The sequence below is a fragment of the Hypanus sabinus genome, chromosome X1 (assembly GCF_030144855.1).
Source record: "Hypanus sabinus isolate sHypSab1 chromosome X1, sHypSab1.hap1, whole genome shotgun sequence".
NCBI lineage: Eukaryota > Metazoa > Chordata > Chondrichthyes > Myliobatiformes > Dasyatidae > Hypanus > Hypanus sabinus.
Window position 1 is genome coordinate 51,394,050 of NC_082738.1, and position 249,154 is coordinate 51,643,203.

The window sequence follows — 249,154 nt, forward strand, 5'->3', positions numbered from 1 at the left end:
TCCATACACCTCTCATCCATGTACCTGTTCAAGCTTTTCTTAAATGTTAAAAGTGAGAGCGCATTTACCACTTCATCTGGCAGCTCATCCACACTCCCACCACTCTGCGTGAAGAAGCCCCCCCCAATGTTCCCTTTAAACTTTTCCCCCTTCACCCATGTCCTCTGGTTTTTTTCTCCCCTAGCCTCAGTGGAAAAAGCCTACTTGCATTCACTCTATCTAAACCCATTATAATTTTATATACCTCTATCAAATCTCCCCTCATTCTTCTACGCTCCAGGGAATAAAGTCCTAACCTAGTCAACCTTTTTCTGTAACTCAATTTCTCAAGTCCTGGCAACATCCTTGTAAACCTTCTCTGCATTCTTTCAACCTTATTAATATCTTTCCTGTAATTCAGTGACCAAAACTGCACACGATACTCCAAATTCGACCTCACCAATGCCTTATACAACCTCACCATAACATTCCAACTCTTATACTCAATACTTTGATTTATAAAGGCCAATGTACCAAAAGCTCTCTTTGCTACCCTATCTACTTGTGACGCTACTTTTAGGGAATTTTGTATCTGTGTTCCCAGATCTCTCTGTTCTACTGTACTCATCAGTGCCCTACCATTTACCTTTTATGTTCTACCTTGGTTTTTCCTTCCAAACTGCAACACCTCACACTTGTCTGTATTGAACTCCATCTGAATATTCAACATCCGTCCCATTCAGATGGTACGTGAAAATCCAATTTGAGTTATTTGACATTTGAATTATTTCCATCATAATCATTCTAAGGCATATACAAACTAAATTCAAACTTCACAAACAATTTTGCTGCATGCAACCTAGAGTGAATGAAAGGGTAAATGCAAAATGAAATACAATTAAAATTATCCATTTTATTTAAAAATGATTTTAATAGTGCATTTTGAACCACATTTCAACAACTTTTAAGATTTAACAGAAATTAAAACAATGCTCTTTTCACTTTTTTTGTCAAGTTGAACATGTTTCTACTTTCAAGTCTATATGCAATGGTCGATGTACACAGATATACAAAAGTACTATGAATACAGAACCAAAACTAATCACACATTAGTGTTCATGTATTACAAAATTGAAGAAAGAAACAAGCAAACCAAATTAACAGATAGATTAACAAAACCCTATTAGTAAATGCCTCAGAATTTGAAAAACCAATTTTACTTTTCACACCAATGCAATCTTTGGCACATTCTATATAAAGCACATGCACAGTTGCATTCAGAATTAATATACAAATAAAAATAAACATGGAACATTTTACTAATATATTAAAATAAATCTGAATATTGAATAGGGAAGTTTGGAACATATACCATGTTGAGAAAGAGAGCAATTTCCAGGCAGCAGGTAATAGACAAATATAACATTGCCATGTTTAATGCAGTTGTGTTAAGTGATCTTTCTAGCAGATGAATAACCCTAATCATAAATCCCTGCCCAGCAGGTGGAAATAGGGAGTGATTGGAGCAGTGAGGTAGGGAAGAGGAAGCTTCTTCATAAAAAGACTGAGAATATAAAAGCAGACAGTCACTAATTATATAGTATTGCTCTGAATGTTCTTTTTGGCCTTCCCATGTTAAGGTTAACAGATATTGAGAAAAACCATTATATTTAGCATATTGATGGGGAGAAGTGGGAGCAGAATTTAAGCAGAATAAATATGGGTAGTACTTCCAGAAAAGGCAGCTGAGACCATTCAGCTGCTGTCACTATAAATTACAAAGGAAATTGACAAGGAAGATGGTTCTTTCTTGCTAGAGAATGCACAGCATGGAAATACAATATTGTAAATGTAATAATATAATGTAAAGCAAAGTTGATCCAGTCCCCCCCCCCCCACAAATGAAATTGGAAGTCAGGAAATAATGTGCCAAAGTGCCATTGCTTCATAATGAGTATATGCAGAGTAAAAAAACATGAAATAAAGAAATTAGAATGAATATATTAGTATGGTTAACAGAAACAATAGTGTGATGGTCTGAATGTTATATACATGTTCCTATACTTCAAAATATATTTCTAACTCATCCCAATGTCAACCAAGAGCCTTTGAAGATCATATGACTTCAGACTCAACAAACTCTACAACACAAAACATCTAACAAAAATGTTGACTTTAATAATACAATCATACATACCTCAATATTTTAATGTATCTTTACTGGATTGTGAAATGTCATTTAGACTAATAGCACACAGAAAATTTGTAACATAAAACATGACAAGTGAAATACGATCTTTCTTCATAGGAAAACAATCTGAAGTTCATCTGTGGTGTTTATAGGTAGGAAAAAAGTCTAGTCTCCTGTAATCTGGCTAACCTGGCCACATTCCTTATTTACCAATCTACTTTTAGTGACACCCGAAGTGCTTGCAATTGGGCTTGATAATCTTGGAATGCATTCATATTTATAATGCCATCTTTTTCCCTTCTTCTTACATATGTGATGTGTCTCAACACTGGATAGTGATATTCTATCAAAAAAGGTACAGGATCAACTCAAGGTTGATCACTTAGGAGACAGCATACTTCTATAATCCCCTCTATTCTACTAAAAGAACCATGCTGCATCTAAGAATCATATTCTGCGGCTGCCTGTTATTTCAAATGGTCATAGAGCTACATTTATTATTTTCCCTATAACTGAAGTGGCGGCTTTGTGCATCAGTGGTGGATCTTGTGTACAGCCAAGTTCTTTGGATCACTACTAGGTATGCACCAATCGTCAGCCTCATGATTATGTTGATAATGACGCCAGGCAGACTTGTTATAAACTGGTAGCCTTTCTACAGAATCTTTTGTTAGAGCCTGAAAAACAAATACTGAGAGTGAGCATGCAAATAAACATTTTAATAACAAGTCTGAAATGAAAAAAGAAATTAAGCATTTTCCTGGTTAACAAATGTCCAATAACCCCTATTTTGATAACAAAACAGAAATCATAATGTCTTACCTTGGTGATTTCCTTTTGGTTAGAATCATGATTTTAATAAGCATTGTCTATTTTTCTTGAGCTTTAAAGTAGTAAATGCTGGATGATACCGACGAGTTAAGTCTCTTCCTCATCAGTATCAGGAATGGAATGCATTCATTCCATTCCAGGAATGGAAGGCACAAATGGACATTGTGGAGCGATTAATCATAAACACAAGAAATTCTGCAGATGCTGGAAATCCAAAGCAGGTCAGGCAGCATCCATGGAAATGAACAAACAGTCAAACGCTTTGGGCGAAGAACCCTTCTTCAAGACTACAAAGGAAAGGGAAGATGCCAGAACAAAAAGGTGGGGAAGGAGGCTAGCAAGGTGATAGGTGAAGTCAGTCTGGTGGGAAAGGTAAAGTGCTGAAGGGGAAAGAATACGATAAGCAAGGAGAGTTGACCATAGGAGAAAGGGGGAGGAGACAGGCAGCTGAGAAGAAGCAAGAAGCTAGTGTGGGGAATACAAGAAGGGGAGAGGGAGGAATTTTTTTTTAAACTGTAAAGGGAAATCTATATTTATGCCATCAGGTTGGAGGTTACCCAGACAGAATACAAAATGTTTCTCCTCCACCCTGGTGGTGGCCTTATTGTGGCCATGATCCGCAATTTTGGAATGGGAGTGAGAATTGGAATTACAGGCAGTCCCCCAGTTATGAACGTCCGACTTACGGACAACTCGTACTTATGCACGGAGGGAGGAGAACGCTGTCCACCATTTAAAGTTGGATCACAACGCCATCCGCCATTTTAAGTCGTTGCTGTTAACTGTGTTGAGTATGTAACTTTGTATTTGGCTTAAATATTTCTTAGCAAGATTCACCCTGATTCCCCCTTTTCCAGTCAGCACCACCCCCACTTGTCTCATTTAACCTGTCTCAGTGCAGGTGGACTTTAGCACCAGGAGCGACCCACCGCCCACGGCTGCTGCTGTATTTTTTTTTAAGTGCAATCGTGAACAACAGCCAGATCAGAAATGCTGATCAACTAGTTCCTGAAGAGAACTCTGATAAGCCAGTCAGACGGTTCACTGCTGCTCAGTGATAGAAGATAAAATCTGCAGTTTTATGTTCCATTGCCAGAAAGCGATCACAATTGAAAATTAAATGGAAATAATAAAGCGATTGGAAAGAGGTGAAACGCCATCGGTCATTGGAAATGCTTTAGGCTACAGTCGGTCAACGATCAGAACAACTTTAAAGGATACAGGTAAAGGATAAAGATAAAGATAATGGAGCATGTGAAAGGCCTTGCCCCGATGAAAGCTACAATTATTACATTTTTTAAGTGTTTTATATGCATAGAAAGGTAAAATATATACTATATACTAAGATGTTTAACTAACTGACGCTAAATAATACCAGATGTACCTGTTCCAACTTACGTACAAATCCGACTTAAAGACGGACTCAGGAACGGAACTTGTTCGTAACCCAGGGACTGCCTGTAAATTATTCGGCCTCCAGGAAGTTCCATTTTTGGCAGGTGGAGTGGAGGTGCTTGACAAGTGGTCCCTCAATTTACAATGGGTCTCACCAATGTAGGAGGCCACATCGGGAGCACCAGATACAATAGATAACCCAACAGGTTTGCAGGTGAAATGTTGCCTCACCTGGAAGGACTGTTTAGGGTCCTGAACGGAGGTGAGAGAAGTTGCAAAATCTACTCCACGCGAGGGACTATAATCCCCATGGGAACCGGCACAAAAAAGGGCATGACACAAGGCCAAGAATGAACAAAAGGAGGTTTCCATGAAAATGAATCTTAAGATTGAAGCCCTAAGGACCTAAATTTGGTGCAGAAGTTTAAAGTCTATAAGGTGTGTGAAGGATCTTCATTCCTCTTCTCTGCAAATAATTACCGACCTTAAATGTGCCAATGCAAAACTATCACAAAATTACTAACAATCTTTATCTAACAGAATGCGACCTTAACTTTCATCTTTCCTCTATCAATCCCTTCTGCCACTCCAAACAAGCTTCCACTAACAACCTCTTTTAACATAGCAGGAACATCAGCCTAACATGGCCTGAGACCATCAATCTGCCACAGAGCCTATTACAGTAACCTCCTGCTGGGATCGAAATTGCCATGAATAAATTTAACTGACGATTAATTGAAATAACAAGCCACTCAGTTCAAAGGCAATTTAATGAAGGCAATAAAAACTGACCTTACTGACTCTGCAGAACCAGTAAAGGAAAACAAAAACATAAGGACACAATAGCCACAAATAAGTCTGGCCATGACCCAAAATACCTATTGTTCATCTGGCACAACCAACTGCTTCAAGATGCAAAGTCATGACTGACACACAAATAAATTTATCAACAAAATATTAATTTATCATTGCAGAGGAGTTGAATGTCTGATGCAACTTCAGGTTAATGCAGATTGTGCTGCACCAAATGGAAGTCTACAATTCTTCCAAGTTTCCTTGATACTCTGACTTGAGAAAAACTCAAATATACTGTAACTTATGGAGTGGAGTAAAGAGGTCACTGACCTCTCGTACAACAGCATGAACAGATGCTGTTTAAATTTCACCTCCAAAGGGCAAGACAAAGAAATTAATGATAGACAATAACTCAATTTCTACCTGTAAAGTGGTTCTAGTTTCAAGTCTGTGTCAGCAACATACAGACGATCTGTCACCAACTCATAGGCAAATCAATTTTTATTTAAAAAAGACTTTGCTCCTCCTTTTACTAGAGATAGAACTCCTCTCTAAACCTAGGCCTCCTGTCAACAGCCAACCTTTCTGCAAATCAGCAGACTGTGCAGGGCTCTTCTCATTTTCTTATACTTATTTCCAGTTAGTTTAAACAAATCATCTTTATTGCCCACAGAATCTCATGTTAAACTTTGGTCAATTCTATCAAATACTGACCAGCTACAACATATCCAAGCTAAATATCACTCTAATTAATAATCTAAAGGAATGATACTCAGAAGTAGGAGGTCTGAACTGAAGAGCAGAAAATGCTAAAAACAATCAGGTTAGGCAGCATCGATAGAGAGAAATGAGAATTAACAGTTCAGGTCAATTACCTTTGAACAAAATATCTTATTTCAATGGCCATGAAACCCATACAGAAAATCTGTTTTCTCCAAGGATGCACCCAGTCTGCTGTTTTAAAATGAAACTAGTCTTTTAATTTATTGCTCAAAGATCAGTGTGCAGATGTTGGCCACCTATTAATCTGAAAATTATATGCCCCCCCGTTATGTCATTAATGAGACTAACTGGAATGACAATTACTTCCCTTCAATATATAGTACGAGTAGAATTAACAGAAATAATACAGTTTTAATCAGAAAGGTTTAAATTTTCAATATTCTTCTGAAATGGGTTCTCAATGTATAACAAACAATTTCCTCCATAGAATACATACAGTATCTTAACTACACTAGATTGCTAGAGTTTTTGTAAAGAGTATTAGTTCTCTATTATGGTTGAATATGATCCAACCAAAAACATATTATTGGAAAAGAAACATTTTTTAGTCTGCTTGGGGAATGAGTTGGAATCATCTGACCTGGCAAGATTAGCTCCTTATAGAGAACATACCAGAGTAAAAAACATTACAAAAGCAAATCCCCATAACATTTGGGATCTTGTTTATTGGACTGCAAGGAGACAATGCTAATCATTTCAAACAGAAGACCCAGCAAGCAACAAGAATGTACTACAGATTAGTCAAAATGCTTCAAACAATACCATGCCAATTCAGTACTCAGCCTAACTGCCACAGATATACAGTAATCAGTGCAGACTTTTCATAGTTTGGTGACCATACTTTTGTTATAAGTATAACAAATGGACCACAAGGAATTCAATACAATTCCCTTGGTCTGTAGAAAGGATGCAGAGGAGCTTTGAAGAATACTGACAATTAAGTAAATGGGTAAGGGCACACAAATGAATAAAATGTGAAGAGATACGTCATCCACTTTGCTGGGAAAATGGAAAAGCAGAGCATTATTAAATGGTGATGGGAATGAAAGGCATTGCTGTGCAGAGGGACATGGACGTCCTTGGACAAGAATAATTAAATATACAGGTTCGACAAAAATTGGACTTTATTACACATAAATTTTATAATAATTAAAACATTTTTCACCATACCCTGTTAAGACAACATATACAGCATTATTCCCTTATGGAGCCCATCTACCAAAGAGTTTTCCTGAAAGTGTGCAGGTAGTGTTCACCTAATTGATTCATGGGATGTAGGTCTTTTGAATGGAGAGAGACTGACCAAGTAGGGCTCATATTCTGAGTTTAAAAGAATGAGAGATTATCTCATTAAAAAGTACAAATTCTTACAGGGCATTTCTGATCCACAGTTCATGCTTTTCTTAACTGTGATCTATACTATCAAGGATCATTGTCTTTAGTTAATTGGTCAAACATTCAAGACATTGAAATTTCTTCACCCAGAGGATTATAAATCTTTGGAATTCACAATCAAAGAGGTCCATGGAAGCTCAGTTGCTGAGCATATTCAAGACAGAGAGGGACAGATTTTTAGATATTCACAATATTTAGATTTAGTGTAGACGGTGCTGCTGAGGAAAAGGTGAGCCCTGATCCTATTGAATAGTAGAGCAGACCAAAGGGGCCAAATGATCTATTTCTGCTGTGTGTTATGTTCTTTCTGTTAGCAAGTTCTGTTTGTTCAATGTCTTGTATAAAGATTGTTAATGTAGTTCAAAATGAACAGCACAGAACCCAAAATCAGTTTTTCATCCCCAAAATTCTAAAATGTTAACAGGTAACTCCAGGCACATCATCAACGTCATTTTTTAAATTTTCAAACTAACGTCTTATGGGATGTCACAAATGCTACTGAAGTACCTAGGAGAAATGTTTCCCACACCTTAACTGCTGGAAGATCTGTTCATGTCCATCACAGGGAAATTCCCAAGCAGAAGCAGTGGCATATCCTCACTGCCACGGGATGGATCATGAAGTCCAACAGGACAGCATGAACCTTCATTGATAAAAGTCAGGTAAGGAAATGCAGGCATTATCAAGTGACTTCACTGTGAGGAGGAAAATACATTAAAAAAAAACTATCTGATTTTAATTATATTTTAAGTGTACCTGTTTCTATTAACTTTTAAATGTTAATATTGTCGTGTCACACGTTTATCAGATATATTCATAAACATTCACTTTCAATGCAAAGGTTCACAGCTATTACACAGGGGCCTCACTCCTGCTCTTCATTTTGAGCCAGCCACTGTGACGGAAGGAATCTTATACTTGCCAGTATCATGAGAGCTCTCCTTCTTGAAGGCCCTACAACAATGGAAGAAAATCGGGGCCCAGGGCATACACAACAGAATGAGATCTGCCCCAAGAAATACTCTCATACAAACTTCTAATTAAATTAAGAAAGTGCACAAATTACTTTCTAGGCAATAATTGCATAGAATTATAAATATATAATCATTAATTAATGAAAACCAAACTGGGTAACTCTCTGTTGAGATCTAGACAATGAGTTTAGTAATGAAAACTAATTAAGTAAACTTTTTCTTGATGGGCACCCTCAAGAATGCTACATAGGGTAAAAGACAGAAGCAAGATTCATGGGTGTTCAAGTTACTTTAGTAAAATTAAACTCTGTACAGAAAGTTGTCAATTACAAATGAAACATATCCCATAGAACTGCTCAGACTAAGGGCATATTAACATTTCCATGGACTCCAGTAGTCCATATCTAAATCATATTAACTTGCAGAGAGCAACACCATCTCCGCTTGGTCAATATCCAGACAGCAACAAATGGGAAAGACTCATTTACAAACATCATGTCTGTTAAGAGACATTTTCATTTTCCAGAGAACTATAGGATAGCCTGCATGTTGAACACAAAAGCATTATGAAGAGTCACAAACACAGCACATTCTTAAATTGAATACCATCCTTAACTACTGCACAAAGATTTCTCAATTTCTGTAATTAACTTGACTATCTTTGCATACTATTTTCCTGTTCAGCTCTCTAGGTGATGCTCATTTGATCTCTGACTTGAATCAGTATTACGTCCCAGTTTGCATGTGACCACCCCCCCCCCCCACTCTTGATTTGATGATTGCTTCTTCCTTTCACCTTCTTAACCTTCTTTAAATGCATGGCAACTGTTGTCTATCATCTGAAATTTCTTGTTTGGCTTGCTCTTCTCTCCAACACTTTAAAATAGTTGCTCTCCATTTTTCTGATTTTATATTTCTGCCATCCTTTTTAGTTTCAAAAAGCTGGTTTTGCTCCCCCCCCAAAAAAAAACGTTTGTTCTTTCATCACTACAGAAGGTGTTACTACAGTTCTGGAAGTGACCCATGTCCCCTGAAAATACTTCTCATTTTTCCTCTTGTCAAAAATATGCAATTAACAAATTAGCATTTTGCAGGTTTATCATCATGATCACAGCCCTATTGATAAAAAATTTAGTTTTACGTATTTAAGATATAATTATATGGTATTTCTATGAAGTATTTGAATGCTTAATACATTGCGGTTTATTATACATCTTTCAAGTCAGTCCCATTTTAATTTAGATATAGCACTTGCATCAAAAGCCAGAGGCTGCAGTTTGAAACCCCACTCTAGAGGGGCAAAAAACATAACCCAGCCTAACAGCTCAGTATAATATTTATGAACTACTGGACTCTCTTACCTAGATGCAAAACATCCCAGAGAACGACATGTAAAGGAAAAAAAGATAGCTGCTAGACAGTAATCAATGGTAGTAATTACCAGCATTATGAAAATAGATAATAGATAATTTGAGCATTCTATTACTTTTTGTGGAATAATGTGATCTACATCTAATAAATTACTTTGGAGAACCCAGAGCCTTACAAATATGTTATATTAATCAAAGTCTTTTCTGACCCTATCTGGTTTTAACCATAATAATTGACTGTCAACCCCAATTTTACAATGTCTTGCTCTGCTTCATTCAGGAGTAGTGGATGAAATGCTAACATGTTATTCAATTACTCAGTGAAAAGCAGAAGCTTACCTTTAGGTAAATGACCGCATCTGTCCCAAAACCCTCCATTGAACAGAGCTGAAGGTCCCCTTGAAAGTACTTGGCATAAAGTCTTGAAATAGGCAGCCCATACCCAAAACCAGCCTAAATACATTAAAAAAAAAATTGCTTAAGGAGACCATACTTCTAAGTGAGAGGATTCAGTCAGTGGTGAAATAATTCTGTATGTACAGTAGTTTACCTCCTTATCTAAGTAAGGCAATGTATAAATAGATGCATACCAGTGGTGCACCTCCAGAACTTCCCAAGTGTGGTTTTGGAGCTGTGCTATACATGTAACTGAACAACCGGTCTATCTTGCTTAAGGGGACGCCTCCACCTTTATCACTCATCTATGTACAAAAAGAATGATTAAAAGAACATTAATTATTCTGTTTAATACTGCAGAACCCTAATATATGATCAAAATTCCTTAACCATGAAAACAATAAAGTTTCAGAAGTGGAAGAGTGCAGCTTTGATTTTTTTTAAAGAAACATGTACCATGTGGTTTAGAAGTAGAAGGTTAAATAACAAATTTGAATACTTTGTCTCATAAAACAAATCAAGTTTAAAAAAAACACTAAATACTTTCACCTTAATTGTAACATCTTCTCCACCCAATGCAATTCTTACGTTAATGGGTGGAAGATGAGGACTGGATTCATGATTTTCCACAGTAGCTCTCATGGCGTTCTTGAATAGAAACAAAAACATTATTGAATTTATTTGCTAAATAGGTGTAGCAGTCACCAAGGCAATGCCAATCAATTAATATTAAAAACCTATTGACCAATACAAGATGAACCATAGGTGAACTAAGAATAACTTTTAAAATCCATTTCATAAATTTACTAACTGTAAAATACAATTTATATTAACAATATTGCACAGGTAGAAAATTGTTTCTTAAGAGAACTAATGGATTATTTACTATTGTACATGAAGGATTAATATTAGCATAAAATATTTGATGAGCAATTCAACTCCACTGCAGTAATAACGATGTAATTGTAACTCAAATCCAGTTATGTTGACTTGCAAGTGAAAGTTGCATCATAATACAGTGCAGTATTTAATTGTCACTTATTAATCATTTGATTCAAAATCAATGAAAGTTTGTTAGCAATCTAGTACTTGGCTTCTGCTGCTGCTTAGTCAGTTTCACATTACTGAGCTGTTGCTTACCTACTGCTGTTCAAATTTCACTGAAGGACTTAATTAAGTTTCTAAGCTTCCAAGCTGTTAAACCACAAACTGCTTTGCATACTCTAGAATGGAGTATTTTGCAATAGGAATGAAGACTAGGGAGAGCAAACCACTTTGCGAGGTGCCATGTGTTATCACAGAGTTTCAGCAATGAAAGTTACAGTTATTTAATGTCAAATTATCATTGTTCCTTATGAGTGAACCAGAGTGGATGAGACAAGTTGGATGAAATTGGCAACAAAGTTGCAATCTTAAGATACCTGATAAAGAAAACAAATATATTTTGCACTCAGTGAATAATGTTCACTATCTGAGGCCTCCGAAATTCAGAATTGACCATGGATATTGCATCCTAGCTGTCTAGATACACAAGCCTGGGCAGTATGATATGGAGAGCAAGCTCCCCCTCCACACACAGCTGATGAACCCAAAGGAATGGCAGAAACCAAATAGTTTGGTACCAGCAGCATTGCAGGAGTTGCCAGTCAGCATTGAACTCATTGTAGGACTACCTTACTGACTCCGGATTTCCCCTCGGGGTTTACTCCCAAAGCCTTCCCCATGAGTAGGTTTGGAGGGAGGCAAGGCAGCGGAGGTTTGAGGTGAAAGTTTTCCTTTTCCTAGATGAGCTGCCAACCACGGCTGACGAGTTCCACTGGCCCAAAGCGACTGGTTAAGTCACCCGCCTTTGCCCCTTCTCCTGTCAGTAGAAACTGTTCCGCCAGGCTTAGAAGCTAAGCCACAAGTGAAGGCCTGGAGTTGGACTTCTGAGGTGCACCCCATCTGTTCACTACTTCCACTGAAATTTAGAGCTCAGCTTTTTTCCCCTACAAAAAAACTAAAACTACACAGAGATGATCAGACATAAAACCTTGGTAATAATAACAACAACTGCAATTATTCATGCAATAGCTTGTTTCTTACCTTGAAAAGTTCAAACAGCATGTGGTAGAGATGTGATGGCACATAAACAATGTGGACTGGTCCTGAACTACTCACAGCTGGAATAATACATACCATTTATAAATTTTCTTTCTAAGAAAGTTAATCATGCATCACAAACATAAACAATTGCTTTGCATCAACTAGACAGGGATGACAAAAAATGGTTAAGTATAAATTGGATAACTCTGTATCTATACAAAGTTGAGATATGGCATCAGATTTCAAAGTTTTAAGCAAATATTTTCTTTTAAACAGCTATGTTAAAAAAAAATGCCACAACATCAATAAATGGTGTCAAATAACTCAAGGTGCCTTACCATTGTATTGGTCCACTTCCAGGGTTGGGGAGTCCATATAATATTGGTCACAAAGCAGTTTGGCAGTTTCATAGGCATCTATGAATAGACAAGCCAACATGAACCAGCTTCAATGTCATGACAATTATTTTACACAAACATTCACTGGATGCAGAGTTTCTACAGTTCAGTTATATGGACATGGATTATATTTGGTGGCAAATCACAAAATGGAACTTCATCACAGATTAATAAGATTAGAATGCTCTTTTGACTCCATGCCTAGAGACAAGAGAACAAGCAGCATCAAGAAAAAATGCATACTAGCTGAAAGCACGCCGATTGAATCAACAAAATCCATATCTATGTGGCTTTTACTGACTGATAATATTAGCACAGGTGAAGGATCAGATATTAATAAATGTACAATGGAACAGAAAGAAAATAATTTTTAAATATTTAAATCATTGCTGTGATCACTTTTGTTATACTAAATGAAGAATTTGTTTTAGAAAGACTTGGTACTAACTGCAATACAAATTTCTGAAAAATATTAATTACACTAGCCTGGATTTTGCATGGTAACTGTAAAATTATTTTTGCCCAAATCTGGATGTTGCTATTATATACCTAATTTATTTGATAACAACATCCACACAGTGTTTAAACACAAATCTGAAAGCTGTTGTTAGTGATTTGCTGCTAGGCTGTGTGCAATGAAAGTCTCTTGCCATTGTTTAGCTTAAATTTAGAAACTTGTGGTAATTACTAGGATGTAAAAAACACCATGACAGATTTGAAATACAAAGGATATTCTCCTTTAGATTTAAATATAAAGGAACATCTACAAAAGCTTCACGGGAAAAAATAAGGAAAAGCCTAAAATGTCATTAAAGTTTATTAAATCATTTTGAATTTTTAAGAAGCCACACCTCAGAAACATCCAAAAGGCTTCATACTATGAAACACTTCCACCACCAAGTCCAGAAGCATAACCTAGCTGATTGGCAACCATGAGGAAATCTGCAGATGCTGGAAATTCAAGCAACACACACAAAATGCTGGTGGAACACAGCAGGCCAGGCAGCATCTATAGGGAGAAGTGCTATTGACGTTTCGGGCCGAGATCCTTCGTCAGGACTAACTGAAAGATAGTAAGATATTTGAGAGTAGGAAGGGGAAGGGAAAATGCAAAATGATAGAAGACCGGAGGGGGTGGGGTAAAGCTGAAAGCCAAACAAGTGATTGGCAAAAGGGATACAAAGCTAGAGAAGGGAAAGGATCATGGGACAGGAGTGCTAGGCAGAAAGAAAGGGGGAAGGGAGCATCAGAGGGAGAAGGAGAACAGGCAGAGTGATGGGCAGAGAGAGAGAAAAAGAACTAAATATATCAGGGATGGGGTAAGAAGGGGAGGGCATTAACTGAAGTTAGAGAAGTCAATGTTCATGCCATCAGGTTGGAGGCTACCCAGCCAGTATATAAGGTGTTGTTCCTCCAACCAGAGTGTGGCTTCATCTTGACAGTAGAGGAGGCCATGGATAGATGTATCAGAATGGGAAGGGAATGTGGAATTAAAATGTGTGGCCACTGGGAGATACTGCTTTCTCTAGCGGACAGAGCATAAGTGTTCAGCGAAACGGTCTCCCAGTCTGCGTTGGGTCTCGCCAATATATAAAAGGCCACACCGGGAGCACCGGAAGCAGTATACCACACCAGCCGACTCACAGGTGAAGTGTTGCCTCACCTGGAAGGACTGTCTGGGGCCCTGAATGGTGGTGAGGGAGGAAGGGCAGGTGTAGCACTTGTTCCGCTTACAAGGATAAGTGCCAGGAGGAAGATTGGTGGGAAGGGATTGGGGGGGGGGGGGGGGGGTGACTGGACAAGGGAGTCGCGTAGGGAGCGATCCCTGTGAAAAGCAGAACGCGGGGGGGGGGGGGGGGAAGGAAAGATGTGCTTGGTAGTCGGATCCCGTTGGAGGTGGCGGAAGTTACGGAGAATTATACGTTGTATCCGGAGGCTGGTGGGGTGGTAGGTGAGGACAAGGGGAACCCTATCCCGAGTGGGGTGGTGGGCAGATGTGCGGGAAATGGGAGAGATGCGTTTGAGAGCAGAGTTGATGGTGGAAGAAGGGAAGCCCCTTTGTTTAAAAAAGGAAGACATCTCCTTCGTCCTGGAATGAAAAGCCTCATCATGAGAACAGATTTGGCGGAGACGGAGGAATTGTGAGAAGGGGATAGCATTTTTGCAAGAGACAGGGTGGGAAGAGGAATAGTCCAGGTAGCTGTGAGAGTCTGTAGGCTTATAGTAGATATCAGTAGATAGGCCGTCTCCAGAGATGGAGACAGAAAGATTAAGAAAGGGGAGGGAGGTGTCAGAAATAGACCAGATAAATTTGAGGGCAGGGTGAAAGTTGGAGGCAAAGTTAATGAAGTCAACAAGCTCAGCATGCGTGCAGGAGGCAGCGCCAATGCAGGCGTCGACGTAGTGAAGGAAAAGAGGGGGACGGATACCCGTGTAGGCTTGGAACATGGACTGTTCCAAGCATGAAAGCTTCACGGGAAAAAATAAACAAAAAGGCAGGCATAACTGAGACCCATGCGGGTGCCCATGGCTACACCTTTGGTTTCGAGGAAGTGGGAGGAGCCAAAGGAGAAATTATTGAGAGTAAGAACTAATTCGGCTAGACGGAGGAGAGTGGTGGTAGAGGGGAATTGGTTAGGTCTGGAATCCAAAAAGAAGCGGAGAGCTTTGAGATCCATTACTATCTTTCCTTTCAGTTAGTCCTGACGAAGGGTCTAGGCCCGAAACGTTGACAGCATTTTTCCCTGCAGATGCTGCCTGGCCTGCTGCGTTCCACCAGCATTTGTGCGTGTTGCATAGCTGATTGCCAAAGTTTCTTCACAGTTTATGAGAAGGGTTGCCGATGGCCAAAATGATGAAGAATCCTTTGACATTGTCCAGAGAATCAGCTCAAAGAAACCCTCCAGTTGTTTTTAAAAAGTTTCCACTGGAAGGATTGCCATTTTAGGTACTGACCAATTTAGTGCACAATAAAAAAAGACACTTCTGATTAATTAAATCATATCTGTTAGTCAAGTTGGGGAAAATTGGAGATTTAACTCAATGTTAACCAAGTTATTATTATTACTAAGTTATTATTTGACAGTAACAATTATTTACAAATTATATGTTTTGTACTCTAAACACATAACATGGTGATGTATCTATCATAAAAAACATGTTTATACACCAAATACAGTATGACTGTATTTTGAATGTTGGCACATTTACAAACATACTTTGTTTATTTTAAAGGATAGTTTAGTATGGACAGCCAAATTTATGCTAAGAACATAAAAATTGTAAGAGCAAGTTCTGTGGCTTAACAAGTCACAGAATCATGGCAGATCTGATCTTCGCCTCAGGTCCACTTTCCTACTTGTTTCTCATAATTCCTAACTTACCCACAGACTCAAAGTTGATCTATTCTCAATGAGCTAGCCCTTCATGGACTCTAGGAATTCAAGGATTTGTAACAGATGGAGAGAAGTTCCTCCTTAACTTAAATAAACAACCTCTTACTCTGAAGCTATGCCTACAAGATCAAGCTTCTGCATGATTACAAACATCCCCTTCACACTTAGTCTGTCAAGGTCCCTCAGAATTGTTTCAATTAGATCATCTTTCATTTTTCTGAATTATAATGCCTACAGATTTAGCTTGCTGAAGGACAAATATTAACAGAAGTACTATTATCTAAAATTCTAATGCTGAGTTGCAGATTCTAAAATAATGAATTTAGTTACATGTCATTGTAAGAGAAGGCTTCATTGACCACATTACTAATCACTATCATAACTGATCCACCGCAACTGGAAAGGAAGAAAATTACCAAGGGTGGGATTCCAACAAAAATATTCTTTAAAAGTGAGGTGCAATGAAAGTTGCACCACAGCAACAATCTTATCACCAATACTACAGAATCTGTATCTGGGCTAGATAGACCTTCTGTATAATACTGTCAGCCTTGAAGTAGATACAAACCAGATAGTAAATGCGTTAGCACCTTTAACCAATGGAAGCCCAAGTCAAACTCTAGTATGCAAACACAGCCACAAATATCAATAACTAGGATACATAATCAAGGATTGCAACCACTGACCTACTGAAAGGTACATGGCCTACATTTACTTTTTCTTATCAGCTGCCATAACCTGACACCAAAGTCTGGTCATCAAGATACTAGTTGATATCATCAAAACATATAATATGAAACCATTTTGATGTTGACTAGGAAAATAATCACTGATGTTTTTTTCATGTTTCTCTTCATTGGCCATTTTGAAGAGAGATAATCCCTAAGTTAATGTCACTGTCTGTCCATGGAAGCTTACGTGAGCAAGTTACCACATTTCCGATATTACACTCTAAAAAAGATTTCATTACCTGCAAAGAGCTTAGTAATATTATGAAAGGGACATAAAAGAATCCATTGAAATCTACAGAAATTTAAATATACAGAAAAATAGGAATTCCTTCTGTGGACTTTCATTCAACATGGACCCCCATAACTCTTTAAAAAAAGTTAAAGGAAATTCCCTAATTAAGGAAAAACAAAATCACTTACCTCTAACAACAGCAACAACTTCACAGTCAGGATCAATACTGCCTATATGCTTTGGGTGTGCTGGATTTGTTGTGCCACCAAAAATTAATGCTGAAGGAAAGGAAGTACATATTTATCTGACACAAATAGGTTCAGTTAAAACACATGAATATGTCAAAACAAGATAAATTTACATGTCCAACACAGTTCACTGTTCAGTACTACTACAAATCAATGTTCTATGAAGTAGCTCTATAAAGCATGGGCCTCTTGAAATTGATAACACTTACTATGTTGATTGATGAGCATTCGAATAGAAATCCGGCTCATGTAAAATCGATCTAGAAAGTACTGTATATTCTGACTGGTGACACTGTCTTCATAAAATGATTCTTTGTATTCAATCACACCTTGGGCCATAGTTGGAACAACTTCATTGTGCCTATTCCTGATTGTAATTAGTGTATCTGTGAAACTAAGAATACACATATAATGTAAAAACCACACCCTCAAACACTGTTCTTTTACATCAAATCAGACGTTATTACAGTATATGCAGGAATTCTTTGGAAGCCACCTTAGTTACTATAATGTACCTAGATACTTGCCCAAAATTTTGGCAGTATTTTATTTCCGAATCACATTTGCAGTAACTTGATGCTGAAATTCAGAAAGAATGAATAGGTGGCAATATACTGCAGTAAATTATCCTAGTAATGAAGATGGTCAAAATTGGATTCCTACAATTAACAACTCACATCCATGTTGGGGAATTTTGAATTTTGATACATTATGTTTCAATACGATTCAATAAAATTAGTACAAACTTAACCTGTTATTCACATTTTTTTTTTACATACAATATTTAAGAATGTTATCTCCAGCCAAAGAGCAAAATTAAAAATTACAGCTTTTAATTTCACAATCCAAGTCCACACATATCCAAAAGCTTTTAAAAAAAAAAGCCCCAATAAACCTCATACCTAGTAAAGGGTGAATAGCTGAATATTTTGATGAAAAACAATAAGCAACGACTATAAACACAACTTAAAGTATTATTTAAATAAAAACCCACCTTGATAAAACACTGTGATCATCAGGGTTCCGATTATAAAACTCAAGAATATCCGAGAGACTTTGAACATACCTATATGAAAAAAAGGCATGATTAGAATAATTTGCAACATAAAATAGACTTTTCTATTGGATTCCAACACAAGACATATTGACCAGGTGAATATACATACACAAAAGTTCAAATTGATATGTGATCTTCTGGTTGTTAAATTCTGGGGAGATGGTGTAAGGGAGAAATTACACATGACTGGAGGTTGACTTTTAATGGAGTAGCAAAATTAAATCTATCCATACTATTTCTGTAGCACAAATACAGAGTTGATGTTTAAAATTAAACAGCTCCAAATTACTGGAGGTTGGCCAAGCATCGACAACAGTGAGTTTTTACTTCAAACATTCACAGGTAATTTTTGAAAATATTACAAACGCTTTAAATGTCAATGGAAGCAACTTCAGCAATAATGCTAGATTGTAATTGAATGATGGGTTAAATCCAGTCTTTTTCCAAATTTGACAATTGCTTCATAAACTCTCATCATATATGCTTTGATAGAAAAAGACAAAGGTCTTCTAAATTCTAAAGTTTATAATCACATTTTTAAAAAAAAATAGGACAGCATGCCAGCCATACTTAAATAAATGTTTTTAAGGTGCCTGGCAATAAATCACCAATTTTCTCCAATACAAACAAATCAGTGCTGAAAAATTCAGGTGGAGTAACTGCAAGAGCACAAGAATAGGATAGACTGTACTGATAGGCGAGGTACTACTTTTCTTTTTATCTTTACCTCAGTGAATAAAATCCCCATTTAATCACTTCTGCAGTAACTATAATGATCTCTAATTCCAACATTTGACTATTGAATGGTTAAAATCACCCATAACAAATATGCACCAGTTACTTCCCATAAATAATAATCCTCAGTGTTTTCTGAAGGTGTATAGAAACTGACTGGCTTTGGAAACTAAGACTAATTGCTCGACTATAAAGGGAGTAGAGTGTTATTACTTGATTGCCTGGACACTAACCCCAAACAGGATCAATACCTACAACAAGTGTACAATGCACAGTACAAACAGCATGCACTTTTGGTTCACCTAATTAAGACAACTTTTCAGCAAATAATCTGCCAGGTCAGCATGCATGAGACACTGAAACTGGAAACAATTGCATAGCAAAAGGACATGCTAATCAATGCCTTTGCAAGTACCATGTACCACATTTCCTAAGTGGCAAAATGTCAAATTTAATGGAGAACATTTTTGAGATTATATTTCCATGCAAGGACTGAGATCTTCTGGTCTTTAGTAAAAAGTGCCTTTTTTGCGCAAGCAATTCTGTAACACAGTGGCTGCAAACAATCCAAAAGAAATCCTTATCAATAATTTTAAAGATCACAAATGATAGTTTTAGGTACCCTTAACACTGCAAATGAGTAAATTTTTATATTATGTTTGACAAGATCTAGAATGACTCAACATCCCACCCAAGATATGGAAATAATATACACATGCAGATATAACAAAGACAGATATAATAATGGATGCTCAAAGATACACATCTCATTAAAAAGACAGGTAGGTGAACAGAGTGTTAGGTGGTAAATAATCAAATTAAACCCCTAGCAAGAAGAGATGTAAGATCAGCAGACTACAAGGGTAAAAAGTCTCTGGTGGGAGCTATACAGTGGGGTACAAATCACACCAGAAGACAGAAAAAGCATGCAAGAAAGGCAATCCAATGGAAATCATTGGGAACTTCATTATGCAGGTAGACTGGGAAAAAATCAGGTTCGCATTTGATGCCGAAAGAATTTGTAGAAGGCTTTTCAGAGGAGCTTGTGGAACAAGGGAAAAGGGATTTTGGATTTGGTGTTGCACAATGAACTGGATTTGATTAGGGAGCTTAAGGATAAGGAATCCTTAAGAGGTAGTGAATATAACTTGATAGAATTCACCTTGCAGTTTGCGAGGAAGAGGCTGAAATTACAAGGATCGATCTTACAGTTGAGTAACGGTAACAATAGAGGCTTGAGAGAAGAGCTGGCCAAGCAGGGAGCAGCAAAGGCAGGTGTGTCTGGGAATAATTTAAAAGATGCATGATAATTTGTAAAGGGGGTTCTTCTTTTTCTTTGTTACTGCGTATGTTAATCAAAATGGCTTCTTCGTTTTGTTAAAAGTAGGACTGCTTCTTCGTTGCAAGAGAGTGCTGGAAGCTTGTTTGGGTTAAAATTTACTGATAACGAGAATTGTATTCCTTTGTTAACCAATTGGGATTAATGTTGTTCTTTCTTCTGAGTCTGTAAGCTATTCTTGGCGGGCTTTTGGGGAGATCAGCACGCGGGGGTGAGAGAGAGAGGAAGCAATGCTGTAAACTGGGCGAGGAACGGACCCCAAGCGGGGGTCTGAGGCCAGGAAGTATCCCGAGGAGAGGAGATGAAGATAGATGTGCTTGGTTGACCACTTTGGGTGGTCCTGAGCTGCGAGTCAAGGAGTTCAGAGGGGATTGACTTGAGCCAGAAGACTTCAGTAATTGAGCTCCAACGGTTGTGCACAAAGTGGTTTGGACTTCGATAAGTTTGGGACCTTTTCTTTATTTTCTTTTCCTTCATATATACTGTAAGGTTATTAATCACTTAGTTATAGTAATCTTTATAAATTGTAATCATTTAATCGCATATGTTGTACCGTCTCTCTCCCCTACCAAATAAAAGTCACGTCCTCATGACTATTAAATAACTCGCCACCCTTTCTGCCAACACACCCTAACCCAAGCACAAACAGTGACATTTGCTCCCCACACAGTAAACCTCACAACCTGTTCCTCAGGCGCTACATAGGCCGATTTATCTGGGAGTTCCCTAACCCTCTGAGACCTCCGTACCCCCTCACCTAACCCCTTCAGGCTCGGACACAACTGGGGATACCTCGGGCCCGCTACCAACTCCTCTCTCAACCTCTCACTCATGCCCCCCACTGCACACAGCTAACTCTCCCCACTATACCTGACTCAGTGGGAGTAGGGCCAAAGGTCTCTTCCTCAATCGAGGGAAAGTCAGCAAAAGGCAGCATGTACCACACATCCAGCACATCATCCTTCGAATCCGTATTCTTCTTCATTTCTGCGATCGGTAGCTGCTGTTTGATCTTCTCCAAACGGAAACACGTGGCTTGCACTGCTCCTGCAGTCTCTTCAGCCTCCTGCAATTGAGATATCAGCTTCTTCTCTGGCCCCTGCAACTCTCGCCACAGGCTCAGCAGTTCTGACTCACGCATCCCGGCCATCTCAATCTGGGACGCAGTTACTCCAACAGCTTCTTCCACCCCGACCTGAAAAGCAGCAGTTAAAGATTGGTCAGCCTCCAGTTCAGTATTCACTGCACTTATCCCCAGCTTTTTCTTCCTCATGACTTCTTCCAGATCAACTTTCAGGCTTTGCACTTCATTTGAACTGTCGATGGTCATCTTCAGGTTCCCTTCAAGCTTCTGCTTCCCTCTTCCGAGATTTGTCCGCAGTTTCTTCACCTCCGCAAACTCCCCTCTCTAGGCTCTCAGTTTGCTGTTGCCCTCAGTCAGACAACTTTCTTCGTTTTCTCCAACTTGTAAGTTTTCCCACTGGATCCAGATCACTCTCTCCAGTCTCTCCATCTTCATGTCAAACTTGATTCCGTAGAGACAGTCACTCACCAGCTGCGACCTTCGCCAGCCCTGGCACGTGTCCAGAAAACATTTTAACCCTGTAGTTCTCAGCCGCTCCTGCAACAACCTCACTTCATATTCTCCCGAGGCAAAGCCAAATACCAGGAGGTCATCCACATACACCAAAACTCCAAACACCTCCACATCCCCCATGGTCTTCCACATGCCCCACGGGAAGGTTGCAAGGGCTCCGGATATGCCCTGTGGCATCTTTTCGGACCAGAAGAATCCTAGGGAACTTATAACGGCTGTCTTCTTCTTGTCAGGCCCACTCATTGGGATCTGGCAATATCCACTCCACAGATCCAGCACCTTAAACCACTTCACACCACTCAGACAGGCCATTGCCTCTTCGGCCTTCAGGGCCATATTCTGGTCACTGACGGTGCGCCTCTTCAGCGCAATATAATCTACACACACGCTGCCTACGTCTCCCACGGCTGTAGGGGCCAGTCGACGCAATCTCTCTCTCACCGAGATGTCTTTATCATAAAGGATGAGGTAACAGTGGCTGATAAGGGAAGCCAAAAACAGCATAGAAGCAAAAAGAAAGGCATACAATATTGTAAAAATTAGCATGAAGCTAGAGGATTGGGAAGCTTTTATAAAGCAAGAGAATGCAACTAAAAATGCAATTGGGGAAAAAAGATAAAATATGGAGGTAAGCTAACTAATAATGTAAAAGAGGATACCATTTTTTCCCAAAATATATTGTAAATGAGAGGCAAGGGCTGACATTAAACCACTGGAAAAGAACACGAGAGAAGTAGTGATAGGAAACAAAGAAACAGCAGATAAACTGAATTAAGTATTTTGCATCAGTCTTCACTGTGGAAAACACCATCAACATGCCAGAAATTGAGGGTAGGGGGCAAAGATGAGTGTAGTCTTTATTAATGAGGTGGTGGTGCTTGAGAAGCTGAAAGGTCTGAAGTCACCTGACCAGATGGACTATAACCTCGGGTATTGGAAGAAGTAGCTGAAGAGATTATCAAGACGTTTGTAGTGATCGCCCAAGAATCACTAGAGTCAGGAATGTTTCCAGAGGACTGGAAAAACTGCAAAATGTCACTCTTTTATTTAGATAAAAGAGTGAAGCAAAAGTTAGAAAATTATAGACTGGTTAGCTTGACTTCAATGGCTGGTAAGATTTTAAGAGTTCATTATTAAGGATGAGGTCTTAAGTACTTGGAAACACATGGTAAAATAGTCCAAAGTCACCATGATTTCCTAAAGGAAATCTTTTGGAATTATCTGGAAGAAGGCAGATGGAATATAGTGTAAGGAAGTGTATGGCCATGCACTTTGGTAGAAGGAATAAAGGTGTAGACTATTTTCTAAATGGGGAGCTAAATCAGAAACTAGAAGTGCAAAATGACTAAGAAGTCCTGGTGCAGGGTTCCCTGAAGGTCAACTTGCAGGTGTCAGTAGTAAAGACGGTAAATGCAATGTTAGCATTCATTTTGAGGACTAGAATATAAAAGCAAGGATGTAATGTGAGGTTTTATAAGGCATTAGTGAGACTACGTTTGGGGTATTGTGAGCAGTTTTTGAAGGCAGGAGAATGGAGTTGAGCAGGATAATAAATCAGCCATGACAGAATAGTGAAACAGACTCAATAGGCTAAATGGCCAAATTCCATTCCTATGGCTTATGGTTTTCTGGAAAAGAAAGGACAAAAGGGCGCTTTTTCTGGTTGGCTGCTGGTGCTCAGGGGTTCAGTGTTAAATCTGCTACTTTTCACATTATATATTAATGATCTGGAGAATAGAACTGATAGCACTGTGGCCAAACTTGCTGATAATACAAATGAGTAGATGGGCAGGTCGTGCTGAGGAAGTAGGGAGTCTGCATAAAGACTTGGATAGAATGGAAGAATGGACAAAGAAACAGCAGATGCGAGTACAGCATAGGGAAGTGTACAGTCATGCACTTTGGTAAACAAAATAAAGGCATAGACTGTTTTGTAAATAGGGAGATAATTCAGAAATTGGAGGTGCACAGGAACTTGGAAGTCCTATTACAGGACTTCTAAAGGTTAACTTACAGGTCGAGTCAGTAGTAAGGAAGGCAATGTTGGCATTCATTTCAAGACTAGATTATAATGGTGAGGCTTTTTAAAGCATTGGTCAGACCATATTTTCAGTATTATGAGTGGTTTTGAGCTCATCTACAAAAGGATGTGCTGATATTGGACTGTATCTAGAGATATTTTATGAGAATGATCCCAGAGATAATGGAGTTAATGTATGAACAGAATTTGATGGCTCTGAGCAATACTCATTGGAGTTTCAAAAGACTGGGGGGGGGGGGGGCAGGTGGGGAGATCTCATCGAAACCTACAAAATATTGAAAGGCCTGGATAGAGAGGAAGTGGAGAGGATATTTCCAGTAGCGGGAGTGTCCAGGACCAGAGAGCGCAACCTTAGAATAAAAAGATGCTCCTTCACAACAGAGATGAAGAAGAATTTCTTTAGCCGCATAGTGGTGAATCTGTAGAATTCATTGCAATAGACAGCTGTGGAGAACAAACCATCGAACATACTTCAAGTGAAGGGTGATAGGTTCTTGATTAGCAAGGGCATCAAAAGTAATGGGGAGGAGACAGGAGAATGGTGTTGAGAAGGAAAATAAGTCAACCATGATTGAATGACCTAGTTCTGCTCCTATGCTTTATTGTGTTATGATCCAAGTAGAATTTAAAATTCTTCCTTGTGCAGTGCATGCCATAAGAATACTTGATGCAAATATTGAACATCCAAGAGAAAAAAAAGCACAAAAAGAGAAATATATAGGTGTTCAGACAGAACAGCTCCATTTATTCAAAGCACTTTAATGTAGCTTCAAGCTACATATCCTAGCCTCCTATAAAGAACAAATGCCAAAAACGTGCTAAAGATTCTCATGGTTCTACACAAGTATTTTCAAACTACCACCACAAGGTAATTTCAGAAAATAAAGATCAGAGACGAGAAATAACTTTCACTGCTGTAGTGAGTTCCCTATGAACACATTTCTTGCTTTATTTAAAATGGAAGTAGCACTTCCTAGTGCTACTTCGATACTAAAACAAAATTTTATCATTCACAATGGGTGCCACGGTAGCGTAGTGGTTAGTGTGACGCTATTACAGCTCAAGGTATTGGAATTCAATCCTGGTGCTGTTCCATAAGAAGTCTGTACGTCCTCCCGGTGGAATGCATGGGTTTTCCCCGGGTGCACGACTTTCCTCCCACAGTCCAAAGACGTACCGATTGGTAGGTTAATTACCCATTGCAAAATTGTCCCATGATTAGGTCAGGGTTAAACCAGGGGATGCTGAGCAGCACGGCTTGAAGGGCCAGAAGGGCCTACTCCGTGCTGTATCACTAAATAAATAAATCAACTAAGATATATACTGGTGGGAAGATGTTAAACATAATTTATTGAAATTTGGTAATAAAAGATGTTTGTTTTATGCACTGTATTATATATAAAAGTTGTTTTAAACTGGATTTTACAATCAAAGGAATACGCTATATGCAAAAAAGATGTGCACACTGACTTGTGGGGGGGGGGGGGAGCACCAAAGTAGGATAAAGTTCACGAAAGAGATTACACAACTCCAGCTGTGTAATTTAAGCATTAGCAACAAATAACCAGATGGCTAGTATAACCAGTCATATTCTCATGCACAGAAAGTAAGCATTTTTTAAAAATTTGGATAGAAAACACCCGTAACATACAGTAATTTTATCATACCCCATTCAAATTGTGCTACTTTTAAGAAGCCACACATGAGACGCATTCTTGTTCAGAAGTGGGCCATTCCTTGTTGTGCATGAACTCCTGTGTGGCTACTCACCAGCTTTGAACTAACTGAACGGAAGGTGTGCCAAGTAGCCGATCTGGGAGAAGGTTGATTTCCTTCATAATATTAGACAGTCTCACAGGCAGCTCTTGCCTCAGAAACATAAAGGATGTCTTCTCACAGGCATTTGTTGAGCCTAAGTAAATAAGAATGCAACACTGAACTTAAATGCTAGGTATCAATATCTTCTACTCAATTGCCTCTCCTTAAAGTATGAAAATTAAACTGCATAATTCCATGTTGCTGGAAGACTTTGTGACATTTTAGGCATGTGAATCTAAGCAGGACAAAAAAATTACCACTATCCTCAAAGTATGTTCAATCACAGACTTGAGACAGTGTTATATAATAACATGGAAGTGCATAGCATTTGCTGCTTTTACTTCATGAAGATAATTTTGATTCCAGCATTAGTTCTTTAATAGAACCCATTTTGTGTCATCACATGCAGAAATACCAGTAAGTGGTTTGAATTTTGTAATTATGCACATTAAATTCTAGCCATGAGTTCTAAAAGTAAGGCCCCATATGGGTATTTCTTTATCTTTATTCAGTCTGTTCTGAGTTTACCTTGTTGAAAACTATCAACATAGAGTATTGGAAATCAGAACTACACGGGATCTTGCCAAGATGTTCTCAATTCCCAGGATGGAATCTGAAAAGGTCACTGGTGGATAGAACTGAAAAAGACTTCAAGTAATGCATAAACATGCATACTTCATTTTATATACAATCATATTTTGCTTCCTGGCAAAAGATATACAACGAGATAAAATTAGAAACATTCACAAGATCATATGTCTTTAGTGACTGTGGCTACTGTAACAACATGAAAAGTTACATTGATTCTTGGCTAATCTGATAAACTAAGGGTCACTTAACTTGACAACTGAACTTTCAATCTGAACAAATACGATCACATGGAATAGTTTCTGCAGGCGAGTGACAAATACTGTGAACCGATAACACTGGGTTTAATTCCAGACATTTTGCATAGACAGATAAATCAAGTATAGCTTGAGCAATTCAACTAGAGGTCCAGAAGCTCCAAACCACAAGGGTGAATTGATTAATATTAAAAGGCCCACCTAATGCTGCTAGTTTTCATGACAATCAATGGCATGGGTTCACATATATTTTATACACAAAAAAAAAGTAAATATTTTGTAGTGTCCTAGAGAAAAAGATAATGTCCACTCGAGCAAAAGGAAAGTAAATTGAGGCAAATAATTCCAATTAAACTTAGATCTAATTTGGTGATAAAATAGGCTCCTGTTTCATGCATTGTATTATATACATTATATACAAAGTGTTTGAACAGGATTTTACAGGCAAGTCAAGATTTAGTAACTTATTATTACTGATTAAGTCATATTCTGAGAAAATAACAATCTTTTCATCACTAGAGAGAGAATTACCCATACTAAGTGATGTATATTCATATCATAATTTATTATGAAAATTTTGTCTACTAAACTATTTCTGTTTACATCTTAATCCCCTTTCTATCAGCCACATTTTCAAGCTATATATAGAGTGCACCCTATCATTTGGAAAACACTGATTTTAAAAGGTGATTTATTTGCAGCTCCATGGCTAGAACATATATTGTCCATCTTAAAATGTCTTCAAATGCAATTTGGTGACCCACAATGATGGCCTGGAGTCACATACAAGTCAAAACAGGTAAAGGTAAGCAGATTTTCTTCCCTAAAGGCCATAATTGAATTAGATGTATGTTTATAACAATCCAATGGTTTATTAAATATCATACTAATACTGGCCTTTCACTTCTATATTTATTTAGCAACCAAATTTAAACTCCTCAATTACTATAGTGTGATTCAAATTTGTATCAAAAGGCAAATCTCCAGATACAACTCCAGTGATTTGCTAGCTAGACCAGAATTACACCAATGTCACAGCTGCAGTTTCTACTTTGCCTAACAAGAGGGTCCATATATTTATTTTTTTTACCTTTGAGTCAAATTAACTACTCCCATCACTATAAGCAATACTATAGGATGAAGACAGTGTCAATGCACAGAAAATCAAGAACACCTCATGTAACATGACAATCTACACAATCAGATCTTTTCATCATATAAATGAAGCCTAACTGAATGTTTAAATTGCAAACTAGAGAAATAACCATTTAACATTTCAAAAGGAAAATGGATAAATGATCAAAGAGGAAAAACATTATGTAGAAATAAGGGCAGGGTGAATTGGATAGCCTCTTCAAGGAGCCAACAGAGGCACGATAGGCTGAATAGACCCCTTTCCCAACTGAATCATTCATTGTAAGCTTACCACACCAATTCAAAAATGTGATCAAATTTCTCCAGTTTTGCATCAAATGGTTTCCTCTCATTACTATTTGCCTTGTTCATGTTAAATGTGATTGTTGTCCCAACAAGAATACATAGCGCCTTGAAAGTAGTAAAACCTCTTCAAGCATTTGAGAGGTGTGGACAAACAAAAATTAAAGCTGAACCACAAAGGAAAGAGATTCTTAAGAAAGGCAAAAGAAGGGCAGCAGCAGAGAGATGAATAGACAGATGGGACAACCCAAGGCCCCGGAAGCTGGAAGTAACACTGACAATGCTGAGATAATCACATTTGAAGATCCTCATATAGCTGGAGAAACTCAATTTCAAAAGGAAATTACAAAATTGGAGCCACAGAGGATTTAGAAAAGTTGGTGAACATTAAAACTGAACTGTGGCTTTACCAGGTGACAATGAGCCCAAGTATGATTGCAGAATAAGATTTGTTGCAAGTTAGGGCAGGAGACAGAGTTTTGGACACCCAAGTTTATATAGAAAAGGAATTCAACCAATACTGTGTTGCAGTGATCAAGAGTAAAGATAACAAAGACATGGTTGAAGACTTTAATAGATCCAAACTGATTATTCCTAGAAGGCGTGAGCAGGCAAAATGATTAATGGTGAAGGGGAAATGAGTTCTATAAGTATTGCAATGAAAGATCTGGTAGATTTTATGCAGACAAGTCTGAAGTGTTGCGTTATAGGAGGACAAACCAGGGTAAGACTTACATAGTGAATGTTAGGGCACAAGGGAGTGTGGTAGAAGAAAGGGATCTTGGAATACAGATCCAAAATTCCCTGAAAGTGAGATCACAGGTAGATAGGGTCATAAAGAAACCTTTTAGCACGTTAGCCTTCATAAATCAGGGCATTGAGTACAAGAGTTGGAATGTTATATTGGTACAACACATTGATGGCGAGAAATCTGGAGGATAGCGTGTAGTTCTGGTCACCTACCTATAGGAAAGATGTCAATAAGCTTGAAAGAGTACAGACAAAATTTACAAGGATATTGCTGGGACTTTAGGACCTGAGTTTATAGGGAAAGGTTTAATAGACTTGATTCCCTACAATGCAGGAGAATGAGGGGAGATCTTGTCAAAGTATACAAAATTATGAGGGGGTATAGAGATGGTAAATACAAACAGGCTTTTTCCACTAAGGTTGGTGAGACTAGATCTAGAGCTCATCAGCTTAGGATGAAAGGTGAAGATCTAATAACTGAGGGGAAACTTTGTCACTCATATGGTGGTGCGAGTCTGGATTGAGCTGCCAGCAGAGGTAGTAGATGCAGGTTCAATTATATTGGTTAAGTTTGGATAAGTACGTGGGTTTGGAGGTATGTGGTCTAGGTGCAGGTTGATGGGACTAGGCAGAAGATCAGGTCAGCATGGACTAGATGGGCTAAAGGGTCTGTTTCTATGGTGTAGTACTCCATATAGGTTAGTGTATTGTCTCTTAGTTCCAGAGAATCAGATTTGATAGTAATCTTTGATACTATTGTGTGAAGTTTGCATGCTCTCCCTGTGACAGTGCAAGATTTCTCCAGAGTACTCTGGAGAAATTCCTCCCACACCTCAAACATCAATAGGTCACTGTAAACTGCCCTCAGTATAAATGAGCAATAGGCGAATCCTCGATTGTATGAAAGAATAGGTTATAGAAAGTGAGGGGTTGATATATGCTCCAACAGCAAGCCTGGACTCAATGGAATAAATGCTCTCCATGTATGCAATAAGAAAATGTAGAAATATTCTGAAAATGCTACTTACATACATTGCCTATTGACAAACACTAGCATAAAATAAGCAAAATTCGTGAGCTTTTTGCGCCAAAGTGTGCTACTTTTCAGCAAATTCCAGGCTAAGCGAGACTGTAAGGAACTCTTACTGTAGCTCAATTCCTACAGTCTAATGTAGTGACTGCATTTCTTACAAGATACCTGTCGTTAAAAAACTGGCAGCTGTGCATTGCTAGCACACAACCGATACAAAACGAATCGAATGTTGTTTCACTGGCACCCAAGTGTCTTAGTTTGCAAGGCCTCAGATCATGAATATCACTGTTTCAGTAGGCACGGTGCGAAGAGCATTTCTTGAGGGCAAGTGACTAAGGTTCTAAAATTCTACAAAAATCATTCGAAATAAAGACCATTCTTACACGTCAGGCTATCAACCGACGAGTTAATAAAGACACGGTCCGAAGTGAAGAACAGTAAATGAATATACCAAAACTTACAGATTTTGGAAATATGAAATAAAAATAAAATGCTCGAAATATTCAACAGATTTGGCAGCAGGTGTGTAAGAGAGAAACTAAGCTAACGTCGAAATGCCATCGGCATTTTGAACTACTGAGCGTTTCTAGCATTTTCTGTTTCTATCATTGGGATCAAATTTGGAAAGAAACGCAAAAACAAACTCGACAAGAAACGGGGGGGGGAGAGGGAGAGGGAGAACACTTCCTTAAATATGCACTGTCTACCACGATCAAATAAATAAGTTAATAACAATAACACAGGATGTGGTTATAATAAAGGGACAAGGACATCGCTTCACTGTGGCCCTGACAAAGGTCACATTGCCTGCAAACTTCCCACTCCTCTCTACAGGACGAGTTGATTTTACCTGCACTTCAATGCGACGGTGCAAACCGTGGTGCATGGACATAATTCCCCTTACCCTCACCACAGTAGGGCCTCCCCTGCAGCGCCTAAAGAACGCAAGGGGTGCTGTCACCCCACCCCGCCCCCCGAGCCGCCTGGGGGCCCCGACTGCAAGCTCACTCACTCACTCGCTCACTCACCGAAATCCAAGAACTGTTTAATGGACAGCGGTGAGGGAGAAAACTTAGAGAAATGGTCGATCTGCTTAGGCACATTTGACAAGGCCGCGTTCTTCATGAGGAACCGAACGAACTTCATCCCGCTACCAACTGCACCGAACGCCGCCTATTTGAAATGAAAACACTACAACCGCTGCCGCCCGAACCCGCAGTCTGCACAGCAACCTGGCCGCATGTCAGCCAATCGCCAATCTCCCTGCACCGCGAGCCTGCAGCGTCACGGCGCCGAGCCGTCAGTCTCACGGATTGTTCTGGTGCTGTTGTTGACATTGTCGGCCGTTGAAAAATACCCACCAGCTGAACTCTGAGAACTTGGCAGCAAAGGCTGTTTGTGCACACGGAACATAAGCTAATTATTTAAGGAGTCCTTGTAAAATAGGAGTTTGCATTAATGGAATGTGGAAATCGGAAACAGAGGTGCAGCAAATTTAACCGACGTCTTAAGTAATATAATTATTCCCATGTGTAAATACTAGAACAAAGCTGAGCTGAAATGATTGAAGTGAATTGTCTATTGGCAACATATTATCAGCAGAGCCCTCCATGGTTATTGACAACTGAGCCTTCCCTGTTTATGCCATGTAGTTTGGGGCTACTGGTTAAATTTTGACTATTTTTAGCATGATATGGGTCCTCATGGTTGGATGTTAGGGCAACCATTGGAGGCATCATTGGTGAGGGTGATCTGAGGGCACACAAAATGTAAATTGATGTCTGCCATCTTGGCCATTCCTTTTTCTCTGTTTTACCTTATGGGAGAAGATGCAGGAACTTGAAATCCCAGACCTCCAGACTAGAACAACAAATTTCACAACATATGTCAATGAGATTAAACCTGATTCTGATTCTGTTTCTAACGAGGAGCTTCTTTCATGTCCTACCATACTACCTTGTTTTTGTACACTTCCAGTTGTCTCAATGATTCTGCTACTTCACTTTAGCATTTCAGATTATACTGCAATCTTTGCATCATTCTGCTGTGCGGTGCTTGTTGCTAGACTTATATTTATATTTATTATTACTCTGTATAGTGTTAACTCTGTGAGCTTCGTGTACAAGATGGCACCGCGCTAGTGGCAGCTTGTTGCAGTAGTTTCTGTGTTTATACCATTTTCATATTATTTTATGCTATTTTTATGTTTTCTTGTGTGCCATTCTGGATTATTGTGTGCCTGGACTGTTAGTGTTGGCGACCTTGCATTTGGAGCAAGGGTTGTGTTTGTTCCAGAGACCAATTCATTGAGCTATGCAAACGAACACTACCGCCCGGAGTGTGGGCCAAGATCCCGCAGGAGGCGATGCCGAGGCTGCGGGGCGGGAGCAAAGGAAAGGTTAAGAGGAAAAACTATAAACGTTATATCCCCGCAATCATCATGGGAGATCTGAGGTCCTTGGGAATTAAGATGGATGAGCCTGGTGCTCTCATTAAGGCTGAGAGGGAATACCAGGAGTGCAGTGTTTCGTGCTTAACTGGCTACACGGGCATTTTCTGGACCATTATGCTTCCATATCTGGCTTCAAGACTTCCTGAGCGGAAAGGGAGGAGGGATTGCAGTGTTTGTGAATGAAAGGTGGTGTAATCACAGCCATGTCACTGTAAAGGAATGTTTATGTAGCCTGGACATCGAGCTCTTAGCCATTGGGACACAACCATATTATTTGGCTTGGAAATTCTCAACTGCCGTTTTAATTGTTGCGTACATTCAACCATCGGCTGATGTGAATGTAGTGCGTGATGCTATTCATTCGACCATCACTAGAATACAAACTCAATATCCCGATGCTTTTGTGGCTATTACTGGGGATTTTAAACATGTTTCTCTCGAGGTAACAATACCAACTTTTTATCAATATGTCAGCTGCCCTATGATAGAACACTGGGCCTTCTGTATGCAAATATAAAGGAAGCAAACTGTGTCACTGCTCTTCCCCACTTGGCAGGATCTGATCACACCCCGTCCTGCTAACACCCAGGTACAGTACGTGCCTCTTGTCCAGCAGCAGCCTGTGTTAACATGGACTGTGAGGAGGTGGACTCAGAGATTAATGAGGCACTGGCAGGATCTGATCACACCCCGTCCTGCTAACACCCAGGTACAGTACGTGCCTCTTGTCCAGTGGCAGCCTGTGTTAACATGGACTGTGAGGAGGTGGACTCAGAGATTAATGAGGCACTGGCAGGATCTGATCACACCCCGTCCTGCTAACACCCAGGTACAGTACGTACCTCTTGTCCAGCAGCAGCCTGTGTTAACATGGACTGTGAGGAGGTGGACTCAGAGATTAATGAGGCACTGGCAGGATCTGATCACACCCCGTCCTGCTAACACCCAGGTACAGTACGTGCCTCTTGTCCAGTGGCAGCCTGTGTTAACATGGACTGTGAGGAGGTGGACTCAGAGATTAATGAGGCACTGGCAGGATCTGATCACACCCCGTCCTGCTAACACCCAGGTACAGTACGTACCTCTTGTCCAATGGCAGCCTGTGTTAACATGGACTGTGAGGAGGTGGACTCAGAGATTAATGAGGCTCTGCAGGATCTGATCACACCCCGTCCTGCTAACACCCAGGTACAGTACGTGCCTCTTGTCCAGTGGCAGCCTGTGTTAACATGGACTGTGAGGAGGTGGACTCAGAGATTAATGAGGCACTGGCAGGATCTGATCACACCCCGTCCTGCTAACACCCAGGTACAGTACGTACCTCTTGTCCAATGGCAGCCTGTGTTAACATGGACTGTGAGGAGGTGGACTCAGAGATTAATGAGGCTCTGCAGGAATGCTTTGAGAGGTTGGACTGGGATGTGTTAGGTGAACCACACAGGGAGGAGATTAACAAACTGACTGATTGTATCACCAACTTTATCAAATTCTGTGAGAAGATCATCATACCAGCCAGGATTGTATGCTGTTTCCCCAACAAGCCCTGGATCACCAGTGACATGGAAGAACTTCTGAATATGGAGAAGAAAGCCTTCAGGTCTGGAGTAAGGAAAGTACTGAGGTGAGTACAGAGTGAACTGAGGGTAAGGCTGAGGGAGTGCAAAGAACCCTACAAGACGAAACTCCAGCAGACTATCATAAGGGACGTGTGGTTGGGCATGAAGCAGATCACTGGCTTCAAGGTTAAGGAAGAAGATCGAGGGCTGCCTGGATAGGGCCAATGAATTGAATTTGTTTTAAACAAGCAACACAAACAAAATGCTGGTGGAACGCAGCAGGCCAGGCAGCATCTATAGGAAAAAGTACAGTTGACGTTTCAGGTCGAGACCCTTTGTCAGGATAGATGCTGCCTGGCCTCCTGCGTTCCACCAGCATTTTGTGTGTGTTGTTTGAATTTCCGGCATCTGCAGATTTCCTCTTGTTGTTTTTGTTTTTAGCAAGTCTTGCTGAAGGGTCTCGGCCCAAAACGTTGACTGTACTTTTTCCCCCCATAGATGCTGCCTGGCCTGCTGAGTACCTCCAGCATTTTGTGTGTGTTGTTTGGATTTCCAGTGTCTTGAGATTTTCTGTTGTTTGTTTTTCAACAAGTTCAGCACTAGACCTCCTGCTGTTCCCTCCCCCTCTTGCCAAAACCACACACCCTCCTTGCCCTGAAGCCCTCTCCCTCCACCCCTCCCTCCTCCCTCCCCTCTGGTTAGTGTTTGCATTCCAACCCCCCCCCCCCCCCGACTTTATAGTATCCGGCCTCGATGGGGATGACCACCCTCCCCCACCTGACTGTGACTGAAGATCAGGTTGGAGACAGCTGGAGAGACTACATCAAGGCAAGGCTGCTGGACCGGGTGGTATCAGCCCCAGGGTACTGAAGGCCTGTGTGAGCCAGCTGTCTGGTATTTTGCAGCACCTTTACAACCTGAGTCTGAGTCAGGAAAAGATTCCGGTGCTGGGGAAGACTTCCTGCTTGGTTCCTGTACCCAGGAAGGCGACTCCATCTGAACTTAATGACTGCAGACCAATTGCCCTCACATCTCATGTGATGGGAGAGGCTGGTCCTGACCACAGGCGAGACCTTCATTGGACCCTCTACAGTTTGCTACTGACCTCATGCAGGAGTGGATGATGCCATCGTCTACCCGTTGCAGAGAGCTCTCTCCCACCGGGATGATGCTGGTGGCATTGTGAGAATCACATTTTTTGATGTCTACAGTGTCTTCAATACAATCCAGCCACTTCTGAGTGAGAAGCTGCAAAAGATGGATGTAGACAAATCCACTATCTCCTGGATCACTGACTACCTGACAGATAGACCACAGTTTGTACAGCTGGGTAGTACACTGTCTGAGATGGTGGAGAGTGGCACTGGAGTGCCATGAGGGACTGTCCTGTCTCCGTTTCTGTTCACACTGTACACCTCAGCCTTTCAGTACAAATCTGAGACTGGTGGACAAGTTTGTGAAGTGGTGCAGGAGGCATCACCTGCTCCTGAGTGTGGCCAAAGCCAGGGAGATGGTGATTGATTTTAGGAGGAAGAGGACTGTGACGAGTCCCGTATACATTCCCGGAGAAGAAGTTGTGGCGGTGGAGGAGTACAAATACTTGGGTGTTCACCTCGACAATAGACTTGACTGGAAAACCCACACCAAGGCTGTTTACAAGAAGGGGATGAGCAGACTCTGTTTTCCAAAGAAGCTGAGTGTGTTGCCTTTATGGCAGTTATTTAGTTTATAATATTTTCACTTAGTAATTCTTTTGTTAGTATTTTCTAGTTAGAATTAGAATTGTTTAAAGTATATTCATTGCCTGTAAAATATATTGGCATGCGATGACGTCACATCCGGTTTTGGCGCGTCTTGTGGGAAAATACCGGTTTGGGATCGACGCAAGGGCGGGGGCTCGCACGAGGCAGACCCGAGCAAGAATTTGTTTGCAAGCATTAGAAATCACAGTGAGAGCAACGCTGTAAGTTAATAGATAATCGATATGTTGAATTAAAATGTTAACGCCGATCCTGTTAAAAGTAACGACGGTCAATAATGTTTATGTTTTCATTAGTTAAAGAGTTGCGGATAGTTTGCATTGAAGTGTATTTAGAGCGGTCCAAAGCGCTGGCTGTATGCTGCATTTTAATGTAATGTAGTTATAGTTTACTTTTACAAGTATTTACAATGTAAATGTGATATCAAGAAGGGAACAAATACTGTATCAATCTTGTATTGTTTTATCAACAGTTTTCACCATATGTTAATGTGAAGAGTGAACAGTAAATGGTTAATCTTACTGCGATCTTGTTCTCATTGACTACGGTTTATCTCGGCGTTTAATTCGGCGTTTCCATTACACCCGAGCGAGAATGCTACACTGAGATCCTTCAATGTGTGCAACAGGATGTTGGAGATCTTTTACCAGTCTGTCGTAGCGAGTGCAGTCTTCTTTGTTGCTCTATGTTGGGGGAGCAGCACCGGTGCTGGTGATGCAAAAAGTCTAAATAAACTCATCAAAAAGGCTGGGCCTGTCCTGGGCTACAACCCGGACTCTTTTGAGTTAGTGGTGGAGAGGAGGTCAATAAATAAATTTTTATCCATTATGGACAATCTGGCATATCCTCTCCATGTCCGACTGAATAAGCAGCAGAGTCCCCCCCCCCCCCCATCCCTTTCAAACAGACTCATTCAGCTCCACTGTCACAAGGATTGTTACAAGAAATCCTTCCTACCAAATGCAATAAGCATATACAACAATTCATCTCTGTGAGACACCTTGTCGTAAATGGGAGCCAATCTTTAGTTCTTAATGTAAAAGACAGGCAATTTCATCTGAAGTTAAAAGGATAGCTTTGCAAACAAACAGCACTGTCTATAAGCAAGAGGTTAAAGATTTTGGTGAACACATCAGGCAGTTGATCAGCACAGGTGCACGCCAAGGCTGTGTGCTTGCCCCTTGCTTTACTCGCTTTATACTTATGACTGTGTGGCTGATAGTGGCTGATGACACCACTGTCATAAGTCAAATCAGTGATGAACCAGCATATTGGAGGGAGATTGGAAATTTGACTGAGTGATGTCATAACAACAATGTCTGCAAGACCAAGGAGATGATTATTCACTTAAGGAGAAGGAAACTAGAGGTCCATGAGCCAGTTCTCATCGGAAGATTGGAGTTGGACAAGGCTAGCAACTTTAAATTTCTATGTGTTATTATTTCAGAGGATCTGTTGTGAACACAGCGTGTAAGTGCAATTACGATAAAAACACAACAGTACTTCTACGTCCTTAGGAGTTTGCAGAGATTCGTCATGACATCTAAAACGTTGACAAACTTCTATAGAGAGTATATTGATTGGCTGCTCATGGTCCAGTCCATCACAGGTAAATCCCTCCCCACCATTGAGCACATCTACATGGAGAACTGTCACAGGAAAGCACCATCCATCATCAGGGACCCCCACCACCCAGGACATGCTCTCTTCTGACTGCTGCCATCAGGAAGAAGGGAAAGGAGCCTCAGGATTTGCACCACTCAGTTCAGGAACAGTTCCTACCCTTCAGTCATCAGGCTCTTGGACCAAATGGGTTAACTTCACTCGCCCCATCACTAAAATGTTCCCACAACAAATGGACTCACTATCAAGGACTCTTCATCTCATGTTCTTGATATTTATTGCTTAGATTTTTTTATTATAGTTCTTTTGTCTTTTGGCATTTGCACAGTTTGTTGTCTTCTGTACTTTGGTTTAACTCCCTAGATGGGTGGTCTTTCATTTATTCTGTTATATTTATTATTCTATAGATTTGTTTAGTATGCCCACAAGAAAATGAATCGCAGGGTCTCAGGGTAGTATATGATGTCATATACATATATACTTGGATCTTTGAACTTCTGAACTTGTTAGGAATGGTCAAGCTACATCAAGAAGAATGACAGAGTGAATTAGAATCCATTCCCATGCCTTCAATTTCTGTGGCGGATGATTTGTTCATCTGCAACTTGTTGATATGTCTTTTTAGCTTATAGGAATGTTGCACGGAGCGACTGAGGAGAACCCAAGTGCAGGACAAAGGCACAGAGGTAGAGTTGGGGATGCTTGCGCAGACGTGAACGTTGAACAGCAAACAGGAGGAATCTTGACACGGAGCTCTGATATGGAGTCTTGACATGGAGACGGGGTTTTCATGGAATATCTTGAAAGTGGAGCTGAACTTAGAACCAACGGTTCTAAGCTGTTGGGAAATGAAGTTATCACACGGGAATAGACCAACAAACTGATGACCAGTGGTTGTGATGTAGGGGTTCTTATACAGAGTCTCTGATGGAAGCCAGGTGTGTCATCATCAAAGAGAATTAGAAGCAATTTGAGAAATTAAACATTGGGACCATTGCAAAATCAAAGAAAATTAGGAATTAATGATTGGGACCATGACAATACTCCAGGCAATCCACCAGTCTTGCCTGGATGGTCCCGATGGAAATCACAGATGAGGGAAGGGTCCAAGATGAAGGAGCAGGGAATCCAGGAACGTTCCTCTGGGCCATATCCCTCCAAATCAACCAGGTATTGGAGACCCCTGCCTCGGCGCCGCACATCTAGTAATCGCTGGACGGCATTTGCTGGGTGGTCGTCAATGATCTGGGCTGGTGGAGGGGGTTTCGGCAGGAGGGCACAAAGGGCTGGTCCCAGGAAGCGAGGGGCAAGTTTCTTGGGTTCATTCTTGAGGGGGATGTCTTTAGCAGAGAACCAAACCTTCTGCCCAGGCCGATAATCAGGTGTAGGAATCCGATGGCGATCGGCAATCCTCCGGTTGTGTTCAGCTGAACGGAGCAGGGCCGTGCGGGTCTTTCCAGATCTTGTGGCATTGGTGGAGATGGGCCTGAACAGAAGGCACAGCAATATAATCTTCTAGAGCAGATAACGGGGTCGGGGGTTGGGAAGGGCTATGAAGTGCACAGCTTTGGAGAAGCGGTCTGCCACGGTGAGTACGGCCGTGTTTCCATGTGAAAGGGGGTAGTCTCATAACAAAATCCAGTGCAATGTGAAACCAAGGGCAGCTAGGAACAGGTAGGGGATGAAACAATCCAGCAGGTGGTCAGTGGGAGGCTTTTCCACGGGCACAAACAGAACAGGCAGAGACAAAGGAACAGATGTCAGCATCCATGAAGGGCCACCAGAAACGTCTCTTCAGGAGGGACAGAGTTTGATCGATTCTGGGATGGCAGGCAAAACGAGACATGTGCCCCCACTGAAGAACCTGAGATCGAACGAAATTGGGCACAAAGAGGCGATTGGAGGGTCCGCTGCCTGGGTCAGGTTGAGTCCGTTGGGCCTCTTTGACTATGACCTCGATCTCTCAGGTGAGAGCAACTGTGACAAGTTAAAGGATAAGACACTAAAGATCTGTTAAGTTCAAAAATTGGTTAAAAACAGTGAAAACACATGTTAAAAAGGCTAAAATACTAACAGGTATTTAATTCATTTCATTGTTTCTTTCATTCTTTATTGTGTAAAGTTAAGCTCTGATAGTATTATCAGTGATTTGCAGAGTAGCCTTGATCTGCTAGCCAGAGGTCAATTGCTTCTGTCTCCACCCACATACCCAGGGGTCGTCGCGGTACTTTCTTCACTTGAGTAAATTCTCAATGAGGAAACCACATCACGTCTTTGCCATGATTATTTCTCCCCTTTTTTCAGGTATGTTGTCGGTAATTTACGCTGTTAAAGGAGTCATGATAACTTCTTAATATGTGTAAAGTGCCAAAAGAGTGTTTATGTAACGTTTGACTAAGAGTAATGTTTGCCGAGTATATTAACGCATGTGTGTGAGCGGAGCCGCCGCCATTCTATGTACCGATACCGCGTGTTTTGCTGCTTTGTGAATTTACATGTGCACCTATGTAAATACATTTTGCACAGTTGTTTGTGTATTATTTATTTAGTAACTTTAAGTTGTGAGAGTTTACTGAGCTAATGCTACATATAACCTGTAACCTGTAGCAGTAGAGAAAATGTGAATGATGTCTCAGGGAAATACTATGTATTGCTGTAATTTACAGAGGGTATGTATTCTGTTGTGACCAATTTGTTGAAAAGATAAGTTTTTTTGTAATTTGTGTATATTTTGTTGACTTGAGTAAATTCTCAATGAGGAAACCACATCACGTCTTTGTCGTGATTATTCCTCCCCGTTTTTCAGGGGCGTAACACAACCACGACACAGGATGATGGAAGGATGGTCTCGGGGTTAGGAAGCCCCTCCTCGGAAATGTATTGACAGGAGAGAGCATCGGGCTTCCTGTTCTTGGACCCCGGACGATAGGTGAGTGTAAATCTGAACTAGCCAAAAAATAATGCCCAACGGGCTTGGCGGGAATTCAGGTGTTTAGCGGTTTGGATGTATGTGAGGTTCTTCTGATCGGTCCAGACGATAAACTGATGTTCTGCTCCCTCCAACCAGTGCCTCCACTCCTCCAAACCAAGCTTGACCACCAATAGCTCCCAGTTCCCTACGTTGTAATTTCATTCAGCGGGGGACAGCCGGCGAGAAAAGAAGGCACAAGGATGAAGTTTTTGGTCAGGGCCTGAATGTTGGGAGAGGACCACTCCCACCCCAGAGTCGGAGGCGTTGACCTCCACAATGAATTGACAAGAGGGGTCTGGTTGGACCAGGATCGGAGTGAAGGTGAAACGCCTTTTCAGCTCTGAGAAGGCAGCATCTGCTTCCAGCGTCCCAGTGAAAAGGGGTCTTAGGAGAGGTGAGATGAGTGAGGGATGCTGCCACCCAGCTGTAATCCTTGATGAAATGGTGATAAAAGTTTGCGAACCCCAGAAACCGTTGGAGTTGCTTGAGTGTTATGGGTGTTGGCCATAATAGAGACAAATATCACAGATTGGGGTCCTTAAACACCAAATATTTAAAAAACTCATTTAATCTAGTTTTTCTTTTTACAATATTTTTATTCAGAAGAAAAAAACAAGATTTACAGAGTGCAACACATAGATGCATCTCAACATAACGTGTATATTCATATATTGTAATAAAATTGATCAAAATGATATAGCATAATACATAAAGGTATACCACTCTGTAATCAAAAATTTAAAGATAAGTCATACATCATAAAATATTTTTTTATATAAAAAATAGTCAACCCCCTACCAACTACCAAAGAAAAAAGCTGATGGATGACAATGGATAACTAGGGGGGGAAAAAAGACATATTCACTTAAGAAGAGAAGATAAAAATATACATAAAAGTCTGTGCACTGTTAAACTTTGTAAATTGGAAAAGTAATTTAGGAAAGGTCCCCAAATATCATAAAAAGATTGTTTCGAATTTAAGACTGAGCAGCGGATCTTTTCTAAATTTAATTAAGACATAATATCACGTAGCCATTGAAGATGTGTAGGAGGAGTAGACTCTTTCCATTTAAGCAAGATTGCTCTTCTTGCTAAAAGAGAGGTAAAAACTAAAACCTGTAGGTTAGGAGTATTTAAAGTTATATCTTCATTTGCAATAATACCAAACAAGGCAGTAAAGGGATTTGGGTCAAATTGAACCCTAAAAAGTTGTGAGAAGGTATGAAATACTTCCTGCCAAAACTTTTCAATTGTAGGGCAAAACCAAAACATATGAATTAAAGAGGCATCAGCAGAGCTGCATTTATTACAAAGTGGAGAAACATTTGGGTAAAAACTGAACAGCTTCTGTTTAGAAATGTAAGCTCTATGAACCACTTTAAATTGTAGAAGAGAATGACGAGCACAGAAAGATGATTTATTAACCCATTTAACAATTTTATTCCGTCTTTCATCAGAAATCTGACAATTTAGGTCATCCTCCCAAGCTTTTTTTATTTTATCTAAAAAGTCTTGTCCAGAATCAATCAACAAGTTACAAGTAATAGAACCATTAACAAAAGGTTTTAAATTTAAAAGATCATCCAGTAAATTTTTATCAGGACCTATAGGAAAAGTAGCTAATTGGAAACGTAGAAAATCACTAATTTGAAGGTATCTGGAAAAATGTGTTTTTGGGAGTGCAAATTTATTTGACAATTGGTCAAAATGAAGCAAGAGATCCTGAGATAAACAGGTCCCAAAAACACTTAATACCTAGTTTATCCCAATCTTTAAAGACTTTATTAGTCATGGAAGGGATAAAAAAAATAATTAAGGAGAATGGGAGATGATAATGAAAAATTCGCTAAACCAAAAAATGATCTAAATTGAGACCAGATCCTTAAAGTTTGCTTAACAATTATGTTATCTGTTGTTTTATTTGCTGAAAAAGAAGAGTATGATCCAAGAAGAGAGACAATAGAGGAATTTTTTACAGAATTAACTTCTAAGGAGACCCATGATGGGCAATCTTTATGATAAATATAATAGGACCAGAAAGTAATATTCCTTATATTGGCAACCCAATAGTAAAACCTAAAATTGAGTAGGGCTAGTCCACCCATCTCTTTATTTCTTTGTAAGTAAACTTTACTTAAACAAGCTTGTTTATTATTCCAAATATAAGAGGTTAAAATTGAATCTAAAGAATCAAAGTAGGTTTTAGGAATAAAAATAGGTAAGGCCTGAAAAAGATATAAAAATTTAGGAAGAATCTTCATTTTAATTGAATTAATTCGGCCAATTAGGGATAAAGAAAGAGGGGACCATTTAGAAAGCATCTTTTTCACATAATTCAATAAGGGGTTTAAGTTTTCTTTAGATAAATTCTTGAAATTTTTAGTAATTGTTACACCTAGATATGTAAATTGACTTGTCACAACCTTGAACGGAAATTTGGCATTTGATGACATTAGGTCATTTAAAGGAAATAGCTCACTTTTATGTAGGTTCAGCTTATATCCTGAAAAAGAACGAAACTGGGAAATTAAAGAAAGAACCAAAGGTAAAGAAGTTTCAGTGTTAGAGATAAAAAGTAAAATATCATCAACGTATAATGAAATTTTATGAGACATACCTTCCCTTAGTATACCAGAAATGTCCTTAGATTCTTGAAGTGCTATTGCTAAGGGTTCTATAGCTAAAGCAAAAAGTAAAGGACTAAGAGGACAACCTTGTCTAGTTCCCCGCTGTAATTTAAAGGGCTTAGAAATTTGGGAGTTAGTAATAACCTGAACAGTAGGAGACAAGTAGATTAATTTAACCCAACTAATAAAATTAGGCCCAAAATTAAACTTTTCTAAGGTCTTAAAAAGATAATTCCACTCAATCCTATCAAAGGCTTTTTCTGCATCTAAGGATAATATACACTCTGATTTTTTTTGGATGGTGAATATATCACATTCAATAACCAATGTATATTAAAATGTGAGTAACGATTTTTAATAAATCCTGTCTGGTCATATGATATAATAGATGGTAGAATATTTTCAAGTCTTCGAGCTAAGATTTTGGATAAAATTTTTGCATCAACATTTAATAAAGAAATCGGTCTGTATGAAGAACATTCAGCTGGATTTTTATTTTTTTTAAGGATAAGAGAAATAAAAGCTTCATAAAAAGATTGAGGGAATTTACCTGATTTAAAGGACTCTGATAAAACAGAGGATAAATAAGGTGTAAGTAACATATTGAAAGTTTTATAAAACTCCCCAGGAAAGCCATCAGGTCCTGGGGTCTTACCAGAATGTAAAGCATGTATAGCCTCAGCCACTTCTTCATTGGAAATGGGCTGATCTAACTGTGTTAGACTATCAGCAGACAATGTAGGAATGTTGATATTACTGAAAAAAGCATTCATATAGGTATCATCTGAAGAAGAGTCAGACTGATACAACTTAAGGTAAAAGTCTTTAAATACGCTGTTAATTTCAGAATGGTCAGATGTCTTAGTTCCATTATCTTTAAAAATTTCTGTGATTTGATGATTAACCATAAAAGATTTTAAGCGATTGGCTAATAAACTACCAGTTCTATCCCCGTGAATGTAAAATTGAGTTTTATCTCTCCACAGCTGTCGTTCAATTGGGTAAGTCAGCAGAAGATTATACTTGGATTGGATTTCAATACGCTTATTATATGTACTTGGATCTGGAGATAGGGCATACTTTCGATCAAGATCTTTTAATATCGCAGCTAGGTCAGACCTTTCTTTGTCAGCTTTTTTCTTTATATAGGTAGAATAAGAGATCATTTCTCCACGAATATATGCTTTAAAAGTATCCCAGACTATATTACCAGCAGTATCTCCTTTAAAATTTTCTTTAAAGAAAAAAGTAATATGGTTTTCCAAAAACTTTAGAAAATTTTTATCAGATAACAATGATAAGTTAAAACGCCAATTTCTATTTGGTACAGAGTAAACAGGTAGTCTTAAAGCCAGAAGCACAGGTGCATGATCACATAAAGCAATCTCCTTATAATCACAGGATCGTACCAGTGGAAGCAAGTTTCTATCTATAAAAAAAAATCAATCCGAGAGTACATAGGATGAACCTGAGAGAAATATGAATATTCCTTTTCTTGGGGGTGTAAAAAACGCCAAACGTCAAGGATACCACATAGAGATAAAAAAGATTTAAAAAGTAAAAGTGATTTATTAGTGACAGGGGTTTTACTTGAAGAGCAGTCTAATATAGGGTCAAGCCAAAAATTAAAATCTCCACCCATCACTAAGGAATACCGATTCAAATCAGGCTGAAAAGGGAAAAGATGTTTAAAGAACAAGGAGTCATCTGTATATGGAGCATATACATTCGCAAGTACAATTAGTTTATTCTCAAGACTACCCGAAACAATAACAAAGCGCCCATTTGTATCAGAAATTACATTATGTTGAATAAAGGATACATTCTGATCAAATACGATAGAGACGCCTCTCGATCTAGATTGAGAGGGTGAATGAAAATGTATATCCTTCCATCCTTTGTGTTATGATCCCAGCCCCCTCCTTTGTGAGAATCGCAAGAGCACCCGTCGAGGGGGGGGGGTCAGTAGACCCAGTAGGAGAGAGAGAGAGAGAAATGTGCCAAATTGCACGTCCCACCCAGGATGCAGAATAAGACGACAGCGACTATTGTCTCATGGAGACCACGTGAAAAGCCCTTGGGCAAGGTGGGCTGGTTGAGAGAGAGATTGCATCATCCCAACCTGATTGACACCTGCGACCCCGTGAGGAAGTATAAAGAAGAGTCTCAGGGGGACCAGCCCCCTCAGATGCACCAAGAAGACACGAGAGAGTGTTCCCGCAGCAGCGGGAAGCCATTCTGAAGGAAGCCACGTGCGTTAGATTCCGGGATTGGAATTTGTGGCTGGAATCACAGAAAACCGCTTTTAACTAACATCGGGGAGAGGAAACCAACGCTCCCCCCACCCCCCCGATTTCACGGAAGCCTCATCAAGACTCGGCAAGTTCTTTCTCTTCTCCCCAATCTCTCTCTCTCGGTCCCCCAATGTTAAACCCAGCGATTTCCAAAGGGCTGAGGCCTGCAGCCTTCTGAGTGACTTTTATATTTCCAACGGACAATCTATTAACCCCTAGACAACCGTAGAGCTCACATCTTAATGATGATTATTACTATACCCAGGCTTTAGATTGAGTGTTGACGATGTGCACTATCTGAATGTATGTATTAACCTTACTTTTGTGTCCCTTTATAAATAAAAACGTTTGAAAATAGTGACATCAGACTTCAACGGACCTCTCTGTCTTTGCTGGTAAGTTATCCAGTTACAGGATACATAACATTTGAAAGAACGTGAAATATCTTCTTTACGAATATAGCTTTCTTGGAGAAAGATTATATGAGTTTTAAGTTTCCAGATATAAGAGAAAATCTTATTTCGTTTAACAGGGTTATTTAGACCTTTCATATTAAAACTGAGTATATTAATAAAAGAATCCATCAAGTATCCTTTAGTAATGTATAAAAGGTAATCACAGACATGTAGATTGTGAATAAATAAAACAGTAAAAACATCCAATCAGCTTTATGGAAGAACCCATTTCCCCCCTCCTTCCCCCCAAAGAGAGAAATCAGCCAAGGGAGGCTGAAGACTAATTCTAACGTTCCCAACCCAAAACTTCGGTGGCTCCAGAAAATATATATGTATATATATGTATAGCTGTGCTGAATAAATGATTGTAAATATATATATATATATATATATACATATATACACACAAAAACAAAATATCAAAGTAAATAAGTTTGCTAATTACGAAAAAAAACATGGGAAAATATAAGTATTAGTCTCGGTAAAAAAGGAAAGACAGATAAGGAAAATCAAATAAGGAAAATCAATAAGTAAAACAACATATACTCGCGGGTGCAAAAAAAAAGGAGTAAAGAAACAAATAGAAGATAATTAAAAAGGGAAGCGGTTTAGATAGCTTCCTACATGACTAATTTCAGGCATTCAAGGGAGAGAAAAAAAAGGATAAAATGGCAAAATAATGAAAAAACCAAAAAACCAGCAATAAGAAATATAGAATATTGTATACTATTGAAAAACAGTAAAAGACCGAAAGGTACATAAATAATCAAAAGATAGGAAAAATCTGAGTGAATTTAAGGTAAAGCAAAACACCCTATAGTTTCATTCCTCAGTAATTACTACATGTACACCCTGCATAATTACTTTAAGTCAAATTACTAAAAAGAAGGTAAAAATCAACATAACACTGAGAGAATATAACATATTGTTTAAAAAGAGCTTCGAGAAAGTAACATTAGAGGACCCATATAAAGGCAAAAAACAGCAAAAGAGAAAATGGATGCAGTCTGCCTGCATGTTTTGCATAGTTTGAAAGATAACAAGGCGCCAGTTACTTAAACAAATGACTAAGACTTCATATAACCAAGAAACCTCGTTATCAACAAAGCGCCAATTACTTGATTGTCCCTCCCTTATCCTGACCAGATGACAGGCACTTAGTAGGTCCAAATTGGAGAAGGTGGTGGCTCCGTGAAGTGGTTCGAAAGCAGAGTTGAGAAGGGTCAGTGGATATTTGTTCTTTATGGTTATGCTATTTAGGCCTCGGTAGTCATTGCAGGGGCGCAGTGAGCCGTCCTTCTTCCCCACAAAGATGAACCCTGCACCAACAGGGGAGGATGAGGATCGGATAATGCCTGCTGCGAGAGATTCATTTAAGTACATCTCCATTTCTGGCCGGGACAAGTTATCAGCTGACTGGTGGGTAGAGGAGCCCCGGTGAGAAGGTTGATTGCACAATCATAAGGGCAGTGTGGAGGCATGAAAAGGACCCGTTGTTCGCTGAACACCTCCCCCAGATCGTGGAACTCTGCTGGAACGTTGGATAGGTTGGGGTCCCAGAAGCAGACGAGGTCATGGTGAATTTCACAGGGGAAAGGGCCGATTGAAGACAAGTGGAGTGATAGAGCGGGCTCCAGCTGGCTATCTTCTCAGTGGAAAAGTCGATGTGAGGGATACCCAAGAACTATAGTAGCTTGAGGGGAGGAAATTGAGTTAAATTGTACCTGCTCCTGATGGTTCCCAGAGCGAATTAGAGACAGGAGTGGTGTGCAGTATGTGAACTGGGCCAGAAGTATGCTGGCTAGTGCCTGGGCTTCCAGAGGGGTACTCAATGGCTCCTGAGGAATTCTGGCCCGGGAGGCTATGTCATCATCCAGAAGATTGCCCTCGGCACTGGAGTCCACTAGAGCTGTATGAGGCGGGGATCATTTGCTGTAACATAAGGTTGCTGGGATCTGCATTCGGGTCCTGGGAATGGAAGGAAATGTTGTCGGGCTCACCAGGGTCCCCCTTTCTACTGTTGAGCCTTCCTTCTTTGGCCGAAGGGGACAGGTAGCTCAGAAGTAGGCAGACGGGCTGCAATATAGACATTCACCCTCTCTCAATCTCCAGAGTCGCTCAGTGGGAGAGAGGCGGTTCCATCCCAGCTGCATAAGTTCCTCTCCCGGGTGGTGGAAATGGCCAGGCCGGGAGCTACTCTAGGAGGGTGAGGAGGAGAGAGGCTAGGGCTGGGAGAAGATGGTAAAGCATGCCATGGGGTGATCAAAGGTGTAGGACGACCGGTCCTCTCTCTCTGACGTTCTTGGAATTGGTTGTCCAGCCTGCTGGCTAGGGATATCAATGAATCCAGGCCATTACTGTCATCCCTTGCCATCATGTCACAGAGGCCTTGCCGAAACAACTCCTCATCATTCCAGCCCGAGTCGGCCGCACGGAGTATTCAGCAACACTGTGTGAGCCCTGATGGAGGGTGAGTAGATGCTTAGCGGCATCTGTACCGGGGAGGAGATGGTCAAAAACCTTCCTCATTTCTGAGATGGGGAATGAAGAGGTCGTCTCTGGCTGATTATCCCAAATTGCAGTGGCCTATGCTGAGGCATTTCCTCGCTACAACCCCATAATGTAAGCTATCTTTGACCTGTCCATGGTGTACGTGGATGTCTGGTGCTTGAACACCAAGGAGCATTGCAGCAGAAAGGCCCAGCACTTCCCCAGATCCCCAGCATAGGGTTCTGATTCAAGTACACGCGGCTCTCTTAGCAGTCATGTTGTCGACACATAGTGTGTTGCCACTGCAGGCCGTCCGGGCTGGTCAGACAGAGTTCCCAGAGTGGATGGGGTAAGATGAGAGGATACTCGGTCAACCTGTTCACTGACCTTTCTTACGTTCACTGACAGGGAACAGAGGTTCTCCATGACATCCTGGAGCAGCTGATCGTGCAGGCCCAGTAGGGAGCCCTGGCGGGCAAGGGCTTGTTGCAGGGGCTCATGTTCACTGGGTTCATTATGGCCAGTTTGTTCTGTTGCACGGAGCGACTGAGGAGAACCCAAGTGCAGGACATAGGCAAGAAGATTGAGTTGGGGATACTGGCGCAGATGTGAACATTGAACAGAAAACAGGAGGAATCTTGACACAGAGCTCTGATATGGAGTCTTGACACAGAGATGGGGCTTTCATGGAATGTCTTGAAACTGGAGCTGAACTTAGAACTAACAGTTCTTTTTTTAAATTAGTTTTTTTTATACATTTTCTACATCGCTACAGATTAAAAAAACCCAGATCGAAATGAAGAGCATTAATACAGTGCAAAAATAAACATACAATAATAATATAATACAAAAGAAGATAATTGAGAAAGCACCCAAATTGAAGATATGTAAAATTAGTATCCTCCCCAAGCCCCGCAACAAAAAAAAAACTCCAGACCAACCACAACACAATATAGAGAATATAAATCAGGACATTCAAACCCCCAAAACTGTAAATACACTTAGCAACAGAAGATATTGATGCCTACTACCAAAAAAAAAAGGAGCTGAAAGCAAGGGACTGAAAAAAACACATTAGTTAAGAGGAAGGTTATGAAAATGCTCAATAAAAGGTCCCCAGACCTTATTTAATTTTGTATCCAAATTAAGAACTGAATAATGAATTTTTTCAAGGTCTAAGCAGGACATAATATCATTAAGCCATTGAGCATGTGTGGGCGGGGCAACATCTCTCCATCTAAGGAGGATTAAACATCTAGCCAGGAGAGAAACAAAAGATAATATTCGACACTTGGTCGAACTCAGACGTAAATCTGTCTCACCCAAAAAACCAAACAAAGCAATTAAAGGGTTAGGTTCTAGGTGGTGATTCAGAATATAAGATAACGTTGTGAAACTAACAGTTCTAAGTGGTCAGGAAACAAAGTTATCACACAGGAATAAACCAACGAGCTGGCAACTAGTGCTTGTGATGTAGGGGTTCTTATGCAGAGTCTTTGGTGGAAACCAGGTGTGACATCATCAAAGGGAATTGGAAGCAATTTGGGAAATTAACAATCGGGACCATTGCAAAATCAAAGAAAATTAGGAGCAAGATAGAGAATTAATGATCAGGACCATGACAAGGTACCTGTGTTTTGGAAATCCTTTGTGTTTTAGAATCATTTGTAATTTGGAAATCTTTTATAAGATAGAAATCCTCTGTTTGTTTTAAAGATATTATCTAAATTTAAATGTATATCACTAAAATTAACTGAACTATGTTTAAACTACTGCATTAGCTGGAAGTATCTCCTCCTTGGTAGGGAGGGGGGAACCCACTGCTCAAATTGTGGGTATTGGCAGCTAAACTCTCTGTGGAAGGTAAACAGACAAGTGAACTCACCTTTGAAGAGTAGGTAGCTACAATATAGCCTCCCTTGTAGTGAGGGTACCTGTCGCTATCTAGGTCGGATAGCTATATATATCTTCATTTGAGTTTAGAACTTTGCTATCCACAAGCCCAATATCACCGCAAGAGATGATGATGTATCATGTCCCTTTGAACAAACATCATTTCCCAGCCATTCAATTTTTAAAAACTCTTCTGTTTTATACACTTTAAAAATTTCCACATTAATTCTATCTGCCATGTTTCCTTCACTTACTCATTTAAGTCATCTGTCTCTCCTCAAAGACTATATCTACCTTTCCATTCAATTCAAATACTTTTTGTAATCTTCACCCAAGAGATTTGAGCGACTGGAGATTAAGTACCAATCCCTTGTATACTCTGAAGAACCACAGTCTGTCAGCCTGAGAAAGATCCAACTCCATGCTTTCTATCTGTCAACCAATTCTTAATTCATGTATTAAGTTGTTCACAATTCTATGTTATCTAATCTTTTGTTGGATCATATTAAAAGACTCTAGTATGTAGATACACTGCACTGGCCTTCTCCTTTCCATTCTACTAATCACAATTTGTTGGCAATGGCACTGTTGTTTACTGAATCAAATGTGGTGATAGTTTGGCATATAGGAAGGAGATTGAAAATCTGGTTGAGTCATGCCATGATAACAACCTCTCACTCAATGTCAGCAAAACTAAAGAGCTAATTATCGACTACAGGAGGAAGAAGCCAGAGGTCCATGAGCTGGTCCTCATTAGGTGGATGTGGAGAGGGTCAGTAAGTTTAAATTCTTTGGTGTCAACATATAAGAGGATCTCTCCTGGACCCAGTAAGCAAGTGTCATCACAATGAAGGCATGATAGCGCCTCCCCTTTTTTAGTTTGTGTAGATTCTGCATGTCACCAAAATCTTTGACAAACTCCAATAGATGCACAGTGGAGAGTATCCTAACTGGTTGCATCACAGCCTGATATGCTCACACTAATGCCCAGGAACAGAAAAGGTTGTAGAAAATGGTGAATACAGACTAGTCCATCATAGGCAAAGGCCTCGCCACTATTGAGTAAATTTACATGGTGCACTGCCATAAGAAAGCAGCGTCCATCTTGAAAGACCCCCACCATGGGCCATATGCTCTTCTCATCACTACCATCGGGCAGGAGAAACAGAAGCCTTAATTCCCACACCAGGTTCAGGACGAGCCAATCCCAACCATCAGGCTCATGAACCAGCATTGAAAACTTCAATCTCCACTACTCTGAACTGATTCTATGACCTACAGACTCATTTTAAAGGACTCTTTACAACTCATGTTCTTAGTATTATTTTTATTTGCACAGTTTGTCTTCTTTTGCACGTTGGTCATTTGTCAGTCTTTGTTTACCCCTGAGTAATCACATTCTCAAGTTCACCACAACAGTTGTGCGACTCATCACCAACAATGATGAGATCTACAGAGAGGAGGTGGAAGAGCTCAAGGCTTGGTGCCAGGAAAAAAACCTCTTCCTCAATGTCAACAAGACAAAAGAGATGGCTATCAACTTCAGGAGAACTCATACCACTCACTCCACCCTTTACAATTACATCGACAGCACAACAGTGTAAACTATGAACAGCTTCACACTCCTGGGAGAGCACATCTCACACAACCTCTCACATCCTACACCAGGGGTCGGCAACGTTTACCACTAAAAGAGCCAATATGGACCCATTTCCCAAAGAAAAGAAAACACTGGGAGCCACAAAATGAAATAACACTGCATACAACGGGTTTTTTTTGCCTTTATGCTATGTATAAACAAACTATAATGTGTTGCATTTTTGAAATTGATGAACTCCTGCAGAGAAAACGAAATTACATTTCTGCATGCAACAAAAACATTTTGAACTCCGAAAAAAAGACCAACGTTGAAGGTTACTACATAGGTAGCCTACCTTGGATCGAAGAATTAAAAGAAAGCGCGCACTGGCGGGTGTCAGGCATTGGCTGTGGTGATGTATATTAATAGCGATAAAAAACACGTTGCAGCGGTGTAGCGCTACACGCAGCGCTAAAATAAAGACTGCAGTCAAAGGTAACTTTATTCGAACTAAACAGCCTTGCTTTTAAGCCTCCCTCAACCCATCCCCGTGGGCGCGGATGCTGCAAAAGACGCGTACTCACAAACCCCCATAGGCTATCTCCCTTAGCCGGAATGCTGGCTAATTGTGAGGAAATGTGTCGCCACACTTAGATTGTACAAGATCACCATAATCTTCAAATTTAGAATTACATTTCAAAAGCTAACAAACTAACATAAAATACATTTTAATTAAATACTGACCAATTATTTCCCAAAGCCACAGGGAGCCGCAGCACAGAGGTGAAAGAGCCACAAATGGCTCGGGAGCCGCAGGTTGCCGACCCCCGTCCTACACAATCAGAAAAACTCAGCAACACTTCTTGATGCACCATCAATAACTCTCTGAGACGTGAGGCGAGATATCGGCTTTTATGGACTGGAAGAAAGAACAAGCAGTAGTTGACCACCATACTACGTCCTGGAGACTGAGGGCTGGGTCAGGCCTCAATCGCCTTTATACCGGGGTCTGTGGGAGGAGCCATGGTCAGTGGGAGGGGTCACAGGAACAGTCAGCAGGGGGGGCGTGTCCAGACAGGTATATGTAGTTCACCACACTTCTACTTTCTGAGGAAGCTGAGGAGAGCTATGTATATCCATACTCACATCTTTCTACAGATGCCCAGTAGAGAGCATCCTAACAAGCTGTATCACTGCATGGCAAAGAAGCTACACTGCAGCAGACAAGATAACTCCTTGAAGGGTAGTCAAAACTGCCCAACGCATCACTGGAAACAGCTTACCTGCTATCGAGGACATATATACAGAAAGGTCCCAGAAAAGGGTCAGTAACCCATCCATCCTGCTCATGTACTGTTTGCCCATTCCCATCAGGGAGGAAGCTACATAGCATCCATACTTATTAGAGTGATTTTTGGGTTTAGCACATGTAGCAATTAACTGACTTTGGTCACTAGATTTCAAATTCAAATATGCATTGAAGATTACATTTAAAATGTAGACCAGACAGACCATGAAAAAGACACATAAGTGACTGTCTACAAATGCATGAATCAAATCAACACCTCACTGCATGGATACAACAGAAATTAACACTTAATTTGGGAGTGACGGTCGAGACATTTAAACTGTTACATGTGTAGTTCAAGAGGGCAATATAAATATGGATTTGTTTGAATTATTCTGAATTTTCTTTAATCTTTAGCACATAAAATGTTGGTTAGCATTGTGCCAGGCAGACCTCCCCCCTCCCCCCACCGAAAGGGTCTCCATATGATGCCTGCTATATCTTATTTTGTCGATTAAAGAGGCTGCTTCATAAAAAGGCTTCTACCAATACTTCACGCAACAATATTTGGTGTCAGGAGTGGGATGCCTTCTTGTGACCCATGGTGTGGCCAGTGATCTTAGCAGTCTAAGTGGGAGAGTATGTGTATGTAGTATATGAGTATTTGTATAAGTAGTGTATGTAAAAGTAGTGTATGTGTGTGTATATGTGTACGAGATGAAATTTTGTGTGTTAGTTTGGTGAGGTGGAGTCACCAGTTGTGAAGGAAGAGGAGGGGAGGGGAGGGGAGGGGAGGGGAGAGGAGAGGAGAGGAGGACGCAGACTGCAACAACTGTGATCGGTGCACTTGGTAGCATTGCATTTCCTCTTATCCATTTCCGGTTGCTCCTTCTCCGCGATGACTGTACACCAATGCAAAACAGATGAACCAAATCTTCAAATCTACCTGCCGACATGTGAAAATCTTTGAAATGCATTTCCTTGTCCATGTCTCTCATGAAGAAACTCAACACAGTGGCATAGAAACCCCACCACCAACTAGCGTTTTAGCATGCTTGCTACAGCGTAGAGCCTACGCATAATTAAAAATCAGCCTTAACAGTTAGATGCAAGGGAATATCATTAGTTTAGACTCGCCTAAGTGGCAGATGCTGAGTACATACTCTGTGGTTTTAGGTGTGTACTGTTTAACTGGTACCCATCATTTATATTTTGCGTAGTGTGGGAATTGGCGTGGAGATATTTCAGGGGAAGGTTTTACTCAGATGTGTCTATCAGGCTGGCACCTATTGTGGTCAGGCAAGGTCAGGTTAAGAACTCTGATGTCAGAGTCAGCCCTTGAGCCTAATTACTACCATTCATAAGCCCTTCACCTACAGGGAGAAACAGAGCATTTTGTCAGAGTTCCCCTCACTTAATGTCGCGTGTGGGAATTTGGAATTTTGGCGCAAGCTTGAGGAAATGTTTGAAATTCACCAGATGCACCCTAAAGATATACATGTGTTGGTAAAAGTGAAGTGCCTGAGGAAAATATGGGACAGTATGGCCCAGGGGGTGTGGGATGGTACCTGGGCAACTATCGGGAATGCCAGCAATGAAGAAAGATATCGCACTTTTAAAGGGGAAGTGAGGCAGCGACAGGAGGTGGGGTGGTGGGGGGGAGTCGAGAGTAATTGGAACAATAATGTCAGTGGTTCAGAGAACTGATGAGCCAGCCATGGGTTATGCTGAACATAAATATCGAGTGTATGAGGAGTATTCCAGGTTGGATAATCTGGAGTCTTCCTGAAAATGATGAAGGAAAGCCTGAGTTCAGTCCACCAGGAAGTTTTAGATTTAGGAATGGTAGTGGGGTCAACCTACTTTGCGATGGTTTCCTGGGCCAGTGAGATAGACTAAAGAAAGTGCAAGAGAAATCGTGAAGTGGCTGTAGCATATGCAGCTGCGTGCTTTGTGTGCCGGCAATCAGGGTACCGAGCAAAGGACAGCTGGACCCGGCATAAAACAGTGAAGGAGTTAATACGCTACAACTGTGGCCTATTGAGACATGGTTGGAGGCAGTGTCCAAAAAAGAGGAAAGAAAAATAGGTAAAAGTCACGGCAGACACACAATCTCTTACACCATCAGCACCCTTGTCTGAACACACTGACTGCCAATCAGATCATAGAGATGGTGAAGACGGCTTCTAGGTCAGAAAAAGATGTGGCCACCCCCATCCACTGCCAGCGCCTGTGACCTGCAGATGTACACAACAGCATTGTCGGGGGGCTGGCAATGCAACGGACACAGGGGTATCGGTATCGGTATCGGTAACTGACCTCCCCTTGCCAGCAACCGGATAGGCTCTTTATATTACAGGTAGGTGTAGGAGGAAAAACAGTGAAATCAGAAAGAAGCGAGCCACAAATATTCGAAATCGGCAGGGTATAGCTTCCAGTGTATTTCTGGGTCTGTCTAAGTAGTGAGGGTACTATCCTTGGACTAGACATCCTAAGGAAAGTAGGGGCCATTATAGGTTCAGGTAAGGGAGAAATAACATGAGCAACCCAGAGGCAGCGAACACATACAACAAACGGCTACGCAATGTAGCTGCAGCTGCTCCAATAATCAGAGACTGGAGTCCATGGGTCACTTCGTCAGTAGTTCCCAAGCAGTGTGGGCTAGACACAAGCAAGATTATGGTCAAGGAAAGATAAACCCAGTTACAATAGAGGGAGGCCTGCATAAACCCCCAAAAGCATTATCCTAGAAAAACTGATGCACTGACAACTGTTCACAAGACAGTCTACAAATGCAGGAATCAAATCAACAGCCCATTGAATGGACACAACAGTAATTGACACTTATGTTGGGTGTGAGGTGGGAAGATCCAGACATTTTAAATTGTTACATGTGTAGTTCAAGAAGGTCTTGTAAATATGGATTTGCTTGAATTGTTCTGAATTTTATTTCATCGTTAGCACATAAAATGTTGGGTAGCATTGGGACAGGCAGACCTTTCCCCACACCCCAAAAATGTCTCCGCATGAGGCCTGCAGCATCTTGTTTTGAATAAAGAGGCTGCTTCGTGACTACCAGTACTCTTTTCCAGTGTCAATCATAATTTTCCTTTCATGATAGCAATTGGAACTAATTCCAAGGAGTAACTATCCGGAATTTACAATGCAATACCATGCTTGTATTTCGGAGGACATTGATCAAATCTTTCTATCTGCAACAACATGCCACATCCAAGATCTAAATTGGAATCGATGATGTTGCCAGAAATTGATTGATTGTTCAGCACCAATTTTTCAGAATTTAAGTAGCTTCCTCACTCACCATGTAATGTGGCTATAAGAAAGTTCATGCTGATTGTAAGTGTGTGACCTAACAAGAAAAATTAGCATACAGTGCTAAAGTCTTAAATTTTTGCATGTGTAAGCATGTCTTCCTGCAGTTGGCAGCTGTCTGATGCTCTGTCAGCGGCTTTGATTGTCCCAATGAAATTATGTGCAATAAACCAGTCAACAAGATAAATTTAAAGAATAAACATAACTGAAGTGGAACTAGGGGATGCAGTGATATGGTTATCATTATCTTTAGATTAAATATTGCACAAATGGTAAATTAAGTCTGGAAAACTTTGTATAAAATCTAAAGTACAAATTCAACAATAACTGAACTGAAACATCACAATTCAAAGTTCAAGATTGTAATATGGTGAGTTTAAGAGCAAAGTCTGTATTTAATATCTTGCTGGATTCAGAATATTTTTTGCTGATGCAAAAGTCAAAGTTAAGTTTATTGTCATTTGCACAAGTGTATGTATGCACAGGTGCAATTAAAAACTTACTTCCAGCAGCGTCACAGGCATATAGTATCCCTAAGTAGTATTCACAAAAAAAAACAAAATAGGTGATCAAGCAGGAGGCAAAAGGGCGCATCTGTTAGCGAGCCTGGAGTCTGGGATTCCATCATCAGCATGTTCGGGGCTTGAGACTGCCATATCCTTGGTTGTTAACACAAATGATACATTTCACTGTATGTCTTCAATGTACATGTGATAAACATCTGAATCTGAAGAATTATGGAATTGTGTAAATATAGCAGACATTAATTCACTCAAGAACTAAATAGAGCCATAGAACATTACAGCACAGAAACAGGCCTTTTGGCCCTTCTTGGCCGCACCAAACCATTTTTCTGCCTAGTTCCACTGACCTGCACCTGGACCATATCCCTCCATACAGCTTTCATCCATGTACCTGTCCATGTTTTTCTTAAATGTTAAAAGTGAGCCCGTATTTACCACTTCAACTGGCAGCTCATTCCACACTCCCACCACTCTCTGTGTGAAGAAGCCCCCCACCACCAATGTTCCCTTTAAACTTTTCCCCCTTCACCCTTAACCCATGTCCTCTGTTTTTTTTCTCCCCTAGCCTCAGTGGAAAAAGCCTGCTTGCATTCACTCTATCTATACCCATCATAATTTTATATACCTCTATCAAATCTCCCCTCATTCTCCTACGCTCCAGGGAATAAAGTCCTATCCTATTCAACTTTTCTCTGTAACTCAGTTACTCAAGTCCCGGCAACATCCTTGTAAACCTTCTCTGCACTCTTTCAACCTTATTAATATCCTTCCTGTAATTTGGTGACCAAAACTGCACACAATACCCTTAATGATTTTGTGTGTTGCTGCGTGGCCAAGTGATTAAGGCGTTGGTCTAGTGATCTGAAGGTCGCTAGTTCACACCTCAGCTAAGACAGCTAACCTAGCCTAAGCTAAACCTATCTGTTTGACATAAGCATTTCAGACTGTCATAATGATTTCAAAAGTTGTTATTGTTAGCTCGTAAAATCACACCAAATTAATAGTCACAGTAAAATAATTACTTTTTGTACATTATCTTTAATGTTTTGGGGATGTTCCAAAATCAACTTTTAATGAACTTCAGAATTTTTGATTATTTGGTAAATACAAGTGTTGTGCACAGGTTCAGTTGAGTCAATTTTACCATTACAAAGTCAGCGGCTTTATCAGTGACGATTTTATTTATGACTAAAGGTCATTTCTAAAGGTCTAACTTGAAGAAAAATGACAAAATGGACTTTTGCATGTATTATTAGTCCTGTTTCTTTTTCCATAAATGCTGCCTGACCTGAGTATTTTTGGCATTTTCTGTTTTTGTTTCCAGTTTCCATTATCTGCATTTTTTTAAAATCATCCTTCTTTGTTTTGTTGATCTCACTTGTAATGAACAAGTGATGAATTCCCATTTTTGACTCCTTGACAAAATAGTTATATAGTTCAATCTTTTGTCAGTATAAGATGAAACTCATTGGAATTCAGGAGAATGGGAGGTTGCCTTCCTTTCCTTGCAAGGAGAATCTAAAACTGGGAGCATAGTTACAGAATAAGGAATGGAGTGAGAAGGGATTCCTTCTCAGTGAGGACTGAATCTTTGAAATACTATATTCTTGAAAGCTAGATAATTGAATAGATATATTTTTGAACTATTGAGGAGTCACAGATTGTGGTAATTGACCTTTCAGGTTGTTTCAAAATCAATTTCTCATCCTGTATGCATCAATTCTAATGACCACAATCTGCAACTCTCAATTCTTTGAGTCAAATTCCAATTACTCCTTAACAGTAGAAACCTGATCTGTGAGAAAGGGGGCTCCTTTCCACACTAGTGCATCTCTCTTTCCAATGCTTCAAGATGTTTTACCTACTGTTACTCTGATTCCTTAAGGCTGTTACAGCCAGGGGTGGTAATGGGGACAAGTTCCCACTACCTATTAGATGCTCCCAATGGTGTGCACCTCAAATAGCCTCTGACAACCACCTCCAGCTCCTGGCCCTCACATGTGGGTTAGTTACTAAGCCCAACGGAACCACTTCCATTGACAGGAGAAGAGGCAAAGGCAGGTTACTGGTGCCTTAAAACCAGTCGCTTTGGGCAGATGGGGCTCATCAGCCGTGGTTGGCAGCTCAATAAGGAGAAGGAAAACTCTGATCTCAAACCTCCACTGCCTTGCGACTATACCCACTCATGGGGAAGGCTTCAGGAGTAAACCCTGAGGGAAAAATCCAGAGCTGGAGTCCCTAGGGCAGTCCTACATTGAGTTTAATGCTGACTGGCAACTCCTGCAACGCTGCTGGTACTGATCTGTATTGGTCTCTGCTGTTTCTTTGGATTCAGCAGAGGTGTGGAGAAGGGAAGCTTGCTACATGGGCAAAAGCTTGCACTCCATATCATACTGCCCAGTCTTGGGAATCTAGACAACTAGGACACAATATCCATGGTCATCTCCGACTGACAGAGGCCTCAGACTCTGTTACTGATCCTCACAAATATGAAGACCCAAGGCTCAGTTGGTTTCTGACATAACAACAACAAAAAGCTACTTGAGTCTTGATAACTGGATCAAATCCATGTTGAGAAACTATATTGTTAAAGTCTTTCACTATGTCAGTTTACCGAATGCAGAAGCTTGAGTTATTTATGAGTAAGTTTCATAGTTTCAAAAAAAAAGCATCAGTTTCATGCTTCAAGTATTCAGTAATGGCCATCTGCACTTCATTGCTTAATGTTAAAGGTATCTCATAGACTAATTTTATTCAATTGATGACTTTAGTAGACAACCTATTTTTAAGATTACTAATTGTCTTAGTATTATTTTCATTCAAACTGAAAATTGATAGGGTGAAGCTAATTAGAGCAAAGTATAAATTGATTGTTTTAATATTTTATCTGCTTTGTTTGGTATTTATTAAATTAATTACCACATTGTATCAATAATTCATGCTAGGCTGCTGATATATGATCAAAGGTTATTATCAAATTTTACAACAGTCCCATAGAGCACATTAGATAATATAAAGCTTAGGGTTGCAACCATATTTCTGCAACTGATTAATGAATTAATGATCATCCCATCAACAAGAGTGCTGAGTAGATGCATTTTCCTATAAAGTGGGATAGTTTAATGTGTTCTATCAAATTGGATTATATTTGCTCTAACCTGTGAGATCACTGGAATAATTCCACCAACGGATGGAGTCAAACAGACAATAAAATCCTTTCATTTTCACTGTCAGAAACACTCAAAATTACATGTCCTATAAGATGAATTGGCAAATTGGCAAAGTATCCTGCAATGTGTGATCACATACATGAGGGTAAATATTAATTTTGTTCCAGGATCAGAAGCAGTTACTAACAACATTTTTCAGTAAAGAAAACCTGGCAGATGCTTTAAATACAAAATATATTCACAAATCACTTTGTGGACTTGTTACATTTGCCGTATTGTTAATTCATCCTGATAGTTCATCCATTGAATGCGGTAGCCTTTCATAAGTTTTTTATCAAAACTTTTATTCAGATATTCCAGTAGCACAAACTATTAAAAAGACATTACCCAGTTCAGTAACTTCAGAAACAGTAATTACTATTTTATACAGTATTAATACAATTGATACAACAAAGACTACAGTAGCAAAACAGAATCCCTACATCCATTTAATAGAATGCCATATATTTACAAATCTTAGTAAAAGAATTTCTTAGTTCTGTGACATATTTATATATTTGTTAAATGTTCAGCAGTTAAGAATATAAAACACAGCAGTAACCAACCAAATCTGCTTCCACCACCCAATAGAATTCAGAGTATGCATTCTTGATCACACCAACTTGCTGCATAAACTTGTTCTCACCACTACTTCTTTCACTAATTACCTTAAACCTGTGTTTCCTGATTTTGCCTGCCAATGGAAGTATTTTTTCTCATTAGTCTATAATCTTCCTCCTTGGTGTTGAACACCTCTATTAAATCCCTTTAACCTTCTCTGGTTAGTGGAGAATAACACCATTTCCCTCACTTTCTCCGCTAAGCTGACATTTTTTTTTCAGACTTGGTACCACTCTGGTAAAACTTTATTTTACATCCCTGTCAAAGTTTTGGCATTCTTTTTTAAGTATGCTGTCAAGAATTGAACACAGTAGTAAGCAGTAATTTATATTTTAATCTTAAATAACTTTTATTCTGATTGAACCAAGCTGCAGCTATTAACCAAGCCAGATCTTAGAATGGTTGCAAGTTGTCCAATAATTTAAATGGATAAACTAAGATAAAGAAAAAAAACAATCTTTGTCTTAGAGTCAATTTATTTGCATTTACTGGAGATTTTAGCTACTCCAGGAACCAAATCACGAACTATCTTCTATACACAGACATACGCATAATTACTATAATAGTAGCTATATGTCCTGTATTTTAAAAGAGATGCTATCCTCTATTTATATTTTAAAATATAATATGGAGGACTTACATTAACAGCTAAATGATTAACATAAATGTCAGGAACAGGGCATATCAACTCAAATTTAAATTTAAATCTAAAGTTCTCAAGGTATATATTATTTAAAAAAAATAATGGTATCACTGTTTACTTTCTTACAAATTTTTGCAATGTTCTATGGATGTGTAAATACAAATACACATTCTGATTGTTTAAGTAAGCAGGTAAAGAAAGGTTTCAGTTTGATGTCTGTGCATCAACTTCCATTTTGTCTGAATAGCTTTTCCATTAAAACTAAAGACCTTCAATAAGCAATAATATGTAAATTTATATGGTAAGCTGCAGAGAGTGAATACCTGGCTGAAATTTCTTTTCTCACATTAAATCTCATTTCAAAGCAGCAAACTGATTGGCAAATAATGGATCCACAGTTCCAATTAATACCCCAATCTGAAGTGATAAAAGAATATCACGTTTCCCACCAATGCCCTGTCGACATGAAAACACATTGGTGTAGGTACTCTTAATACTACTGTATGGATTAGAACTTTTAAAAAAGTACCATATTTCAAAGATAATAGAGAAATCAAAAGATTAACATTGCAAGTACAGAAAAATATTAGTTAACAATCTTTACCTTTCACTTTTTCTAATAGCTGTGTATCAATGTCATAGAATGATACACTTTCTGTAATTGTTATTCAGTAGACACTGCACAAATGGAAAGGTCACATCAACTCTGAACATCTATAACATTAGCTTGGAAGTAGTTCTAAAATAGGGTTCAGCGTAGGACAAAGGAAATAATATGCAACACCAATAGTACATGCATAGGCTGACCAGAATGCAATTTGTGTTGCTCCTCTAAACTGAATTCATGCTCTTGGGGATTGGGGTGAGGAATGTCTGACCGTTCCAAGAATTCTTCAGCTGGTTTTCAAACAAAATACCCTTACTAAAAACTAGATTTTAAGTGGATCTATTTTCCCTCTTAACCTTAAAAATTGAACATTAACCCAATTTGTTCTAGAGTTGATATTATCAAAGAACAATATATTCAGCAAAATGAAATTTTCTCATAAAATGGAAGCAACTGTCCTCTTCCTTGTGTAAATTAATACATTTACTCCAACCCACCTCCCTCCCATCAGCTCCTTCCCTGTCTATTTCAGTGCATTGAAGTCTTAATCTAATCTACTAGGGAAACCATGCTCCTGCATCGTTCAGTAGCTTATGAGCTACGAAAAGCATTGAGGATTCCAACTTGTTCCCACTGTGCTTTACAAACTTTATCCCATTTTTTCTTGAATTTGGCTGAAACATAAGTTATCATAAATAGAACTAAAATGTTTGTACACAGGTTGAGTTTCCTGTAATATTTGCTAAAAAAGTATTTGGACACAGCATGGTGGCCTTTTATAAACTCAGAAAGAAGCAATCATTAGTGCTTGTCCTTTTCTTTCCAGTTTGTTACCCATTGCTTCTTCTGGGTCTTCCTTGTAAAGCCTTCTGTGATAAAGTAACGTTCTTCTTTGCGGATCTTCACAGCATGATACTTAGGCATACTCCTGTAGTATCTTGTTCTCTTGAAGAAGCCACACTGCTCAAGAAAGAAAGGTTACAAAAGAAAGTTATTATGTACATCTTAAGAGTAATTTTTTCTTTTGATGAAATACTGACTAATACTCCTATCATTTTTGGTTATGTATAGCCCACATCATTTTTAGATTAAAAAGTAATGAACCCAGGCTCCTTGACCTTCATTCAGTAGAAATAGTGTAACAGAAATATCTAGTCCAGATTTGATTCTCAGACTTTATGTGGCGACTTAGCTGATCTCAACTGGGGCACATCAGGAATAATTTATCTTTTATTTTCAGTGTTGATTTGGTAGGAGGTGCCAACCTGTCACTGGATGAGAGTGGGTGGGGCACGAAGGAGGGTAGATGAAATGGATATGAAATAAGGTTTTGAGGAGGGATGGCTGCAGAGGGAGATTTATGGGAGGGTTTTAGAGATGGAAATAGTTATAGTTGGTTTGAAGGTATTAGAAAGGGAATTCCACTGTGAAAAGACCTAATCATTGAAGATTTAGCTAGGAGCATTGACTGAAAGTTGAATATTGATTCAGAGAAAAATAGGGCAGTGAGCTGCGACATAAGGATAGGGAAGATTCCAGAGAAATAATGGAAAAAATTACACATACAATAAAGAAGATAATTTTAAAACCATTGCGGTGAAAAACAGAGATGCAAAGAAGCATTTGTGAATCCTGGTTTAATTGGTAACCAGGCTTAATAATATAGAACAGAACTGTTGATTCCTGGTTGTTCTTTCATCCAGCAACATTTGTGGGAAAGTATAAAAGAAAGTGTGAGATTAGTAAACTAACATACAGTACAATGATTAAAAAAAAAGTCTTTCCAAGGAAGGTCACTGTAATCAAAACAGGAAATTAAGCAATATGTAGACAACGAAGAGATTATCTGTCAGCAAGAGTAAAAAATGCAATTAGTAAAATAGGGAGGAAAATCAGAAAAACCAGGCATCTGTTAAAGAAAGGAACTTAGAGAATTAGTCTGTTCCAGGTGGAGGAAATGGCAAGAAGAACAAGAGTTGGACATGAAACAGGATAAAGTAGTCCTTTTTCCTGCGGTTTCTTTGGGCATAGGAAAAATTCAGTACATAGAATTGGTTAGAATTTTAATACCTATCAAAACATAATGCAAATATAGCTGAGAAAGGAAATAATCTGAGCAATTCCAGTTTTAAAAGTGAGCATCAACATTACAATTTATTTTTTCTAAGACAATTTTATGGAATTCCCAAGACCAATAATGACATTTTCTTCATTAAACTGTCTAAGCATTAAAAGGTTTTAAAAAAACCACCTTAATCATTTCTGAAACTGAAAATTTCAAACTCAGCAACATTGACAGAACATTAACCAGAAGACTCTCCCTCAGCTACTAATGACCATATTATAAATAAGGAAATGTATAGATAATGGCAAGGTCAAGATTGGGCACAATGAATCCCTTCACTGTCAAAACCGACACGATATTTAGCATTGAATTTTTTCCAAACTCATCTCTAAACTTTGAAGGAAAACAACAGGAAAAGTGATAAAATTTGATGGCATTGTCTTCTGTGATGTGTTTGGTTCTGGTGACATAGCTGTTTGTAGGGCAGGGCTGAATGACTAGCTGTTGTCCTCCCCACCAAAGTCATATGTTTTGACTCAGCCAGACATCATAATATATAAAGCACATTTAATTTGGCAACATGTTTGATTATCTGTAAAGAATCCTCACAGATAAACAAAATTTGACAGTGACCCCCGTAAAGTTGCGAAATGGGATGAACGTCAAATGCTTCTTTAGCCAGTTTGGACATGCTGGGTGAATGTACCATAGGTCTTTATGTTCCCAAGGAATTATAAGAGCAGATGACCAAATACATGGCCAGTAAGGTAGGTTTTAAGGTTACTTCAACAGAATGAGGCACAGAGGCTTAGGAAGGAAACTCCAGAATGTGGGTCTTGGCAGCTGAAAAAGTGGCAATTAAACTCTGAAATGAACTTTGGGGAATTATGCAAGGATGGTTCATTCCTCAAAATCACTTTATTTTCAGAGTGTGAAGATGAGGAATATATATAGGAAAAGTTGTACTGTGATTTGATTTGCAAAATAAAAGGAGATGTGAAGAAATATAGAAAGTAAAAATTACCTTATTTTTGCAACAACTTGAGATTTAGAAAGAAAACATAGCAACATTCATTCCTGGAGTAAATGAAATTGTTATAAAGAATAACAGGCAGCTACACAATAGTGGATTACAATATAATAGATCCCAAGCACTTCCCTACCCAACCTTATTCTGCCACTGCATGCTCTATTACCAAAAACAGCAGGAGGTGAGGTTGACCAGCACTAGTCATTATCAGTAAGACGCTTAGTTTCTGAGGGCTGCGTCTTGATTTCAGCCTTTTGCTCTTTGGCTTCATACATAGCTCGTGTGTTCGCTCTCTTGAAGAAACCACACTATAAAGAAGGAAGTTATTCAATTAAAATTATCAACAAAACATGTATTTTACAAAAACACACATACTCAGTACTTTCTGTTCTCAAACTAATTATGGATGAGGATATCCTGCAAATTTATCATGAAGCAAGCTCCATAAGCTGGTTACTGCATGTGACATCAGCTGTCAAATTAGATTCTACTTTTTATAATGTGATGAGGCTTTCTGCCTCCAACATCAAATCACCAGGAAGTTCCAAATCTTCCAGGTGAAAATATTTTTCCTTTTCACCCTTTTAATCCTTCTTGCAATGATTTTAAATGTATGCCTTTTGGATTTTGACATCCTGCTAAAGGAAATACAGTACACTGTTTACTCTATTTTTATACACCTCACCTCCCCTCACTTTCCTCCTTTCCAATCGAAACAATAGACAATAGGTGCAGAAGTAGACCATTCGGCCCTTCAAGCCTGCACCGTCATTTTGAGATCATGGCTGATCAACTACTATCAATACCTGGTTCCTGCCTTGTCCCCATATCCCTTGATTCCCCTATCCATAAGATTCCTATCTAGCTCCTTCTTGAAAGCATCCAGAGAATTGGCCTCCACTACCTTCCGAGGCAATGCATTCCACACCTCCACAACTCTCTGGGAGAAGAAGCTCTTCCTCAACTCTGTCCTAAATGACCTACCCCTTATTCTCAAACCATGCCCTCTGGTACTGGACTCTCCCAGCATCTGGAACATATTTCCTGCATCTATCTTGTCCAATCCCTTAATAATTTTATATGTTTCAATCAGATCCCCTCTCAATCTCCTTAATTCCAGTGTATATAAGCCCAGTCTCTCTAATCTCTCTGCATAAGACAGTCCAGACATCCCAGGAATTAACCTCGTGAATCTACACTGCACTTCCTCTATAGCCAGGATGTCCTTCCTTAACCCTGGAGACCAAAACTGTACACAATACTCCAGGTGTGGTCTCACCAGGGCTCTGTACAAATGCAAGAGGATTTCCTTGCTCTTGTACTCAATTCCCTTTGTAATAAAGGCCAACATTCCATTAGCTTTCTTCACTGCCTGCTGCACTTGCTCATTCACCTTCAGTGACTGATGAACAAGGACTCCTAGATCTCTTTGTATTTCTCCCTTACCTAACTCTACACTGTTCAGATAATAATCTGCCTTCCTGTTCTTACTCCCAAAGTGGATAACCTCACACTTATTCACATTAAGCGTCATCTGCCAAGTATCTGCCCACTCACCCAGCCTATCCGTCACCCTGAATTCTCCTAACATCCTCATTGCATGTCACACTGCCACCCAGCTTAGTATCATCAGCAAATTTGCTGATGTTATTTTCAATGCCTTCATCCAAATTGTTGACGTAAATTGTAAACAGCTGTGGTCCCAATAACAAGCCCTGTGGCACCCCACTAGTCACCACCTGCTATTCCGAGAAACACCCATTCACCGCTACCCTTTGCTTTCTATCTGCCAACCAGTTTTCTATCCATGTCAATGTCTTCCCCCCGATGCCCTGAGCTTTGATTTTACCCACCAATCTCCTATGTGGGACCTTATCAAATGCTTTCTGAAAATCAAGGTACACTACATCCACTGGATCTCCCCCGTCTAACTTCCTGGTTACAACCCCAGCCTATCCAGAATTTATTAATATCTAAAAGTTTCCATTCCTTTGTAGCATCCTTGTAAACCTTCTCTGCACCCTTTCACATTTATCATGTCATTTGGTGACCAGAACAGAAATTATGAAAAACTGTGGTCTTCTAGCAAAACAATCTTAAGTTTTATGCCTTGGCAAAATAGAGCATCCCATATGCCTTTTTGACCATCTTTTTGACTTGTCGATTCCTTTTAAGGATATATGAACTTACAGTCCAAGGATATTCTGCTCCTCCAAAGCCTTCTATCCTTCTATTTATTGTGTATTGTTGGTCTTGTTACAAATGCATTGTGTCATATTTCACAAGATTAAGTCCCTTTACCACTCAACTGACCAGACCAACTTTATCTTCTTGCAGCTGAACATTTCTCCCTTGCTGTCAACCACACAATCAAATTTTAAAAAATAAATATTTGGTCATTGTATGCAGAACAATAATGCCATATTAATTATGGATTGGAAAATCCAGAAACCTAGTGTTCAAAACTCATTTTACTCTTTGTTACATGAATGTAAACTGTAGCTTTAGTAATTCCTTTAATTGCAAAGTTGACCACTAAATCCAAATCACTCCTTCTTTATCAAAATGAAACTAATGAAACAGTTTTAACTATCAAATAGAAACATAGGCAATGTTAAGCAATGGGTTTTCAGTTCTTTACATTCTAATGTAAAATGAATCAAACATCACTCTGCATTTTCACTGTATGGGTTGAAACTAACACAAGGTAAAGCAGAAGCTACATTAGACTCTTCATCCAGAAATGTTAGAACATATAAACAAGTATTGGTCACCATGTTACCTTAGGCAATATAGCAACACTTCAAGTAAACCAGCTGAAATAAATGGGGGACTATATATAGTACATATTTGTGCTTGTTCATACTATTATTCAATTATGTCAATAAAATCCCTCTTGCATTTATGAGTTACCACACAAGTTTGTGCAATACTTTGCTCTCCTTTCTATATTATAAACTTTATACGGAATTCAGCTCATAGCAATCACAACAAACATGTAACATTCAAATTCCATCAGTAATTAGTTATAAATAATTTCATTAAACTAAATAATACAGTCACACAGTGATTTGCATTTATGTTTCACTGTACACATCTCGCTTGAGCAGAAAGTCCAGTCTTTCTGAGTAACAGAAAGCACAAATGCACTGTGGTTAGCATGGAGCAGGTGAGCATTGCATTTGAATGATAAAATTCTATAGTTAATTGATAAATAATCAAGTGCTGTGAGGTTTGTAAAGCAATGGTATGATCACTTTTTCAAACAATATATCTGTTTGTCTGATATGGGACCATGGTCTAAATACCTAATTCTTTCTCACCCTCCAGATTTTTTCTAAATATTACCCTTGAGGGAACATTCCGCAAATAGACCAAACATCATTATACTGTATACAGTACATTATCAATACCATCAATTCTTGTGCTTGTAGATTAAGTTGATTAATTTGATTGTTTATGTAGCACAGTTATCACAAAGTTAGGATAATAAATGATTCATCAATCAGATATTCTATGTAATTTTCTATGCACAAAGGTAATATGAACAAAATATTTTTCTTGCTCTTTGCCTGCAAGACACCCATAATGATATTGTCACTTATTTCCTCCAGTCTAGTGCTGAAGAGATTGGAAATAATTACCAGAGCTCAATCCTAAAAATGACCACATCTTCAAGAGGATGATTAATAAGGCAAAAATAACCTTTCTTTCTTTTTAAATTTTGGCAATAGTAGAAACAAGGGAGAATTTCACAGCCATTTTTTCTTATAGGTTTGCCTTGATATAGCTTCCATCAATTTGCTTATATTACATCATGAAGATGATCAATATTTTACAGTGTTTAAAGAAGCAATGCAGATCTGTAGTAACGGGGGAGTGTTCATTAATATAGGGTAACTACAGAAATTGTTTACCAGATTAATATTGTGTACATATTTCTTTCCAAGAATCATCTATTTGTAAAAAGAAGCTGATAAATATCTAGATTGTATCAATGTCAAGTTATCTTTCCTTTATTTGGTAAGTTTTTTTTCAGCTCCAGATACTCATGGCTTTTCAAGCTAATTTAAACTCCATATTTACAGGCTCAAGGAAATAAAGTATGAATACCTTCCATAGTAAGAGTATTATAATACTCAGCAGTACAATTCCTGCCAGCACAGCCACTACAATGACCCATTCAGAGATCACGTAAGGTGGTTCTTCATCAACTTGGGATTCAATATTGATAATCACCTGCATTAAAGAAAGCAGCAGACAAAATTGATTCATGAGAACTTTTAAATAGAGAGGTGACAGCCATCCTTCCAGTTTTGTACTGTGAAATTTTCTGTCTTCTCTTTTGTGATGCAGCAAATCACATTTTAACAACATTTATAAGAAGTCATATTATGAAACTCAAGTTCTGCTTCATTCATCAGAAATGGGCAGTAGATCTGCTGATTTATTTCTTCATGATTGTGCATAGCTGCCATTGATTTGTTTTGCAGGCTTCTTTTTTTGCAAATGGATGTATTGGTTCAGAGTTAAACATACCGTATTTTAATAACTAAACTTGGGTACTAATTACTCTGCATCCACTTTGATATGCTTCTGGATATTCATCCTGTCAATCCAATGTGAGAATGGACTTACTTTGGAACTAGCTTAAAATATAGACAGTGCATACAATCATAGATTATGGTACAAACATGAAAAAAGGCTCTAAAAGTAATCCAGGAAATTATAGGCCGGTAAATTTGATGTCAGTAGTAGGTAAATTATTGGAAGAAGTACTAAGAGGTAGGATCTACAAGTATTTGGATAGACAGGGACTTATTAGGGAGAGTCAACATGACTTTGTGCGTGGTAGGTCATGTTTAACAAATCTATTGGAGTTTTTCGAGGCGGTTACCAGGAAAGTGGATGAAGGGAAGGCAGTGGATGTTGTCTACATGGACTTCAGTAAGGCCTTTGACAAGGTCCCGCATGGGAGGTTAGTTAGGAAGATTCAGTCGCTAGGTATACATGGAAAGGTAGTAAACTGGATTAGACATTGGCTCAATGGGAGAAGTCAGGGAGTGGTAGTGGAGGATTGCTTCTCTGAGTGGAGGCCTGTGACTAGTGGTGTGCCACAGGGATCAGTGCTGGGTCCATCGTTATTTGTCATCTATATCAATGATCTGGATGATAATGTGGTAAATTGGATCAGCAAATTTGCTGATGATACAAAGATTGGAGGTGTAGTGGACAGTGAGGAAGGTTTTCAAAGCTTGCAGAGGGATCTGGGCCAGCTGGAAAAATGGGCTGAAAAATGGCAGATGGAGTTTAATACAGACATGTACAAGGTATTGCATTTTGGAAGGAAAACTGAAGGTAAAACATACAGGGTAAATGGTAGGGCATTGGGCAGTGTAGTAGAACCGAGGGATCCAGGAATACAGATACAAAATTCCCTAAAAGTGGCATCACAGGTAGGTAGGGTAGCAACATTGGTACATTGACCTTTATAAATCAAAGTATTGAGTATAAGAGTTGGAATGTAATGGTGAAGTTTTATAAGACACTGGTGAGGCCAAATTTGGAGTATTGTGTGCAGTTTTGGTCACCGAATTACAAGAAGGATATATATCGGTAGGGGGGGGGGGTGCTGGGTGTTGATATAGGAAGGAAGAGTTAGATTGATCTTTAAGTAGATTAAAAGATCAGCATAATATGAGCCAAAGGGCTTGTAATGTCCTGTGACATGTTCTATGTTCTTGTTAATACATTTGGGGCATTGAATTTTCACCTTTATTTTCCCGGATTCGCCACTAAAGCTTTGGAGCAATTAGTGGAAACTCTAAACAAGCAGTATAAATGTTGCTTTCTGTATCTCTTTTGATTTCAATGAAGTTGCAATCACCTGTCAAAGCCCTGTCTGACCTTTCTCTACTGGTTGCTTGGTTCCAGCAGACATTTTTTTAGTTCATTTAAACCCATTGTTTATTATCGGATAACTGTGATTCTGTCACAGTTTTACCAACTATCATAAAGGTGGCCCCCATGTTACGGCCATTCAAGTAACAGAAATTGGCCCTTAGGGTATTTACAAATCACAACTTAAAAATTTGAGATATGGAATATGATTCAGTCTGAGTTTTTTCAGTTTGTGCTTCATGACACATGCAGAAGGCACAGCTTTGTGTCATAAAAAAATCACAATGCAAACAGTTTTCTTGGAACATAATGCTTCTGTAATACAGAGGTTACTTGCCTGTACTTATTTCTTTCAGGACAAGCACACAAATTAAAGAAAGCGTTAAAGAAGAAATTTTGGAATGTATGGTGACACCCATTACAAATCTCATGTTCGTGCTGCAGTCACTTAAAAGAAAAAAAAGTGATTAAGAATTAATTGTATGAATGTTCAAGAATATAAGATGCAATTAGAATTTAATACTTTTATACTTCAGCCTTGCTGTAGTCATGTGGTGTGCAGACAGGACTGACTGTTTCTTAGATAGGATCTACAAGTATTTGGATAGACAGGGACTTATTAGGGAGAGTCAACACGGCTTTGTGCGTGGAAGGTCATGTTTAACAAATCTATTGGAGTTTTTCGAGGAGGTTACAAGGAAAGTGGATGAAGGGAACGCAGTGGATGTTGTCTATGTGGACTTCAGTAAGGCCTTTGACAAGGTCCTGCATGGGAGGTTAGTTAGGAAGATTCAGTCGCTAGGTGTACATGGTGAGGTAGTAAATTGGATTAGACATTGGCTCAATGGGAGGTCAGAGAGTGGTAGTGGAGGATTGCTACTCTGAGTAGAGGCCTGTGACTAGTGGTGTGACACAGGGATCAGTGCTGGGTCCATTGTTATTTGTCATCTGTATCAATGAGCTGGATAATAATGTGGCAAATTGGGTCAGCAAATTTGCTGATGATACACAGATTGGAGGTGTAGTGTTTTCAAAGCTTGCAGAGGGATTTGGACAAGCTGGAAAAATGGGCTGAAAAATGTCAGATGGAGTTTAATACAGACAAGTGTGAGGTATTGCACTTTGGAAGGAAAAAACAAGGTAGAACATACAAGGTAAATGGTAGAGCACTGAGGAGTGCAGTAGAACAGAGGGATCTGGGATTACAGATACAATATTCCCTAAAGGTGGCATCACAGGTAGATAGGGTAGTAAAGAGAGCTTTTGGTACATTGGCCTTTATCAAAGTATTGTGTATGAGATGGTGAGGTTATTGGTGAGGCCGAATTTGGAGTATTGTGTGCAGTTTTGGTCACCAAGTTACAGGAAGGATATTAATAAGGTTGAAAGAGTGCAGAGAAGGTTTACAAGGATGTTGCCAGGACTTGAGAAACTGAGTTACAGAGAAAGGTTGAATAGGTTAGGACTTTATTCCCTGGAGAGTAGAAGAATGAGGGGAGATTTGATAGAGGTATATAAAATTATGATGGGTATAGATAGAGTGAATGCAAGCAGGCTTTCTCCACTGAGGATAGGGGAAAAAAAACCAGAAGACATGGGTTAAGGGTGAAGCGGGAAAAGTCTAAAGGGAACTTTAGTGGGGGCTTCTTCACACAGAGAGTGGTGGGAGTGTGGAATGAGCTGCCAGATGAAGTGGTAAATGTGGGCTCAATCTTAACATTTACGAAAAACTTGGACAGGTACATGGATGAGAGGGATATGGAGGGATATGGTCCAGGTTCAGGTCAGTGGGACTAGGCAGAAAAATGGTTCAGCACAACCAAGGAGGGCCAATAGGCCTGATTCTGTGCTGCAATGTTCTATGGTTCTATGTTAGCAATAAATGTTTGAAGTTTTGATTGCAGGGGCTTATAATGTAATTTTTTTTTGTGATATGTTTTCAAAACTTAAATGCAATACATTCAGTTTGGATATTTCAGCATTCAGCCAGAACTCGCTCAAGTAACCAGGAAAGAAGTGTCATTTCCTCAGAATCAGGAGACAGGTTGCACCAACCCAGAATTCAGTAGAGCACAGAGTCTTGTAATGCAGCTGCTACAAGTAAACTTAAACAAGAAGCTATTACAACTCTAATGGAGCTTTTTGACCTCAAAGAGGTGGATGATCAGCTCATCCAAGCTGCAGTTATCTCAAGTGCAGCACATGGCAGCTATGCAAACTTCACCTGTGCTTGGTACTTGTTTGTGAGTTCTGGTGATGAGGTATTTTGCCAATTTACTGACTGTCTGCTGGGAAAACCATCCAACATAATCTACCATGTCCTTCTTCTGCAGGATATTCCATTGACTGCCCAATAGACTTGTGATAAATGACATTTTCTCCATAAAAAAACTTTTCTATGAAGGACAGGTAGGCAGCAGGGCCAAATGAAATAAAGCATTGTTCAGTAGTGAGTCTTGCTTTCAACCTCATTATCATTTCTACTACCAAAACGTTAACATAAAAGAATATTGTCATGTCACCCAACACTAAAATGTTCATCCACCCTTTTTTACCTCATCATGACTCTTTTAATGACCTCACTGCCAGCCTTCTACCTTGTACACTCTATGAATTTAAAATTCAGGAGTCTCATTCATCCATCACCTATACTTACTGAAGTAGATTGGATACCAGCATAAAGTACATATCTTGTGAAAGAATTTATCTGTCACCATGTGCATTGAACTTGCAATGTGGTTCAATGCATGTGGCCACAGATAAATTCATTTTCTTTTTAACTCCTTTTCCCAAAATCCTTTCAATAAGAAGAAATAAAAAGCAAATTTCAAGAGGCTGAGTACCACTTTTTAGAAAAAAAACCCAATGCTAGAGCTAGCTGTAAACTTTTTACCTTGGCATGTTTAAGTTTTGTTTATTAAGCCCATCATTACCTGCCCCTCTCTCCAATGCTAACTTCTGCAGCCAATGACCCTCTAAAATTCTGGCATTCTTCCAGTTCTGGCCACTTGCACATCACTGATTTTCTTTCATGCACTGAAGGTTTAAGGGTTCAAATTATTATATTGTCCACCTGATTGTCTCTTATTTCCATCCTTTAAAAATACCTGCTGTAAAGTCTGCTCTTTGACCAAACTTCTGATCACCTATCTCCATGGTTCTTTATGTGACTCATGTTATTTGATGCTGCTCCTGTGAAGCATCATGGGAAATTCTATTCCCTGAAACATGCTATGTAAAAGTAAATTGTTGTACTTGATTCGGTCAGATGGCTGTAATTAATCAGTTGCTTTGATGTTTAATGTGCTCAGTTAAACACACATTGTGATTCATAACCATTTTAAATTTTGTTGATGAGGGAAGATCTAAAAGGACTCACTTCTGCATTTGATTTTTTCATTTTGATTGTGGTTATATGTGTTTTTAGGTGCAAGGAAGCGTCCAGGTACACAGAAATCCGGCTGTAGTCCCTGAATTCCTAGAATAAGAAAATACATTTTAAAATACTATTACTGAGAATTTTGTCAGCACCTGCAGAAGCCTGATACACAGTGTCAGTAAAATTGGGCTCAAATATATTTTGTTTCAGTGGTCAGTGCTAGGTAATTTAGAAAAACCCAGAGGTCAATACCTCTTGCATCACTTAGTAGGCCTTAATATGGCATAAAGATATGATCTGAATGTCAGATAAGCTTGGGGTCAGCGCAGGGTTGTTGGTGGGCTTGTAGGGAAATATAATCCAGGCAAATGTAGAGATTGATTTGGAAGAATAGAAGAGTAAAATCAGTAGTACGGTCGTGGGATTTACTCAGGTCAATTTCTACTTAGGAGCTGCTCAAGAAAGACCCATTTAAATCATGAAAACATAAAAAAATTCTGAATGTTTTCATTAAACCTATATACTTCTATCTAGAGTTTATCATATATCAGATGCCAGATGTACAGAGAACCCTGGAACAATACTTTGTAACCCACATAGCAAGTTTTATTTAAGTATGTGAGTGAGTAAGTACTTAAGGGTTATTTACAATTGAAGTCAGAAGTTTACATACATACACCTTAGCCAAATACATTTAAACTCAGTTTTTCACAATTCCTGACATTTAATCCTAGAAAACATTCCCTGTCTTAGGTCAGTTAGGATCACTACTTTATTTTAAGAATGTGAAATGTTAGAATAATAGTAGCGAGAATGATTTATTTCAGCATTTATTTCTTTCATCACTTACTCAGTGGGTCAGAAGTTCACATACACTTTGTTAGTATTGTTACGTATCCCGTAACTGGAGAACTTACCAGCAAAGATAGAGAGGTCCGTTGAAGTCTGATGTCACTATTTTCAAATGTTTTTATTTATAAAGGGGCACAAAAGTAAGGTTAATGCAAACATTCAGATAATGCACATCACCAATACTCAATCTAAAGCGCGGGTATAGTCATAATCATCATTAAGAAGTAATCTCGGCTGTTGTCTAGGGGATAATATTTTTGTCCATTGGAAATATAAAAAGTCATTCAGAAGTCTGCAGACTTTAGCCTTTCGAGGAATCGTTGGGTTTCACGTGTTTTAGAGGGATCGGTGAAAATGAAAAGAAAACTTGCCCGTGTCTTTATGAAGCCACTCCATTAAAATCAGGGGAGCGTTGGTTTCCCTGTTGTTAGTTCGAAGTCCTTCTCGGTATTATCAGCCACTCGCTCCCCAGGCAAAGGAGTTAGGCGTGCACGTGGCATTGAGTGGCTTCCAGCTCTCCCGGGAGCGTTGAGCGAGCAAGTTCTTCTGGTGCATCGCTAGGGTACTGCCTCTTGCAGTCCGCTTTTATCTTTACTTGCAGAATTGTAGATGTCCATCAAAGTAGGGGGATGCAATCTCCACCCCCACATTGCCCGAGGGTGTCCATGTCCACGGTAGCTGTCACGTAGTAGGGACACACAGGTGCCTCTAAGAACAATGGCCAGAACCTTTGCATTGTCTCTCACTTCCGAGACCCGAATTAATAGCGATCTTGCAATTCTCCGGAAGGAGGGGGCTGCTCAGAGCTGTGGTACCTTCATAACAGTATTTGGTAGCATTGCCTTTAAATTGTTTAACTTGGGTCAAACATTCTGGGTAGCCTTCCACAAGCTTCTCACAATAAGTTACTGGAATTTTGTTCCATTCCTCCAGACAAGACTGGTGTAACTGAGTCAGGTTTGTAGGCCTCCTTGCTCGCACACGCTTTTTCAGTTCTGCCCACAAATTTTCTATCGGATTGAGATCAGGGCTTTGTGATGGCCACTCCAATACCTTGACTTTGTTGTCCTTAAGCAATTTAGCCACGACTTTGGAGGTATGCTTGGGGTCATTGTCTATTTGGAAGACCCATTTGCGACCGAGCTTTAATTTTCTGTCTGATGTCTTGAGATGTTGCTTCAATATATCTACATAATTTTCCTTCCTCATGATGCCATCTATTTTGTGAAGTGCACCAGTCCCTCCTGCAGCAAAGCCCCATAACATAAACACCCCCATGCTTCACAGTTGGGATGGTGTTCTTCGGCTTGCAAGCCTCACCCTTTTCCCTCCAAACATAACGATGGTCATTATGGCCAAACAGTTCAATTTTTGTTTCATCAGACCAGAGGACATTTCTCCAAAAAGTAAGATCGTTGTCCCCATGTGCACTTGCAAACTGTAGTCTGGCTTTTTTATGGCGGTTTTGGAGCAGAGGCTTCTTCCTTGCTGAGCAGCCTTTCAGGTTATGTCGACATAGGACTCGTTTTACTGTGGATATAGATACTTTTCTACCCGTTTCCTCCAGCATCTTCACAAGGTCCTTTGCTGTTGTTCTGGGATTGATTTGCACTTTTTGTGCCAAAGTACATTCATCTCTAGGAGACAGAATGCGTCTCCTTCCTGAGTGGTATGACGGCTGCATGGTCCCATGGTGTTTATACTTGCGTACTATTGTTTGTACAGATGAACGTGGTACCTTCAGGCATTTGGAAATTGCTCCCAAGGATGAACCAGACTTGTGGAGGTCCAGAACATTTTTTTCTGAGGTCTTGGCTGATTTCTTTTGATTTTGTTTGTAAACCTCTGACCCACTGGAATTGTGATACAGTCAATTAAAAGTGAAATAATCTGTCTGTAAACAATTGTTGGAAAAATTACTCGTGTCATGTACAAGGTAGATGTCCTCAACATCTTGTCAAAACTATAGTTTGCTAATATGAAATCTGTGGATTGGTTAAACAATGAGTTTTAATGACTTCAACCTAAATGTGTGTAAACTTCTGACTTCAACTGTAAGTATTGAGGCAACCAAGCAAGCTTGGCCACTGGGTGTGGCAGGATACAAAACAAACAGATGGTTTGCTGTCAGAGGGCAGAAGGTGAGATTACTGAAATATTCAGTCAAAGCTTTTACGCATTGTATGATTACAGTTCAACTTTAGAAACAGCTCTGAATTGGGCATGGTCAACCTAGGAAGGGAAGACAAAAATAATTGCAAAAGAATCCCCATTCATTTTGCAGGATTCAATCTGTACCTCAAGAAACGTGCTATTCCATAGTCGTGCTCGGAACGTAACTGTAGCCAGTTTAGTCATATTGCGTAGCAGACAACTGAATTGCTTGCATCGGGCTGTGTGTTTGTCTTTGCATTCCTGTCAAAAGTGGAATGTGAAATCGCATATTACAGAGATGTATACCTGTGTTTGGAATTTAAACTGTAGCAGAGCTGCGGTCATAAAAATGCAACCAGTTAATAAATACTGTTTCATTTACCTCACAATAGTTTTTTTGTGATTTAATTGTTACTTGGATGAGGGCAGCTCAATAACCCTCAAGAAGCTAGGTGCAATGTGGATAATTACTTGCTTGGCTACCGATCTAACCACCACAGTAAGCATTCATTCCCTCCTTCAACAGAGCACACTGGCTGCAATATGTACCAATCACAAAATGCACAGTGTTCCTCACCCACTCAACACTAAAATAGCACCTCCCAAAGCTATGATCTCTACCACTAAGAAATGTAAGGATAGCAATCCCATGGGAACACCGCTACTTTTAAGTTCCCCTCTAGATCACATAACATTCTTACTAGAAGAGAGATCAAGTCAACCAGCAGGGCTGTAGCTGAGGCAGCTGAGACAGGATCATCATGGGTGTGGACTAAATATGTCCAGAGGAGCAGATAGTCGGACAGTGTATCCATCTTTTGTAGCTGCATAGATACCTGAAGAGTAGACTATCTGTTGGATGGAAGCGACCAACAACTCTGATAGAGGCAGATGCCAAGTTGTTAAGCTCATCAGTGGGAGGTGGTGCTTTAACACTGCTGGCCCACCACCTCGAGGGAGTCTTGATCATGAGCAGGTCGAAACTCCTGAAGACAGGTGGCAGATCAACTGATGATCCCACTGATGATAGAGCATCTTAGTCCATGTGTATTTTCAATTCTTTTGTTCTGGACACCAGTGACTACCAGGAATAGTCTGGCTGGCAACCGGGAATAGTCCGGTGGCAGCGCAGAGAGACAGCGGACAGCCAGGAAAGACTGGCACCTGGGGTGTCGGGATTGGCAGTCCGGGCACCAGCTCAGAAGAGCACCCATTTCTTGAAGCTTCTAGTTTACATGGAGAAACATACCCTCGGGGTTACCCGAGAGGGAGGGAGGATGATGGACCCAACTGGACGGATACAGTTAATTACAGGGAATGACTACGACCAAGAGCTAGGATAAGAGGCTCTGAGTGTCCAAGGTGTTGGTGTGGGAGAGCGTTTTCCAGCATTAAAGGTTTTCGAGTCCACCAAGCAAAGTTGAAGTGCTATTCCTTCCCAGTGGAAGAAGAGGAAATTACTTCACCAAGCACAGAAGATGTGGTCTTTTCAACCACTGATTCACAAGCCACAGCGATTCACTCTGGAGAGAGTCATCATACTCCAGGTCAGACAAAAGATAACCCAGGTCAGGTTGCAGACCACAGTACCCAGGCAGATCCTTCGCATGATGGCGGTGGTGAGGTGGTAGAGAAGAAGTGGAAGGTCAAGTGGCCAGCAATGGCAGATGAGAAGGATTTACTTGTGTTTGATGAGGATATCAGAATGATGTTGGAGAACACTCTCAGGGGAACATCAAAGAGAAAGTTGAAAGTGATGGGTGATATGATTTATAATGTTGGAAAGTATAGGTTTGGTTTAGTTGAGTTGAAGAAAGCAAAACCTACACAGCAACCAAGCAGGCCCCAGAAGGAGATTAGTAGGTTGAGGAGAGAGCTTCGATCTTTGAGACAGAGGTAGAAGGTAGCAAGTGAGGGTGACAAGCCAGGGTTTGCTGATCTCTGGGAGAAGCTTCGAATAAAGTTAGCATCACTCCATCGTGCATAGTCATAGTGTAAAAAGAGAAAGAAGAGAGAGAAGGCAAGAAAGGCGTTCTTTGAGAACCCTCATCAGTTCACAAAGAGATTGTTTGAACAAAATAAGAGCGGGAAGCTTAACATCTCTCAACAAGAACTTGAGGATCACTTGACAAATGCTTACTCTAACGAACAGCGGGAGGTTCCTTTGCTTGACATTTCTGGGCTTGTGAAGCCTACCGAGCCAGGAGTGAAGTTCAATCTGTCAGAACCCAAACTGGCAGAAGTCGAGCGGTTCATCAAAAAGGCAAGGTCAGGTTCAGTGCCAGGACCTAAAGGAGTGCCGTATAAGGTGTTCAAGAAGTGTAAAGAGCTGAGGAAATACTTGTGGAGATTGTTAAAGGTGGTGTGGAGACAAGGTGTTGTTCCTTTGTCATGGACTGACAAAAGCAGTTTACAACTAGGTGGGAGAGCTTGGACATTGGTATCCCGATGGGTTGTGCGATTTCACCCATCTTTTTTGTGTTAGCCATGGAGGTCATTGTGAGGGCTGCAGAATCAGTGGGACCAGGTGTCACACTTGATGGCGGAGGGGAGTTGTCACCAATACGAGCATTCATGCGCGATCTCACCCTTTTGGGTCCTAGCATTGAGGCAGTGGAAAGTGACTCGACTCTAGACTCGAGGAGCTAATGGATTGGGGAAGAATGAAGTTCAAGACCACAAAGTTAAGGAGCCTTGTTCTTAGGAGAGGAAAACTGGTTGACTTTCATTTCACCCTTTGTGGAGAGGAGATTCCATCCATTCAGGACCAACCAGTTAAGAGCCTTGGGCGATCGTACACAGAGGAGCTGAGAGACAACAAGAGGGTTCAAGAGACAGGAGAACAGATCAGCAGAGGTCTGATGTCTGTAGACAAGTGTGGCTTGCCTGACAAGTTGAAGTTGTGGTGCTTGCAGTACGGACTGATGCCAGGGATAATGTGGCCACTAACTGTCTATGAAGTGGCAATGTCCCATGTTGAGGCAATGGAATGGAAGATCAACAAGTATGTGAAGAAGTGGCTTGGAGTATCAAGCAGCCTCACCAATGTTGTGATCCACAGTAGCCAGACAAAGCTAACCATCCCAGTGCAATCACTGGTTGAAGAGGTCAAGGCAGCCAAGGTAGGATCATTCTTGATCCTTCGAGACTCAAAAGACCCTGTCATCAAGAACACCCAGCTGGATGTGAGATCAGGCAGGAAGTGGTCAGCCCAGGCAGCAGTTGATGAGGCAGAGTCTAGATTGAAGTACAAGGAGACAGTTGGGGCTACCCAGCTAGGCCGCCAGGGACTTGGATGGACAACCCACAAGTGGTGGTTATCTTCTACAGGTAAGGAGCATCGTGAGCTTGTAACACAAGAAATACGAGAGGTAGAAGAGGAGAAGAGGTTAGCTAAAGCAGCTGGCCTGGCCAAACATGGGGCTTGGACCTGGTGGGAAAGTGTTGAACAACAACATCTATCTTGGAATGTCCTGTGGCAGATGGAACCACTCCACATTTCTTTTCTATATAGAGCAGTGCATGACCTGCTCCCAACGCCTGCCAACCTCAGCACCTGGTATGAAGATAAGACAGACAGGTGTGCTGCTTGTGGCAAGAAGGGAACACTTCAGCATATTTTGAGTGCATGCAGAGTCAACCTTCCCAGCGGCAGGTACAGTTGGAGACATAACAACGTTCTCAAAGTTGTAACAGAAGTAGTTGAGCAGAGAGTACTGCAGCACAACTTATCTCATGCCCCATGCTGCACAGGACATCGCATATCATTTGTGAAAGAAGGCGCCAAGTCAAGGGTGTACAGCACAGGCCCACAATCAAGCATACTTTCTTCAGCCAATGATTTGTGTGTCAAGGCTGACCTGGATGGGAAAGGCAGTTTCCATGAGCAAGTAGTTTTCACCACATTGTGTCCAGATATAATTGTCTGGTCTGACACCAGTAGAGAAGTGCTTATTGGTGAACTCACAGTCCCCTGGGAAGACAACATCGATGAAGCCCATGAACGCAAGTTAACCAAGTATGCAGAATTAAGATCAGAGTGCAGAGACAGAGGGTGGAAGATCTCACGCTATCCATTCGAAGTAGGGTGCCGTGGCTTTATTGCGTTCACTTTCCAGAAGTGGCTGCGTGACCTTGGCTTCACTAGAAGAGAGATCAAGTCAACCAGCAGGGCTGTAGCTGAGGCAGCAGAGGCAGGATCATCATGGGTGTGGACCAAGTACGTCCAGAGGGGCAGATAGTTGGACAGTGTAAACTCTTTTGCAAACCCTTCAGTAGCTGCATAGATACCTGAAGAGTAGACTATCTGTTGGATGGAAGCAACCAACAACTCTGATAGAAGCAGATGCCAAGTTGTTAAGCTCATCAGTGGGAGGTGGTGCTTTAGCACTGCTGACCCACCATCTCGAGGGAGTCTTGATCATGAACGGGTCGAAACTCCTGAAGGCAGGCGGCAGATCAACTGATGATCCCACTGATGATAGCACATCTTAGTCCACGTGTATTTTTAATTCTTTATTCATGGAAATATATCTCTTACCCTTCATGGATGCTTACTTTAAATCCTGGAGCTCCCTGACTATGAGCATTGTAGGATTATCTTCACTAGAGGGACTGTAGCAGTGCATCATCAGTTCCCAAGAACAATCAGAAATGGGGAATAAATACTGCCTTGCCAGAAATGACCAGATTCCAAACATAAGTACTTTTAGTAGAACATAGAGCAATACAGCAAAGTACAGGCCCTTTAGTCCATAATGTTGAGGTGACCTTTTAATCCACTCTAAGATCAATCTCACCCTTCACTCCCACATGACCCTCCATTTTCCTTTCATTCATGTGCCTATCTGAGAGTCTCTTAAATGTCCCTAGTGTATCTGGCTCTAGCACCACCCCGACTGTATGCTTTATGTGCTACCACTCCAAATAAAAAAAGAGCTATCTTGATTGGATGTCCATATTCCATTACCAGAAATTATGCGATAATTATGTGAATAACCAGATATATTTTTCCAGAAAATCAGAAGAAAATGCAAATACATTGCTTTCACATTCATAGTCTGGAGGATTCCTTCAGTTCCCTCGTTATATACTTACTAGCTGTAATTCGCCTTTTCCTTTAGTCAGTGTGGTCAGTTTTCTGAGCTCATTGGCAGCTGGAAGCGCTACATCCCGTTTTGTTCTTACTGGCTGCACCGTTTGATTGTTCTTCTGAAGAAAAGAAAAAGTCAAAGTTAATACAAATCTAACAGCATAAAGGTCATTTTGTGCATGCATATCTTGCTCTCCAGCAACTAGTGAATATGTCAGGTTTATTATTGCTTGACCAATCTCATCTATCCCCTCCCAGCTGTTATCTCATCTCTCATCTAACAGACCTCTTGCTGACTCAGCTTGCCATTTTCTGCATGCAATGTTTATGGAATTTTAATAGTGAAAAAGTTAGGCAAGTTGTTGACAAACATTACTTCCTTTGCGGCTATGCACATTAATGACTTACAATTTTAAGCTTATCAGTGATAATCATTACAGCTAAATCATTGGAAAATGACAATAAATGGATCAATAAATGTAGCACAATCTGAACAGTACTTTCCCTCTTTTCTCTTTCATGTAGTATGATAGACTGAGAATGGCACTAGCTGCCTGACCACCACTGCTGCATTTGCTATCTGTTTCTAGTCTTCTCCTCTGTTCCTCTCCTCGATTTCCCTCTCAGCATCTAATTTTGCATCTATCATTCCTTTTCCCAAATCTACAACATCACCTGCCCTTCTCTCCATGGCAGTTTGAGGCTACTCTGGAGAGACCTTTAAAAGTACTGAGATATTTCCAATGAGCAATTATATGAATGTCATTGCTGCTATTAGCCCCGTAAGCAGCTGTGAAAACCTTAAGTTATGTTTTACAACCCCTTAAAGAAATAAGTGGTGATATGATTTCTTTTATATGATTTTATGCTCTCATACAGAAAATGAAAATGTCATCACTTTTGTTGCCAATTTCCCTCTGTTTCCATCTTCACGTGGCACACCTCTGACTTCTTCCTTTCCTTTCCTTTCCAGATCTTCCCATCTTTATTTGAAGGAATAGACTGATTCCCACAGCTTTCGTGACCACATGTCCTCTTATGCTCGTGTTACCCTCTCACCCCAGAAGCCTCAACATTCAACCAATTATCCTTTGCAATTTCCATTCAGTTCCCCTTGGTAATTCAAAGAGATCACTCTCTTTATGACTTCCTGGTTTGATTTTTCATCTCCAGTACTACATCCCAACTTATTGCACTTCTGCATGCAGGCACAGGAGATGACATACTTTCCATTTCATCTCTTCATTTCCCACCATCCAGACACCAAACATCTTTCCAGGTGAAGTAATGATTCACTTGCAAATCTTCCTATCTAGAGTATTGCACTCGTATGCTTTTCTCTACTCTGACCTTATTGTCCGTAGCTTCTAGATTTGTTGTGAAGCCCAAAGCAAACTTGAAGAACAACTTAACTTCTTATGGACATGTTGCATCAGTCTCAGTATCAAATTCTCCAGTTGTAGGTAACTCTCTTTCTTTCTGTCTATATCAGAAACTGGCCATACCTGTGTGTCATCATTTTGAAAATGCCCAGTGAACATGACTATGCAGACAGAAAAAGACTTCTATGGAAACAATGACTCATTTGGGCTCATCCTTCCAGCGATATTCCTTTCATGCAAACCATCCCTCTCCCATTTTTTAGTAGTGAACTAATTTTTTCTTGTCTTTTCTAATTCTGATGGAATGCTCTGGACTGGAAATGCTAACTGCGTCTCTTTTCACAGTTCCTGTCTGACTAAGTGTTTCTAGCTTTTTTTTGTGTTTATATTTCATATTTCAGCTATGTACATTTTTTGAGTTTCATTATAGTGCTTCTCTCCACTTTGGAATCACATTGTTCAAACCTGAGACTCACCAGAGCAGCAGCCTCTACTTGAAACAGGCCCTGTGGCCTACTGATTCTGTTTGTACTAATTTACACGAATCTTGTATTAAACCATTTTTAAATTCACCGCATATTCCAATCAACTCCCACAAAATTTTACTATTCAGACACTAAGGACAATTTAACCTACCAAGCCACACCTCTGGGATGTGAGAGGAAATCAGGGCACCTGCCGGAAATCCACAGTCATAGGAAGAATGTGCAACTCCACTTAGGCAGCAACTAGTTCCAGTAGCTGTCCCACTGTGCTGCCCAACTCTTAATGTTTTCTATTCAAGGGTTGGGTGCCTGGAATTTTTGTTTGTTAAGTAGTGTTAGAGAAAACCTGCATCCTTCTCGTGTGGCAAATATATAGAGCTAATTTCCAGTGGAGGGTATCTAAATTTTGCGAATACATAGAAAAGCTTGGTTGAAGGTAGTTTTGTGAACACCATGGTGAATTGACAGTGATGGTTGAGCCTAGATGGATCACAATGGTTCCTATGTTGTGAGAGATCTACCTTTTGTGGAAAAGGTAGTTGTCCATGTTTCAATCTCTGGATTTTTGTGGAAGGACACACTTGCTAGTGTTTTACTTGATTCCATTTTTCAGTAGTCTAGGGAAAATTATACAGAGCTTTCCTAAATGTGATTTATTAAGAAGGGTGGAGTTTACACTAGACAATGGTTACAGCTTGGCTTGAGAACGAATCCATCTTGAGTGGTGGATGTCAATCCATAAATGCTTCCTTTGACCTTTCCTGACTTATCATAAATGGTATCTGGATCACTGTGCCCTTGTCACACATTCTACTTTCCAGGAATATTCCAAGCAAAATAATTTGCAGTATCCATACTTAAATGGTGCTTGAAAATAATGTAGATACCTTTTATAAGAGTCACGCTTGGTTTAAATAAAGAAATCCTCTTTTAGAGGAAGATGGTAATAATAGCAAAGCTAGTGGAGCAACTGCCTCTCAACACCGAGCACTTAGGTTTGATTGTAACCTTGGGTGACATCCATGTAGAGATTGCACATTCTTCCCATGACAACATGGTTTTTCCCCAGGTGCTCAGGTTTCCTTCCACATTCCAAAGATGCCCAAATTGGTAAGTGAACTGGTCATTGTAAATTGCTGATAGTGTTGCAGTGGGTGATATAATCTGGGGGGTGGGGGAGTCTGAGGAGAATGACCAAAAAAGGAATCGAAGGAGGATTAATGCAAATGGGTTGTTGGTGTTTGGCACAGACTCATTGTTTCTGTGTTGTATGTTTGCCTACATTAAACTAGGGCTTCATTTTGCAAGGAAATAAACTTCAATCTCTCAGCAAGTTATTATACACTAGTTACAGTAGTTATTTGCCAACTTTGAATATTTATACTGAAACCTAAATCAAATTTCTATTGTGTTTGGAGTTTCAAATAGCCAGGTTGCTCTGGAAATGTCAATAGAGTCAGTAAGATATATAATTACAATAATAAATATGGAGAAAATATGCAAATACCTTTAAATTCAGTTCATTCACGATATACTCATCTGGTGTACAGTATCGGTCTTCTGTTCCACTCATTTCAATTTCAGTGAGGTACAGCAACCACTTTCCATTACTGATTTCATATGGCCAATTAATAGTGAGGTAAAGCACTCCTAGGTCACCCAAAGGCTCTCCTTGATTGTCCACCTGTAGGAGTTTAGAACAGGATTAATAGCATGGCACATTTTACTATATCTAAGCTGTGACCTACTGGCTGCATTTGCCATTAGAAAAGCATATTATCTCTTACTTCTCAAACAGTTAAAGCCCAATGGCTGGAACCTGAATCTGCAAATCTTTGTGAGGCCGCTGGGGAAGTGTCTGTAAATCCACGAGTGTGCAAACCGCTAGAGGCTGAAGGCGGCCTGTCCTGAGGTTAGAGGACTGTGCATGTATGTGGGTGGGAGGATGGGAGGGAGGGAGGAATGAGGCTTGTTTTTCAGTTTTTGTCATGGTCCTAACTGAACAGTAGCAGGTATCCAAGTTTTGGCACTCCAATTCCCTGGAGTATGGTTAGGTGCCACTGTCCCTTTAAGACTCAGGCTGCCAATTATTGCCTGCCACTTTTCTTCATGGAAAGTCTGTACTTAAAGCTCTCGTGCTGAGCACTCAGTGCTCAACTGTAGGAGTTTAATTTCTTGTACTGCTGTGATTCTGAGCCTGAACCTGGGTGCACTGCCATCCATAGCTCTCTTGTCACAGTTGTTTGTTGTGTTCTGTCTTCTGCTGAGCATTGTGGGCATACTGCCAATTATGGTGGAACTTGTGGGGAGTCCCAGTACATCCTTGGGGTGCGTTGATTGCTAACACAAATGACACATATAACTAACACACACAAAATGCTGGTGGAACGCAGCAGGCCAGGCAGCATCTATAAGTAGAAGCACTGTCGACATTTCGGGCCGAGACCTAGACCTGACGAAGGGTCTCGGCCCGAAACGTCGACAGCGCTTCTCCTTATAGATGCTGCCTGGCCTGCTGTGTTCCACTAGCATTTTGTGTGTGTTGTTTGAATTTCCAGCATCTGCAGATTTCCTCATGTTGACACATTTAACTGTATGTTACAATGTAGTTGTGATAAATACATCTGAATCTGGACATTATTTTTTGCACTACCTTGATGTACTTCTGTATGTACTTCTACTTAGATGGCATTCAAACAAAAGCTTTTCACTGTGCCTCAGTACACGTGACACTAATAAACCAATCAATAGGGTAGAAGGCAAGTGATTTGACAAAGAGGATGATGTAATGTGAAAGAGGGTGCTCTGAGTATAAATGTCAGGACAGTATGATACGGTTGTACAAGATGCTTGTGAGGCTGCACTTGAAGTACTATTTTCAGTTTTGGTCATTCTGCTACATGAAGGATACCATTAAGCTAGAAAGAGAGTGGGGAGAAAATTACATGGTTATTGCCAGGACTCTAGGAGTTAAGATTATTCACATGGAATTTAGGTGACTGAGGTGGTCTTGTAGAAATGTATAAAATCAATGTTGTACAACTCGATGAGACTGCTCTGAGTAACCTCATCTCTATAACAATGCATGTTTGTGAAAACACTTTCCAACAAAGGTGATATTTTCTAAAGGATTGAATTTCTGGATAAGTAATTTCCAGATTCTAAAACTCACCAACATGGTGAAATATTTTTTACCTATAAACAATAGCAATGTTCATATTATTACCATATTTCAATGATTTTACTATGAACAGGAAGGAGTATAATCTTCCCCACAGGTGCCTTACAAGGTGGTTCATATTTCATTTTTGCACTAATTTATAAACATCACAATATCAACTCTGCTCTTACCTGAAAAGTGAAGTTCACAGGACTTCCCACATCATCAAATGTTTTCATTCCACTCTCACCCATCACCGTGCCACTGAAATACGTCTTTGGGTTGTTACTTGACCTGATGAAAGAACAGAAAGAAAAAAAATAAAAGACTGTTACTGCACTGGAATTCAAATAACTGCTTGGGTTCATCCGGTGAGAGTGATTTGTCAATCGAAGGACAAATAACTAATGATAACTAGCAAAAAATTGTCTTGGATAATAGAGGAAATATAAAGTAGCCAACCATGAAGGGGTTACTGTGATAGTTAAAATATGAAATCAGAATTGTATGGAAATCTGCTCCTCACCCAACAAACAGATCTCTACATTTAATTTTGCCTCCAAATAGGAAGGATTACAAACATGTTAAGAGTTGCAGAAATTGTTGCATTCCTTTATTAAATGGCTGATGGAAGGTGTTGAAATGCAGAAATGCAAACTTTGAAGCACCTTCCTGACTAACAAGATATTTTTCTGTGTTCAAGCTTTCTGTGGGTTTAAAGCAGAGTTCCCAAGCTTTTTCATGCCAAGGAACAATACCATTAAGCAAGGGGTCTGCGGACCCCAGGTTGGGAACTCTGGTAGTTACAGAAGTACCCTAGGCTTCTCAGCTCCAGCAATCTGGGTTTAATCCTGATCTCCAGTGCTGTGTTTGTGACCACGTGGTTTTCTGCTAAATGCTCCAGTCTCCTCCCACATCCAAAATATGTGGATTGGTGGGTAAGTTAGTCATTGAAAGCTGTTGCAAGTGTGTAGATGTATGGTAGAACCTAGGGCTGAGTTGGTGGTAATGTGGAGAAAACAGAAAGGACTAGGATTTGTGTAAAAATGGTGTTTGATGGTTGCGACGGACTTGGTGGGTTGACGGGCTGTGTCTGCACTCTATCTCTCTATGAAGACTTATCATAAACAGCAATGGCATTATTGGATACTGTGGATTTACATGCAGACTACTTCCTATTTGATGTGTATATAACCCAAGCATAAATATATAATGTATATGAACAAAATATACTAGCTTTAAAATCTAAAACTTAGTTCAGAAGATTGTTTTGCAATATGCTGCTGAACAAGCTGCAAACAATTCATAATCTTGCAATTTATTCCTGGAATTGTGCCATTGGGTAACTCCACCCTCACTTTAATATATTAAATAATGTTCTGCCTGCCATAAGAGGGCATCTCTGCCACCTGGTTAAAATGGTGGTAAAGGAGCATGTACCTGGAATACAGCAATAAATGTTCTCCCACTACTTGACACAATTCACACCTTATTTGTGGCTTTCATGTCATTATATGTTGAAATGCACGAAATGAGCAATCAGAGCTTGTTCTGTTTCATGATCATTTCTTTATAAGAACTTAAAAAGTAGGAGTAAAATATACAAATCTTAGCTGTAATTATCAGAACTGTGGTAGGAATAGAAATAACGAAGTATGGATATAATTCTGCTTAGATTGGCTCAGCTATATAATAAACATTATTATAACAATTTCAGTCAGTTGATCCTAAATTCATCATAATAAATTTAGATTTACCTCTGCTTTTATATGTAAAAATAAAAAGTTTAGAAATAGAACAATTAATCTATCTCGCGCACCTACAGTCTAACAGAACAGCAATTAGTTTGTCGAATAATATAAAAACTTTCAGGGAGTGATACAAATGATACTTCACTCAAAAAATCCATATAGTATCTCATCAGATCTGTAGCATCTAATCAGCGAAACGTACATTTAACAGATTGATTAGTTTCTTACCGAACTAGGTTAACTGGTAGTTGAATTTCTATGCGTATCGATGCCTCAACTAAATGTAAGTCATTCTGCTCACTTTCCCTGTTGGTAAAATAATAAATTAATGTTTGAATAATATTCCACATAAAAGTTACATTCTTGATTTGATGGTCACACAAGGTAACAGTGATGTACAAACATCTTGCTTGGGACATAAACTTTATGCTGGCGATTTTCCTTCTTAGCTCCTTCCTAAGAGATGTGGTGTGACCTGATGGGCACTTCCATCATTTTAAGTTTTTATCTCAGATTTCCAATATCTGCAGTGTCTTTTCACTTTCAAGATAATCAGTTATTAAGATGAGAAAAGCTGTGGCAGAAATATTGACAGTTTTGCACCCAACTTGTCAGTCAACATACTGGCTCCTTACAGACTATTGGGAAGTTCAAAAAATACACCGATCTTTACTTTTCGAGGGCATTGGAAATGGGCATTAAGTGCAGGCCTTGCTAATAATGCCCACATCCCATGAGAATAAGAAGTATTCTTGTATAAGATTTCCTAATTTCTTCCTTTACTGTTTTGTTGACCTTCGTCTCTTAATTACCAGATTTATTCTTCCCTTTTTACATAAAACTAAAACAACACTGCTGCTCCAAAGAGTGCTATATGAGGTCATTCTTACCCTCGGCCATTAGGCTCTATAATGAGTCAACCCTCAGCCGGGGAAGTGATGACCCCCTCCTGTTAGACTGTTTGAGATAACTTATTTTTTATGCTTTTTTACTTCTCTTCTAATATTTGTATATCTGTGCACTTGTAATGTGACTGTGACACTGTAATTTCATTTGAGATCAATAAAGTATCTATCTAATCAAACCTGTTCAAACAAGTAATTGTAAAAGTTCCCTCAGAAACCCTCCTCTTTATTCGAGGAAAGAGACACAATTTTTGTTCCTCTCTTTCATTGAATCTTTTAATTCCTGTTGCTACCCCTGTCCTATTTCTTCTGATCAGTGATTTGATGTGCTTTATAGTTGATGAAAGATATGCAGACAGGTAACAGGAAAGCTGACACTGAGATCCAGAGTTATTTCAAAACTCCAACATTAGAAGAACCCTCTAGTGTTAGTGCCACAGGTTTCCATAAGGTTATTTCAACTTTACTAAAGAAGTTAGGTTATAATAATGAAAGTAACTATGACAAAGAAATATGTTTTGGTTTAGTTTAAATGAAACTGCAGATAAACAAAACATATGCTTACGTTGCAAGTTTGATTCCCATAATGATTTCACTCGTATGAAGTGTTATTCCTGTTGTTTCGAAGATTAAAAGGATTTCAGCCTACAAAAGAAAAATGTCACATTCCTGATACATCTCATTTTGTTACCTTTAGAATATTTCTGACCTTACTGCCCCTTACACAATTCTAAGGTAAATAAGTTTAAATTTGATGTGAATTTCCAAAGTAACTCTCCATTTCTGATTTAGCAATCAATGGCAGATGTTCATATATGAAACAATAATAAGCCTAGAATTTCCATATTTGTACTGTCCACATTGAAACCCTAAATTTACTAACAGACTTAGGATACTGAGATTCCATTAAACAGGTTATAGACTTATGGATTGAAAGACAGGTTCATTAAAAATGTTTTAGTTTTGTGACATAATGATTTAATTATTTACTTCAACTAATTTTCTTAATTTCTGAATATCAGAGACATTTAAGCAACATTGACAGGTTTTACAGCTGACCAAGCGGTGAGGCCTTTTTAACTCTATAATCTATTCATGGCAGTTTTGGGGGAGGGGGAGTTTGGAACTACAGTACCAGATGATTGGTTGTCAATGTTTCTGTTTACTACAGGATTTTCTATATCTCAAAGAAAACTTCTCTCCCATATGGTATTAATATGACACTCCAATTTTTCCATTAAATCAGTGGGGATTGGGTCAGAATTCCTCCTTGATGAGCACATCTTACAATGTGCTAATGGTGTCATTGTCACCTACATTTACTTTGGAAAAATATTGAGCATCCTGCCACTGAAAACTCAAGGCATCAGCCTCCACCACCTCACCAATCATCTGCTTGAGATCATCCATGACAATTCTCAGTCTTTGTGGCCCAACTGATTCAGGCTTGTGTTTGTGGGTTCTACATTATGCACAGAATAGGCCTGGGCACAATAGACCAACCTTGGTAGCAGCATCCAGCTAGGGGTAGGGAACAGAGACCAACTTGGGTCTAAGTAGGAGGGACAGCAGAGATCTGCCTTGCCACAAAGGGCTAACCTGAACATGGTCACCAGTGACCAGCCTATGATTGGCTAAATCTTTCATTGGCAGCAAATGTAATTTTAAAGTGTTCTTTTAAAGAGCTATTGCAAGCACAATATACTGTAATAATCTTCAATCTACCATCCCTGAAATTGCTTCCTTCTCATAATTTACTGTTGTTAGATACAGGCACTTAAATGGAACTTAAAGGATTCCCAGATAAAGATAATGTTTTGAAGGACAGTAATTTAGAAAATGTGTCCAGTTTCACAACAAAAGGAGTGGGATATAGTTCCCTTAGAGATTACAGCTAGAACTAAACAGTCAGCTCTTATGCCTTCTTGCTGAATGGAAAGCAGTGGTTCTTTTTTGAAATTAATGGCAGGTTTCATACCAAGTTATCAGAGGCAATGTGACTGATAGAGCCTATATTCATCCGGGGAACTTCTATTATATAAAGGGCTTGGCGCGGCCCCACCCAAAACAAGCCCCACCTGCATCTGTCTTTGATTTTTGGAGATAAAAAGTTGGCAACAGTTTGTTCTTTCAGGAAGATGAATCTTGCACATCTAATGGGCAAATATACTCATGGGATGGAATTCTAGGTTGCAGACCTGGGTTTGCTGTATCTAGCCCTTTATTTAGAATACCTGTAATATATAGGCATGAATTAATGTCTTAATTAGTTTAGCATAAATGCCAGCAGTTAGTTTGATAGTGGAGCATCGGAGATTAAAACATCTGGTTAACCACTGCAAAAACCAACAGAAGGGAGCTGGAAAAAACATAAAGAGAGAAAAGATGAAATATGAAGGTAAGCTAGCCAATCGTATCAATGAGGATACCAAAGTTTTTTCAGATATATAAAGCATAACAGAGCAGAGTGGATATTGGACCACTGGAAAATGACGCTGGAGGGGTGGTAATGGGAGACAACGAATTGGTGGACGAACTGACTAAGTATTTTGTGCCAGTCTTCACTGTGGAAGACACAAACAGTATGCCAAAAATTCGTAAGTGTCAGGGGTCAGAAGTGAGTTTTACTAATGAGAAAATGTTTGGGAAGCTGAAAAGTCTGAAGGTAGCTAAGTCACCTGGACCAGATGGACTACACCCTAGGGTTCTGAAAGAGGTATCTGAAGAGACTGTAGGCATTAATAATGATCTGTCAAGAATCACTAGATTCTGGAATGGTTCCAAAGGACTGGAAATAGCAAATATCACTCCACTTGTCAAAAAGGGGGCATAGCAAAAGACAGCAAATCATTGGCCAGTTAGATCTCATTGAAATCTATTGTATATTGAAAGGCTAGTGAATGTGGAGAGGATGTTTCCTATAGTGGGTGAGTCTAGGACTAGAGGGCGTAGATGGTTGTAAAGGCCAGGTTGTTGTGTACTTAATATTTTAGTGATATTGTAAACATATTGTTTGATTAAGCATTCTTTGTCGGTTACATAATTCATTATGGGTTATATGTAAAAGTATGTGAATGGCATACATCATCACGCCATCATGTCATGAGTACACTTTGCTTAAAGTAAAAATGAAACCAGGACATGCATCTCCTGGCTTGATGTTTTCCTTTCAATTAGTTTTATGTTTTGGAATTACAAAATTACAAGTCATTGGGAATATTTAAAGTGGAGGTTGATAGATTCTTGGTTAGTCAGGGCATCAAAGGTTACAGGGAGAAGACAGGAGAACGGGGTTAAGAGGGATAATAAATCAACCACGTTGGAATGGTGGAGCAGACTCGAAGGACCTGTTACGAGTGATAAATAGACCTGATGGACAATGGGGTACAGAGTTAACCATTCCCCTCCTAAGAAACACAAACTATTACTGTTGCTATGCTGACCATGAGAAAGAGAGATGGAAAAACAAGCAAAGCAAGAACATCGGCGTCAGGTAAGAGAGAGGGGGAAATTGCTGATTAACCGTATTGTGACTCCTTTTTTTTAATTATTTACTGGACAATAGTTTGCTTATAAACATTCCTCAGTGGATTGAAGGAGTGGCCTTATTTGATGGACAGTCATTCAGAATTGATGGATAGCTGAGTCCCCGTGAGTAGGGATAAAAGACAGGTCTGGAGAGACACCCTCCAGACACGCCAGTGGACACTGATTGAGTGTTGGAACCCACAAGAAAGGTAGCGGCTTCAGAGACTGAACCAGGAGGTCGGTCATTAAGGCAATCAGTGTTAACGCAGGGCCGGTGGGGACTTGTGTGTGTGTGTCCACTCATGCCAGAGTGACGAGTCCACCACAGAAGAACGGTCTAGCAGAAGGACGGAGAGGTCATAACTGAATGACCACATCGATATGACGGATTAAGAAAACATAGGAAGGTTTGCCTGACTGTAGCTGTTACATCTCGCTCGCTCTCTCTCTCTCTCTCCAATGATTACAATACAACAACTATATCTACAGCAACACTCATGAACTGAACTGAACTTTATACTTTTCTATGACAATTTATTTACCCCTAGACATCGATAGAGCTTGTTTATTATTGATTATTATTATTCCTACACTTTTAGGCTTATTACTGCTAACTGGTTTTATATGTATATTTGCATTATTGATAAGGTTTTGCTTATTTTTTTATTAATAAACACCTTTAGTATAGTACCACCAGACTCCAACGAATTCTTCTTTCTCTGCTGGTTAGACACCCAGTTACGGGGTATGTAACAGGCCAAATGGCCTAATTTTTCTCCTATGTCTTATGGTCCGAAGCAGTAACTATAAGATCATAAGACATAGTCTACACCTTTATTCCTTCTACCAAAGTGCATGACCATACACCTTCCTAAACCGTATTACATCTGTGACATCTTTGAACCTTCTCCCCATCTGTCTTAAGTCCTTCTGCAGACTCCCTTCTTACTTACCACTACCTGTCCTTACATTAATCTTTGTATCATCCACAAACCTGGCCACAAATCCATCAATTCTGTCATCCAAATCACTGACATATAATGTTGAAAAGAAGTGATCCCAACACCGACCCATGCAGAACCAGAAAAGGCCTCTTTTATTCCCACTCTCTGCCTCCTGCCAGTCAGCCAATTTTCTATCTAAGCAAGTATATTTCCTATAATATCATGAGCTCTTATCTTGTTAAGCAGAACCTTGTCAAATGTTTCCTGAATATCCAAGCAATCAACATCCTCTGACTCTCCTTTGTCTATTCTGCAAAGAATTCCAACAGATTTGTCAGGCAAGATTTCCCCTTACGGAACCTTGCTGACTTTGGCCCATTTTATCATGTGCCTCTAAATGGCCTGGAACTTCATCAATAATGGATTCTAACATCTTGCCAACTACTGATGTCAGGGTAACTGGCCTATAACTTCCCATCTTTTGCATTCCTCCATTCTTAAATAGTGGAGTGACATTTGCAATGTTCTAGTCCTTCAAAACTATTCCAGAATCTAGTGCTTCTTGAAAGATGATTGATTACTAATGCCTCCACAATCTCTTCAGCTATCTTCTTCAAAACTCAGGAGTATAGTCCATTTGGCACAGGTGACTTATGGTTCTTATAACTCTTTTGATTCTCAAAAAATGTTATTATATAATCCACTGGTGTTATGATAGATATTCATTCCTTGTGTCTTTGCTGACTTTGCTTTCTAAACACAGCTACTAGGTGTGAGCCCAAAAACAGATGTAATTAAGCATCCAACTAACAGTTTGTTTAGTTTCTGGTTGTAAAAGGAAGTCAGTCTTCAGTTGTTAAATGTAAATGGAAAGCAATCATCAGCTTGAAGTTAAAAAGCACTGTTTTTGCAAACAAGCTCTGTAGATAGAAGATGCCCTGACTGTGTAGAAGCAGATGCTAGTCACTGCACTTGCTTTATTATTGCTCAAGGTAGAGCAGAATACAATGAGTTTAATTTCTGTTGTTTCAAGCAGATTGGCTGACTCTGCAGTTGCTTAGTTGAAGGAAGCTTGCAAAACAGAGGGATAATATCATTTAAGTCCATAAGACCATAAGATATAGGAGCAGAATTAGGGCATTTAGCCCATTGACTCTGCTCCGCCATTTCATCATGGCTGAATCCATTTTTCCCCTCAGCCCCAATCTCCTGCCCTTTCCCTATATCCCTTCTTGCCCTGACCAATCAAGAATTGATTAAACTCTGCTTGAAATATACATAAAGAATTGGACTCCACAGCTGCCTGTGGCAACGAATTCCACAGATTCACCACTCACTGGTTAAAGAAATTGCTCCTCATCTCAGTTCTAAAAGGACCGCCTCACCGATGCTTTATAAAGTCTCAATATTATATCCTTGCTTTTATATTCTAGTTTCTAGAAATGAATGCTAACATTGCATTTACCTTCCTTACGACAGACTCAACCTCCAAATTAACCTTTAGGGAATCCTGCACAAGGACTATCAAGTTGCTTTGCACCTCAGTTTTTTTTTAATTTTCTCTTCATTTAGAATTATTGATATTTAACATATCAATTACAAATGTGTTTGTAGTTGGGAGTTTTATGTGAGCTTCATAGCATTAATGGTGAACTGTGAACATTAAGCTGAAATCTGTGTTTCCAAAAAAATACTTTTAGACCATTTGTGTTGAAAGGATCTCTGAGGAAATATCACATGCTGTGAAGTCACCCAAGTGTGAGAAAAGGGGAATAAACGTACAGAGCAGTTCAGGCTGATTAGGAACGGGATAATGAACATCAAGAAGGCATTGAAGAAACAAGGGGTGAACTAGAATCATTCCTCCAGTTTCAGTTTCTGCAACTAATGCTTTATTTCTCTGCAAATTGTGGGTATGTCCTTTTAGTTTATAGGAATAGTATTTTTGTGTTTTGGAAATCCTCTGGCAATTTGGAAATGCTTAAGATAGAAATCCTCTGTGAGTTTTAAATGTGTTTTAAAAGTGTTGTTTGGATTTAAATGTATATCACTGAAAATAAATGAGATATGTTTAAACTACTTTGTTAGCTGGATGTATCTTCTCTGTAGGGATGCTCAAATAGTGGATATTGGCAGCTAAACTCATCATAGAGAACAAACAGGGAAAAAAAACTAGTTTTCATATTTGAGTAGTTACAGTACAATCTCCCTTCAGTGAGAATACTCATGGCTATTCACATCTGATAGAGCTTAAGGTCTTTGTTTGAGTTTAGAACTTTGCGGTCAGCAAACCCAATACCATCGCAGCATTGCAAATCATGCTGCTACATATGCTAGGGTAACTTGTTTACCAGCTGTTATAATAAAGTGTACTGTATCTTCACTAGCTAGTGGTTAAGAATGGTCAATGCTTGCTAAAGTGAAACAAGATGTCCAAATTATACTATTAGAAATCTAGGCTGGGGAGATGGCCTGCATCCTTAACGCGACTCTGTTTTTTCCCCGATTCATCTGCGTCTTTTTGCCATGACCTGAATCTCCTTGGGCCAAATGGTCAAATTCAGCTCCTATATATCTTATGGTCTTATGGTCCTTATTGAATTCCACTAGTAGATTGTTTGTTTACTTTAACCGAATCTGAAGATCAAAGTCCGAAGGCCAATTGGAAGTCGAGGCCTGACGGCTGGAGCAATGAGTCTACGATTTTGTGAGTTCACAGGAGGCTGGAGGTCGGAGATGGCCTGTTCTAGGGCTGGAGGACTCTGTGTGTGTGTGTGTGTGTGTGTGTGTGTGTGTGTGTGTATGTGTGTTATCTCCACAAACCTTCTTTAACTTAAATGGATATTTCAATAGAGATTTTTAGAAAGATTTACAAACCTTGAAGAAGTTGCAAAGGGAATGTGACTGGTTAGTCCCTTTCATATAATCTATATCTTCCTGATTTAGAGATGACAATCTAACCAACTGAGTTACAGATTAGTCCATAAAGTGCATAAGATTTTATCATCTTGTACACCTCTATCGAGTTACCTTTTATCCTCCTTCACTCGAAAGAGAAAAGCAATAGCTTGCTCAACCTATCCTCATAAGACATGCTCTCCTATTCAGGCAGTATCTTGGTAAATCTCCTCTGCAGTTGTGTCTCACTGATAACACAACTGTTATCAGAAGAATCTCAGATGTGACAAGGAGGCATACAGGAGTGTGATAGATTGGTGGGTTGCACTCAACGTCAGCAAGACCAAGGAATTGATTGTAGACTTCAGGAAGGGGAAGTCGAAGGAACACACACCAGTCCTCATTGAGGGATCAGCACTGGAAAGGGTGAGCAGTTTAAAGTTCCTGGGTGTCATCATCTCTGAAGGTCTATCCAGGGCTCAACATATTGATGCAAGTACAAAGAAGGCATTCAGGCAGCTATACTTAATTAGGAGATTGAGGAGATTTTGTATGTCACCAAGGACTTGTAAATTTACACAGATATATCGTGGAAAGCATTCTGTTTGCATCACCATCTGGTATGGAACTGTCTATGCACAGGATTGAAAAATGCTGCATAGAGTTTAAACTCAGCCAGCTTTGTCATGGGCATTAGCTTCCCCATCATCGAGGACATCTTCAAAAATCTGATGCCTCAAAAAGGTGCCATCCATCATTAAAGACTACCACCACCCAGGATATGCCCTCTTCTCATTGCTACCATCAGAGAGAAGGTACAGGACCCTGAAGACACACACTCAATATTTTAGGAACTGCTTCTTCCCTTCTACCATCAGATTTCTGAACAGAAAATGAACCCATGGACACTACCTCACTATTTTTGCTTTCTTTCTATTTGATTTATTTAATTTAATTAAAAAAATACATATCTATTTCTTATGGTAATTTAGTTTAAAAAATATTGAACTGTAGTGCTGCTGCAAAACAACAAATTTCACGACATATGTCAGTGATAATAAACCTGACTTTGATTCTGATTCACCCTCTCAAAAGCTTCTGCATCCTTCCTATAATGAGACAACCAGAACTGAACAGAACATTCCAAGGTGGTCAAACCAGAGTTTTATAGAGCTGGATGGATCAAATGGTCCCTTGAGCCTGATTTTCTGTTCAGTAAGATTGTGACTGACTTTTACAACCTGTGGTTTCCTACTGACATGAAAAAAACTCAGCCTTGAATGTGTCCAATAACTCTGCCTTCATTATTCTTTGGGGTTAAGCAATCCAAAGGTTCACAAATCTTTGTTAAAAAGAAAGAGACTACAGAGGATATAGACTCAGCTAGCTCCATCATGGGTATACCTCCCATATTCGAGGATATATTCAATAGGTAGTGCCTCAAGAAGGCAGCAACATCCATAACTAAGGGCCCTTACCATCTGATATATTCCCTCTTCTCATTATTACCATCAGCAAAGAGGTACAGCAGCAAGAAGACCCACACTCAATGATTAAGGAACAGCTTCTTTCCCTCCACGATCAGATTTCTGAATGGTCCATGAACCTCATTATTCAATTTTTTGCATTATATATTTATTCTTATAATTTATAGATTTTATGCTTTGCACTGTACTGCTGCCACAAAACAACAAATTCCATATTACTCTATGTCAGTGATAATAAATCTGGTCTTGATTCTGATAGATTCTCTGTGAGCTTCATGCAAGCAAGGAATTTCATTGCTCCCTGTTGTATGTAATAATTAATTAATTTGAATCTGAACCTCTGAAGGAGACCTTCCTTCTCATTTCATTTTTAAATGGGCCCTCCTTTTTTCCTGAAAAAGTTCCATAGACCCACACTATCTGCAAAATCTCCACTGTCAAGCCTATGATCCAATCAGATCACCTCTCCTGTTTTAAATTCTGTTGACTATTAGGTTCAACCTATTCTTTGGTTTACCAAAAGGCAAATCCTTTATTCCATGAATCAACTGGGTCAAACCATCCTTCAATCTACAGACTAAAATTTACAAAGTATTCCAATGTGCTTTCATCCAAGTACTGTATAACTGTAGGAAGACATCCCCAATTTGCACAAATTGCTGCAATATAGGCCATCATAATTATTCATTAATCTGCATGTAATTTTCTTGTGTTTCAGGTATGTGGACATCCAGACCTCTCTCTACTATAGATTCCTGTAGTTTCTCTTAACTTGAAACATTAGTTCCATGTTGATCACCATAGATACTATCTGATCTGCCGAGTATTTCCTGCACTTTGCTTTATTTTTCCTATCAAAATGATTACTTTAGATTTCTCCACACTATATTTCAATTGTCATATTTCTCCTCACTTATTTATCCTTTCCACATCCCTTTGCAGTATCCTTGTGTCCTCCTTTTGATTTGTTTGTCAATTTACGTATGGTAGGGATTCAGTCATTGAACACAAATTTGCACTTTTGAAAATGAATGTAGATGTTGGAACTGAAACAAAAACAAAAATGCTGCAAAAACTCAGTCAGTCAGGCAGCACCTGTAGAATGAGAAACCAGTCAATGTTATGGGTCAGTAACTGTCCCTCAGAACCTTCTCTTTCCTCAGATGTTTCATGACCAGTTGAGTTCCCTCAGCATTTACAGAGTCATACAGTATGGAAACAGGTCCTTCAGCCCAATTGCTCCATGATTACCAAGATGCCCATCTGAGGTAGTCCCATTTGCCTATGTTTGCCCCACATCCCTCTAAACCTTTCCCATCCATGTAACTGTCCAAATATCTTTTAAATTTTGTTAAATGATCTGCCTCAGCTATTTCCTTTGGTGACTCATATGGGCCATCTTCCAGGTGAAAATTTGCCCCTCAGGTTCTTCCCTCTAGCTCTTTATTTCCCACCCTAGGAACACTTTTTGTTTTTGTTTCTTCTTTTGGAACAGCTAGAACATTATGCATGTTTATGAACCATATGTCTTACTCATTAAATGGCAACCATCTATTGTTTACATGAAGATTATCTTCTAAGATGCCTTGCAGCACCACAATGGACTTCATAAAATTTATCATTACTAAATGGGAGCATGGTGGCACAATGGTTAGCTCTGCTACCCAGTGGTTTGTGACCAGGTCATTCCTGATTTTGGATGTTGTCAGGTTGGACATACTCCATGTGATTTATGTGATTTCACACCAAAGACATGCTAGTTGGTAGGCTAATTGGCGAGTGTATGTTATCCCTGGTGTAGGTGGTAGCCAGAATATTGGGGATTGTTGATAGGGCTGAAAGGAGAAGAATGGGATTAATGCAGTTGGGTGCTTGATGGTCAATGTGAACACAATAGGGCAACAGTCTGGTTTCTGTGCTGTATGACTCTAACACAAAAAAGCAATAGCCTTTGCAGAATACCAGGAGCAAACCCTATAAATGTGTAGGACTGGAGGCATAAAGATGAAGAACATACACGCTGATCTTTTTTGAAAGGGTTTCCAAGATCACAGATCAAAGTGTAACTCTCCTTTTGTTCACAGGTCATTTTATCCTAAAAGAAAGACACAACAGAAAAGTTATACTTTCATGCAGCTCTTCAAAACAAATCCAGCTAATCCTGGAGTACACATTGAACTGTATTGATTCAATTGTGAGAAAGTGCCAAATGCGCATGCGGCTGGTTGATTGCGCGGTGAAATGATCGGGCCTCCAGTGTGTGGCAGGCCCTCTTTTTCTGCGCGGGTTTGGGAGCGCGGATGGTTTTTGCCTCGGCAGGCCCGGTTTGTAGCGCCCTCACTGTAAGTTGCGCAGCATGAAGTGTGGCTAACATGACTTAGTAAACATGTTTCATACTATTACTCTGCTTTCGTTCTTGTTCTGTGCATACAGTTGGTGACTGGGATCAAAACAAGATTGGCTTCTCTATTCCATCCACTCAATCCATTTTGGGCCGCAGCTAAGGCAAAACCAAACCCTGAAAGCTGGTTGCAATGGAAAACCTTCCTGGACTATTTCAAACTCCTACCAATTTTAACACCAGCAACAAAGCTGGAGGAAGCAATGAAACTCAAGCTGTTCTGCATGCACTTGGGAGAACTTGGGCAGAAAACCTTCAATGCTCTATACATACTGAACAAATCTGAGCTAACAGACAACCTTGAGGATTTGGACAACATGTGGAGAAAGCAGGACAATGTCTTCATGGTCCATTTCAGTTTCTTACAGCTACGGCAGGCACTGGACAAGAACATAGATTATTTCATCATAAGACTGACCCTGAAGGCACAGGAATCCAAGCAGTACAAAGAGCAAGTTCAAAGAAGCGATGCTAGCCAAGATTTGATTGGTGAAGTCCATGATGGGAGGACTCAGGAGAGCCTCCTGTCCAAAGAGCGCAATTTATGCTGGGGCAAAGCATGTTCCACAGCTCATCACTGGCAGGCAGTCAAGAGGGGTCTTACACAGTTTCAGCCACCCCATCACCACAGATTCAGGCAGTACCAGAGCAACAGCCCCCTCCTGAAAACATCACTGTTTGCTAGCAGATGCAAATCAGCAGCCCACAGTCATGTAAGCCTCCACAGAGATGCCATCACTGTGGGGAAAGTCATGCCTAATGGTCTCATTTCAAGCATCAAAAAACAGTCTGCTGGTTCTGTCAGAAGGTAGGGTAACTTGAGAGGACGCCACAGGAAAATGGAACAACTTGACCAGCAACTCCATGTCAGTAGTCAGCTGGAGTGAAGAAATGGGTCAGTCATCATCTTGGTAAGGGAATTATCCTTACAAAAGATTCCAAGATTACAACTGCTGAACTCGGTGTTCCGCAGCTACACTGGAGAACGAATGGGTGTGCGTGGTGCCTTCATCGGGGGACATGCTTTACGTGTTGGTGCATATGGTCAGCCAGGCCAACAGTCTAATTTACTGGGCAGAAATTGGGTTAAAAAGATGCCATCAGCACAGTCCTGCAACAACCATACTGGGGGGAGCCCTGCATTGAGTTTTGTATTACAAAAGCATCAGCGGGTTTTCTAAGCCGAATACTTTGATCTGGCAGCTATGTCCAAATTTAAGGAGAACTGCCAGCCGAAGTTTTACAACACCCGCCCAGTCCTGTATGTGGTGGACCCAAAGATAGAAGAAGAACTTGACTGACGACAGATGGCGGATGGGATGGAGCCAGCACAGTACTCAGAGTGGACGTACCCACCCTCAAGCCTGATAGGTCAGTTTTCATCTGTGCTGACTGCAAACCCCGTGACAAAACTGAATAAATATCTAATTCCATGGATCATATATCCAATACCACTGGTCATACCATCTGTCTGCAACTCTGGCCAGAAGACAACAGTTCTTAACACGAGACCTGAAGTAGGCCTACAATCAGGTCACTTTGGATGAAGACTCCCAGTTGGTTATGATAATCAACATGCATAGAGGCCTGGTTTGATACAAATGGCTAACATTCCAGGTGAGTTTGGCCCCAGGTACATTCCAATATCTTATTGATAACTTGGTTAAAGATATCCTTATGTCTGTGTCTACCTTCATGAGTGAGGTCCCGAATGAGTATTTTACTTCAGTACTTCCCAAGGAAAAGGATATGAAAGACCAGGAGAACAGTGCTGAGTGTAGAAATATGTTAGGGCGTTTAGAGATCAAGGAGAAGTGTTGGGTCTCCTGATGAGTTTAATGTGGACAAGACCCCAGGGCCTGAGGCAAGCAATGAGATTGCTGGGGCCTCGACTAATATCTTTGTGATTTCTCTAGGCACAGGCATGGTCATGAAGGACGGGCGAGTGGCTAAAGTAAATCTATTTAAGAAGGGAACAAGGACAAATCCTGGGAACTATAGTATAGACCGGCAAGCCTCTTGTCAGTTGTAGGAAAATTGCTGGAGAAAATCCTTTAGGATAGGATATATCCTGTATGAGCATTTGGAAACCCATGGCCAAATTAGGAAGAGCCAGCATGGCTTTGTGCAAGGCAAGTCATGGCTTACCAACTTGATTGAGATTTTTGAAAAGATGATGGAAGAAATTGATGAAGGTTGCACAGTCAATGTTTACATGGATTTTATTAAGGCATTTGACAAAGTCCCTCTTGGGAGGGTAACCAAGAAGGTTAAGATGCATGGGATCCGCAACAAATTGGCTGTTTGGATTCAGAACTGGCTTGCACATGGAAAACAGAGGGTAGTGGCCAAAAGGGACTTTCTCAAGCTGGAGGTCTGTAACTAGTGGAGTTCCGCAGGGATCTGTGCTGGGACCTCTGCTGTTTGTGATATATATAATTGACCTGGATGAAAATGTAGATGGGCAAGTTAGTAAATTCGTGCATAATACCAAGGTTGGCAGAGTTGTGGAAACTGTAGCAGACTGGCAAAGAATACAGCACGATATAGATCAGTTGCAGATATGGGCAGAGAAATGGCAGATGGAGTTTAACCCAGATACCCGTGTTCCAACTTGGTAAGGCAAATGCAAGGAGACAATACACTCACTGTTCAGGGCAAGACCATTAACAGTGTCGCTGAGCAGAGAGATTTTGGGGTCCAAGTTCATAGCCCCATGAAAGTGGCTACACAGATCAATAAGATGATTAAGAAGGCTTATGGAATGCTTGCTCTTATTAGTTGAGGCGTTGAGTTCGAAAGTCAGGAGGTTATGTTGCAACTTTATAGAACTCTGGTTAGGCCACACCTGGAGTATTGTGCACAGTTCTGGTCACTCCACTACAGGAAGGACGTTGAGGCTTTGGAGAGGGTGCAGAAGAGGTTTACCAGGATACGGCCTGGTTCATAGGGCATGTGCTATCGTGAGAGGCTGGACGCACTTGGGTTGTTTTTTCTGGAGCAGCAGAATCTGAGGGGAGATCTGATAGAGGTTTATAAGATTATGAGGGGCATAGGTAGAGTGGACAGAGAGTATCTGTTTCCCAGGGTTGAAATGTCTCTGCCTTCTGATTCCTAAATGGACATTGAACCCATGAACATTACCTCACTTTTATTATTTTTGTATTTGCACTGCTTTTAATTTAACTATTTAATATACATATATATATATATATTTACTGTAATTGATTTACTTATTTTTTTCTATATTATATTGTACTGCTGTTGCTAAGTTAACACATTTCATGATATATGCCAGTGATATTAAATCTGATCCTGATTCTGAAATGTCTAATACCAGAGGGCATGCATTGAAGGTGAGAAAGGGTAGGTTCAAAGGGGATGTAAGGGGTAAGTTTTTTACTCAGAGTTCTGGATGTATGGAATACGCTGTTTGGTGTGGTGGTAGAGGTAAATACATTAGAGGCTTTTAAAGAGACATTTAGATAGGTACATGAATATGAAGAAGATGGAGGGATAAGGACATGGTGTAGGTAGGAGGGATTTGGGTGCTTTTTGATTTACTTTTTTTTTTATCTGGTTTGGCGCAATGTTTTTGGCCGAAGGGTCTGTTCCTGAGCTGTACTATTCTATGTTCTATCTTTAGTGACTGGGACATCAGAAGCCCATCGCATTTCAGCAGGTAAAAACTGATCTCAGTTCTTCATCTGTATTCATGCATTATGGTTCGGAAAACCTATGATGATGAAGTGTGATGCCTCACCATATGGAGTCGAGCCTATACTATTACACTGAATGTCTTGTGGAACAGAAATGCCTATTACTTTTGCTTCATGGACAATGTCTCTGGCTGAGATGAATCTGTTTGGCATCAAGAACTTCTATTAGTTTACTATATGGGCGCTTCTTTGATCTTCAGTCGCTGCTAGGCTGAATGGGCGAAGTCACAAGTTATCCAACAGATACCATCACCTAGAATGCAACAATAGGTATTGACCTTATCAGCCTGGTCTTATACAATGACGTATAGCCCTGGGAAAGGAAATGTAGTAGCAGGCTCCTTATGTAGATTACCAATATTCAAGGACATCACATTCGACACACCACCATTTGAAGTTGGTTACTTGTTACAAAATGTAGAGAAAGCATCCATCAAAAGTCACCTCATTAGGCAGTGAAAAGATCACTACAGGTCTGCTGGCCCACCAGCCCTCCACACGAATTTCAACCAATCACAAATTGCCAACATGAACTGAGCCTACAGGATGGCTACATATCATGCGGCGATCACGTAGTGGCTCCCATCCACCTCCCCCACCCAAGGCCAAAAGCGTGTACTCAGATCTACATGATACCCAGCCAAGTGTGGGGAGAAGGAAGTTACTAGCAAGAAGCTTTGTGTGGTGCCCTAACATGAACACAGATTTTGAAAACATGGTGTGCATCTGCAATATTTATCAGCAGGTGCAAAAAAGATTGCCAAAGGCCTCCCCTTAAACAATGGGGCTGGCCTAATTCCTGTGGAAATGGATCCATATCGATTAGTTTGGACTTTGCTGGGGACACATGTTCCTATTGATCATGGATGCCCATTCAATGTGGATAGAAGCACTACCCACTAATTTGTCATGTTCCTCCAGAACTACTACCATTAAGCCACAGTTGGTCTTCACCACTTTTAGTATTTTGAAAATGATTCAACAATGGCCTTGTGATCTTCTCAAGTGCAGAATTTAAAGAGTTTGTTGAGATTAGTGGCATTAGGTACTTGACAACACCTCCATATCACACAGCATCATTGGCCTGGTGGAGTGAGCAGTGCAAACTGTGAAACAAGGCCTTTCCAAACAAGTACAGGGTGACTTTATGATGAAATTAAGCTGTTTCCCTTTCATTACTGTATTACACCCAAATGAATTTGCAGGCTCATCGCTCACTACATTAATGTTTAAGAACATTTTACACACCAGATTAGATCCCCCACTGCTGGCCATACAGTAGCAAATTTGCAAGAGACCACGAAATAAAAATATGATAGGACACCAGGCCATGAATGTTTGGTACCTGAGACAAAGTCTGCACTCACATCTTGCAAGTAAACTGACTACCAGCTCTCATCTGGCATTGTCATGGCCAAGTAGAACTTGAGAGAAAACATTTGGATCATGTATGCCTGCGAACTGATGAAGCTGCAAAAGCACATCTTGCTGCTGGAGCTAGCATCCGAGCAGGTGGACCATTGGTCGTTTCATCAAGAGAAGAGGAGATTCACAGTCCACTGCCTTCGACATTAGCTAACCAAGAGAAACTGCTCTTCTGCGGCGGTCCATGGGGATGTGCTGGTCAGTTGACCGTTATCAAGCAGAATAGATACTTCATCACTTTTCTCAGTTTACCTCACTTATTCCTTTCCTGAATGGTTCCCATCTACAAAGGTGGGGGTAGGAATGAACCATGGTGGACTCATTGCGAGCATGTGGCAAGTGCGCGTGCAGCTGATTGAAAAGCCCTCTCTTTTTGCAGATTTTTGAGTGCGTACATTTTTCATCATACACTTTTATATTTTATCCTCTAAGCATAAATCACTCATACTGTACTTCTGAGGAAGTGTAGCTTTGGAACAGATAATAATGTACTACAGCCTATATCATTAACATTAAGCTTTACATATTTCTGATAACATAGAAGGAGGCCATTTGGCCTATCAACTCTATGCTGGCTCTCAGAGCATGCCCATTCTTCCATTTAACCTGTTCTCTCTCACATGCCCAATAACTCCACCCCAATTCTCCTCCAGCTCACCTATCTACAGCAGTGCAATTTACAGTAGCCTCCTTACCATGCGAAAACCAGCGAATGACAATGTGTCTGGCAGTGTAACATTCAGCCTGGCCTGATGTGCGTCCTCACCAATGAGATCTGTTGATTCATTTGTTACATTTACTTGCAACATAAGTTTAACTCGCGGTCTGCTTTGTGGATTGTACTTCAAGATTTGCTTGCCTTTCACTCTGGTATTGAAACATCAACAGAAAGAATCATTTCCAACTTTGACTGCAATAAAGTTTGAATATACAGGTATCAGTATTACACGACTAAGATGTGGTGGGAATTGGATAATTCTCATTCTCCCTATAGCATCAACATTTTATTATTATAACTTTCTTATCTCATTTTCAAGTGTACATTATTCATGTGAAATTGTGAAGAAGATTGATTTGAAGGTATTACCAAACAACATTATGGCCTTGTACCAAGATGGCACTTGTCACCTTGGCAACCCTGCTCTTCATCCCAAGGAATGATAATTTCAAACCTGGGAAAAACAATTTATTGGGAGAAAAATAACATTTGAATACAATGACAAGAAAAGAGCTTCAGTTTTTCCACTGTAGCCTTGTTTAGTTTAACTTTTTCTCTTTTTTCTCATCAGATTTTCAGCATTTGCGGTAACTTACTCTAAGCTGCAAATGATGTTTTACCCTTTCCATATAAAACAAGGAGTTGTGTTTGGTAGTCTCTTCCATCATCTCACTTGCATTAAGGATTGTTCTCTTAGCTGTCAGAGTCATAAGAGTAAGACTTTATCATCAGACTAGAGTCTTGGCAATGCCCCATTTAGAATTCATGAATAAAGAGATTTTTCCCACCTTTCAATTGGAGAAAAACTTCCGTCCTTCATTTGAGTGCCGTACTGGTACTTCATTTGGAGATTGCTTTTGCAGATCCGATCCTCCCCACATTCTTTCTGAATATGTATCTGTAGAACAATATTTTTGTTTATACAAAAATGAATATAAAGCCAAAAAATGGAGCACTAAAAATTCAAAAATTTTTCAACAAAAATCATTTTATAGGTATTTCATCCAATGTAGAGGTAGAATTATGGATTTTCCTGTTGGGCCAGATCACACTCAATCCAACCTAGACCATGTTCTTCACCCCTCACGTTAATCCTGCAGCTGCACAAAGCTCTTTTGGCTACAAAGCTGTCAATATCCTTAAGGCCTCTGCTCTGCCATTTTCCTGCAAACCATATCAGACCTGTGGACATCAAATCTTAAAGCCCCCATACCCCAACCCCCTTACACAATAGTGCACCATGGTATTGCTTTTGACAGTTTGAGCTTTCAAATAATTGATTTTTTTGTTGTTGAACCTGATACTCTGGAAGATTTTGAAATACTGTATATTTAATTATTTTAACAAATTAGTATCATTAACCAGAAAGGCACTTGGAAACTAATTATAATACTGATGATTAAGAAAACACAGAGCAAGAAAAATAACCATAAACATGAAGCAAACTGGTCACTGAACAGTCAGTTACAGAATGTAAGTACAAGACTGCAAATGCTAGAATCTGGAGCAACACACAAAATCTAATCCAAATCATTTGTTAACTGGTTCTTGTCTCATTTCCAGATTCTCTTAATCCCCAGCACACTCTCCTGCATGATTTTTTTGCTTTCTGTTTACAACTCTTTTAGAATGATTAGGTGGAATAACTGTCCAAGTTACCTCTTCTGTGTGAATGTACTGACGCAGTACATTCAAAATGGGATAATCATTCATATCGACCATTCCACTGGTTGGTTTGGTTTTATTGGCAATGTTGTAACTCAAAGTGATATAGATGGGTTGAAGTTTATCCTGGACATTGTCCTGGAAAACACAGAAATTATCAGTTTAGTATAAATATACACTGTACAGCATATCAGAAATCCATAATTACCACACACAGACACAGATGCCGCTAAACTACTGATACTCAGCATTCAAACTGCATTGGTATCTAGGCTCAGATGAGCTGAATCTAATACCAACGGAACTGACCTTACTAAAGAATGGAAAAAAACAGCTTGTATTTTGTTGACCCAAAATGTGTTACGATTTAAAATTAATTAATATTACTTTTGAAAATAAATAATGTCTAAAAATGTAGGAATGGCTGCAAGATAAAAAAAACATTAATAATCAAAATGTCTATGCTGATTAAAAGCAAAACATTATAGGTGACACAAGCAGTGGTAGTAAAAAGAACCTGAAGGCAAGTGCAGAGCAACAGGAATAAAAAATACTAACAATGAGACTTTGGTATAGTCTGGAGGAAAAGGGAAATATTAAGAAATATGCTGTAGATGAATTGAACAATTAAATACAATGAACTATAGAAGACAAGGAATTTAAATGATTGCTTGATGCTCCAGGTTATAATTAACAATGATTTCTTTCTATTATTGTTAACTCATCAAGGATCAGGGAGAATTCAAAGTAACAATCTGGGAAGGGAAAGCAATGGCATGAATGACTCTCCAAAACAAAGCAGGATTTTAGGGCAATCTTGAGCTTTCAGAGCAATGAAGGATGGATGAATGATTTGCAAATTCCAGTGCACAGGAATGCAAAATGCAACAGAAAGTGGTGGACTCAGCGAATTCCATCAGTGGTACAGCTCTCCCCACCATCTACAGCCTCTATAAGAGGTGATGTCTCAGGAAGAAGGATCCATTACCAGGGACTCCAGCATCTGGGCCATTCCTTTTTCTCATTGCTGCCGTTAGGCAAGAAGTACAGGACACTGAAGACACACAACTTAAGGTTCAACAACAGCTTTTTCCATACTGTTTCCCATCATGAACTGACCTAATAAACCTTAATACTACCTTGGATTCTATTTTTTTTATTTCTTTCTCAAACTTGCATGAGTATCGCTTATTTTGCACCTGTGAGTTATGTATTATTTATGCTAATTTAAGCTTACATTAACTATTTTTTCCTTGTCTTGTAACGTACTGTGCTGCTGCTGCTAAAAGTTAACTTTCTTGGCATTTATACCCTGTGTATGCATGCCTATGACAACAATAAACTTGAACTGGATAGGATATGGAATAATTGACAGAACACAGGGTCCGGGAAATGAGTGAATGAGTAAGTGAATGACCATCTGCATGCAAGTGTGTTTGGAACGTACTGCACTCGGCAGTATTTTAAAAAATAGCCTACCTTCCATTATTCCACATGCTGATCACAGAGTTGGGCGGCCAATAATATGTAGTGAGTGGGCAATGGCGTGTGTGTGTGTCTCTCTCTCTCTCTCTCTCTCTCTCTCTCTCTCTCTCTCTCTCTCTCTCTCTCTCTCTACCCTTTTCATTTTCTCCCAAAAACCCTGCTTAAAACTCATCCTTAATATTTTATGTACGTTTCCTTCCTTGACTCAGTGCCAATTTCTAACCGATTCCTTCGGGCAAATTATTTATAACTTTTCACTATATTAAGTTCTCTACATTATTACCATGATCACATTTCAAAAGAATTCAATTGGCTGTGAAGTCCTTCAGTAGATTCTGAGTTATAACAGAAGGAGTGCAAGAAATGGAGGATGGTTAAACCTGATCGTTTAGCATAGACTTACTGAAAATTCCAATACCGAGCACAGAACCTGGAATTATGCTTATATAGTTAACCCATTTATGCGGTGTCTGCCATGACGCGTATTTTATTGACAAAGCAGCAATATTAGAGAAAGGGGAAAACAGTATTTAAGGACGAGAGCTGGAATTCAAACGTTATCTTAATAGAGAAATACAAATCAGAAGCAAATCAATATCCCTCTCTGCAATTCATTTGATATGAACTTGCATTAGGGTCTAGTTTTCTTTATTTGATAACTTGTAGCCTGCACCATAACAAATGTCACTCTTGAGGATTTCAGATCAAGACATAAAAGACAACTCAGAGATCATTGAGCAGAAAATGTCTTCAAGGCAGATTTACTTTACCATTAATCGCAGCGAGACAGAATGGCACTTTTTATCTGGCATTGAGAAATTCCGAACATAAGTGATACTGTTTGTGTCCACAAAGATAACCCGTGGATGAGAGCGTCTTTCTTTTTCAACCTCCAGTCTGTACGTAAGATCTGTGTAGAAAGGAAACATCAGCCAATGACTTGCAGCAACTATTTTGAGCTGTTCAAATGCAGAAATGCATCTTAAAGAACTTAATCTTGCAGCAAAACAATGGAAAAGACAAGACAGGAGAACAATTAGGCAAGGACACAAGCCAACAGAAAAGCAGTGAATAAGCACCTCAACAAAGCACTAAAAGCCCAACCTGTCTGTATGTTTATAGTAAACAGAAATCTTGACAATGGATGTATTCATGCCGACATTCATGTCATGGGAACAGGTCCACTGAGATCACAATGATCATCAAACAACCACTTTGACACATTTTATTCTCCCCACATTCCCTTCATCTTCCTCTATCCTGATTCTGTGTACTCATCTACATGCTAGGAGCAATTTATAGTTACCAATTAACCAAGCAACCTGCACATTTTCGGGATGTGAGAGGAAACTGGAGCACCTAAAGGAAACCGAGTCCAGTTATATTTTGCTCATTTGCTCATCAGGAATTTATCTACCTCTCATTATATTTAATATTCAAAAATCCTGGTTTCACCACACTTTGAATAATAGAGTTTCAAAGACCACCTGAAGAGAAAATAAGTTATCTCATCTCTTCTTAAATGAATGACCTCTCAGTTTTAAGTAGCAATTCCTAGTTCTAGATTATCTAACAGTAAGAAGCACTATCTTCATATCGAGGGCTAATCAGGATACTCACAAAGATAATGAATGAAAATATTGTAAAATATCACACAGTCTTTTGTAAAGGTTGCTACTGAAAGCAGATGACTGCTTGCTCATATTCTTCATATTAGACTATATAGCTTGGCGTATAAACAAATCATATGAATATTATATATGCACAATGTCTAAACAGCCAAGATTTCTTTCTTCAAAGACTTTTATTCATTCTTTAAAAAAATTGTCATTGGGATCTACATTGACCTTCCAAAACTGGCATTTATTAATTGACCGTTTCAGGTTAACCCAATTCTGCAAGGGAACCCATCATCCTACAAGCTTATATTAACTTCATTATGAAAAGGAAACAGGGCATACTTACCAATCCTATGATTGTAGTTTTTATCTCCGGTACTCACAGTGTATGAGAAACAAACTTTCACCTTGATGCTAAATGAAAAAGAACAACAAAATATTTCACTCACACTATGTAATAGAAAATATACTTTTCCGAAATACTAATTTCTCATTTTTTCATGTTCCTTGTAGTATAGAAGGGCACCAATCAATCTAAGTCGGAAATCAGAATCAGGTTTAACATCACTGACATATTTTGTGAAAGTTGTTTTGTGGCAGCATTATAGTGCAATACATAAAAATACTTTAAATTACCATAAGAAATATACTTGTATATAAAGAAAAATATTAAATTAAATAAGTAGTGCAAAAGAGAGTAAAGGATCTGCTGAACAGATCCTGACCTGGATCTGGGCAGTACCTTCCAAATATCTGGACCTGGCTTGCACTACCTTACTTTCCCTTTTCTATTTTCTAATTAAGATTTATAATTTAAATTTTTATTATATTTACTTTGATTTGTACATCAGGGAGCGCGAAGCACAGAAACAAATATCACTGTGATGATTGTACGCTGTAGTATCAATTGTTTGGTGACAATAAAGTAAAGTAGTGAGGTAGTGTTCATGACTTGGTTCATTGTCCTTTCAGAGATCTAATGGTGAAAGGATAGAAGTTGTTCCTAAAATGTTTAGTGTGTGTTTTCAGGCTCTTGTATCTCCTCCCTGATGGTAGTAATAAGAAGAGAGCATGTCCGGGGTGATGGGGGACATTAATGATGGATGTCGCCTTTTTGAAGATGCCAGTCTATGCCAGCACTCCCACAAATCCCATTCCTTGCAACATAGTCTCACCCACATCCCCCTTAACACCAGCTTGATTTGCCTACCACCCAATTACAAAAGAATCAGAATCAGCTTTAATATCACTGGCATATGTCCATGATGGGGCTGACTAATTTTGCAACTCTCTGCGGCTGATTTCGATCCTGTGCAGTAGCGCCCCCCCCACCCCCCCCCCCCATACCAGACAGTGATGCAGTCAGTTAGAATGCTCTCCACGGTACATCTGTACAAATTTGCAAGTGTTTTTGCTGACAAACCATATCTCCTCAAACTCCTAATGAAATATAACTGCTTTCTTCCCTTCTTTATAACTGCATCGATACACTGGGTCCCGGTTAGGTCCTTAGAGAGAGATATTGACGCCCAGCAATTTGAAATTGCTCACTCTTTCCACTTCTGATCCCTTTCTCAGGACTGGTGTATTTTCCTTCATCTTACCCTTTCTGAGAAGTCCACAGTCAGTTCTTTGGTCTTACTGACTCTGAGTGCCAGGTTGTTGCTGCAACACCACTCAACCAGCTGATCTGTCTCACTCCTGTACGCCCCCTCGTCACCATCTACCAACTTTGGTTGTATCATCAGCAAATTTATAGATGGCATTTGAGCTATACTTAGACATGATGCCATGGATGTAGAGAGAGTAGAACAGTGGGCAAAGCACACATCCCTGAAGTGCACCAATGTTGATTGCCAGGGAGGTGGAGAGGTTCTTCCCAATCCGCATAGATTGTGGTCTTCCAGTCAGGATGTCGAGGATCCAGTTGCACAGAGAGGTACCGAGGCCCAGGTTCTGGAGTTTTTCAATCAGAACTGTAGGAACAATTGTGTTAAATGCTGAGCTGTAGTCAATAAGTAGCATGCTAGCATGCTGACATAGGCATTTGTATTGTCCAGGTTATCCAAAGTCGTGTGGAGAGCCAGTGAGATTGTGTCTGCCATAGATCTATTGCAGTGGGTCCAGGTCCTTGCTGAGGCAGGATTTGATTCTAGCCATAATCAACCTCTCAAAACATTTCACCATTGTAGATGTGAGTACTACTGGACGATAGTCATAAGGCAGCTCATGCTGCTCTTCTTGGGCACTGGTGTAATTGTTGTCCTTTTGAAGCAGGTGGGAACTTCTGAGTGTAGCAATGAGGGATTGAAAAAGCCTTTGACACCCACACCAGCTGGTTGGCACAGGTTTTCAGAGTCTTACCAGGTACTCCATTGAAGCCTATTGCCTTACAAGGGTTCACTCTTGACGTTGACCTTCATGACAGAGATCACAGGTCACCAGGTCCTCCAGTAGTTTTATTCTCCCTTTCAAAGTGAGCATACAAGGCACTGAGCTCGTCTGGGAGTGAAGCATCACAGCCATTCATGATGTTGGCTTTTGCTCTGTAGGAAGTAATGGCCTGTAAACCCTGCCAGAGTTGACTTGCATCTGATGTTGCCTCTAACCTTGCTCAGAATTGTTCCTTAGCTCTTGAAATAGCCCTCCGCAAGCCATACCAGGTTTTCTTGTACAGACTTGGGTCACCAGACTTGAATGCCACAGCTCTAGCCTCATCAGACTATGAACCTTTTGATTTGGGTATGTACAGCAAGTTCTTGTAGGCACGCTCTCGTTCACACAGGTTTTAATGAAGTCAGCGACTACTGTGGTATATTCATTCAGACTCAAAGATGAATCCCTGAATACAGTCCAGTCCTCTAAGCACTACTGCACCTCCCTTGTCCAGACCTTCTTGGTCCTCACCACTGGAGCTGCAGTCTTCAGCCAGGTGATCAGACTTCCCGAAGTGAGGGTGTGGAACAGCACGGTAGGCATTCTTGATGGTGGTGTAACAGTGGTCCAGTGTGTTGTTTCCTCTGGTACTACAAGTGATTTGTTGGTAATAGTTATTTAAAGATTTTTTTCAAGTGGACCTGGTTAAAATCTTCCAAAGTGATGGGGAAGGCATAAGGATGTGCTGTTTCATGACTGTTGATGCCTGTTGTTCAATGGAAAACTTCTCCAGAAAGTCTTTGGGATGTGGAAGGAAACTGGAGTGCTTGCAGAACCTCATTGGTCACAGGAAGAATGTGTAAACTCCACATAGAGACACCAGAAGACAGAATCAAAACCAAGCTGTTGGACTTTGAGGCACTTAATGATGCACTACTCAGAATGCACACACTCCATTGCTGCAGGTTACTATAACAGTGGACTCTTTGCATTCTTCGAATTACATAAATCTTAAGCCCTTGGTTTAAAAATATTGTCCAGCTTCTCTTCTGCTCCTCCCACAACATTAAATAGATTTTATTCTGAAACAAAGATGCAGCAATCCTTCCTCTATTGTTGCTCTAGTGTGATGCTTTATCATGTGTTGGAAATACCTCAGAATTTTAGAAAAAAGAATCAAAAAAGTTAAATACTTACCAGGGATTGTTTTTACAATTGTTAGGATCAATGATTTTTGGCCGCACGCTGAAAGTTTCATTTATATTAATAACTGGCCGAGATCTGGAAAGAAGATATATGTCATTAACTTTGGCAATTATACCACTGTTGCTCAAATAATATTTTATCCTTTTTTTGAGGACTGATGATTTGTGAGATGTTGGCTAATTTCCAATATCTTGAAGCCACAATAAAAATGTAATGTCAAAAAGGAACAGGCTTAATTGTGTTGCAAATGTCTTAGATCCACCAGGATTTCTTTCAAAAAATTGTTTTGCTCTTTATCATATTTAATAGTGTTTTTCTTGATGAATTCTCCTCTCCCCATATAGAATGGAAATTGCCTATATAAACTGGCACATTGTAACAACAGAGTTTAGCTGTCAGTGCCACTATAGAACTATAACTCTTTGTACCATTGATCTTTTATGTTTTGATCAAATCTTTTGATTCTGCTCAAACATCTCCCAAGTTTTGTAACCTGATCATGAGTAAAACTACTCAAAGTCAAAGTACTCTGGAAAATAACTTGCATGAGTTAAAATAGGGACTCAACAATGTATGCCTGTGCTGGTTCAATTTTCCCTCACTCTCTAACTCACTGATTTATTTCATGTACCATTTTCATTGTCACATCTTGATAATATACCTCAGTAAAACAGCCCTGTCAGATAACGTTCCAATTAGAAGGTCAGGATATCCATTGCTATCGACATCAAGCCCTCCACTGATTGAGTATCCAAATGTCTCGACACTCAGGTTACCACTCAGGTTACCACTCAGGTTTTCTCCACTAATTATCTGGAAAATTAAACATAAACACAGAATTTACTGTTACAATGCATCAGTGTTTATTTTAAGGGTTGGTTATGCTACAGATCTACCTCACAATCAAAAACTGTTTTGGCAAATCAAATAGCCTTTAACTTATAGAAAGTCATGGCACATTGGGAGACATAGCACATAAAAAAGTCCTTTGTCTCATTGAGTCTGTACCAACCACCAATCATCCTTTTACACTAATCCTACATTAACACTGTTTCCCAGAATTCTCCCACTCACTTAATTGGTAGTAATAAGCTACTGAACAGGAACAATTTGAAAATGTGAGGAAAAGTGGGAAGAAAACGGAAACCCACTCAGTAATAGAGATAATGAGCAGAGGGCAGGCACTCTGAGGTAGCAACTCCACTAGCTCTATCCACTGCTGTGCCACCCATCCATTTTAGTGTTTGCATTGGACTTCAACAATCAATAGGATAAAAGAACAGGCAGAAATGCAGATTTAAATTGCCCTGCATGTGTAGATAGATAGCAGAATCTGGACAAAGTTCAGCAAATATTAATTTTCTAGCTAAACCACCCATTTTCTAATTTTTTTTCTTGTAAAATTGTTCTTCTTAATTTAGCTTTAGGGATCAGGTCATCACTCTAATAAATATATGCTACATTTTCTATGACCAGTGAGTCCTAGAAACATAGAAAACCTACTGCACCCACAAAGCTTTGGCCCACAAAGCTGTGCCAAACATGTCCTTACCTTGGAAATTACCTAGTGTTACCCATAGCCCTCTGTTTTTCTAAGCTCCATGTAGCCATCCAGGAGTCTCTTAAAAGACCCTATCATATCCACCTCCACTACCGTCACTGGCAGACCATTCCACACACTCACCACTCTCTGCATCTCCTCTGTACCTGCTTCCAAGCACCTTAAAACTTTCATGTTAGCCATTTCAGCCCTGGGAAAAAGCCTCTGACTATCCACACGATCAATGCCTCTCATCATCTTATACACCTCTATCAGGTCACCTCGCATCCTCTGTCGCTCCAAGGAGAAAAGGCCGAGTTCACTCAACCTATTCTCATAAGGCATGTTCCCCAGTCAAGGCAATTCCCTAAGGTATGATGCCAAGAAGTACTCACGGTACTCCAAATGAGATCTAATTTGGGCTTTACTCTTGTTCTATCCTCCTGCATTCAAGTATTTTAGATAAAAAGACTAATGTTCCATTGGTCTTCCTGCTTATTTTCTGAACACATCCATGACATTTAAGTGACATTAACATGGTTCTGAATCTCTTTGGACAACCACTGTTCTGTTGCCTATTTGACCTCACATTTGTTTATATTGGAATGTATTTAGCAATTTTGCCTGTTGGCTTACTCTACTAATATAAAATTTAGTGCCTCTTTCTGCACAGCTTACGAAACTAGGTGTCTTTGTGGTACTGTCAAAACTTAGATAATTGGTATCGCATCGCATCATCTATGCTGCTTCCTTCCAAGACACCTCTGTGGCTTGTTTCAGAACCAGCCCATTATCTTCAATCTTCAATCCTATTATCTTGACTCTTAACACTCAGCCAATTTCCTGACCAAGGCGTTATTTTTTATTCTGTTCCAGGAGGCCAGAGATGATATATGGAAAGAAATGCAGAGTAAATGTTTCAGGTGAAACACCTGTTGAATGAAGGGGGGTTGAATCTGAAACATTGGCTTAGTCTATTAATATGACTTTGTAATTTAATGATACTGCCTGTCTTGTTTAGCTTTTTCCAGCATTTTCTGTTTTTATTTCAGATTTCTCAAATCCTTGGGTTTTAGCATTTACTGTAACTAACCGACTTATAGCAGGAATTTTATCTAATTACTTCTCAAAGTCTATATAAACAACATCTGTAGACAATTCCCTTCCTGGTGATTTAGCCAACACTTCAAAATATATTATCATAAGGCATGGCTTTCCCAGATGCAAGCATATACATTTAGGATTTTTTTCCTGCAGCCAGCAGATGGTGGTATTGTCCTGTACATATTCCTCAGGAGCTGCAATTTAATTACAGTGGATTCTGGTTAATTCAGTCCTTGATTAATCAGGACATGTGGGTGGCAAAGGTCAAGGGGTGGAGAAGAAGGAATCTGAAAGGAGAGGAGAATGGCCCATAGGAGAAAGGGATGGAGGAGGGGACCCAGGGGGAAGTAATAGGCAGATGAGAAGAGGTCAGAGTGGGGAACAGAGGAAGGGGAGGGGAATTTTTTTTACAGGAAGGAGAAATCAATATTCATGCCATCAGGTTGGAGTCTACCCGGATGGAATATAAAGTGTTGCTCCTTCACCCTGAAAGAGGAGGTCATGTACTGACACGTTGGAGCTGGAATGGAAGTCAAATCAGAATTAAAATGTTTGCCACCGGGAAGTCCCACTTGTGGCAGATGGAATTGAGGTACTCAGCGAAGCAGTCTGCCAACTTACAACTGGTCTCACCAATATAGAGGAGGTTGCATCAGGAGCACCGGATACAATAGACAACCCAGCAGATTCACAGGTGAAGTGTTGCCTCACCTGGAAGGACTGTTTGGGGCTCTGAATGGAGGTGTATGGGCAGGTGTAGCACTTAGGTCTCTTGTGCCAGGAGGGAGATTAGTAGGGAGAGACGAATGGATCAGGGAATTGTGGAGGGAGCAATCCCATCAGAAAGCGGGGAGCGTTGAAGGTAAGGATAGGTTTAGTGGTAGGGTACATAATTTGATGCGAGCTGCAGGACAATTTGTACATAAGGTGACTCTGACAGAAAATTATAAAGTGACAAAGTGACTCTTGGCAAGAGGAACTCTTCTAAGCAGTAGGAGGGCTTATGAAAATCCAGTAGGACAGTGACAGTGTAGAGTGTAAGTGCACGGGGGAATGAAGTGTGCTGTGAGCTGTGGAGGAATGGCTGATGTTGATGTAGTGGTGGTGGGGTGGGTTAATGCACGACAGGGGTAGGGCTAACTGAATGGATTAGAGTAGCTGGTAGGCATCTCAAATATTATGCACTCCTTAAATTACATTGCACTGCAAACCAACCAGAAAGATACTGAAAATAGACAGTACCAGTTTCCTGAGCATTGACAATAATCTAAACCTTCTTTTCCAACCTCCCATCCTTCCAAAACAATTTGTCGTGAACTCCTGAAGCTAGGGCAACAACAATAGCCTACTCATCTATTCATGAGCTGCAGAAATAGTAAAAGTGGTTGATGTCATCACAAGTTGTTTAAATGCCCAGGGACAAGTTAAGGAGAGAGTTGATACCAACATTTCTATACCTGTATGAAAATTGACTGTCACACTTTCCAGATTACCTCGTCTTGCTCTCAATTTTTAGCTTTTGAAAATTTGCTCACTGTGAGAAGAATGATTCACATTTATATTCTATTTTCCTACATTTCAAACATCCTGAAGTGTTTCACTTAAAATGTTTTGCTTCTGTTGAGGACACCACTATCAATGTAATAATTCCGGGCAGAAACTATTTTATAAGCAGTAATATTTGACAAGCAATGATGAAAATTATTAAACCAGGTAATCAATGAATTAGGTAATCTGTTCACATGGAAAGATATTGCTTAAGGCACCAAGATTGTATTCAAGTTCAGATTTATTTATCATTCAACCATACATGAATACAGCCAAACAAAGCAGCAGCCAAGATGCAAACAGCACAAAGCACATACAGTATTATCTAGCAAGTACATATGGTAGCAGTCACACAAAAAAATATAGTCCAAGACCCTAACTCCATGAATGTTGCAGCGGTCTACAGTTGAACTCAATATAATTTGTGTTCTGCCGAGTGAACACTGAGGAACAGCTTGGACACCTTGGACACCTAGCCACACAGCCTCCAGCACTCCGATGGAACACTCAACTCCAACGTCTCCCCCGGATGGGGCAGCCAGGTGACACCTCAGCTTGAGGCCTGGTCCTCGCTATGACTGAGGCCACACAGCTCCCCCACTGTCCGCTCCCCCATTCACCAATAAACCACTGAATCGAACTTGTAGCATTCCACACCACTAATGTCCAACAGGGTCTTGTGATCACAAAAAGGCGACAAAGGCAATCACTTGCTGTTAGACTGCACACTTTCTTCACGCACTGACACATCTCTGAGGTAGGCCGCATCACAGTTCACACCAAGTCCTTCAGTTTCTCTGCCAATGAGCAACCCGCTGATGGGGTAGACCTGCAGTACTTTAAGTTCTTAATGTCCAGCAGGATCTTACAATTAAAACACAAGTTTAAAATAAGACAATAACACCTTTGGTTGACCCCGTAGAAGCCACTGCATCCAAGCACATTGCCATTTTACTGGATGATGGTAAAATTCTTCATATTCTTCTTAGGAGCTTCCTGAGGTCTTTAACGCTCATCAGAAAAGTCAGATCAGGTCACCAAGGCTCTGATGTAACAAGCATTCTCCAAGTTTTCTTTGCGACGTAAATGCCAGCCTAGATCATGCTCTGATAGACTGCTTGAGCCCAAAGTCTGACAAGGAAGGTATTCACTTATCAGGTAAGTTGCTCTAACAAGTTAATCAACAAAAGAACTGGAGTTTGGAAATCATAAAATTCTTTTCAGCATTTCAAACAGTACCTCAGTACTTCACAAAATAAGCTTCCGGTTATTTACGTATGACAGTGGCACTCACTAGAAGGACACAGAAATCAAGGGCAGAATCCCAATCAATCCCCCCTCTCTCTGCCCAGGATAGACTTAGCTGACTTAGCTGCCCAGCTGACTGAGCTACATCACTGATTTAGGATTAAATCTGAAAAATATTTCAAAGCTAAACCACATGGAATTCCTCATTAAGAAATAAAGAAATTTTATTTTGCTGTTTTTGTAACTTTGTCTGCCCCCACTTTCTTGCAACTCAGGTAGTCTAAGCTTAAACATAGTTGCATTATCAAAAGGAAATTCTCCACTCAAAGATTGTGGAATTTGCCACCAGAGAGATGAATAGCACAGATCCATTTAAGGGAGATCTGGATATCTATGAGGCAGAAGGGCATAGATAATCTGTAGAGAGAAATAGATGAGCAAAAATGGAGGAGTGTCAAATGGAGCATAAACATTGGCAAAATGCTAGTTTGACAAATAGCTCTCTTCATTGCTGTGTGCAGTACACTTCAGAGCATACCTGACTAGGTTCAGGAGCCAGTCCGTTTTTCCCGCCATTGTAGATAAAAAGTTTACCATAATCATCATAAGGAGCTCCAATGCCAATATCTGTGGAAAGGAAACAAGCATTTTTGACTAATCCTTTACCGTGATGCATGCAGAGAATCACGCTGTGAAGTGGGAAAATTCACACAAATGTGTGACCAATAAAGACTGCAGGAATTTGCAGATGTTCCCTCTCTGCCATTAGCCTAGATATTATCAGGCAATTACATTTTTCAAACATCTCTCCGAGAAGGACGAATCAGACCAAATACTTAACCGTGACTGATCAAATCAAATTATATTTTTATTACATTGGATTGCAAAATTTTATTATTATATTGGGGATTATATTCAATACTTCCATGATCTTTGTTAAATTATCACACGTTTTCAGCAATGGTGATTAAAATATTTTGAAAAGAGAATGAGAGCTCTCGATGTGAATTATTTCCTGATATAAACAAACAATGGTGCAGCTATAAATGACCCTGAAGGGTCTCGGCCCAAAACGTCAACTGTACTTTTCCCATAGATGCTGCTTGGCCTGCTGAGTTCCTCCAGCGTTTTGGGTGTGTTGCTTTGGATTTCCAGCATCTGCAGATTTTCTCTTATTTGAGAGGTTATTTATGTATTTATTTATTTATTTATTTATTAATTAATTGATTTGGATACAGCACAGAACAGGCCCTTCCGGCCCTTCGAACCACGCTACCCAACAACCCACCGATTTAATCCGAGCCTAATCATGGGACAGTTTACAATCACCAATTAACCTACCAACCAGTATGTCTTTGGGCTACGGGAGGAAACCGGAGCACCCAGAGGAAACCCACATGGTTCACGGAGAGAACGTACAAATTTCTGACAGACAGCGGTGCAAAGTACTTTGTAGTACACGACAGCAGAACACATAAACCATATGCTTTGAGTTGAGTCCCCGTCCTGTATTGAGTGAATTGATAACAGCAAGAGCAACACTACACCATAATTGCTTTTGATGGTCTGGAATGGTGCCTTGGAATCCCATTGCCCATCATTATCCCAAACCTCTGATAGAACTGAAAATGTATAGAAATTCAGTGAAGGATGAGAACAGAATTGGGCTTCGCTGTGACACTGTCACAGATATATATATAGAAATAAGAGTAGTGAGGTAATGTTCATGGGTTCAATGTTAATTCATAAGTTGGATGGCAGAGAGGAAGAAGCTGTTCCTGAATCATTGAGGTGTGCCTTCAGGACTCTGTACTTCCTTCCTGAAGGAAGCAATGAGAAGAGAGCATGTCCGGGTGATGGGGGTCCCTAATGATGGATGCCACCTTTTTGAAGATGTTCTGGATACTATGGAGGCTACTGCCCACGATGGAGCTAACTATTTTACAACTCCCTGCAGCTGATTTCGATCCTGTGCAGTAGCCCCTCCCCCCACCCCCATAGCAGACAGTAATGCAGCCAGTTAGAATGCTCTCCATGGTACATCTGTACAAATTTGCAAGTGCTTTTGGTGATATACCAAATCTCCTCAAACTTGTAATGAAATACAGCTGCTGTCTGACCTTCTTTATAGCTTCATCAATATGTTAGGTGCAGGTAAGGTCCTCAGAGATGTTGACAACCAGAAATTTGAAATTGCTCACTCTTTCCACTTCTGATCCCTCTCTGAGGACTGGTTCAAGTTCCCTCATTTTACTTTTTCTGAAGTCCACAATCAGTTCTTTGGTCTTACTAACGTTGAGTGCAAGGTTGGTGTTGCGACACCACTCACCTGGCTGTTATATCTCGCTCCTGTATGCCCGCTCGTCACCATCTGAGATTCTGCCAACAATGGCAGACCCACCAAACTGGCCCTAGCTGGTCTTCAGAGCTTTTGCCTTATGAGGAGTGACTCATTAATTTAAAGTATTTCTTAATGATTCAGAATATGATTTGAAGTAATCAGGAATTAAAATACAAATGTAAACCACAATCAGCATAATTAATTTACCTAGAGGTCAGCATCATGGTGTAGCAGTTGGTATTGCTTTACAGCCCCAGCGATCAGCAATTGGGGTTCAATTCCTGTGCTGTCTGCAAGAAGATTGTACATTCTCCCCATGACTGTGTAGGTTTCCTCCAGGTGCTCCAATTTCCACCCACATTCCAAAGACATATAGGTTAGAGTTAGTACGTTTTGGGTATACTATATTGGTGCTGGAAGTGCGGTGACACTTGTGGTCTGCTGCCAACAGAATCCTTGGACTGTGTTGACCGTGATTTAAATGATGTAATTTGCTGTATGTCTTGACGTTTTGATGTACATGTGACAAATAAAGTGAATATAATCTTGATTCAGAACATGAGTTGAAGCAAATAGGAATTAAAATATGATTGCAAAATACAATAATACATGCCAACAATCTCGAGAAATATCTTCAGGTTTCGAAAGAGAAGGCATGTATAATCAGCAAAGTGACCCTGATGGAAATCTCTGGCATATTTCAATTAATTTATCAGATTCAGATTTATTTATCATATGTACATGTTTGCAGACAATGAAATGTGCTATTTTTGGCTTTGAAACAAATCCCAAGTTCACCAATGCTTTGCTGCAGCAAAACTCTCCCAGAGAGGAATTGCTTTGACCCCCAGCATTCCAGTCAAGGACTTCCTTCCTACTGCTGTTCCATGGAAATTTGACACGAAACATGAGCTGAACAGAGCTGAAGGGGAAACACATATTCAGGCTACCTGCAGATATCTACCAAGTGCAACGGGGGTGGGGGTGGGGGGTAAATGATGCAGATTCTGGCCTGAGAACAGGATTCATGAGTCCTCAACCATCATGAGGACAACCAGGAGGAATATTTCATCACTGCAGGAAGCAATGAAGTGAGGACCTGTGAAAGAATGATTTGAGCTGAGCTCCTAAACTGAGCAGTGTCCATTTTTGGGAATAATTGGTTACAAGTGCTTCTGGAGTGGGGGAGTGGGATGTGAGGCTCTGGTGGTACAACCAATCGCAGGAGAAATTACATCATCTCACCAGCTTGATATTATAGACAGCTCTTTCCAAAAAGACTGGGTTTGCCTGTCAATTTGATCCCAAAGCTGCTGGAATACCTGGTTCTGAAAGATGGATTGTTAATTGTGGAAAACCTCAGATTTCTTCTTGTTTTTTTAATACAGTAAAAGAGGAAAGTAATTTCATGGGATGTGAAGACAAACAGAAACCCCACAAAGTATTGAAAGACATCATTTGAGAACTTGTCACTTCAGAGAAGCTGCGGGAGAAGCCACAGCAAACAATATAGCACCTGAATGCTTTGAAACTGGTTGAAAAATTAAATGCATGTTGGCACCTTGGAACGTTTAAAGTTGCAACGTTTTGAACAGCCCCTTTAATCCTTCAATGGACAATGGGTGTATTCAGCTATGTGTTCTCTAGTTGAAAGATCAGCAGTTCCTGCAGCACTGCAATCAACATTCAAAGGAACACTCAGACATCAAAATTGTTGTAACAGATTGAGAGATTATAGCTGTGGCTTTCAGGCTTTTTAGCTGCAGTAACAGAGTCTATGTATAGAGCACACAAGAGAAGGTTCTGAATGCATTGTCTTTTTTTGATCATTACCAAACATTAACATTAGGATGTTATGGTACCGTAGTGGTTAGCACAATTACTGCTTGGGACATTGGAGTTCAGAGTTCAATTCCAATGCCACCTGTAAAGAGCTTGTACATCCTCCCTGTGAATGCATGGGTTTCCTCCAGATGTTCCGATTTCCTCCCAAAGACGTATCGGTTAGAAGGTTAACTGGTCACTGTAAAGTGTCCTGTGATTAGGCTAGGGTTATATAGGTGGGCAGTGCGGCTCATTGAGTTGGAAGGGCCTGTTCCGTAATGTATCTCTAAAAAAATCAATCTAACTGGACTTTGGGTTCGTGGGTTCTGATCTTTCTCCACAGAACACTGACAGTGGGCAAACTAAGCTTCAATGCACCCCTTACCCCATACGTCTGTATCTTGGAGTGTGCCAGTTGGCAGCATTCAGTTGCAGACATCTCCTTATGCTGGAAGAGCAATGTTTCAAGCAGAGAAGAGCAAGCCTTTCACCAGCTGGATGAGCACCCAGCAACAATCGATGTTTGTCTCAGTATACGTCCTTTGAAACAGCACAGGGAGCAGAGAGCTCTGCGCTATGGTTTTGACTGGGATGAGCCTTGGCACTTGGCGATAAGCAGCGTGCACGCTAAGCCATTTCAGAAAGCAGTTCAACTCAACCCATTGCTGTTGGACTGAAGCCACATCTAGCCCACACTGAATAAGTTTCGCAATTGCCTTACATGACAGACAATCATAAACCAAATAGGATTTGATGACAACGCAGCAGTTTCATGGAAGCCAATTTTAATGCTAGCTCTTCAATGATCAATGATGCTGGCATTGGATATACTCTGCAAAGCCTGATGATGATCTACTTGCAAGAATTCCAAACAAATGGCACCTACAGTTTATAGATGTGGTTGCACTTAATAGTTTATTCGCTTCAAGTTACTTGTGATCTTGGGACATCATTTGTGGGAGGTTAAGCTCTGAGAAATGCAAGGTCTGCCACGGAGAGGCTGGGAAAGTGCATGGGTTCAAGCCACACATATGAAGCTCTGCATTCCTGGTACTAGCTTGTTTATGTATGTTTGGCTCAAACTCCAGCATTTGGAGAAATCAATTCAATAGAAATTAAACCAACCATAAAAAGTTAATTAAACTCATCAGGAACAGCACAGTTCCACACATTTTCCCAAAGCCTCCACATCTTATTGCTTTTAAGGCTCATGTGCAATTCCTGATGTTGGGGAAGCAAAGGAAACCCTTGCCGTCCTTTTGTTCACTAAGGCATTAGTGAATGCAGATGGGAAAATAACAAAGAGGCTTGTCTTTAACCAGGGTTGAAGAGCACACACACATGCACTCAAGTAAGATGTTGAAAGTTAATGTCATGAAATAATACAGAGGCAGTCCAAGAATGGGCAAGGCAACTCTGTTGAACTGAGAGAAAACTCCACATCATTAGAAGTTGAAAGGGGAGTTTCTTGATTGCCATCTTGCTCGAAGAAACGTTGTGGGAGTGTGCCTCATTTCTAAGAGACTCCAAGTCAATCCAAGAGGAATAAAACACACATTTAGAAGTATCTTATGCATAGAGAATGTCTGCAGCCATTATTATTGGATACAAGTGACTCTACCTAAGTACAAAGTATTTTTATTGCTTCATGGCAAGAGGTTTAATGACTTAATAATGACATTGTTGTCATTAGCAACCCTACAAAGTGCTCCAAAGATCTGTAATGTTTTGTATTGTATCCACCTGAAACATGAAGTTACTCCTAATGATATACAAATATGGGAGTTGTTTAAAAATAACGCTAGAGTGATGTTTTACTGGAAAAAGTCATGATGAATTATATGTATGACACATGGTAGATTATTCTTCTCTATTGTCTATTGTCCCTCACGTTGTTTCTTCAGTCCACTAACCCTCTGCAACCCCAGTGTCTTGCATTGTTGCACTCTCACTCATTCCCCAAGGTGGACAAATCAGCCACAGGTCACAGGAGCTAAAGCCCCATCCACAGACTTCCTGTGGCTTCCTGAAGTGCTTGCTGTCAGGGGTCTTTTCACTGTTTCTTACTATAGCAGGGTTTGAGGTAGGAACAGGGGTAAGGTTGGCGGATGGTGCCTCAGGAAAGAGGCTTTGATGCCATCACAGAAATCTCTGAGCACACCAATGTACAATAATCGATACAATAAGGAATCATAAGAAAATGGGTAAAGTTGGTAATATTGTCAACTTAAGTGCCGTATGTACTGTGAGAGGATTATGGAAAATTAAGCCAGTCTAGTGTGTGTAGGTTGAAGGCCATATTAGAAGAGCCAATTGCAGAAGAGTGGAGAAACAAACTACAAGGCATTGATAATTAGAAAAAAGATAGTCATGCAGTGGAGTTAGAATGTAGTTGGATAAGTGGAGACCAGAAAAACTGGTCCTTCTTTACATACAGATGCTGTGGGTATCCAGAATGAGGATTGGAAACAGCAAGGCCAACAGAAATCTATAACCATGATCACAATCCACGGAGAAAACAGGTTTAGATGAATTATTGTGGAACTGTAAAACCTGCAACTATTCTGATGCAAGTATTATAAAATACTGGAAGTTTTGATTGAGTGAAGCACTTGAGCTCTCATTTGAAGTGTTTCCTGGTGTATGATGGAATTTAGAATAGACTAAACTGACTTGTCTGAGAGACTCACTACAGCTACACAAATTTATTTGTGTGCTGTCTCAATCTGAGCTGTAACTAAGTGGGTGACTGGTTCCCAGGTTAAAGCCAGGCATTGAGTGTGGGTAAACACACAAAATCCTGCCAACAATAACAAATGGGAAAACTTCCATGTTAAGGGTCTAGGGACAAACGGTGATATTAATTCAGACTTTTTCTATTCACAATGGTTGTCTTTAGAGTGTTTATAATTTTGACAAGTACCTGTGCGATGGGCAATGGGCAGAAGTTCTCATGCTCCCTTTACTTATCCAAAAGAAACAAGTATTCATTCACTGCTAGCTAAGAGTGAAATGTCTGAATGAAATGTGTCAAAGGTTCTGACAGACAAGGTTGAAAACAGGTGTGTTTAGTGCATTATCCGCTTTGATTAGGATGGGAAATTTCAGTCAGACCTCATCCCTGTAAATAATATCCATTCCAGGACAAATTCTCTGAAAAGGCTCTATCAACACAGTTGAATGGCATGTAATGGAGGTTTGAGTTCTGACAGAGTAGTGTTTATCATGATTTTCCATAATGCAAAGCTGCATTATCAGTACGTGCATCAAGAAACATGAATTTCGTGTTTATTACTCTTTTCCCACATAAATTCTATAAGAGCAAAATCTATTCTGTATCCTAATTTTTTGTGCAGTGAATTGTCAATTCTATAAGGGCAAATTTCTCTTACCTGAAAGGCATAACACAGCAGACAACTGCATTGCAAAATTAAGGGAGCAGTCTTCTCATGACACACAGCAGAATGAAAGCTAAAGGATAATTGCAAGCTCATCATTTATAAATAGCTTTCCAGTTTCAATGGATAACTGTTGCAAAAGAGATTAGAGATTGCAACATTTTCTTGGAACACTTTTGTTTCCTGGCCTAATTTTGGTATTGAATGTACTTCAACTTACTTTACTGAAATAGTATCAACTGACCAGTAGAGGGCAGTAACCCCACTTTGCCAGGCAACCACATAGCCAGGACAGAAAGGCAGAGTTCTGCTCAAATCAACTTGACAGCCCTCATCAACTGTGAAGTCATTACCACCAATGGCAATAAATGTTGGCTTTGTGTTCCAAGCCTACACTGTACAAATGAATGACTAAAAATAATTAAGTTTTAGGAGTTGGTGCATTAGGCTCTGCTGCAGAAATAATATCTGGGGATCAATGGTCAAATTTACAAGCAGACAATTCCCTCCCGAACTAACTTTAAAAGAATATATGATGAGTAAGCAGTTCAAAGGCCCTTGGTTATATAGGGCTGTTGTAAGCACAATACAGTTCTCAAAAAGAACTTCCTCTTCAATTGCAGCAAGCTCAGAGAAAGTTCACAACCAAGATGTGAAGGGGTTGTCCTATGAGGGAAGGACATGATGTAGGAGTGATGTAGGGGTGGATGGATGATATACCTATTCACCCTCCTCCACTGATTGTGAAGTGTCACAGCAATGAAATGACATTTTGATTTAATTAGTTCTGCTCATACAAGCATTGCCCCTAAAGAAAATAAAAGTGGGGCTTCCTGGCCACTTGAATTCTGATCATTTTGGCATGGGGGCGGGGGGGGGGAGGCTACACACACACTCACCTACTGTGTACAGTTTTGGTTGCTGTAAATTTCTGATTGACCTTCAGTGAAGTTCAAAGGACAGTAATTACATTGATAACATAAATACGGTGTACAGATTGCAATTGAAAGAATTCCATTTTTAAAACAGTGAAAAAAATCTAACCTTGAAATCCATCTTGGTTAATGTCTCCAATGCTGCTGACTGTGTGACCAAACATGGAGCCCAATGAACCATTCAACACCAGGGTTGGTTTATCAGAGAACTTCCCCGCCTCATTCATATAAATATACACAGCACCACTGATCTCCTTTCTGTGGTCAAAGTAGTGTGGAGCTCCAACAATAAGGTCCTGCCAACTGTATTGAAAAGCAAAATAATTCACTTTAATTTCTACGAAGTAACAGGATTCGAGATCATCATTGACATAATTTACTTATCGTCTAGAACAGAGTGTATGTAGCTTGCTCTTTATCTGCTTGGAAATGAGCAATAAATGAAGTACTCTGGCATTAGAATCCACTAGATTTCATTAAAAGGGAATGTTAAAAGTTCATTTTCACGAAGCAAGCAACATCGTAATTGATAGTTCAATATCTATTGTGGACTACACTGATCAGAAATGGACTTTTCTCTGCCGTTAGCCTATTGACATTGTCTAAATCTCTTTCCCTTTTTCCTATTTCAGATTAATGGTCTTTGTTCTGCCTTTTTTAAAGAAAGCAACCTAACTTGCTGAGTGTTTCCAGGGCTTTTTTTGATAAAGGATGAATGCGCATAGTGCTTAGTGCAAATCTTTACAGCGTCAGCTGTAAAATTGATCAGGGTTCAACTCCTGCCACTGTCTGTGAGGAGTTTGCATGCTCTCCCCATGCCCATGTGGGTTTCCACCGGGTGCTCTGGTTTCCTCCCACACTCCACATACAGGTTGAGGTAAGTATGTTGTGGACATGGTATGTTGGCGCTGGAAGTAAAGCAACCCTTGTGGGCTGCCCCTAGCACATCCTCAGACTCTGTTGGCTGTTGATGCAAACGATGCATTTCACTGTATTGACGTTTTGATGTACACATGACAAGTAAGGCTAATACTTACCTTTAGTGGTTAATCTCAAATCTACAGGCTAAGGAAGAAATATTAATTAACTAGAGCTCTCATTGCTAATCACTGTGTTGCAGCCTCTACTTGTGTTTATTTGTGCATGGACATCGATGAGGATAGTGTAGTGGCTAGGTGTAGGCTACTGCCACTGTAGATTAGCTGAAGAACAAATCATTAGGTTCAAATGTGGCTTTCATTGCTAGAGGGATTGATTTTAAGACCAGGAAGGTTATGTTGCTACTATACAGGGTACTGGTGAGGTCATAGTTCTGGTCTCCTTACTTGAGGAAAGATATATGGCTTTGGAGGTGGTGCAGAGGGGGTTCACAAGGTTGATTCTGGAGATGACGGGGCTAGCCTATGTGGAGAGATTGAGTTGCCTCGGACTGTACTCGCTGGAATTCAGAAGGATGAAAGGGAATCTTATAGACACATATCGAATTATAGAACAGATAGATAAGATAGAGACAGGAAGTTGGTGTCCACTGCTAAGTGAGACTAAAACTAGGGACATAGCCTCAAGATTTGGGGAAAATAGACTTAGAATGGAAATGAGGAGAAACTGCTGTTCCCAATGAGTAGTGAATCTGTGGAATTCTCTGCCCCAGGAAGCAGCAGAAGATACCTCATTAAATATATTTAAGACAACAATTAGATATATATTTTGGATAGCAGGAACTTGGAGGTGCAGCGAAGTCAAGATGGCATTAAATGGCAACTCCTTTGCTTGCACCTTTGGAAACAGCTCTATTTCTACCTCTGATATCTCTATATATTTTCATTTTCAAGGTTCTTTTGAAGACCCTGACCTGGAGTTAGACACTGACTTGCAGGAATGGGACTCGTTCTCAGGGCCTCAAGACCAGCCACTTTTCAATATCCCAAGGATGTGGGCTGGAAGGCAAGTTCACCTTCAGGGTGTCGGATTTTCGTGGCTTTAGCAACATGCTGATCCTAGGCCGGTGCTCCTGACTGAAGTGTTGCAGGAGAACACGGAACATCGGAGCAGCGGATTAACTGCCCGAGGCCGTGTGTCTGGAGAGCTGTGCCTTTCTGGGGCTGACTATCTGGGCGCAGAGCTCAGAAAAAGTGGCGCAACAGACTTTTAACACTGTACACTTCTTTTTCCCTTATTAGGGAGAGACAGTCTGTGGCATGTCGAATTACTGGGTGAACGAGTAGTCTTTGGGGCACTGCGTCTTTATTGATGCTTTGCTGCACATGAGTGCTCGGTGGAGGGCGCTGATGCTTTTTTGCTAGTGGCGGGGTGGGGGGGGTCATTGCCTTGCTGATGCTTGTGTGAGGGAGGGGAGCTGGGGGGGGCTTTGGGGTTCTAACATTTAACTGTCATTCATTCTTTGGGGCGCTTCTCTGTTTTCGTGGATGTTTGCGAAGAAAAGGAAATTCAGGATGTATATTGTATACATTTCTCTGACACTAACTATACCTATTGAAACTTATTGAATTAAGAGCTTTGTTAAAACAGCAGCTGAGTCCACGGCCAAATCAGCCATAATCTTGGTGAGTGACGGAATAGGCTCGACAGGCCAGATAACCGACTCCTGCTTAAATATAAAACATGGCCAAACAGTAAAGCACTAGAAAACAACCAACAATGAGCAATCATCATCAGCCTTTGGAAAGAAGAAAGTAGTTTGCATTAAAACAATAGCTTTTGTGGCCTCAGAATAAATTGAAGAGTTTAATGGTTAGTTCATCATTCCTGAATTATAGCTATTGTTGTAATACAGGGAAACAGTGCAGCCAAGCATCAACAGAGAGACCAAACATCTAGCAAAGAGATAAATAACTGTACAATCTAACCTTGTAAATGAATGTCAGCAAGGACACTGAAAGAACACTTGGGCTCCTCAAGAAATGCAATAGTGTCTTTAGATTCACTTGAAGGCAAACAATCAGACTCAATTTATTCTCTCAGTCTTAAAAATGCTGAGCTCTTGCTACCACACCAAAGAGCCACCTGGATCACTACTGGAGTTCTAAACTGTTTGACAAAGGACTGGCACTGAGTGAAGTCAGTTCAACCCCTTTTATGCTCGCTTTGTAAGGGAGAATATAACTACAGCTGTGAAGATCCCTGCTGCACCCAGTGACCCTGTGATCTCTGCCTCAGAAGCTGATGTCAGGCTGTCTTTCAAGAGGGTAAACCCTTGCACGGCAGCAGACCCTGATGGAGTACCTCGTAAGGCTCTGAAAACTTGTGCCAACCAACTGGCAGGAGTACTCAAGGACATTTTTAACCTCACATTGCAACAGTTGGTAGTCCCCACCTACTTCAAAAGGGCAACAGTTATAATATTGCCCAAGAAGAATAGGGTGAGCTGCCTTAACGACTATCATCTAGTGGCACTCACATCAATGGTGATGAAATGCTTTGAGAGGTTGGTCCTGGCTAGAATCAACTCCTGTCTCAGCAAGGACCTGGACCCACTGCAATTTGCCGATTGCCAAATTAGATCTATGGCAGATGCAATCTCAATGGCTCTTCACATGGCCTTAGATCACCTGGACAATAGAAACACCTAAATCAGAGTGCTGTTTATTGAGTACAGCTCAGTGTTTAACACCATCATCCCTGATTGATAATCTACAAAACCCGGGCCTCTGTATTTTCCTCTGCAATTGGATCCTCCACTTCCTAACTGGAAGACCACATTTGGTGTGGATTGGTAATAATATTTTCTTCTCAATGTTGATCAACACTGGTGCACCACAGGGTGTGTGCTTAGCCCACTGCCCTACTCCCTCTACATCCATGACTGCGTGGCTAGGCATAGCTCAAATTCCATCTATAAATTTGCCGATGATACAACCATTGTAAACAGAATCTCAGATGGAGAAGAAAGGGCGTTCAGGAGGAAGATAGGCCAACTAGTGGAGCAGTGTTGCAGCAACAGCCTTGCACTCAATGTCAGTAAGACCAAAGAACTGATTGTGGACTTCAGAAATGGTGGGACGAGGGAACACAAACCAATCCTCATAGAGAGATCAGAAGTGGAGAGAGTGAGCAGCTTCAAGTTCCTGGGTGTCAAGATCTCTGAGTATCTAACCAGGTTCCAATATATTGATAGCTATAAAGAAGGCAAGACAGTGGCTACATTTAATTCGGAGTTTGAGGAGATTTGGTTTGTCACCTAAGACACTCAAAAACTTCTACAGATGTATCGTGGAGAGCATTCTGACAGGCTGCATGGCTGTCTGGTTTGGGGGGGGGGGGGGGGGGCTACTGCCCAGGATCAAAAGAAGCTACAGAAAGCTATAAAATTAGTCAGCTCCATCTTGCATACTTGGCTCTTTAGTATCCTAGACATCTTCAAGGAGTGGTGCCTCAGAAAGGTGACGTCCATTATTAAGGACTCCCATCACCCAGGACATGCCCTCTCCTCACTGTTACCATCAGGGAGGAGGTACAGAATCCTGAAGGCACACACTCAATGATTCAGGGACACCTTCTTCCTCCCTGCCATCTGATTTCTAAATGGACATTGAACCCATGAACACTACTGTACCTCACTTTTATTATTTGTTTTGCACTATTTTTAATTTAACTATTTGATATACATATATATAGTTACTGTAATTGATTTACTTATTTAATTGTTTTTCTTTCTGTATTATCATGTGTGATATTAAATCTGATTCTGATTCTGAAGTCAGACTCCTCAGAATTACAATCAGGTTTATTATCACTTACACGTGTCATGAAATTTGTTGTTTTGCATCAGTATTAGCACAATACATAAAAATACTATGAATTGTAGACGACAATAAGATATATATTGTCCAGAGATGCCCAGTCATCAAGATTCCCCACTTGGTCTTACCGGCATAGTCCAAGGGAAAGCTTATGAAACAATACATTTGGTACCAGCTTAGTTGTAGGAACTACTGGAAGGACTCCACTCTGGATTTGCTGTCTGGGTTTACTTCCATAGCCTTCATCTCTCCTAAGGCTGCCCACAAGGCAGTGGGGCTATTTACCCGTAGCTGGGGATCTGGTTTACAAGCACCTGGGCCTGCATGCTACGTGGCCAGACCCCCTCCCCGTCCTCTGCAGTTCAGCTTCCATGTGCCAGCACATACACATATATACAGTATATATATCTATAGATAGATACACACACATACGTATATATATGCAGTGCAAGAAGAGGGCACTCTTTGCTCTCTTTTGGGTTAGTTCGTTTTTCATTCAGAAATCTGATAGTGGAGGGGAAGAAGCTATTCCTAAAACATTGAATGTGTGCCTTCAGTCTCCTGTACCTCCGGAGAATGACAGAATGTGCTGGATGATGGAGATCCTAAATAATGGATACCGCCTCTGAAGTGTCGCCTCTTGAAAAAGGGAAAGGAGAGAACTGGAAAGGGGAAAGTACTAGAGTCCACTAAAGGATCGTGAAGGGGTAGAACATCATCCTCTATCAATCCAACAAAAAGAGTTATACAATTTGGTTACTCTCTGCTTCTGAAATTCAATGCAGTTAAAGAAATGAAATTGAATTTCAGATGCAGTGTACAATGTACAACTATTATTATATGTTTACCCCAGATTTATCTGACTGATAGAACCATAAGTTATCCTGTACCATCTATTACTGGGTGAGGAAAGATTCCAGTGTAATGCAACAACATTGCATTATACTCTCATTAAATACAAGCTTCTCCTGTTCTGTAACTGTACTGTTAGATTTATACACAATTCAAACATTTTTTTTTAAATCTGGTTGTGACAATAAATTATGGACAAATTGTTAGGAGAATCTGGATGTCATAGAGAAGAGTATTGTGGAACTCATTTGCAGGGAAATTGCAGAATTGTATAAAAGATAGAGCAGTGTTATTGAGGAATATCAACTATCTAATCTTAGATGGGGATAGCAATAGAATTAAGGGACAGGAAGAAAAAGCATTTAGAGTCAGAGTAATACAGCATGGGAAGTGGTCCTTCAGCCCAACTCACCCATGCTGACCAAAGTGCCCATCCAAGCTAGTCCCATTTGCCTGTGTTTGGCCCATGTCTCTCTAAACCTTCCCTACTCATGTAATTGAACAATCAGAAGTCTTTAAAGTAAAATTGTTTTAACCACAGTACAGGTACAATCCTTAGAGGGAGGAGACAGGAGAAAGTGAGAGCTCACTGAATGGCCACAAATAAAGTAAAACAGAAGAGCAGATGACAAATGGCAAGTTATCAACACAAGTGAGAATGAAGCTGCTCAGGGAGCACAGAGGGGAAGTAAAAAGAAAATGAGAGACTATGGCAGAGTACGATGAGTCAATGCTGCATCCTTAATCTCATTGACTCATAAAAGTGAAACTCACCCATAAAAAAATTAGAGGACCTTTGAGGAAACAGTTCAGAAAAAACTTATATTTGTAGTTATAACATCTGTTTTAACTGATATTGACTATCTGGTCTGTGCTTTGTTTTGTCTACCTCATAAACATAGAAATTCTTGAATTTTCTTCAACAAAGAAAAACATTTTTGCTTTAAAAACTGAATGGTAAAAATCTTTCACTGTGACAGTGCTTTGAATGAACCAGATTGCATACCTGTTATTGTCAAGATCAGCAACGGCTACAGAACTCCCAAAATATGACCCTGTTTGATGTCCTGCTATAATGTGTTTTATATACAGATCATCTGTTTTCCCTTGCTCCAGCACAAATACCGCCCCTGTGTGATTATGACGGGGGCCTCCTGCAACGTAGCTGAAGTTATCTGTATGTGTGATCTGCTTTCCAGAGGTGACAGAGTAGCCTGTGCAAGAAAAAACAAGTGCAAGCTTAGTCTTGAGGGCATTGAATACATTCACCTCTTTAAATGCTTCAAGACCAAAAGACTGCAACTTCAAGGACCAAGTTGCAGAGACTGGTCTCAGCTGACTGCTTAGGCACTATAATCAATGGCCCAATCTCCATTGAATCTTGCTGGTAGGAACATGTTAGTGTTTGCTAGATGATAGCCTCTAGATGATAGATGATAGACTTTGCCTCAACCTGAATGTGAATGCTGCTTACCCCAAAACAAAAGGGTTGGTTAGCATATTTAATGGAGAGCGCCTCTGCTGCCTAATGTGTGGCTCCCACATTAAGACAGTGCCCCCAGCAGAGGGACAACATGGAGAAAACATTGTGGGAAGTATACAATACCAATGTAGCTGTGACTCAGTGATACATCCGGGAGCAGATAAGGACCATCTTCCAGTATATTGAGCTCCAAAAATGTGATGTTCTTTTGTGAAACTTGGACGGTTCCTATTTTTAAAAAAACAAATTAAACATTAATCAACATGTGATGCCTCATTCATATAACATTTTATCATGACAAGACAATACAAAGAAAAAAATCAATGTAAACTCATCATTATGACTTTCTCACTTTAGATATGATTAACATCGTAAATTTAGATAGATACTTTATTGATCCCAAAGGAAATTACAGCGTCACAATAGCATTAGAAGTGCACAGATACAGTATATAAATATTAGAAGAGAAGTAAGAAAGAATAAAAAATACATTACCTCAAACAGTCTAACAGGAGGGGGGGGGGGGTCATGACTTCCCTGGCTATAGATTGACTCATTATAGAGCCAAATGGCCAATGGTAAGGATGACTCAAACTAGCGCTCTTTGGAGTAGCACGGTTTTCTTAGTCTATAACTAAAAGTGCTCCTCTGTTTAGGCAAGGTGGCATACAGAGGGTGAGAAACATTGTTCAGAATTTTCCATAGGGTCCTTTGTTCTGCCACTGCTTCCAGTGTGTCCAGTTTGACTCCTCTAACTTTCTAATCAGTTTACTGAGCCTGTTAGCATCACCCGTGTTGATGCCATTGTCGTAACACACCACTGCATAGAAGGTTGCCCTGGCAACAAGAGACTGGTAGAACATGTGAAGGAGAGGCCTGCGTACTCCAAAGAACCTCAGTCTCCTCAGGAGGTAGAGGTGACTCTGGCCCTTCTTGTACACAACCCCTGTGAGATAACATGTTTTAATCTCAAATATATTAGCTCAGGGCTGTAATCGCCTTGAACTGTTTCTGGCTTGGATAACAATGAAACCCTTTTTCATACCTGTGCACCGAAAAAGGTACAATTGAATGCTTTCAAACTTAAACTGGTAAATCTTAAGTCAGTCTGGCTGAGCATAAAATGGTTTAAAAAATGATCTAGTGCTTTCCCAGCGTATATGATTAATAAACTCTTCTCGGGGTTCCAGCCAGGTACAGGTATTGATTTTAACTGACGTTTTGATGACAAACTCTGCCACCTTCATCAGGGATGATGCCTGGGCTTGTCTAGTCTGGTGGTGTCCATACCCTTGTAGTCCATCCCTCCTGATCTTAGATTAAGAGCTTTATGGGTTAGAACATGTGACAGGCCCTTTGGCCCACAATGTTGTGCCGACCATGTAACCTACTCTAGAAACTGCCTAGAATTACCCTACTGCGTGGCCCTCTATTCTTCTTAAGTTCCATGTACCTATCCAGGAGTCTCTTAAAAGACCCTGTTGTATCCGCTTCCACCACCGTCGCCGGCAGCCCATTCCACGCACTCATCACTCTCTGTGTGAAAAACTTACCCCGACATCCCTGTAGTCTGTAGGAGCTGCCATGCTTCTGGTGCCAACATAGTATGCCCACAGCTTGTATGTCTTTGGAATGTGGACGGAAACCAGAGCACCCAAGGAAAAACCACATGGCCACGGAGAGAAAATCCAAACTCCTTACAGACAAAAGCAGGAATTGATCCCCAATCGTGACCGCTGGGTCTGTAATAGTGTTACGCTAACCGCTACCCTACCATGCCGCCCTTGTAGTTGGGTGACAAATTTTGCCTGATAGTGCTTCCCTGAAGTGCTGTGGGGTAAATTACTGTAATAAAGGTGCAAAATAAATAGATATAAACATCCATCATGTTACTTAAAACTCTGCGAACCCCACACAGCTATCAAGTGCAACACCCAAAGAATGCTAGAGGAACTTAAATTAAACAGCTATCAAATGGCACTGATTTTAGATTTCATCCACTGGACTGTATACTGATAGAGACCAAATTGCTCAAGAGTGAAGTAGCTATTAACAAGACTGAAACAGTAAGTGAAAGGGAGAGTAAAAGTACAGTAATTCCATTACATTCCTCTTTTAAAATAGATGGTAAGAATATACCTGTCTTTCCATGATCTAGTTTGAAAACCATGACAAAAGGGACAATCTTACTCCTACCTCCTGTGCGGAAATCAGAGCAGTCACTATAAAGAATTGATCAGACCACCCACATACCAAAAACTCACTATCTTTCTGCTTTTGTTGTCTTTTCTGTGTAGGAGATATATGCAAATTTCATAATCTGGGGTGTCTTTACATATTGAAACCACATTTCAATTCTAACCGAATGGCTGCACAAGAATGCCAATGTAAATCCCCCCAAACCTGCAGAGTTGGGAGAGACACCCAGACCAAGAGGAAAAAGGAAATTTTCTAATATTCTTTTACTGGATAGGAAACTTCTTTAGGGATTGAGCAGCTGTGCTCCAGAAAGCCCTCAGAAATCTTTACGTTTTCTCTCTCCTTGCTCTTCCTTTCCCTCAACTGCATGCCCTCTAAACTGCTAGATGTTAAGCTGTTCCCTTTGTCTCCTCTACAACAGCATCCCATCATCCAGGATTGAATCCTTTCTGGACTTCCTGCTGTACAGTTTGAAATGGCTCGTTGTCCACTTCACTATATGAAATGGAACAAGCTCTGAGGATAAAGTGAGAACCCAGCTGCCCTAGTACAACAAGAATGAAAATTGTGGAGAAAAAGATAAAGTTTGCTAAAACACACCTTGCCAGTTCCAGCCACCTGGTGCCCCATAAAATGCATAGTGATTGGGCCGTGTAAATCCCGCAGACATGCCCTGCTGACACATTAGCAGTTGATGGTGGTCATTCCCTACATTTTCACAGAACTGCACTGGTGATGTATCCCAGTCATCATCTGGATTGATGGCAATGTCGTCACTGATGACAAAGCAGCGACCCACCAAAATTCTCTTCTCGTCTTGTGAGCTCAGTTGTCTCATCTCATACCGATGTGCACATACCTGTCAGGAATTAAATAGTAGTCCGGATTTAAACAAATATTTCAATGTGCTTGAATGAGTTTAAAACCAGCTCTAAAGAAGGCGGAGGTCTTAGGAAACCACCTTGGTTGGTATGAGTTGGACTGAATGTCTGTTTCAATGATGTATAACTCTCTGACCATCTAAGTCCATTCTTCTAAGGCTCCTAATTTATGCAAGTATACTTTCCTTATTGTTCATGCAGAGGAGATTCACTAGGGTATTGCCTGGAATGGAGGGCCTTAGTTATAAGGAAAGATTGAATAGGAAAGGCTTGATTGTCCTGGATGAAAGGAGGATGGGGGGGTCGTAATCTGAAAGAACTATATAAAATTATGAGGGGAATAGATACAGTGAATAGTTAGAACTCTTTGCCATGGTGTGGTGTCTAAAACAAGAGGGCATGATTTTAAGGTGAGATGGAGGAGACTGAGGGATCAAAGGGAAAGACTTTCAGAGAATGGTTGATATGTGGCTTCTACCACTTTCCATTCCAATCCTGATGAAGAGTCTCAGCTTGAAATGTTGACAGATTATTTCCCTCTATAGGTGCTGCCCACCCACCAAATTCTTCCAGTACTTTATGTATGGTTGATATCTCGAATTTGATACTAAAGAAGATGGTGGAAGATACATTCAGGACATTTTGCATTTAGACAGGCAAGGCATAATAAGCTAAAGAGCTAATATGGGAAAATAGAATTAATCTAGACAAGTTACAATGGACAGCATGGATACGGTGGGCCAAAGGGCCTACTTCTGTTCTCTAAGCCTATGTCACAGAATTCTCTTAAGAATTTGCTGCAAAATAGTCAATTGCTTCTGTCTCGCACCATATAGAACCTGGATTTAAATCAGAGTCACAGGCAGCTCTTCACTCAGCAGGAAGTGCACTAGTCTTCTCCTCAGACTCATCTGTACAACATTCAGACTAGCCTTACCAACACTTTCCCACCAGGTCCTTGACTTTCCACTGTGACCCCAAGCCATTGATCTTCCTTACTTTCTTTGTTTGGATTGGCTGTGAAAAGAAATAACACATTGGAAATGTAGCATTAGTTCATCTGATCAAACAGAGAAAAAAAATCCAGATACCACAGCAAGGTATCCTCTGAGGCCCAGTTACAAGCATCTTCAAATAATTCAAATATTCAAATATTCTTCAAATATTCTGCTTAGTGACAGTAAGTTGAATTTCAAATAGACTTGTGTAAATCTTATTTTATTGAGACAAAAGTGAGGGTCAGAATCAAAAACGCAACCCAAAATTGGAAATCGTGTCACACAGATGATCCTATCAGATTAGCCCCTCCACCTATTTTCGCCATTCTTTACATTGAAAATAGCCTTTGCTCCAATACTACTTTTATTCCAGAGGGCATGGATTGAGAATAAGAGGTCAGTTATTTAAAACAGAGTTGAGGAAGAGCTTCTTCTCCCAGAGAGTTGTGGAGGTGTGGAATGCACTGCCTCGGAAGACGGTGGAGGCCAATTCTCTGGATGCTTTCAAGAAGGAGCTAGATAGATATCTGATGGATAGGGGAATCAAGGGATATGGGGACAAGGCAGGGACTGGGTATTGATAGTGAATGATAAGCCATAATCTCAGAATGGCGGTGCAGACTCGAGGGGCCAAATGGTCTACTTCTGCACCTATTGTCTATTGTCTATTGTCTATTCTTAATTGTTGCTCCATTACTCCTGTTAAACAATTTTCTTCTGATTTCTTTGTAGTGAAGCATGACAAACAAGCAACTGGTCACTGCTTACTTCACTTTCTGGGAAGGGCTTATGCTCTTCCACAGAAATCTTTGAATTTATCTCTGTGGTCGCATCGTTCCCCAAAAATGGTTAATAACTTTAATTGGCTTGATTCCTTACAGACATACAACGATCTTAACATGTATGGAGTCTTACTTGGTTTTTCAAACAGAGCTCGTTCACAGTCATCCTGCAATGCCGTAACTGGGCAGTAGAATAAAGCTCCTGTGCGGTTTGCCAATTGATCTTCGAGACCTGCTGCCTGGGGTGCACCAACCAGCAACCTGACCAAAGGAAAAGGTCACAAAAACAGACTGAGATGAGCATGGGATCAAGAGGGTGGCACAAAAAGTTATTGCTACTTGTGCAATTTTAGGGAGGCAAGAGACATTCAGAGCTATTTGTCAGCAATGTTGTAACTGCAGCTGGATCACAAATGTGGGGAAGAGAGAATAGTGAGAAGGAAAGGTGATGGCAAGAGAAAGAGTGATGGAGAGAGAGAGAGGCAAGAGGGAAGGAGAAAAGCAAGAGAGAGAGACAGAGAGGGACAGGCAGAGAGAATAAGAGAGAGTGAGAAACGGACAGACAGAAAGACAGAGAGCGACAGAGAAACAGAATGAGTGAGAGAGAAAGAGAGAGAGAGAGAAAGAGAAAGAGAAGGGCAAGAGGGAGAGGGAGAAAAAGAGGAAAGAGAAAGAAAGGGAGATGGATAGGCCACTTCTCTGAAATGATAAAACCAGGCATATTCAACTTTATATAAAGAGACCCAGCAAGACAAGTCCTTGTTACGAGGGATCAACCCCCCTCCATACTGCTAGTTCTGGTTCTAGTAAGTAAAACTCAATTCTGACAAATGTTTTATTTTTACAAACTGTTATTTGAAGCTGTTAGCTTTGGGGTGCAATTTTCTCTCACATTTTCCTCAGATTCAAAATTCAGTTAGTGCTATACGGAAGCCAAGGCTAATAATCTCTCTTCAGCAAAAAGTACTTTGCTACACAGATTGAAACATATAACATTTTTTAGCTGTTGGGTTAGTGGATGCACATTCTCCAACTTCAGCCATGATTAGAGTCCTCAACCTGTAGCGTAAGATCATTTATGAATGATATTATCATGCTATTAATTCCTGTCCAGTACTCCAAGGGACTCCACCTCTTGCAAAAGGAGGCAGACTTACTAGGTAGCCCTGGCAATACTAACTTGCTTCAAAAGCAATGGGTGGTCAAAGGCGGTTGGGAGCCAAATATTGTGCACAATTCCCTATGTGAGTAAATCCCCATTCAACAATGGCACATGAGTACCAATTGCCCACAACTGCTATTTGCATTTAACTGTATACGTCAAGATACCAATCTTTGTAATCAGATTTCACACAAAACCTAAGAATATGAACTACAGAACAATGTTTGACCTGATAGTAAATTCCCCTGTAATATTTAAAACTGATTGGTCAGATTTTACCTAGCCTTTTAAAGAGTCTATTCCATACTGCAAAAATGATGCATGGATTTCAAAGGCTACACTAATTAACTCTGAGATGTTATTACAATTTTGAGGTTTCTAGGTCATTTGTTGGAATTTATTATCCAGAAGTTTCAATAATAATACCCCTTAAATTAATTAAAACATAATGAGTTTCTTTGAACAAACATGTTTGGGAAGCCATGCCCAACAAATACCAATTCAGCATAAACACACGTTCTGACATCTGACTTTGAATGAATGTAATCACACTGTAACTACATTTGGCTAACATTAACACTGGAAATTATGAGGAATTGTCACAGTTAACCATTAACAGAAAGTGCAGTGCTCATAGTTAATGAAAATCCAAATATGGACAGTTTGCTGAGGTACAAATCTTAGAGTATTAATTTATGCCACAAGGTATCTCGGAGTTGGGTATAAGTGCCTCAGGTCTCACACCACCAGGTTCAAGAACAGTTACTACCCCTCAACCATCAGGCTCTTGAGCAAAGGAAGATAACTATACTCATTCTACTTCTGGTGTTCCCATAGCCGATGTCTCACTTTAAGGGCTCTTCAATTTGTTATTTCATGCTCTCGTTATTTATTGCTATTTATTTATATTTGCATTTGCAGTTTGTTGTCCATTGGTCCTGTTTACGGTGACTGTTCTCTAGGTTTGCTACGTATGCCCATAGGAAAAAGAATCTCAGGGTTGTATGTGGTGACATGAATGTCCTCTGATAATAAATTTAACTTTGAACTTTGTGAATATGGGCAGCATTGGTGAGGGAGGTAATTTTGAATACACCAGTGGAAATGCCCTCTTATAAAGTTGCATGGAGCAATTACAAAACTATATCCATCCATTTGAAAATAAAATATAAAATGAAAAAAATGGTGATCATATTTATAAATGCACCAGTGATTTTCCAAAGAAAAGCTTCAAATTTCTTTAGCCTGATGGGTTGAACCATTTTATTCTGTGCTGTAAATTTTATGGCTCCATTTAACTTGTGTACACACCTGGGGTTTGACGTCAGGACAGTGCAATGGAGGTGCGATGGGCAGGAGGTAGAGGAAAATGGACATGGGATAGAAAATGTGTGTCTCTCAAACATTATGAATTGCACCAATGATGTCTTAGCAACTGCTTCAAGCAGTTGTGAGAAACAGTGTGTACAATACAATAAACAAGACATTAAAGTATTTCTTCAGGTTAAAAATGGAAGTAAGGTACAAAACTGACATACAGAACTTATGTTGTGACCTTTCGCTGCATTCACTTTTGCCTCTTTTTTTTTAATTACTTATAATGCAGACAAATCTAAACTAGATTGTTGTTGTGTTATACATTCTATTTTTTTGTATGTTGTCTTTAAAGAGATTTTTTAAAAAATAAAAGTAATTTTGGAAATTTGCATTGAGTGCATTAACAAATTAGCTCCAACGAACAAGAACAACAACCCTATCCAATTCAGCTTTGACACCATTGTGATAAGTATCAAAACATAAAAATGTTGGCTTTTTTATTACAATGGAGCTATCACCTTAGCTAAAAAGGAACATTGCTTTTACATCTGTAACATATTTGCGAAACAAGAAATAAAAAGCAATTTCTTACATTTGATCCTTAGGTTGAAAATTGCAATTAGATTTACTCATTTCAATTACCAATCAGTATATTAGATTCTTAAAGAGAAAACAACATTTCAAAAGTAATGATAGTTGTGAAGAGAACAGCTGAACAACCTCAAAGTCCCAACAATAGACACAAGGATTCAGTCTTAACATTTTCACCAAACTTGTGATGGTTTTTAAACACTTCAGACATCCCCAACTCTTTCTCAACATCTGTATTAAAATAATAGTTTTAAAATATACAATTTTCCAACATTATCCTTATTGTGTTCTATTATTGCTTTCTCACTAGTGCAGAAACCACTCCTGTGCTTTTCCTTCCTCCCTGACATTTTTGATTAATTTCTTACTGAAAACTCATTTATTCCAAAGTCATGCATCGATTTTGAAACATGTTGGGATGCGCCTCAGTGAATTTCTTAAGCTATTACACAAATATAAATCCCAGGTAAGACTGGCAGAGGCCAGACTAAAGAATATTAAAGAAGGACCTGCCATGTACTATGACTGCACTTCCTGTCAATGTGTTCAGAATCATGCACTTGTATACAAATATTTCCATTAAGTGGCTTTGTCAGGTCCCTACAATACTTGCTCTTGAATCTATAAGATTCAAGCTCTGCATTATTTTAGAACATTTAGAGCATTCCAGAAAACAAATTTTAAAAAATCTTATGGTATGAAACTCTTCACTGGTGTTTTAAATTAAATTTAATTGAAATCATGGGTGGAGCAGTGACAAACTCAGATGATGTAACTGCCTCACAGTTGCAAGGGTCCAAGATTAATCTGGATCTTGGGTGCTGCCTGTGTGTGTTTACAGGTTTTCCCTGCAGTCACACAAGCTTTTGTTGGGTTCCTTCCTATACCCATTAGAAATGCTGGTGTGTTACCTGGCTACTACAAATTACTGCTTGATGAGGGTGAGTGGCAAAAGAGTCAAAGGGGAGTAGATGGGCATGTGGGAGAGCGAAGTAGCAGTGTTGCATGAATATACCCAGGGGGCAATGGAACTGATAGGATTGCTCTCTTGGGAGCCAGCATTCACCTGATGGCCTCTATCTGTATCATTTAAGATAAATACTCACACACATGCAAGTGATTTTGTACCCAGTACACCACTTATTAACTCACTTCGTACACATCACAATTTACAAGAATCTTAGACTACAGAGTAGTTGTATGTTTATGATACCCGAATGGTCTCTGAACCATGGTCTGATGTTACATAGGGGAGATTAACAGCTGGTTTACCCTTTATTAAACACATACCATAAAATATTCATTATGCTTAAATACAAGCATACTCCCTTTAGAGACATGACTGGGTTTTGAATTGAAGATTACTTTTGCAACCATGAACTTAGAGTCAAGGGTTGTACTTCAGCATTTATTTTTCATTGTTTAATTGATATGCCAGGGCAAGTATTATAAACCTTTTATATTTATAAAAGTGGAGATAAAGAATGGAATAAGTGACTTCCTCCAGTTAATCAAACAGGGTTCAGCCTCACAACAGCTGGGATCATCACTGTAGTAGCATGGAAACTTACTGTATGTGTAACCTATCCAGCATTGTGCTGAATCTTGCTAGGGTGAAGTTCCATAGGAATAATTGCTGTGTTAACTGGAACCTTTAACAGGCAATTCAGTTATAGAAGGTAGCATAGCAAGATCTGGCTTATTTCCACTAAGCTAAACAACTTGAAATATTTCAATAAGTTGCTGATTCCCGACACTTGAGCCTCTGGCACAGTAATGGCAACTACAGGTCCTTCATTGCCACTGCTGTTGAGGTCGGCCAACTCAGTGTTGGCCAAAGAGTGACTAACCCTTATATCTTCCCGATATGTTTGGCTCCATCCCATCCTGGCTGATCCACAATCGTTCCTTAGAAGGAAATTATTTTTATTCTTTGCATCAATTCATTTCAAAATACTTCCTGTCATTAGAATTAATAGCTTGAGATATATACAGTATATTTGTAATTTCTAATTCAACCTTGCCAGACCTGCTTCATTCCAGGGAACAATGCTACTAGAATAGAGGGAAATGTTCCATATACTGTTCTCTTTCATACAACCTCAGCTTCAATTTAAAATAATGCCCCTAAAGCATCCAATTGATTCTCTGTCAGTAACATAGCTTGCTAAGATATTGCAATTAGGTTCAGAGGTCAGAGCTGGGAGTAAGATTAAATTTGCAGCATCCCTAAAGTAGTTTGCTTTTAATACAATTAATCAGCATTCTCCTTCTATTTTCTCCAATAAGCTTGTTTCTTGATGAGAAACCAACAAAAGGGAGTAGTGCAGGCAAGATATACAGTACTGCAGTTATTAAATGTTGCTAGTAATACTTAAACACTATTATTCTGATCTGTTATCTTTTATCAAAAATAGACAGCTAGAAAAATACACATTAACAGATTTTTGTAGGGTGAATTTAAGCTGGTGATCAAATATATAATAAAGTGCCAAGGGTTTTAGTCGTGCTGAATTGGTAGGTTTTTTGGACAATTAGTCATAGAGTCAGAGAACACCACATCACAGAAACAGGCCCTTTGGCCCATCTAGTCTGTGCAGAACTATTATCCTGCCTAGTCCCATTAATCTGCACCCATACATCCAAATTTCATGTAAATGTTGAAATCAAAGCCGGATCCACCACTGCCACTGGCAACGCGTTCCACACTCTCTGAAGAAGCTCCGCTTAGACATTATAGATTAATACCTAATACTTTAAATTTCCTTTGCTAAGATGTTACAGGGTGTCACACATTTTCCAGTGAACCCACTAAATTTAAATGGAGCACAGAAAATTGGGTGGTGGTCGTTTCAAAGAGAGCATAGGAACTGGGGTCCTGGTGAGCTGAAAGGTGGCTTGGGATCTAGACCCCAGTGGATGAAAAACAAGTACAAAACCACTGTCATCATGGATGATAAGGAAAGCAGGAACTTGGGTGTCACTGGGATCAGCGTTTTACTGTGTTGAGCATTTTCCACATTGGATTCTTTCCATAGACATGCTGTAGATATTAATTCTCAGCCAAAACAAAACTATCCTTTGTTTGCTTCTTGGAGAATTGTTCAATAGTGTTCTGGCATGCTGGTGAACGATACTGCATTGATTGTATAACACAGCTAAAATGGGAAGGCATGACCCAATCATTGTGTTTTAAGCATAATAAGCCACAGAACCATAAATTCCAACTTTTAGCCTAAAACTCAGATGTAGTGCTAAATATGTTATATGGTAGCATGAGTCTGTTGTGTTCTATCTCTGAAATGTATGCATATGAATTTAATCAATTGAACTCCAGAGCAGAGTGCAAAGTGTTGTTACTATGATGAGGCTTACTTAGCACTAATGCCTAGACATAAAGATCTAAGCTTTCATCTTTTCCAATAGTGATTGCATGAACGACTGATACGATGATCTGAAGAGCCCAGATCCTCACTGGAAACCTACTGAAGGGCTTGTGCAACAATCAAAATGTTCAGCTTTTTCAGCATCTATTTTTATTCTCAATAAAAAAAAGTGATATCATTTCAACAGCACATCACGTCTCTCTCCCAACCGGAAGCTGTAACTTCCAAAAGGATAGAACATTATTCAATACATGGAAAAAAATTGAAGTTTGCTCTCTAGAAAATCAAAAGGCAGGTAAGGAGTGAGCAAGCTCTCAGACACCAACTAGATTCCAGCCAGGAAGTGTTAAAATTGCCCTCTTAATTTGTGACCACATGACCAATGCATAGCATCTGTTCCATCTGAAAAATACATTGGACAGCCCAGTAGAAAACTGAAGACAACCTCTGCTGAAATAGCCAAAGCACAAAAATGAGATAAAGCCCAGGACAGTAATTTTGTCTGTGGAGCAGACTTTTGGAAACCCTTTTATTCACATCCAGCAGACAACAATGAAAGATTAAGAGGCAAAGAATTTCTGCTAGCACTATGGTCAGAATTAAAATGTTCATCTTTCCAAAGCTTCCATGTAAAGTACTAAAATGTATTAGAAATTGACGTAAAACCATCACAACCTTATTAAATATTAAGTTCTGGAGTACAGACATTTCATTTTCTGAAGCCACACGCAAGGAATGTCCACAATAAATCTTAATTCAATACCTGTAAGGTTGTCTAAAAAACATGATTTATTAAATTATTGTTGCAAGTTTAACATTCATACTTCATGCATAATACATTGACTGTTTGGTAGAATAGTAATAAACATAGATCTAGATCACGAGTGTTCTAACAAAGATAATTCATGCCTAATTTCTGGTCAAGGATGCAAAACATTTTAGTTACAAGACGACAACATAGCCATTTTAGCCAATAAGTGTATGTGTCAAAGTCACTTTCCAATGTAGCTGGGCATCAGTCAGAAGCACTTAAATGATTTCAATGTTTTAACACCTATGTGAATTTTAATGATAAACTCTAATACAGTGCAAGCAATACCCTCCAATCAGACATATTAATCATAAATAAGAAACTGCAGGAATCACCACTGCTATAACTTAGAAAGCACATCTTCAGTGAAGATTAATCATGGGCTTCCCTCTGCAATTTCAGAGGCACTCAAGGCTTGGGAGCTATTGCAAAATGTTGCACATGTTAATTTTCAAAAAAATGTGAAACACAGGATTGAAGTCAACAAGAGTGAAATTGAACTAGGTCAGCAGATATGGGAAGATCCTTCACAGGGAGATGGGAGTAATTGATGATATCTAACTCGCAGGAGATGGGTTTTGGGAGAGTGGTGATATGGGGACAGGCATGGTTGAAAGATAACTGCCAGAAGGGACAACTGACATAGACTGAGTCCAGGAAGAGTAACCAGCAAGTATCTTGAATTGGTATATCAGAGCGGTCGACAGAATGGAAATTTAGGACATGGACCTTTGGGTAGGGTGGGAAAGGCTGGGAGTTGGGTTTAGGGCAAGTGCTCTGTGGGGCATCAAAGAATCAATAAGAGGACATCTTAGTGGGATCCAAGTGCATTACCCAATGATTTCCATGTGGGAAGTTGCCAGCCAAACGTCTGGGAGTAATGTAAAACAACTCGAAACAGTAGTAGTCACATTTCTATCTGGGTAATGTTAACTTTCAATTGCCTAAAATATAACAGAGCAATATGATTGAATTTCTAGGACATTGTATCTTAATGGACAAATATGACGATAAAATGTATGACTAAAGAACATTCAAATCTAGAATCATTTTAAAGTCACTGTGGTGTAGGAGGCAGATACAATGCTCTCACTGTTGACTTATAATCCATCACTAACCTATTTGTGATGCATGACGCAAGATGGATTTAGGTTCTCCATTCAATATAATCCTTCAAATTCAGGCACCCTATTCAATTTAATTTGTCCAGAGTATGAAATTTATATTGCCAAGCCAGTACACATGGATTTAGATCGATTCACTTAGTGACTGCTGAATAAAACCAACGTCACCGGGGACACATCGCCAGCTGATATATATTCAGCCAGTACTCACTGAGGCTCTGCTCAAAATGCTGTTAATGTGTCTATTCCAAAATCTTCCGATTTTCCACAGTATCTTTGAAGTACACCATAATTCTATATAGTATGGGGAACCATCCATTCCAGTTTTACGCTGTTCGGCCATTCTATTATTTCTATTTAGTTTCATCCATTGTTGAGTCTTCATAGAACCACATATCATGGAAAAGTTTAAGTAAAGATAGAACAGAAATGCATTAATCAAATTCTCTTCTTCTGATGTTCTTGACAAAGAAGGTTGGAGTGAAAGAGGCCCTTTGAGGTTTTATAGCCCTGGGATGCAGGAAGCAGTTTGCTTGGGCAAGGAATTCAATTAAAACAGAACTCAGAACTATACAGCACAAGAACAAACCCTTTGTCCCATCATGTCTGCACTTATCATGATACCAATTAAATTAATCCTATTTGCTTTCTCTATACAGTCAGCCCTCCTTATCCGCGAGTTCCGCTTGCGCAAATTCAACCAACCGCAAATCGAGAAAACCCGGAAGTGCTCTTCTAGCACTTGTTGTTCGAACATGTACAGACTTTTCTCATCATTATTCCCTAAACAATGCAGTAAAACAACTATTTTACACAGCATTTACATTGTATTAGGTATTATAAGTAATCTAGAGATGATTTAAAATATACAGGAGGATGTGCGTAGGTTACCGCGGATCGGGATCAAAAAAAATCGTAAGTTCTCTACTATGTAAGTCAGAGCAGGTACATCCGGTATTATTTAGCGCCAGTTAGTCAAATGTTTTTCTTAGTATATAGTATATATTTTATCTTTCTATGCATATAAAACACTTAAGAACGTACGTTTCAGCGCCGGGCTTGGCAAGTTCCCGAGTTTGATCCAGTGACAGACCACTTCCGAGCGCGCTGTCCAACCGTGCCAGGTTGATGTGGAGGATCAAAAACCCAAAACCACAAAAGCCAATACTGTAATTAAACCACTGCGTTGCTTAGTAATAATTGTAGCTTTCATCGGGGCAGGGCCTTTCTCACTTTACCCTTTAAAATTGTTCCGATCGTTGGCCAACGTAGCCTAACGCTTTTACAATGACTGATGGTGTTTCACCTCTTGCCGATCACTTTATTATTTCCACTTTATTTTCAATCGTGATCGTGATTATTTTTGTGAACAGAAACACTGCGGATTCAGAGCTCCGGCGCCGGGTCCTAATATCCACCGCACTGAGACAGGTTAAATACGGTCCGGGGTTCTGCTGAGTCCTAAGGTCCACTGCATCAAGACAGGTTGAATAAGGGACTTGAGCATCCATGAATTTTGGTATCCGCGAGGGGTCCCGGAACCAATCCCTCGCAGATAAGGAGGGCCGACTGTATTTGATACCTATCTCTATTTGCTGCCTGTTCATGTGTCTCTCCAAATGCCTCTTGAATGTTGCTATCATATCTGCTTCTGCGACCCCCCTTAGCAAAATTCTTGCCTTACACATCCCTTTTAGACTTTAACCCCCTTACCTTACATCTATAACCTTGAGAAGTTGACATTTCCACCTTGGAGAATACCTCTGTCTATTCTTTTTATGCCTCTCAGAAATTTATATACATCTATCAGGTTGGCCTACAGAGAGAGAATACATTGTAGAAAATAGTGGAGAAGTAGGTAGGATTGCTCTGCCAGGAGCAGATGCGGATCTGAAGGGCTGCACTGTGTCCTGTTTTGTGGCAAGTAACCATGCTAGGATAAAAAAGTTATTAGATAAACTGGCGCAGATTATAGCCAGCTTAGAATTTTAGAATCAGATAAGGCACTTTAAAGAAAAGTTAATTAATTCTTGAGCATTGTTGGTGCCATGGACATTTCCTCTTTAACCCAATGTTTAATATAACCACAAGTTACATCTGTTGTCTCTGCTCTCCCTGCAAGATCTGCTTTGAAAGCTCTCTCTATCATAATTAAAGTAATGCATGATCCCCAGCTTTCATTTTCAGGAAAGACCAAGCACTTCATTCCCTTTTCCCAAGGCTGGATAAGAATGTGGTCAACTTTAACAGAAGTAATTACAAAAGCAATTGATTTCTTGTTAAAGCAGGAACTTCAGCTTGTTGGACAAGATAAACTGTCTAAATGTCAGGCTTGGATGTTTCAATGTAAGTTTGTTTGCCAAAGTTATCAGTTATTGTTGAAAGATGGTCACTAATAAAGCTATTTCTGATTCTGGGTGAGGATTGGGGTATGAAAGGAATTGAAGGAGATGGTGATAGGCTGAGATGTAATGAAGTTGAAAGGCCCTGCACAAATCTAAACAGCTGAATGACCTGTTTCAACAATGTAGTTGTTCACAAGGAATCCCATTAATATTCTCTGCTTCAATGAAGTGATTGAAAACCAACAGTATGAAAGAAACCTGGGGAAAAATCTGCTGCATGGGAGGATTGAAAAGACAATTGGGAGACAGCTCTGAATGCGTTGAAATGTGTAACCAGTTATAAAGTTACTTAAAATATAATTTAGCACCAAATTATGGAACCAGACTTCCCTCTCAGCAGCCAAAAACTAAATTATATTTTCAGGTCACTTTGCAATTGGTTACATGTTTCAACGGCATCCAAAGCTGCTTCTGGATTGTCTCTCCAATCTCCCATGTGACAGGTTTCTTTCATACTGTGTCAGTCCATCAAGTCCTCCACTGGGAATTTCTCTCCTTGTTGACAACGTACCCTCAAAAAGACCACCAAGCTCACTTCCCTTCATTCTCCCATTGGTTGCAACACCACACCTCCAGCTCAATCCAGATTCATCCATGACCTGAGACGACCCCCAACACCCATTCATGACTCCAGTGCCCAACCCAGCCCGATACCTAACCTGCCCTTCTAAATCCTGATTTTCCTTTGTTCCCCCAGCAATTTTCCCAACTCAAACAGACATTCTTACAGTCCCTCCTCCCCAACTACCTCCATTCCTATGAACAGTAACCCATTTTCCTTCATGCATCTGCAGTGAAAGTGGCCACTGAGTTAAAGACCCCTTAACAATGCTGTATATTTCCAAGACTGACATAAAATGTAAACGTGACATGCCGTATTGGCACCTTTCTCTCTTGCAGACTAATTGTGGACAATGAGAGTTGCAGGATAGGCATAAAACCTCAATTACTTAATTTATATTGATGTGTTAGTCTCCAAATCATTTGAATTCAGTATATAGTGATAAGCAATACTGTTTTTTCAGTTGATCACATAATAATGTCTACACGAAATGAAATATTTACATCTTGATATTAAACCAACATTTAAATTTTAACATCATGTTCAACATGATCATTTCCTACCATTTGCTTGTACAAGGAACAAAGGGGTGAAATTTAATTAAGGGAAGTGTACTTAATCTCAAAATATTTCATGAAACAAATTTCAAAAGTTGCAGTGAGTTTTGAAAAGCCGGAAGTGAGTAAAATCCATGGTTCAAAAATAATGTGAAAGTTGTCACAATTCAGAACAGAATGCACTCCAAGATGCTGCAATTAACTTTTGGGCCAATGATACAAATGGTTATGGTTAAAAACTGAAGATTGTTGATGTTTCAGTACTTCACAGACATGTCAATTAATTATACTGTCTCCTCTACATGTAAACAAATTAAAAGTGTTTCTTGTTGACTAGTGTCAAATTAATATACATCCTAAATCTTTTTTTGGATATATCCCAAAAGATACATGGGCACAATCCCCGGAATTGGGATAAGTCAGTGGCAACTCTAAAGGAAATTATGCTGGAATTCATCCAACACAATTAATTTTCCCACAATTTAAATAAAATTCATTCTGAGAGACTGTTAACATATTCATACTAAAACCATGTGTTGGATTCTTTCCTTTGGCCTGCATTCTACTCTGATATGTAAATACAATTTAGAGAGAGAACTTTACCTTAGGTCCTTGTGCTAAACATACAATGTAGTAGAGGTTTGATACTGAACTCTGCTTTCAAAATTGAGATCCATTGGGACTAAGTTTCCAGGACATGTCTCAGCCACAGTACAATTAATAAAGGACAATTTTAATTGACCTGATGTATTGATTCACCCAGAGACCAAGTGTGGAGTAGGCTTCCACTTTGCCGAGCACCTGCACTCTGTCTGCCAGTCACCATTTGGAGCTCCTGGTTGCCAGCCATTTTAATTACCCTCTGCAATCCAACATAGACTTGTGTGTCCTCAACCACCTGCACTGCCAGAGAGGGGTTAAATGAAAATTAAAAAGGGACAGCTTCCCATATTTCACCTAGCTAGTTCACTATCCGACAGCACAAACACTGAATTTTCCAATTTCAGGTAACCTGCTCCTCCTCTGTTGCTTTTCTCTCTCTCCCTGATCTACCCAATTCCTCAAACATCCATCCCACCCAGCCTCTTTTCACCTAGTTTCTTTACCCCTCTCCACCTACACTTTACTATCACCCATACACTTCTCCTAATGAGTTTGCTCCCCCTTCAGTTCCCATGTGCCCTCTCCACCCCTCTTATTTGGATCCATGCTTCATCTTTCTTTCCTATCTGATTCTATCATCTGCAGACATTTGATACCTCCCAGTCTCTGTGAATACTTCCACTCTTCCTCCCTATCTGCCTATCGCCCTTCCTAACTTAGATCCACCTATCACTTGCCAGCTCTTCCCTTTGCCTCTTTGTACTGGTTACCTCCCCTCTAACTTTCAGTCCAGATGAAGGGTCTTCATTGACTGTCCATTTCCCACTACCGATCCTGCCTGACCTTTTGAGTTCCTCCAACCTTGTTCTTTGCTCCAGGGTAAGATGAAGGAGGTTAACCGAAGGAAGCGCTCAACAATCAAGTTGGGTGTAGGAATATTGGCCCTCGGTCAGCATAGCCACAAATGTCCTCAGATTAAAAGGAAAAACTGCACCCTGGTGGGGTCTAACAAAATGCCAAAGAACCAGATAAAGAAAGGAAAGGGAGTGAAAAACAATAAGGCAGAGATGGCGAGAAGAAAAGATGCTAAAAAATGTGTTTAGCATAGGTCAGAAGACACATTGCTTTATTGGAAAAGGAACATTATTGTTACAAGAAAGCATTATTTTGATGTGACTGTAATACAACCTGTTCCTTTAAGACCATAAAAATGCAATAGCTGTGAAAAGGCACATCCTAAGCTCATTTACAAGCTTGGCACATCCTGAGGTCACTTAGAGGGTAATTGCGTTTCAGAAGATGGGCTGCTTGTTGTAAATCCCAGATTTCTCCCAAGGTCAGAGAAATCAAAAGGAACAACATGGTTCTCTTTCTGTCATCCTCACAGAACTACAAATCTGGGGAACATCAAAATACACAAAGGGTAAATTTTACCCTCAGGTGACAATCTGGCTGTGTTGCCAGGCTCCTCCTGCTGTCAAATAGATGACCTGCTACATGTTATTGACTCTGGGCCTGATACAATATTGAGTATCCTAAACACCAACAGTAAAGCAGGCGATGCAGTACTGACCCCTGATATGAATGATAAAAAGAGCAAAATTACTGGATAGTTCAATTGCCCTTCAGGATAATGTAAAGGGTTCTTAAGCTTAGAGTAGCTATCTCCCCCTTTAACTGACTCATTCATGGATTTTAAGCCTGCCTTATACATTTCACATATTATATGTCATAAACATTATGTCAATATCCATCCTGTGTCAAAAACATATTTCCGTATGTTCACAGGAGGACATTTTAGCCCATCAATTCAGTGCTAGTTCAGTGAACAATCCCACTCCCCATTAATTTTCCCTACAACTTACATTCCTTGTGTTTTCATCAATTACCCCACCAGATTCTACCATTTAACTACATATTAGGGCCAACTTACGAAATCACACATCTGTGTGGAAACTAGAGAATGCAAGGAAACCCATTTAATCAGAGAAAATGTGCAAACTCCACACAGCACCAAGGTTGGGATTGAACATGTGAAGCAGCAGCACTATTAGCTGTGCCACTGTGCTGTCCAAATAAGAACATGCATAGTAACGTAAGTGGGAGCAAGAGTGGGCCATTCAGGCTCTCATGCCTGCTCCACCATTCAGTAAGATTATGGCTGACATTTTACCTCAGCTCCACTTTTCTGAAGTAATCTGAGTTATCCTGATTCATTTCACATTTCCTTCATAAGCAACACAAAGGATTGCTGAAATATTATAACTGTCTATACAGAAGTTCATTGGCTACCCTTTTTCCTGCATTACCACAGTGATTACATTTCAAAGTACATCTTTTGCTTTGGAACACTGAGGAATTGTCAACATAACAGAATGAAAACAAGGTCTTTTATCCCTCTTTCACACAGAAATCACAATTCCTACAGAAAAAGTGTGATTAAGATGTGGATTTACATTTTCGAACACTGGCCAAGGTCATTGGCACTGCAGGTGCTAAACCACGAGATTATAGTAGTCAGTGCACTCAATTTGAAACTGCCTTAAATGATCAAAGTGTACTTCTATCATTTTCCAAATGGAATTCACCAATGCATGAGGTAATCCATCAGTCACAGATTTAATCCATACAAATGGATCATGCCTGCTCTTCTATCTGTGAGCATAATGAACTGTGGCTGCAACAGTGCTCTCCGCCAAACTTTAATTTGTTCACCGATACATGCTCAAAGTAATAAAAACAGGATGCTGGAGATTTCCTTTACACAGCGTTTTGTAAAACAGAGTAGAACTGACTTTATCTGCAAAATTCAGATTTATGAAGGATCTTCTATCTCTTGCATTGGATTCAATAGTGGAATTAACTAGAGTTAAATTCTGGCAAAAGTCTGAGCAGTCATATAAATTAATTCAAAAATTGGCTGGAAATGTGGAAGGTTAAAGCATGTAAGAGGGAAAAGATTAATTCAACGCTCACTCTTCCTATAATCTGAAACCTATGTTGCAGGAACCAAGTGATAGATGATACATTAATGTGATCATGGATTCTCAGATTTTAAGCCTCCACACAGACCTAGGATATACCTGGTGTTTTTCAAGAAGGATTAATTATTTTTTTTCCATTTTCATCCAGTGAGAGATTCACCAGTTTCACTGGGAGAGAGCTGTGGGAACAATGTGCCTAATCCCAAACAGATATTCTGTTAATAGTTTGTCCAGAACCAGAGATAGACTATAATGTGATTATGAAAGTAATACAGGCTGAATATTAAAATGTACTGCAACTGAAGAGGTTATATTATAACAGTGGATAGTTAAAGGCAGCTTTATCAAGAAGAAGGTGTGATAAGGGTGGGTGGGGAGGAAGCTGGTCTCAAGTATGCTCAGCACTTCCTTTAATTTCTGGAGAAGAAATTACATTAACGGATTCCAGAACCTTCCTGTATTTAAACATTAGCAGTGCTATGCTTCATATTCTAAATACTCCAAAGACTTCAATATACAGTATAATTTCCTATTTCATAACATAATTGCCTGAGCCCTGAAGTTAATTTTCCTAATTTACAGATGCACCAAGGTCTTTGACTTGAACCATTCCCTCTGTTTTGTTTAACACAGATGCAGTATGACATACTGAGTATTCCCAGCCATATGTTAGCTTACTTTTTATAAAGAACTAAAATAGTTTTGTCTAGGTGTATTTTTTCAACTGTTAGCTGCACTCCTAGAAATCTAACTACAACATTGTTTTAAATTCCGTGAACATATCAGCTATGTCTCAGCACTAGTACATTCACTCACAAGGTTACAGTTCTAGTTTCTAGACACATTAAAAGATTTAAGCAGTCAGTGTTGTCTGATGAGACTGAGGCCCAGTTTGTCTCCACAGAGGGACAATGAAAGTCTATATTCTGTCGTTATTTATCTCTCAGCTAGCTCACTAAAAATACATTGTTTTGTCATTTAACTCATTGGTATTTATTGGATGTTGTGCAGTAATGAGTGACAGCATACTTCCCTGATTACAACAGTGAAAAGTACCTCACTGGCTTTAAAGAGTTAATTTGATAATGTGAAAGACATCACATAAAAGGCATATCATTCTTGCTTTGTGCATCAGGAATCTTGCAAGTAAATAATCCGTGAAGTGCAAATTAACAATATTCTTCACGTGAATCAAAGACCGTGCAGCACCTCGGTTACTTGACCAGTAGCGATTTGAAAATATTACCAACGCTGCCTCTGCAAAGTCTCCCTAGATTCCTTAAAAGGATAAGTGAACTAACATCAGCCTCCTTTCTCTGTGATGAGCCTGTGTCTCTGGCAACTCTAATCACTCTCAACCAACACAAACAAAACGTTGGGAACTCAGCAGGACAAGCAGCATCTATAGAAAAGAATAAACAGTCGATGTTTCAGGCCGAGACCCTTCTTCAACACTGTGAAGGAAGGGGGAAGACGCCAGCTAGCCTCCTTCCCCTCCATCCACATTTTTATTCTGTCATCTTCTCCCTTCCTTTCCAGTCCTGAAAAAGGGTCTCGGCCCAAAATATTGATGGTTTATTCCTTTCCAGAGATGCTGCCTGATCTGCTGAATTCTTCCAGCGTTTTGTGTGCATTGCTCTGGATTTCCAGCATCTGCAGACTTTGTCATGATTCTAATCACTGCCAGTTGGCTATATCAGAAGAATCCCACATCATTTGCATGCATGACACTCCAAAACGCTCTATTCCAAGCTCTATCTTGGGAAAAGATTAACAAATTAGATACAGGAAAGGACTCAAAAATGTTGTCAAAGTCTTCTTAAGAATTTACCAAATCCCCCAACTCCAGGCAATTTTCAGCCCATGACTGCTCAGAGTAGAGAGGCAACATTCATGATATTATTGAGAATGAAATACACCATTTTATAAACTACCCAGCTGCCCACCACATACGATAAGATTTTTCTGTACTTTACTATCTTCTCCACATTGCAAAAGTACCAAATGATCTGCATACGTTTCAAAAATGAATATCAGTGTTGGAAGAAGATTGTTGAATTTCTGTTTTTTAGTCACAGGATTTGGATATCACTGACATTTATTACCTACCCCTGCCTGACCCAGAACTGTGAAAACTGGGCCACACATGGGCCAAACTACTTAAGAAAGATAATTCTTCCCCGAAGCATTTCAGTGAATCACATCCATTTTCATAGTAATCCAATATTTTCAATATTTTTTATCTTTCCTATTTGATTAAGGTTTTTGATCCAAATTAACTTTGTTTCTTGTTCTGCAGAATGCTTCCAGAACTTTCTGTTCCTGTTTCAGACTTCTAGCATCTTCAGATTTTTAACTGTCAGTATTTTCAAAGTTAATTAGTTTCTTGCATTTGGATTTCATGTCCACCATATTGGACTCAAAATCCTATTTCTCTGTCAATAGATCAGAGCTCCAGCCGTTAACCCAGTAGTGTAACCACCAGGCTATTGGACCACAGATTTGCCCTACCCTTGGAAGAGAAAATAGTTAAATTATCATTCAATACTAAGTAATACCTAATTTTGTTTGGAAGTTAGAAACTGCAGCTAAGAACACCTCTAGCTGCTGACATCCTTGCAATGTATACAATCATATAGTCATACTGATGGGGAACATCCCACAGAGAGAGAAAAGTGGCACATGCCATAGTGAGAGAAGAGGTATTGTCAAGATACAGCATGCAGGAGATATGGGTAGCATAGAGGTAGCATGTACTTAAAGCTTAGAAATCAATCAGATAGTTTGTACCTAATCAAGTATTTGATTCTATGATCACCAATGCTGAATCTGACTTACTGATGGAGACACAATTCAGAATTAGTTATCAATGGATAGTAGATGTGGATTAAGCAACTGAACTGCTCAGGGTTGTCTACTGTGGAGTAGCTCAACACATCCAGTTCTATGTGCCTCCACCAACCTACTGCTCTCACTGGCTGTGACCTGGCCCATGGGAGGTCATTGTTACTGTGATATAGTTCTGCAGATGTTTGAACGCCATTCTAGCTGCTCTGGAAAGCAGACCTCATAATGAATGAACCAGTTTCTACAGCAACAGCTGCTACAGATTGTAGGTCTGCTTTGGAAAATGATTTGGCAAGATAAATGAAGCATAAATCTTTCTGTTGGTCAAGGAAACACTAAACCACCTCTTGCAGTGAAACAGTGATGCTGTTTAAAGACAAGGCTATATTATAAAGATTACTAACTGCAGAGATGAGCTGGAGATCCAGTTACCAGGTGATATATTGAGAAGTCATTAAAAATTATGACTAGGAGATGTACACACAAGAAATTGCTCTGGCCTCTGAACATCTTGCAGTTTGCAAACCTACAGGCTGGACAATTGAATGTGTCTGTGCTTATTTTCAATACTTAAGATGCACTATCTTCTCTTTCTGAGATCATATCCAATTTAATTTTGTTAAGAATTTAATTTTCCAGCTTGTTTCATTCATGAATAACATCCAATTATAAATAATTCAGGAGAGGAGAGGACACTTCCCTCATTCTAATAAGGATTTACTGCCACAAATTTGTAGAAGTCTCGGTAAAACAGAATCAAAATACTCCTGTAGCATCTTTAATGTTCCTTATTGTGCTACTAAGAAGTCAATAGTTGACAGTGGAGGTGAATTAAAGATGAATACAGTTGCATATTTATGGATATGCTCAACTTGTGTAGCATACAGAAAAGGACTCAAGAACCTTCAATGACTGCACCAGTGGGAAGAGGAGTCACTCATTTACTATGAAGGAAGCCATACAGCCTATCAGGTCCATGCTGGCTCTTGGAGTAAACCCATCAGTTCCATTCTACTTCTCCTTATTCATCTGTAGCCTGTGATTTACTTCCTCACTTGCTCACCAATGCCTCTTTAATTCCCTTGCTACTTATTTACACTAAGAGTAGTTCACAGTCACTAGTTAACCAACCAGTGTAAGTTTCTGGAGGTCAAGGAAACAGAGGTACCTCAGCAGAAGCTCAGGTTTCACAAGGGGAATGTGCAAACTCCACACATACAGCATTGGATGTCAGGGTCAATTCTAGACCCCAGAGCTACAAGGCAGCCACACTAATAATTGAGCCTTATGGGGCTAAATTATCTTTTGTGCCCAGAAAGGTATTTGAACCAGGAAGTGCTTAGTCCCCCTATGGATTTGCAGTATAAAATTCAATTGAATGCAAAGCTCAAGATATTGTGCACAATAGAAACAGGCCTACATTTCTTATCTTAATGTGGGCCTACTTGAAACGGATGCTCTGCATCAAACTCTTTGTGCATTGGAAGCCACTGTACATGCATGAGTGTCTCTGTCCATTAATTTATCAGATACATAAAGAACCTTAAAAGAAAATTGAATCCTTTGTGGTGCAAATGATAAGCCATGATTCACATTTCAGAAACAATCTTTTGCTTTTGTTCTTTATAGAGCTCACTAACATTGTGCTATTTGGTCTTAATGTGACAACCAGTAGGAGAACATTGGCCAATCAAGGCCCTGGTGGTCCTTTGAATGAATCATTCATTGGAAAAAACTCTCTTCTCATTTGTCACTTCCTTCCTTTTTCTTTTGTCTTTCAAATGCACATCCATGACATTTCTGAAATTAGTTATTTGATGTGCCAGAGGGTGTACTCAGGCATAAAAACACTTATTATATTTGTGCTAAGGCTAATAATTAAATCTGTATCCACTGATCATTAACCCTTCTACCAATGTGGAGATTCCTACTCAATAGAAAATAAACATGATTTTAAGCACCTTGGGCTGGAGATACATATACCCGGAAGAGATAGTTTTTCTCTGTTATTTCTGATGTATAATCCCCAGGTCAAATTACAGAGTCTGGATTTAGAGTGGCATTTCTGATTTTGATTCATACTTGCAATGACAATGCAATTACCATACCATTACAAAGTTACCTGCAAATTTCTCACTGCATTACAAGATCATTCAACTTACTTTGTATACTGCACATATTCAAAAATAGCACCTTCACTCATGTACTCACCACGTTTCTTTTCAATGCATTAATACAATAAGCCCACTATCTCAACTGTACACTGGCTACACCCCAGACTGAACCTGACCTTCACCAACATTTAAAAGAGTGGAACTCAGCAGACTCCACAATACAGATACCAGTGGTAACTACTGACAATCTTCCACCTTCAGCATAGCAAGATTTTGATTGGAGTTAAGAAACAAAATTTTAGCCTCCCCTACCACAAAGCAACAACTCATGACCTTGGTTAGAGAAGTGGTTTTGAAAGACGGAAAGATGTCAGTTGGAGGTAAAATGGTGAAGCGAATTCCAAAGGTAAATTGCAGAACTAATGGCCTGTGGTGGTGTAATGACAGTATGTGGTTTTGGTATCTCAGAAGGCAAGAGGAAATCCACTCAGGGAGAACTCTTGGGTTTGAAGAACTGCCAGTCAATGTTTGCAAAGCCTTCAAGTCACTGCTGAAAATTTTTCATACATTTACTGTTGTTGATTTCTACAATGGCCAGACAGGAATAGATATCCAACGCATATTTGAGGATTGCATTACCAAGGTCATCACAAGCAAATTTATATTTCAGTGAAGCTCCACCAGAAACATCTAGAATTAGCCCCTTGAATGTTTTTCACAGATACCCCTGATGACAGCAGCAAGGAGTAAGAACTGTCCTTGGTGGAACGCAAGACTCAAAGTATCCAAAGTTGCAGAGTTTGGAGAAACTTCAAACTTCCACTTGTTGGGATCTACAAAGAAATCATACACTGGGTGGGTGATGGAGAAGGAATCACTAGATTAGAAACTAAAAGAACCACTCACCACTGCAAGTTTCAAACTTTATCTTTCTCATAAGATTTTCATTATATGTCCCATAGAAATTATATTTTCACATGGGAATCTTTATTCCTGTACATTTTCTGGAATTTGGGCAGCTCTCCTTGTATGGAGAGGCAGATTTTTTTTGTATGTTGTCTCAGTTGCAGGATTCCACTGTGGTAGGGAACCAGCAATTTGTTACCTTGCCAATTCAATTTCCCACACATATGGTAGAAATCACATACAAGCATGATGAGCCATGTAGTATGCAAACACGACTTGCTTTAAATTAGCTTCTCCAGACATCAGAAATAACACTAACTTGTAAAGATTGTAGCAAGTTAACGGTGAAGAAAATGATTGATGCATGGATTAACCTTTCAGTTAAGCTTGTATTGTTGAACTACTACAAATAGAAAAGAGCTCTAAAGATTTTTCTTATGTATTATAATATAATCTTCAAATGAACAGGGCAACACTGAACCAACAGAAATATTGTGCTGCAGCTCACTTATTTGTATAGTCACTGCTGTCCATGGGAAAGAGGAAGTGGGAAATAAAAAATGTCAATAAAACTGAAAGATGTTAATCCACTTAGCTTTTCCTCTTTAAACCTTTCCGATAATTCATGTAAGTTAACAGAAAGAATTCCACCATTAACATGGGAATGATTATTATTGCTGTGGGAGGCAACTGGATCTCTACTCATTAGTATCACCTTTTGAAAGTAGCCTGCAATAGTTAATGCAAAGTAAAGGAAGAGATTTGCTTTTGCAGTTACACATGAAAGTGAGAGAATTCACAGCCCTATCTCTTGAGAAAACAATCATATTCATCACTAGTTTCTATTGCTTCTTTAATAGAAGATGAAACATTCATTTCACAGCTCATTTGTTAGCAATCCATTTTTGAAAGTTAGACCCACATCTATTCTTCGATGTTTGTCAAGTGTGTTAATGCAGATTGCTTTAGGTGAGGGATGTCGACTTTAATTATTTCACAGACCTTATCAGATCAAGATTGCATCTATCACTAATTCTTTCCAGGTCTAACATTCCTAAACTTCAGCTGTGCAGAAGAGATAGCTTGTTAAAATAACAAAACTGCCTGAAATAAGAAGCCACTATTGATAATTGTCTTAAATTCTGACCTTATTGTGCTAAAGCTTAACCATTCACTGATTAAACTGAAGGACTCAGACCCCAGGTTGAGTCAATAAATGTGTAAATCAAGAATGCCTGCCTCCCTGGCCATTCCCTTTTCTCACTTCCACCTTCTAGAAGATGACACAGGAGCTTAAAAGCCTAGATGACCAGACTCAAGAACAGCTTCTTCTCCACTGCTGTCTAGACTTTTGAACCTCTCCCATCCCCTTGATGCCATGTTCTTGCATCTTTGTGCATCCATACACACGTGTCATTCTACAGATGCACCCTAACAGGCTGCTTCACTGCTTCGTATGGAAACTGCACTGCAGTGGACAGAAAGGCTCTACAACAAATGGGTAGTCAAAATTGCTCAACGCATCACTGGCATCAGGCTACCTGCCATCAAGGACATATAACCATATAACAATCACAGCACGGAAACAAGCCAGCTAGGCCCTTCTAGTCCGTGCCGACACTTACACTCACCTAGTCCCACTGGCCCGCACTCAGCCCATAACCCTCCATTCCTTTCCTGTCCATACACCTATCCAATTTTACTTTAAATGACAATACCGAACCTGCCTCTACCACTTCTACTGGAAGCTCGTTCCACACAGCTACCACTCTCTGAGTAAAGAAATTCCCCCTCATGTTACCCTTAAACTTTTGCCCCCTAACTTTCAATTCATGTCCATGTCCTCTTGTTTGAATATATACATAAAGTTTCTGGAAAAGGGCCAGTAACACCATGAAGAATCCCTCATGGGCTGTTTGTCCCACCTCCATCAGGGAGGAGGCTACACAGCATCCATGCCAGAACCACTAGACTCAAAAGCAGTTACTTTCCCCAGGCAGTAAGACTGATCAACATCCCCGCCCACTAACTCCACCACTTCTTTATATTTCCCATCAGTCATATTACGCAGCCCAGTGTCACTTTATGGGCATACAATCAATCTACAGTATGTATATAAACTAACTTGTGTATTTATATTTATTGTGCATTATTATTATTATTATTATTATTATTATTATTATTTATTCTTTATCTTTTCTGATCATCAGGTCTGGAGTAACAATTATTTTGTTCTTACACTTGTATACAGGAAATTACATTAAACAATCTTGAATCTGGAATCCTAACTCTACCTCTTCTGTTACTTATCCTTTAACATTTTGTTTTGCACCACCATACTTTGCACCATCGCATTGTTTTGCTCTCATTGTTGTATTTATCATCACCATATATACTGCAATTTTTATGTGAGTAAGAATGGATTGCACTAGAAAAATGGGTTTCCACTCTCCTTCTAGAAGGAGGTTCTGATCCCTTGGAGCAAGAAGACTTTTGCGCCCAAGTTGCCTTTCAAACTTGAATACATCGTTCAAAGAAAATCATTTGCTATAGTACCTTAGCATTCATGTGCTGAATACAATGTTCTGGAACATGACTCAATGCCTTTGGTTGTGAAACATAATTTTGTTTCAATAGAGCCACACTATTAGGATCTCACTCTTATGACGTTTCTTTTCGAATTTTGCAGCCACAAGCTTAAGAGAATTGAAAGCAGTTTATTATCTCTTCACTCACTGCCCAAAACCATGACCGACTCAGGGATTAAGAAATAGATGGAGTCAGAGAACAAAAGTAAAACAAACCAGGATCAGGCTGGATTGTCCTGGGCCTGGCCTACTGCACAAATTCACCAGCTGCAGTCCTTACCTGCCCAATCTACTTCCTCCAAGCACGGAGGGCCAAATAAGCACCCAGGAAGGTAGAGTAGGCTTTGGTCAGCAAATAGCACCAGGTAGTGTAGTGAGAGGCCCTGCCCCTGGTGACTCATTGATGGTCAATGGCTATAACTTGCTTCTTAACAGCTTTTAAATGTACCCAACAATCAGACATTTAAGACAGATTTAAATGATTTTAAATCACAGGAACAATAACTTCATTTAAAAACTCATGAAAATGCCAATAAATAATTAAAATACCAAAGTGAAGTAATTTTAGCACTGATCTGCATTTGCAGGGTTGATGATAAATACATGTAAATGGAGTGGCCACCTGTTCAACGGTACTCCCTGATAAAATGTCGAGGGCTAGGTGCAAAGTGCACCTGGACTCTCTTTTCAGAAAGTCACGGCTACGCTGCAGGGTTCAGTGGAAGAATGGCCAATCAGACATGCCAGTATTTGACCTTCAGGGCGTCACAGATTTCCATGTTTTCCTGTGCACATCGGAAGTTACAGGATTTGCAGATGTGAATGACGGATTGTTGATGTTTCCTTTCAGAAAAGTCAGTAAATCTCAACTCAATTGCTCACTGTCATATTCAGTCAATAAATGTTCATATTTTACTTTTAACACAAAATATCAGTGCTAACCCTGAAAGGGCAGGGCTGCACATTATTTTTTCTCTGTTAAAAGACAACAGAATTCAATCTAAAAGTAATTAACTTAGAAGAAAGTTTTAAATCCATTGTATGGTAGTTAATTTTTCCAAATTTTTTTGGCAGCTCGTAAGTTTGACTAACAGGCTAAGATTTTACAGTTCGCAAAAAAAAGTAACTCATTTCTAACATCTAAGTTTAACACAATGAATCTTCTGTCTCAAAGGTGGGGACTTCCTCTTTTCCTGCAAGATCTCCAACATCCAATATTTGTGATATCATCATGCTGACTAAATATCCACTCACCTTCAGGAATTCTCTGAAATCTCCTAACAGGAAGTAACAAACACAATGGTTAAAAGACTAATTAATAATTAAACAGAGTTCTAGTTAAATATTAGATATACATCTAATTATGGGAGAAGCTCATTTCAGTAGTATGATGTAAATTTCCCACAATCCTTTGCACAGTAAATGTCGTGAAGCATTAAAACATGAATAAATAGGGACAGGAATAGACTGCCAGACCCTTCAAACCTGCCTTTCCATTCAATATATAATGGCTGATCTACTCTGGCCTCAACTCTTTGTCTGTCCCAGTCCTTGTTTGTGAAAATATCTCTGAGTATCTGTCCTGTGAAGCCCTTAGGATCTTATAATGCTTGAATAAGGTTACCTCTAATTATTCTTAGGTCCAAGGAATACACACCCAACCTTTCTTGATAGGACGGCCCTCGCATCCCAAAAATTGGCCTGGTGAATCTCCTTTGGATCCAGCTATTGTGACTACATTAAAGTTATTACTTTGAATGGCACTTCTCCTGGGAGGAAAGCCAAATGGAGCTGGAAGGCCCAGGATATAGCACAGTAATCAGTTTGAAGCCTACTGTTTATAAATCTCAGCATTGTTCCTGCTCAGTCAGACATAACAGTAGCTGGCGCAAACAACAGATGTCAAATCACACACCCAGATTGACTGTGTCAATGTAGAAGCACAGATCAACACTATTGTCTGCACCCTCTGTTACTCTGCAACCTACAAGCCCTGTTACTCATCAAACAGACAGCTTTCTTCAAGAGACACAGAGAAAAAGTTTTAACAAATCTCCTGAACCTAGTCAAGCAAGATGACTGCAGATTTGGCTAAGAGTTCCCACCTCCAGAACAAAGGACAGTACCTTTCTAATATGGCACCCCACTTCTAAAATGGTGAAGAGAATTCTTTAAACACAAAAGATTCTGCAATGATGACAATCCAGAATAACACACAAAATGTTGGAAGAACTCAGCAGGTCAGATAGCATCTAGGGAGAGGAATAAATGTTTGATGTTTCAGGCCAAGACCTGATGAAAGGTCTCAGCCTGAAATATCAACCATTTATTCACCTCCATAGATGCTGCTTGACCTGCTGAGTTCCTCCAGCATTTTGTGTGAAGAGTATAATTTTACCAGTAAGTGCTTCTTTATCAAAATGCTCTCAATATACAATAAATCACCTCTGAAATCTTGGAGCCATTTGTTTAATTGAAGAAAGAACCTTCCCAATGTTGATATTTCCCTTGTTTCCACTGCTATAAGGACATTGTTAACAGAAGCAGCTGGCTACTGTTGTGTTGTGGTTTAAAGAGAAATTGTAGATACACAGTACAAGTATGCAATGATGATGTGTGGGCTGCAGATGTGCTATATGTGTATGTGTGAATGTCTGAAAAGACTTTATAAAAGCTTTACAGATACTCAAAGCTTAGCGTTTCAATTGAAGCACTGAGTTGTTAACAAAGACCAATTAGTATATAGGGAGGAATCTGAAGGAAGATTTTTATGAATGCAGTGAGTGTTTATGATGTATGGACAGAGGTCTCTATAGTCGAGTGATTGCACTCTGTCTTTCTCTCGATGGTGAGAGAGTTTGTTGCTGATTCTCAAGTCGAAGAATCTTAGAATAAAGAGCGACATGGCAGACTATATCAACTGTCAGTCTCATCTCTTTGTCTCATCAGTTCATGGTCTTTGGGTGCTGTCCTGTTGCTTGGTGGGTGGTGGGCACTGATGCTTTTTGCTGAAATGGGCCGGGGTTTGATGCTTTGCTGTTGCTTGTATGCGGGCGGGGGGTTCTACCGTTTTTCTGTCATTCATTCTTTTGGGGTTCTTCTGTTTTTCATGAATGTCTGTGAGACAAGTGTTTCAGGTTGCATATTGTATATATTCTCTGATAATAATCAGAACTATTTGAAACCATTTGATCTGGAACTCACTGTCTGTTGGGATGGTGGAAGACCTTTTGAAAGAGAATTAGATAGATGCTTGATGGAAAGTAATTTAGTCATAGAAAAGTGCATGGAAATGGAACTAAATGGTTAGCCCTTCAAAGAACTGATAAGGACTCAATGAGTGCAAGGCCTTCTTCTGTCATAGCAATTATATTATTACAAATTACAGCTAGATATTTCACGTCTAGGGTGGCGACAAACAACCAAGGCATTTTCCTCATTACATTTAGTTAATCACTAATCAACAACAGAATGAAGAATTTAAACTGTTGACTTCACCACATATCTTGTACTGGAAGTGTTCCCTCACTGGAAAAAGCAGCAAGAATGTGCAATCATAAGCTCCTCCTTGGAGTAATGTTGATGCCAAAATCACTTGCTCTACGCAATCGGCAACCACCTCTGATCTGAGCCGACATTTACGTGCCGGGCGGCAGCTAATTAATTAGCTTGTTTATTTCGGCTTTTTTCTTAAGGATGTGCTGGGTGCGTGCCGGCTACCACTGAACCCCTGCCTGCTTCGCGGCCCGGAGGTTGGGGATACAAGGTATAAAGCTAAAGGATTCTTACTGACCTCTGGCATAGTACTTTACTGTCCAAAGCCAGCTCTTGGCAGAAGTGAATCTTGCAGAGTTTTGACTTAAAATGCTCAGATATCCAGCAAACTAAATAAGAAATTGTTCAGTATTTGCTTAAGCAAATGAAAAGCATAATGGCTACAACTTATCAGTGCATTTAGCTCTAAAACTATCACTTAGTGCTACTTAACTTGACGCTAACAATATTAGAAATATAAATTCCTCCAATGCAATAGTGAAGGTTGCCTTCCCAGAAGTGTCACTTTTTTGGATTATGTTATATTAAGGCCCATTTGGCTTTCTCATTTGAATGTAAGTTAGAAATTGCTAACACAACAAAGTCAATTTACTTTGGGCCCTCACCAATATCTTTCCTGTAAATCAAAAATGAATTAAAGTGGCCATTCATCTTCTTCTTCCTCGAGGAATATAAATTACTATAACATTTAACAATTAAGCCTTACAAATATTCATGGTAGCCGAACCACAGAGAGATGCTTCCGACACATGTTGCATAATTTAAAAAAAACATATGAACAAAACCTATTATCACCCTTGGTTACAGATGTTGCCCAGCATTGTACCAATGCCAGAATGTTTGTTTCCTTTAAATCCAAAAGTAACTTTTAAAAGTTATTTGCCAAGAAATTGTGCATGCCTGTTACTTTTAGAGTCCCTTATCCTGGGAAAATGGCTGTGACTATCTACCCTATCTCTGCCCCTTAATAAGATTACCCCCTCAGCCTCTGGGCTCCAGGGAAATCAGTTCCAGCATTTTGAATTTGGTTAGAGCCAAAAGCAGTACAGGGTTTCAAGAAAGGACTTTCCGTTCACAATGTAATTTCATCTTGTTTTACTTATTGTGCAAGATCAAGTACATAGAATGTGTGGCATTACCCAAGGAAGTTTATTTTAAACAGTTGATGCTTAAGATGACAGTTTATTCTAAAGTACACCATTACAAATGGTGATATTGAGTTTATTTTAGGAATTGGATTCTGAGAGGGAATTTGTTTCAGGACTATCCACTTTCTGCACATTTCATGTCTAAAGTTCATACTGATAATTTACAAGTCACGTGGATGCACATTCAAACTTTAAAAATCAAAGGACAAATGATAAATATTTATCAACAATAAGTAGTGAAAGGAGGAAACAAACTGGCTTGATAAATAGGTTTTGTGGTGATCACATCTAGCTTTGATAATTGCTGATCCTTGTCTTGTGATTTCTGTTATCACTTGAGTCAAATTGACATCTATTATTCATTCAATTGACACAGGAAATTGAATTTATGCTGATTCATTTCTTGCTTTAACAAGTCAAGCAAAAAAACTTGAACTTGAGACAAAATAGTCTACAAAATGAAAAAAAATACATGATATATTATTGAACATCACACTTGAGGCTAGCCTCAACCATCACAGTCTTGGGCCTGCAGTCACTTTATTGTTGCTGCAGGATAGGGTTGCCTAGGAGCATGCAGGGACAAAGCTATGCTCTGGCTGGAAGTAACAATGAAAGATGATCATAATCCATCAGTGCATAAACACTACAAACTATAACAATATAATATAATGCCTGTATACTTGGCTTTGATTAATGAAATTCATGTGTAACTGGATCTAGCAATAATTTCTATACATTGCCCCAAGTCAGAAGTCATTGCATGAATATACAGAGAATCCCTTCAGGACCCCTGTGTAAAATGGGAATCCACCAAAGGATAATGAGAACAGTTCCAGAGAAACTCTGGTGGGAAGGGATGCTTCCACTTAATCCAATCCTTCCAATCTCCAAATTTGGAGCTAATCATAGTAAGAACTCCACGTACAGCTCTAGAGAAACACACTGATATGTAGCTTCACACCACTGAGGAAATGAAAATATTGTCAACTTTTGCTCTGAAGTTGCCAGGGATAAGCCTCATGTCTGAAAATCATCTTTCTGAGAACCATCAGGCACAACACAGGGTGAAGAAAAGGTAAAATCTATTTCAAACCACCGCAGAATACTTGGTGGAAATATTTTAGTTCAGCATTAGGTTACATGACCAAAAATTAATCCAATAATATTTGTGTTCTATGTCAGTTCATTGTGCAGAGAAAGGATAAAGCAGCCATAGTTGATAATACGCAGTCCATCAATCTACCTCTTGGCTTACTTGAGAAATGGACTGGAAACTCTTCTACTCCATTATCTAAACAATGTCAATCTCAAATTCACACCCTTGTTTAATGCCTTATTAGTTGATCATGGTGCCATGTTTGGCTTAAAGGAGAATGCCAATTTATCCAGTCACCATCTCTGATCTCCACAGAAGGAATAAACTCGGATGCACCGTATATATATATAGGGTTCAATTGCCTTTTTAGGTCAATATACATTTTCCGAACAGGCTTAGAATTATTTTTGAAAAGGAGACCATTTAATTCTTAATCAAAGTTTCAAATGGTTTTAAATTAGGTTGTCACTGCAAATTCCTCAGAATTCACTTTTTCTGCTGGTAAATATAAATGAGGGATTGAGGGATTTTCACTAACAATTGTTGCTACATGGCTTGATGGTGATGAAACAAAGGAAATTTTAATTGATGGCCATGTAAATCAGCAGATATGGGCTGATGCAGACTGAATTGATCATGTTGAGCATGTGACTTGTCCCAACAGGTCATGGTTCAGCATTAGTAGATCTATACTCTCTTGTTATGCATTGCCATGATATAGTTGCTCACTCAATACTTTTTTTTAAATGGCTGAGGAGAACAGTCTAAACCAATAATCAACTCCCTGAATTGACAATATTCTTTAACCTACGCCGATTCACAAGAGGGAGAACTGAAAATAAAGATTAGTCCATTTTAAAATATAGGTTTATGATCAACAAGTTGCCCCAAGAGACAGCTGCCTAAAACAGGGTTTAAGCCTCTTGCATGTGCAAATTATGAACTTACTGTCCCTCCCTGGACCTCCACTCCTAATTTTAGTCCCTCATAAGAATGCCTTTGGAACGTGAGACAGGCAGTGGAAAATTATTGGGTGCTGAGAGGATGAAGACAGCGTTCTTTACTTATTTCCATAGATATTACTAAAGGTGAGGGTGGGATCCGCCTCATCCATGTTGGTTGTATATAAAGCAAGGCAACAGTAAATAACAACGTTCTGCTAAGATTTACCTCCGATTTTAAATTGGTAAATAACAAAGAAAAAAATCAAGAATTAGTTAGCTTTGCACTTGGCTTAAAATTTTAAATTAATCATTATCAATAATTCTGTAATTCTACTTTCTGACCAGGAGTATCCCATAACACACAACTGCTCCAAAGGCACTGTTTTGCTGGGTTTTCAAAAAAAAAACAGGAAGAAGATATTTGAACAGACCTATTGATGGTTGTGGATTCTTCACTTTATAGCTGCCACAAAGACATTAAAAGAGTAATTCGCTCAGGAATTCCAAGAAGAAATTCCAAAGATCAACACTCCTTAATTGCGGGCAACACTTCAAAGCTCAAATATGTACCCTGAGAAGAAATAAATTAGGATTCCTGTATATGGCTGGAAAGGCATTCTGGCCACTTCACTAATGTAGAAGAATTAATGGCCAGAATAGAATCTGTGGCACATTAGTGCTTAGTACAACTGAAGTTTAATAGGAACTATACACATCTGCAATAGCAACAAACTTAAGGTAATATTAAGCAACTTTTAAGTAAGAACACTGACCACCCTCTGAGTGAATTTTCTTCACTCAGACGATCGTGAGTGTATGAAATGAGCTGCCAGCGGAAATGGTGGCTGCAGGTTTGATTTCAGCATTAAAACGAAGTTAGGATAAGACCGGGCATGGGAAGCGTATGAAGGGTTATCTTTCAGGTACAGGTTGGTGGGACTAAGCAAAATAATAGTTTAGCCCAGACTAGATGGGCCAAAGGGTTTACTTCTGTGCTGTAGTGTTCTATATCTTTAAATGTTATAAGGAAATAAATGCATTACACTGGTACCTAACCTTGGGACAGTTAATAACAGTCTCAGGCAGGAACTTAAAATGGTATTTCATTGCATTATATGGAGTTGACATTTTTAAGTGGAACATGGGGAAATAGAGTAGTGGGAAATTTAGATGTCAGGGTGAAATGGTTAAGATAAAAAGAATGTTTTTTATTATACAGTATTTACCATTAGAAAGGATAAAGAAGGTTCTGGAAGCAAAAAATAATCCCTTACGTCCAGGTGCTGGGTTCTTTGTTGTTTGTCATCTATATCAATGATCTGGATGATAATGTGGTTACCTGGATCAGCAAATTTGCAGACAACACCAAGACTGGGGGTGTAGTGGAGAGTTAGGAAAGCTATCAAGGCTTGCAGAGGGATCTGCATCAGCTGGAAAATAGGCTGAAAAATGACAAATGAAATTTAATGCAGACAAGTGCAGGGTGTTGCATTTTGGTAGGACCAGGCAGGGTAGGCCTTACACAGTGAGTGGTAGGGCACTGAGGAGTGTGGTAGAACAAAGGGATCCGGGAATACAGGTCGATAATTCATTGAAAGTGGTGTCACAGGTAGATAGAGTCATAAAGAAAGTTTTTGGCACATTGGCGTTCATAAATCGATGTACTGATTACAGAAGATGGGATATTACATTGAAGTTGTTTAAGTTGCTGGTGAGGCCTAATTTGGAGTACTGTGTGCAATTTTGGTCACCTACCTATAGAAAAGATGTAAATAAGGTTAAAAGAGTTGCTGGGTCTGGAGGACCTGAGTTATAAGTAAAGACTGAATAGGTTAGGACTTATTCTTTAGAATGTAGATGATTGAGAGGAGCTTGGACAGAGGTATACAAAATGATGAGGGGTATCAATAGGGTAAATGTAAGCAGGCTTCTTCCACTGAGTTGGCTGGGAGTACGGCCAGAGGTCATTGCTTCAGGGGAATCTTCATCACACAGAGCGAAGCAGCTCGACAACAAAACAAAATCCACAGACAGGTTGGATTATAAAAACATTGTTGTTGGGAAAAAGGTTCTTGTGCTTGCCCAGTGTATATGATGCATAAACACTTCTTGGGCTTCCAGTCGGATCCAGGTGTCAATTTTAACCTACATAATGATTCGAAGAGAGGAATATTGCAGTGGACTTCCTTGCCATAGTTCACTGCTATATTCGTCACTTAAATCATAGCTTAAGTTAAAGTCAACACCTGGACCCAGCTGGAAGCCTGAGAAGAGTTTATTATTGTTGGAATTTGCAGCTCTTAATTAGTTTGTGCTTCTATTTGTCCTCGAGTCGTCAGTGATGACTGCATTTACTGTCCTCACTGTTTGGCCCAAGATAATACCTGAAATTCCAGAACTGATGCCACTTACAATATTTTAGTGAGTCAACTCAATCTCAAGAGAAAGGCAATAGATTTCCATGTTGATGTAGTGGTACAATTCTATTCTGCTTTTGCACTGTTCAAGATCCAAGAAGTAAGCGTGATAGATTTTGGCCATGTACTTCACAAATATTGCAGTGGAAATGCAACATTAATGCTAGATATTAAGCCAATTACAGCTCCAATTGCTGCTACAACATACAGGCTGCTCAGAGGGACACAAGGGAGAGTGATAGTTGGATACAAAATTAGCTCAGTGGGGAAAAGCAAAGGGGAACGGTTAATGGATGGGTTTGTGAAGCCATTACTGAGCAGGAGATACAGGGCACAGTTCTTTGCAGATCATGCAAAAAATGTTGTGCGGCTGACAGTGAGGACAAAAGCTTTAGACTGCACGAATCTTAATTGGTCTAGTCAGTTGGTCAGAAACAACAAATCCAGTCCAGAAAAGTGGGAGTTTGCAGTATGATAAAGGAATCAGGGAGAGTAATGAGAGGAGTGGGGGAATAGTGCAGAGATCCATATCTCAAGCATGGCAGAAAGTAGTTCTCTCTGGCTTCCCACTGACTTTACAGACATGGATTATCTGCAACAGACACATCAAACACAGAAGAAGTATTACTCCAAGATGCCTCAGCAAAACCCTCTGAATCCACTGGTGGAGCAAGCAAACTGATATCATTGTCTACTTCCAGCACCGAGACCTTAATTATGATCAGCTGGGTCTGATAGGTGGGCCACATCTTTTGCATATCGGATATCAGACACACAAGACAGATATTCCACTCAGAACTTCATCACAGCAAGGGATTAACAAGAGGAATTGTTTTGAGGATGTTCTCAAAGTTTATCCATCAACTCACATTAATCCCTTACCCTTGACCACTCAAAACAGAGTCGTTCAAGATGGCATTGAGAACCTTAAGATCATTTGTCTGGATCATAAAAAAATCCAATATAAATGGCTGAAGGAGAGCAGCAGCTCCAATCAACCTAATTGCCTGTCCCATTGGGCATTTTCTGCCCCAGCTGTGTCGGAGTCTATGGGTTCTTCAATGGCCTCATCAACCACCCCAGAATCCACAGAAATAGAGTGGAAACAAGTCATTTTCAATTCTGAGGAACCATTTAAGATTAAAAGATTGCTAAGAGTTCCCCTTATACTTCTGACCTGTATTTTATAAATGACACAGATATACAGAGAAGTAAATGATAACTCAACATGTAGTATCTGACTTTACAGGCCTTGATATAGTTAATGTAGTTTAGATTCTGGTTGGAATAATTTTCAAAGCATTTTGTCAGCACTAGCTTTCAATATATTGATAGTGGTGCCCCTGACAGAACTGATTCCATTAAAATTCAGAGACTGGTGGCAGTATTTTGCTTTGCCTATGCAATTCTTACCTGGTTTTAATAAGTTTAAATTTCACAATTTATTGTCTTGTGTTTACTCATTTAATTATGATTAAAAAGTAAATGGAATGGAATTCAATGGAGTCATTAATATTTTTTTGATTTTGGAAGGAAATTGATTGCCAAAGATACAACAGATGGTAGGTGCTGTTGAAGGCACTATCAATGCCCTCCTCTATTATTTTATTGATTGAAACAGACTTGTAAATTAATAATTGATTTGATGATATCTGTCTTCAATTATACTCAATACAGACCTGTTGAACCTTCCATATTGTTGGATAAATTAGAATTTATTAAAAGGTCATGTCCATAAGGAAAGTGAAGAATAGTTTTAATAAATAGGGTTTAATGTTACTCTATACTGATTCGCTATTATTTATTTACAGCATTAAGGACATCATAAGATATTAATTGTGTATGCTGTAAATTGTATTGGAACACAGTGAAAGGTACATATTGTCTAGAGCTTACTGCTGTACAGCACACAGGACTAAATGCTGAGGAGATAGAGATGAAGATAATAGAGAATTTCTATTAAAACCTGCAGTGATGTGCACAACCCAGGCTTTCAGTCAGTTGTGATCCACATGGTTTCCATTAGGAGTTTGAGAGTTGTAGGTCAGCTGCTTCAGTTATTGTAATTACGATACCAAGAAATTAGATTATAAGACAAGACAAAACTGTGCCTGAAGTAGTGCTTAAAATGTGATGAAACTGAAAAATGCAAATATTTCACCCAATCATTGTATGGGTCAGGCATAAAAATACAGACAGTGACCTTTATTTAAAATTCACTCAATATGAAGCTCAAGGGATCTAATGCACTGATAGATTTCTGGTGCCATTTCTCAATGAAATTCTTCCTATTTATTGGAACCTATATTGGTCGTTTGATAAATGACACAACCTCACTCAATGACATTTTACAAAAGTCGATGCCATCATCTTAATTATAAATGAAAAAATCCTTCTGCAACAGGACTATTGGCAAAGCTGTTTTGATAGATGATTAGTAGATAAATATTAAAATAACATTATAAACTAAAGTTGCAAAGTATGTAATAATCAGGAGAGAAAGGCATTTGAATACATATGAAATGTCAATAGAGTATCTAAGCATGACAGTCTAATTCAGTAGTGGTGCAAATGTGTTATTTTCTCGGCATTTGAAGTACTGGTAACCTTTTGTAAATATTCATACCAGTTCCTATTAGAAGTCACTGATAAACCCAAATGAGTACATTGAATCCTCTTCCTATCAGGCCAGAATAAATCTAGAATCTGCTGAAGTTATCATATACCATTTTCAGCAGAGCCAGTGCTATTTAAGATGGACACTTGACCTCACGATAAACTTTGTGATGGCTTTGTATCTTTCTGTCTGTCTGAACTACTCTTCCTCTGTAACTGTAACACAATTCTGCACTCTGTTATTGAGTTCCCTTGTACTACCTCAAAATACTGCTGCATTGAAGTGATCTGTATGAATGCCATTTACTGCACTGAATACAGTGAATGTAATAATAAAGCAATTTACCAATTTGCAGTGATCTTGTTCCAGGTCAGTACTGTATGCTCTTTTCATGATGCAACAGTAATCAACAGACCTCACTTCCGATGCAACCCCCAAGTTATATTTCCAGCAGAAATACACTGATGTATAGCCTACAGCTATGTTTTATCATTTCAGAGAAGTGAATGAATTAAAACTTTCCAAACTGCAGTCCTGACGAAGGGTCTCGGCCCGAAACATCGACAGCGCTTCTCCCTATAGATGCTGCCTGGCCTGTTGTGTTCCACCAGCATTTTGTGTCTGTTATTGTTTGTTGTAACTCTAAATGATTGCCTTTTTAATCTATTGACATCACCATGGCTACCATACTCAGTCCTACTCAGTCCTGTGTGTTTTAAAAAGCAATAGTTTTCTGGAGGTAGAATAAAATATTGCAAATAACAACAACTGAAACAGAAATAATGACGACAACTGGCGGTGGGCCACAATCTACGTTGGAAGGATTCTGGTGAAAGTACTGTCGTGATGCTGTTATCAGGCAGCTCCAGTATTAGACCTAGCAACAATGAAACACCAGTGATACATCTCCAAGGCAGGGTGGTGCACAGCTTGGAGAAAAACCTGCAGGAGATGCTGTTTCTATATATCTGATGTCCTTGTCCTTCTGGATGGTTGAAGTTGCAGATTCAAGTTTGCTGTCAGAGCAGTCTGCACCAGTAATTGCAGTGTATTTTGTAAATCGTATATATTGCAGCAACTGCAGCTATGATAAAGGAAATAAATGCTGAGGGCAATGGTTGCTGTGCCAATCAACTGGAAATCAAAATTTTATAACTTCACTGGCTGGATATTTGAAATTTGAACAGGAAATACTGGAGATACTCAGCAACTGTAGAAAGAAAAACGGTCAAAACCATTGTTTATACTGTGCTTTGTAACAGTGCTGGAGGCCATAGGCAGATGGGTCAGAGTAGGAGTGGGATGGAGGATTAAAGTGGTGCGTAAAAGGACCACTCTGATTGCAAGTGCTCTGCATGTTAGATTTTCTTTTACATTGTAGGGAACACCACACTTAACACTGAATATGTTGCTTAAATCAAGTGGGCTGTTTTTTATGGTTAGTGATTAGAACACAGTTGGAATCTTGCATTCTGACCACCTCAATATAGGAAGGATGTGGTAACTTTAGGGAAGGTGCAGAGGGGATTTACCGGGATGCTGCTTGGATTAGAGAACATATTTTATGAGGATAGATTGAGCTAGTTAGGGCTTTCCTCTTGGGAGCGAAGGAGGATGAGAGGTGATTTGATAGCGGTGTATAAGATGATAAAAGACACAGACAGAGTGGACAGCCAGAGGCTTTTTTCCCCAAGACAGAAATGGGGGATATGAGGGGGCATAATTTTAAGGGAAGTAGAGGGAGGGGCTGGGATGTCAGAGGTGGGATTTTGTTTACACAGATGGTGAGTGTGTGCAATGTGTTGCTGGTAGAGGCAGATACATCAGGGACATTTCAGAGACTCTTAGGTAAGCAGATGGATGAAAGTAAAATGGAAGCTTATGTGGGTGGGAAATATTAGATTGATCTTGGAGAAGGTTAAAATGTCGGCACAACATTGTGTGTTGATGGGCTGGTACTGTGTTGTAATGCTCTGTGTTTGATGTTCTATATCTGGGCAGTTGGGTTAATGTTTGGCAGCAAACACTTTTTGAACCATCTCTGGTTTAAACAACAAAATTTGACACTTCCACTTCCACAGTGTAAAACAATCGGATCACGTACTCTAACTTTAAATTTGTAAACATTAAATAATTCTGGGTCCATGAATGTATAAACTTCACATATAACCTTGTTGAATGATTCTTCAAAAGCATCTCTGAAGCAGCAGAAAGTCTGCTGAGTTGTCTCCTCAGTGCTAACTCAATGACTCACCATTAGTTGTGCAAGCCTTTCAAAGTAAACTCTTCTCACCTCTGTTAATCTATCAGTGCCAGTTACTGGCACTTTAGTCACAGGAAACGAATCAGAAAGAGGAATTGCAAATGTTCAAAGGTTCATTTCATTATCAAAGTATGTATGCAGAATACAACTCTGAGATTTGTCTTCTCCAGATAGCCATAAAATACAGAAAACCGTAGTAGTTAAACGAAAGCCATCAATCCTCCCCCCACACAAAAAGAAAATAAACAAAAACTTGCAAACCCCAACCTCTCCCTCACACAAAAACTAACAGATCGCCCACGAGGAAACCACAGCCGCCCGCCGATCGGCAACTGGAGAGAACGAGCGAGAACCCAAAAAAACAGAAACTGATAGAGGCCAATATGAACTCCAGTTAGTGTCAACTACAGTCCAATCCAGAAATCTCAAGAATTTTGACAACATATTCAAAAGCATCAGGGCCCATCGGACCCTCCGAGGGCTGTGACTCGAACAAGCGGCTTCTCTGAGAACCACTTGCTCTCCTTCGCATTTGCTTTGATGTTTCAATCGTCCTCGACACTGTAATCGGCGAGAGATGCAGTCGATCATGGCCCCTCGTCTTGTCTCTGAGGTTCTCCTCATGGTAGCTGATGCTCACATTTCTCTCCTGGAGTTTTCTCAGGGACAGCGGAGTGCTAGCTCACTGGATCAAACTGCAGGTTGTAAGTCCCAGGCTCCAGCAGTTTCAAAAACAAAATTAAGATAAAAAGAATAAGTAGAACACATAGACAAACTGAAACGATTGACTATCTGGAAGATATTGCCCGAAAAATCGTTGTTCACTGGCGCCATCTATTACTTGCATGTTTTTATTTTGGATGAGTCGATCAGGAGAGATGAGTTGCCACTGTCTATATCTCATCAGGATATACTATCAGAGCAAGAGAAACAAGATACATACAGGGCTGGTTTCATTATTAACTCATTTAATTTGAAAAAGTCACTTTGATCTGGCTAATAGGATTTTTCAGTCCTGTCAGTGTTCCAAAGCTCTGTTCCGGATACAGTGGCCCTCTAATAATCAACTGAGCTTCAAAAATATCAGTGTGCAAACTCCCAAGGGCATGAGAAACACTATGTAAATGTAAATCACTTTTTTTTTTACAGATGTTGTCTAACTGAGCATTACCAGATTTTTTTTCCCTTCTAGTTTCAAATTGTCAGCACCTGTAGTGATTTGCTTTTAATCTCAAAATTATGGTGCCAGATGGAATTTAATGCAGACAAGTGTGAGTTGTTGCATTTTGGAAGGACAGATCAAGGTAAGACATACACAGTAAATGCCAGGGCACTGGGGAGTGCGGAGGAACAAAGGGATCTGGGAGTTCAGATACATAATTCCCCGAAAGTGTCGTCACAGGTAGACAGGGTTGTAAAGAAGGCTTTTGGCATCCTGGCATTCATAAATCAAAGTATTGAGTATAGGAGTTGGGATGTTATGGTGAGGTTATATAAGACATTGGTGAGGTCAAATTTGGAGTATTGTGTACAATTCTGGTCACCTAACTATAGGAAGGATATCAGTAAGATTGAAAGTGTGCAGAGAAGATTTACTAGCATGTTGCTGGGTCTTCAGGAGTTGAGTTACAGGGAAAGATTGAACAGGTTAGGACGTTATTCCTTGGAGCGTAGAAGAATGAGGGGGGATTTGATGGTGGTTTACAAAATTATGAGGGGTATACACAGAGTAAATACGAGTAGCTCTTTCCACTTAGATTAGGAGAGATAAATACGAGAGGACATGGCTTTAGGGTGAAAGAGAAAACATTTAGGAGGAACATTAGGGGGGACTTCTTCATTCAGAGAGTGGTGGGAATGTGGAACGAGCTGCTATTTGACGTGGTAAATGCGGGCTCACTCTTAAGTTTTAAGAATAAATTGGATAGATACATGGATGGGAGAGGTCTGGAGGGTTATGGACTGGGTGCAGGTCAATGGGATTAGCGGAATAAAGTTTTGGCACAGACTAGAAGGGCTGAATGGCCTGTTTTCCGTGCTGTAGTGTTCTATGGTTCTATGGTTGTAAGCTAAGCCATGAGGAGCACAAAAGATTCTACAGCTCTAAAAACCTTGAGCAACACATACAGAATGTTGGAGAAACTCCGCAGGTCATCCAGCATCTACGGAAAGAGATAAACAGTTGATGTTTCAAGCCAAGATGAAGAGTCTTGGCCTGAAACATCAATTGTCTATTCTCCTCCATAAATGCTGTCTGATCTGTTGTATTGCTCCAGCATTTTGTGTGTGTTGCTTAAGCCATGAAGTAGCAGTTTGTGCCCATGTAATGTGTGCATCATTGTCATAACCGCAGAGCAGATTCATCTTGCAGTGCCCAGGGCATTACTCCAGTTAATAAGCTAATTAGTGGTCAAGTGCTGGATTGCTCAGTATAGCAGAAGTAGATGTAAATAATACCCTTAAAATGCTAGCTGCTTAAGTATCTATCTCTATGGTTTTGAAAGAGTTATCAATAATTCTAACTGAATGAAATAAAATAAAATAATCAGCACCGGACTTTGGAGCGAAGGCTCCTGAGTTTGACTCCAGCCGGCTCCCTTGCACGCTTTCCATCCATGCTGGGCTGAGCACCGAGCTAGCAACTCAGCCTCATAAAAGTAAGAAAGCCTGCTAAAGAAACGGCGTCCCGATGACTCCACTCGGTGTTAAGGGCTTTCTTCTTCTTCTCTTAAAACAAGTTTTCTTACAACTTCCTTTCACAAAGCAAGACACCTTCTATAGCCATATAACTATATAACAATTACAGCACGGAAACAGGCCATTTCGGCCCTTCTAGTCCGTGCTGAACACTTACTCTCACCTAGTCCCACTGACCTGCACTCAGCCTATAACCCTCCATTCCTTTCCTGTCCATATACCTATCCAATTTTACTTTAAATGACAATAGCGAACCTGCCTCTACCACTTCTACTTGAAGCTCATTCCACACAGCTACCACTCTCTGAGTAAAGAAATTCCCCCTCATGTTACCCTTAAACTTTTGCCCCCTCTCAACTCATGTCCTCTTGTTTGAATCTCTCCTACTCTCAATGGAAAAAGCCTATCCACATCAACTCTATCTATCCCCCTCATAATTTTAAATACCTCTATCAAGTCCCCCCTCAACCTTCTATACTCCAAAGAATAAAGACCTAACTTGTTCAATCTTTCCCTGTAACTTAGGTGCTGAAACCCAGGTAACATTCTAGTAAATCTTCTCTGTACTCTCTCTATTTTGTTGACATCTTTCCTATAATTCGGTGACCAGAACTGTACACAATACTCCAAATTTGGCCTTACCAATGCCTTGTACAATTTTAACATTACACCCCAACTCCTATACTCAATGCTCTGACTTATAAATGCCAACATACCAAAAGCTTTCTTCACCACCCTGTCCACATGAGATTCCACCTTGAGGGATCTATGCACCATTATTCCTAGATCACTCTGTTCTACTGCATTCTTCAGTGCCCTACCATTTACCATGTATGTCCTATTTGGATTATTCCTACCAAAATGTAGCACCTCACACTTCTCAGCATTAAACTGCTTCTGCCAACGTTCAGCCCATTCTTCTAACCGGCATAAATCTCCCTGCAAGCTTTGAAAACCCACCTCATTATCCACAACACCTCCTACCTTAGTATCATCGGCATACTTACTAATCCAATTTACCACCCCATCACCAGATCATTTATGTATATTACAAACAACATTGGGCCCAAAACAGATCCCTGAGGCACACGATTAGTCACCGACCTCCAACTTGACAAACAATTATCCACCACTACTCTCTGGTATCTCCCATCCAGCCACTGTTGAATCCATTTTACTACTTCAATATTAATACCTAACAATTGAACCTTTCCAACTAACCTTCCGTGCGGAACCTTGTCAAAGGCCTTACTGAAGTCCATATAACAAACATCCACTGCTTTACCCTTATCAACTTTCCTCGCATTCTTTTCTAAGGAAAGCATGTGGCTACACACACAGCAGACATGTGGTGAACCAACTGATACAGCAGCCCGAACCTGTGGTTGATTTTAGTGTTATGTTTGTTCAGGCAGACAGTCCACTGTCCATCTGACCAACTAACAAAACTTGATTATCACTGAGCTGCAAGTACTAAAAATACTTGTATTCAGCCACTGCAGTTATCATCCTCATGCTGTCTGTGGAGTTCTTACTTGCAACCAAGTAGAAGAATTTTAACTTTAAAAATTAATACATTTCAGATGGCCATACTGATTTATTTTTCCCTCTCAACTTTTTCTCCTGCCTTCTTCCCATGACCTTTAATGTCCTTATTAATCAAGAACCATTTAACCTTCACTTTAAAACTATCTGTTGGATGGAAGCGACCAACAACTCTGATAGGGGCAGATGCCAAGTTGTTAAGCTCATCAGTGGGAGGTGGTGCTTTAACACTGCTGGCCCACCACCTCGAGGGAGTCTTGATCATAAGCGGGCCGAAACTCCTGAAGACAGGTGGCAGATCAACTGATGATCCCACTGATGATAGCACATCTTAGTCCACGTGTATTTTCAATTCAATTCCTAATAACCTAGACTCCATTGCTGTCTGCGGCAATGAATTCCACAGATTCACTGCACTCTGGCTAAAGGATTTCCACTTCACTTCCGTTATAAAGAGACATCCTTTTATTCTGAGGCTGTGCCCTCTGGTCCAAGATTCTACCACTACTGGAAACATCCTCTCCATGTCCACTCTATCCAGGCCTTTCAATATTAACTACGTTTCAGTGAGATCCCCTTCACCCTTCTAAACTCCAGCGAGTAGTTAAGTCCGGTGCTATCAAACACTCCCAATGTGTTAAACCCTTTCATCCCTGGGAATTTCCGGTAAATATCCCCTGGACTCTCTCTAAGGCTAGCACGTCCTTTCTTATATATGGGGTCAAAAATACTCCAAATATTGTCCAGTTTTTTGCTTTTATGTTTTATTCCTCTCAAACAATCTTTTCTGGTTGACAACAAAAATTAAAAGGGCAGTGAGGGTTTATTTTTGCACATAGCAAAAGGACAAGGCAAATAGTGCAACACTTTCTGACCACATTCAAGTTAGTGGTGTTTACTAATTAATGATCAGGTTTTAATATCACCGGCAAATACTGTAAAATTTGTTGTTTTACAGCAGCAGTACAGTGCAGTACATCATAAAAAGCAATAAGTTACAGTAAGAAATATATGTATAAAAATTGAGTTCAATAAGTAGTGCCAAAAGAGACCAAAAAGAAACCATGAGGTAGTGTACTATATATGGGTTTAGTGTCCACTCAGAAAGCCAATGGTGGAAGGGAAGAAGCTGTTCCTAAAATATTGACTGTGTGTCTTCAAACTTCTGTAACTCCTCCTTAATGGTAGCATTGTGAAGAGGGCATGTCCTGGGTGATGGGGTCCTTAATGATGGATGCCTCCATTTTGAGGCACTGCCTTTTGAGGCATTCCCCAGTCCTTGATACTGGGGAGGCCAGTGTCCATGATGGAGCTGACTCAGTTTACAACTTACTGCAGCTTTTTCTGATCTTGTGCAGTGCACCACCTCCCCCACCACCCCCATACGAGACTGTGATGCAACCAGTTAGAATGCTCTCCACAGTAAATCTGTGGAAATTTGTCTTTGGTGACATACCAAATCTCCTCAAACACCTAATGAAATATAGCCACTGTTGTGTCGTCTTTGTAATTGCATCAATATGTTCCAATTTCAATGTGATTGATTTGTTCATTATACCTAAAATTTGCTATAACTCATTGAGATGCAGGATTAAATCAAGTATTTGGTTTGTTATATTAGAATGATAATGCTAAATATGGTATAGACAGTTAATTACAGATGGAAATCCTAATGAATCCCAGTAGATTTTAAATATTGAAAGAGGAAAGTTGGCAAATCTGCAGGTCCTGTTTCTCAAACAGTAAATAGTGCAAAAATGGTATGAAGTCCTTGTAAAAACAGAGTTAGCACCAAAACAAATGATTATATATTGCCTTGAAGATGCAGACAACATAGCTGTTTGACAAATCAAGAGAATCGTGTTGTCTGAAGTCAGTTGGTAATATCACAGACTGGAGGATTAGGGTCACTTGTAAGTTACAAATATTGAAAGAGGAAAGCTGGCAAATCTGCAAGTCCAATGTCGAGAAGGCCACACCAAGACCCCAACAGATTCATATGTGAAGTGTTGCATCATCTGGAAGGGCTGTTCGGGACTCTGAATGGAGGTGAAGGAGGAGATGAATGGGCAGGTGTAGCACTTCTGTCCCTTGCAGAGATCAGTGCCAGGAGGGAGATTAATAGAGGTGGGGGGAAATGAATCATGGAGAGAGTGATCCCTGCGGGGTTGGGAGGGAGGTAAAGATGTGTTTAGTGGTAGGATTCTGTTAAAGATGGTGGAAGTTGTGGAGAATGGAGTGGTATGTGAGGACAAAAGGAACTCTATCCCTGTTATGGCGGTGAGAAGATGGTGTGTGTGTGTGTTTGCTACTAGCACACAAAGGAATTTGTGGAATTTAAACTGCGTACAAAAGTTTGTCACCCTCTACTTTGTTGGCATGTTAAGTATTCTTCACGATTATACACGATCACATTTCCTTTTACCAGTTTCTGATGCGGACGATGTTGACAATGTGGAGTTTGCGATGACTTGTCTGCAGGTTTTAGAACTGGCTTATTTATACTGTTTTTATTGAAGAAATTATTGTTTCACGATTTCAAATTCCAAAGAAGAAAAGGGCGTGAAGCGCAAAAGAACTGCTAGTTCATTTAAAGTGGAATGGCTAAATGAATAGTAGAAACTTAACTTATTAAAGCGTCATTTAGCAAGCAAATCACATAAGGACAATGTGTAAAAGCTCTGGCGAGAAAATCCTTCACTGCCCGCTACAGGCCTGCTATGTATGTTTTGTGAGAGTGCAGATGAACGAGATCAAAAATGATTAAAGCCAGAGGAGATCAAAGTTCTTATTGATGGTTATTTTATTTCTTGTACACAATGAACAACAAACTGGACGTGGGAGTTTATTATCCTTAGAATAGCTTCAGGTTTACTTCCACATAAAAGTTCAGTGTGCATGTGTTGTTGTCACTGGGCAAAACATTGCATAGTGCAAGATTTTTGCACACACTGGTCATTACAAATTAGAGGGAACATCAGCCATGGGAATCAGTGGGTTATAAAAGATATCAGCAGACAGTTTGTCTCCAGTGATGGAGACAGAATTATTGAGAAAGGGGTGAAGTGTCAGATATGGACCAAGTGAATTTATGGACAGGGTGGAAGTTGGAACCAATGTTGATGGGGGGGATATATATTGGGACTGATCATCAATGGTGAAAATGAGGGGATGAGGGCCAGGGATTTGAAAGTTGTTGAGGAGATCAAGAGCACCCTCTCCTATCCACTTGGCTTTATCTATGACTTTTTAGCTTGTTCTCCTCCCCTCCTGCCCACCCTCTTATTCCGGCTTCCTCTTCCTTCCTTTCCAGTCCTAATGAAGGGTCTCAGCCCGAGACATTGACTGCTTATTCAGTTCCATAGAATCTGCCTGATCTATTGAGATCTGAGCATTTTGTGATCTATTGAGATCTATGAGTCTATCAGTTTGAAGATAAACCATTATTTCACTTCCCTCCTTTTTTTGATCTCAATAGATCTGATCTATTTTGTGATCTATCAATAGATCTATTGAGCATTTTGTGTGTGTTGCTCTGGATTTTCAACATCTGCAGGATCCTTTATGTTTATCATACGGTCCCCTGTAAGTATTGTATTTACTTGGCTTTTCGTTATCATTCTCCCACAGCACTCAGATATCAATTGACCTCAAAGAAATCTTTAAAAAAATTATAAAAACTTCTGTCATCTTAGCAAGTGCCAGGTTTTAGGATTTACAGAAATGACTGGACATCTTTTGAGGGAAGGATCCATTGTATGATTAGGAAGGGACTTTATAGGAGCATACAAGTTCCTTTCATGGGAGAAACTAGAATTAGGATCTCTGTTTAAAAACTAGAGGTCACCCATTTAGACAAGATTCAGAAAAAATTCTTCTTTCAGGTGATTATGGGTCTTTTAAATTCTCTTCCTTAAAGGACAGAATTCTTTAAATGTTTTAGAGGCAGAGGTAGATAGACTCTTGATTTTAAAAGGAATAAAATGTTACTGCAGGTAACAGGACTGAGGAAGTAAGATATTACAATCAAAAGAGCATGATCTTATTAAATGGTGGAGCAGGCTTGAAAGGCCAAATAACCACTTTTTGTTCTTAAATGCTGGGATATTGACCTGGTAGTGAATGCTTATCTAGGGTTCCCTTCTTTTGCCAGTGGAATTTGAAGGATTTTATAGACCACATTGGTGGTGCCTCCTTTCAGGTGCAAGCCATTTCTCAGAGGCATATAGGAGGGCTGGGTGAAATTCACCATGTTAGACCATGAGTATTGTTCTGGGTTTGAAATCTCAATCTTCAAACATTCTTTTTCTTATAGGGCCTTGGGCTGTGCTGGTAAAAGAAAATCAATAGTGAATTCAGTTGCTAATGTCTGCCTTTGCTGAAGGGTGACTCCCAATATATCCTTTGTTCTTTTGATGTTCATTGAAGGTTCAGCACACACACAAGATTCATTTGGATAAGGTTCTGAGAAGGAAAGATCTTAATTCTAGAATGGAGGAAACATCGGTTAAACAGTTTTCCATTTGTTACGTAAAATTAGCTTCATTCCAGAAAGAACATTGGTCAGGACTACATTGAGATATTGAAAAGGTGTTGTGCCTCAAGATAAACTTTTGGTGCAGACAACAAAAATCCACCCTGGAGTCAAATCATTCATGCCTATGCCTCTGATATCTGTCTTCTGGCAGTAACCACCAAACACAATTTTATCTGCTTGCATGCATATACCTGCAATAAAGAAAGTTCATGTGGGATTCAAAGCCGCAAACACTGCCACACTGGCTCACTGCCTGCTCTAAGGTCTTCAAAACATTTAAGGCTTTCAGAAATGTAAATGCCACACAGTAGTAACCAGAACATACCTATGCAGTCACTCCTGATATCAGCATCTAAACCAGTGTTTGCACCTTTTTAACTTGTACGTTCCACTTAAATATTTTGAATATTTGCACTATCAAGAAAAAGGCAATAAAAATCTTAGGGATATATAAAATACAATAAAATGTCACAACAAAATATTTGAGAAATACAAAATAATATCAGCTATTATTTTCAGCCGTTAGTCTATCAGTTTGAAGATAAACCATTATTTCACTTCCCTCCTTTTTTTGGCAGATCTTCACAGTTATTAAGGACAATTGCAGTGTTGGAACAAAAAAAGGTTAAGAGGTCTGGAACCAGCATCTGCTTCCTAACAAATAATTAACATTTTATTCTTGAAATTTATCAAGAATATCCCTCCAGAATCCTTGGAATATCCAGCCACTCATTGACGGAGATGCCTTCACTTTGCCACAGATTGGAATTCTTCTCCTCATCTTTTTTGCTTCTCCACCTCTCTTCTTTGCCTTTCCTTGAAATATTTAAGCCAATGTCTGGCCACTCTCTGCTTATAGCCACTTATCTGGTTCAAAAGTTATTGCGTTTCATTATAATGTATGACTGAAGTATAAAGGAGCTTGTTTTCCTTTTTTAAGAACACAACATCTTTCTAAAATGTTTTTGCTGTACATGGGAGCTATCAGTTTTGATGGTATTTGTTGAGAGAATATTTATCCTTGTGGGGGTCCCAAAGCTTTGGGCACAGTTTCAGAATAACCGGTATTCAATTTAAAACAAAGATGAGGAGGAATTTGTTCTCACAGGATCATGATGTTTTTTATAGGCGCTCTCTTCCACAACAGAATCATTGAGAAAGATCTTTGAACTTGAGCAAAGTCAAGCCTAATGGGAATCTGGCAAGAAAGTGGAATTAATTCCAAGGTCAGATCAGTTTATTCATTCCATTTCTTATGTTTTAATCCTACACCCTTAAGAATCCCAGTAGTTTGTACTTAGCCACAAAAATTTTTTTTAAATATGTTGGAATATGAAAATAGAAGTGCAGAAAAAAACTCTCTCTCCAATGCAAAAATAACTTGTTCTTAACATGCATTCTTTTCCAATCTCCAGCTGAGATCAGGCTAATTTTTAAGTTTCAAAGCAAGGGAAGAGAAGCCTGGGATCAAGTTTTACACGAAAACCATTGATCTGAATGCTGCCTCCTACCTACTATTTAAACTGCACCTTAGCTACAATGGAGAATATCAAATGGCATCTTGACACATGTGCTGACAAGTACAGTGAGACAGGAACCAAGTGGGGAATTGAATCAGACAGCTTACACTAGAAACATACACTCTTAAAAGTCTAGCTGCAGACACAGGAGATTTTTAACTCTGTAAAGCTTAAATAATCACATCTAAGTGTGTTTTGTCCAAGACAACAATGCCAGAAACAAAATGGGATTGAGTAAAGTATACAAACGATGAAACAAAATGTAAAAGAAACATAATGGATAATTATGTTGGAAAATAGTTACTGAACCTTTATGCAAATGATCGACAAACAAAATAATTCTTAAGTATAATTTTTCATGCAAACTAATATTTCCAGAAGGAGCAGAATTTGTAATAACTGTGGTCTGGTAGGATTATATCACTTGAAAAAAATCAACAGGTAATATAATAAAAAACAAACATGATTTATGGTTTCATCAAAAAAAATGGAAGATACTTATTGTAACACAGCTGCTACTTTGCACGTTTATAGCCTTGTTTGCAATACAAACATCATATTTTCTCTTTATTTCAGTCTCTTTATGGAGGTCTATCACTGTTTTTATGGCCTTCAATTTATCATCTTTTTGAAACAACAAACTTTTAATGCAGCCCAAGCACAGCAATTGAGACACGCAAAAGTCAAAAGCAAGACATGTATTTACATAACACCTTTTGCATCCTTTCAGAATGATGTAAAGTCTTGAACAGCCAATGAAATAATGTTGAAATACAATTCCTCTTGTAATGTAATAGGAACAAAATTGTTATTTTCAATAGAGCCTTCGATTTGTTGCTCAGAGTAAGCCTCCATCAGACTAAATATTCACCTGTGATGAAAAATCAGTTGTTTCATTCTTTTTACTGTCCCTCCTTCTAAATACTGTTTCTTGGCTTGCCATGAAAACAACTTAATGCCGCAATAAATACATTGTGATGTCAAGAGGTTCATGATATAATTATAGAGCCAAGTGCACACCACAAACAGCTGACCCCAGCTAACAGACCCTAAAACAAACCTTTGCCAAACCTTTTCCTGTTTAACTATACAATGCAATTACACAAATTGCATGTAAAAATATCAGCACAACATGGAGCAATCAGATTATAATGTGAATTTCATGCAGCTAATTTGATTCATCTGGATCCTTGACATGTGTATCTGTTTTAAGGCATTGTTTTAGGGGAGGATATATAAGTGTTACTTTGTTTCTTTTAACATGTGGTCGCTGACAACTCCGAATTGCTGGAAGGTTTATTTTCTTTACAATTTTCTTCCTTTGTCCCCGAGTGTAGCTCCTTTGATTCTGCTGTGTACCGGGATGTCTATTCTTCATGGATGAGTTCAGTGAATGATGTTATTCATGGCAAGAATAACACTGGAGTTTGCATGCACAGCAGTGATACCAGTAAGCAGGGCTGGAAACCTTAGATTTGTTTTTGCCTTTCACATAAGCGAGATGATTAGATTGTTGGGACTGCCATTATTCCATTGTTGGAAATTAACCAACTCAGCCTAAACAAGACCTACAACTTGATTGAACTGAATTTAACTAACTCCTTTAAGATTCCAGTTATTACCTTCAAGGTGCTTTGAGATGGAGGTAGCTCCTACTTTCAAGGAAAAGGCAAATAGATTAAAAAAAGGCGAAAGGATTGTATGTGATAGAATTCTTAAAACTGGAAAATATGAAGTAAGTTTTGACTGAGGTTTAATAAAACACATTTTTCCACTTTGTCTCTCATCTACTTACCTTTTCCTTTCCTGTTTTCTTTTGTACTGAGTCATGCTGCATGGAAAATGGGCCAATTGGCACACCACAGTTAAGTCGGTATCCATCTGTATGAATCATATCCTCCTGCACTTGATCCATTGTCCTCTATATCCAGGTGAGTCAGATGCTCATCTGGGTCCTTAAATGCTGTCAGTGATCTGCTTCCAGCACACTTTCGGCCGGTATATCCCAGCTGCTCATCATAGGCCAAAGGGCCTGTATTGTGCTGCACTGTTCAATGTTCTTTGTTCAGATTTATCAGGATTAAATGCCCTTTGTCATTTTCAGCCATTTAACAAACACATTGATATCACCCTGCCTGAAGACTATTTGCCTCAAATAGACGTTGACTTCTGGTTAAAGAAGTTCCTCTTGGATTCACTCTGTTTCTGTTTGTCTTTGCTGCCTTTAAAAGGTGGCAAAGTTGCTAAATATGCATTGGCTAGTCAGATCTGATCAATTTTAACCTGCTGTTGGTTACCTTCCGAGTAAAGGAGTAGGAATGAAACAAGCAGCAATAACTTTTCTGAACTATCTGTGATTTGCTGGTGTTAAGGGGTTCCAAAATGATTCGACAAAGGACAACTATAATTATCAATTCATTCCATGTGTATGCATCCTCATACATCTCAGCTACGTTATGGGAGGGGCTGTATTTAACTTGAAATTGCCCTAAGGGCAGAAATACCTCAAATAGTTTCACGACAAAAGATCCTAAAGTCTGAAATAGGATGTGAATACTAATATACATATGCTGCTGGAAGTATTATTTACATTGTAATATGCAATTAGTTTAATGTTGAAGAAATATATTGTATTGATGGAAAATCCCAGCAGTTTGAAAAGGCAGAAGATTACTTCAAGACCAAAATATGGCAGAAGGCAAGAGCTTGCTGCAAGTTTTGGTTGTATTGGCCTGGACTTCGTGGTGGTAATAATGGAGTTACTAGTAGTATTCACCCATTTGCCCATAGAACCAATACCATCTTCAGTATTTTTGCATGTGCACAGTTTAATACATAAAAATTGCCATTGATAATTCAGTGCCTGTAGTGCTTAAAATGTTCTCCACTGCTATTAACGTCATGGAGTTGGATACTTAAGGTATCTACTGTATAAGCTAGGCCTCCGTGATTACCTTGCGATCAGAGACATAGAGAGATACAGTATGAAAACAGACTATTTAGCTACCAAGTCTGCACCAAGCATTAACAACCCATCTTCATCAAGCTTAATCGCACTTTTTTTTAAACTCTTCCCACATTTCCATTAAGTCCCTCAGATTTTATTTCTCACTGACAGCAGTTTATAGCATCCAATTAACTTCCTAACTAGCATATCTTTGGGATGTGGGCAGAAACCAGAGTACACAAATGAAATTCATATAACTACAGGGAGAACATGCAAACTCCACACAGATAGCAACAAAATTGAATCAGGGTTTCTGCTGCTGTGAGGCAATATCTGTACTATCACCTGCAGTTCTCACACCAGGTCTAAGATAGCTTTGAATAATGTAAAAAAAATACTACTTAGCAAACTATTTGACCTTAAAATGATAAGTGCATGACCATATCCTCACATGAAAGTTAAAAACAGCAATATAGTATGTTCAGAAGTTCATGATATATTAATACTTAACTTGGTTAAGAATTCAACATAATAAATTAAGTACAAATTGCTTCTTGGTCTACTGCCACTGAGAATGCTTTAATATGCTTGAAAGTATATAATCATAAATGCCTCCAACTGGTGCCTCACTCAACAGGCATTAAGAAATGGGAAGTTCTCCCCACAGGCATCACTAGATATTTGTGGGAAGCACCCCTCCAACAACACACCCTCCCAATTTCAATGGCGAGCAATATTACATGACCACATGATCACTGAAAGAACATTCAGAGCCACTGAGAACAAATCTTAAAACAAAAATAAGACATTCAAAAAGTTATCTCAACACGATTTTGGAACTTTCATATGACAACTCCGTCATTTTGATTTCAGCTAATTTTTTCCAAGGTGGCGCCACCTTCTATAAGATTAACATAAATTAACATCTTGAATTTGAGTTTCTTTTCCAATGTCACAAATGTTGATTTATAAAAGTAGAGCTGATTGCACAATCTGACTCAGAAAAATTAGTAATATAATGATAAAACAATATGCACGTTTATAAATGGTTGGAACTGTAACATGCAAGTTCAAGCTTATAACACTAATTGAGCATGCTTTAAGTAGAATTTAATATTGTGTTGCAAATCACCACATTGCAATCTCCTTAATAAAAAAAGACAATACGTGTTACATTATATGAACTGTTTATTTGCCTAGGTGTTCAAAAGGTTTATTTTTCTAAAAACAACATCAACATCCACAATTCAGGTTAGCTCACAGGGGGAGCTAGCAAGGCAGATTCAGAATTGACTTGATGATAGGAAACAGAGGGTGATGTTTGAAGGTTGGTTCTGTGACTGGAGGCCTGTGATTAAATAGGTGCCCCAGGGGTCAGTATCAGAACCTCTGTCATTCGTCATTTATGCACCTAATTTGGATATGAATGTACATGGCATGATTAGCAAATTTGCTGATGATACACAATTAGGGGGTGAAGCAGGTTACAATGAATTACTAAGAGATCCTGCTCAGTTAGGGAGATGAGTTGAGAAATGGTAAGTAGTTTTCAAATTAGATAAGTGTAAGGTGAGACAGTTTGGACATTCAGATCAGAGTAGGAGTTATAGAGTGAATGGCAGGACTGGTTTTGGAATGGGGGAGCTGTGAGTACAAGTTTACAACTTGTTGAAAGTAGACAGGGTAGTGAAGAAGGCATTTAACGTGTTGGCTGTCATCAGTCGGAGGACTGGGTTTAGGGGTAGTGATATAATGTTGTAATTATACAAGTTGTCGGTGAAACCACTGTTGGAAAATTATGTACAGTTTTGGTCACACTTTTATAGGAAAGACTGAAGCCAGAGAGGATGCAGAGGAGATTTGGACTGGAGTGCCCAAGTTATAAGGAAAGTTTGGCCATGTTGGATCTTTATTCCCCAGAGCACAGGAGAATGAAGGGTGGCCTCACAGAAACTTGTAAACTTAAGAGGGTTAAGGATAAGGTTAATAGTCATTGTCATTTCCCAAGGGTTGGGAAGCCCAAAACTGGAAGACAGACATACAAGATAAAGAGGAAGATTTAAAATAAACCTGAGAAGTAACTTCTTTACATTGAGGGTAGTGAGTACCCAGAATGAGTTACGGGAGGAAGTAGTGAAGATGGGAACAATTGCAACATTTAAAAGGCATATGGACAGATACCTGGAGTGGAGGAGCTTGGAGGGTTATGGGCCAAATGCAGGTAAGTGGGACTAGCAGGGAAGGTGCTGTGATTGGCATAAACCAGCTGGGCTAAAAGACCTGTTTCTATGCTGTGTTGTTCTGACTTTTTACTCCATAAAAGACAGTTTTGCAGTTATATAGCATCTTCCATGACCCTGGGCAACCTCAAAGTGACCCGTATAGCTAATGGAAGAAACATCTACAAATTGGCCAAATTTAGTTTACATTTCTTAAAATCTTACAGTATTCAGCTTTCCACTAACCATGAAGGCGACTTCCACACTTTCTTCAAGCTAACTGATTTCCTTAACAATTGTTCAAGACACTTTAAGCAGTCATTTTTGATGGTACAAAAGTAACAGTCCACTTATTATTTCAATTATTAGAAATCATTAGATTCAAATTGACATAGGGTGACCAAAAGGAACCGTGAGAGCCTCTCCCCACTTTCAGGTTGATAAAGAGCCTTTCCAGCTAGTTACTAGAGGCTGCTCACTGAACTGCATGAATGCCCCGGCTGAAAGCTGAAGGATTATGGGTCAGCTTGTGCAGTGACTGGCTCTGAATCATCAGCTTCAAATCACAATGAAAAAAGTGCAGATTTTTAAAATTCGGCAGCAACTAAGATTAATCTTCAAACTGCTGTGTTGTGAATTAATGGTTTGAACACGTATTTATTTCACTTTATTGAGCACCTTTAATGCAGTACATCCTCCCAACCTGTATTCTGCAACTTGCTCTATTTTTATAAATGAATGTTTGTGACTTTGGAAATGAAACCAAAATTCAAGATGATAAGTGATGGTTTGTCACCTTTAAAAAGATTAGTGTATATCAAAATGGCAGGTGATAGGAATGCATACCACATTACCAGACAAAATGTAACACCAAGTTGCATAAAAATGAATTCAGATTGATCTAAGAATTCTACTACAATGTAGATTTGTAGGAAGAGAAGAAACAGAGGAATGAAGTTGTGTTGGGAGAAATCCCAAAAGCATGGTGATGTTACACGAGCGTGGCAGTAGATGAACCCAAGTGCAGAATACGGGTGCAGAGGCAGGGTCGGGAGGCATTATTGACGTAGTGAGCATGGAATCGGTATCCAGGAGCGATGCTAGACTTAGAACTGTCAGTCCTAAGAACCATGAAACAAGGTTACTCACACCGGAGTCAACCAACGAACTGGCAGCTCCTTGTTGTGATCACAGGGTCTTTATCCTGCATTTTCTGATGGAAAGCATATGTGTGTAGTTAGTGGAACTTGGGAATGATTGGAAACTAAACGAGGAGATTGAGGCCCAATTCCTGAGGTAAATAGCAAGGTGGGAGGATTGTCAGGAGGGGCCATGACAGGTGGAGGGAGAAACCTTCACTTTTATTATGTAATTGTGTATGTTCTCGATAAACTGCATTCTCAAATGCTATGTACAAAGGGCTGGTTTTTAAATAAGAATAAATGGCACTTCCTCAGCCACTACCGCCAAGATGGGCTGAATGACCTCCTTCTGTACCATAAATATATAGAGTTCTAAGAGGCTGTCAGTGAAGGAAAGAGTCAAGAGACAACATATGGTAAGGACAAAGCTTTGGAAGGATTTGCAAATAAAGGGAAGTGCTAAAGCTGAGGAATTGTAAAACTGGGAGCCACATCTTATTTTCCATCATTGTGTAGAAATGATGGCAAACTAGGATGTGGTACAAACCAGTATGTGAAAGCTAAGGGTACAAATTGAAGGGCTAGCTAGGAAATCAGTAGTCAAGTTTGAAGGCAACAGAGGCATGGATGAATGTTTCAGCTTAAGCAGTGATGCCAACACACAGCTTTAAGAAAGAGCAAATGGCAGAAAACATTGGTGGGTATTATTTAGCCACCAAATAGTAATTTATAATACTGGGCAAAGCATAAATCAGGATATTAAATGTGCATGTAACAGAAGTAATAATCATAGATGGCTTTAACCTGGACAAAACAAATGACTGCTGAAAAACTGGATGGATCATAGAAGGAGTATGATATGGTTTTCTAGATGCTGGAGAACCAACTAGAGTGAAGAATATTTTCAATCTCATATGGAGCAATGAGAGGGTGAGGGAATAATGACCATAATCGGATAGAATCTTGCACTGTGTTTGAAACTGAAACAGTTCAACCTGAAACTAGAATCTAATCTTAACAAAAAGTAACAATGAAGATATTAGGGGAAAGTTGGTTGCAATACTATATTGAAAGGTTTTGCTGTGTGCAGGCAATAATGAGCACTTAAAATGCATAGATTTCTTTAAGGCAAAAAAAAAGTGTTTCATCTGTGGCTGACAAGGAAAAAATAAAGATAGCAGTAAATCAAAGGAGAAGGCCAATAAAATTGCCAGAAGTAACAAGAAGACAGAGAAAGGGACATTTTAGAACTCAGTTAAGGAGGACGAGGAAGCTGATTTAAAAAAAGAGCCAAGATAAAAAAAAAGTGGACTGGAGAGAAACATAAAAATGGACTAATAAAGCTCTCCAAGTATCTAGAAAAAAAAAGATCAAGCGCAAATTAGTCGTTTACAACAGAAGTCAGGGAATTTATAATAGGGAACAAAGGAATCGTGGAAGAATTTGACTACTTTGTATCTGTCTTAACTGAAGACCCAAGTAACATACCAGAGATATTAGGGAACCATAAACCTAGTAAGGATGAGAAACTGAAGGAAATAGTATCCATCAAAAATAATTTTGTGAGCTTGAAAGATGAATAATCCCAAGGATCTGATGTGCTACATCCTAATATTCTGAAAAAGGTGGTCATAAAGGAAGTGAATGTTTTGGTTATTATCTTCCAAGATAGAGGACAACAAATGTGACCACACAATCTGAGAAAGAGAAAGAAAACAGGGATGACTGATTTGTTAATCTAATATCAGGGAAAATAGTGGAATCCTAAAGAAAGATGTAATAATCGAAAACCTAGAAAAGAATAAGTAGCAAAGTCAGTATGCAGTAATAATAACGTCTAACTAAACATCTGCAGTTCTTTAAGGATGCGACTGGTAGAACAGATAATTGGAACCAGTGGATGTGGTACATTTGGATCTTCAGAAGACTTTTGATAAGGGGCCAAAAGAAGATTGGTCAACTAATAGACACAGAATTGGGAGGCAAAAATACTAACATGGATTATTGGACAGAAAGCAAAGAATGAGAGTTAATGGGTCTTCAGGTTGGCAAGTTGTGACTAGTGGGTTAGCACAGAATTGGTGCCTGGGCTTCCGCCATTCTGAAATCTATGCAAAAGAATGTCCGCACATACTATATCTCCTAAGAAATTAAATATAAATGATGTTGAAAAAGCTGTAGGTTATTTAAAACACTATTCAGATCCTATTATTGGTAAGAATGCATACAAATATATCAGATCATGATGCCTTTGACATTCAAATTATTTGCTGCTATTCTATTTTTCAATTCACTCAGAAAGAATGGTCAGTTCCTTGAAGTGGCAGGTTGCCAGCAATGAATAATGAATCACTACCTGCAGCAGAGAAGCAAATAAGGGTTGGACATTACTTTCATATATCACATAATATTTCTCCACTACTCATGTCGATGATGAATACATAACTAAATAGCTGACGTAAGACAGGTGGTTGCATCAAGTTACATGGTGAAATCATAGCAGTGTGAAAAGCCACAGGTCAACTAAATTATCTTATATGGTACATTTTCACTTTGCAAGTTGTGGAGCTTTCAAAACAAAAATAAATTTACTTTAGCTTTCTCTTTTGCTCAGCAAAACCTTATCTGAGCTGGGCAGGCAAGATCAGGGGTGAATTTCTGGTGAGTGGTGGGTCATTCAGGGAGGTATGGGAAGAGTGTAGAAACTCGATTGTGTGGGCACCTTCTATCAATGCCTTAAGCACTGGGGTATACATGTGGGCTAGAGTTAGACAGCTTTTGGAAGAATGGATTAACTGGTCCTAAACACAATGGAGGTAATGTATGTAAACCAACTATACTGGTGATTTCCACCATACACCCAGAGGTGTCCACATTGAGGTCCTTCATCTTTTATTCACTGATGTCCATTTGTGAAGATTGGCTGAGAGGAGGGTCAGGATTACTTTGGTGATCACAAGGTTGAATATCTCAACCACCACAGAATCCCAATGTATCCTGACACTGGTAGTACTCTTGTGTTCAAATAGCCCGCCATCCCTTTTTTTTTGTCCATATTCAATAATCTACTACAGCCTCTAAAGTGGAGATACTGGTTACCCTCTATCAGCAGCTGCTCAGCAAACTACTCCACCAAGGGAAAAATTAGTAGAAAGAAAGGAAGTGTGTCCCAACAAAGAAGGATGCAACCTTCTAACCATGTATATCTATCTGGACACGCCCCTCTGCTGACTGCTCCTGAGGTTCCTCCCCTGGATAAAGGCGATTGTGTCACTGCTCCTCCCACAGTCCAGGGCAGTCATCCAGCATGGACGTGGTCCGTTTCACTGCTAATAAAAGCCTTTCAGTATTTACTCTACTTCCAGTCTTTTGGAGTTATTGATAGCGCATCAACAGTACAGCATCTTGGGATGCTTTTCTTACATTCGTGGCACGTTAAGAATGAAAATTGTTATCTGGCGTCAGTTGAGTGAATAGTTCATCGAGCAAATTAGATCGAATATTTCTTCAGATCTTTAAATTGATACCAGGAAAAGAAGCATGGGGTAATATTCTGATGTGCCACTTGCATTGCAGAATAAACCGTTGTCTGTTTCAAAGCTAATCGCATCAAACAATGCAGATTCAGATTAATAAAATTCAGAAATAATGGGAACTACCCCTCCAAGTCTCCCCATCTGAATATTAAGTAAAATCAGCGCAACTCGAGTTAAACACGGCCAATCCAGAGTATGACATGTAGCGTCTAAATCAAATATGCAACACTACCCATCCCCCTCAGCAAAAAAATCTACAAAGGAATTCCATGCTGATAAGGTCTTTATCTTATTATGGCAGGACGCAGCTTAGCAAAATGGAGCTGTCGCGTGAAGTTCAATCACAATGGGCTCAGCGCTTGAGTGCGCACAACCACGGAGGAAATTTGACCTTGAGTTACAGGTGTCCAATGGATCTCCGTGACCAGCGCTCACCTGCAACCCCCCCCAACTACTCCGGGCGAATGCTAAATTGACCTCCGCGGGGCGGGAGACAAAATTCCTTCTACTTTCTCTGAGAGTTTGGCGCAGTCTCGTTAACCGTTTCGGGGCTGCGCCAGCATGCAACACATTTCACACTCTTTTACAAAAGAAACTGGAATCAGCCGTAGAGTGGTTGTAAGCACTGCGGTAAAATGATGTGCATTATTCGGAAACCACACAGCCAAGAGAATCAATCCCATGCCTTAAATGTTCTTTCGCTCCTATTACGTCTCTGTAAACTGCTATTCAAGTGAAAGCAACAATCATAAGATGTGTTTTCCCACGAAACAACAACTGCCATGAACTGTTTCTGTGTGATTCGGGACGTCCTGGGAGGACTCCGTACGATGTGTAATAATTGAAAGGAACTCCGGGGGGTGGGGGAGGATAAATAAAAGTTTTACTAAGAACTGTCGATGCATAATTCAAATTTAACCATTCTGTCAAAACTAAAACTAAAATTGGCGGCGCCTGTGTGGGGCTGAAGGGTTTTGTTCTAAACACGTAGAAGCAATCTTGAAGGAATTCGCAATCGACCCACCACCCATCTGCTGCAGCCGCTGAAATCAACTTTACATCTCGAGCTCCGATCACGAGCAACAAATGGTTTATTTGAGTAAAACAATGCATGCACATTTCATTGCATAAAACTCATCCCCACTCTAATTTATAAAGCGAGCCGGGACTGCTCTGCTCCAGCGGATTTGGACATGTAACCCGCCTTTATGTTATAATGAAAGTTAATAAAAGCCGAGGAGATTCGGCCCGCAGGCAATAAAATTCTTCTTTTAAACCTGAACGACCAGTTCACTAGTTCCGCAGGTCGTTCTCGCTTTCACATTTCACCTGTTGTATTAAAACAAAACTACCCTGTCCCGTAAAAGACACGAGCAAACCTTAGCTCCACTCTCACTTATGATCTCCACAATACACTTACAGGTAGCGATCCAGTTTTTTCAGCTGTCGGTGCAAAGCAACCGAATATCCGAAGTAGCTGCCGTCTGGACCCTTCTTAATGATCGGGTTCGTCACATCGACGTTAAAAGCAGAGGAGATCGACACGGCAGCTGACACGAGAAAGTAAACGCTAGGCTGAAACGGACGGGCAGCACAAGGCGCCATGTCTATTTCAAAGGTAGTGTTAGTTGCAGTTGCTCAGTGATTCTGAGTTCCCCGTCTCTCCCTCCAGCTCCTCCACACCCTGTACACGCCTGTCCTTCAAACCTGCGCACGGAGCACTCTGCTCTTCCGGACACAATTACATACCCGCTGCACTTTGCAGGTCTCAAGCCGCCCAGACGGATCACCGCTGTTCACATTTGACTCATTACCTCACGAAATCAAGAAAATTGTCAAAGATCGCGCCGGCTGTCAGGGTGCTCGGGAAGCCATGATTTACAGTAATGTTTGTACTTGTGCAGCCTATTCGATCGTGGACAGAACGATAATTTGATGCGATTGTTAAAACGTCTGAAAATCTACCCTCAGTTAAAAATTGGTCTTCTACAAAAATGGTTTTAATGACATGGTTATGGACCCATTTATATCTGCAAACTGGAACTATAGAAACTGAAGAATACAGTTCAATTTAGAAGTGAACGTAACCTACAATATCAACATTTAAAAACTGTTTTTGGCTATTTAATTATAACAGCAGAGTAAAAGGCAGATGCAATGTTTTCGCGATGCATCGCAGAAGATGAGCGAAGAATGTTTTTCAGCTTCTTCGAGGTATTAGTAAAGATAATACCAGAGCAAGGCAACATTGAAAGGGGAGGGTGAGGTGGCGGTGAACACGATCTCTTTCTCCCGTGTTCCCAATAAACTCAATGAGTTAGAGTCACGTAGCACGGAAATGGGCCCATCGACTCAACCAATCCATGCCAGCCAAGATGCCTGTATAATCTAGTCTCTTTCGCCTGCGTTTAAGCCACATCCCTCTAAACTTTTACCTGGCCATAGTTCTTTTAAATGTCGTTAAGGTATCTGTCTCGACCATTGGCAACTCATTCCATATATGGACCATCTTCTATGTAAAAATGGTACTCTTCAAGTTCGTATTAAATACCTCCATTGTAACCTATGTTCTCTAGTTCTTGATTCCTGAATAGAAACATAGAAAACCTGCAGCACAATACCAGCCCTTCGGCCTACAAAGTTGTGCCGAACATGTCCCTACCTTAGAAATTACTAGGCTTACCCATAGCCCTCTATTTTACTAAGCTCCATGTACCTGTCTAAAAGTCTCTTAAAAGACCCTATCGTATCCACCTCCACCACTGTTGCTGGCAGCCCATTCCACACACTCACCACTCTCTGAGTAAAAACCTTACCCCTGACATTTCCTCTGTACCTACCGGAGTTCATTCAACCTATTCTTATAAGGCATGCTCCCCAATCCAGGCAACATCCTTGTAAATCTCCTCTGCACCCTTTCTATGGTTTCCACATCCTTCCTGTAGTGAGGTGACCAGAATTAAGCACAGTACTCTGTGGGGTCTGACTGGGGTCCTATATAGCTGCAATATTACCTCTCGGCTCCTAAATTCAATTCCATGATTGATGAAGGCCAATACACCGTACACCTTCTTAACCACAGAGTCAACCTGCGCAGCTACTTTGAGCATCCTATGGACTCGGACCCCAAGCTCCCTCTGATCCTCCACACTGCCAAGAGTCTTACCATTAATACTATATTCTACCATCATATTTGACCTACCAAAATGAACCACTTTCATCAGATTTATCTGAGATGAACTCCATCTGCCACTTCTCAGCCCAGTTTTGCATCCTATCAATGTCCCGCTGTAACCTCTCACAGCCCTCCACACTATCCACAACACCTCCAACCTTTGTGTCACCAGCAGATTTACTAACCCATCCCTCCACTTCCTCATCCTGGTCATTTATAAAAAATCACGAAGAGTAAGGGTCCCAGAACAGATCCCTGAGGCACACCACTGGTGACGGACCTCCAAGCAGAATATGACCTGTCAACAACCACTCTGCCTTCTGTGGGCAAGCCAGTTCTGGATCCACAAAGCAATGTTCCCTTGGATCCCATGCCTCCTTACTTTCTCAATAAGCCTTGCATGGGATACCTTATCAAGTGCCTTGCTGAAATCCATATACACTACATTTACTACTCTTCCTTCATCAATATGTTTAGTCACATCCTCAAAAAATTCATTCAGGTTTGTAAGGCATGACCTGCCCTTGACAAAGCCATGCTGACTACTCCTAATCATTTTATACCTCTCCAAATATTCATAAATCCTGCTTCTAAGGATCTTCTCCATCAACTTCCCAACCACTGAGGTAAGACTCACTGGTCTATAATTTCCTGGGCTATCTCTTCTCCCTTTCTTGAATAAAGGAACAATATTCGCAACCCTCCAATCCTCTGGAACCTCTCCCGTCCCCATTGGTGATGCAAAGATCATCGCCAGAGGCTCAGCAATCTCTTCCCTTGCCCCTCACAGTAGCCTGGGGTACATTTCATCTGGTGCCGGCAACTTATCCAACTTGATGCTTTCCAAAAGCTCCAGCACATCCTCTTTCTTAATATCTAGATGCTCAAGCTTTTCAGTCTGCTGCAAGTCATCACTACAATCCGTAAGACCCTATTCCATAGTGAAAAACTGAAGTAAAGTATTCATTAAGTACCTCTGCTATTTCCTCCGGTTCCATACACACTTTCCCACTGTCACACTTGATAGGTCCAATCCTTTCACATCTTATCCTCTTGCTCTTCACATACTTGTAGAATGCCTTGGGGTTTTCCTTAATTCTGCCCGCCAAGGCCTTCTCATGGCCCCTTCTGGCTCTCCTAATTTCCATCTTAAGCTCCTTCCCAGTAGTCTTATAATCTTCTAGATCTCTAACATTACCTAGCTCTCTGAACCTTTTATAAGCTTTTCTTTTCTTCTTGACTAGATTTATTACAGCCTTTGTACACCACGGTTCCTGTACCCTACCATAACTTTCCTGTCTCATTGGAATGTACCTATACAGAACTCTACACAAATATCCACTGGATATTTGCCACATTTCTTCTATGCTTTTCCCTGAGAACATCTGTTTCCAACTTAAGCCTCCAATTTCCTGCCTGATTGCCTCATATTTCCCCTTACTCCAATTAAACGCTTTTCTAACTTGTCTGTTCCTATCTCTCTCCAACACTATGGTAAAGCAGATAGAATTGTGATCACTATCTCCAAAATGCTCTCCCACTGAGAGCTCTGACACCTGAGCAGGTTCATTTCCCAATACCAAATCAAGTACAGCCTCTTCACTTGTAGGCTTATCTACATATTGTGACAAGAAACCTTCCTGAACACACCTAACAAACTCCACCCCATCTAAAGCCCTTGCTCTAGGGAGTTGCCAATCAATATTTGGGAACTTAAAATCTCCCATCATGAGTACTCTGTTATGATTACACCTTTCCAGGATCTGTTTCCCTATCTGTTCCTCGATATCCCTGTTACTATTGGGCAGCCTAATAAGAACACCCAGTGAAGTTATTGACCCCTTCCTGTTCCTAAACTCCACTCACAGAGACTCTGTAGACAATCCCTCCATGGCATCCACCTTTTCTGCAGCCGTGTCGCAATCTCTGATCAACAGTGCCATGCCCCCACCTCTTTTGCCTCCCTCCTTGTCCTTTCTGAAACATCTAAAACCCAGCAACCATTCCTATCCCTGAGCCATCCAAGTTTCTGTAATGGCCACCGCACCATATCTCCAAGTACTGATCCACACTCTAAGCTCATCTGCTTTGTTCACAACACTCCTGGAGGAAAAGGCTTGTGCATCACCCCTATCTAGGTCCCCTCATGGTTTTTATATACCCCTGTAAGTTCACGCATCATTCTCCTATGCTTCAAGAATAAAGTCCTAGTGGCTCAACCTCTCTCAGTAACTCTATCACTTGAGTCTTGGCAATATCCTCATAAAGGTTTTCTGCACTCTTTCTATCTTAATGGCATCATTCCTATAATGAGGGGTGATCAAAACTGATATTCCAATTGTGGCCATATGAATGTCTTGTCAATATTACATCCCAATTTAAATACTCAGTGTCCTGACTGATGAAGGCCAGGTCATATTTTAAGCATGTCATTTAGAAATGTTGTTAATTAATATCACTGATGATAGTTAATGTGACAGCGACAAAGATGACCTACTACTCCCGTCGTTTCTGGACTCTCTGTAATCTTTCTCTTATTAATCTTGCCATACATCTCCTCCATTTCTCCATCTTCACTCAGATTAATGGAATATCACTTACCCATCCGGCCTTGGTCAAATACTCACCAACAATGACTTCTCTTCCCCACAGTACAACAATCCAGGCTCAAAACTGACCTCCGGAGCTGACTGGATTGAAGTCACACATAACCCCCCCACCAGGTGCAGACTTTTGAAAACTGGGAAGACGCACCTCAACTCAATTCCCACCTCCAGCTGATCTTCACATCTTCATTAAATGAAATTGTTGAAAATGAAATTTATGAGGAAAGGTTAAGGGAGCTAGTGCTTTTCTCTTTGAAGTGAAGGAAGATGAGAGGTGGCTTGATAGAGGTGTGCAACATGATAAGAGGCATAGATCGAATGGACAGCTAGAGATTTTTCTCAGGACAAAAACAGCTGTTACAAGAGGTCATAAATCTAAGGTGTTTGGAGGAAAGTCAGACCTATTTTTTTACAGACAGAGAGTGATAGGCATATAGAATGCGCTGTCAAGGATGGTGGTAGAGATAGATACATTAGACATATTTAAGAAACTCTTAGATAGGCACATGCATGAGAGAAAAATGAAGGTCCATGTGGGAGTGAAGGGTTAGAAATATCTTGGAGTAGGTTAAAGGGTGAGCACAACATTGCAGGCCAAACAGCTTGGACTCTTCTGTACTGTTCTATGCTCTAAGGATGAAGAAAAACAGAAATAAAGTTGAAACATCTCAGCTGTCATCAAAACATCAAAAATGCAACTCATAATGATATTAATAATATGAAAAAAAACAAGGAAATACTTCCAATGAAGTATCTGTAGCACTTTCGAGTAGACTGCCCTCCTGCTCCAGTGGATTGTGTTTTCCTTCAGAATCCAACCTGTAAGGCCCACCTGTCTTTTAACAGTTTATCATGGAAGGTTGCACAGTCAAGGTCAAAATTTACCTGTGCAAACAAAATAATCTCCAATATCAAAATACTGAGTTGTGTATTTAAGGACTTGTTCAACAGGGACTGAGTTGCCAGCTGAATACAATATACACTCCACTGTCCTTGCTAGATCTGAGTATTCCATTGTGCCTCTGTTCATCTCCAAAAAATATTGTGGCACTCTTTCAAAAACAGCATATTTGGTATGACCGTATCAGACTACAGTCATTGCTTTTCCAACTGTTCATTCTACAAAAAGAAAATTTCATCCTTCCGTCATTAATTTTCATTTCTTGGCAAGCGATAAAGCTACTTCATATATTTTTCCTTACGATTGTCTTCCTCAAAAAGACCCATTCAAGCTGTTCTGTACATGATCCAGGTAACTCACCTGTTGAGAAAAAATATCTGAAATCTCCTTACACAATTTCCTTTCACTAATTTTCTATTCTCAGTATAACACTGCAAGACTACCTGATCATCACACAAAATGCTGGAACAATAGCATGTTGTGTGTGTTGCTTGGATTTCCAGCATCTGCAGATTTTCTCTTGTTTGTGATTGGAAGACTACGTGATGGTATACTATAGATCAATGTCTGATGTGATAATTCATCTAAGTTTCCTTAATAGCAATGGACTTGCATTGCAACTTCACCAAATAATGACTCACCTCACTCAATTGTCCTTGCCAGATCTGAGTTGTGCCACTCTTTTGAATAGGCAAAGGGGTATGATTTAGTGACTATTACAGAGATGTGGTTGTGGGTGGAGAGGATTGGGAATTAAATATCCAAGGATATCAGGTAATACAGAATGATAGGCAGGAAGGTAAAGGAGGTGGGGTAGCGCTCTTAATTAAAGATGAGATCAGGGTGACTGTGAGAGATGATATAAGATCTAAGGAGCAGAATATTGAATCCATCTGGGTAAAGATTAGGAATAGTAAAGGGAAAAAAATAATCACTAGTGGGAGTTGTCTATCGACCGCAAAATAATAACATTACAGTGGCCCAGGCAATAAGCAGAGAAATATCTGAGACATGGAAGAATGGAACAGCAATTATCATTGGGGACTTCATCTTGCACAGAGATTGGGTGAATCAAGTTGGTCGAGGCAGTCTTGAGGAGGACTTGATAGTCTGCATCTGTGATGGCTTTCCTGAACTGCATGTTACTGAACCTACGAGGAAATGTGTTATCTTAGATCTGGTCCTGTGCAATGAGACAGGTAAAATTAGTGATCTTGTAGTCAGGGATTCACTTGGAAAGAGTGATCACAGTATGATTGAGTTTCTCATACAAATGGAGTGTGCAAACCATTGTATTATGCCTAAACAATGGAGACTACAATGGGATGAGGGAGGATTTGGCTAGTGTAGACTGGGAACACAAGCTAAATGGTGGGACGCTTGAGGAACAGTGGAAGACTTTCAAAGAGATTTTTCACATCGCTCAACAAAAGTATATTCTAGTTAAAAGCAAGGACAGTAGAGTTGGGGAGAGCCAACCTTGGATAACTAAGGAAATAAAAGAAGACATCAAGCTAAAAGTTCGTGCTTTCAAAGTCACCAGGAGAAGTGGGAAACTAGATGAATGGGAAAACTTTAAAAAGCAACAAAGAACCACTAAGTGAGCAATAAAGAAAGGGAAGATAGATTATGAAAATAAACGACCTGGAAGAGTAAATCCTCCTACCACGTTTCAGTGGCTTTCTCAAACTATTTCTTACCTGAGCCTGGAAAAAATTAGAAGCACTATTTTTGACTCATCAATTAAATTTGAAGAAACTTGGAGACCGTTTATTCGACATTTTCATATGAATTAATTTGGCCTTTTCCAGACCTTCTTTCTGCTTATTCATGTTCAGGTATGGAGTTCTGGAGTTTGTTGACACTATCATATACTTGTAAACTATTATTATTGCCCATGTTAGTTTAGTTTAGTGTTTTATTTTTCTTAATATATACTTTTCTCACATATTTTCAAATTTTTTTTTCTCTTTTAATGGTTATTTTTGTTTTTTTTTCATATATAATCATATGGACTTTATTGATTAAGGTATTTTTTTCTGCTGATGTTTAATAGGATACTGTTATCTTATTATCAATGTGATTTCAAGTCTATTGTATTCATAATTTACTCATTATTATATGTTTTTTTAATATGTATATATGAAAATCAATAAAAAAAATTGAAAAAGAAAGAAAGGAAGAGGCGTAGTGTATCTAAATTTGCTGATGATACTAAATTGAGTGGAAAAGCAAATTGTGCAGAAGATATGGAGAGTCTGCAGAGAGATATAGATAGGTTAAGTGTGTGGGCAAGGGTCTGGCAGATGGAATACAATGTTGGTAAATGCAAGGTCATCCACTTTGGAAGGAAAAATAGAAGAGCTGATTATTGTTTAAATGGTAAAAAATTGTAGCATGCTGCTGTGCAGAAGGACTTGGGAGTGCTTGTGCATGAAGCACAAAAGGTTGATTTGTAGTTGCAGCAGGCTATCAAGAAGGGAAGTAGAATGTTGGCCTTCATTGCTAGGGGGATTGAATTTAAGAGTAGGGATGTTATGCTGTAACTGTACAGGGTACTGGTGAAGCCGCACCTGCAGTACTGTGTGCAGTTCTGGTCTTCTTACTTAAGGAAGGATATACTGGCTTTGGAGGCAGTGTCGAAGAGGTTGACCAAGTTGATTCTAGAGCTGAGAGGGTTAGACTATGAGGAGAGATTGAGTCACCTGGGACGGTACTCACTGGAATTCAGAAGAATAAGAGGAGATCTGATAGAAACATATAAAAATTATGAAAGGGATAGGTGAGACAAAAGTAGGAAGGTTTTTTCCACTGGTAGATGAGACTATAACTAGGGAACATAGCCTCAAGATTTGGGGGAGTAGAATTAGGACAGAGGTGAGGAGGAACTACTTTTCCCAGAGAGTGGTGAATCTGTGGAATTCTCTGCCCAATGAGGCAGTGGAGGCTACCTCAGTAAATATATTTAAGACAAGGTTGGATAGATCTTTACATAGTAGGGGAATTAAGGGTTATGAGGAAAAGGCAGGTAAGTGGAGATGAGTCCGTGGCCAGATCAGCCATGAACTTATTGAATGGCGAAGCAGGCTCGACAGGCCAGATGGCCGACTCCTGCTTCTATTTCTTATATTCTTATGTAATTGCCTCTATAGTCTTCTGAAAGGTAGCTTTTTTGCTTACCATGATAATCAAGCTACAGTTTAGAGCAAGGATATTTTATCATCTTCTATAACCATTTCTGAGCTTGCAGTGGAAACTGTGTTTTCAGTCCCTCAAAGGTCAATAAAAATCAGTTTAGAAATCAGGAAGTGGATCTGAGGTAGGCTATGTCTGATTTCTGTTATGGTAGGATGGCCATTGCATAGAGGCCATCGCGTGGACTTGAGAGAATGAGGTCCTAATCAGTGGTAATGATTGGAAACCAGGCTTTGTCTTATGGGTATATCTATTCATGCATCTCTGTTCCTATCATTTGCATTAACACATTCCCACAAACACTCAGGTACTGGTGCCCTTGCCCATTGCCTCCCTCCTCACATCCCCTCGCCTTTCCCTTGATGACTTACAGCCTCATGCCTCCCTGTCCTTTAACCCCTTACTTTGAGATTGCCCCCCAATAGAACTCCTACAAACCACTTCCTTCAATGTTACAATCCTCTCTCTCTGCAAGGATTATAACAAAGATAGGTGGAGGTAGGTAGGTAGTGTTGAGGTAGCAGGGAGTCTGCAAAAGGACTCGGACAGATTAGGCAAATGGGCAAAGTGGCAGATGGAATACAGTGTTGGGAAGTGTGTGGTCATGCACTTTAGTAGAAGGAATAAAGGCATCAACTATTTTCTAAACGGAGAGTGAATTCAGAAATCAGAGATGTGAAGGGACATAGGCATCCAAGTGCAGGATTCCCTAAATGTTAACTTGTAGGTTGAGTTGGTAGGAAGGAAAGTAAATTCAATGTTAGCATTCATTTTGAGAGGACTGAAATATTAAAAAAAAATGAGGACATAATGCAGAGGCTTTATAAGGCACTGATCAGACCACATTAATTGTGTTGTGAGCAGCTTTGGGCCCCTGATCTAAGAAAGGATGTGCTGGCATTGGAGAGGGTCCAGAGGCAGTTTGTGAGAATAGACTCAGGAATGAAAGAGTTAACATATGAGGAGTGCTTGATGGCTCTTTGGAATTTAGAATAATGAAGAGGGATCTCATTGAAACATACCATATATTGAAATGCCAAAGTAGAGTGGACATGGAGAGGATGCTTTCAATAGTGGGAGAGTCTCGGACCAAAGGACATAGCCTCAGAATAGAAGGAAGTCCTTTAGAGCAGAGATGAGGAGGAATTTCTTAAGTCATAGTGTGGAGAATCTGTGGAATTCATTGCCACAGATAGCTGTGGAGGCCAAGTCATTGGTATACAGTATTTAAAATGGAGATTGATTAGTAAGGGCATCAAAGGTTATGGGAAGAAGGCAGGAGAAGGGGGTTGAGAGGGGTAATAAATCGACCATGATTGAATGGCAGAGCAGACTGAATAAGCTGAATGGCCTAATTCAGTTCCTATGCCTTATGCCTTAAGGCATATCAGTCCATGTTCATAACAATGTTGCAGCCCCCAGCGCCATTCATGACCATGTTTCAGTTCTGACTCCTGGCCACCCACTTGCCCTGCTCCTAGCTACATTCCACCCTTCAGCTCCCATTCCTGGCCTTGCTGCTTCAGCATACCTGATCCTACTCCCGGATCCCATCTTCATTCAGTCTGTAGCTTTGGCCCCATTCCCAGCATTGCATTGTTGGCACATGGTTTTATTTTGCAACTCATACTTGCTAATTTACAGCATAAGTTTTGTTTTAGGTACATTGTCATTTGGGAAAATTGAATAAACTTTTATTGTGAAAAGCCACAGGGATTGTGAGTGTGAAAATAGACTTTTTCTGCTTCTTAAGGTCAGATGGCCATATTCTGACTTATACACAGCCCTGTCCTCCCTACCAAAAGTCTCAACTACACTTGCTCCAATACATAAAGAAGATTGCTCACCATTATTTTCTTAAGGGCAATTACTGATAGAAAATAAATTTTGGTCTGATCAGTGCCAATTATGTAAATAAGTTTAAAAGACTTCAAAAGTATTTAATTGGCTTCATTTGGAACTCCTGTCATGAAAAGTACTATCAAAGTGCAAACCTTTTTCTCTCTTCAAGCTAGAGTTTAAATGCTGCTGTCTTCCAATGGCATAGTCTTCTCAATGTGACAGAGACCAGAAAAGTTATGGTCCCATCTCCATTCCAATCCAATATCCATAATTGCTATTACTGCAGCTCTGCAATGCTGTGAAGCAATCAGAAATGCAGTTTTTTTGACATTTCTTTTATTATGTGCTGTTCTCAGAGCTTAGGAATGTTGGAAATGACACCAGTCTGATATGCTACAGTAACACAAACATCATGAGGAAATAAATGGAGGTTTAAGCAAGTTTTATAAATCACCACATGAAAATAATTTGGCAAAATTAATGAGGAATATTATTGACATACTAACCACCACCACCCCCCTCACATTGGCTTTCCTGCTAAATTTTCTGTGCCAGAAAAATTGAAAATGGAAGACTCCTTGGATGTTGCTGGCTTATGACCTACAATCCCACCGTGCAATCCTCTCCAAGGAAGTGTGAATATTTATTTTTTATTTTATTTAGTGATACAGTGTGGAACAGGCCCTGAGCTGTGCTGCACAGCAACCCACTGATTTAACCATAGCTTAATCACAGGACAATTTATAAGGACTTTGCTTTAAACATAAGCACAATAGTGAGACATAGCTCACAAAGCTTGCGCAATCTTACGTTTTCTTTCCTATTATTGAATATATAAAGTAAGTTCTTTTGAAACATCTAATGCATTGCCCATAACTTGTTCCTGCTGGTACAATATTCCTGCGCAATATCTTTACCAATAGCAATGGTTTCATCATGATAAAATTTCCCAGATTGATTTACAGTAGTATTCAGGTCTAACCCTTATGTTTTACACTAATATTCTCATGTTGCAATGCTTTCTTATGAGAAGGAAAGAGGCTAGTTTGCATATAGTCTATATTGGTTTACAGAGCAAGCCACTTCCACCATTAATGTTCTTTGTAATCTAGTCTCACTAAATTCCTATCAATTTTCACAACATTTCATCATTTAGCTATAGATAAGGGGCAGTTTAAAGTGACTAGTCCTTTAGATAAGAGAGAAAAGCGGAAGATGAAATAGAAAGCCCAAATGGCCACTGGAAGAATGTGAGCTGCCACATAGACAGTGCTGGAGCTCAGGATTAAATCCTGAGCACTGCGCTGTGAGGCTTTACTAATTGCACCCTATACTATCCATTCTGCCCAATCAAAAATCTTCCTTTGACTTTACAAAAAGCCGTGTGGCATGGGTTTTTAAAAAATGTGTTGCTCATTGATGTTTTTGAGCCATTTTTATATTAGCCAGATGGTCATTGACTTCAGAAAGGAGTCATGCTGCACATGCTCCTGTTTACATCAACTGTGCTGAGGACAAGAGGTTTGAGAGCTTCAAGTTCCTAGGAGTGAACATCAACAATATTCTGGCTTGGTCCATGACCAAGAAAGATCACCAGCACCTCTGCATCCTCAGAAGCTAAAGAAATTTGACATGTCTCCTTTGACCTTCAGCAATTTTTATCAATGCACAATAGAATGCAACCTATCCAGATGCATCACTACTTCATATGGCATCTGCTCTGCCCAAGATCACAAGGAACTGAAGAGAGTTGTGGACACAGCTCAGCACATTAGAAAAACCAGTCTTCCCCTCTGTAGCCTCTGTCTACACTTCTCACTGCAACTAGCCCACCCACCCCCTTTTTCTCTTTTCTTCAATTAGGCAGAAGATACAAAAACCCAATAGCATTTACCACCAGGATTAAGTACAGCTTCTATCCCACTATTTGGAGAGTATTGAATGATCTGCTAGTATAATAATTTGGACTATTGACTTCACTAACATGTAATGGCCTTGCACTTTATTGTCTACCTATGCATTTTCTCTGTAAACTATAAGATTTTATTCTGCACCCTGATATTATTTTGCCTTGATCTATCCCACTGTTGTAATGAAATTATCTATATAAACGGTATGCAAGACACATTTTTGACTGTACCTTGGTATGGGATAATAATAAACCAATTTACCAAATAAAGTTAAATCTTACCATTGTAGTGTTTTGATTACCATATATTTTATATACAAGATGGATAGCTTCCAATATGTCAAATCCCCAGTGTCTTCAATATTATTAATTCTTACAAAAATATATTTTCACTGTCACTAACAATGTCAATTGCCAAAATGACTACAATGATATAATGTTTACATTTTTGCATTCTAATTAATATATACATATCAAGTTCATGTGATCACTTCTGGAATACTATTGTATTAATGCAAAGTTAAAATAATATGTCTCACCACAGTCTCATCTCCACTTCACATAGTAGACTAGAGGATGCCAATGGATTAACGTTATTGTTGCTTTTATTTGCAACAATAAATAAATAAACTGTTTGTCAGGTTGGAGGCCAGTGACTAGCGGTGTGCCTCAGGGATCTGTATTGGGTCCAATGTTGTTTGTCATATACATTAATGATCTGGATGATGGGGTAGTAAATTGGATTAGTAAGTATGCAGATGATACTAAGATAGGTGGTGTTGTGGATAATGAAGTAGGTTTTCAAAGCTTGCAGAGAGATTTAGGCCAGTTAGAAGAGTGGGCTGACAGATGGCAGATGGAGTTTAATGCTGATAAGTGTAAGGTGCTACATTTTGGTAGGAATAGTCAAAATAGGACATACATGGTAAATGGTAGGGCATTGAAGAATGCAGTAGAACAGAGTGATTTAGGAATAATGGTGCATAGTTCCCTCAAGGTGGAATCTCATGTGGATAGGGTGGTGAAGAAAGCTTTTGGTATGCTGGCCTTTATAAGTCAGAGCATTGAGTATAGGAGCTGGGATGTAATGTTAAAATTGTACAAGGCATTGGTAAGGCCAAATTTGGAGTATTGTGTACAGTTCTGGTCTTTGAATTATAGGAAAGATGTCAACAAAATAGAGAGAGTACAGAAGAGATTTACTAGAATGTTACCTTGGTTTCAGCAGCTAAGTTACAGGGAAAGATTGAACAAGTTAGGTCTTTATTCTTTGGAGTATACAAGGTTGAGGGGGGACTTGATAGAGGTATTTAAAATTATGAAGGGGATAGATAGAGTTGACATTGATAGGCTTTTTCCATTGAGACTAAGGGAGATTCAAACAAGAGGACATGAGTTGAGAGTTAGGGGGCAAAAGTTTAGGGGTAACATGAGGGGCAATTTCTTTACTCAGAGAGTAGCTGTGTGGAACAAGCTTCCAGTAAAAGTGGTAGAGGCAGGTTCGGTATTGTCATTTAAAGTAAAATTGGATAGGTATATGGACAGGAAAGGAATGGAGGGTTATGGGGTGAGAGCAGGTCAGTGGGACTAGGTGAGAGTAAGCGTTCGGCACGGACTAGAAGGGCCGAGATGGCCTGTTTCCGTGCTGTAATTTTATATGGTTATATGGTTTATGCTATAATTGTTTAACTTCTGACAATAGTTTTAAAAGACAAAAGGCTCATACTGATATCAGAGTTGGTTTATGGCGGATTAACTGTCAAGACAATATTAATCCCCAAAAATGATTTAGGCAACCAATGTCTCTTTGATTTTTGCCAGAACTTCAGTACAGTTCAGTATGTAATATCATTCAAACAAATCAATTCTTGTGGCTAAGAACACACCTGATAGATGTGTATAAAATTATGAGAGGCGTAGATAGAATAGCAACATCAAATGCCAGGTGGCATAGCTTTAAGGTGACAGGGTGATTTTAAAGATTAGTCTTATTTGTCACGTATACATTGAAACATTAAAACTTAGGTGGAAGTGTATCGTTTGTGTCCATGGGCAATACATTCCGACGATGTTCTTGGGGCAGCCACCAGCTGTCACCATGCTTCTGGCGCCAACATAGAGCGCTCGCATTTTATTCATCCTTACTACTCCTGGATGTCTTTGGAATGTGGGAGGAAGCACCCGGAGGAAACTCACGTGGTCATGGGGAGAAAGTACAAACAGCAGAACTGAACCCAGATCACTGGTGCTGGAAAGTGTTACATCAACTGTTATGCTACTGTGGCACTTTTACAAATCTTAAGAAACAAGTGTTTGTTATTAACACAGGAAGCAGTAAGTGCCTGGACTGTGCTGCCAAATATGATAGCAGTGTGTAGGCAGGCACGTAAATAAGCAGGGAATGGGTGGATGTGGACTATGTGCTGGCAGATAAGCGGCTTAAATTGTCATCATGGTCATCACAGATATCATAGGCCAAAGGCTTGTATTGCACTATTCTAAGAAAAAAATACAAGTTCATTGATGGCATGCACTGTTATAGCAACATTCATATAATTAAGCTAATTTTTAAAACGTTCATTTCGAAGAGCCCCTTCACCTACCGAAGTATGACTGTAAGTGCTAATCAGGCTGCTCAAAGTGTTTTAGAAGAAGTGGTATTACTTGGTTATAGATAGCTGTCAAAATTAAAAAATGGAAAGTTTACAGACAATTGCATTGTTGCTACCTGTTTGTCAAGTCCTGGCTACATCTCCTAATGGCTTAATCACATGACTGTGCTCAGTCTCCAGCAGGACCACATTTTAAATGCTACATTAATCACTTCACAAACAGCGCTTCATTGTGAAGTTGCATGGTAAAACTAATTCTTTGTTTACTGCTCCTGATTATTACAATTCCTAACTGATTATAAATGCGATCAATTTTATATCATGAGTCTGTCTAAATTTTGGTTAGCTTATTCATCAATAGCCCAAATGAATGCAAAAATATATTGTTATGATTGGATAGCAGACGGCTTGTAACTTGTATGATGAACGTATAATTGCATGTTATAGGTGGGTCGGCTGACAATTAGTCATAACTTTATTACATCAGTTAAAATCTCACCAAGGTAAGTTATCACAGTAGAATATTACAACAAGTGAAAAACAACAAGTGAAAAATGCAATTTTAAAGCAAGAACTATATAGCACTGAACAAATGAATGTTATTAAATTTATATGGTTCAAATTTAAATACTATTTCAGAACTGAGCTCGCTATTATTTCCCTAATGGCTAAGACTAAATAAATAATTGATATATCTCCAATCATGAATCCTTCAGTCTAGATGTCTTTATAGCTTTTTTTGATTGCACGTATTAAATTTTGAGATCCTTGTGCTGACAAAAACAGAAAAATCTTCCCCATAAACCCAAGTTCAGTCAGATTATAGATCACCCACCAGGGACTAGAACAAGCAACATAGCCCAGTTTGTTTGCAGTAGTCCAACGTTTGTTAATATCAGCCATTTTCCATCGGAGGACCTGTGGGCAGATGTACCTGTCCTTCCAACAACAACAAAGATGCATGCTAGGAAAGTTCCTGTTCTCCCTCGAAATTTTACTATTAATGCATTCAGTAGTTTCTAGCATAACTGATTTCACCTAAAAACAAGGATGAGGATGTTTGAGCCCTTTGAAAGATTTATAACTTAACCTAGCATGAAGCATTTCATTACAGATAGAAATCAATTGTTCAGTATCTTCAGGTAAAATGGATCTTCTTAGTCAAAAGTTGATTTGTACTTAAATATACCTGAAAGTCCCTCAGGCTAATTGGCTGTGGTTATTTTGCCTTAGAAGGTGGAATTATCATAGAGTCATAGTACAAGAAACATGGGTCTGGTGAATTTATAGAGGCCATTTAATCTACCAATGAGCACATCTTTAGGATTTTGAGAAAACCAGTGCACTCAGAGGGAACCTAGCTGGGTATTTCTGAGAATAAGTGAACTTCACATAGATGGTTGAAAAGATTAGGACTGAACCTAGGTCAGTAGAGCTTTGAAGCACTAGATCTAGTAGACGCACCACTGTGCCAATTTCCATGATATGTTCTTGCATTTCAAACTATACAGGATGAATTTTAATGCCACAAGTATAAGCAGTAGAAACAAGGGTGGGTGGAAATGCTTATCTGACAGCTATAAAATTTCAGTCCAGACAAATATTTATTTCAACATAGTGGTAGAAATGTGGCAGTGATTTCAGGGCATCTTATCTCAAGGTTAAGATGACACTGTAGTTCCAGGTTCATAATTGAGGACATTGTCTGAACTTTTTAACGTGATTACTGTTTTTTTTGATCACTTAAAGCATTTATTTTTCTGTCAGAAATCACAGCAAAATTTTTATGGTTCTGCACGTAATAACCAGCTGTTGCACTCCTGATCTGACTCTAAGTTCACATATTAACACAATGCTAAAAAAGTAAACTTGCACTGAAAAATTCCTGATACCAAAATAAGGGAGTTAAGGGGCAAATGGATGGTGAATATGGATTCAAAGTGGGAAAAACTGAGTGGAGGAGATGCCAGACCATAGGAAAAATTGTGCCTCTGGTTGCTAATGTTAAGCATGTCAAAGAACAGGCCACAAATTGCACGATGGTTTATTTTATTTCTACATGACTTGCAGAAACCATGCAGTCTGCACCGAAACATGCAATTCAAAGTTCCTTTGTGCTTTATGCACATATTGATCATAATCAATAATTAATTTTAAACTTTAAGTCAATCAAATAATACACGTGCTAGGTGATTAAATTCTGAATCAGTGAGTTGAGAGCTACCAGACCACAGGTTGAAAATGACCCAGTACTGTTTGTCTGAGGAATGTGCTTCTTCTGTGTGAAGTAGAACACTTTGTTCATATCATGCAGCAAATATATGTTGCATAAGTGCTGAATACATAAGTTAGCATATTGCTAACATGATGGTAGAACTTATATTTAACCTATCAGCAATTTTCCTGTATCATCAATGTCACAGATGGTGACTCTTACAGATTATTTTGTCAAAATAGCATTAGAAGTCCATTAATAATATTGAAAAGTCCAAATATTTGAAGGCTTTGTCACATTTTCATTACTTATGCTTTCATTTCTACACCAACATCTTTATTTTTACCAACGAGTCAAATTTCATGATATGCGTGTGTATAACTGATAATTTTGTTGCAAGTTAAATAAATGAAAGCATATGATAATTTTCAGTCCTCAGTCAGTCAGCTATTTCCCATGTAAATTTTTGTCTTCATGCTCAGGAAACACTCCATTGAGTTGGAAGATCTACATGTAGTGTGGAATAATCATTTTAGACATATCATAATATGTAATCAATGATGTAAGATAAATATGTCTTGATCACTGAGATCTATAAGTAATGTTATAATATCTCATATCATATGGCTCTCATCAAGTCATTTTAGAAAGGAAATAGTTTCTCATGGGTCATTGAGATTTTCTTGCAACTGATATTGCTTAGGCAAGAGTAAACAGCAGTCTGGGCAGATCCTTGGTCTACTCTTTGGAGAAGAATGATATGGTTAATTCCACCGCAGGATCTACAGAGGCCGGGAAGAATGAGAATAGATTGTGGACCATGGTTGAATCCAAAAGGAATGACAGTTATGGCTATGAGTAGACAGAGAAAATGTTGGAAGTGTTCAGCAGGTCTGCCAGTATCTGTGGAAAGAGCAATCTCTAATATTTCAGGTCCAATATATTTTGTTGGTTCTGATTAAAGGTCTTAGATTTGAAATGTGAACTATTTTCCCTCTACAGACTGCACTTCTCAGTAACTGTAACACTATATTCTGAACTCTGTCCTTACTTTTCCTTTTGTATTACCTCAAAGTATTTGTGTATCTGTCTAGATAGCTTGAAAAATAAACTTTTCACTTGGTACATGTGACAATAATGAACAAATTACCAATCATCAATTAAACCAGCTGTGTGACATTTACTTTAAAATCTCTCACTCCTCCTCCTTCGAACTTAAGTAAACGAAGGTTGGAGTCATGCCAGGGCAAACAATTGCCAATGTAATTTTACTGTGTTATTCTATTGTACATAGTGTAAATCATCAATTTTGAAAAAAATAGGAAGGTGGAGGATAGTCTCCCAGTAAACAAGTGTTAGGAAATAACCCAGGGCTCGGCCTTTCATTGGCTCCATTGGCCATTTTTGCATTGCCCCCCCAGTCTCATTCACTTCTCAACCCGAAGCATAATATAGCATTGCTAACTTATAATAAATTCTGGGCAAATGGGGCTTGTCAGCCATGGTTGGCAGCTCACTTCGGAGATGAAAACTTCGATCTCAAACCTCCGCTGCCTTCCGGCTATACACACTCATAGGAAGGTTTCAGGAGTAAACTCCAAGGAAAAAATCCAGAGCTAGAGTCCCAAAGGCAGTCCAATGTTGAGTTAAACACTGACTGGCAACTCCTGCGACTCTGCTGGTATCAATTGTTTTAGTCTCTGCTCTTCCTTTGGGTTCATCAGTTGCGTGGAGAGGGGGCAGCTTGCTCTCCATATCGTACTGCCCTGGCTTGTGTATCAACTTAGACAGCTAGGATGCAACATCCATGTCAACACAACCAACTGCTACGAATGAGGAGCAACTCTGATGGGCAGAAGGGTACGGAATCGCCAATGCCCCCCGCCCTTTGGAGAATCGCAAATCGCTACTATTCCGATGCTGTTATCAAAGGAAATGAGAGAGATAAACAGCTCATACAAATTTATGAGAGAGAGGCACAGCACAGGTTGGAATGTCTCCTATTGACAAAGAGAGAGATTACTGCTATTGTCTCTTGGAGAAGGAATCGTGTATTGAGTACTGTTCTATTCATTGAAACCCCTCAGGGGGCAGCCAGAGTGGTCTGGTTGAGGGATTGCATCATCCCAACCTGATTGACATCTGAGACCCCGAGAGTGGGGATAAAAGTAGGGTCTGGGGAAACACCCCTCAGACGCACCAGGAGAGACGCTACGAGATGGGTGGGGGCTTGTGTGTGTGTCCACCCTTGCCTGGGTGTCGAGTCCTCCACGGAACGGTCTAGCTCAAGGATGGAGGGGTCATACGTAAATGGCCACAACAGTATCACATCGAAGGATCAAGATCGTAAAAGGAAAGTCTGCAAGTTAATAGCTGTTACTGCTTTCTTTCTCTCTCTCTCTCTCTCTCTCTCTCTCTCTCTCTCCAACAATTGCAACACAGTGATCAACAACTACCGCAGCCTGCATGAACTAAACTGAACTTTATATTTCCATCGGACAATTCATTATCCCCTAGACAATGATAGAGCTTATTTCTTATTGATTATTATTATACCTGCACTTTTAGGTTTCGTATTGATGTCGTATATTATCTGTATATTTGCATTGATATTATTTTTGTGTATTTTTACTAATAAATACTGTTAAAAATAGTATCACCAGACTTCAACGGATACTCCTATCTTTGCTGGTAAGATACCCAATTACGGGGTTCGTAACACAACAAAGGCCAAAAAATGAATACATTCACAGCAATTTTTTGTTTTGAATAACCTTTCTTTACATAGTCATATAATATTGTACTAATATATTACAGCATGTAACCTGTAGCACCAGAGGTTACAACATACCAGACCACTGCTATACTAAGATAAGGAATGCTTAGCATTCCTTGCCCAGACCATATTCTGGTAAATCGGATCATTTGGCTGTCCTCCTGATGCACCATCAATAACTCTCTGAGACGTGAGGCGGGATATCAGCTTTTATTGACTGGAAGAAAGAACAAGCAGCAATTGACCACCATGCTACACCCTGGAGACTGAGGGCTGGGCTCAGGCCCCAATCGCCTTTATACCGGGGTCTGTGGGAGGAGCCACGGTCAGTGGGAGGAGCCACAGGAGCAGTCAGCGGGGGGGGGGGGGGGGTGTCCAGACAGGTATATGTAGTTCACCACACCTCCTCCTACCTGAACACAGGCAGAGCCTTAAAAGCAAGGCTCCAGAGATTAGGACAACTACAAGATGGCCGTGGGAGGCAGGGGAACAATTATAGGGTTGTTCAGAGACAGTGGACTGGGCCATGTTAAAGCACTCATCTAGAGATCTGAATGAATACACCATGGACTTTATTAAAACAGCTGTAGATTTAGTGTGTCCCCACTGAATCATTCAGAGTCTTCCCCTATCAGAATCCTTGGATGAACCATGAAATCTGAAATTTGCCGACGGCCAGATCAGAGGCATCCAAGTCTGGAGATCAAGAAAGCTCCAAGAGGCGTAATCAGTTATGATTTTGGGAAAGCCATCTCCCAGGCAAAGTGGAACTTCCGAACCAAACTGGAATCTATGAGGGATGCTTGACAGCTGTGGCAGGGCTTATCTGCTATCGCCTCCTCCAAAGTTAAATCAAACAACATGGGAGACAGCAGGAATTCGCTTCCAGATGAGCTCAATGCCTTCTCTGCTCGCTTTGACTGTCAGAACATGGAGGAACCATCAGGAACTTCCACATCCCCTGATGATCCTCTGATCTCAGTTTCTGAAGCTGACGTGCAGGCTGCCTTCAGGAAGGTAAATCCATGGAAAGCATTTGGATCAGATGGGGTACCTGGCCACATACTAAAGACCTGTGCTGACCAACTCTCTGGTGTGATCACTGAGATCTTTAAACTCTCACTGTGGCAGAGTGTAGTATCCACCTGTTTCAAATAGGCTTCAATTATACCGCTGCCCAAGAAGAGTGTGGTGACCTCTCTCAGTGACTATTATCCGGTAGCTCTTACCTCCACAGCGATAAAGTGTTTTGAAAGATTGGTGATAAATCATATCAATTCCTGCCTGAAAGGTGACTTGGATCTGTTTCTATTTGCTATTCTACTGGCTCTTCACTCAATCCTGAAACATCTGGACAGCAAAGATGCATATGTCAGGATGCTCTTTATTGATTACAGCTCAGCATTCATTGCCATTATCCACTCAAAACTGATCTATGATCACCAAGACCTTGGCCTCAAAACCTTCTTATGTAATTGGATTCTGGATTTCGTCACTTGTAGAACCCAGTCAGTTCAGATTGGCAACAACATCTGCTCCATGGTCTCCATCAGCACAGGTGCACCACAGGGCTGTGTGTTTAGCCCCCTGCTCTACACAGAGCTTGCACAGCTCCAATGTCATATTCAAGTTTGCTGATGACACTTCTGTTGTGGGCCGAATCAAAAGTGGTGATGAACCAGCCTACATGAGGTAGATTGAAAATCTGGCTGAATGGTGTCATAAAACCACCCCTCACTCAATGCCAGCAAGACCAAGGAACTGATTATAGACTTCTGGAGAGGGAAACCAGAGGTCCATGAGCCAGTCCTCATCAGAGGATCAGAGGTGGAGAGGGTTAGCAACTTTAAATTCCTGGGTGTTACTATTTTTGAGGACCTGTCCTGGACCCAGCACATAAGTGGAATTACAAAGTAAGCATGGCAGCACCTCTACTTCCTTTGAAATCTGCAGAGACTTGGCATGAAATCTGAAACTTTGACAAACTTCTATAGATATGAGGTGGAGAGTGCATTGACTGGCTGCATCACAGCCTGGTATGGAAATGTCAATACTTTTGAATGGAAAATCCTACAAAAAGCAGTGGATTCAGCCCACTACATCATGCTAAAGGCCTCCCAACCATTGGGAGCATGTCTATATGAAACTTTGTCGTAGGAAAGCAGTATCCATGATCAGCGATCTCCACCGCCCATGTCATGCTCTCTTCTTGCTGTTGCCGTTAAGTAGAAGGTACAAGAGCCTCAGCATCTATGTTTCCTCTAAGCTGTGCGCGTGTATGTGCACACATGTTTTCAACCAGCGCACAAAGGAAATTAATGTGCGCACAAAAGATTAGATACCTAAAATAATGTAGTAATTAATAATTATACTTATTGAAAGTAATCTTTTAGCTAAATGTTTCAGTTAACTAGTTAGTCAGTTTTTCAAACACCATAATGCACGACACTAATTTACGTCACCTCACCTTTCCTGTTCTGGTTTGTATAGCTGCATCATGGCGGCAGCCATCTCAGTGTTCATATCGTAAAGTTTACAAAGATCTGTTTCAAACCCTGTAGAGAGCTTACTAAGTTTTTATTGAAAAACATATTGATTCACTATGTCGAATTCAAAAGAAGCGAAAGGTGTGAAGCACAAAAGAACTGCAAACATGTTTAAAGTTGAATGGCTTAACAAAGTAGTAGAAACTGCTACACCAAAAGCTCATGAGGTCATGAACGTTCAGCTACAAGAGATATTTAAGTATGATTTGGAAACTGGAGTTATCTGCATGTATTGTCATGATGAGAAAGTTGCTGGAGAATTTGCTAGTGGAAAGAAGTGGGATGATATTTGGCAACTTGACCTTTTGAAGCATCATTTGGCAAATAAATCACATTTGGATGGTGTACAAAAGCTCAGGCAACGGAACCCGTCAGTATCCGTTACAGGAGTGCTACGCATGTTACGGTTGAGTACAGATGAGCAAGAGCAAAAATGATCAAACCCAGAGGAGATCAAAGTTCTTATTGTCAGTGTGTTGTTAGCTGTTAAAATGAATAATTCTTTACATTCAGTTCAACACATTAAGATAAGAAAGCAGTATCTGGGATACAATGTTTTGTGGAGTGACAAAGTTAAAGTTTTGCTAAGCCAACAATGTGAAGAAAACATCACAGTAGTTACAAGTTTGCTGTTGACTTTTATAAATAGCCTTTGTGTTCATTTAGAAGAAAGGTTTCCTGAAGATGAGGTACAAGAATGGTCAGCTTCTGATTTCTCCACAATCGCAGATTGTAACTTCACATTTGGCGATGAACAAGTTAATGCCTAATGTCTAAAACATCATGATCTTCTAGCTGAAAATACTGTAATAGCTAGACAGGTTAATGATCTCAAATCTTCTGTGCAAGAAAAAATTAAGTCCAAACTGATTTCAAACTTTGCTCAAATTGTGGCATTTGTACTTCAAAATGAACAGTTTTGCGACCTTGCACAGTTGATGGATATTGGGGGAACCTTTCGTGCGTCCAGTGCAGACTGTGAGCGAGGTTTTAGACTAATGAATCAACTCAAAAACAAGCTGATAAACCATTCAGATGAATGTCATTTGGATATGTTAATGAGAATCACAAGCTATCGATTGGATGGAAGCTCTATTTGTCTAGATAGAATTTACAAAGAATGGGCAAATGCCAAAGACAGGAGAGAGAAAAAAATAACTGAGTGACATAAATATGTATGTTATTTTGTTGTTATTCTGTGCAGTTTTATGTCAAATATTTTGTAAACCTACATAAACTGTGCCATGTGTGCATTCAGTGCACACATACTTTTGTCACAAGAAAAAAATTTGCACAACATAAGATTTTTGTGCACACTGACTACTAAAAATTAGAGGGGGCATTGCTCAGGTCTCACACCACCAGGTTCAGAAACAGTTACTACCCTACAACTATCAGGCACTTGAATAAAAGGGGATAGCTACACTCATTTGCCTATAACCAATGATCTCACTTTAAGGACTGTTTATCTCATGTTCTCATTATTTTTTGCTATTGATTTATATTTGCATTTGCACAGTTCCTTGTGTTACATACATCATGGGTATCTTGTGACTGTCTCATGACCATGATGTAATTGCGTATCTGGTGAGCATGTGATGGTGGGGTGATGTATTTTCCTGCCAGTGTGAGGTCACATGTTGTAATTTTTCCAGCCAGTGTGAGGTCATGTGATGGCCTGTTCCAACAGGTATAAAACAGGGAAAGCCTGCTGTGACACAGGAGTTTTTGTTGGGATGTCGTCCATTACTCCGTTATGCTGCATATTTGGTTTCATGATGCAGTTTTGTTTTAAAGTGGAGTTTTAATTCTTACTGTAAGGTACATTGTCATTATGCCAGTAGTTTTGAAAATCACTGCCAGTTATGTTTGATGCATCTTCAATTTAATTTTAAAGTCTTAGTGTTGGAGAGTGAAGATTTACTGAAGTATGGAAACCCGAAGGATCGAGTAAAATTGGTGTCGTCAGCAGTAATACAGGATTGACCTTATTGGATCTTCATTCAGGAAATAGTAACCTGCATCCGAGATAACCCCTGTCTTGTAAGTGCAGAAAGGGTTGAGGCAGCATTATTCGTCAAGGAAAAGGTCAGTTCCTTCAAGCCATTTTTATTGCCTTCATTGTGACTCATTCAGGCAAGGCATATTTCGACTGGGATCAGCAGTAACAACGCATCATCGAGGAATTCATTACTTCAGGAAAGTCTCTCCTAATTGACTGTATAAATCATTGAGACTTTTGCATTTATCACTTTAAGAACTGTGTTCTCATTTATCGCTTTAAGAACTGTTCGAGTTGTTGTATAGCAGTTAACTTCCAATTAAGTTAGTCAGTTGTTTAGTTTTCATTTTTATTGAGCAGAGTTTAAATATTTGTTTATGTGTTTGTAAAAAACCTGTCTCAATTCCGTATTCATTTTTGCTGTATTGTAACATTTGTCTTCTGCACGCTGGTTGATTTTTCATTGATCCTGTTATCATTACTATTCTATAGATTTGCTGTGTATGTGTGCAGAGAAATGAATCTCAGGGATGTATATGGTGACATATGTGCACTTTTATAATAAATTTATTTGAAAATCAGTCTCACTGTTTTTCTTTGGAGGTATGTCTGTAAATCATATTGAAAATATTGGACTCTGTAACCTTCCAAGACTATAATCAAATAACAGCTTTAAAAATAATCAGTATATTCTCAGCAGTGATGACAGAGTGTGAGCAACCACTGAACAATAAGGAGTTTTGCTACTTTACAGTATTTCTGCCAACACATTGAGGAGTGTCACCCAAAGTAACTTCCTGGAACAGATTGTACTTATAACCATGGCCATGTTTACCAATATAAGGACATCCTTTTGAAGCAAACATGATGTTTTTCATTCAGTCAGAAATGTGCATTAAGAATCTTTCATTTCTTTAGAAGTACGCATAATTTTTGAGATAATATTCCATTATAAGGTCAGAAATCATTAGCCACTGATTTGTTATGAAAATCAACATAATATAAACTACTTAAGAATCATTTTATTCATGGCAATTTTTTTCTTTTTTTTTTGAATGATGAATTTTATTCCAGAACATTTACTGTATAACTACTGTACCTTACTGCAACAGAAATGGGTATAAATGTGGGTGTAAGCATAAACTAGGATGCAGAAAAGCATCACAAGAATATTGCCGGGACGGGTGGCCTTGAGTTATAAGAAGAGACTGAATGGGCTGTGATTGTTTTTCCTGGAGTGAAGGAGACTTACAAAGGTTTATAAGATAAGGGGGACAGAGATAATGTTCATGATCACATTCTTTTCCCAAGTGTAATGGAGTCTTAAATGAGAAGAGCTAGACTTAAGGTGAGAGGAGAAAGATTCAAAAGGGACATGAGCAGCAAGCTTTCCACACAAAGAGTGATGGGTATATGGAATGAGTTGTCAGAGGAAGTATGAAGACAAGGACAATTACAGTGTTCAATTACAGTGACAATTACAGTGTACAGTGTCATTGAAGGTGGGCATGCAGGTACAGCAGGCGGTGAAAAAGGCAAATGGTATGTTGGCATTCGTAGCAAAAGGATTTGAGTACAGGAGCAGGGAGGTTCTACTGCAGTTGTACAAGGCCTTGGTGAGACCGCACCTAGAATATTGTGTGCAGTTTTGGTCCCCTAATCTGAGGAAAGACATTCTTGCCATCGAGGGAGTGCAGAGAAGGTTCACCAGATTGATTCCTGGGATGGCAGGGCTTTCATATGAAGAAAGACTGGATCGACTAGGCTTATACTCACTGGAATTTAGAAGATTGAGGGGGGATCTTATTGAAGCATATAAAATTCTAAAGGGATTGGTCAGGCTAGATGCAGGAAGATTGTTTCTGATGTTGGGGAAGTCCAGAACGAGGGGTCACAGTTTAAGGATAAAGGGGAAGCCTTTTAGGACTGAGATGAGGAAAAACTTCTTCACACAGAGAGTGGTGAATCTGTGGAATTCTCTGCCACAGGAAACAGTTGAGGCCGGTTCATTGGCTATATTTAAGAGGAAGTTAGATATGGCCCTTGTGGCTAAAGAGATTGGGGGTATGGACAGAAAGCAAGTACAGGGTTCTGAGTTGGATGATTAGCCATGATCATACTGAATGGTGATGCAGGCTTGAAGGGCCGAATGGCCTGCTCCTGCACCTATTTTCTATGTTTCTATTTTTTCAAAAGACATTGAAATAGGCACATGGATAGGAAAAGTTTAGAGGTATGTGGGCCAACTGTAGACAAATGGATCTAGTTCAGAAGGACAGCATGATCACCATGGCAGAGTTGGGCCAAAGGGTCTATTTCATTAATGTATAGCTATGAACCTACAGTATGACTCTGTTTAGCACTGAACTATGTTCTTGCAGGTCTGGAAGACTAAGTACTTGAGGTGGAATGCCAGTCAAAATTCATAGAATAGTTTGCCATGGCCAATTGCAAATGAGTGGTTCAAACTGGTGTGTAGATTGACCGTCTTCCTTTGTTTACATGCAAGCAATTAGATTTTGGCACCAAATATGTCATAATTCAATATTCCACTCTGAGATAATCAATTGCTTTTTTCAACGTCAAACCCACCCATTCTCTGAAGCAAATTTTCTCCAAATAATGAAAATAAATGTGAAATGAGTTTTGTGGTATTATATGTTGAGCTTACTAAGCAAACAAGTTCAACCTATCACTAGGAAGTAAACTTATCAAATACCACAAAATCTGTTATATGAGTGGCTCTTAGATATAAGCCTCAACTTTTATTGTCATGCTTATTTCCCCATTCCCACCTCCTCCAGTGAAGGCAGGGATTCACTATGAAGGTAATGTCCACAGGAATTCCCTGAAGTGCCTCTTCCAAACTGTGAGTCTTACTCAATGCTGGTTTGCAATATGGCTGATTGCCATATCCTTCTTGACTGGAACAGATGTGATTGCCAACAAGAATTTTGAGTTTTCTCCTTCTTTATCCTGGTCAGGCTGCTTGCCATTTGCAGATTGATCTTGATTGTGACTGATCAACTGATACAAGCTGCTGATAGAAACTATACTTCTTCCTCAGATTTTTATTTATTCCTTTTATTTATGATATAGAAGGAGGTCATTGATAAAATTGGTAAGCTGATAATTGGTCTATTATGGTTACATGTATTGAGGCACAGTGAAAATCTTAGCTTGCCATGCCATCTATACAGATGATTTTATTACAACTGTGCATTGAGACAGTACAAGAGAACTGAATAACAATACAAAATAGGGTTACAGTTACAGGTTGACAATAAAGTGCAAGACCATAATGAGGTACACTGTGAGGTCAAGAGTCTATCTGATCACTCTTGGGGATCATTCAGTAGTCTTATGGATGTCTTTGAGCCTGCTGCATATAGCCATGCATTCGGTTTGTTGTATCATCTGCCTGATGGGGAAGTGGATCCGTGTGGGAAGGTGGGTGAGAAGAGAGGATGTCCAGGGTGAGAAATGTCTTTAATTATGTTGGCTCTTTTACTAAATCAGCAAAATATGTAGACAGAGTCCATGGAGGAGAGGCTGGTTAGGGATATGCTGAGCTCTATCCACAATTCTTTGCGGTGTCTTGGGGCCTTGGACAGAATATTTGATATACCAAGTCATGGTGCTTTCTATGGCGCATCTACAAAATTGATGAAGGTCAAAAGAGACATGTCAAATTTCATTAGCCTCTTGGATCTGAGCCCAAAGGATTTCAGAGCAATCCTACAATCCTATTTTCCCACTTATTTCCCTAGAATCTTTTCTCTCTCACCTTGATTCTCTTATCACCCATCCATAAGAATTAGCAATTAACCATCATAACTGAGTGATATGGGAGGAAGTGAAAGTACCTTACTCAAGGTAAGAATTGAACTTCAATTGCTGGCACCATTGAGGAAACTACTTGCAATGTGGGTAAGTGGGATTAGTCTAAGTAGGTACAGTGGTTGCCATGGATGTGATGGGCCAAAGGGCTGTGCTGTGCATCTCAATTACTCCATCTGCTGCACCTTTGTGACAACTGCTGTAATTATACTACTATTCAGTATTACAACATATTTACCCACTGGAGAACCTCTCAGAGTTCAACCTTGTTGGTTTGCATTGAATTAAAAAATACTTTGGCAATTATCTGTAAATTCCTAATAATGTAGAATGGTTTATTTTAAAACATACCTGTTGAAATAAATTCATGTAGCAACTGGCAATATTTTTTTTGCTATAGGATATCAGTAATCTTTCAGCCTTGGGAGGAAACCATAAGATTGCATGGTACGCATCTAGAAATGTCATGTGTGATTATACCCTAATTAGCCACTTTCTGAGGTATGGGAAGTACCTAATAAAGTGGCCACTGAGTGCATTTCTGTATGTTTATGGCCTTCTGCTACTGTAGCACATTCACTTCAAGATTTGATGTGTTGATACATTCAGAGATGTTCTTTTGAACACCACTGTTGTAACACGTGGTTATTTGGGTTACTGTCATCTTCCTGTCAACTTGAACCATTCTCCTCTGACCTCTCTCATTAACAGGGCATTTTCACCCACAGAACTCTCATTCACTTTTGCACCATTCTCTGCAAACTCTTGAGACTGTTGAAAACCGAGGAGATAAGCAATTTTTGAGATGCTCGAACTATCCCATGCGGCACCAACTATCGTTCCACGGTCAAAGTCACTTACATCACTTTCTTCCTGATTCTGATATTTGGTCTGAATACCAACTGAACCTGTCTGCATGCTTTTATGCATTGAGTTGCTGCTACATGATTGGCTCATTAGACATTTGTATTAACAAGCAGGTGTACAGGTGTACCTAATAAAGTGGCCACTCAGTGTAGTTTGTAAACCATATTCTTATAAAATATACAATACATTTTATCTAGTATGTTAGTTGAACCAGCGATATTGTTCTTATGCACATTTCGCAAATAAGATATGGGTGCAAATTTGTTCAGTAAAGTGGGATGGATAATATTTTTGCACTAGTCAGAGTATCAATAATAAATAATAAATGAAAAACTGACTGCACCATTCTTTTTCTAACAGTCGGGGCAACTTTGTCACTGTTAGTATACTGTAAAAGTGACTAATCTTTAATAATTTCTTCTCAACTAGTCAATATAAATTAGAGTACCACTTCCATTTCCTGTGATCACATTTGACAACACAAAATTGCACTAGTGGGAATGTAATCATATCATACCCTGAAACCACTTCAAACTCACAGGAGACAATGAAAAGTAGAGAATGGAGTAGAAATGTTTTAAGATATTTACCAAAGAGTTTTAAATATTGTCAACAGTCATCATGTCAACACATCCTTTGATCCAATTAAATCTCAGTTTAATTCATTTGAACACCTTAGTACGTGTGCATTACTAAATCTGTAATGAACATTGGGAACATTGTCCAGTTGGCCCATCAAGTGTACACTTGCACCTAGTTGAGCAATCTCAACAGCTTCCTTTACCCATTCTTTCCCCCACAGCTTACAAACTATTTCATTTCAAACTCCTGTCTAAATCTCTTATGAAGACGCTAGCTGATATTGTTTCTTCCACCTTTACAAGCAATGAGTTGTAGATCAGAATGATTCTGAGCTCAATCATGTATCCTTGGCCTAAGATGTTAAGACTGTGATCCCTGATCATTGGATTATCTACCAATGGGAACAGTTTACTTCTATCCCACCAACTGTCATTATATTGTACACTTCCTTGAAATATCTACACTTTATTTCAAGGATTATGATATGTAAAATCATTTGACTGGTTGGTTGCTTTTGCCAGGGACTTAATGTACTTATTTGCAAAACGCCTGAGAGATTAGTTAATAATTGGGTTAACAAACTATGATATACATGGGCTGGGAAAAGATAACAGATCAGCCAGAGATCTTGCTCTTAATTCCTTTCTTGTGACTTGCCAAAAATACATACGTAAATCATACACAAAATTCACATGATTGAATAGCTTATCAAAATTCACATTACACATTGAAATAATATTAGAACATACTTGGTAGAAAAGACAGAAGCAAGAATAATCAGTTTTCAGAGGAGTTTGTATGATTCCTTCTAAACGTTCAACGTGAATATAACATGAGGTAATGTTTGTTGGACATATTCTTCCTGAAGCAAGGTAAAAGGTATGTCTTTATTCATTGATGCATTGCAGTAAATGCCAGCAGCAATATGCACCTTTTCTCCATTATTGGTCAGATTTCTTATAACCCTGTCAAACTGAAAGCATAATTATTTGTCTTTCGGTTTTGCACTTTCAGATGATGTCATTTAAGAACATTCTGAATTCTATGTATGCTGGGGCAAAAACAACTTATATTTCTACCTTCTTTAACCTAGTAGTACATCCCAATATTCCTTGTGGCATGTGATCAAACAAAGAATTGAAATAATTTGGAAATAATTCCTAATTTAATTTTTGTGTCTTGGAGAGGTACAGTTTATCTCTCTGGTTTACACTGTGACAACTGCCTAAACATTTCCACGCCATATTTTAATGTAATACCTGAATATTTTATACTAACTCTTGGACAAAGCTAATTGTTTTGGCTGAGAGATATAATTTTCATAATTGAAGCCCTACTGAATTAGTGATACACTGTTGCAGGTTTTCACAAATAAAATGGTGGAAGCATTTTATGTTTCAGAAAAATGTAGCAATTCATTTATTGAACACCAAGCATGGTAAAAGCCCTTTATGTAATTATGTCATCACGTCAGATCAGCCTTTTAAATTGAAACCACAACTTGGTGATTGTGAATTATGTACATTTCCACCAATTACGCTACCCTTCACTCCCTCACCCCCCCACCCAGAATTCACTAAAACTGACATTGTGAGCCTGTCTGGAGCTTGGATGAACTGCCTGGTTGGGGTCCTATGCTCCATGGATGGAGGAACAGCAGAGGCCTCTGGCTCGTCCAGTGGTGTGTTGACACGCTCATGGTCATGTCATGACACCAGGGGCATGGTAGCAGAATCCTCCAAATCTTGGTCGGCCGGTTTAAGGCGATCTACTGAAATGTGTTCAGATTTACCCCTCTTATCTATGATAAAAACATCTTTACTCCCCATCGCAAGGGGGCCTAATGGGATGTTAGTGTGCATCATGGTGAATGAAAACAAACGAAACAGAATGTAGGCCATGATGGGAGGTGGGAATAGGTGAAAAGGATTTGAATTTACTGAGGAGGGTGGAACGCTGTTGAGAGGCTGACCAGGCAGTTGTGGCGTCAGAAATGAAATCACCAGGCACTCGTAATGGCTGCTCGTATACTAACTCAGCCACGGACGACTGCAGATCCTCTTTTGGAACTGTTTTGAGTGCCAGCAGGACCCATGGGAGACAATCATGCCAACGCTCATCGGTCAGGGAGGCTCTCAGAGCTGCCTTTAGGGAGCAGTGAAACTGCTCGTATAGACCATTGGACAGCAGATGATATGCCATTGTGTGATGTAGCCTAACACTGAGATTCTGAGCCATCGCAGTCCAGAGGTCTGAAATGAATTGGGGACTATGATCAGAGGAAATATCAGATGGGGTGCCAATCAGAACAACCCAGGTGCTGATAAACACCCAAGCCATGTCTGCAGTTGTTGTCAATGCTAGAGGGACAACCTCTGGCCATCTGCTGCTACAGTCCATGGTGGTAAGGAGGTGCATGAAACCGCAGGAGGGAGAAGAGGACCAACAAGATCCACATAGACATGGTCAAACCGTCACTCAGGGAGCTCAAAAAGTACCAATGGCACCTGGACATGACAGTTATTTTTTGCCCGCTGCCACTCCACACAGCCTGCAGTCCAATCACCCACGTCCTTTCTAAGGCCATGCCACACAATCTTTAGTGCAACCAGTTTCTGTATGGCTTTCTGGCCTGGATGCAAGAGGCCATGAATGGAGTCAAAAACAATCTGCCTTCAGTTTGGAAGGGCAACCGGTTGAGACATTACACGGGAGAGATACCCACGTTTCTCCAAACTTAATGTCAGCCAACCGCAGGCTCGTGACTTCTGTTCAGTAAGCCTGGACCTCTGGGTCAGTAGCTTGATTGGCTGCCATGCCGGCATAGTCAACCCCTATGTGTACGGCCTCAATGGCTGGCTGTGAGAGGCAATCAGCCAAAGTATTATTTTTCCCCGTGATATGTTGTATATCAGTTGTGAACTCCAATATGTAGGCCATGTGGCGCTGTTGCTGTGCAGACCAAGGCTCTGATATTGGCCATTGTGTGCACGAGGGGTTTGTGGTCAACGAACGCTGTGAAATGGTGACACTCCAGAAGAAAACGAAAAAGGTGAACAGCCAGATAGAGACCGAGAAGCTCATGGTCCAACATGCTGTACTGCCTTTTGGGGGAACGGAGCTGCCGGCTGAAGAAGACGAGCAGCTGCCACACGCCAACTGTTCACGCACAATACCCACAGCATAGTCTGAAGTGTCAGTAGTAATGGCAATGGGTACTATGGGGAGCAGGTGTGCCAGTAGGGTCATGTTGGAAAGAGCTTGTTTAGTATCATCAAATGCCCTGGTCATGTCCGTTGACCAGTCAAGCATGTAATTAGGGGTATTGCCTTTAAGTGCAGAACATGGAAAGCATAAGTTCAGCCCTCATGGAATGAAGCAGTGATAGAAATTTACAATGTGTAAAAACTACTGTAGCTTTCTGGTAGTGCAGGCATTGGGAAATCCATAATTGCGGTTATTTTAGAAGGGGGTTGGGGGTTCTCACTTTTTGCAGAGATAGGATGGCTGGGAACATCAATGGCTGACAACCCACACTGGCATTTAGCAGGGTTAATAATCAACCCGTGTTGGCTTAAACGCTTGAACAGTTTGTGGAGATGAGATACATGATTGGATTTGAATGCACTGGTGACAAGTATGTCATTCAGGTAAATAAAAGAAAATCTAAGTCTTTTAATACAATATCTGTCAACTGTTGGAAAGTCTGTGCTACATTTTTCAGCCCAAACATCATACGCAGAAACTTGAAAACAGGGTTATCACAGCAGTTTTGTGAATGTCCTTTGAATGCACAGACACCTGATGGTAGCTCCTAACTGGATCAACTTTGGAAAAAAATAACTTTCCGGCTAAACATGCTGAGAAGACTTGGATGTGTGGGTTCAGGTAAGATTGGGGGTGGTGGCCTTGTTAGGGTGTTGGTAATCACCACATGGGTGGCAACCACAATTGGACCGGGACCATATCGAGGGGTGAAGCCCAGGGGCTATTTGACCAGCATACAATGCCAAGTCTTACCATGCTGGCAAACACAGCCTTCACAGTTGCCAGCTTTTCTGGGTCCAGTGTACACACGTGGGCATGGACTGTTGGGCCAGTTGTAGAACGGTGGTGCTTGACCCCATGTTTTGTGACTGTAGTGGAGAATGTGGGCTTGGTGAGGTTTGGCAATTTGCCCAGCAGTCGAGTAAGCTTACCTGTGATGGTGAATGTGCTTGATGGAGTCATTGTAGGGAACTTAGTGGGGGAGCAGGGTAACGACCACACAGGAAGCGTCACCCTGAAAGGGTGTCCATGATGAACAGCAGAGAACCCTGGCAGCTGGAACCCATGGTATTCACAGACCTCTGAGATCCCGATGTGCTGGCACTGTCGAAGCTGCAAGGCTGTTGGGATTTGTACTGAAGCAAACGTGGTAAAAACACAGGCCTAGCATTGTCTGTTTCACAGCTGCAGGGGTCCTTATGTTGGGGGCCTTGCTGACCGGGCTTATTGAGGTAGAGAAAGGAGGAGGAATGATGCACCGCTGCCTAGCTGAGTGCAGACTGTCATCCATTTAGCAAGCTCCCTTTAGTCCTTCACAGTTACATTAGCAAGGGCTATGCAAATCAGCCATTTGCTGCATGAAGAGTACTTTGAAAAATAAACAAGAATGGTGATTTCCCAGGAAAGACAGCATGTGGTCCTTTGGCTCCGAAGGCCTAACATCACCAAGTCCGAGCAAGGAGAGCAACTGTTTGGCAAGCTCAGATTCCGATAGTCCAGAAGTCTGTAAAAGGTGAGTTTTCATCGATTGGTATTTATCATGTTCAGATGTGTGTTCCAGTAGACTCACCACTCTCGCAGCCGAGGAGCTGATGAGTGACGCTGCCAAAGTGAAATATTTCTTGTAAATTTCTCACAGAGCGAACTGGGCCTCAGCTTGTACAAGCCAAGCAATGGCATTTTGTGCCTAAAACTCCAACAGTTTCAAAGTGACTGCACTGGCCAAATGTTCAATAACTCTGGAATTGTCCTAGAGCATTGGGGTCACCAATGTAGGTTTTCACAAATAAAACAGCAGAAGAGCTTTATGTTCCTTTCAGGAAAAATGTAGTAGCTCATTTATTGAACACTAAGTGCAGTAAAAGCCCTTTATGTAATTACTTCATCAAGTCAGACCAGCCTCTTAAAGTGAAACCCCAACTCAATGTCGATGGTTGTGAATAATGTACATTTCTGCCAATGACATTACCCTACAGCTTAAATTATGGATAGCAAGATCTTAGTCTTCATCACATTATCCCACTTGCTCCTGCTCTCAGGTCTTGCAAAAGCTCTGACCTTTACTTCCAGAGATTGTCACCTGCCCTCCTTTCCCAGATCCCCAGGAAAGCAAACCCTACATATCAAACTAATCATCCTTTTTTTTCAGATAATGAACTGAAGTGCATAAATGGACGTTCATTGAATAAATGTATAGTTACCGAGACAAAACTTTGCACAGTAATGATTTAAATACATGTTTTATATACTTTAAAAAGTGCTGGAAGAGGTTCAGCTGCTTCCCCTCCACTTACTGAAATAAATATGACTACTGACTGATGTAAATTACCATCATTATTAAAAGTTAATTTCACTTTTATGCAATTTTGATCATCATACCCTTATTTAGCAGCAATTATCTGAAGATCATCTTGAAAATTAGGTAGCACCTTATTGAAAATTGGCATCTGTGTATTTCCTGCGCCCTTAACATCAGATATGGGATCTGGTATCTCCTATTTTCATGGTATACAATCACAAGAGGGATAAAATTGAGGAAATGGCTCAGCCCAGAGTCAAAGGAAGTGAATGCAACTCAGTTGGATATTCAGGAAATGTTTGTTGAATGACCATATACAAAGAGAGTTGAAGAATATTAAGGTCTATAGACTTAAAGGTGGGATGATAATCATAACACAAGAATAAGTCATCGTGCTGATTGACAATTGATCATTATGAGTCATTGCAGAAGACTCCCAAAGATGTGTGTGTTGGAATGTCAGAATCAAAATCAGAATCAGGTTTATTATTGCTGGCATGTGACGTAAAATGCAGCAGTTCAATGCAATACATAATCTAGCAGAGAGAGAAAAAAATAATAATAATAAATAAAATAAAACATAGTAACAAATAAACAAGTATACCAATTATATATATTGAATAGATTTTTAAAAAATGTGCAAAAACCAAACTACTGTATATTTTTTAAAAAGTGAGGTAATGTCCAAAGATTCAATGTCCAGTTAGGAATTGGATAGCAGAGGGGAAGAAGCTGTTCCTGAATCACTGAGTGTGTGCTTTCAGGCTTCTGTATCTTCTACCTGATGGTAACAGTGAGAAAAGGGTATGCCCTGGGTGCTGGAGGTCCTTAATAAAGGACACTGCCTTTCTGAGACATCGCTCCCTAAAGATGTCCTGGGTACTTTGTAGGCTAGTACCCAGATAGAGCTGACTAGATTTACAACCTTCTGCAGCTTCTTTCGGTCCTGTGCAGTACCCCCTCCATACCAGACAGTGATGCAGCCTGTCAGAATGCTCTGCACAGTTCAACTATAGAAGTTTTTGAATATATTTGTTGACTTGCCAAATCTCTTCAAACTCCTCATAAAGTATAGCTGCTGTCTTGCCTTCTTTATAACTACATCGATATATTGGGACCAGGTTAGATCCTCAGAGATCTTGACACAGAGGAACTTGAAGCTGCTCACTCTCTCCACTTCTGATCCCTCGATGAGCATTGGTGTGTGCTCCTTCATCTTACCCTTCCTGAAGTCCACAATCAGCTCTTTCATCTTACTGACGTTGAGTGCCAGGTTGTTGCTGTGGCACCATTCTACTAGTTGGCATATCTCACTCCTGTACTCCCTCTCGTCACCACCTGAGATCCTACCAACAATGGTTGTATTGTCAGCAAATTTGTAGATGGCTTTTGAGCTATGCCTAGCCACACAGTCATGGGTATAGAGAGAGCAGAGCAGTGGGCTAAGCACACATCCCACTGGTGCACCAGTGTTGATCATCAACAAGGAGGATATGTTCTCACCAATCCACATAGACTGTGGTCTTCTGGTTAGGAAGTTGAGGATCCAATTGCAGAGGGAGGTACAGAAGCCCAGGTTCTGCAACTTCTCAATCAGGATTGTGGGAATGTTGGGAATGTTAATGGACTACAATAAATGACCTCCAGTGTCTAGGTGCATTCTAAAATCTGGATGGAGTTGGTAGGAATGTGGGGAAAGTAAAAGGGGCCCAGATGAACGGTCTTGCTCTGAAACATTGGAATGTTGATTTTCCTCCATAGAAGCTATTCGACCAGCTGAGTTCCTCCAAACAATTGTTGCCAAGATATTTCCTGTGTTGTTCTAGTTCTAAAAATGAAGGAAGTTTGTTCTCCTCCATGGTTATACAGAGTGAACTGGGGATCAAATATTGGTACATCAGATCTCTTGCAATACTAATGGATTAAAAATTACTGAGCCAAGCTGGGCTCTGGAACATACCTAGCTGAGAGGCCATTTGCAACTCGCGTCTCAATCCTCTGTCTTATTCAAGCTCTGACTAATTAGCATAGCCCCGTTCATTTGAATAGCACTGTTGGCATATATTAAGTACATTAGTTTTGCTAAATTATTTATTTCTCATCATTGCACTGTATGTTTATACTTCTAATATTTTTATTAACATTGCATAATAGGCCTTTATTTTGTTTATCACTTTTAAATATTTTCATTATTTTCATCTATTTCTGCTGCTTTTAAATGTCTCTGATCATCTCTGATCACTAATTGTGACCCACTTTGCTTTGTGCAAGAGCCCACACTAATCTCACAGCCATGTTTACCTGCACCAGTACAGCCTATTCCACAACTGATGCAACTGGCAAGCTGTGTCGAGCTTAAGATTAGTGTTGGGCTGAAGTCTGCTAGAAGATTAGATCAATTACAAAACCCTCTCCCTCTCCAATATAAAAAAATTGAACCCAAGTACAATCTGCACATGACATTAGATTGCTTGTTTAGCACAGGTGGCTCTGGATAAATTTCTAGTCTGAATTATCTGTCACACATCATGTCTGATGTGCATCAGTCAGTCGCTACATTGCAGAGTTACAAGAGGTGTGATCCTGGGTAATATCCTTACATTGGCTGGTAAATATTCTCCAGTCCAGCTGGAGGGACTTGGCCTGAAACATCAACTGTGCATTTCCCTCCATAAATGCTGCCTGACTCGTTGTGTACTACACTGTGTTTGTTTTACACTCAAGATTCCAGCACCTGCAATCTTCCATGTCCCCGGTGAACATTTTTCATGTTTTTTGTATCGTTTTGTAAGATAAGTTTGCCATTTTATAAGAAGAGCATTGTACTTTTAACAAAGATGATTACTTTTCAAGCTGGCTAGCTGCTTATAGCTTTTCCTGTCAATTTAAGACCACCAGTTGAATAATGTCAAAGTCCTGCTGTTAATAACAGCGGCGAAAGGAATAGAACGCTAAGGTAGAAAGAAATTTCCAAGATTTATTCTTGAATTGGTGTTGTGTTTTGTTTTTATTGATGATGATAGTGCATTGTTAAGATTGTTGTGTTGCTAGATGGATCAAGTGAACATTTTGTTGGTGGACTTTTGAGTTTGAACCATGTTGTAAAATGCATGTGACTTACCTCAGCGTTCTGTGAATCTATAGAGAGGAGAAACAATGTTCTGCTGGAATTGACAGTGAACAGAAGTCTGCTGTGCCTTGTGACTATGACAATTTTGTGGAGAAAATAACATAAAGAGAGAAAATATTTCTATATTGCTGATCGGAATATGTGACATACAGTAGATGATTGATATCTGCAGAAGGGTTCCTTGAAACAATTTGAAAGAAATAAGTTGATCTTTAGGCCTTTAAATGCAGGTTGATTCCTACCAGCAGAATTTTGGTGGAACATTCTTATGCTACAGCATTACTGCTGCAGAGATTGGTTTGCTATGCAGCACATAGTAATTTTGAGTGGTGACATTTATTATCAAAAAGAAAAACATGTATTTATGTGGTGCCTTCCATGATATCATATCTATGATGGACTGGTTAAGAAAGGAAAAAGGTCGTCAAACCTGCCTCATTTATCAATAAGGGAAATCCATCAGGTTCCATATCCCTGCCAGTTTCTCATTATCTCCACAACCTACCAAATGTTACAATGAACCTGTCTCCATTACTGTCCCTGGCAGTGCATTCCAGATCATAACCACCATGTAAGAACTGTTTCTTCACATCACTCAAGCTTCTTTTGTTAACCACCCTTCGTCTTTGTCTCCTGTTTCTTACCAGTCTGTCAAAAGGGAACATTCTTCTGGGATGGCCCAAAGTGCAACTGGACCAATAAAACATTGTTCAAATTATGGCCATTACTGGAATCCCTGGATGTCATAGTCAGGCCTTAAACATTTAAAACTAAGACTGTTATACCAGCAGCAGAAATTCTCAAATAAGAAAGATGAACAAAATAGCAGAATTCAAGAATAACACCATAGTAAGAATAATGGGCTTTTCCCACACCTCAATTAGGTAACATGTTCAGTTGGTTTGAAGATGTATAATATAAGTAATCCTCCCAATAATATCTTTAGCATCAGCATCATTGTTACCAGAGTGTGTATGGAAAATTGTACTGGAATGTAATAACACAATAGGAGCTATTCCTCAGCTCTCCTCCCAGACTAAATGCAAAGAAATTACTCTGTACAACTTGACATAGAGTTTTAATGTTCAGATGATTAAATGTTCTAAAATAAAATCATTGTTTTTATTGCATTTCATAGTCAAAGATTATAGATAAAATTACTCAAGGAGAAAAGGAATAAGACTGCTACAGAAACAGACTGAAAAATAAGATTATTTATTCTGGTAGCAAAAAAAATCAATAAAATGTCTTGTCAAAATACATGTTGTCTTGTTATGTTTATGTACTTTTCACACTCTTTGGTATTCTTCAGAAGTAATATATCAACTTTCTCAAACTCTACTGTCACCCTTTGTAATCCTGAAATTCCACCCATCTCATCTAATTATAAAACCACTCAAATGAGAACTAAGATGGATTTATTTCTGACAAAAGTCAGTGTTGTTTCTACTTGAAATAATTTGAACCTTCTTTTAGTAAACCTATTTCTGGGTTTCCTTTACTTTTTCTCAGAAGCAATTCTAACACTTAGAAATACATGAAATGCTACTTCCTAGTGTTACTTGTTTCTGTATTTTTGCTACTGGAGAGTTTTGCTGTTAAACAGCAGTAATAAAGGTGAGAAGACAAAAAAAGAACACATATACTACAAGTTTCTTCTCCTCACTAAGAAAATGTCAAAATGGTTCCCAATAGCTATGAAAACAACCAATCCTCTATTCTAAAGTTCAAATTCAAAGTTCAAAGTAAATTTGTTATCAAAGTACATACAGTATATGTCACCACATACCACCCTGAGATTCATTTTCTTGTAGGCATTTGCAGTACGTACAAAGAAACACAATAGAATTGATGTGCAAAAGACAACAAATTGTGCAAATACAAAAAGAAGAGAAACAATAATAAATAACTAAGAACTACTGTAAATATTGAGAAAGAGCATCAGTTGCGGAGTCCTTGAAAGTGAATCCATAGGTTGTGGAGTCAGTTCTGTGTTGGGGTGATTCTGTATTATTGGTGCTATTCTGTATGAAGAGCATGTATAAAATATAAAGAGGCAAGGTATCTTCTAGTAATGACAAGGATGGTAGTTATAGATTAGCCTACATTATTCTGGCACTTGCAGAGAAAAAACAAATAAGTTAATTTCCTACATTACTGATTTCTTGAGAAATATTGTAGGTTCATAGGATGGTCTCTCTGCTCCTCCATCCTTTTAGTAATTGTATTTTTTTTTACTTTATGTCACCTCTCTTCATTGTTCCTACCAAAATGCATCACCGCACAATCCTCCTGTTGAATTTCATCTGCCAATGTGTCTGCCCATTTGGCCAACCTACCTATACCCTGCTGCAGTCTATCATTTCCTTCTCACAGTTCACAATATGTTTCTATCATCAGCAAACCTAAGATCTGTACTTTGTTGTTCTCATTAGTAGTACCAACAACCATTATGAATTAAAAGGAACTGGAGTAATTTGTGAAAAAATGAAATCTCTTCTTAAATTATACTTATGAGTTTGCAACATTTTAAGATCATGTCAAGTCAAGTCAAGTCAAGTCACTTTTTATTGTCATTTCGACCATAACTGCTGGTACAGTACACAGTAAAAATGAGACAACGTTTTTCAGGACCATGGTGCCACATGCAACAGTGCAAAAACTACACTGAACTATGTAAAACAACACAAAAAACTACAAGAGACTACACACCTACCCAGGACTGCATAAAGTGCACAAAACAGTGCAGGTATTACAATAAATAATAAACAAGAAAATAGGCACAGTAGAGGGCAGTAAGTTGGCATTAGTCCAGATTCTGGGTATTGAGGAGTCTGATGGCTTGGGGGAAGAAACTGTTACATAGTCTGGTTGTGAAAGCCTGAATGCTTTGGTGCCTTTTTCCAGATGGCAGGAGGGAGAAGAGTTTGTATGAGGGGTGTGTGGTGTCCTTCATAATGCTGTTTGCTTTGTGGATGCAGCGTGTGATCTGTAATGGCATGGAGAGAGACCTCAATGATATTCACAGCTGACCTCACTATCCACTGCAGGGTCTTGTGATCCAAGATGGTGCAGTTTCTGAACCAGGCAATGATGCAGCTGCTCAGGATGCTCTCAATACACCCTTGATTTATCTGGTGACCTGCTTTTGCTAACTCATTAACCAAGTATACAGAATTCAACACTGATTTATAATGAGTTACCTTTTCTGCTCCCCACTTATATTAATCAGGGTAGTATTCCTATCTGTTATCCTCTTGAAGTCTATCAGACATTGAGATTTATGATCTGTTTATGTAGTTTGAACTAGTATCTGATTTCATGAAAATCATTTCATGATTTCATGGTCTCTTCAGGTTTCACTGGGTAGCCTGAGTGAGAATATGTTGGAATAATCATACTGACACACTAGACTTCTCACATTATTGGTGAAGTCTTGAAGGTGCAGGCTGAGACTAGTATAATGAGTATATTTACACCATTTTCTCTATGCCATTTTTTTCACTGGAAGAAGAATAAAGCTTATGCATTATTAAAAATAAAATCCCGAGGGTGTTGGTAACTTTAAAAACAAACAGATACTGCCTGATTAACAATTTAGGTCAACGGTCTCACAGTTGTGATGATAGACAATTGACCTTGGATGTTCACTGTCTTTCTTTCTCCATGCATTCCATTGATCCTGCTTGGTACTTCCAGCATTTTACTGTTTCTGTATGTTCATCATTTTGTCTTTCTTTTCATTCACTTAACAAGTATTCAAAAATCATCTAGGGAAGATAATCATGAAGCACCTGAACCTTTGCAGGTTATTTTTGGAAGTGAACAAAGTACTATGGTCCCTTGCAAACAGTTTTTTTCCCCCAAAAACTGCAGGTGTTGGAAACCTAAAATAAAAACTGAAAATCCTGGACAGATCACACTTCTGAAACATGGTTTCATTTCAGAGACCTTTTGTCAGAACTAAGAAGGAAATAAAATAAAACACAAAAGATTCTTAGTTGCTGGAAATCTTGAAGGAACTTAGCAGGTCAGCCAGCTTCTATGGAGGGATCTTGACCCAGGGCCTTTGCCCAAAATGTCAACTGTAATTTCCCTCCATAAATGCTGCCCAAACTGCTGAGTCAGTCCAGCAGTTTGTGCTCGATGCAAGAGACAAAAGAAGCTACTGGATGGTGGGAAGGCTGATCCCTCCAATAGGGTAAAACCATGGTGGCTTTGGTGATAAGCTGCAAACCAGATTATCTGGTTATTGAGTGAATAAGAGCTATTAATAAGTGGGCAACAATCAATCTATCTTTTTAGAAGGGAACTGGAAATTTAAGTGTGGGAGAATTCTCAGGGCTATTGAGGAAATGGGGAAGTGGGATTGATGGAATTTTGTACTTGGAACTGGTATAAGCATCCTGGGCTGTTTAGCCTGACTCTATACCATGTGGAAAAAAATAATGCCCTAGTGCTCAAGTTGAAAGAATTTTGGTGATTTTACAGAGGTGAGTCAGCAGATCCAGCTCACTGAGATTCTATTGTCACTGCTAACTTCTTATCTGTTCACATCATCCAAGTAGACAAGAGCCTTTTGTTCAAGGATGATGCATCTTGCCCATTGCCTTGTATGTATGTGGTATGGAAATGATCACAGAATGAAGATATTCTGATGTCTCAATATGGCTTCTAATATGGTGCTCTTTTATTTAATTGACTAAAATAACAAAATTATAGTGATTTGATTTCTAAAACAAGAACAAAAAGAGCTGTAAAATGCACACTGTTCCATTGACTCTGGAGACGTTATAAATTAATGTTTCTGAAAAGGATTCAACCTTAGTGTTTAAACAATTAACAACATTTAAATTGTTTCTGTAAAATAATTCATAAAAGATTGTTGGGTACCTTAAAACCAAACAAAGCTGAATTGTTGGATAAGTACTGCCTTATTATACGATGCCAATGGTTACAGCCACCAGGAGAAGAGACGCCGGAAGCAGTATGGTAGAGAACAGAAAGCACAGTGAATGCAGTGGGCACACTGGAATCTGTGCTGGGTTGCTGGCTGGCCATTCCCTTTGGTCTCCAGTGTTTATTCCATGGAAGATAAGCTTTTGTCCTAGTGCAAAATGAGGAACTGCTGCTTGTTTGTTCTTGCAGAAATGTAGCTCAGAACAACATCCCATACACCATCAATCTTCAGGCCATGCTACTCTGAGACTTCTACTAATATTATTTTTTGTGACTGCATGTCTTATTGTAACTATATGTGCTGTGCGTTATGAGTGACTATATGCACTGCGTTTTGCATCTTGGCCCCGGAGGAAAGAGGATTCGTTTAGCTGAATGACAATGAAACTTGAACTTGAGCTTGAGCTTGGGCTATTTTAAATCAGGAAGTAATGAGGTATTGTCAGAATTACAAAGAATTATATAATATATCAAATCGTGAATTCTCATAGTTATTATGGGCTATACTGTTGAAGGTTCATTTGATATTAAAGTTGTGGATTGAGTTTTTAATCTTTGTTCATGTATAACATATGCAAGGCTGAGTATTCTTTCAGGTGGTTAAACTTGTGTGCTTCTAGTTTTATCTAATCACTAACATCACTTGTGTGCATAAGTCAAACTTCCTAGTGAGAAAGGGGAGCCTTATGAGGAAAGATTAAATATGTTAGATTAAATAGTACGTTGGGTCTATCTTCCTGGAATTTAGAAGAATGAGCGGTGACCTCACTGAAGCATATAACATTCTGACAAGGCTTCAAAGGGAAGATGTCATGAGGATATTTCCCCCAGTGGGAAAATCTAGGAGTTATGGCAACTGTCTCATAGGACATGAGGTTGAACATTTGAGAAGAAGATGAAGAATAAAATCTTCTCCCAGGAAGTTGTAAATCTTTTGAAGAGATCATTAAATTGAATTGAGATCATTGAATTGACTTTATTTCTTATACCCTTCATATACATGAGGCGTTAAAATCTTCATGTTACATCTCCGTCCAAATGTGCAATATGCAATTTATAATAATTTATAATAAATAGTATGTACAACAGGACAGTCAATATAACATAGAAATACAGTTGTGTCAGCATGAATTAATCAGTCTGATGGCCTGGTGGAAGAAGCTGTCTTGGAGCCTGTTGGCCCTGGCTCTTATGTTGCAGTACCATTTTCCCAGATGGTAGCAACTGGAACAGTTTGTGGTTGGGATGACTCGAGACTCCAATGATCCTTTTTATACATCTGTCTTTGTAAATGTCCCGAATAGTGGGAAGTTCACATCTACAGATGCACTGGGCTGTCCACACCATTCTCTGTAGAGTCCTGCGATTGAGGGACGTACAGTTCCCATAACAGGCAGTGATGCAGCCAGTCAGGATGCTCTCAATCATGCCTCTGTAGAAAGTTCTTAGGATTTGGGGGGCCATAACAAACTTCTTCAACCGTCTGAGGTGAAAGAGGCGCTGTTGTGTCTTTTTCACTACACAGCTGGTACGAGATGTTCTTGGAGATGTGTATGCCGGGGAACTTGAAGCTGTTCACCCTCTTAGCCCCAGGTCGATTGATGTCAATAGGGGTTAGCCCGTCTCTATTACTCCTGTAATCCACAACCAGCTCCTTTGTTTTTGTGACATTCAGGGAGAGATTGTTTTCTTGACACCACTGTGTCAGGGTCATGACTTCTTCTCTGTAGGCTGCCTCCTTATTATTTGAGATTAAGCTAATCAGTGTAGTGTCATCAGCAAATTTAATTAGCAGATTAGACCTGTGAGTGGTGACACAGTCATGGGTGTACAGAGAATAAAGGAGGGGGCTTAGGACACAGCCTTGAGGGGCACCTGTGTTGAGGGTCAGAGGGGCAGAGGTGAGGGAGCCCACTCTTACCACATGCCTGTGATCTGACAGGAAGTTCAGGATTCAGCTACACAAGGCAGGGTGAAGGCTGAGGTGTCTGAGCTTCTTGTTGAGCCTGGAGAGAATTATGGTGTTGGATGCTGACCTGTAGTCCAAGAACAATATTCTCACATAAGCATCCTTATCCAGGTGTGTAAGGACAGTGTGAAGAGCTGTGGCTATTGCATCAATCGGTTGTGTCCTCTACTCTACCCTGGAGAGTGAAGAGTTCTCTACTCTAGAGAGTGGATGAGAATCTCATTGAGCATACCCAATGTTGAAATAGAATTTTGGGCTGTAGGGATTTTAATGAACTATGGCATCTATGATATGCTTAAATGATGAAGTCAGTATGGTACTCTTCTGCTTTCTCTAATATTCTCACACAAATTCAACCCAGTGTATACAATAACGGACGGCACAGGATCATTGGGTCAGAAGGGCCTGTTCCTGTGCTATATCTCTAAATTAAAAAAAAATATCCATGTTTGCAGAGAGTCTGCTGAGAGTGCAGAATGATATAACATGCACAAAATTCACTTCCTACTATTGGAATGGACTTCTCATGGTAAAAATGGTTAAAAAAGGATTAGAATAGAGGAGTACTTGATAGTTGACATGGGTATGATGAGCTGAAAGTCTTGCTTCTATGTTTATGTTCTTAACCAGAAATTTCAGAACTCCTTTAACATTAGTTAAAGGGTATCATAGCTAAGTGGTTAAAATACTGGGTTAATGGATAGATTCTAGACCACTGAGCTGGAGATATGTTCAGATACCATCATGGAAGACAGGAAATTTTGAATTCAAGTAATGAAGAAAATCTAGAAGTTTTCACAACTAGAGAACTGTGTATAATTTTGGTTTATTTCACAATTTCAGAATTACAGCCAGGCTATTTATGTTTGAAATATGAAGAACTTTCCACACGCAGAAGGTAGTGAAACTTTGTAATTCACTGAGGAGTATGGAATCTCAGCACTGTTTTCATTCAAAAGAGAGATCAATAGGTTCTGAAGTATTAAAGTAATCAAAGTTAATAGGGATAGAATATGAAAATGTTCTCTGCCCCTTCGTGAGGTAGAAGATCAGCCATAAGCCTGTTGAACATGGAGTAGGCCTGAAAGGCCAAATGGCTCATCCCTGCTCCTATTTCAGTAATGAATGTGGGAGTGGTGAGGGAGTGCTAGGGCTGAACTAACCTGGTCCCCATCATAGAATCTGAGATGCCTGTCATCATGCAGGTGGATCGTCTTTTAAATAGCTTTTTTGCTGTTCTCACCCTTCCCCCTCAATGCCCGCGGCCACTGCCTTCCCTGCTTGTTGCTAATGTCTGTACGACCTTTCACTTGCTTGTCTGTCTACCTTATCCTATTCTCCTGCTTATACAGTGGCTTGATTGTACATTTGAATTCCTGGCATCCGCACCCAAATGTGCAATCACCTGACTGAACACCATGTCATTCACCTCCCACCCTCCACAGACACAAGCACACTCACACAATGTATTAAACAAAGTCCCTGAAACAGTAGCATTAGCAAAATCCAGGCCTTTATTCAATATAAAGTACGTTCAGCCAACTCTGCTGCACATAACTTCTTGGGTCTCTTGCAGGGTGAAATTTTACTGTCAGGAGCTTTGAACAAAATAATTGGCTAACTTCCCTAGTGTTGAAGAATTTCTGGACTGCTATCTGTTTTGCAGAGACCGAAGCTTAACAAACACAATAAATTCTCACCAAAATCAATGAGTTTTGACCCACAACACAGATAACCTTGTTTACCAAGAACTGTCAGTTTGCCTCTTTGTAAGTTACACCAAAGCAACATAACAAATAGCATAGCCAGAGGCAGAGTTAAACATCGTAACCCTATATTGTGGTTTAGGTGACGCTGATAGAATACCTGAGGGATTGAAGTTCCTTTAGCAATGTTCAGTATTAATACGTTAAGAACAGCCAAAAACTGTTACTGAATTGTGGAGAGTGTAGAAGAATATTTTGGGATTCTAGTTAGGGAATCTTGGTGTTTATGTTACCAAGATACTTGGCCAGTGACCATTTTAAGGAAGAACTTAAAATGATGATAACAAATTGAAGGGATGAGTTTTAACATGGACAATAGCATACCACGTAATGAAAACACGAACCTTACAAAATGAGTTTATTCATACGCAAATATTGAGAGCTAAGAGAAAATAGATGTGACCAGTCCACAACTATTGTGAAGTCAAAGAAGCAACAAGTCACATTTAGGAGTAAAATTGATCCCAAGGTTCACAAAGCTCCAAATAAAATAAATTATTTATCAATAGACTCCTCTGTAAATAAGGCTTTGCTTTTACGCAGCCTGTCTTGCAGTGACCCAGACAACAGCTGAGTAACCAGCTTAATCTAAGTATTTTGAGTATTGGTTAATAAGGGAGAGCCAGAAAATTAAACTTGATTGTGTTGGAGAAGAAAAATATTTTAGCAGAGACATTCTCCCTATTATTGCAATGCTGAAGAGGGTGTTTAGAAGTAACTATGAAATTAAATAATTCAACAGAATCAGGAACATGACTACAAAATTAACCAAGTTGAAGCAAGAGGAATATTTTCCACAGTGTAGAAAATAGATGGAATGGACAATCAGTGGAAGTATTTAAAGTAATGAATGGCATCATGTACACAAGTAAGTGTCTGCACAGGTAAAATGGAAAAAGTGCTCACAGCAGCATCACAAGCATATAATGTCATATAAGAAGCATTCACAAAAAAGACAGACAGGCATGCTTTATTGATCCCGAGAGAAATTGGGTTTTGTTATAGTCGCACCAGCCAAGAATACTGTAGAAATATAGCAATATAAAACTATAAATAATTAAATAATAATAAGTAAATTATGCCAAGTGGAAATAAGTCCAGGACCAGCCTATTGGCTCAGGGTGTCTGACACTCCGAGGGAGGAGTTGTAAAGTTTGATGGCCACAGGCAGGAATGACTTCCTATGACGCTCAGAGTTGCATCTCGGTGGAATGAGTCTCTGGCTGAATGTGCTCCTGTGCCTAACCAGTACATAATG

The 249,154-nt window shown here is 39.7% G+C and overlaps 2 protein-coding genes across 3 annotated transcripts; both read right to left on the reverse strand.

The window, feature by feature from the left end:
* Nucleotides 1–872: 872 nt before the first annotated feature.
* LOC132384940 (pyruvate dehydrogenase (acetyl-transferring) kinase isozyme 2, mitochondrial-like) lies at nucleotides 873–31,183 on the reverse strand. 2 transcript variants are annotated; one of them, XM_059956597.1, is made up of 11 exons: nucleotides 30,879–31,183; nucleotides 25,738–25,879; nucleotides 18,193–18,264; nucleotides 17,408–17,592; nucleotides 17,139–17,228; nucleotides 12,533–12,610; nucleotides 12,195–12,271; nucleotides 10,659–10,757; nucleotides 10,304–10,414; nucleotides 10,053–10,166; nucleotides 873–2,847 (listed from the first exon to the last, which is right to left on the reverse strand). In XM_059956597.1, exons 1-11 carry the CDS (start codon nucleotides 30,994–30,996, stop codon nucleotides 2,704–2,706), a joined length of 1,230 nt encoding a protein of 409 aa, XP_059812580.1. In that variant the 5' UTR covers nucleotides 30,997–31,183; the 3' UTR covers nucleotides 873–2,703. The 2 variants fall into 2 exon arrangements, with proteins under 2 accessions (XP_059812580.1, XP_059812579.1); XM_059956596.1 differs by lacking the exons at nucleotides 25,738–25,879; nucleotides 30,879–31,183 and adding an exon at nucleotides 21,271–21,674.
* A 29,000-nt stretch (nucleotides 31,184–60,183) lies between these two features.
* Nucleotides 60,184–201,191, reverse strand: LOC132384941 (integrin alpha-3-like). The gene is made up of 26 exons (XM_059956598.1): nucleotides 200,859–201,191; nucleotides 141,429–141,556; nucleotides 140,453–140,532; nucleotides 139,235–139,493; nucleotides 136,559–136,663; nucleotides 135,959–136,166; nucleotides 129,450–129,643; nucleotides 121,381–121,469; nucleotides 116,064–116,215; nucleotides 115,394–115,477; nucleotides 112,167–112,234; nucleotides 110,972–111,111; nucleotides 108,711–108,854; nucleotides 107,840–107,949; nucleotides 107,029–107,200; nucleotides 100,806–100,883; nucleotides 90,497–90,576; nucleotides 89,255–89,332; nucleotides 87,467–87,569; nucleotides 85,623–85,799; nucleotides 82,254–82,367; nucleotides 77,301–77,417; nucleotides 74,151–74,249; nucleotides 68,984–69,109; nucleotides 65,037–65,178; nucleotides 60,184–62,735 (listed from the first exon to the last, which is right to left on the reverse strand). The coding sequence occupies exons 1-25, from the start codon at nucleotides 201,041–201,043 to the stop codon at nucleotides 65,068–65,070; spliced, it is 3,201 nt and encodes a 1,066-aa protein (XP_059812581.1). The 5' UTR covers nucleotides 201,044–201,191; the 3' UTR covers nucleotides 60,184–62,735; nucleotides 65,037–65,067.
* Nucleotides 201,192–249,154: the final 47,963 nt, after the last annotated feature.

Bases quoted from the DNA above. Each gene is read 5' to 3' on its own strand.
- LOC132384940 (XM_059956596.1), bottom strand. From the start codon at position 21,659: ATGACCATCGACAGTTCAAATGAAGTGCAAAGCCTGAAAGTTGATCTG. The intron at 17,593-18,192 runs GTGGGTTTTTAT...GTGTATTCTTAG, and splicing joins GATCACAGTGTTTTATCAAG to TTTCACAGATACACTAATTA. The intron at 10,415-10,658 runs GTGAAAGTATTT...TTTTGTACATAG, and splicing joins GAGAAGATGTTACAATTAAG to ATGAGTGATAAAGGTGGAGG.
- LOC132384941 (XM_059956598.1), bottom strand. From the start codon at position 201,043: ATGGCGCCTTGTGCTGCCCGTCCGTTTCAGCCTAGCGTTTACTTTCTC. The intron at 136,664-139,234 runs GTGTGTTTTAGC...TTTTAAAAATAG, and splicing joins AGGTGGCTGGAACTGGCAAG to GAACCGTCCAAGTTTCACAA. The intron at 107,201-107,839 runs GTGGGAAAAATC...TTTCAATACCAG, and splicing joins AGTTTTTCTCCAATTGAAAG to AGTGAAAGGCAAGCAAATCT.